Source organism: Vanessa cardui, chromosome 6 (genome assembly GCF_905220365.1).
Source record: "Vanessa cardui chromosome 6, ilVanCard2.1, whole genome shotgun sequence".
In the NCBI taxonomy this organism is placed as follows: Eukaryota; Metazoa; Arthropoda; class Insecta; order Lepidoptera; family Nymphalidae; genus Vanessa; species Vanessa cardui.
In genome coordinates, this window is record NC_061128.1 from 8,460,695 (window position 1) to 8,749,052 (window position 288,358).

At 30.7% G+C, this 288,358-nt stretch overlaps 6 protein-coding genes across 13 annotated transcripts; 1 reads left to right on the forward strand and 5 right to left on the reverse strand.

Annotated features, from left to right (window-relative positions):
* Positions 1-4,693: 4,693 nt before the first annotated feature.
* Positions 4,694-10,840, reverse strand: LOC124530646. Its single transcript, XM_047104881.1, has 5 exons — positions 10,611-10,840; positions 6,325-7,212; positions 6,153-6,237; positions 5,536-5,686; positions 4,694-4,919 (listed from the first exon to the last, which is right to left on the reverse strand). The coding sequence occupies exons 1-5, from the start codon at positions 10,629-10,631 to the stop codon at positions 4,763-4,765; spliced, it is 1,302 nt and encodes a 433-aa protein (XP_046960837.1). The 5' UTR covers positions 10,632-10,840; the 3' UTR covers positions 4,694-4,762.
* Positions 10,841-14,409: 3,569 nt separating this feature from the next.
* Positions 14,410-30,248, reverse strand: LOC124530586. The gene is made up of 22 exons (XM_047104815.1): positions 28,880-30,248; positions 28,592-28,744; positions 28,119-28,231; positions 27,866-28,028; positions 27,268-27,400; positions 27,055-27,185; positions 26,391-26,594; positions 26,035-26,178; positions 25,713-25,877; positions 25,139-25,283; positions 24,907-25,041; positions 23,843-24,050; positions 23,394-23,559; positions 23,156-23,317; positions 21,255-23,055; positions 20,976-21,174; positions 20,706-20,889; positions 20,086-20,264; positions 19,262-19,455; positions 18,164-18,358; positions 16,769-18,082; positions 14,410-16,004 (listed from the first exon to the last, which is right to left on the reverse strand). The coding sequence occupies exons 1-22, from the start codon at positions 29,687-29,689 to the stop codon at positions 15,832-15,834; spliced, it is 7,071 nt and encodes a 2,356-aa protein (XP_046960771.1). The 5' UTR covers positions 29,690-30,248; the 3' UTR covers positions 14,410-15,831.
* Positions 30,249-31,964: 1,716 nt separating this feature from the next.
* Positions 31,965-33,474, reverse strand: LOC124530587 (NADH dehydrogenase [ubiquinone] 1 beta subcomplex subunit 7). Of its 2 annotated transcripts, XM_047104816.1 has the most exons (4): positions 33,395-33,474; positions 33,174-33,305; positions 32,866-33,034; positions 31,965-32,109 (listed from the first exon to the last, which is right to left on the reverse strand). In XM_047104816.1, the coding sequence occupies exons 2-4, from the start codon at positions 33,280-33,282 to the stop codon at positions 32,031-32,033; spliced, it is 357 nt and encodes a 118-aa protein (XP_046960772.1). In that variant the 5' UTR covers positions 33,283-33,305; positions 33,395-33,474; the 3' UTR covers positions 31,965-32,030. The 2 variants fall into 2 exon arrangements, with proteins under 2 accessions (XP_046960772.1, XP_046960773.1); XM_047104817.1 differs by having other exon boundaries at positions 33,174-33,404.
* Positions 33,475-34,792: 1,318 nt separating this feature from the next.
* LOC124530597 (serine/threonine-protein kinase Nek8-like) lies at positions 34,793-37,830 on the forward strand. Its single transcript, XM_047104828.1, has 6 exons — positions 34,793-34,965; positions 35,103-35,193; positions 35,509-35,679; positions 36,400-36,560; positions 36,906-37,056; positions 37,547-37,830. Exons 1-6 carry the CDS (start codon positions 34,895-34,897, stop codon positions 37,778-37,780), a joined length of 879 nt encoding a protein of 292 aa, XP_046960784.1. The 5' UTR covers positions 34,793-34,894; the 3' UTR covers positions 37,781-37,830.
* Positions 37,831-38,079: 249 nt separating this feature from the next.
* Positions 38,080-40,378, reverse strand: LOC124530600 (U2 small nuclear ribonucleoprotein A'). Its single transcript, XM_047104829.1, has 6 exons — positions 40,111-40,378; positions 39,763-39,910; positions 39,521-39,685; positions 39,094-39,278; positions 38,744-38,896; positions 38,080-38,179 (listed from the first exon to the last, which is right to left on the reverse strand). Exons 1-6 carry the CDS (start codon positions 40,190-40,192, stop codon positions 38,133-38,135), a joined length of 780 nt encoding a protein of 259 aa, XP_046960785.1. The 5' UTR covers positions 40,193-40,378; the 3' UTR covers positions 38,080-38,132.
* An 8,553-nt stretch (positions 40,379-48,931) lies between these two features.
* Positions 48,932-204,164, reverse strand: LOC124530283 (cAMP-specific 3',5'-cyclic phosphodiesterase-like). 7 transcript variants are annotated; one of them, XM_047104363.1, is made up of 12 exons: positions 203,909-204,164; positions 200,797-201,059; positions 111,857-111,952; positions 105,899-106,096; positions 104,161-104,196; positions 83,704-83,805; positions 79,905-79,969; positions 67,907-68,019; positions 56,104-56,197; positions 53,028-53,146; positions 51,759-52,886; positions 48,932-51,516 (listed from the first exon to the last, which is right to left on the reverse strand). In XM_047104363.1, exons 2-12 carry the CDS (start codon positions 200,946-200,948, stop codon positions 51,454-51,456), a joined length of 2,166 nt encoding a protein of 721 aa, XP_046960319.1. In that variant the 5' UTR covers positions 200,949-201,059; positions 203,909-204,164; the 3' UTR covers positions 48,932-51,453. The 7 variants fall into 7 exon arrangements, with proteins under 7 accessions (XP_046960319.1, XP_046960315.1, XP_046960316.1 ...); XM_047104359.1 differs by lacking the exons at positions 111,857-111,952; positions 200,797-201,059; positions 203,909-204,164 and adding exons at positions 154,573-155,500; positions 181,384-181,469; XM_047104360.1 differs by lacking the exons at positions 111,857-111,952; positions 200,797-201,059; positions 203,909-204,164 and adding exons at positions 154,573-155,500; positions 155,748-156,041 and having other exon boundaries at positions 53,037-53,146.
* Positions 204,165-288,358: the final 84,194 nt, after the last annotated feature.

Consider the following 288,358-nt stretch of genomic DNA (forward strand, 5'->3'; position numbering starts at 1 on the left):
GATCTTCGAACAAGCATCTTTATCAAGAGATACTGATAAATCTGACAAGCCCAATTACTGGATGATGAATGATTAAAAAGGACTAAGTCAAGAACTAGAACCAATCTCAATAAATCAACCTTCAATTACTATATAGGTTATGAAAACAAGATGAATCCCGATGTGATCATTGGTTCAATGAATATAATATGCCCATATTGTCACACTAAATAAACTGCTGGTATATGCTACTCCACTGGTAAAATGTATTTACCACGACTGGTTGAACCACCAGAACCTCTTCTTACCTACGTTACGGGGACTATTAAGGAGTCTAAATATTTCCTTCAGTATATTAGAAATTACAATTCATGCTTTTAAATGACATCTTTTGGAGTAACAAATATTGTACAATGCAATAATTTCGCGTCTACGTTTAAAGTGTATCATATGATTGGTTCACTTCTTCCAGTACCTAAATAAAATCCCCAATTTCTGGACATTTATTTCACAGACAACGTAGAAAAAGATTGATCTTCGATGCATGTTCAGTACCACAACTAATCGAGAAATCATCGCTAAATTTAGGATTATGCCTAAACCTGCTCTAAATAGTGAAACAACAAATGATTCAAAGTAATTATCAATGCAGATAGAACGCAGAGCATAAAAGGCGTATTGAAGCTTCCATAGCTCCTGAAGTCACAGCTGTAATTGTCGGTACAGAAATTACAAAACGAGGTATTGTTATCACTAAGCGACACAAAAACAATCAAGGTATCGCTGAAAAATATCAATCGTATGACAATTATTACGATTATCCAATTATGATTATGCGAGCAGAAGATGGATATCATCTCGGACTGTATCAAAATAATCTCACGACTGGCTCTGTGACATGGAAGAGTTTGATTTTTATGCGTATAGTATAATTAGAGATAAACTACACCTTAGTGCCCCAAGCCAACCTCACCTGCCCGTGGCGCATCCTGCCGACCAGCAAACGAGGCTCTGGCGACCGACTGATGGCGGTATAACCATCAACATAATAGGCGTAGCTAAATACCTCAGGCCGGTGACGGGCAGCAGCGTCACCGGTACGAGAAGCTACGCCCTGCGATCGCCAACCCGCCTGCCCAGCGTGGCGATTATGGGCACAACCTCCACATACAGCACACACGCAAGCCACGGCCCCCAGTTCCCGGCAGCCCCGCTATTCCTCGTCATGGTGGCGACGATGGTAACGGCGGGACGGGGGGTGCTAAGAATCACCGGGCTACGGGAGGCCACCACAACCGACTGACCCTTGCGACGTACAACGGACGCACGCTACGGCTTGACTCGCATCTAGCGCAACTTGAGGTAGAACTTGGGAAAATTAGGTGGCACATATTAGGGCTATGTGAAGTCCGTAGAGAGGGAGAGGACACCGTAACCCTCGAATCAGGCCACCTAATGTACTTCCGAGAGGGTGACCAACAATCCCAAGGTGGCGTTGGGTTTCTGGTAAATAAGTCCCTAGTTGACAACGTGGTGGAAATCTCCAGTGTGTCGAACAGGGTAGCGTACCTCATTATAAAGCTCACCGAGAGGTACAGCCTCAAGGTGGTGCAAGCGTACGCACCGACCTCGACACACTCGGACGATGAAGTGGAAGAATTATTCGATGACATATCGAGGGCCCTCCACTTCACCACGAAAACCCACTACAACGTTGTCATGGGGGACTTCAACGCTAAAGTGGGAGTACAGAACTGCAGCGAATCGGTAGTAGGACCCCATGGACTTGGAAGCAGGAATCATAGGGGGCAAATGCTTGTCAACTTCCTCGAACGGGAGGGGCTCTTCTTGATGAACTCCTTCTTCAAGAAGCAGCCGCAAAGGAAGTGGACGTGGCAAAGCCCCGACACTATGACGAAAAACGAGATCGACTTCATAATGACGGACAAGAGGCATATATTCAGAGACGTCTCAGTGATTAACAGGTTCAATACCGGTAGTGATCACCGACTCCTCCGAGGCTCTCTGAATATCAATTTTAAGGCCGAGCGCGCCCGTCTGATGAAGTCCACGCTCCGACCAAAGCTGCTCCAAACCATTGCGGGATCTGAAACATTCCAGTCAATCCTGGAGAACCGATTCGCTGCCGTGGAAACCACAACGGACGTAAACCAGAACCTCGAAAATGTAGTTCGAATTCTCAGGGAAGAAGGCACGAGATATTGTGGCATGCAGCGTAAGGGCAGGAAGTCGAACCTTTCGGAAGAGACTTTGGGGCTCATGAAGAAACGACGTGAAAACCCACCTGTCACTTCGTCAGAGAAACGGCAATTAAACCAAGAGATCAGCAGGCGCGTACGACACGACCTCCGGTGCTCCAATACTCTTGCAATAAAAAGAGCTATTGAGCAGAATCGGGGGTCTAAGGTGTTCGTACAATCTCTTGGAAGGAGCCACCTGACGAAGTTGACCACAGCAAGTGGAGAAGTCGTTTCTTCTAAGCCGGCAGTACTTTCGGAAGTAGAGGACTTCTACGGCCGGTTATACGCATCGCATGCATCTCGACCTGATCCCGAAAATGAGGATCCTAGAGCTACATTAACACGCCATTTCTCCGAAGACCTGCCTGAAGTCAGTATTGGCGAAATCGAGACTGCTCTTGGACAGCTTAAAAATGGAAAAGCCCCTGGAGAGGACGGCGTTACCACAGAGCTATTAAAAGCGGGAGGTAAACCGGTACTTAGGGAACTTCAGACGCTTTTTAACTCTGTCCTCTTCGAAGGGAGAACTCCGGAGGCGTGGAGTAGGAGTGTGGTCGTCCTGTTCTTCAAAAAGGGAGACAAAACCCTGCTGAAGAACTATCGTCCCATATCCCTACTGAGCCATGTCTATAAGCTGTTTTCAAGAGTGATCACGAACCGTCTTGCGCGAAGATTCGACGAATTCCAACCCCCGGAGCAGGCCGGGTTTCGGACCGGATACGGCACCATAGACCACATCCATACAGTGCGGCAGATTATACAGAAGTCCCATGAGTATAATCGGCCCCTGTGTCTTGCATTGCATCGAGGAGTGAGACAAGGGGACGTTATTTCCCCCAAATTGTTCACTAATGCAATGGAGGATATGTTCAAGACGCTGAACTGGAAAGGACGTGGCATTAACATCAATGGCGAATACATCTCTCACTTGAGATTCGCAGACGACATCGTCATCGTGGCAGAAACGCTGCAGGACCTACAACAAATGCTGAACGAGCTGGCTGATTCTTCTATGCGTATCGGCCTACGGATGAACTTGGATAAAACCAAGGTCATGTTCAATGAACATGTTCTACCGGAACCGACTACGATACACGGTACCGTTCTCGAAGTTGTTCAAAAATATGTCTACCTCGGGCAGACTCTGCGATTAGGTAGAAACAACCTTGAGGACGAGGTGAATAGAAGAATTCAGCTGGGTTGGGCAGCGTTTGGGAAGTTACGTCGAATCCTAACATCGTCGATCCCACAGTGCCTTAAGACGAAAGTCTTCAATCAGTGCGTCCTACCCGTCATGACATACGGAGCCGAAACGTGGACACTCACGACAAGGCTGGTCCACCAACTTAAAGTCGCTCAGCGTGCTATGGAAAGGGCTATGCTCGGCGTTTCTTTGAGGGATCGCATCAGAAATGAGGTGATCCGTCAAAGAACCAAAGTCATCGACATAGCCCACCGGATTAGTAAGCTGAAGTGGCAGTGGGCTGGTCATATTTGTCGTAGAACCGACAACCGTTGGGGAAAACGTGTTCTAGAGTGGAGACCGCGTCTCGGCAAACGTAGTGTAGGACGTCCTCAGGCACGGTGGAGTGACGATATACGCAAGGCGGCAGGCAGGAGCTGGATGCGAGTAGCCGGAGAAAGACCACAGTGGCGTGCACTGGGAGAGGCCTATGTCCAACAGTGGACAAAAATAGGCTGTTGATGATGATGATGATGAATCTAACCATATTCTGAAGTATCGTCAACTGTTTTACCAATTCATTGTTGACATGTACGCTATGGTCGAGAACGAAGGATTAAACTACATTCGATGCAACCAATCAAAACTTCGAGCTAAAGGGTACATTTATTTACGAGATACTTACAGATGACGAGGTTGTAAATGTTATAACATCGATATTTGATAGAACCGGATAATAGAAGACGTTTTTGGTGTGATACAAACTTTTCTAGACTATAGAAATTTAATTAAAATTTCATCGTACCAACTTTACATCGAGATTACACCAATAAAAACATTCTCATAAATCATATCTGTTTCCGGATTCAAAAAAAGAAGTTATGATCTTGATAAATAAGTTTGTGGGTGTTATGACCAATCTGCAGCCTATCGAGAACATCATTGACGAATATTAAATGAAATAAGTGTTAATTATTTGATTAGATCTCGCAAATTTCTTGATTATTTGTACATTGTATCAGTAATTAATTACAAAATGAAAAATTAAAAAAATATTTTTCTAGGACTAATGCCCAGCGAAGCGGGCGGGTATAGCTAGTGAAGAATATTTTCAAATTATATCGACTTACCTGTAAATATTTTTTGTGGGAATTTAATTAGTGATAAAAAAACATACTGTCTTCTTCTTTCGAATGTAAAATCAATGAGACAAAAAGAAAGAAATCAATGTTTAAAATATACACTCCAAAGAACTAATATAAAGACAAACTTAAGTTTATTAAATAATTATATTTACAATATCTACATAACACCATATCGTACGGGATAATATTATAATTTATTCTTTTTCCGCGGGGACCTCGGCTCGGAACCCATGTTCTGGATCGGCGTCGTAGTTGACGACTCGAAGTTTTCCAAACTTATCCATGTAACCATAATGACCTTTTACGTGGCCGTCATTGTCGCGCTCTTCGTATCGAAACTGGCGATTCTTACTGAAATTTATAGATATTTTCTTAGTGTTATAATTTAAAGAAATAAGTATAACACATTCATCACAATCAATTGTAGTTATTTGCAAAATGTATGTATCCGGGCCATTTAAAATTATATAAAAAAATAAGAATGAGATTTTTATACACTTCAAATATCAGTTCATAGTAATTAAATTTAATGCCTAAAATTCTAATACTATTTTTAGGAAGATTATAATGTAAGTAATATTATATTACTTAGTAGTTGTATAATGTGTGAAATTCTTTATTGCATTTATTACATATGCACTCACGCCATCTCGTCATGGTTACAAATATTTTAAAACTTTTTTTTTGGACTACTAGATATTTTCTGTCTCACATCTCTAGTCCGTCTATCAAAAAGATCAAGCTAACTTTAACAGGGTATAACGTTTAATTGTAAAATTTTCAATGTCTAAATTTCATTGCCTTTGATTAGTTTAGACGCCAGAAGGTTATGTATGAGTAGGGTTCATACGGGTCCTCACGTGTTATCCCTACTCATATATACCTATAATAAAAGTTAATATACAGCATAATTAGTAGTTAAACAAGACAACAACTTTATAGTAATAATAAATCAGTATTACGTTACCCTTTTCCAGTGTCGTAACCAAATTGATAACTGTGAGGGCCTTTCATGCCGTGCATTCGAAATTCCGTTCGCTCGCCTTTTGATTTTATACCATGCTTCTCTTTTGGATTTACATGATGTGATTGTTTCAACGGAGCATGATATTTGTTACCTGAAATTTAGAAAACAAACTGTGTGACATACACCTATTTTATTAGTACGTAATATCATACTGATTGAATTTCGGGACCAGCCAACTGCACAAGATGTAGTGCGTAACATCGATGCTCACTCTAGTCTCTGCTCTAGCATAGTCGGAGCACCACATAACCTTGTTACAATTTCATTAGTATAAACATAAATTTTACTAGAACGAAACGCAAAATAATCACTGACACTGTACATAAGACCATTAATTATTTCGATAACATCAATAATTTTATTAGAGTAATAAAATATAACTTATGATGTATTCGTTACATCTTATTACACTCAAAACCTTTGACCGATATTATTAAGGAAAACGTCCGAAAGCGAACGCTTTCCAATACGCACGTCCCCCAAACTCCTTAATAGATAATGTCCTTACCCAGCAGTGAGACAGCTTTGGAAAATTATCTACTATAACATAAACTTACGGTTAGGACTCCTGTAATTCGTTTCAGAAGCTTCTTGTTCTGCTGGAAGTACTTCTGTTAATGGTTCGTTAGTTCCAGAGTCCAACTGTAAAGTTTATATAATTAGTGATCATGTTAACAAATATTATATAAGAGTTTATAATCATAATATATAGAATGATGTAATATTTACTTCAGCTACTTCCTGGTGTTGCTTTAATTTGCGTTTTTGATCCGACTGTTCATATAAGTATTTCTTTTTCTGGTCGGATGGATAATATTCATTTTCATTATTGATAGCTGGGTTTAATGGTTCAGTTGGGTTTGCATTAGGCACTTCCCCCATAGAAGTATCAGCAAACTGAGATATTGGTATTGGTACAGGCCTGAATTGATTATAATATTTTTTAGGATACAAACGTGTTGGGTTTCTATATTCATTTTTGGGTGGAGTTATATAAGGCACAGGTATCGGATCGAGCTTAATCGGTACCTTAACGGGATATTTAAGTGGAGCCCTAAACGAAGGCGGATGAATATTAGCTGGTGCATTATTTAACATATGATCGATTTCCTCTGAAGGTAACTCTAATTCAACTGAAGGAGACAAAACAACAAAATCATTAGGTGCATTTTCACTCGGCGGTAGTAAGTTTCTCGAAGGAATGGAATATCCGTGTTCTCTGTTAATCATTTTGCCTGTTATCAAATTTTCTCTAACTTCTTGCAGTTTCGGTCGCTCTTCTTCTTGAATTACGTCATCTTGTTTTTGAGGTGCCGCTACTATAGGAAGCCAGTCGGTTTGCTCTCCTGGCTCTGTGGGCTTATAGAAAAATTCGTTTTGGGCATCCGGTGCAGGTGGCAACAAGTAAGTAGCTGGTGTGGCCACTTTTTGATAATCGATAACCTCTGCCTTATGAGGATCAGGAGGAATTAAATAACTATCAATATTCGGTTCATCGGAGACGTAGTAAATTGGAATAACTTGCTCTCCATTCATAGGTTCTGGACTGGTAATGGTCTCAGCTGTTGTTGCTACTGGTACTTTTATTGCTGCTATAGAAAGAGCAGCTAACGTTATCTAAAAAGCAAAAAAGTACATAATTAGAAAATAAAATGAACTGAAATGATCACAAATCGTTACATAATAAAGTAGTACAGAACCATATAAAAATAAAATAAATCACAATGATTTATTAGCGCAGTAAATGACCAATCTTACAAAATAAAACTTTTTTTTCTATTGCATCACGTAACGTAATTTGATCGACAAAAGTATGCCACTATAAGAAAAAGGTTTTTTACAAAACAAACAGGAAAAGTTTGCCACTCAATCGTGCAGCGATAAAATGGATCTATAGGTCGCCACGAACTGTTGACGGACCTTTATTTATTCTATTGACACTGATCAGATTCACATAATGTAGTTTATATTATACCGTTACTGTGGTATACTATTATATAATACGTAGTTATTAAAATTATTCGGGTAGGTAAAAATTTACAAAGTAGGTATTTAATATTTTTTTCAATCAAAATTCACGACAAAAACTACTAAATTTTCATTCTTAAAATTTTTATTCTTAAATGATGTGAAATAATAAAAATATCAATTTTTTTTTATAAATCTACATAAATAATAAGACGCAAATGGCTCTTAACATAACAGACGAAATTTTCCCAGAAGGTTATCTTTTTACTTATTGTACAAAATAACTAAATAACAAGGTAAAATAATACTGCTTAAGGTATGAAGAGATTTACATCAAAGTGAAAATAAATCCATGAAATTATAATTCGCTTTCAATGTCAAGACGAAGGTAACTACTGAGACTAAAAATAATGTAGTTCATTTTTAAAATAGTTATGGCGGCTAGTATGAATTGTAATTAGTAATTTGTTGCATTCAGAATACTATTTGCATTACAACATTAGTACTTATGAAATGTAATAATCTTATGTTATGCTATATTATTTTATTTTTACGAATAATAACATCTATGAATTAAAAAAAACTTAATTAACTATACAAATTTATATTATGAAAATGTACAGCAGAAAACGTTTCTAATTTTAATTATAGGTCCAATTATTATTGATAGAACTCGTATATTTTTTATTATGTTGTTTTGTAAACGAAAACCTTTTAGTTATATTAGGCAATTCAGTTGCGACTAATCGAACTTCAACTTTGTTGAGAAATAAATTAAAAAAAAAACTAACAAATCACAGATCAATTCAATTTGAATATTCTCAGCTATACCTAGTATTAGATAATGATAAAATGTAGGTGTAAAGTATATTTTGTATTTTAGAGTTCAATTATTTAGTTTGACTACAAACGATTTAAATATGATATTTGGATTTTTCAAAGAAATAATTCATTTTAACCTATTTAATACATATAATAAGCAACCGTTAATGTCCGCACAAAATCGAAATTATGTACCTAAGTATTGTATTTGCATTGAACATTTCCAATATTAGATACGATTTTGCGGCCAGGGTTAATGACGCGAATATATTCACTTTCTAGGACTGTCCTAGAAAGCTGCAACTTTCAAAGACGATCGCCAAAGACATCTCTATAGTAATAATAGAATTGATAATACTTAACATTATTAATAGTTATGAGTTCTGTTTCTCCCTTCTAGCTAATCATTTAAAAAACGGCTGGTTTCTGTAGCTCCTACTTTCAGAGAAAACCAATATTATTATGACGAACAATTATTATTGTGAATATTATACATACACTTATCGTATGTAATTGGAGATGATGCCTACTGTCTAAAATAAAAGACCAAAGTCGGTGTCTTTTCATTGGACATTTCGGAAAACTGAAAATTGACATTTTGGAATTACTACAGGAGGTACGAGATCTAGATATAAGAATATAAGACAAATAAATGCGTAAAAATAAAGTTTGTGGAGTGTACAATAAAACTGACGGTACTTAATAGAACATAGTTACATAATGGATGTATGAACATTTCTCTTTATTAAAACTATACTTTATATATCGGGTAAAAGCTTAACTTTTTTATAGTACATACACAAGACGATGATGCTAAGTGGGCACTCTCTTTTGCCTGTAATAACATTGGCTTACTCACTCTTCAAATGAAACACAATAATAATAAGTTGCTGTTTGGCGGTATAATATGCGATATACAGGTGGACTTAGACGGACTGGCACAAAGCCTTACCATCGTGAAACGTAACCAATCACAATACAAAAATAAATAAACAAATTCCCAAGTGATACAAAATCGGCTTCTTCAATGCAAAATAATTTACCGGTAGTTATTCTGCCAATTGCAAACTTTTCTATATCCTAAATTTCGTGTTGGTTATAAACAAAGTTGTCTGCTTTCAAGGAGATCCGTTGAGCCCATTTTATGCGCCATTATAGTTTTATTGAACTATCTCAGCTACCGAGAGAGTTATTAAAATGAAAGTGCAACTAATAGGCTGCGACTAGGCGAATGACTTACTAAGAAAACGGACAAGTTACAAGTTGAAAAGTCCATATTGAAATTACCTAGAGACTAAGTTACGTGATAGACATGCGACCAAGAAAGTGACACTTGTTTGTCGGTTTATTATTTAACCAATTGGAAGCAGACTGATAATTTTATATAAGGTAATCTTGTTATGTCAGTTGTTTTTGTCCTCACTACGTAATAAACATGTGTTTTCTGGTTTTCATTTTATACAAGAAAATTATAAGCATTTATAATTTACCTGACAAAGCACACTACCAGATATTTTGGTGAAACGTCTATTTATAACTTATAGGTGAACTATTTGAAAACAAATATGTTTTAATATTAAAGATGCGAAAGTGACTCTGTCTATCTGTCTCTTGCTCTACCACGACTTATGATAAAAATTGGAATAAAGCCTACTTGTTTATACATAAAACTCCAACACGGACGAAATCCATATAAATAAAAATGAATGTTAATTGCATGTTAATTCTCTATGCGTGGCTAAACCCATCCGATAGTGATGAATTTAAGCGATTCGTTCCGCGTACACAAAGTCCAGAATCAAATATCGTAGATTTGACTTTGTATAAAGTAGATATATTTAATATTGTAGATCCTTATTTTAACAGTGCAAAGCTGGTACCGCAGCGTGGGTTAATTAAACATACATACAACCTTTTTATGTATAATTGCTTTTTTTTTAATTTCATTAATTAGTGATTTAATATTTGTGAAGGTTTATGACCAAATTATGACTCGTAACTATGGTTTATCCAGCAATTGATCCATAACATATTATAAATATAAAACATTTTTTATATTGTATACAAAAAGTAACTCAAAAAGTTGTAGGTAATTTTTCACATTTATTTGTTATATGTGTTAAGATAGAATAGATAAGATAGGTAAGTTTTATTCATTTTAGTATTAGATAAATAAGTTTTATTTTATTTGTTGTTATTGTATAATAATGTATACTAAAACTTACTAAAAGTGCCTGCACCCACATCTTGAATTGAGCCACCTAAACAATTGTCACGAATATCAAAATTATGCTTCACTTTTAATTATATTGTCCCACAGCACTTCATTAACTGCTCTCGTGATTATTTACTTTGCAGCTGCGTGCGCGCAGCTTCTATCATTGTAATAATGAAGGCGAACGGCGGTCACGCTTACGTTTTATAGACAACCAATTCCGCTGAACTGTATAGGAAATTGACTTTAAAGTTTTGTTTTGTTGACCACCAGTTAGATAAGTGTTGTGGTACTGACGCATATAATTTTTTAGAGCGACCGGTGCGTAAAAATTTTTTTTTTAACTTACATAAAATAAAAAAATAATCTCTTAGGTACTCTATCCGACATAGTAAATTAATAATAGATGATATATTCAATATCTTAAATTGGGAGATACTCATACCAATAACCAATTTATCAAATATCAATTGTTTAATGTATTTTTAATTTTTCTGAAAGTATTTAATAATATTTATTTTCTGTTAAGTATTGACAGTATTGTTCGTAACAAAATCCGATAGAAATAAGTAAATAACAAATCCAACGATTCTAATAAGTATTATCTCCGAGTTGATGTAATCTGTCTCAAAAAGATAGTCTATTCCTATCTAATTTTCAACGAATAAAACCAATAAATAAATTATTTAGGTACAGTGACTAAAACAGCTTTTGTAGGCGATATTTCATAAATGTAGGTTGTTTGATTAAGTTATATCGACTCGTCACAAATTAAACAAAGTTTTTAAACCTTATCAGACCTATAGATACTAATTATACTTATATATTAAAAGTAAAACAAATATACTTTTTGCTCTTTGGTATGGAGCATTCATATTTTTATAGCTTCATACCTTTACTTCTAGTTCGATATCGAATCTACTACAGAATTTGTTTGTTTACGACATCACATTAGAAAATTCTAAAATAATCATTTTTATTTACTATATGGTCAATCTATTATCAAAGGCCGGCAACGCACCTGCAAGCCCCCTGGTGTTGCAGATGTCCATGGGCGGTGGTAGTCACTTTCCATCAGGTGAGCCTCCTGCTCGTTTGCCACCTATACCATAAAAAAAAAAACCATCTACTCGAATAAGTTTAAAAAAACAGCATTAAACTCAGTTATGTAATTTTAAAAATTAAAGCATACATAGGAACAGACTGCGGTAAGCGACTTTGTTTAATACTATCTAATAATGAAAGTACGTTTTGCAATTAAATATTATGTTAAATAAATTAAAATATATAAGTATACCTTATATTTATTTTGTAAAGTTTATTATTTTTTCGTTAAATAGGTTCCACGATATAAATGAAAATATGGATTAGGTTTTAAGTTTTATTTTGAAACATAAATAAGTATTTTCTCGGCTTATAGACTCAGATTTGGACAATTTTAACTGGCAGCTTTTATGTTCTTGTGACAGCCAAAAAATGTATAACTTACGTAAGCAAGTTCCACCCCACCGAAGAGGACCGAGGATCAGGTGATAGCAGTATGCGCTACTTCTCCGGAATTCTCTCTAGCTTGTAAAAATAAAATTGCTCTGCAAATAAACTATTTTATTTTTGAAGTAATAATTATATCTGTACCTCATAAGATAGATAGATAACAAATCGTAGAGTTTTCTTTAGGAATTTCGATGTATCTCTTAAGATCTAAGCAGCCAAACAAGTTCTCTATACAAACCATCCTAGCTTATCAACGTATTAAAATCCCTTGAGTGATTTAGTAGAAGAAAATGGAGATACAGCAGAAGCACTTTAAACTACAGCCTGCAAATTCCCACTGCTGGGCTAAAGGCCTCCTCTCCCTTTGAGGAGAAGGTTTGGAACATATTCCACCACGCTGTTCCAATGCGGGTTGGTGGAATACACATTTGCAGAATTTCTATGAAATTTGTCACATGCAGGTTTCCTCACGATGTTTTTTTGTAATTACTTATTAGACATAGCTTATTATGTCATCATAGTTAGAGCGAAACTGTCGGCTCAGGCGTTTACCTCGTTGCTTGCCTCGTTGAGAAACGAACGCTGCTAAAACAAACAAATGAAAATTAATATTTTTAAAAGATTTACAGATAAGTCCACGACAGCATATATACATCATTCATACATACATTCTAGGACATTTCTGTTAGTTTCGTCAGGACTACGTTCCCACTCCAAGGTAACGTCGGACCCCAATGTTTTGCGGAGCGGGCAGCTGTGATATTACTTGTCGCTACAAAACATCCCAGACGCGCTCTGTTGGATCGAGGTACGGTCTGATACGCTTAATAAAGTCGACACTTCGAGTTGGTCGAATTGACGAATCCCACATTCAGTACATATACATCGCTACAAGCGTAGGAATTTGATGAAATGTTGTCTATGTTTAGTTGATTTAGCTATGTGTTCCAATGACTAATTACAGCTAAATAGGGTACAGCTCTAATTTATAGAAAGGACTTTTTTTAATAGTTAAATATTCATATCGTTACTAATAAATAATAAAAGTAAATACCTACTATATTAACTTTAACTCAACAATGTCTTTATCGCAATTTTTTCTACACCTGCATCGACCAATGCAATATTACAACAAAAATATTACATAGTACAAAGTTTACCTTTGCTTATACCCGTATTTTAGGAAAAAATACGGGCTGCATTAATTCTTCTTGGCTTAGAAATAAAATAAAAAAACTACGGTCAACGTCCTCGATGATTGAACAATAATCGGGCAAAAAGCGTGCTATTTATCTTTTAGTGCTTTTGAATAGTATGAATAGTCGATAACTATGTCTATGTCGCTGTTATCGTATTAGTGCTGTTATTTGGGTAAGCTCATTTGTCACCATGTTTTAAATCGAATATGTTCAATGAACTTTATTGTTCAAACGCTTAAACGTTACAACGGTATTTTAACTGAAATATTCAAGGAGCGTAATGTTGATTATATATTGTTTGGAGAAATATTAAGACATCTGAACGAAATATCTCATAATTTATGTTTCCATAGATTTAACTAATCAAGGTCAAAAATATAATTGAATTTTATTATATTATTATAGCATTCACATATGGAAGTTTCTATTGACAGTCGGCAGGTAATCATTGCGGTGTAATTTACTGCAAATTATAGTCATACATTATTAACCTTGATTTATTGTAATTATTTTGTTGTGTTATGTTATATTATTTTAAAATACATATAATTATATGCTCATATAAAAAATATATATTAGTTTTCTTCACAAGTGATTAAGCTTCATCATACTCTTCTAGCGAAAATAGTATCTTTTCTCAATTTGGTACATCTATATTAATTTTATTCATATAGTGATTTGTTTATATTTCTGTTTTAGAAAACTAAATTAATATTTTATATAAACAACAAAAAGCTCGACTCCTTTTTGAAATTATTAATAATGGGTCATTATATCATATCAGATATTTCAAATATTAAACGACTATCGACAATTAAAGAACTATTGTGACATTACTTCTTTAATAAAACTACTATAAAAAAGTATAACTATAAAAATGTTTGGAGGACTGGCAAATGGGTCGTCTGATGATACTTATCATATGCGCCGATGCTTGGCCGGTGGTGACTTTTAGAAATATTCACCTTCCCTTACTTGGGCAATGCGCCACCAACCTAGGGAACTAAGAAGTCCCTAGTGCTTGTAGTAACACTGTAGTTATTATACAGTATAGTTATTATTCATCATAAACTTATTTATAGTCTAAGCTTTGTGTAAGAAAAGACAATGTTTCTTATTTTGTTAGTTACTTTATTTGATTCCGTCAGTACATTACTATTTGACCATTTTAAAATGCAATGTTATGACTTCGAACATTTGTACACGGGACGACATAAAAATAATGAAATTTCCATGAAACATTTTACACTTTAAGCCTTATATTTTACTAATTTTCTCTGGCGTGTCACAAGTTTGTTGTATAAACATTATCACATAAAATTATCAAAAACACAAAAAAAGTAAAACAGCCATCATCAACATGTTAAATAAATTAAAGCTGCATTTGGAAGTTTTTAATAATAATTTAGATCACCGCTTCTTCGAGTAGGTTCGTGTCTGCAGCATCTAAAGTTGTGACTGTAACTTGCTTTAATATTGAAGTTTTGAGATTCACACCATCATGTTTTGCAACACAGACTTAAGTCTTGAACATTTTATAAGTTGGCTTACAGAGAGACAGTCTTTAGCGACTTCATTTAAGCGCCGATGCAAAGTTTTACAATGCGACAGGAGCTTAAATTATTACAGAAATACTGAAAACACACCAAAGAAAAATAAGAATTGTTCACAGAAATGGAAAAATAATTTCCAGGATCACATTAATCTGGTTTCAAACATATATATATAAGATAAATAGTTTTCAATGTATACAGAATACATGCATACTCGTGTTAAAACATCACTGGCTTTCAGAATAATAAAATGACAACCAAAAATTCTATGACAATCTAAATTATATGCACCTATCTAGTCTAGTTAAACGATAAATACTTCTTATACGTTACAATGAACTTACACGTTACAACTTAAGTTAGCAACATATCACATCTAGCGACCGATCCGCAGCCGTAGAAATGGAAATACTGCACTCACATCAAACATTAGCTCTAACGGAGTATACATTATAGAAATATTGAGATTTATAACGTACATTAAATCTAAACGTTTTTAATTAATTATTCACATTTAAAAATTATATTTGTTCATAATTCAATAATCCGCGTATACTCTCTAGTAAGTACAGACACATCAGATGTTTATTTGAATTTCATACAACCATAAATCTATAGCAAAGGAAAATTTACAAAAAGATAATTAATTTCATTTAAATTAATGTGATCAGTCAATCTCAAATCAACTAACGATATAAACAATAAATCAAATCGCTTGTAGGAGATTGCTACAAATAAAAAGAGACGGCGACGTCCGAATTCATTGAAATTTATTACAATTTTTATAAAACAAAAATCACTATAAAATGGCAAAATGACATAAATATTAATCAACCGCAACTGAATAGTTTCACTAGTCGATACGTGACACTCGTAAACATTCACTGATAATCTAATATCATTCCTTCACGCAATAAGAGTCAAAAAGTTTATAATTGCGATAACAATAACTCAAGTCCTCGTGTAGACCCTTAGTAAATATTCTTTACCACTGCGGATTTGACGGCAGGTAGGGCTCCGTGGGAGCAGGGGGAGTCCCTGTAAAGGGCGCCGGAGCCCCGGCTGCTGCACCATGGGGTCCATATGGCGGATAATAACCACTTCCGTATCCGCCATAGTATGCAGTATTGGGATACGCTCCGTATCCCATTCCATAACCTGTGAAACACGATGTGACTTATTTAGGTTGTAAAATAAATAAATAATTACAATTTAAATGACCTCAAGATTTAGAAATCAAGACATAGGTCCTTGTTTCTTAAAAGCACATGGAATGAATTTCCTATCTTTATGCAGGTCAAGTCTAGAGACTATAGTCTGTTCGCGTTAAGAATGCAGTGATTTGTCATTGTTTACCGGCCTCACTCCGCCCCTTGACCAATCAAATATTTTTAACAGAAGGGTAAAGGTGTTTATATATTTGTGTTAAAATTCCAACAAATTATATTTGTTTTAAAGGCTAAGTGTAATGAATTTAAAAAATACACATTAACGTAAAAAATCAAAAACAAGTCATTAATATTTTAATCACTACTACAAGTGTCGCCGTTAGTATTTATAATAAAATAATTTTCTGCAGCGAGTTCCATAACATCTAAATCCCACGTGGCAATTTCGTCTTGTACGATGTGGTCGCAGCATTTCTCGCACTTTTATTTTTACAAATTGGTGTGGTATTCATTTTTTTTTAAATAACAGTTAATAATTAATTAAATATACAACCGTCACGTTCGAACTTATGTCTTTACTTATTCAATGTAAACTTGACTTTGTAATTTAAAAAGATTTGATTGGTCAAAGGGGGCGGTAAACAATGACAACTCACTGCATTCTTAACGCGAACAGACTATAGAGTCTTTTTATAAATAAAAATATTTTATTTATGTTGGTATATTTTTTGAGTAAACCTTTATAATGATTACCTGGATATTGACCGTATGGTGCTTCTGGCGGAGGATTGCCAGTAGGATACGCTTGGCTAGAAGTTGGCATAACATTCGCAGACATTGCAGTAGGAACTTCAGTTCCACTTCTTAGGGGACCAGCGGGAGGCTCGTTACACACTGACGGCGACGCGCTTGGTATCAAGCCACCATGTCCAATATTTGGAGGTAAAGGTTGATGTTTAGTACCTAAATTGTATGCAAGAGAATGAGGATCTTGGGGGATTCCCGCAATATTACCCGTATTGGGCAGTCGACTGTGTTGTGGTATCTGTGGTATTGAATTCTGTATCGTATGATCACCCATCCTGGGCTTCGTCAAGTTGCTGGGACCCAGTAGACTAGAAACACTATGCGACATATTTGTCTGTCTTTCATTTTGGGTATCAGACACATCAACCTTACTGGGAGACCGTTTTTTCCTTGATGAGCTTTTCTCTTCAGATCCGGGTGAGTAGGATTGCGTTATATCATCTAAATTCTTTCTAAAATCGGGAAGTCCTTCTTTGTTTAAAGCAGTCGCCGTTCTTTCCAACTGACTAAGACTTGACTCGTTTGGTGTGCGATGAACTGGACGTTGGTGTCTATAATTTTTCAGAAGATTAATTTTACTCGAACTTCGACTAACGAGATTCATAGGCGTGTCATCATTTAATTTAGTTTGTAAATTCATGGGGGTTTCTAGAGAATCATTTTCCGATTGTGATTTGTCTTCTAATGCTTCCTCTGATGGTAATTTTTCGTCTGTAGTTAAAACGATAGGTTCTCTGTATTCGTTATTTGAATTTTCTTTTTCTACATTCTTATTATTATCATTATCAGATAAAGGTTTAGACTCATCCATACTTTTATCTTCTGCACTTCCTTTAGGCGATTGTGTATTTTCCTCTTTATTCGTATCTTTGTTGTTATCTTCCTCATCATCACTATCTAAAACATGTGGCTCATCGTCTACATTGCCAGTAACTGGTGAATTGTTGCCAGTCGTAGGTCGTTTAACTTCTTTAGGTATTTTCGTAATACTCAGGGAACCAGGTAAATTAGGTCGAAGCATTCGAGTCGGTGACATGGAAAGTTTACCCCGCATGGCAGAGTACGACCGCAATTCTCCTAAACGATTTCTAATGTCAGAGATTTTTTGACCGGAAAGTGGAGGTCTTGTAATTTTGTTAAATGATGGTCTTATAACTCTGTGATAACCTGGTCTTGGTCCTGTTTTAGACGTAATCGTAATTGCAGAATTATTTTTCAGAGATCCGGGTATGTTGACTGGAGGTGGTCGATTGCCTAAAACTGCAAAAATATGTAAATATATTACGAGTTCGATTATATATTTAGGTTAACTGTTTTGGTTCTCTCTTTTGTCATCCTTACCTTTCTTGCCCACTGGATTGTCTTTGTTTTCTGCACCTTTTTGTCCTAAACCTTTAAGTGACGTTTTGATTGCAATTATCTTTCCAGATTCCAGTTGCATATAGATTCCCTTTGGTGATTTCAACACCATGACACGTTGACCCGCCTTAAGAACTATATTAGTTTTCTCCGCTGAATTCGTTGGTATAACAACATCTATAAATTAAAAGAAAAAAAAAACATTACATAATTCATATTATAATTTAGAGGAAGAATAAGTTATAGAATTATAGCAGTACAAGTACAACAAATAATTTTGTTACCAGTATTTATTTTTCCGATTTAAAATTAATTACATAAAAATATGTACAATTATCAATTTGCTAAAAGAAATATGAGATGCAATACGGCCAGAACTAAAGTGTACCAGAACTATGAATAAATTTAGCACCTATCAGATTTAGACAGAACATTTATTTCAGAAAATTAATCCAAAGTATTTACGCATATTCGTTTATATTAGTCACTGCATATTTAATGCAACTCTAATTTAACACATAATATTCTTGCGGCTAGAAAAAAAAGAAACTATATTTATAGTTCCATTTTATATTTTTATGATTGATCAAAGGGTTATTAGATCAAATAACCAATATCCCAAAGCCAATGATGTTGTAGTAAACAGATATGTTATTAACGCGCAAAAAGTGAAGACTAGAAAACGTCCTAATTGGGACGTTTTCCTTTAGTCGTTTCACGTAGTAATACGTTATAATACATCATAATTACGTAGTAATACATTTTGCGTAATTAAAACATCTAGTTATCCCTTTTACTTATTGTTTTTATCAAGCTATACTTTTTACTTTTAACGAAATGTAAAAATAAACTAAAATAAACGGTCCCCGACGCGGCACACTTTTTTCGGTTGTTTAGTATGGATATAACATATCTGTTTATTAGAATATCATTGCCCCAAGCATAGAGAGTTGGTAACTCGTTTAATTAGCGTATGTAACAAAAACAATGAAACGGCTATAGTGCGAGTGACGTCGTGTGCGGCGTCGTGTGCGGCGTTGTGTGCGGCGTCGTGTGCGGCGTCGTGTGCGGCGTGGTTACCTAGGGGCAGCGTCATCTCCTGCGCGGTCATGCCCTGGCGGCGCCACACGTCGGCGGGGATCCAGCGCGCGCCGTGCTGCATGGGCCGCACGGACGCCACGGGCCGCTGCACGAGGCTGCCGTCCGCCGTGCGCACCGTCCTGTACGCCGTCGTCGGCTTGGGCGCCGACGCCGCCTTCTTCTCTAGCTCGTACCTACGAACATTTCATTTGTGCAACAATCCATTCATTCGTTCCATTCCATCCATTCATAACGTTAGCGACATATCGTTACTTTAAAAAAGGGTCGGAGGTTAAACGCATCCCTATACATTAGCCAGCCTGGGTACAAATTTAATATTTAATTATTTTTCTAATGTTGAATAGTTTTCTTTTTTGCATTCAGATTTCAATCTTTACAATTTTTAAAATCTCAAATGTAATAATTCGTGTTCATTTTAAATATTATAAATAATACAAAATTTTAAATTAACATGTTTATTTTTTATCTACGGGATATTTTCCACATTTAAAAAAAAAACATGGAAAATATCCCATACATAGTTGTAAATAATACTTTGTTCCCCTCAGGTCAAACGACGAGTTTTAATGTAAATGACAATTTATTATTCGAACAAATTAGCTAGAATCTAACGTAAGAAGAGGAAGAGATGTTCTAGAAATCTTATCCCCTCTACCCAATGTATAATACATACATTGAGTAGAAGGGTTTCGCCAAAACATACTTGAATAGGTTTTTTTGTACAGTGTATTTTAATTGTGTACATATATAATACAATATTGATAAATACTGACATCTACATGAATATGTATAACAACGCTCACCCTCTCTGTGCAAGTCTTTTTTCAGCACTCGACAATTTCTTTTCCTTTCTGTCAACCAGCAATGATTCATGTTGGAATGGTTCTTTGCTTAACAACTTGCTATGTAATGTTATAATTCCTTGCATAAGCATATCAATGTATTTGTCTCTGTGTTCTGATAAATCCTTGATTTCTGCTTCCTATAAATTTACAAAACATATGATATATTTTAGTTAATAGGCTATTTGACTGGTTTTCAAAATCCATTTTATATTATTTAGTAGAAGTTAAGGAACCCACTCAAAGTTGAGTTTTTTTATTTCTAGTACTTATTTGCTGCAATGGGGTCGGTGACATCACTTTAATGTATTTTAATCTGTGGTACACATAGTAGAAAAGCAAAGTTTACAAGAAAGTGACCTCATCGTAAGCCCGGCCAATCAGGAGCGTTTTGAGCCTTGTGACAAACGTTTGAAAAAATGCATTTTTGTTTGAATAAAGTGTTATTTTCAACTTTCGTTAGTAAATAACCATTTTTTAATTCATAATATACACTGATTACAATAATTGACAATTTATTTTTCGCATTGTCAAATAGCCTATTTTTATTGATTAAGATAATAAGAAATTATGGATCATACCTTTTCATCATTATCGAAACATAAATTCGTAATCTCTTTCATGGAGAGCACAGCGTCCGGATTACACTCATCCACCACCCGATCAGCCATTCCTTGCTTATTTATTTGCCTGTCATAAATCTTCTTTTCGAGGCAACAGTCCATTACAAACCGATATACAAAGCACGGCTTCTTTTGACCATATCTGAAATATAAAATTTATTCAATGACAAAAATTACTTATTAAGATTAGTTTTAAGCCAAATCGAATACATTTTAATATAATCATACCTGTAAACTCTGCAAACCGCCTGAGTATCGTGACACGGATTCCAACTTGCGTCAAATACAATCACACGATTAGCGCCTACTAGATTGATACCTAAGGAACCAGCACGAGTCGACACCAGAAACAAGTACACATGAGGATTCGCATTAAACTCATTAATAAGTTTTTCCCGTTCGAGAGCATGTGTAGAACCATCCAAACCTGAAAATTAAAAACATTTAACAATAAAAAACAAATTTGAAATACAAACTTTTTTGTTTTAGAATTTAAACTAAACTCACGATAGTACGATGTATTCCTCTCCCAGAAACGTGTAGTGCCAGGAATGAAATTCCTCTCTAGAAAATCTTCGATAAGGTTAAGTGTGAACAAGCTCTGACTAAAGAGCAACAACCTATCTCCGAGTTTTATACTCTCATTTAATATATAAAAGAAAAGCTCCATCTTAGCAGAGTTTTCAATGATGCCAGGTATATACTCTTTAAATAATTCAGATGCCCAATCGTATGTCACTTCCTCGGCCTTTTTCGTTAATGCTACTTCTTCCTCTTTATTTAATTTCTCCTCTTTTTCGCTTTCCTCTGATTCTGATTCGTCGTTATTTTTTTCTTTCGATTTCTTTCGATCTTTCCGCCCTTTCGCCTTAGCGGCTCTACCTCTGGGTTTAGGTTTGTTATCAGCTTTCTTTTCTTCCTTTCCTTTACCCTTTTGTCTACCTTTTTTCATAGCATCTAAATCTGTCTCCGGAATATCAGTTTTCACGTTTTCCATCTTCGAATTTTTGTCAGATTTGTTCATAAATTGCGTTGGCATATTTTTATGTAACATCGGCATTACATTAAAGTCTTTTTTGATTTCGTCTTTAACAATTTTTTTCGTATCTAAATCTTCAATTTTAACTTCTCCGTCTGATTCTGACTTCATTTCCATTTTTTCTTCAGCTTTAATTTTATCAACCTCTGTTTTAAGCGTCTCCGTCAACGGCCATGAAGTAACAGGACTACCAGAACTTGCGCTACACAGAGGTGGTTTTGTTTCAAGTGGAGGAGGAAAGTTTGGATACGGGCAATTGTAATTGCCGTTTGGATTTTCTGTTTCAGGATACCGTGGAGGGTAACCATATGGATTGCCATAAGGAGTTGACGTCGAAGTTTGTGGTTCATTTGGTTCAGATTTTACATCACCGGGTCGATAGTTCGAATCCATCGTACATTCAGTTTTTACAATTGATTGATTTGAAGAACTATTTCCTTGGGGCTGATTAGCCATTGCACTCTGACTTTGATGTGGAGGAATATTATTTGCGTAGTTTGGATAATTAGGAGTTTGATTTCCGAACTGATTGTAAGCGGCAGGCGGATTCCCTTCATACCCAGAATTTCCAGTAAATGTTTGTGGATATGATTGGTTTGGAAATTCTTGAGATGGTGCGTTGTTCCGATATTCTGGTGGAGGATTCTGAGCATTATATTGCGAATATCCAGGCGTATTCGGAAACGTTCCTTGATAAGGTGGCCTTGTTTGATTTCCGTAACCTTCTTGGTTATTTGAATAAGGTGGCAAGGAATTCCCTGGATATGGCGGATTGTTTGAAGGTGGGTTATAGTTTGATGAGTATTGTGAGGGATTATTATAGCCCGGAGGGGGATTTCCATTGAATTCAGATGGAGGTTGATTTGGTCCATATTGCTGATTTCCATAATATCCTTGATTACCATAATAGTTACTGTTTCCCCAAAAGTTTTGGTTGTAACCCTGCTCAGGATTATTTGGCGAATATTGATTTGGATAATTACTAGAATAGGGGGGTTGCTGCGGGTAATAATTATTTCCATATTCTGAATTATAATTGGGATTAGGGGGAAAATAGCCACTATTAGAGTTCTGGTAAGGTGGATATTGAGAAAAAGTAGTTCCGTCTGCCGCAGGACGCTCAGACGAAGATGGATTTGGGAACGAGTTAGGTCCATATGGTCCATTGGAAGGGTACGGCGCATCCGTAAAGGTAGTGGAATCTTGTCTAGGTTGTATAGAGGCTGTTGTATTTGGTGGTATAGTCGCTGCCGGTTTCTTTGATGACCCCTGTTAAAATATCATTGTCATATCAAATATTAACATCAAAAATTTAACATATAATATCTCAGAAATGTATTTGTTATGAACATTATAGAAAATATCTTACCCGTGGTTTTGCCGTTCTTCTTGGTGTCCCTTTGTTATTCTTTGTTCGGCCAGCTTTAGTGACCCCACCAATTTCCTCCAAATCTAAATCCTCTTCTATAGCTGCATTGACTTCATTTCGTTTTTTCAGAAAATTATAAAGTACATCTGGATGATTCCATATCTAGAAATATAATATTAAATTAACATTTAACAAATATGAATAGCAGTATATTTTCTTCGGCTTTTTGTTTACTTACCTTGCAACATATAGCAAATGCCTTCAAAGGGTTCGGCACTGAAGCAGATCTAACAACTTCGTTCATAAATCGATCGTATAATTTTCTCTGTAATGGTGTTAATCGTACAAGAAGTACGTATTCCTCTTTTTGGGGTAACGTCGACTGTAGCACAGCGTGTGAGCGTCTGTAAGAAACAGAATAAACACATAAGCTTATTTTTAAAATTAACGAATATTCTTGAAAGACAAACAATATATTTTGTGTTTATTTGTGCTCAGAAAATATAAGTATTGTTAAATTTTAATACAAATCTGAAATTATGGCAAATGTGGATATGCACAAATGAATGCAAAATGTAATAAATAACATCCTGTGTAGGAATTAATAATTAAGTTTAGTAGTCAAAATAAGACATATGATATGAACAATAAATGAGCTCATATGATTAAAATATTGTAATTAATTACCTCTGAACAAAACCCACAAGTAAGGAGTGTAATACATGTGCTCGATATCTCATAAGTCTTATATCCTGGGGAGTAGAATCTATACACTGTCCATTTTGAATTGGTCTCTCAAACATATTACAAAACTCTGTCTTACTACCCAAATAATTGGGACGGACAAAATCTACCATACACCAATACTCTAGTAAGTTATTTTGAAGGGGATAGCCTGGAAACAAAATATTTTAATTTTATATACAAAATAAAAGAAAACATTATTTATACCTGAGGTAACTTTTCCCATAGACTACAAGAATACAAAAATATATACATAATAGATATTTCGACAAAAACCTTAACTTCATGGCCTTTGTAACATTATAATATAACACAAAATATAAATTAATGATTTCTTTCACCCAATTGAAACTCTATTGGTTTTTTAAAACTATTATTTATCTAATTTCAGGGGCCACCTGTTTATAAATCCTTGTTTCATTTATGAATATCGTCAAAATCAGTACACTCATTAACGAAAGTGTAGCAGGCAGATAGTTATTTATAATAGATACAAAAATTAGCAGAACAGACTGACTACAAATGGAGAAGTGACCACCACTGTCACCAGAGGGATATTGTCAATCTAAAAATGATTATATACTTGTTAAATGGGTCAATGCACAGTTAGGCAAGTTAACTAACATCTTATGACTATTTTGACTGACCTATCTTTCTTGAACACTCCAAACAAGGCTTTATAGTAATACAGATTAAAACAACTGGTAAATAGGTGATTGCAACCCAGTTTGGACCCTGAGTCTGACCACGAATAATTATTAATGGGGAAAAAAAACAACCACTATGTGGAACCAGCTTTCGCCGGCGGTTTTTCCGAACCGATACGGCATGGGAACCTTCAAGAAAAGAGAAAGGAGTTCGCCTTTCTTAAAGGCCGGCAATGCACCTGCAAGCCCCCTGGTGTTGCAGATGTCCATGGGCGGTGGTAGTCACTTCCCATCAGGTGAGCCTCCTGCTCGTTTGCCAACTATGCCATAAAAAAAAAAACAGAATCGAAATAATATTACCTGTCAATACAACTCGGCGTTTAGTTCTCATTTGCTTTAAAGCATAAGATATGTTTGAGTGCGAATTTTTAATACGATGACCTTCATCGCAAATAACTAAATCGGGCCCAGGTTTAACTAGTGCTTCATACATTTCTGTAAAATACCAAAAAGCAATATTTTATAAATGACTAAAACAAAAAAATTCAGCACCTAGCGATGATTCAATTCTTCAATATAATATAAAACACACCATCTAAGAGTTTTTTGTCTTCATCGTTTTGTGTATCTTCTTTCTTGTCATCTTTAGGTTCTGCATCTGGTTTTCCCAAGGAATCACCATCATCTCTATCTGCTCGTAAATCATCTAATGACTTTAAATGATTTGTATGCAGTCCCTAAAATTAATAACAAAAAACCATGAACACTTTTTAAAGAATTTTAAATATACACTAAAATAATGCTTATAATTTACATATTTCATATATTTATACAAGCCAATACATATTCATCAGATGACTGATGTACCTATTTTAGATAGTATGTCACAAAAAAAACATAAACATTTGTCATTTCAGGGGACGAAAAGAATTTAAAGCTTCAAAAATCCAAAAAATCATTAGATTGACTCATTCCCGTTCCCATCTGACTAGAGATGCTAAAACCCACTTGCAGTATATATTTATGCTCTAATGTGAGGTTATTTATATTACTAGATAGCACCGCTATGTGTTAAATCAATAGTTTCCTAAATAAAGTATCTCATTTTAACAATAAGTATACTATTATTTACTTCATACTATTAATCTTACTACTATTAATCTTACCTGTGTATCCTCATCCAATCTTTCCATTTTCTTTTCCTCTTTTTCTTTCTCTGCGTCGTTTTTGTCAGCTTTCTTTTTCTTACGAGGTTTTTTATCTTTTTTCATACTTAATAACCTATACAACTCATATCCAATCATTAAAACTCCGCCTACTGTTGACCACTCCTAAAAATATCACATCAAATTTCATTTCATATATATTTAAAAAAAAATCTTGTAGGTATTAATGGAAGGGGGAGGGGGAGATTTCCTATGATATCTTTATTAAGAAAATGTAAGATTTAATGTTCTAATTTAATAATACATTAACTAACGGTGTTACCTTAACAACTTTAGCGCGCATTTGTAATGTCTTGTGACTGTCGTTTAATACATAAATAGGAAAATTTCGAGGTCGAACTTCACCATGTGCCGCTAATGGACTGTTTGTTGCATCTAATGGAAGCCACATATTGAACTCAGCTACCTACAATTAAGATTAAAATATGTCAATTCAATAACCAAAACTCTTTTAAATATCAAAAGTATATTTTTAGGTAAATTTCGTATATAAAGTGTTTAATAGGCAAATTAAACAATGTTTACTTAGTTACCTAACAACACTTTGTTAGTAAATAATTCCTCTTGAAAGTGAAATAAGTAGATAATATATATAAGTAACATTCAAAATAACTTTACCCAATTCTGCAGAGTGTTTATAGGCATAATGCACAAAACTGTCTTGGAATTAGTGTGTCGTAAAAATATATCACAGAAGCAGACAATTTGAAGTGTTTTCCCTAAGCCCATGGAATGTGCCAGTATGCAACCAAAACCAGTGGATGTCGAAAATCTCTGCACAGATTCTATTATGTTGTCAAATAGAAACCTTACTCCACCAATCTGAAAGAATATATACAATATGATTGTCATTTCAAATACTATTAAAAGTCACACCATAAATTAATCCTCATATTTTGTACTTAATTTTAACTTGAGATTAAATACTACTTATTAATTAAATCTTATTTAGATAGTATAACATAAAAAAAAGTTATCAAAAAGGCAGAGTACCCAAATCACAAGAGATAAATCATTATATTTACACCAAAAACATTAATCAGTACCAGACTATCAATAGGAATAGATTTGTAAGTAAGAGAAACCCTCTCCTAATATTTGATGTAAACTGGTTTATCTTTATGGGCAACAATTTTAATTTCTCCATGTTCGGTACACATTAACAAGATGAAACTAAAAATTTCAAAATGAATGACTAAAATCAACATTTCTATTGTAAAAATATTCCTATTTTGATGATAAATAAAATAATCACCTAATAATGTTTTTAGTTAATACATACTTGGTGTGGTTTAATAATCCTTGCAATTTGTGGTGCAAGGAATATATCTTCTTCATTTTCAGCATGTCCTATGTTTATTAGGACACGTCCTTGCTCATCTGGTACATTATATGTATCATTTACATGAAGACCTACAACATAATATTATATATTACTTATGTTACTCATCACACAATGTTATAAATAATCATTAATTCAACTATAATACTATACCAGAATTTCCTGGATCATCCTCAGCTTCTGGACTGGGAGGAACCTCAGAATCTGACAACATTATACAATCATCTGAATCAGATGATGATGAAGAGGAATCCTCACCACTACTGCTATCAACTATTTCTACCACCTGTAAAGTAAACAGTTTACCCTTTAAAATATAACTTAGTACTTTGTGCAAGCCCATTTGCTTGGGTTATTGCATATTATACTGTGGTACAGCCAAAATTTATGTTTTTCTGTTAGAACAATAAGTAAAGCAATACAACTTCAGGTACAAGAAACTTTTACATTTTAGTTACCAAGGTTGGTGTCAAATTGGTTATTTAAGGAATTTTAGAGATTTAGTGCCAAAGTCTAAGGTAACCAATTTGGTGACAAGCTACTATTAGATAGCACAAGCATCAGTCCACTTTTAAAGCCTATTTAAAATAACTCTTAAAAACATTAAATATTATAGATTATATCAACAATAAGACATTAAATCAAATTTAACTTCAAATTCCAAAATTAACACAAGATGATAATTAATTTTAATAATAATAATAAAATTAATTATATACTTTTGTTGATGTTATTAGGAAGCATAAGTTACCTCTTTTTTCTCAGACTTTTGATCAGGTTTGATTGGTTTTTGTAGCATGGAAGCCCCGGATGTAGTTGGTTTTGATACTTTTGTTACTTCTAGCTGACCCTGTTTAACTGATGTCTTCTTTACATCGCCCGAGGGTAATTTAACTAATACTGTGTTTGGTAAGCTAGAATTGACATATATTAAGTTATAATGAAAAAATTCACACTACATTATAGTGTGTATGTATACAGAATATCAAAAATATTATACATACTTTAATTTTTGTCCAGAACCACCCTTTTTCAATAAGGATGATCCACCCTGAAGTAATGATAATGTCTTTTGATGTATTTTATTTTGTCTATTTAGAGCTATCTGCCTCTGTACCTGTTCAAGAAAACAATATTACATGTATACATTTTATATTATAAATGGGAAGATAACTCTATATGCTACCTCTTTATGCTTAAACTGGTGAACTAACTTAAATTTTATTTTATTTTTACAGGCTAACTTTTTGTAATGTAAAATTGAGGTGACCATTTCTGTGCTATAGATAGTTTAATAAACTTTGCACAGGTAAAGACACATATATATATTTACACTACAATAAAATATTTATCAGCATATTATAACTTAATTTTTAATAACAAGCTTGAGAATATTTCTACCTCTACTTATAATTTTGATTAATCATCATCACAATACTAGCTCGGTAAATAGAAAACTATGAACTATGGATTTTACCTCTCTAATAATTCTCTGCTGTTCTTGAACACGAGCCAATCTCTCAGACTCCTGTCTCTGTGCGGCAAGAGTAGATGCATCTAGGTTCTTCTCGTCCATGACTTCTCTTATATTTCGTCGAACATTCAAAGTGTTAGGATTTGATGATTTTTTCTGTTTTTAAAGAAATACATGATTACACATTTTTCACAAATTTAACTTTAACAAACATAACAAATAACATATATATATTTGCGATGCTCAATTAATTTATACTTATTCTACGATTTAACTGAACCAATATTTTACCTCCTCGTCTGTTTCTTCTTGTTTTTCTTCACTCTGTTCTTTCTCATCATCTTCTTGTTCATCACTATTTACAGGTTTTACACTTATCTGTTCCATTTCTTTTAATTTTTCTGTTAATTCAAAATCTTGACTCGCATCTTCTTGTTTTGACATATTTAATAATTCCTCTGTTGTTTTATCAGGGCACAGTTCACCTTGTTCTACCTCAGCTATCTCAACATTTTTTATCAAATCTAAACCACCTTCACTTATTATATCACTAATTGTGAGCGTCTTGGGTTCCTGATCACTTTTATGAACTGTCGACTCATCTAGCACTGATTCTGGTAAACCTGCAACCATTTGTTTCGATTTTTTTGCTTCAACAATGTCTCCAGTTTCTGGGTCAATATAACTGTCATTCTCCTCATTCAAATCTTGTGCAGCACTAGGATCAACTATAAACTCTTCTTCTGATAAACCATCACTATCAGTGTTGTTGTCATCACTAGAGAAATCACTTAATTCTAACACATTTTGACCAATTAAACTGCGAATAGTAATGCCAGTGTCCTTTTTTAATTTCTTTGTAAAATCGTGAAATGTTTTAACTGCTTCCATTTTCCTTTTATGGCTCATTGGTCGGGGACGTTGGTTTATCTTCTTCCGAGGGTTCATTGCAGCAGCCTGGGCAAAATGTGCGCGTTGTATCCTTGCAATTGTTTCATCTTCGTCCTCGCTGTTCCAAACTTCCTCTTCCGGATCTTCATCTTCTCCAACTTTTCCTTTAAATTTGCCTCTAACTGACATAGTCCCGCCAGCATCACCCATATCAAAAATAAACTGTCTTTCCAATATCTGGTGATTAACTGGGATACATGTTCGTTGCTCATCAACTCATCAGAATCCAGCTTCCATTTTTACGTGGGACTAATAACACTTTAGGTTTCATTGATAATTTGGTCCAAACCGGCAAATTTTACTTATTTATTTAAAAATAATATCATTTTGGGAATACTTCTTTGTAGATTTTTAGACGCGGTGTATGAGACAGTATAAAAGAAGCCGGATAACAAAAATCCTCATAGAGAGCACTTTTACCGTCGAAAACACTCTATTCTTCGATCCTTTTCGAAAATCTTAAGATTTGTAACTTTAAAAATGATAATCTGCAATTAAAATTTAGGAAGCCATTACTTCCGCAATAAATAGCATTCGCCTATTATACATATAATTTGTGTATTCGACAAGCGTGTTTACTAAAATTGTTAGACATTTTATCGGAGTGTGCTTTGACAACCTTAGTTAAATTTTTCATTAAGGAACAAAATTGCATGTCAATAAATACCAGCGTAAAAGCAATCGGTCATGATTACAACAAACTATCACAAACAATACAGATCCTTCTAGTAACTCACCAATAGGGTAAAAGTTACATGAGCACTATGTTTTATGCAATGGCAACATTATCAGTCTTATTCTAAGGGTTGTCATTATTGTTGCTACCTATCTAAGATCATTACGTTCATTCTTTGTAATGTCAATACTTCCGTTCCATTGTAGTAATTTTACTACGTAAAACATATAAATTTTACTTCTAATATATTATTTTAAATATTTTACACGAAGTAAATTTAAAAACGTAAAAAATCAGCCCAATTTCTTTTTTTATTTTTATATTTTTTATGTAACTTGAAAAATCGAATTATTTCTTTCATGAGAAACATATTTTAACCCTTGTTATAACGCCTTTAGTTGTTAATAAAATAAAATTTATAAAGTTTCAGTTATTTTTCTAACTCCTTAGTGAAATTAGAACCACCAATACTGATTATTACTTATTGAGGTACTTGGCCTTTGACTTATACTACATTAGTAAATACTAAAATCCTATTTTTCGGCCAAGTGTATGGATGACGGATGTCCCTCGTGAGCTGTGACTCGCTCGATTATACTATTGTACGAGTCGGTCAAAATTTCATTTCGTTTATTAGAATGTCAATTTAACCTGTTCAAGTTTAATGTAAAAATTAAAAAGGGAAAATGAACGTACCGCGGATATGAGATTCATTATTTGAACCACGTATGTAAAATATTTTTATTCTCATATGAAAATATTTTACTTCGATTTTCCAATGAATGGTTGTTGTAAATGCAATTATAATAGTTTCAAAAAAGTAAAAAGAGAGTTTTAAAAAATCTTTTTATTCAAAAAAAATTGACAAGAGCAAAAAAATATTTTTAAGCAAAAAATGTGTACTCTAAAACTTATTTTCAACAACTCAAATTTATATTTTATATATAAATTTGTTTTTGGAATATCATTACAATGTAACCCTTATAATAACAGGGTAACATTTAAGTGGGTTTAGTGATGTTCCGAATATTTTAATTTGCTGTTAAAAAAGATAACACTTCACTAATCTGGTCGGTGTTGCCACATTGTAGCAAAATTTTAATGCAATTTATTTTGGGTATTATAGGTAGGAGCAAACCTTAACCAAACTGACTGAATGGGTTGCAATGTCACCGTGAGAATTATTGGTCCTTACTTTTTCATAAGGAGGATGTACGATTGTAGTAAGCTGTGAGGGTTATTTGGAAATGTTCTTGATTACCAGAACTCCAACCTCTTTCAGGCTACAACCATAAAACAAAGTTTCAGTCAGAGTAGCCACCTTGCACATGTCTAATACATGTGTGCCAAAATTACATCAAATTTTGCCACGCAAATTGGTCTCCAGGAGAAACAGCATTAGTCTCAACTCAGACCTGATTTAACTTCTATGGACTTTTCCTCTGGAATTATTTCAAATATAAATTTTATAATAATAAAGTGACTTCTCTGGTAAGAGAAATACATTTTTATAATGAATAAACATTTTTTATAAACTATTTTATATTTTAATATTTAAATTATAATTTTTATTGACTTAAGAGACTGCATAATTGAATTAGAATTTGTGTACTAAGGGACCAAGCCAACCAAATTGATAATATTCAGAAATCAATACTCATGAAAAGACAATGGGAAACCACTAAATAATGGAAATCAGATTATTACATTGTAAAGCTTATTTCATAACAATAAAATGATCCACAGACATAATTTTTGCCACAATCTATTTAATTTTGTATTTACAAATTGTTATACAGTTTCCGATGCTGATACCTATGCAACTCCAACGAGTCTGTTCTCTCTCAAACGCAGGCGTCGTTCACGTTCAAATTCTTTCATACGAAGCATATAGCTGAAAAGTAATACACTATTTATTCAAAATTCTATAAATCTATAAAAATCATATTTGTTACTTTGTATATATTGTAAAAGAGCAGTTGAAAAAAAAGTATATTAAATGAAAGTGAATAAAATAATATTATTGTTATTAGATATCATACACAATGTTAATATGTAATAACTATTGTACTGTACATACATTTTACCAACTAATTGTTGGTTGCTACTATATACTTTACTTAATAAATTTAAAAAAAATTAATTCACAAAATATATTTTTTTCTAAAATGGCAAGACTTCACAGCTAATAAGAAAAATAATATAAAACATAAATAACAATATACAGTTGTTCATATATACCTGGAGACTAAAGTACAATAATCTAATGTTATAAGATGAATTTCTTCAATGTATATTTTGAAAAGATTTCTATCTGCTATTCTTTCAATTATATCTACAATTATTTTAATATAAAAATAGTTTGTTTCTACAAACTATTAAAAATATTTGTACTAGTAATAACTGGTGATTTGTAGTCTTATTTAAGAAGTTGTTATCACCTGCATTATATATTCCTTGATGATGTTTTACGTCATATGTTAATATCTCAATAGCAATTGCTAATTCAGCTCACATGCAACTATCAACTAGCAATGAAATAGTATCACATTCAGTATCTTTTTATCAATTTTTTTTTTATAAATTAAATTATAATTTTCAAAACATTCGATACTAAGCATTTGGTACAAAAATATTAAAGTTCACTTACTCTTGATGTTCACAATTTAAATAATCATGTTTTTCATGAGCACATTTATACAGCATTGGCATATTCTTATAACGGCATACTTGGTATTCAAGCAAATAATGGGAACAATAATCACGATATTTTGGTGGGATTCTAGCCGAGACCAAGTCCTCCTCTTTAGCGATCATTTCTGAAATGTTGTATAGTGACCATTATGTAACATAATATTTAAGAAAAATACGTTCGTTCTCGTTGATTCTTTATACTAAAAATGCTTGACAATTAATCATAAAAAATATAATAGGAACTGTTTTATTGTATGGTTTTACCTCGTTGTTTTCTGTTAAAAGAAAACCCATCCTGGTGATTAAATGTGGGTTTATCGTCCATATAAAGGTCTACATTTCGAGCGTTATATGATCCCATCATTTGCCCCATATTGGCGGCTTTTATTACTGTTCCTAAAATTTAAACACAGATCAATTTTTAGTTAAAAGATAAGAAATTTAATAATATTTTTAGGTTCCAATAGGGTATTTTTTTAACTGACACTAAGATGTCAGCTGTCGCCTGTCACGGTATGTAACTAAGTATAAACTTTAACTACCTCGTGTGCCACAGATATTGGAACTTAGGACTTTGGGAGAATTTTTAATTTACAAAAAAAAATAACTAAAGAACAAAATGCAATTCTTTGGCGTAATTAAAAATCGCTTATATGTCTTATTGCATTTACATAAATTGACACGTCGATTCGCACTATTTTTAATTTAATTATTAATGTATCGGGATTTTGTTATTTTAAATTATTTCTTCAGTATAATATATCGACGCATTGGCATTTTGTTTTATAACCCATTATTAATATTATGTAGGCCATACACGCTACGGTCTACCGGAGAGGTAAACTGTGCAGATATGACCTTGCAGGTCAACCGAACATTGATGGGGTGTATGGAGACGTTCCGGTGTATCGGAACGGTCTTCAGTCCTTTTTCGATGGCATCGAATGTGGTCGATGATATGATGACCAATAGGAAAATGAAGCGAAGAAGAAGAAGCTACCACAGGTGGACCTTTTCAGTAGACCGTAGCGTGTATGGCCGCCATTATATATGATTTGTAAATGTCTTTGTAAAATACAATCAAAACTTTGATTACTTGAAATTTTGATTACAATGAAAATTTAATATTCTTGTATTAAAGCAATTATTGGCATGTCGAATATTAAACCAATCTTTAAAGCAAGAGCCGGAACGCAAACTTTCGTACTTTTTGCTTATACTTATATAGTAAATTAAGTACTTCACACACACCTTCTGAACAAATAACAACGGCCTGTAAATTTCCTACGGCTGGGCTTAGACCTCCTTCCCGTTTGAGCAAAAGGTTTGAAACATATTCCACCACGCTGTTCCTATGTGGGTTGGTGGAATACACATGTGTCAGAATTTCTATGAAAATGAAACATGCAGGTTTCCTCACAATGTCTTCCTTCACCAATTCCTCCACATGAATATTCAGTGGTGCTTGCCTGGCTTTGAACCCGCAATCATCGGTTAAGAAGGTCGCTTTCTAAGCGCTGGGCCACCTCGTCTCTAAAACATTTCTGAACTAATCATTATCGTTGATTGTGGATAAAGTGTCTAGTTATTATTTTTTGAGAGTCTAACTGTTTTAACCAATGGTTAGAATATATCAAAACTCATTTCGTGTTCAGTGGTGATGGAAATAATCATGAGTAATAACAAAACCTGTACCTGTAAAAGTTGAATGAAAATAAGTGATATATGTATCTAATACCAACGTAAATTGTCGTCGCGTGGTGAAATAAGCTCATAAACTGTTTCCTCAAAAAGGTTTAGTCTGGTCGAGGGACAAATATTTAATTTAAAAATCAATACTCTTATTATAGCTACTTACTACAATATGAGATTATTCTGTAGTCTATTTTCCTTAGTTTAAATAAAAATGTAAAAGGGTGGGTAATCCGACAATAATATAGAGTAATTTATACTGATGCAAATGAATGCCGTGAAAATTAATAACTATGGATTTTAAAAAGAGATTTAAAAAGCATAACTTAAAGATATTGAAGACTATTGGGAAAGGCACATATGGGTATGTAAAAAAGAAGAAATTTTTGTTATGAAATTAAAAACAATATTACCTGTACCATGTGCAATGTTATTAGCGAGACTTACAAAAATTAGATATTTTTTTAGATTTGTAATAATATTTTCAATTTTTTGCAACAGAAACGTTTATTTATGTGAAATGATGAAAAACAACATGTTGACGATAGTAAAAGATATAGAATTAAACATAAAGATACAGGACCACAAACAGGTAAACTTTAATTTGCTTTATTTTAGTCAGAATTACTAAAATTTAGCATATAATATATGTATATATAATTAATATAGAAAGTGTACTTTTTCCTTATGCTTTTTATTTTATTTATCTTTAAGAATACTTAGCCGTTAATGAACATCGTAATTATTTTGTTACTAAAATCATGTGGGCTGATGGCTCGGTAACTGTTAACTATTATTATTTTTAATCAAATATCACTGATTATAAGTTAATTAGTATGTATCCAATAGTAGTTACAGGTATGATTACATTATTTTAAAGAAATAAAAGTAACATGAACTATTTCAGGAAATAGCGAATGAAGTTAAAATATTATCTAAAATGAAACATCCCAACATAATAAAATTTTATGAATGCTATTATTTAGATAATCATGTAATGATATGTATGGAATATGCTGTTAGCGGGAATCTAGCGGAATACATGTATCAGCGATGTCCTAAATTAATAAAGCAGAAGGTAAGTAGCTATTTTTATGATCTCAAAACCGCCTCCTTGTTGTAAATAATGTTTAAAGCGTTCTAAATGCCTCTATTGCCAAATTAAAAAAAAAAAACATTAAGGAACGCTAAAGGTTATTATACAATTAATGAGTTTATGATCGATAGCACACCTTAGGAATGAAACAATCGCCTCCTGGCTATTATATTTGATATTAAATTGTTTATATAATATATGAGACAAAAAAACCCGCTGCGTTTCTTTCGTCGGTTCTTCTCAGGCCATAGTGTTTTCTATTCCGAACCGGTGGTACTGTTTCAATTAACCATCAATAAGAAAGCGTAATACTTCTATATTGAATAAAGTAATTTGAGTTGGTATGACCATATCCTTTATTTAATAATATATATTTTTAATTTATATAAAAAATACCTAATACTGGGCAGAATATATCATCAAAATCAGATTCTTTTTAATTTATTTCTTACAAGTATTTAATAAAAAAGTGACTACAGATAGTGGTAGTAAATAAAGCATCCCTTTTTTATAGTTTCTTTTTATAAAGTTTGATAGTAAAACAAGTTATAATCAGTATTATAATTAAAACATAATTTGTTTTTATTATATACTTGTTAGTTAGTATCATTTCACATTTATCCGCACGATATAATATGTATTCATGTTCACAATCATTAAAAAACTAAAGTGATGAATATAATACGTAGTTTTTTTTCACAGGAAATATTATTTTATTTTTGCCAAGTATTGTTGGGAGTTAGTTATATCCACAAGTTACAAATAATTCACAGAGATTTAAAAGCTGAAAATATTCTTTTGACCGGAAGTAATGGAGTTATTGTAAAAATTGGAGACTTCGGTATCTCTAAAATGTTGGCTAGGTAAGAGATAGAAAATCTTATACCATACCATAAGGTTGGCTAAAGTTGTGTAAACAATTTAAGCCCCCTCATGATCACTTCCATACATTTTTGAAATTCGACAGTAACCGAAACGGTTACTTATCAATTAATTTATAATAATGAAATACGATAATACTTTCTTGACACCATTCCACGCAGTCAAGATTTATACAACAACTATCATTATTACATTTTTGCATTTATTTAGGAACTTCATATTTAGTCTTAAGTAATTTTAAATATAATAAATTACTTCTCGTCACTAAGTCAATAAAAATGCAACGCACATATTTTAATTTAACTTAGTAACTCTTATATTTTTAGTGCGAAAAAAACCTCGACTGTAATTGGGACTCCATATTATTTAGCACCCGAATTATGCGAGGGAAAGCCGTATGATACAAAAAGTGACATTTGGGCTTTAGGTTGCTTACTTTACGAAATGTGTACGCATCGCAGAGCGTTTGAATCTGAGGTATGTATGAAAAGCCTAACTAAATATAATTTTATTAATTCAATATATTTAATTGTAAAGTTCTTTCCTCGAAATGAAATTGTAAAAAATATTTTATTAAATTTAGACTGACGAGTATCCAACGAACTTTTGTCTGACTATATCTGGACGCCTGGCAAAATTTCGCCCTGTAAGTCAGTGCGTCTACAGGCACATAGCATTTTAGTTACCTAAGTTAATTCCTTATTGGCAATAACTAAAACACCTAATTTTACTGGAAGATAGCGAGTCCGGGAAAGGGAATAAAATTATGCTCATTAATAATAAAAATTAATATAGTATTCGGTGTTTAATGAAAACATTATAGCTTCTCTTTTTATAATTCTCTTATAAAGTTATTATCAATCCACTAAAATATTCCATCAAGGAACAGGCTATGTATAATTTAATAATATATGAGAGGACTATTCAAACCAATGGAACTGTCTCTTTCTAAAATGTCATATTTCAGACTCTGGTTGGATTGGTTAAAGCTATAACATGTGGAAGTGTACACCCAGTTGACCTAACTGTTTATGACAGAGGTATTCAGGACCTTATTGACTCTATGCTATCTATTTTGCCAGACAAAAGACCAACAATCAATGATCTCATGGGAAAAAAGATTATTCTGGAAATGATTTATGTTGTATATTTAGATGCTGGTAATGATGAAATGTTGAACATAAAATTTAATAATTTGTAATTTAATCTATTATAAGGGATATAATGACATTGAAATAAAACAATAATTATGATTTATATTTTGTTTTATTTATTAAGAAGAAAAAAAAATACTCTTGTGTATTTTTATTGAAAAATAAATGACCCAATATAACATTTTCTTTTATGATATTTATTTTTCATTATTATTTTGGGTCATTTTAATGAGAATTGGAAAGAAAACCAATCCATACTAATTTGGTATATATGTAGTATCTGTCTTTGAAGCCAAATTTGTAGTAAAGCACTGTTCTTATCAGCTTAATAATTTGTATTTTTTGCATGTATCTGTTCTTATAGCTCTAACACCTGGTTGGTAAAACAAACCTTTCACTCTACTGACCATTTGTTTGATCCGTCTCCATTTCTTCATCTTCATTTTCTGAAATATGGAATCATTAAAATATTATTTCATCAAAATAAATATGTATCCCGATTAGAACATAATTTACACCTTATAGAAAATAAACCCAAACAAAAGATGATCATTATTTGGTGGATGTATCAACTATTAAATACATAAACCATTACATTAATTTAACCCTCCTGTTGCTAAATGTTTGTTTCATACTAAATTATATTTCAGTATACAGGGCCCATAATATTGGAATATTGTCTTCAAGTTGAAATTTGTCTTTTAGTTTTTTTTACTTTAGCCTACTTACCCTTCAAACCACAGCAATACATACACATACAGTTTATGTGTAAGAACTCACTTTTCAAATGTTTCTAAAGTGTATAATAATTATAATTATTTGACAATGATATACTCTTCTATATTAGTATGAGTAATAATTATAATTCTTGTAATTAATATGCAACTACAGATCTACCACAACAATATAAAGAATGTGTCAAATGCTTTCAAGTTTTTTTAACCACAAATTTATGTATCTTCATAGTTATCGGTTCTATAAATGTTTTTTCATATCAAAAGAAAACTTACGCTGTCCATTTGTTGGAGTAGGCTGAGGCTGTAATGGTTTCTGTCCAGGTATTTGTCCAGACTGCAACATTCTTGTTAGCCGCTCAACCTCGTGGAGAGAAGAAGCATTCTTAATTGCTTCTCTGATTTTATGTATTTCTTGCGGTGTAAGGTCTGGAAAAATGTTTCATGACATAATATACTAGTAAGGTAATCCTTCTGAATGTATTAAGTGTCATGTAAATATTTATCGTATAGTATCTAAGTAGTAATAGTCAGATCTAAACACCTCATATGAAACTAGTTTTAATTTTGTAAAATTGTTTGTAAATAATGAAAAATAGTATATTTATTAAAATGTCAAAACTTACTTGTAACTTTAGGATCAGGCATGTTTCCACCAGGTACGAAAGTTTTGGCTTTTCTTGTGATTTCCTTTTGTATTTCTTTTCCTTTTTTGCTTTTAAATAGAATATTAGCTTCTTCTCTTTCTTTTTGCTTAATTTTTTTAAAATCTAATAACCTTAGTTCAGGTAATTTAAATGCAACATATGCTCTGAAAATGTAAATCATTGTGATATGATTAAAATAATTTATTATATTTACACTTTTGGGGACAGTAACAGTAAGGTATTAATTTATCTCGACAATTAATTTGGTACTTTATTGAGTGAACTGTACCTAAAAATATTAATGAGAGGAATACACTTAACTTCCATATTTTTTAACATAACATAATAATATGCTGCTACATCTATGATCAGAAAATGATTATATATTCTTATCCATAATATTTACCGATAGTGTTGTTTATTTGCTACGGGATTATGCATTAGTGAAAGTGTTCGCAATTTTGTGAGTGTAGCCAGAGGATCCAAATCACCTAATTCAGAGATATTATTGTTTGTTAATATAAGTGACTCCAGATTAGGTAAATATTGTTCCAAATTTTCACTTAACCGCCTGTAAAAATAAAATATTTTGTATGAGTGTTTCACTTACTAAACTAAGATTAAATAATATACGATCAGAAAACTTACACGATCCTGTTGTTGTTGAGAAGTAAGCATTTAAGTCTCTTTAACAAGGGAAACCCATCCAATTTTCTGACATCGTTATCGGAAAAGTCTATTGTATCAAATTGATCTAAAGTTGCACCTAAATTTTCAATTTGAGGAATTTTGTAACCTAAAAACAGAAATAATGTTTTCACTCCGGTAGTTTTAAGAAAGAAATGTGAGGGTAAGTTCAGATTTATTACATAGATATAATATAAAAGGTTTTAACAATGAATTGATGGTATCATTTTTTAAGTATTCAAATTAGTACAAAGAAGTATTTTACTTTTAATGTAAAATACTTCTTTTGTATAAATGTATAAAACTAACCTCTGAGATCTAGTTCGCGATCTCTACAAGGGTTTATATACTGCATGGAATTTTGTATGAGTTCCGTGGTAAGCTTTACCATCTTGATAATCTGTTAAATATGTAAGTATAAATTCACTATTTCTATACTTTGTTTCCATAAAACATAAAATTGTTGACATTAAAATTACAATTTACAAGTAACGCAGTTTATAACGCTTTGAAACTTGACATAGAGTATAGATAGACAATAGACTAACACATAGCTACAGAGTACAGAGTATTAATTAGAAACAGAAGAGCAGCAGCGACGTATCCGACGCGTGACGTGATGTCTCGATTCCATCTGAATATCGATACTACGTGGATGACGGAATATTTAAGAAAAATTTAAGAAGAATAGTTAAACAAGAATCTCTAAAAAATTTTAAGAGTTTTTTTAACTGTTCTTTAAGTATTCTTCATTGTTAGACCAAAGTTTTTATTCAAGGTTGTTTACACCCAGAAAGATGTATTACCTTGAATGTTACCTTTATTGAATATAACTTTTAAGTATTTAGTGATAAAACGAGGTTGTAAATTTTACAATAAATAAATAAAACTCTCAATTTACTATAATTACAAATTTAATACAATTAACCGTCAATGATAACTTTAACGGGATGATATCCAAGATATCTTTAGTGTCAGAAATATCGGAAAAGTCACTTTTCAATTTTGCATATACTTAGAAACTAGCGGCCCGTCCAGGCTATGCATAGGTGGCCGTAAGTTTTTTTTTTTATATTTTTACTTTTTATTTATCAACTAGCTACCCACCGCGGCTTCGCACGGGTGCAATACTGATACTAAATATACTACAGAATTTGTTTATTTACGACATCACATTGCAAACTTCTAAAATTTTCAGTGTTTCTTTACTATATTGTTCATGTATTATTTATACAAACCTTCCCCTGGAATCACACTATCTATTAAAAAAAACCGCATCAAAATCCGTTGCGTAGATTTAAGGATATAGGGACAGAGAAACCTACTTTGTTTTATACTATGTAGTGATGGAACTCCTGTACGGCTCACAGTTAGGGTGCGATATGGGGCAGAATTTCTTACTATCTTTAATCAAATTTTGTGTATGTGATGTGATGTCATATGATGTACGACATATATTAGCTCATTTTCAAAGTTTTTTTGCTGAGGTCGATTACAGCTCTTTCGGGGGATCCTTGTAGTTTATGCCGCATGACGTATTAAAGCCGCATTTTCAAAAGTTTATTTTTGCTTTATTCTCAAGTTTCCTTTGAAATTGTCCTCGAAGTAGTTTCTCACTCATATAAACGAAATTGGTTAGTCAACGTCGGCTTAACTTAAAATCAAAAAATAAATAAAAATTTTAACAAAAAGAAAAACCGACTTAAAACAAAACACTATTTAAAAAAAAATGAATATGCACTAAAAAGTAATAATAAATAAAAATTTTAACAAAAAGAAAAACCGACTTCAAACAAAACACTATTTTAAAACAAATGAATATGCACGAAAAAGTAATAAAAATAATTGCGTATTCAACATATTTTTTAGAGTCTTCCTAAGTTAAATGAAATGAAAAATATTAGACTACTTAAAAGTCGATTAACGATTATATCATGTAGTTATAATTATTGGTATATTTGGAGCCGGTGTCAGCCAATAAAACCCTACAGTATATCTATCAAAAAACAATACGAGAATACTTTAACAAATATGTTTTTTACAAATTACCTTTTATACAATAATATACTGGATCAATCAAGGGGCTCGTATCGCTTCTTTCTTTTGATTGTTTTAAAATAGTGTTTTGTTTGTTAAAATTTTCATTTATTTGTCAAAATTTTTGTTTCTAAAAGATTCGGCCGAGTATCGCTAACGTGCTCCTTAGAATTGTTCCGATCCCTTCCGTACCGTTACTTTATCATGGATCCTATGCTCAGAACCTTACCAAACTTACCATAGTACCCTTGAAGTATATCTTTTATAATAAAAAAAGAATCATTAAAATTGGTTGGCACAATTTTCAGTTATTCAGCTATTTTATTTTATTTTATTCAAACAAAAAAAAAATCAAAATCGGTCCACCTTGTGAAAAGTTATGAGGTAACAAACATAAAAAAAAATACAGACGAATTGATAACCTCTTTTTAAGTCGGTATTTTATTTCGTCATATATGGGTAGTTCTACAAATTATGGACGAATTCGAGTCTGATTTCTGTCTGAATTTTTTTATATATTCTGGTGGTGGAATTCAGTCTAATAATTAAAGTACAGTATCAAATAGTCAAAATATTAAATAATTCTTGATTTATGGCTATTTAAAAAAATCGACCCACAAGAAAAATATATTACATATCTTCAATCTCACTTTTAGTAACGATGTAAAGTGTCACACCAGGGCAGCGATTTTGAATAACTCCGCATAACTCACTTGGGTTAGTAACATCACCCCCACATGCTATGACATCATCGATATTTTTAATAGGATCTGCTCAGGATCCTGGATATTTCTCCATAGCTTGGGTACTAATTTGACAGGATCCTGAGTCCAGGTTCCTGATAATTTCTGTCTAAAAATAAAATAAACACACCAATTTATAACTTTCAACAACAATTCATCTAAACTAGGCCTAACTATACGCTGGTACCCTGCATATCAATACGCTAAAATTAGTCATTTTAACAATTTAATACGTAAATAAAAATCTTATCAGGATCCTGTTATTATCCTGACGCACAGTTAATAGTCTAGTGAATATTTCTTAATTCAACAGCGTACAGGATACTGATATAAGGGACAAAATGTAAACAAGATTTATTAAATATGTTTTAATAAAATCCTAAACTAATTGTTCTACCTGCCCAGGAAACATAGTAAGCTTATTAATATGCGATTCTTTTAAGACCAAATGTAGAAGTAAATGTATCACGACGCACTTTGAACTAAAATTTGTACGAGGGACACTGCAGGATCCTGAGAATTCGATACTTTTAACAGTGATTTTGTTCAGAAAAGTAATTGTAAGTCTTTATTATTTTTAGTGACCATCTAGAAACAAATGTAATTAATAATATTCCATGTAAAAAAATGTTAGTAACCCCCTTTTTTTTACAAATTTTGGTTGAACCGCCAAAAATTCCTTATTTTGTAGGACTACCCATATATATTTACACCAAAGTACCACATTATCGATTTACATTTATAATCCGATTTTGTTCATCTTTTTTTTTTATGCAACATATTTAATTTTGAGGGTCAGAGATATTATTTTTCCATTTATGACTTATTAAATTTGTTATATCTAATTATTATTATACAATGGTATAGCTGATTTGAACAGTTCAAAAAGTAATCTATTTGAATTGATACAGTCTTGAAAACAATATGATTTATTTGGATATAACCAGAAGTAAATCATAAATGAGAAATAATAATACTCATAATCAGAAATGAGGCGATTCGTCAGAGAACCAAAGTCATCGACATAGCCCACCGGATAAGTAAGCTGAAGTGGCAGTGGGCTGGCCATATTTGTCGCAGAACTGATAACCGTTGGGTAAAACGTGTTCTAGAGTGGAGACTGCGTTTCGGTAAACGCAGTGTAGGACGTCCTCGGGCACGGGGGAGTGACGATTTACGCAAAGCGGCTGGCAGGACCTGGATGCGAGTAGCCGAAGATCACAGTGGCGTGCTATTGGAGAGGCCTTTGTCCAGCAGTGGACGAAAAAAGGCTGTTGATGATGATGATGATGATGAAATAAAGATAAAATAAATATACGAGTACATTTTTATTAACTTTTAAAATGTATAAAGTGGTTATTGCGACACCTTGGGTTACGTTACTTAAGTTTTAATAAGATACCTTCTCTTTTCAAGCAATAAATATACCCTATGTTACTCAGGGTAAATGTATCTTTTCAATAGGGTGGCCAACCATACTGTTTTAAACAGTATAATACTGTTTTTCACTAAATTATACTTTTTACTGTTGAACAAGAATAAAGTATACAAAACACTGTTTTCAGTATCAAAATGCTAACACATTTTGTTATTAGACGCTCACACAAATTTATCTAAATTTGTATAGACTCAATATTAGTATGGATGCTTTATTAAGTAATTTATGAAAAAAAATCGGAAAACAAAGATTTTTTTGAAATGAGTACTGACCAAAAGTGAAGCCATTTCTTAGTAAATACTTCAGAAGAATTTGAAAACATAATTAAAATTGTCTCATATCTACTTTCTGTTCCCGCCACCTCAGCATTTACTGAAAGAGATTTTTTCAGTAATGAATACTAAGTGGCGAGAGGATAGAAATAGAGCATCTATTAATTTAATAAAAAATGAGCTCCTTTTTTTTAATTTCAGTTATGTTTGTGATGAGGCGTATGAAGTTTTTAAAAAAGACTGTAAATTAGTAAGTTGTGTGAAAAGTTCTAAAAAATATGTATTTAAAACAATAAATAAATACTTAAATACTTTTCATTTTTCTAAAATACTGTTTAATATTCTTCATAGACCTGAATATACTTACTTTATTTTTTGTAAAAAAAGTTGGCACCCCTACATTTCAACGATGAAAAAAAATTTGAAAACGGCACAGTCGTTTTTGAGTTTATTCATTATAAGCATACAGCCCAAAATACTACACTCGCGCCCACAGCGAGGCGCACCACTTTCTAATGATCGCGTAGAAACGGTTAGTGCGCGCCTCGACGAACATAGATGACGCGTTACAGAATCGTGGCAGACCGAATAATATCCTGAACTCGTTATTGTATTGAACGCACAGTGCGCTGTTTACTCGCTGCGTGAAGTCGACCCACAGACTGCAAGTGTAAAAAGATTGACAGAAAGCATTGAAAAGCGTCAGTCGTCGTCGTCTTGTTTACAACAACGTGCAAATCTATTAATCAACATGTTACAACGAACAGACAACGCCCTACGCTCTCGTTCAATATCTACCGTGTCTGATAAGCTCTCAGTAACCCAGTGACTCAGATATTTGAATCGGTCAACTCTTTTCAACTGAGATCCCCCTAGAGTAACACAAGTTACCCTCCGTTGACTACATGTGCCTTTCGCCCGAAAAACCATTAACTCATTTTTTTAATCGCGTTATATCTGAGCCCATGAGCCGCTGCGTATTCTTTACACATCTTAATTAACTTAGTCAGAGCACCCATCGATGGGCTCAGCAGCACCATATCGTCTGCATAGCTAATGTTATTGATGCACATCCCGCCGACATGGCATCCTACGTAGGTGCTGCTAAGCCCCTCGATCAGTTTGTTCACGTACAACTTAAAAAGTTTAGGTGAGGTCAAACCCCCTTGCCTCACTTCACTCCATAATCATCCGACCTCGAATCGGCCCATTTAACGCAATTCCTCTTGTTACAAAAATTCCCACTGTTGGGCTAAAGACCTCCTCTCCCTTTGTGGAGAAGGTTTGGAACATATTCCACCACGCTGTTCCAATGCGGGTTGGTGGAAATCACATGTGGCAGAATTTTTATGAAATTTTTCACATGCAGGTTTCCTTACGATGTTTTCCTTCACCGCTGAGCACGAGATGAATTATAAAGACAAATTAAGCACATGAATCAGCGGTGCTTGCCTGGGTTTGAACCCGCAATCATCGGTTAAGATGCACGCGTTCTAATCACTGGACCATCTCAACTCTTTCCTCTGGTTGTCATATCAATATTTAAGTATTGGTATGAACCAATACTGACATCCGGAGTTAGGCTGATTTCATACCTAAGCTTGTTCCACAATAGATTGTGAGATACTAAATCGAATGCCTTCGACAAGTCCAGAAAACAAGCATATACTGGTGTTTTTCGAGCCGTGTAGTACTGTACGGTCTGCTTGAGACAGCAAATGGCACTCTCTGTAGATAGACCTGGCCTGAAACCAAACTGTAAGTCATGGATGTTAATGCTTTCAGATAATTTTCTGTCAAGCAAACCGTCCAGCACCTTGGCTATAACTGTAGCTGTTTCTATTCTTTATTATTGGCATAACGAAAGTATGCATCAATTCTTTCGGTAACAGTGACTGATACATAATTTAAACAGCATGGTGAGCACGCGAGGCAAATGCAACCCCGTAATTTAGATGTTCGATGCTGAGGTCGTCATGACCAGGAGACATACCTCTGACCATTCCACGATTAATTTTTTGACGATATAGCTATGTACTGCCGATTTTGTCAAAATACAAATAATCTCATTATACATAGATGCGATTTTGACTTGATGGTTTACATTTGACATTTTATACTACTTAAGAAAGTAAAGAGATCTTGAAAGCTTAGCTGAAAAGTTAAGCTCCCCTCTATGATGATACATGAGATTAATTTTTTTGATTGAAGGTAAGATTATCCTATATTTTAAAGATCCCTTTATCCATATAACTGGCTAAAACGAATAATAATAAAAAAAAACAAAAGCGCGCGAAACTATATTAAGCAGCCATTAATTTTTCTTTTTGAGCTCGAACTGTAGGTCGATATTGGAGTGATAATAAGATAAGGATATTTATTAAAAGTGTTATTTATGTTTTATTTGGATTTTAAGCTCGATTGAGTAAGTAATTTGTATTTCGTGATTTATTTATGATAAGATAAATTCGTAGTTAGAATTATTTTTTGTTTATTAGTAAATTGTTTAATTTAATTAATATTATTGTCTTCTTTTAATCTATTTCACGTGTGTATGCTAAATCTATGATATTTTTTCTGAATACTCTACCTACCTTCGTGTCTTATTTGATAAATTTTTCATAGATGTATACTTATCTAAACCCACTTTTTTAATTCAAAAGTGTGAGGGTAATTTCTTGCTACGGAAATCAATTAATGCCATTTCTTTCGGTATGGATTATTTCAGAAGTGGGAATATGTATTTTTTAAATAAATTGTACAGTACTGGTAGGTCTACACGACGCAGACTTGGCATAGACTTTTATCGTAAAGATGTCTGTACAGACTTACAAGTCTGAGTAAAAAACTGTATCGAAAAAATGTCTGTGCGGGCTTTTTTTTATGTGATATACTTTTTATTAACCTTCGACTTTTAGTTTTGATGATGAAAATTTTCAAACAATTTTCCTAACAGTATTGTTTCAAACCTCGGTGTAAACAGTTCTTACCAGAGATGAATAAAATTATATATAAGAAAAGTTAACATTAGTTTTTTTTAATAAAATTTAAATTTTAAGAAATATTTAAAACTTGATTGGCTGAAAGTGTCCGTTTTGTAAATAATAATCACATTTTTTATTGTAAACAATTAGGTACATGGTTTAACTATGAAAAGTCTCTCTCTCTATATGTATAATGACACAATTGTAGGTATCGAGTTAGGTAAGGAGTAATTATTTTTGGAGATTTTTATTATTCAAAGGAATACTGGATATATATTCGAATAGTTTACCATTAAATGTTGCCTACAAGGATCTATTCTTTGAATCAGTAGAAGTGACACTGAAATAATAAAATAGCCTAGTATTAAGTTATTGCAATTATTGAAACCAATCCATGAAAACAAGATCGACTTAAGAACGAAATTTCATAGCTAAATATTAACAGATAAATGATTTTTAACACCATTTAATGATTCTATATGACAATTCGCCAATAAAATATATCTATGACTGTTATACTACAAACTTAGGTATTTTTTATAAATATATTTGAAAAAAGCAAGTGAATGAGGAGGGTATGGTTGAGGAATGTGGAAAAATAATGTTGATGGAGCCGTGCAAGAGGTCATTTGATTTGTTCCATTTCTGTTTCAGTGTTCAGTCAAATATCAGTGACAAAATAATAGTCTTTTTTTCCCTCCGGTATTTCAATCAGTAAAAACTTACACAATAAATATTCGCTGATAAATTATTTTGCTCTAAGTAATACCCAGACACGTATCAGACAGAATCCGTACAGATTTTCAACTTTCATTAATAGCTCCGACTTTCTCATACAAAGCTCGAACTTTTCCAATACACCGACTTACGTCTGCGTTGCACAGATAAAATTCAATAGAAGTCTTTGCCAAATCTGTGTGTGGCCTTTTCATTACACAAAGATCATTTTGCATGTAAATAATATTGGTATAAATGTTTCGCTATTGTTTTAGAGTACAGTAAGTAGGCTCCCCTAGCCTCCAATACGGTGTTATGCCATTTGATTCTATATCAATTATTATTAATTAAATGAAATTATGATTACGTATAATGAGTATAACAAAAATGACTAAATTTACTTTATTAAATACAATTATTATTATTGTAACTGATCAATAATTTGTACGACTATAATTAATTTTATTTTACATGGCATATCATAGCGTTTAATACTGACATATAACACTATTTCTTATTTTAAAAATGGTTGAGATTTCATTCGAAAACAATTTACGAAGATTGCGGGGCATTGTAACAAAATATAGAAACTTTGAAGCATTATTGTAAAACTTCATTTTATTTTGGCACCCCGAACTATTGAAATTACACAACGTATGTCGCACAAATCCATATATTATATTCACATTTAAACTTATATTTTTCAAATAAATAATAAAATCTTAACGCCAAACAGCAATACGTAGTGTTATTGTGTTCCAGTTTGAAATTTCTTACAACGTTATTTTCTTGGTGTGATGGTGATTAATGATCAGGTAGTCCAATCGCTAGTCTTCTTATTTGATAAAGATACGTAGCAATTTCGCAATTTAAAGAATGCTTAGTAAAAATGAATAATAAAAGCAAATTACTAAAGGTAAAAAAATAAAACATACATAATTTACTTCAATTATTTTTTATTCTAAATACATTAATATTTTTAATCAACTCAAATATTCATTTAAACTATTACAAGCTATTTTATTTTAAACATAAATAATAAGTAATGCAAATGACCAGCATTGCACACTTTTAACTCGGTATTTATAATTTAACTAGGTTTTTATTCAATCTTAGTGTTAGTACTCCATACCGACAAACATATATAACACTGAAACCGCACTGCGAAATACTTATCAGTTAATTCTAAACAAGTAATTCGAAAAAGTGACATGCCAGATGCACATATACATAATATAATGAAATTAGGAAATCATTGTTCTTTGGTAGTTAGCTAACTGTGATAGATGACTTAAAGGTAGTTATTATGTGAGTAAAACATGAGCGAATATTCGCTATCTGTAAATGTAGGTACATTATAGGTATATTTTTAACCGTACCCATCCAAATATTAATATAGGTACACCAATTTATATTGAAATTAACATTAACAACGAGCATATTAATAACTAGTTACACATTTTATTAGGTTTAAAGATGAGTTATTATCGGTATTTTTTGCCAAGATGGGCTATAGATTTTGTTCACATAAGAACTAGAAAAGATTAGGTGCGCACGTAGGTACATCGCGCGACATCACACAGATCTAATAGTACAAACATTATTCAAGATAATTTACATACATATTATGTATATTATAACACAAATGTTTCTAAGCGTAATGTTTCTATTACACACAATTGTAGTTAAGCGTTTTTTTTATTTTTTTTTGTCTTTGTACGACATACTCTAATGCTATGCTTTTAAAATCAGACATTTCATAAACATGGCGACAGCATTCGTACGTATTCTCGCCGAATAAAATCTTAATTTATCTACGAAAATAATGTACATTGGACCTTCATTCTTGACACAGATGAATGATGGAGCTAATGACATTAAGAATACTTGTAAATAATACTTTTATTATAGGTACTATATCTCAAGCATAAAAGCAAAAAAAAAATTGAAATTTATCAATCAGGTAAACAAATATCTTTTGAGTACATGAAAGTAAAGAGACCAGCTCACAAATATTTATAATTATAAAGTAACATCGATGAATATATAAAATGCATACATAATACAAGTCATAAAGTATTGCATCTTTTTTATCATAATATACCTATTACAAACTAGGTACAATAGTTGCCAGTTAACAATAATATGTATGAGAGATATATTCACAAAAATAGATCAGATTAGCAATTATGTTGTTCAAAAGCTAAAAAAATTTTTACATATTTAAATGAGTCTTTTGCCACGTGTAGTGAATGTTGTGCGCAATTTTCAATAATAACTTATTTATGTTGCTATTGCAAGACCCGGCCCGTGCTCTATTTTACTTTGCACTTAATATTTATTTCAGCAAACATTTAAACTCTCAAGAAAAAAAAATATTAGCAAAACACGCCTTTGTTAATACTTATAATAATAATGAAACGCTTCAAGACCTCAAGCCGTTAGTTGAATATACAAACATTATGTTCTAAGGGATTCATGACTTAAGTTTTTGGGTTAACAAACTATAATAAAGTTTGTAATTTACAAAAATAATACATTACTCTAAAGAGAAAAAAGGAGGATCGCCAGCGATCCTTTTTACGAAATGAGGTGCTACTAGGTTAACAAATCAAGTAAAGCTATATAACAGGATGAATTTGGTTTGCTTCTTAAAGTAAGAGGCCAACCGAATATTCAACCGGCAATCAGAAGAAGACAACCAAGAAGTACGAAAGGCATTTAGAAATTTACCTTACAATAGTTTACATTTAGGAATACCTATTATGTTAATATATTTTCGTGAATAACATCATTATCGCAAACCCGTATTAAATATGAGAAACGTGGATGATATGACAATATAAATTACCCTTTCATACCAATTAATAAGCGTTTTCAATGTCCTTACTTAGCCGAATCGATACACGAAGTCGGCATCTAAAATCTACTTATACGACTTTACGAATTGAAGACAAACTACTCATGGGACTCGAACGAACAAAATGATCTTTTCTTTGGTAAACAAAAAAACAAATGATAGACGAAACTTGAAAGTTGAATGTACAATCATTGGAGGGACAATTTAGTCGTTAGGTAACTCTAAACAACAATGCAAAGTGATCACATAATATAAAATATTTTGTTGAAATGTCACGATGTATGGTAATCGTTACATTTCGAGAGTAAGCGTCAACAAGTATTCAGTGGCATAGCTAGACGATTTTAAAGTACAAGTGGACCCCCAAATTCAAAAATAGGCGTGCTTCTTCCCTTTAGGAGTAAGCCTCTGGGGTAGTCTACCTGAACTTCGGGGTCCTAATGAACTGATTGTCCAGCGACAGCTACGCCACTGGCAAGTATTACTATCAACAAGAAACCACATCGGGGCGTTCGTCTTCTGCGTCCACCCTCTACTGCCAGAGCTTCCACCAAACCTGCATTCTTTCAGAGAGTTTCTTACAGATTCCCATTAATTTCCGTCACATTCCACCATCACCCTCTCCTTCGCATTCTTCCGAACCTTCACCCTCTTCGAGTGTAACCTGGAAATATTTAATAGTGTTAAGAAACCTGTTCAAACTTTCCAATTTAGCGCGTAATTGGAAATAAAATATTTTCAAAATATAATACATCCCAGAAGACTTTTTTATTTTCAATAGAAGATTTAATTTTAAAAATGAATAAATAAATAATTTTCTATTTATTTTTTAAAATAAATTGAGTAATATTTCGAACAATATTTATTCCCAAGAGGAGTACTACATTAAACATTATGATAACTTACTTGAAAACGTATTTGTTCGGGGCGTTCATCTTCGGCTCCTGAATGCGTCTGTACTGGTGCAGGTGGCGGTGAGGGAGGTATCATGCTTTGGTAATAATCGCGGTTTTCTTCAAGAGTATCTAAAATGTCTTGAGCATCTGGATGCACAAGATCTGCCCAAGTCTCCCACAATGGATGTACGATGTAGTCGATAAAACCGACCTGAGATTTTTCGATTGTCGCGTTATGTCTGTCGCACATAGGACTAATATCCATGCCATGTTCTCGTTCTCGATCACCTTGTTGAAAGAATTCTTCCATAAGTAACGCTACCCATCGCTTGTACAACGGTAATGGTTTTGTGGGATTGCTCAGATCGGCGCAATGTACGAGATTCTCCAAAACTTGTATTCGGTCCGTATAGTTGTCAAGTAATAATACTCCGCTCCCAGCAACTTTCTTTGTCTCTACCATTGTTTTAAGATCTGCTAGTAGACTCATATGTTTTGACATGTCAGTTGAAAGCACCATATCAATGACCATTTTTCGCAATGTTTGCCTTTGCTTCTTATGAAGATTTACGAATATATCGCATCCGTCATTTTGTAGTAATTTAAAGGCAACGGCAAGATGGTGATTTTCAAGAACAGACTCATCATTATACATAAGTGCTAATTCAGAGCTGGAGTTGACGAGAAACTGATTCGTAAGTCCCGGATGATCAACATCGTGCACGCATGCAGCAAACAAAGCAGCGCATACCTCCAGGGGTGTAAACACTGCATCGAGAGCGGGTGTATTCAGAAGGACATTAGTTGATTGCGTTACGTCTGCAGCGTGCAATGAGTTGTGGAACGGATTGTCACGAACGTAGTGTTCTTCGAGAGTAACAGCAAAGGCAAGGAAAGTACGTGCGGGGATTTGTAGCGTGGATAACAATTCCCGCGATGTGAAGGCGGCATAAGCGACAGCTGTGAGAGGGCGCCCGCATGATAAATCTCCAATGCGGAAAATGTCAACTCCCCAGCGATCAAGTTCGCTCAAACAGCGGCCTAACTCTTCTTCGTGGGGTGTTTCAACTCCATGTCTTGGGACACGTTCTCCCGTGAAGCTGTTTGTATGTGTAAGAGCCCTTTTCACGCCCGAAATCTGAAAATATATGTATTATGTACAACTACATCGAATAAACTTTTTATATGAATATTTTTAATTTTTTTAGAGGTAAATCCTATGAAGGATGACATGCTTTCTTAAAATAAGTAAAAATTTAAATCAATTGTGTTTACTTACTATACTTACTTGGGACATAGTAGCCCCCGGTCCCGCATGTCGTGGCTTTTCTTTTTTCTTAGATCTTTCGGTGGTTTCATCGACTTGTAGCGATGGTAAGTCAAGCTCTTGTTGCTTATCTAAAAATAGTGAATTTATTATTAATTAAATTTCACAAATAGTGTAATTTAATATAAGAATAATCATTAAAACTAATCATATATGCAAATAAATTATTTATCTTAAACTTTTACAAGTCCTGCACGTAGATAATCAGATATATTGTTTGATTAACAATGGAAATAGTTGATAACAGCAGTCGACGTGCGGTCTAGCAAATGTTATGATGACCTAGAATTAGTAGCAGAGAACGAACTGCGCAAATAAATAGGCACTGAATAGGAACACCTAATATTTTTTTTATCTGTCCAAAATTGTGTCATTGGGTATCAATGCCGAAAGAAAGTAGGTAAATATATGAAGTGCTAATATAAGCTATAATAATAAATATTTCTGGGTCATCATTGCTATCAATATTTTATAACCAATGAATTTTATTTATCTTCGATAAATAGACATTATAAATATTTTAAAACCAACAATAACACCATAAATCTTAATGTTCTGATTTATTGTTGGTAACACCACTAATTAATAAAAAATATTTATTATTATTAAAAACAGTGCTTTCTTTTAAAATTTGTAACTATGATTGTAGGTTTTAAAAAGTAATAATATATCTATTAGTTCTTCAAAAGAGTTATATTTAGCACTTACAGAGCGCTTGTGACTAATCATTTAATTACACGATCAGATTAAAAAACTAAAAATATAAGATTGATTAATCCAAATGAATACATAAGTACTTTACGGAGGATCATAATCTCAGATTAATTTGATAGTACGAGTACCTACTTAATGCGCGTTCATTTTCTAGAAAATCAAGCAAGTATATTACGGCGGCGTAGTAGGAGAAAAATAGTTTCACGTTGACGTACAAAAATAAAAACAAACTCTTGGATAAAATATAAATGTTTATAATTAAAAGGGAAAGTTTGTTAATTTTACTCTTAATTTCTTTTACAAACTTGTGTTATATGTAACATTTTATATATTTTTTTACCAGTCAATTTTATTTATTTACTACGCGTTCATGTATCGTTCATACTTTTAAGTTGATCAGTTGTTGTTGAGACTTATGTGAAGGTTTCTGGCATAGTGCCATCAACGTAAAAAATTGGCGCATAATTTATATCAAATAATTGTTTACGACAACAAAATAAAGTTCCATTGCAATGCGTATCGCGCGCATTAAATTAAATTTGCAAATACATACATAGATACGTTTCATCAATATGATTCTATTTTTAGTAAAGAACTTTATTAAATGCAACGTATTAGCTTGGAGGAGCAAAACAAATTAATTATTATCTCAACATGCCATCTCTAGCATTCAAGTGTAACAGCCTTGATATATCATTACTATGTAGTAGATATATATGATTCTATTATTAGTAAATAATATTTGAATTTACCAAAAATAATTTTGTAAACATTGAACAACATATTGCCAAACAAAATACTTTGGAATGCCAATAATATTCCTAGCATACGCGTTAAGCACACTAGTAGTTTGTAATACATTTTCGTTTAATGTTTATTTACGTATGAAAGTTCCAAGAATTTACGAAAACCCGAATATTTTGCTATCTAAGATCATGTTGATTTAAATCTCTTTGAGAAATATTCTTATTCGAATTAGTAAGTCCATAAAAAGTATAAATTATGATTATTATGCTAAAAAAACCAACCGGCAATTATTATACAAATTCTTACTATCTGATACGTTTAAACTTGTTTTCAATAATAGAAAACTTGAAATCGATCGACGATAATGCAAAATGTCAACATAAAAATAAAATGAATTATTTAAATATTGGAGGAATTATATGTGATGTTATTCATTTTGAATTTAGAAAAAAATAGAAATAGAAAAAAGAAAGAGTTTTATATGTCATTTAATACATTTTTTTGTTTATGTAAACGCGCCTAGTAGGTACTAATGACCGTTTATCATACATAATATTTTATGAAGTAAAGAACCTATTCCAATCATAAGGAAAATATTAAATAATTATTACAGTATCGTCAATTGAGTCGAATATGTTAATTATTATTTACTCAAATCAATCATGTTATGTTTTTAATATCTGACTATGTTAAAGTTAGAAACTACTTTTATAACAGTTAAACAATTACAGTTATCGTTTCTCTGAAAACACTAGTTGATTTGATGAAACTATAATTATCAGAAGATTGAAAAAACTGCAATGTTAAATTATCAAAACTATCTGATGTCAACCAAGAGTGGTTTTGACCGGAAAAAGAGTCCTGACTATAACATGTAAGCTTCACTGGTACGTACCTACCTAACATACAAAACTCAACATATACAACTACAAAAACATGCAGATTGAATTAATCTTTTATGTTTTATTTATTGAATATAATTTCAATAACCGTACATAGTTATTTAAATAAAGTTTACTGAAATTTATTTTCAATTGATCATTTACACTATATGCATTAATCAAATATAACAATATTTATATTAAAATATTTCGGTAATAAAAATCATATCGTGTGTTTTTGTTTAATAAAAAGTTTAATTTACTTTTTTTATTAACAATTGGAATGTTTTGAAATACGAATATATTTGTATTTACGTATCGTATACTTATCATTCTAATTATATATAATATTTATTAAGAACTTCTATAGACTTGGATTATTATCAACTATTTTGTGATAGTCGCAACTGATAAATAAGATGTTATTGCATTCAGTTAATACGTACTTTTATCGTACAATAATAAAGCAAAGCGTCAAGTTAAAGATATGGGAGAAGTATATCTACTTAATATGGATCTTTGCACAAACAACACGACGCATACATTAACAATTTTAGTAAAAAAAATATTTTTAAGGGGTGTGTGTGCAAAGTTATTTCTATGGCATATTAATTAATATTTTGGTTAAATTCAAATGAACTTAGTTAAGATGTAAAGATCAAATATAATAAAAGTATGATACATACCCAAGAAAGTAGAACAGATGTATTCTGAGATCTGGTTTCCGGATTTGCTCGACTCTGAGAAATGGCTGAGCTCCTTGTTCAGCATCCGCTTGAACTGTAAATGCAAAATCTCGATTGAACGAGCCATTCTAGCAGCACGGCGTTTGAGCCAACGGGCCGGCGCACATCGAACGCACTGTCTCTCAGCACACACGCGCATTTCACAACACATGAAGATAAACGAAAACAGTTCAATCAAATGTTCCTAATTCAAATTCAATACAAAAAGTTTTTTTATATTGTGCGTATATAGTCGTAAATGTTTGTAGCTGCTATTATAAAGAAACGTCCGTTTGTTAACAGCGCTATCGGTGAACTGAAGCGTCATTATATGGTACCTCGCACTTAGCGGAGCGTTATCCGTCATCGGCGCCTACGTACAGAAATATACCTTCTCAGTAATATGAGTTACCAGTAATCTAGTTTCCAAGTTTTCTAATTTCCTCATGAATTTTGACGACAAAAGGGTTGGGATCGGTAAGAATAATGGCATATTAATATATCCTTATAATACCGCAACGTAACTTCTGACGTAGAAATTGGATACTAAAAATTGCTTTTGTTTGGTTGTCACTGACAAAATGAGCTTCAGACAACAATGCAAGTTTAATTGTATTCCGCCCTTGATCAGTTTTATCTAGAATTAGCAGCGAGGTTGGTAAAATTGAGAAGTCGTATATCAATTACTTTAATCAAGCTTTCAATGGATGATAATTTACAGCTCGTTAAACATCGAGGTTGAAAAATTGCTTTGCCTCTAGTTGAATATTAAGTGTGTCGAAATATTAAACTAGATAAAACAATAAAGGAGCAAATTTAATTTAAACTTGCTATTGGTTTGATAAAATATCAACTACTGATCCGTATTCTATTAATTATATTTCGCTTTTATTCTATACTAGATGTCACCTGCGACTTCTCTCGTGTTTTAGGGGTTAGTTGTTCGGTGTAAGGTATAAAAAACGAACCTATGTCGTTCGTAGAAAATCAAGCTTACATCAAACCAAACTTTAGCAAATTCAGTTCAGAGGTTTAGCTGTGAAAGAACATTACACATAGATAGGGCAGATAGGAAGATTAGAGAATTACTTTCTCGTTCATAGTGTTAATATAGATTTCTTACTCTCGTCAATACTAACATTATTAGCTCATTTAGTTTAAAACATTATGTATCTTGTGAATAGTTAAGCGAACACATTTTTATATAGCAATAAACGTTTGCTGTACCTATGAGTGCCTACCCAAATGAGTTTATACAAAGACATACTAGTGTTTGTGATTTAATATTTTAGTAGGTACCTTTCTTAGTACAACGTTTAAATTATACAAAATTTGCGCGAAAGTAACATGCATTTAATAAACCGCTAAAAAGCGGATAGCTATCTACCAATCCGGTATAGGTATACATGTGTTTACATGTCTCAGACTTTTTTCCGACACGTGTAAGTTATCCCACGATGTTTTCCTAGATATTGGCTAGAATCATTCGTCTCGAATATTAACCTATAACATTTGAAGTTATCGGCATTTTATCTTTTACTAGAATGGACTATATATAGAATTCAATGTAGTCAATACTCAATGTTTTGTCTAATATTAAATAATATCGCATTTTAATATTACTACTGAATTTTACTTGAAACTGATATGAAGTAAACGTTGATATTATGTTGTAATTTAATGCTAACATTTTGCGTCATTTATCCATTTTATCCCAGTACGACTGACAAGTTTTTTTTTTAAATTTAGACATGATCTTGACATACTTTCTTATCACCTTGCCTGTTATCCCTGATGACAACATACTCGGGATAGGAAGTTGAACGATCGAGGTCTCACTAGCACAACTCACGATATCAATCTTATGTTTCAAACTGTTTTCAACAAACATGCGGGTTATTAGTAAAAAAATACTGGCACATAGAACCTTTTTTTACAATAGCCGTTATAAATATTTTACTCGGACTGGATGCTTAAAATTCTTCAGAATTACAATGATTAATATAAAATAAAGAATTACTTATGCAAGACGAAGGATTTTGTCAAATCAATGTATTGTTTATCAAACATATTTTATCAAAAAATATATCCCAACATCTTGCCAATTTAACAAAAAAAGATATTAATATAACTACCACTACAAATGTCAATGACAGATTTAATGAAAAAAAATGCTAGTTCTTTATAAACTTCTATTAATGGCGAGATGACTAAGCCGAAGTGATATAGCAGTTTGATCGTTGCCATTCACCATTTTTTGTAAAAAAATTAACAAAGCAACTCTTTTTATATAAATACAAATTTCAAGAATAAGCATTCACCTAGTGCTGATTCAGTATGCTGAGATGGCCCAATGGAGAAATACAGCGATCGAAATCCGCGTACGAATACAATATTTTTATGTTCATATTATATTCGACGTTTAAGTAAAAAATACTGAGAAAACATGGACAAAAATAGGATTTTGTATTGGTTATTTCTTAATCATCTTACTAATAAATATATTAATTAAAGTAGTCCTACGCACAATAATGTCATCCTCATTATGTTTAAAAAAAAATATGTAAAATTGAATCATATATTTTCGGAGAAATATATACAAATAAAATGGATGTACTCAGAAACAAAAATCACTGTTACAGGAAAAACTTTCATATATTTATATAAATAAATTAATATTTTGGTTCCAGAACTATTACAATTTTGTTGCCAACTGTTACATTTTATGGTCATACTAGCAAAAACTACTTACCGGCAAATTAATATTAACAATTAGAAATTTTAGTTAGTAAACTAAATTAATTATGATTATATAAAAATATAATGAAATCAAGTAATGGAATATTATTTTTATCTCTGATCTTCTGAAGAGGAGGACATTTTGATATATGTTTTGATTTCATCTATTATTAAATGTCTATTCATAAAGCATGACAGGACAAAGGTTTTATTGTATCAAAGAGGATTCAAAACTTAATTCATTGCTCTTTTCCACTGCGGGTTGATGGATTTACATGTTTTAGAGAACTCTGATGTATGCAAAATTACATCTTATCTTTAATTTCATAGTAGAACATGAAAAATTGTAAAGGCAAATTTAGGTATAAATGCAATTGCATGCAGTAATTGTAGAAATATGAACCTAATGTTGTCTTAAATTTTCGCGATTATTACACATTTAAATAAAACTAGTTATTACGGATTTTAATCGCGTATATTAATTATTTTGGACATCCCGACGTTTCGAGCACTTTACAGCGTTCGTGGTCACGGGTAGACTCTGTCTACCTGTTACCGCTACCTTACATTGTGCGTGTTTTTTTTATAGTTTCCAAAGGTTAAATTATCTGTATCTATACTATTTAATTATACATTATATTTAAGATACATTGGATTTTCTTGTGATGTCTGTATGTATTGCAATATTATTTAAACTATTACAACATTCTTAACATTAATATTATTATATATAATTGCGGTCCATACATCAATCATATTTATCGTGAGTCATCACTCTCGTAACGTAATATGACGTCTATCTAGTGATCTAAAAAAATGTAACGGTTGATACGTCGACATATATAAAATTCTTTATTTATAATTTACTCCTATATGGCCACGTGGTACGTGCCGCCTCACACGTACATGTTGTAAACGTTTGTTTACTTTTTTATAATGTTATCGGGTATGTATTTGATGCGTTTAATGGATTAAGGCGACTAATCGTGAGCCTTGATTTATATGCCTAAGCGAAACAAAAAAAAAAAACTTTTTCGAAAACCCTGTCTTAGAATATCATTCTAACAATATGTGATCAAATTTAATATTACAATAGTCTACTAGTAATTTTAAGAAAAAAAATCTACAATAGCCTAATTTGCAAAGAAATCTATGTAAGCATTTTCCCTTCAAACACAATACAAAGTTAAAGGCGTTTAAGATAATACACAATCATTCAATATCTCACACTTCCTGTAATTTTTTCTAGGAACAGTTGTTTCTTATGAATTCTGGCAAGCGTTTCCTTTTCATTTACGCATTACCATTCATTGTTTATAATGTATTTATGAGTAAAAATTGCGATTTATGATGATCAGCTTAGTAATCTTTAAAAACGTTATAGAAAATATAGGGCCGGACGTTATTATAATGTGATATATCTCTTACCTGCAAGATTTACATTACATTACTATTTTATACTTACGCTACCCCGAAAGATTATTATTAATATCGCGCCAAAAGATTTCGTTATTCGAAAACAAATTACAATTATATATGGCATATTTATCTATTAGATAAGACTATCATTAATACTTGAATTCAAATAGTTATTTTTGTGTGTACATATCTACAAATGATACTAATATATCAACAATACATAAACGTTCAGTAGAAGCCCTTAAAGTAGCTAGTTTTCCTTTTCCCTACCCTTATCTCAAGCAAGATATCTTTTCCTTCCACTTTCCTCTATTTTGTCATTCGATCGTTCACATCCACCTATCTATCTGAAACCCCTCCTTACAACTCCATTCATGCCAGCTTTCATCTTCTTTACTCCATCCGTCAGTACTCATACTCATCACACTTTCGGTTACCTTCGATTACTTAGTCATAACAAAACAATGCAATAAAGTGGTAGTAAGATGGAAAATACTTGTTGAAGAAAATCCTGTAATTTTACAAATAAAAGAGCATTTAATAGACGAATTACAGACACAACAAACTGTAAAACTAAAACTTTTATTGTGTGTAAGTACAATGACAGCAATTATATTTATAAGTTGATGGTAAGATTGGTAATCATTTCAGTATTTTGTCGTCAGAGCAATCCATCTATTCAGCGATAGATAAGATCGACCTGTATGTACGATCTGTTGCTAAGGTGGGCTTGATCGATATTGTATGACATTTGGCGGTTGAATCACTAAACGTAAAGGTTTTAGATAAGATACATTTTGTAAGATATTTAAATATTATGGAATCACGTGTTGATTACGGCCACTAATCAAACTGGTAGCGGCCCTGACCTACATATTGTGTGTAGCATTTAACGACACACACAGTATTTGCTTTCATTTATAAGTGTGTTATGTATCTTTGGCATCTATTAAAATAGTATTTCAACGTCACCACATAGTTATGTGGGTGGTATTATGTCATATCATTTGGATACATGTGCTCGTGTCCTAGTTTCAAATCACTCGATGACAAGTGTGTTCTATAATTAATCTACTTTTCTATTTGTAGCTTTTCATATATGTATTTTATAAATTAACTTTTATTTAAAGAATCTAAAAGAAATCGTTATTTGTAGAAAACAATAAAATTCACCTACGGTTTGTCGAACATAAATAATTAGTAAATTAATTACATTGTTGACATAACTTTCAACATAATTGACGTAAGTGTCAATTTATTTAATAATTACTATATTAAAAAGGTAAAATTAGACAGATTTTGTTATGCAATAATGAAAAGCATATAATTTTTCCCAATTGAACAAACACTACTCAAGACCACATTCAAAGGGAACTATGCTGTATAATTTATATTTACATTGTAGAAAAAAAATTGAAAATGAATCGTGTCTGTATTGCTAAGAAACTCGATACAAAATTGTATTAAAACTAGCACGACACTGTATTGATCCTATTACACCAGTCTACATCTACGTATACGGTAAAGGTAAGCTTGACGTCGAACTACGTCACGCAGTTCAATATTTGATTATTTCCTGAACAGAAACCTTGATAATATAACATTTAAGATGATAATAAATCCACACATTTTTTAAATTATCTGTGTTTCAATACATTATATAAATTACATTAATGACGTTTATATACATGAATAAGCGTCAGAAGACATTAAGTAGTAATAAAACTTTTTGTTGTACAAAATTGATATAATTTTACGAATCGGAGAAAGAAGTAGTTTTCTTCTAAATTAAACCACAAATAAAAATATCTTTTTTGAATCGTATCATAATCGATTGAAATATATTTCATTCATTTAACAATTTATATACAAAGGTGTATGTATATTTATAAATTTGAACTAATAAGAGCCTAATAGTCAAAATTAGTTATAATAAGACTGAAATATTTTTTATGCATAGCATCTTCTTGTGACATCGGACGAAAATGAACAATCGGAACAGAATACACGATAAGTGGTCACTTTTCTAATTACACTGACGAACGGACTATTGTAGCCGGCTAGTTGTGACAACCTTCATGTGTGACGGTGTGGCCGGTGGCTGTTGCTCTGAGGTCGCTGAATACGTCACACCGTAATCAGGTCATTCAAGTAACCAGACGTAGCATTTATGTTTCACTATCGATTGTTTTGCCAGCTGACAAGAATCCATCGATTGTTTAACTATTATTTAATCGCACAAGGTTAACATCTTTTTTTTGTAAATCTTTGTGTAAAAGTTGTTTTGCATAAACTTTGAATAAAGAAATTAACTATAAGTTATATGTTATTATGCAGATCAATAAGGACACTAATGAAAGTTAATCCGCTATGTAATACAATTCTGAATTAAGAGCGACCCTTCCTATACAAAGTTCAAATCTACAAATCAAGCCCTCTCATTAATATTTTAAGTGCCTTTGAAATCTTTGAAGGCGTATTAATTCACACAAAATGTGTATATATATATAAATCTTAGTAAATCTCTTATTCGGAAAAATATTGTTTAATAATTTTAATTATTTAAGCCAATGTTTGGTTTACGAAAAAAATAAATAATAGCGTAGTGTACTATAGCAGCTTGTTAGAGAATTAGAGTCATTTTAAAATCACAATTATAAGTTTCACTTTTATAATAAATATCAAAAAATATGATAACTTTCGAGTATATACTTTATTAGGTATACATTTTTTTTGTTTCATAAAGCTCAATTTTAGACATCCATGTGTTGTTTACGCACAGATCAGTTATTAATACATAATTAAAATGATTCATTATTTGTACTTACGAATAATTAGTCATTAACGGATATTAGAAATGAAAACATTACCGATTCGAGATTAAAGTGCAATTTTGAGAACAAGTGTGGTTTTCTTTGTTCCCAGTAGCTTACGTATACGCTTACCTTGAATTTCAAAGACACGTATCGGCGTACAGAAAGGATGTTTCTTTAGGTTTTGTTTCATGTAAATTTTCAATGGTAGTCATTATAGTAACCGTGTTAAATACGTGTAAAAAATATTAAAATAGAATATTGACGTGTTTTCATGGAGTCAGAGGAAAACAACTTGAATTTTTTTTTTAACTAAAATCGAACGAGACAAGTTTTTATCAGACGTTTGATATTTTAAAAAAATAATAAACTAAGGTATTCATACAAAAATGTTTAAATTATACACGCATATATAGTATTTAAGAATATTTTCTGTTTGCAGCATTTTGGGTGGTGTTAAGGTTTTGTGTTTACCAAATTAAAAAAAATACTAGTTCATAAGAAAATCATGTTAAGAAGTATGATAATTGACTTAATTAGCTGGTAACGATTATACTATTTGTCCAATTGGACTTATAATGCTGCAGATCACAAGGATCATCTAAGCCTACCCAAGACTTGTCACTTTAGGCGATAAATCGGGCTTTTATGCGTTATTTTGTAACATTTATTTAATTTTTTATTGTATTTTAAGCATAGCATTGGAATCACGTGAATCTTATTATAACAGTATTAAAAATAAATATACACAAAATAAAGAGTTTACATATGAGTCAAAGTGGGTACCACCTCTCGGCATATCATGTTTGATTTTAGGCTAAAGTTTCTTGACGAAATTCATAGAATCAGATCAGAGTACGATACACCTCGTAAGTCAGGTAAACCTTGTAGATATTCTTTGAATTTATTATTATCTCAAGAATGAAATGTTTACATAATTAGAACATTATTTCATAAATAAATTTAACGGGAGAAAATGTTCTTTAATCTTTCTTAGTCATTTTCCCAGTAAGCGAGACCGTTACGTGTACCATAGTAGAAACAACGAAAGATCTATTTAAGCTGAACCTTCGTCAAGCGGATAAAAATACATTAAATGCCATCTCCTAGTTCTCCAATTGAATAATATTTATTCCAATCCAATTTATGGGAATCAAAAACAACTTTGTGCCGTTAGGATGATTGTGACTCAATCTTCAAAGATGAGTAGATAAATTATTGTGTTTGTTGTTGTAAGGCGGGCGCCGCCTTTAAACGTAGGTCTGAGGGCGTACGTGACCGACGGAGCGCAAGCTGCGACCGTGGACCTTATCCGTTTAACGCAACACTATAACGAGTAACATTCCATCGTTTATATATATATGCAAATGAAACCGTTAGATTTTACTATGTAGGCAACCTCGGCATTACTGTTTTCTTAAACATCATTTAAAATTTCAAGAATAGATCAAACACACTACACATTACAAGGTTGTAAAACGACATTGGAGATTCAATTTGGATTACTTTACACATACATTATTTTGCAAAACGTGTCATCGCACAATTACTGACTTGAAGCATTAACTTACATATATATTTATTGTTGTTACATTTTAAAAAAAAAAGGTAAGGTTATAATTACGGGCAAATAGCACAAATATTTAAAATTATTTTAACCTGATGTTGAATTGAATGTGTTTAATCATGTTCGAATTATTAATTAATCAGTTTTATATTAATATAATCTGCCTTAATTGACAAATCGGCTAAATGGCGAATCTACTTAATTATATTTTTTAAATATATTTCATTCCATTAAATTTATTATAATGCAGAGACAGGAATATTAAAAAAAATATATAAAAATTAACACATGCAGAAAGATGTATGTATAGAATACTAGATACATAGACCACTTCAAAGCGAATTATAAATAATATGTTTATAACGATAAACGGCAGAGCGAAGGTATCGTTGTAGTGCCCTTCAGTATTAATAGTACGTCATACACCTATGTTGTTCGTATCAATAATAAATAATACCTTCCTATGTTGTTTAAGGTCACTGACTTATATTTTGATAAACTTTTACGTCAATTTCTTAAAAATATATTTTCGTATATTTTGAATGATCTGATGAAAAAGGTGTAGAGATTTATGTAAAAACCAGTGGAAATAAGTCGTAATATAAACAGCAGTCAGTATTCCGGTTATTTAAATTATTATATAATAATATAATACAGAGAAAGACCACAGTGGCGTGCACTTGGAGAGGCCCGTTTTTGTCCAGCAGTGGACAAAATGATGAAATGATGATGATGATTTGTTGATAGATTCCATTCATCCTATAATATGTAGTTTATACAAAATAAAAGTACCTATACTTATGAATAACATACATTCATTCTTTGATAAATGTTGTTAAGTGACTATAACAAGCTTAATGATACTAAATCGTCTTGTAAAATAAGCTAATCGGTACGTTCACGGTTTAAACTTCGGTTAATTTAGTCATGAAACAATAATTATCATTAATTACCAAGTGATTAACGAATTAAGGGCATGTAACATATAAAATATCTTTCGATTAAATTTAATCATAAATGGCGACACGTATAAAAATTATGTAATATAATAATTATATAATACATGTTGTATTAATATTAAAATGATCATAGCATTTAAGTAACCCTCTACATTATGTTATTTTTTTTAAGGATTTAATCACGCTATTCCAACGCGTATTTGTGCATGTTTTCAGACTAAATTAAACACCACCTACACAACACAGATCACCTGACCTTATACCAGAATTGCTGGTCTATGCTCTAGCCACAAGGCGATCCCTTCTTGTAACATGTATCTAAAGTTATATGGCAATATTTGTTTTTCTACGAAAATTGTATTGTTAAAATACATTAATGCAAACGTTAGGGTTTGTCGGAACGTGACTTTCCAAATTATTACTGATATTTTATATGTTTAGTAATATTTCATTTGAGAAAATCTTGAATGTCATGATTTTCTGATATTGTATAGTGAGCTAGCATCAAAAGCGGTTTTTGAATATAAATCCAAATGCATGCTTACTGTTATTTTTGTAGATTTTTGAAATAAATAATATATTATTGTGTTTTGTTTTTATTTTTTTTAGTAGGTTTAAGGCAGTCTGGAAGAAATATTAACCATCCCTTATATCTGCAATGTATCACCAACCTTTGGAACTAAGATGTTATACGAATTGTGCATGTGCTTCCTTTGCCCTACCCTTGAAAATGGGAACAAAAGTATAGGTAAAAGAATTATTGATGTACGTACTCAAATGGGTTTTTACTAAACCTGATTTGGTTGAAATTTGTTATGAAGCTAGTTTTTACCAGAACCAGAAGAAACGAATCTAAAATACAAGTGAAGCCGCGGGCGACGGCTAATATTCAATTAATTGTAACTAATCTTATGTCTTTTGTGTGCGTTGTTAAAATGTGTTTCACATTTCAATAAGCTTCATGAGAAATCTCTAATATTGTTTTATTTGTAAATTTATTTTAATTTACTGAATAACTTCCTGAAAATCGAAGCATGGCTAATAAAATATACTGCAATTAATGCTTTTACGTTTTATATTTTAGGATATATTTTGAACTCTATGCGATGTTTTTTGAATATTATTTGTTTCGAATCGAAAATTATATGTAATGTTAAACGAAATAATAGAATAAATCTTGTCGTTATAAAACCTTCAAAGGATAAGTTCTTTGAAGGTTTCGTAAATTGGAAATAGGAGCAATACACTAATATTACATCATTTCAAACGAGCACGAAATTATAAATAACTCAAAAAAATATTCAATCAGATTGCCATTCACGCCAACTCGTCTTCCACAACCATGGGACAAAATTTCCCGACACCTTTCACCATATACCGATCGTTGGTAACCTTTATCCTATTTATATGAGAGTGCGTCTCGTAAGATCATAAACGCATTACCGTTTGAGAGTAAAATTAACATTAGTCACGCTTTCATAAATCCTGACTCATAATTATTTCGTCAGTAATAAATTGAGGTCATTGTTTAAGAAATATCAATATATGATATACATCAATCACAACTCCAGGAAAAAAATCTTTTTCTAGGTTGCGATGCGATCGATCATTGAATTCCGCATGTAATACGTTATCTGTTTCAAGTTTTGAAAGCATTTTCTAGAGATGCGATGATAAGTGACGTAATATACACGCAACGTCAAGATATATATCTTAAGTAAACAAGACGCGAGTTCTTTGTGAAGCGATATTTAAAATATCTGCCACACTCGGATATATTTAACGACTGCTTAAGACGCATTTCAGTCTAAATTTTACATGTATAATATACATATATGACACTAGCTACTCGTCTCTGCTTTGCTCGTGTAGAATAAGGGTCTCCATAAAACTACTATATCGTTATATGTATTATCTTTTGTGTTATGGGTTTACGCGCCAAGCTCTAGCAGAGTTTATCAGTTAATTTATTCTAATATTGAGTAAAATCACAAAACACAATGCATTACTAAAATATCCTGACGAAAGTTGTAGTTTTTGAGACTATCCGTTCAGACACACAGAGAGACAGATGCGGCCGAGAAAAAATACTGTAATAATTTAAAATTGCTCAGTATAATTAACATATTGAATGTTTCTATTTAATAACGGGTATTATGACTTGATTATGCAATAAATAATATAATGTTGATTGTGACACAGACGATATTGAATCTTAATGAGAACACCGCATTATTTACATAAATGGTTCTCGCTTAGTTACTTACCTTGAGCGAAGCCATATCAGAGACAGAACGGTGTGTTTGTATGGTCTCGAGCTGGTCCAGGCACCAATCCAGCTCTTCAACTGTCTCGAGCGCTAACTTCATGTAAGCTTCATCTGTAACAATAAATAAATAATTGAGACGAAAAACCTAAAATAATCATTTATTACTATAATATCGAGTGAAAACCATAATAAGTTTTTTTATTATTATATCTATATCTTGATTTCATCTTTATTATTCAAGTACATAATTCATAAAAAACTCAACAACAACAACAACAGCCTGTAAATTCCCACTGCTGGGCTCAAAGGTCTCCTCTCCCTTTGAGGAGAAGGTTTGGAACATAATCCACCACGCTGTTCCAATGCGGGTTGGTGGAATACATATGTGACAGAATTTCTATGAAATTTGTCACATGCAGGTTTCCTCACGATGTTTTCCTTCACAAATTAAGCAAATGAATCAGCGGTGCTTGCCTGGGTTTGAACCCGCAATCATCGGTTAAGATGCACGCCTTCTAACCACTGGGCCATCTCAGCTCACAACTCATAAAACTCACTACTATTAAAATTAAATTAACTATTTCAGGTGATGAAAGTGGAAATGCACCACCAGTACTCATAGTTAGAATACGTGAATCTTAACGGAATATTGCAGGTTCAAACCTGTCTAATAGTATAACCACTAATATTTCTTAAGCTATGGGATTCATCGCCTACTCGGCGGTGAATTAATATCTTGAGGAAACCTGTATGTGTATCCATCAACCCGCATTAGAGCAGTAGAGTGGAATAAGCTCCAAATATTCTTCTCAAGAAGGCTTTAGATCATTAACCTAAAATAGCGCATACATTTTTTATATATAATCAAATAAATATATCAGAAAACACTGTTGTTGTATTTTTAAATAAAAAATAATCATATATGCCCTATATAAGTGTGGACTTTTAATTTAAATTCTAAAATATAATTAATGGTTTGCTACCGCAAATTCTAAGTGAAGTTGCCGTTCCATTTTGTTCTGGTTATTGATCCGTGAAACGTGTATGATGTGTTTAACAAGAGAACAATTAATTGGTAGTAACAGAGCGCTTGTTTATATAAATCATAATAATTGTGCACAAATAATTCATTAAAATTATATTACAGTAGGAATTTCAAAGCTAATTGGATGTTATTTGATTCTGTATTTTATCGTTAAGCTCATTTGGTAGAAGAAAAAAAAGGTGGAGGGGAATTTTTGCAAGCCCATCTGGATAGATACCACCCACTCACCACATATTGTACCACTATTCAGCAATAACTAAGATTGTGCTCTTGGGTTTGATTGGGTGAGCCAACCAACACCAAAGGCACTACAGAAACAAGGGATCTTAGTTCCTAAGGTCGGCAACGCATTACAGATTTAAGGAGTGGTAATTTATATTTGGTACCGTGCTAACTTATAGGTGGTGGTGACCACTTCCTATAAGGTATCCCATTTGGCCATCCGCCTACCTATATTTTAATATATAAAAACGATTATTGAAATTTCGAGGAAAACACACTCGACATATAAACGTATATGTTTCAAATATTTTTGCCAGTCAGATTTGTTTTTTATTGATATCAGAACACGAAAATAGTTACCAAGCAAAAAAGAAAAAAAAGGTTGACAAACAAAAGAAATAGAAACAAAAAACCGTTTGTTCTCTACCTATTTATATAAAGTTTTTGCATAAAAAAATAGTTATAAATAAAATGCATTCATTCTGTTGGTATAGTTGGAGTATTAAGCGTAGTTGATCACGGGTAATTTGAAATTGAATCTTTTTTATTCATATTGAAATTATAGTTATATGTCTAATTCATACTGAACACATTGCCTCCACTGGTGTTGTATGGTTGTACATAGGAGGGTTACTTTTTTGGATAGAATCGTAATTGCGATTCAATAGTGAAATGCTGGTTGCTTTGCCACCATTCCACGCGGTCATGATTTCTGCAGGAATTATTTTTAAGTGTTTTAATTTTTATTTATTTAATCTAAAGCTCAATTATTCGAATAAACATCAATATTAAATGTCATATGCATTTAATTACTCAATACAAGATTATTTAAGGATAAAAAGGAGATGAATAAATATAATCGTACTTTGCTGGCATACTGTGTTTTTAAGAGGTGCAAAAGGCTAAGTTTTTCGCCGGTTCTTTTATAAGTTATAAGTTTATTTTCATATTTAGACCTACATATACCATATATAATATTAAGATTTAAAAGTGCTTTTATGATTTTATAGATTTTTGATATCGAATGAATAATTATATCATTGTTTAAAAGTGCATAATTTTACAATTAGTAATAAAACTTATATGAAATTACTGATTTCAACATTGCGTAATATATACAATGCTATACCATAATGACATTTTCATGTTTTCTATTAAAAGTAATTTTAATGAATTATTATAATGATTAAATATTAATATTGTCTCGTGTAAGCGGTGGTTTTTGTTTTGATAATTTTGTTAACACTGATTTTAATTTTAAACTTGTTTCCATTTTTTCTTTCTGCTTCTGATTTTGATTAATTAAAAATTATTATTATTTATTACTTGGAGGAACACATTGTGAGGAAGGCCTTGAGCATGGATGTAGATGGATATAGAGGTAGAGGACGACCAAGGAAACGATGGATGGACTGTGTGAAAGACGATATGGCTAGAAAGAATGTTACTTGTGAGATGACGTCTGACAGAGAAGTATGGAAGGAGAAGACATGCTGTGCCGACCCCAAATAAAATTGGGATAAGGGCAGGAGAATGATGATATTATTTATTACTTGGTCATATTTGAATAAAAATGCTCAATCTGTCTCGATCTAGCTAAAAGTAGGTGGATTTTATTCGAACGAGATGTGAAAGTCGGATAGTCAACATAAATTTAAGCTTCTTGTAAACCTGTTAAAATAATTATATATTACAAAATTAATTCAAAAAATATTTTTCCATTTTTTATCAGAGATCGGCCGTATCTGCGGTTTCACGCACGCACGTGCGTTTGTGTGTGGCTGTTTGTGCGGAGGTGGGGATGGTACAGATTAACGCTACCCCATGATTTTTTCTGTATCTGTGACAATATACGCTAATTTTAATGATGGTGATGAGCAGTTTAGACGCGAAAGTAAACAAACAAACACACTTTCGCATTTATATATTGTTTAGGATAGAGTTGTTGACAAACGACGCGATATCAGCAATCTAGTGTTACCAATTAATTATTATTAATAGTAAGTCTATAAGCGATACATAAAACAGTAGCTGATATGATAATAATAAGTGTGTCGTTCATAAATAACAAATTATATATCTTCATATACATAGGTAGTTTAATCTAGAATATCACTAATAAAAAATATTTAAATATAGATTATGTATAAATACGTAGATAGTATCTTTTTCAAATGAGTTAGTTGCTATTATAATCGGAGTCTTGGCCTTTTATCCTGTAATTGGTCTAGACTCTAGATGTCTAGATGGCGGACGTGATTTATGTCACTCAGATGACTGAGACAAATGAATATCATTTAATGACTAAGTAAATTACATCCAGTTACTATGAAAGTTTTATCAATATAGTTGTGTAATTGTTTGTATAATTGCGGTCAATAACAAATACTAGTTTGCTTGTTATCCATGCAGGAGGTTTTATAATGTACAATTGTATGCGGAGAGATATCAGGTGTCCAATGATTTTACGCGCTTGAAGAAACTTAGCAGTGCAATAGTGCCAGCTTTCTAAAAACATGTCATAATATAAAAATTATAATTAAGCAGCATATATGTGGTTTGGACATTATATAATAATAAATACCCAATGTTTTATCCATGTTTACCTCAACAAAAATACTTGCTTTATGTATTATATCAGTAACGGCCTTAAGCGAGCGGTTCCGGTAACAAACAAGCGATTATTTTCCTTCAAATCATCGATACTGTCTGTCAAAGATGCACACAGAGGTCCTGATAAGCCTCGACCTTCTGCGATTACACTACTGTTGCTAACGAACACGACTGTGGGCCGTGATCAAATACGTCACAATCCAGATAGTTCATGAGTTTTGACCTCAGGGTAAGTATAAGTAAACATTGATACATCGCCTGACCGTTTAGTGCATGAAGTAGTCTACCGATGCCCGTGACGTAATATTGCAACATGATGCTGGGCACGCGCCATAAAGTTAGTTGGCATGAATGGATTTATATCTTACACAAAACACGTGACAGATATTTCCTCTTAAGTTTATTCAAGTACAAGCATTGGGATACGATTTTTTAGTAACATTATTATAGCTTAATAAATTAATAGAGGAAAAGTAGCTGAAATAATGTTTGTTCAGTGGGATGTATGAAAATAACAATTTAACTTTTGCCTCACTTTATTATCTACGTAAAATAAATTTGAAACGATTTACAGGGATATCAGAATTTCAAATTTATGGTCAAAATGGACTTTGATGGACAGATCAACGAAGACTCAAAGTAACCGAAATTGATTAAGAATTTTGTTTGTTATTGTTAGGTACATTATATCGTTCGTCAAATAAAAACTAAGACTGTTGATAAATTGAGGTCTAAATTGTTTATGTTATTTTTTTTTTATTTATCTTATCTTTTATAAACACTGTTGAAACCGGTTTTTATTTAAGGAATTCATATCAATACAATTCTACAAAATAAAACAACTACATATACATATGTATTTACGTTTTTCATAATATAAGTGGCAGTGGCTTTTGTTCATAAAAACGTTTGAATTTTGTTATATAAAGATAATAATTTCAGTTTAACAGACTCGAAGAAGTTTTATATCAATAATAGCGAGTTGGCCGGCTTTACGCGACGCAATTATACTTTATACTCTAGATTTTTTAAAGGAAATGGTTATTTAATTATAAATATACAATTAGTATTGCTTCAAGTGCCTTTCTGATTTTCAACTAGCTTGTACTTGTACTAGTTGTTGTACGTGTTATCTTATACCTTACTCTATTTTTATTGATAGTTCTTTTAAAATGTTTTAATATCTTGGGATTTATAACTCTTCAAAGGATTTATAATTTCTGTTAGTATTGTGATCAATCAAAACTACAGAGGAATATAATACCGATTTTTAAATCTAAATTATGGATTTATTTCAATTATAATATAAGTATAGACAACTTAACTAAAAAATCAATGTAAGTTATTTAATCTAATGAAAAAATATATTTTAATAACATTGGTATTAAATACTTCTATTTTGAAAATTATTTACTTCAAATGATGTTATTAGAAACTCATATCTAAGTATATGTGACATTATAGTACGATCACACGGTTATTGGACTTAGTTAGGGAATCAATTCAAGAGCACTCATGTTGTTGGCATCTGCATTGTATATAAAATTAAAAAAGTTTGGCACGAAACGAATTTTTAAAATTACGTATCGATTTCGCGGTATTACCTGCCTGCCATTTTAACAATGCAAATTTTCTCATATCACTTCATCTGTGAGCATCATAATATGATTGGATTTTGAATTATCATTTCGTATTATAGATAAAGCAATGGCTGTTTAAATATTACGTAGCCAACTAAATAGTATTTTAGTAATAGTAACGTATGTTTGTTGCTCTAGATGGGACGTTCACCTCATCTATCTCATCCTTGAGTATAAATATAAGTTTCACATTAACCTATTAAATTATTCACTATAATTATTTTAATAGTTGATTTTGATACTCTCAAATCTCAAATGTGATTTCATGATTATTTGTGCACATTCTAGATTATATTACAACCTAATGGCATTTTTAGTGTCTCCCTTGCTTACAATTACTAGTACATAAAGAAAAAACAACTTTACGTTTTTTAATTTTTCTCATAATCATGATCTTTCCACGCATTTATCACACGTTTATTTAATTTAGAGTGTGTAAGGATTGACGTGTTATTTATTATATTTCTTCATTGTTTACATTAGGTAAATCAACTATCAGGTTTTAATTGAGGATGAATTAAACTAAGACATTATGACTATATTCTAATTAGATCATTTTTTGCATTTTTGTTTGGTTCATTTATTTTTGGGAAATCATTTTATTTCGCTATTAATTGCTTTCAAAAATAAATATTTTTAGTAATGAAATTTTATTTATTCATTTCAGCCTGCACGTATATAAAAACTATTATAATTTCGTTCTACCAGTAAGTTTTAAATTAAAAGCACTGTTCTAGATAAAATGTTACATGCAACACGTGTGTATGACGTCATAAAGGAACTATAACTTATGAGGCGTTGTGAAACATGAATGTAATAAAATTAACATATTAAATGCCATTTATTAAAAACACCCATTAATAATGTTTCATAATACGTATATTCAAAATATGTTTACCTTAATACGATAAGGCTTGGAGATAAAAAATCAAAGTGCATTGAATGAGTAAAATCCAATCATTAATTTTTCAAAACATTCGTGTGGATTATCTTACAAATCGAACCCAGATTTTATGAATATAATTTTTTTTTATTTATATAGCTGTGGTAGTTGTATAATAACTTATGTAGATCAACTGAATACGTTATCAACAATCAGTTTAAATCACGCTAATGTTGACTAATTGCGTGTAAGTCTGAAAGTTTTGCAATGGCCTACATTCCTCATTTTACTGGAAATAACGAGTGACAGTGAGTGTCCTGAATTGAGATTGCGTCGGGGAGTCAGTGGCTCATTAGTACTTGTCATGCTCCAGATTAACTCGCTTTTTGTTTAAGAGAATTTCTGAATTACTTGAGTACTGATTGGTTATATAAAACAAATATTTTGTATTTCGATATGGTTTAATTTAAAACGGAATACGTGTTCTTTATTTATTTATTCAATTTATATAAATTGAACGTTAAATTTAAATTCCTAAATTAAAATTTTGCCGTATATAAATTTCTTTTGGAAGAGATCACACCTGCCTGGAAGAGTTGACCGGTAGTAAATAAATAAGTGTCCAAGGGTTATTTGTCTACCTTACACACTACTCGAATATGTGCCGTTGAACAGAACAAGTGACAGATCTACAAGCTTATTACCCTTATAAGGGCCTTAATTCAATAACAATCAATTTATTCTATTTTTTTTACAAATTAATTAACAGAAATTCATAATTTATAATGAAAACATTTATGCTGTTTTGCATATATATGGACGTATTAATCATTTAACAGTTTTTGTTTTCAATGAGCATTATTTCTTTGTAAAAGTTGTTTTTATAATCTGTATTGTATTGCTCAGGCAGTAAGAGTTATTGCTCTCTACTGTTGGCACTCGTGTGTTAAAAATATTTATTTTTAAAATAACATTTTGCTCTTCTTTTTATTTTCGAATCACTGAAGTGTTTCTTAGTAGCTTAGCAATAACAAACAAAACAGAATAGAATTTTCAATTGTATCAGTCCGATAATGGAGTGGCCAATTAATTGATGGGATAATTTTACATAACAGTAGGACTATTCATTACAAAAGAGGATTCGTTTTGGCAAGAGTAAATTTCGTAATTTTCAAAGATTGATTTAAATTTTTCCAGTTATTTATTTTATGCACGACTGCAAAGTTATAAAAAAACTCCGTGATTATTTTTCTTAAGTAACATTACCTATGTTACTTAGGAAAAAAATACTGAATTGAAAAGCTCCTAAATGTCCCCGGCGCATAAAAATGTCGTGACGTCGAGTCATATGTAAAGATAAAAAAAAAAACTGTTAAATATTGGTAATACAAGCCTAAACGGAGTAATTGAATGTGACAAGTGTGGTGTCACGATTCAAGAAATATTTCCAGCTCATTGTTCATTAACAAGATTTCATTGAAAAAGTTAATAAAATAAAACAATTTCCGTAGGTCAGACGTTAATTTATACTTATTATTGTGTTATTTATTTTACTCATACTTTAGGTATGTTTGTTTCTGACATTGTTATAATTTAAAAGGCATAATGCGCAATAATAATTATTGATTTATTATTTTTATATGTTTTATTCAACTTGCATACTCCATTCCAAAGAAATTGTTGTATAATTATGATAATTTCAACAAATAAACCATTTTGCACATAACAAAATATTCTTATGTGTAATTATAATGTATTGCTACACTTACCGCCATCTAGCGTCATGTATATGTATTATGTATACGGTTGTACTTTTACTTGTATCGTGGAGATTATTTTAAATATATATCACATCAGTTTAATGACACCAATAAAAGTACTCGTAACTTGAAGACACTTTCCGAGGCACGCGTACACACTTTCAAATCGTCAGTCAATACTAGATGAAATACTGATATTTATTCAATTATTTTTTATATCCTGACCTGAGGAAGTGCCATCTTATATCCAGCTACTATACCAACGATTCCATTGATTATGAAGTATTAATGGTCTTAATACAATACATGATGCATAACATTCTAAAATCGAAAATTTGACCAGCGCACGTGAATTAACTCCAAGAAGGATAGATACAATTCTTGAATTTGACATGACACTTTAATACTATTAAGAAAACCACAAATATTTTTTCATGAACGCAGATACCTACTTGCGCTAAAAATCTACTCAAATTTTGAAATGAATGACTGACATACAAAACGCAGCTCCAACTGATGTAAATCAAAAAGAAATGTAACACTAAAATTTCTTATGGAACTTTGATAAGCTCAAAAGAGATTTACAAAATTAATTTCCTATTACGATAAATAGTATATGAGATATTATGTGGATAGCGTTGTCATAAATGATGTTAAAAAAAAAAGTAAACATACCCACTTACTCGTCGTTGAGATATGAAAATTGCTATTCAAATTTCTGTTTATAACTAAGACATCAGCATTTCTAAAAATGTATCGCTTTGGTATTAAAGTTTGTATTGAATTCGCCTATTTCAATGTTTGAAATATATGAATTGGTACTATTACTACATATACGATTCCGTTTATCAATAATAGAGCAAACGCACTATGTTTTCCGATGAGACCTCATTGGGCGCAAGTACTTAATTATATTTTTTAATACTTCAATCAGTATATTTTGTACTTTTGCCTTGGAAAGAACTGGGTGTCTAACTTTTATATGAAATATGGCATACAGGAAAACTCGTTTCGTACGATAAACAAGTATTAGAACATTTTATCAGTAGAAATTCTAAAAAAAAATTCCGATAACAATTACGAGAGACGCAAAACCAATTCCTGAAAAGAGTTCTGTTCAGGCGTAAATTGTATGAATTATCATTCACTTTATCAGATAAAAACATCGATATTGAAAGAAAAAAAGGGAAAATCAAGATATGAATATTATGAAAAGTGACTCAACTTGTGATGTTATACTTTTATAGTTTATATTGAGGTATTAAGTAAACATAAGATATCAGAAATTTCTTATTTTTGGAAAGAGCGACTACGAATTAAATAGAGAAAGCAACAATTATTATAGGCACAATAGGTGGCAAAGGGTGCAAAATGTGATTGAGTATTTCAATTAGCTTAGAAGGCCGCTACTCCAAGGTCTTGGCCAATACACAGGTCGGGGGAATAAAAAAATATTGAGTGTTTCTCAAATGTTCTCAGTTGCAGTCCGAAGTTTTGAAGCACATAGAACCATTGATCTTGCATCTCAACTCTTTCTGATGTATTCTCCAATATACTAATTATAACATATTCTGCGTTGTTGTCATCTAATTTCCTTTCAGGGCGGCCTCCGTCACCGAAATCGGTCATCGATGATAAGGATCTCCTCGACTATTATCGTTAATCATTATTATAATCTTAGTAGGGCACTACGGGGAGCCAATCAAAGTTTTAGTTGACAATTTGTGCCCGAAGTAAGTATTCATCCTAGCAGATAATTTATATAAAGTTATAAATTGTAATATTGTTAGCAGGAAAATTTACAAAAAACTATAATTGTGTTGTTAATGGTTTCGTTTTAAATAGAAGATTTAGTGTTTGCGACTCACAGCTTTAATGCGGGTTGTATGTCACGTGGCTGTATCTCAAGAACCACGAGAACTAGACTTTTGTAAATTTCACAAATTACGCATTTCTGTTAGCGCTATTACAGCAAATAAAACTAAAACCAAATAAAATATTTTTTTAAGGGTAATCCCCTACAACAAACGCGAATTTTTAGCCCTTTTTGCTTGATACCACTAAATCACATACATATATATTTCATATACTTGTTTGAATATTTTACTTTTATTAATAAAATTACATACAGCAAAAGTGACCTTTTGCAGCTTTTTATTGAAAACAGTATTAGCCCATTATTAAAATCAGCACCAGGTAAACTTTTAAAATATTCATAAAATATTTAGTTTTATTAAAAATTAAATTTATTATATAGAACATTTACTTACATTTAGTGTGGCGCGTTATGCACTCTTTTGGGGATCCGTACCAAATATGAAATTTGTGAACGTACGGAACTATTCGTGGAAGAGTCCGACCCGCACTTGGCCGATGTTTTTTTGTCTTCATTAATTCATATATTATGATTATTCTACCAAGAATTGAAGTATTATATATAACACTTATATGAGAACATACTGCGCAACCTGTGCGTTTTGGAGAAGGTTCCAGTTTTTTTTTATACAAACAAATTTATTTAAAAAATATGTTTTATTATATTAAATAATCGTTTTAATTTAACGAGTAGAAATGAATGACTTTGGGTATTTTCAATTTTGTTACGCTTCGTAATAGAATTAAATTAATATAATTCAAAAGAGACAGCTGTGCAGAACTTTCAGAATTCTGTAAGTACTTACTTTGTTTCTTATGTAAGTTATTTTGATGAGTGTATCCTTTAAATGTTATAATTATTTATTTAAGCAAATGAAGCATTTAATTTTCTAACATTTTACTATCATCGTTGAATTTGTTTTGAGACAAAAGCTTTACACGTGTATACAAAATTAGGTCGAATGAAAGGGAATAAACAAATAAAAATAAATTTGAACACCCACAAGGTTCAGCTTTCCTACTTGTTATAATTAATGAAAACATGTTTTTTTTTTTTATAAATATTGGACAACATCTCATACTGTATTCTGATCACAATGTAATTAGCTTAAACACTGGTGTTATGGAAAATTTCTGATTTTCCATAACACAAGTGTTTACGATAATACCACAAAAACCCAGATCCAAGACAACATAGAAAAATAATGAACATTTTCTAGATCGGCACGGCCGGGAATCGAACCCGGGACCTCTGAGTGGCCTACCCATGTAAACCGGTGGAAACACTACTCGACCACAGAGGTCATCAAATTATTCATTCGTATATCGTCGTTATTGTTCATTACATATTTTTTAGTTATTTGTTAAGAAGATAATTTATGATCTTGAAGCATATAAGTAATGCAGTAATTTTCAAGTTGATATAAATACTCACGAACAAAGAATTACACATGATAAAAGGCATTGTGTGCTGAATGTGCAGCTGACGATGCGGATATGCTTTTCCAAAAGCTTATTCAAGTATATAGGGAGCTGTTTCTATTGGTTGAGTAAATCGGCATATATTACTATAATAAGTCCTTATAATGTGCTACGTATGCATATGTTATGTATCATATAATTTTGGGAGCTGAGATGGCCCAGTGGTTAGAACGCGTGCATCTTAACTGATGATTGCGTGTTGAAACCCAGTCAAGCACCACTATATATATATGTGTGTTTAAAATTCATCTCGTGCTCGGCGGTGAAAAAACATCGTGAGGAAACCTGCATGTGTCTAATTTCATCGAAATTCTGCCACATGTGCATTCCACCAACCCGCATTGGAACAGAGTGGTGGAATATGTTCCTAAACCCTCTCCTTAATGGAAGAGGAGGCCTTACCTCAGCAGTGGGTAATGTACAGGCTGTTACTTTACTTTTACTTTACATATAATTTTGATAGTATTTTCACTCACCTCCTGGATTGAAGTTTTTCGGTTGCGGTGTGACTGCGGTCGCGGCGCCTGATGATCTTCGCGATCTGAAATCATAGATGAATAGTATTAGAATTATGTAAACAAAATATAATAATTACATCGGTTTAGAAAACTCTATACAATTTCATTAACTGTTTTCATACCAATTTTTTATAATAATGACTTTACACATAAGTAGCTATAGTATTCCCTATTTTTTTATACATTACGTAAACTTACACCTCGTCTAAATAAAGTGGTGAGATAAATATCTACAAATATAAATAAGAAAAATGTTACATAGACCGGCTTTTAAGATTAAAGGTAAGCATCGAAGATTATACGTCTAAGAGCCTATTTCTTTTAAAAGTATTTACTTTGAAATAGTCTATAAGAAGAACTCTTTGAAGATTTTTTCCGTGAAAATATATTTATTTTTTCAACATCTAAATATATTGAGAACGTTTTAAATAAAAAGACTAATTAATATTACCATAATCTTAATCTACTTAATGTTTAACATGTTATGTTGTTTGATATAGATTTAAAAATATATTTTAATCAGATAATATAGAGAAATTAGGGTAACATTGAATTCGTAAAGATCATTTTCAGTCATTAAGAAATTTAGTGAAGTAAAATTAAGTTCGTAAAATATAATTTGGAGAGCTATCAGCTTTCAGTGTCAAGATATAAATAATTACTGGTTAAGTTATTTTATAGAACAACTTTTTTTGGAACTTTTCGATTTCTATAATCCTGCAGACCATGTATAACATAATCTGAACCCGATTTAGTAAACACAAATATTGTTTAAAAATAGTAATTATACTTTTAAATTCACATTAAATATTAGCTGCTGATAACACGAAACTTGATTAGGTTCCTTAAAAACATAACCCCCCTAACATCCTAACATCCCCTAATTTGTATCAAATCAATATACTTATTTCAAATAAGAATATATTTTTATTTTATGATACTTTAAAGTAAAACCAATTAGGAACCTTATCTGAATTATCGTAAAATAGACAGTACTGTTTTGAAAAATATCAATTAAGACAAATGTCAATTTTAAACTGCATACAAATTGAGTCATATACACAATGAATATAAAGACAAATAAAGAATGCATGTTATTTTATCAAAGTAAATAATATTTTGTAGAAATTATTTAAAGTTATATTAATTTCAAAGATTGAAAGTTTCATTGCAAGTTGCTACATATGCATTAAACAAAAAGCACGTAAGAAAATAAAGATTGTATCTAATATTTTATGCATATGTAAATAAAAACAAAGATTAATTACGGAGATTTTCTCTTGTAGTACATTACAGGCATTTGTGGTCTTCATTAAAACGGCCAGACTTTGTAGGAAAATAACTGGAAGGCACGTATTCCACTCATCTTACGTAAAGGTTGCCCTTGAGCAAATATTTGTCTATCCCGAGATATCTCACGAAGGACGACCCAAAACATTTTTCATTAACACACTTTATTTAATCCCGTAATTCTTATAATTTTATTATTTTTACAATAGTGAAACAACTTTAAAATATATATGTATATTTATTTATCTTTATTATTTATTAAAGGTCAAAGAAAAGGTCGATATAAGATTCCGTGAAATGTAGAACCTACAACTTAATTAAAGAAAATTGAAGCACTTTCGCTCTCTTGAAAGATATTTAATCTTGGTTCGTAAAAGAAAGATTATTCATTCACCAACGACCTTCACTTTTACGTAGATACTTGTATAAAATACCATCACTGTGTTGTGTGACGTAATAATTTACGTAAACGTATATGATTTTTTTAAAGTTGACCTCGAAAAAAAAAGCATATCAGGTATATATTCATATAAATTTAACATCAACAACAATAACATTAATAATTATGAACCATTAATTTAGTTTACTCTTACCGTACATTTTTAAACTGTATGCATATTCTATCTTACATTATTAGTCCATCAAAAGTTAAAAAAGGTTTTACATATTTCATATTGTAATGAAATATACATACAGGTAATTAAACGTGGGTGGTTATAATGCAAATATATACGCATTGGAGAGTGACATATGTAATAAATGACATTGCAAAATGTAAAGTGCCAATTAAGTGTAAAATAAATCGTGTAGATTTGATTGCAGTACCAAAACCTACTTGGGCGTACACGTCGAAGGCTTCAAATTACTAAAGATTAATAACAATGTTATAACATTCCGCAACAGTGTTTGTCACATCGTTGTATTTATCATATTGCACAACTTTGTAACAATAATGACGGTATTGCCAATAAAGAGAGAGGATATCACGGGCATTGAAGCTCATGCTAGAAAAAATAGCACCAGCTGTTTTACAGATTGTTGTGTTTCCCTATGGTGGTCGAGTGTGTTATTACATAAAATATAACGATTACGAGAATTGATAATATCAGAAATGTTTTAACCAAGCATTTATGATACCTTTACGTTATCTTCACTTTAAAAAAAAAACTAAATAAAAATTCATGAATGTATACTTTTTCAATTTTACGAACAATAATTTATAGAAACGATCAGGTATATTCCTAAGGACGGACGTAAAAGATAAATAAAATATCAGACGATTATCTCATTACGTGTTTTTAATCAACAACGAATATGACTCAGTAAATAATTACCTTATGGGTTGCTACGAGCTGTTAACGATTAATACCTTTAATTGTAAATAATTACAAATCGATATTCAAGTCTCGATTAATAGTCGATGCTATAAGTAATATCAGATTTAAAGATTTTCATCATTATTAATTACCTTTTTATGTACATCTATGTACATATGCGATATTTTTTTGGTCTTAGATATGTAAATATATTATTAATGTTATCGGACCACATTTTGATGAAGAGAATCATTATTACATCGTCAGCGGTAATCCTAAGTGTTGTAGATAAATAATTAATCAATATATATTAGAATTAATACTTCTTTGTTTACGTATTTTATTCTTAATCTATTGATCTGATTGAGTTATTATTGATACTTGCAGGAAAATTTGGAGACAGAAAAGGTTGAGACAGTATCATGAACCTACAATTATAAGCTATTCGCAAGTAGCAATGATTATATTTTGAAAAATTTATCACATTTCTATACATAAAAAACTTTATTTCTGCTTTACTTAAATTACTTTTCAATAAAAAACAACTTTATAATAATTAATGAAAAAGTTTAACCATCATCTTCATTACTTTGATTATACGTATCACTTGAACATTTATATCCTCAAAAAGTAAATAATGTACAATAATTTAATTAAACAACAATTTAGCTAGTAATAATTTAATCTGTCATTAATTTATTATCTATGTATGTATATAACTAGATAATAACAGGCCTATCGATGTAAGATTAGCTGCTATCAATAGAGGCTTATTTTTACCTTAATTTAGTATGCGTCGTATGTTATATTTTAAATTTAAATTTAACATTATCATTTGTAAATATGAATAATTGTTTTCATTTTTCTTTTAAAATAATGTTTGAATACATGTTAAGCTCTTGACAAATTATAATTATCGTATATGTAATATAGCGATCTGATAAGCGTCAATCAGATAACGTTGACAAAGTATTATTTATTTAGCAGCTAAACGTATCAGACTAGGGAAACATTTCGGTACTTTTAGATTGGATACTGTTATTAAATATTTTATTGCAACTATCATGTATATATTTAAAAAAATTGACCGAAAATTCTAAAAGTAGTATCTGTGGATATAGTAGGTATTTGTATTTATAAAGTTTACTTACTTTGCAACCGGTACATTGGTGAGGCATAGGAAATTGTTGCGGACGCTGCGCAGACTCGCGAGGACCTGCGCGAAGGGTGTCACGATCAAGTCTTCTCCATGACTGTGAACAAACGTATACAAATATAAATATCATATAAGTCAAATAATTAATAAAGACAGTAGAGTGTAGTAGAGTAGTATATACGAATATACTATCAATTTTAATCAAAAATGAATTTAATTTATTTTAATGTACTCATTGTCTTTTATTTTCATAAAAACTCTTCATTTTAATAATTTATATAATCAAATTATTAGCTAATCAAAGCTTTTTAAGTTACAAATAATCGCTTTTTAATAAACAGCGTATTTCATAAGAAAAATATAAATTAACTTAAAACGCTCGTGCAAGCAAACGAAGGATAATATTGAAAAACAGCTTAAGTAGCGAAAAGGAAAAATTCACTCAATTACTCTTAGACTATATTTCATAACATTTTTATATTTTCTTTACGCAAAGATGAGTAAATTAAAAGATACTTTATATATGACGTTAGCGTTTGCCTTTTAAAACGTATACTATAGTACTAATAATTGAGTACTTAGTTTGATTTATATATAAAAAAGAATGCAAGACTCGATGTAAAAACGTTGATCATCAGAGCAGTAAGAGCTTCCATCAAGTTAATTGAAGTCCATACATATAAAAAACCTACCCGAACAGTGTCCTACATATAGTGATATGGCTGGTATATTTTAAGGCAAGCAATATCACAGTTTGCTAACATTAATCAATCAAAATATATTTCAATCAAGTCGGTTTTTATGATCACTCGATCACAAGAATCAATGTAGATTGTACCGAGAAAAAACGAATAGAATTTCTGTACTTACATTATTTTTATGTAAATTCAGTACTATAATTTATGTTTATATCATAAAGAAAATCTAAATGGCTTTGAAAGGAATCTGCCATTGGTTAAAGCTTGATAAGGTCAACAACCTATTAATATTATTAATGAAAAAATATTATTGTGGTTTGTCTTTATTTCACACAACAATAAAGCAACAGGTAGGCGAGGTTTTTAGTATCAAAATAATGGTATATTTTTATTTCTACTGGAAAAAAATCACTAAAGTATAAAAAGTAGTTTTTATATAATATTTTTAATGTATATTATAATTTTGCCATATACAATAATAAAGACTGATAATAAATATTAGTCTTTATTGTATATGGGAAAAACTCTTTATCAATACATTCAGCGTGTTCAGTATGAATCGGATTATCAGCTTAAGCGTGAATCCGTAAAAAACAAACATTTTATAATTCAATTTAAATGAATGAATGAATTAATGAAACAAATTTAACATTCAGTAGTGTTAATGAACGGTAAACTATTGTTTTTTAAGAAATATCTTTAATTTTTACCTTCATAGACTATCGTCCATGAGGGGGATCCGTCTTAAACGGTTTAAGAGTCCTATGCAGTAGTGGAATAGGAGATTACTCTTTGCACGAGATGGGATAAATGAATAAACGATATATTTCCGTCCATTTATTCACTTAGGATTGTGAAATAGGACAATAACAATGCAGTTCTACATTGAAATAATAATAACGAAATTGAAGCGATTAAAATATGTTTCTTGTTATTCTATTTTTAATGAGACATCGTATCAACATTTATATAGTGGAAGGTAAAAAACGCAGGGCAATTACTAAAGTGCTGGAGTTCTACTGCACTTTAAATAAATATTTGCATTAAAAATATGCACAGTAAATAAACGAAACGTAACATGAAACAGTATTGCTCAACTTTATTGAATATTGTGTACACAAAGGCGTACAACGTTATAAAACATATTTTTTCTCACTTGAATTAAAAAATGTTAAACATTACGCAATAAAAATGTTAACTCTCCTTGTTCAAGCTTAATATTAAAAGCACTTGACTTTCTAGATGCTAGATAATTATATATTTTAATAAAAACATTCAAAGCCATCTTACCACTGCATTGCAAATCTTACCATTTTTCTTTTCCTTACACTTTCTTATTACACAAAATTCGTATATATCATTCATATATATACAAAAGTTTAAGTAGTTTGTAAATTGCTTTTGCAAAAATACAAACACTTAAATGACAGGTGGCTATTTTCGAACCTTCGGGTTTTCAGAGGCAGAATTTATGTGTATTTTTATTGGTGCCGCGCTGTGGCAGATTGTAATCACCTATAAAGAACGGTTCAATAGCGCGTAAATTAACGCCACCGTCGACTTTTCATTACCCCATTTTATCACTACGAAATACCATATTACATTAGGACACGTTTCTGTTAGTTTTATAATCGTCGTTTGAGAAGTGAGATTCGGGAATTATTATTAGTTGGCAACCTTAGTTTCTACTATTATATATTTTTTAAACGTAATGAGGTCACTCATCAATATTGTAATTATTTGTTCTCAATTTGTGGTTTGCGGTTTTGAGGTTATCCGTATATAACCAGTAATATAATATTATATTTAAAAATAAATAACACAGAATTTCAATACGGTATTCATAATGTGTGAGCACTAACCATCTTATAAGTAAATTATTCAATATATATTCATGGAAAAAAGATAGTATATTACACTAACATTATACGACTAACACATTATGTAGATAGCATGGCGGACCTGAATTTACTTGAAAAGAGTACAACAGAGAAGACGTATTTATGAATAATAAAAATACGTACCACACAGAATAGAAGTATATGAACAATTTATATAATTATATTCCAAAATTTTTTATTTAAAGAGTTCGGATAAAGAAATTAATGCAAAAATGAAAAATAACAGAGATGGTTTAGTTAGAACAATTGAATGGCAACCAAAGATTGTGGTTTAAACCCGGGTGAAAATCTGTCACATTGAAGCAGTGTGTTGAAATGTTTTCCTAATAAACAGAGAGAGTCTGGGCCTATACCTAAGCTTTTAAGGTTTTTTAAATAAGGACCCAGACAAACAAATAACAGCTCAGCTCAGCCCAGGTACGTTTAATGCCTGGGTAAGTATGTCTTATTTATTACGATTGATTATTATTAGTCGTAATGAGGCGACCAAGTGGGAACGGAGTGATTTTCTATGTATAATATTAGGAGAAAACTATGTATGTAATTTATTCGTCAAAAATATTTGGAAGGTATTCAAGAAAAACGTGAAATTCAATGTGTTACAGAGTTAAATTCTAATGTTATGAGTTATAATATCACATGATAGAAATCATGCGGACGTGATGAGTTGGCGAGCAGGGCTGGAGACATGCCCAGCTCACGAGATGTGACTATTGTACTGAATAATGGTGCGTTTCCAAATAACCGACAATTTTTGTTCGCAACTTTTGCAATTCGTAAATAAGTCTCAAACAATTAGAATAATGGTTTAATCCATTTTGTTAGTTGAAGAATGCTATAAAGGTGTTTTTATACGACTGAATTAATATTTTTTCTTTGGTGAAGTTACATCTGAAAGGTATTTACTTCTACAAGCAATTGTATATAAACGTAAATTTTATGATAGCCTTATGGCGTTTCTTAACACTTTTTTGTTCCTATTTCATACCATGAAATTGGAATGTATGTGAAAATATAACACGGAAACAAAAAATTAACTGTTGTAATTAAAACTGAAATATATTTTTTACTATTATGTATTTTCCAAATGGAATTTTAATTTTAAGTTTTCTGTTTTTGTAAACGTTCGAGATGTATTCCTGACGCTTAAAATAGTCGAAGATATTATTTTTTTAAATGTACTTGATGTATTATTTTTTTTACAACATATGTAGGCGAACGGACAGTCAGGTCGCGTGATGATATGCAGTCACTACCTCCATAGATATGGGCGACGTAAGAAATGTTAACCATTCCTTACAGTAGGTGTAATCTGAATAAGTTAACCTGCCTGAATAGACGGGCTTGAACAAAGTTTGAATTTATGTAATCTTTTTAATTAAATCAATTTCCATAATTAGTTAATAAATATTTCATGGGAACACACAAGCGGCTTATGCTTATATTAATTTAATTGTAATATATTTAAAACTTTATTCGTAAGATAAATTTTACATAGCTATATTATTTTATATACATAACACATGTACTATATTTTTACTCCAAGTAAAGAAGCTACATTCTAAGTAAATGGTATATTAACTCGGAGAAAATTGGGTCGATGGCTTCATTTTCATGAATATCATACATTTTCGTTCTGACTCGATAAACGCGTAGGGAATAGTAAGTAGGTAATAATCCGTTATCCACTTAGTTTAAGTAACAAAGTGAGAATTGTTTCTCAAAAAATCTCTAGGGACTTTCTGCAACGTTTATTGTTATTTATATCGACTAGACTACGTATTATCGTATAAAGTTCCATATAAACTATTTCCGTTTTAAGAAATTGTATGAGTTTAATCATAGTTACCTAATATATTGGAAAAGTTTGTAAAAAAATGTTACTGTAAAACTATCCTACGAATCGATTTGCAAGACACAGAATAACCATTAATAAATATGTATGTATAAAAATCACACTACGCGCGGTAGCAAACTGTTTTTTAATTTACTGGTAAATAATCGACTAGGCAGACTACGTGATGGAAGCTGATTACTACTATCCAAAGACAGATACTTCTTATATATAATTTAAGCATTTCTTATACAATCAATGCGCAACAAGAATGGAATCAAGATTACATATCTAACGTAACTGTAATTATCCATCCGTCTATAATATATATATAATTGCATAACTAACTAATTTACTAATTACAAATGATCGCTCTCCTTTGTCGATAAATTAACTGAATATTGATTTGTGACTATTCCGACTAATTCACACAAAGCCTAAGCTACGATCAGCGTTGATTAAGTAATAGGTGGGTGGTACCTACTTAAAAGAGGCGGTACTTACTCAGAGAACATGAATTGTGTTATATAATTGAATAAACAATACCGTCAGTAACAGCTTTAAATATTCCTAATCTTTAACCAAAGAACTAAATAAGTTTTTTTTCACAATTTTTATAAACGAGATGAATTAATAAAGAAGCCAATAAAAGGTCAGTTGTGCATGCCCGAATTTGAACCCAAAATGCTTCAGCTGAGATTGAAGTCGAACATTCCTTTTCGAGTGGTATTTATGGTGAGTCTAAGATTAAAATATCTTAACTTGTAAGAGAAGAGAATAGCATAGTATAAAATATTTTATTAAAGATTAACGTCTGGCAAAAGATTCACGGTGGCAGTTTATTGCCAGTGACTAGTAATTCAGTAGATTGACTTAAGTGACTTTAAATGGCATAAAAAAAGCAAATGTCTTTAATTAAGGTCATCGCATGTGCTCGTACCCCTATTAAGGCCCTCCATAATAATCATCGCTCGGAGGTTCAAATCAGTGTTAATCATTTATATCGTGCTCGGCGGTTAAGGAAAACAATGCGACGAAACATGCATGCGAATAAATTCGGCCACATCCGTACCTTTTGTATAACATTGGTAAAGAGACTGGTTAATTTGCTTTTAGACAAAGATAAGAAATTTTAGGAATAAGCTGCGAAACTTTTTCTTATTGGAATAGGAAACCTCTATTTGACAGTAGGGTGTCGAAGGGGTATTACTTAATTATTACAATACACAAATAACGAAAAAACATACCAAAATTATATAAGCCATGCTCATAAATACGGTCACTATATGAGCCAAATAAGTGTTAGAGCGTTAAATTGAATTAAACCCATACACAAAGTAACGATTGCAATTATTGATTTGCGTTCAATCCGTCAAGTAAACAGTTTTATTGATGCACCGATTTAAACACTGAAGGCTGACAGTTTCATTAAACGCTTATAGATTTACATGGTTATCGTCCTCGTATGCAAAGTGGCAATACATTTCAGTCTGCTATTTATATCTGACAATATCGCAGAATATCTATCGCATTGTTCGCATTTTGTTGTCACGGCGACGCGTTTTGTACGAGTATGTGCATTAAAGACCCTAGATTTGCACCGTGTTTAAACTTACAACAACAATTATAACAAAAAAAATCTAATTATTTATTTATTTATTTATAAGGACAACTTACAAAACATACACCATTTATAAGTTTTAAAATAAAGGTAATTACATTTTTAGCTAAGTGTTGTTTCAATTAAAAGTTATCACGGCATGGAAAAGGTCAATATTTACATACCTATTACAACCTAATACAACTTTTTTTTTCTACTTTTATTATAAAAACAAAAAATACTACCAATAATGATACAATATAAAATGTAAATTACAAAAGACAATAACAAATTACCAACTTATTACTAAACAATTAAAAATTAAAAATAAATAAAATGAAACTTTTTATCAATACATATACGTAGGTGATTAAAATATTTTATAAATTTATGTCATAAAGATTTATACTAGACGGACATTAATTTGTAATGACTCCTGTAAATAGTCGTGTAATAGCTTTATTTCCTTATTATATTTCAAGAACATGAATGGAAAAATAGGTAACTCCATCACGCAGATGCACTCATACCATATACCTATATACGTGTCAATAATTGGAAAACTATGTAATCTTATGTTATTCGAATATCTATATATAAGTCGATAAAAGAGTAAAAACGTTTTTGGTTTACAGTAATTTACTGTAAACGAAATTGTTTTTTTAATTCTCAATTGTTTCTTTAGTAATGAATACTTATGTAGATTATAATTAAATAAATAAAACTTTCTGATAATAATATTACAAAGGCCTTTAAGTAACATAACTAACATATTTCTATAATTTTATTATAACGAGAAAGATCAAGAACTTATTAATATTTTAAGATTATTATTGTTAAAATATCTTTTTTTAATTTAATTTTATATTTAAAAGTAAATTTAAACTATTAATATGTTATTAATGATAATTTAATGCATTTATATGGAAAAATAATTAAGGTTAGCGAAATTCTTTGTCCACAGTTGGTTATGTAAGCTCAGTTTTACGATCTCGGAAAATCCGAGTTTTCCTTCACGTTATCTCTAATTGCAGCATCGAAACACTTCATCATAGTCATGTTCTGTTTTGCGAAAACGTGATTCAAGTAATATTTTACCTTACGATTACCATACATACCTGCGTCACTGTAATGTAACATATTCCATATAAGCGAGTGCCTTATAACATCAATAAATTTTCATTTTTATTTCCAACGATAAATAATGTATTCTGTAAATCTTTAACGGTCAAATTACTGAAGCGGGTTTGATGAAATTTTCTATGAAGCAAGCTTGTACCGACGACAAATCCTCAAACGTACTCCACAATTCACAACAACAAGTACTCTACAATTCACTGTTTTGAGCCATGGATAAACAAAAGTATAAGACATGCTTTGTTCAAATGTACGAAACCAGAGATCAAAATAAAATCGTATATTTGGTCATTGTAAGGCATTCTTATAATTCCATTTATAATGGGTACCGGTGGAGTTGCACTGTGTTTTGCATGATGTAAACACAATCAAAATATTTAATATTATATGAATACTAAACTTAGATAAAAAGTATACCTTAATTCCGTTTTATTTTCTGCATTTTCATCGCTCCCATTTACTTCCAGCATAGTTTTAAAAACTTTCAGTTCGTTAAAATGATGTCTAAATAGTGATTCAGTTCTATCTCGTGTGTCATGATATTGCTACATCATTTACATGACATCTAAAACTTATTCTTATTTCACGTTTGAAACTAAAAGAGGTTCTATTGCATGACAATTAAATTATATATTTACTACTTCAATTATGACTTTTTTTAAATGCTCTATATTGTCTTAGAAAGATTCTTACGCTCTTATATTATAACTGAAGCTATGCAAGTACATTAATATTTTATGATTTAACTACATATTATTGGAATCATAACATTTATTATTATTACTTCTGATATTTGTAAATTGTGTATTTTGACACATATAGCCGTTATGGTTAATTGTTAGCTGAGCTATTCGCAAATCTTAAACATTATTTAACAACTGAATTTAAAAAATAAGGTGTAAAGTTGTTTTTATTTTCTAATTTTACTTATTAGTTTTTGGTATTTTTATATGAGTAAAAACCCAACCAAAAATGCATATAATCGTATGTTCGAAATTTAAGTTACCTACAAATGATTTTATAAGTATGTATAGTGTACCATTAGGCGCGGGATCTTCCGTTGAATATTGTATTTATTTATATTTATGGAATTATTTGATGCATTTTCCTTGTTTTTGTAATCTCACAGAAACGAGGCCGACTTTACAGATTAGAGATGTAGGGAGATGTATTTTCAAATAAAACGTCATCAATTATCTAAGTACATCCCTAGTTGATACACTGCGACATATCTATAAATATTGTTGTGTATTATAATTGATTATATGTTGCAAATTCAAATGATGTACACGTGCCCTAATCAGATTATTAATATATTATTATTTAGTAAAATTTTGTAACAACAATATTAGTTGTAAAACAAAAGCAATAAATTCAATCTTTTATTAAGCCTTATTATACATAGCTGTTTTCCCTATAATTAACTTCACATTAAGATGCATATTAGATATTCAGCAAAATTAGTCTATTCGTTCAAGCAATTAATAGAGATATATCAGATCAATCACATTTTATTATATAACACATTTATTTATATTAAATAATGTTCGTTTATGTAATTTTAATATGAAAGCGTATAGAAGTGATAACGTTATAATAAAAAAATATTTACATCATAAATTAGGGTTACGATACGGAAAATTGCTCGACATTTAATAAGAAAAACGTTACCGTCGTATTTTGCGATAGGATGAAATCAACTTATGATTCGAAGAATTCATAAGGTACCGTTTTACAAGAAGATACGATTTTAAATGTCAGAATAAAAATAGGTTTACTTCGGTAACATTAATGATCATAGTTTTTCAATTTATTTTTATTGGAATTCTGGGCCCATACCATCCACTAACCAATTATAGCTGTGGCCAAGTTTAAAGGATGAGAACGTGTTCAAGGAAAATAATACCATCTTAAAGATTTCACAATTAATGAGTTAAACCAGAATATAGCAATACAGAGTATTAATGTGGTGGTCGAATAATGAGTGGTGTCACCTGTGACGGGTCTACACAGTCTTACTACCGGAAAATTTTATATACCTACTTGTCATATTAATATCTATGGATTGCTAAAAATAAATGATGAAATGAATAATAAATGATTTTCTTTGAAGTTCATAATACAAAACTAAGAGTTTCTTGAAAGGCAAATGTGTCTGACTAATAGAAATAAAGTTGTATTAATTCAAAAAGTCCATATAAAGAAGAAAAATCTGTTTAAGAACAGAAAGAGCAGTATCCGCCTACGTTGCTTCAGAACGCCCACGTTGAATAAATTGAACGGTATCTGGGAGAAAATTTTACCTTATCGGTGTCACGAATTACATAATATACTATTTGTTCAATATACTATATACTTATGATTGATGCATGAGCAATGAATTCTTAAGTATATAATATTATTTTCTATAGAAATATACACGTAATTTGTGTACAAATCTATTAATCTCATTATCAGGTTTAGAATTATATAAACGTAATATATTTTAAAACAATAATGAAAACAAACATTACACGCTTTTGAAAGTTATTCTAAATTATAATAACTTAAAGAATACCACATAGACTTAATAAATAACGTGTTAAAATGATGGATTTTCATATTATAATTAATTAATTATATTTTATATGTACAACTGCAGGTATATATTTGAATATGTTTTCAAATCTCTTCAAATGTGTGTATTTTGAATAAATCTACGGACGTTATTAAAATAAGTTGAAATTATAATTATTACGTAGCTTAGTAATTACAACAATATCTATTAATTTACAAATATCTTATATAAACATTTCGTTAACAAGGGACGCAAGTTAGAAGGAAATTGTATTTTCTCTCCCGTCGTGAAGTCAGGGCCAGTCTAAGTGCTTATACTGGTACACAAAGGACTTTGCAATACCTATAACTATAACATAGCTCCTTTTCTTAATACTTATCATTTATAAGAGTTCATATTTAAGCTTAGTTGTGTAGAAAGTCACAAGTAAATAAAGAATTTATATTAAAAATTTCGTAATGGTCCACGAATAACATGATCGAGAGCTATCTACAAATATAGATCGTTAAAAATTAATGATTTTCTTTTCGACAACATACTACATAATACATATACATGGAGCTTGTTTTTTTGCATTCACATCTTTTTCAGGTAGTAATAACCTTAAAAAGAAACCTGTTAACATTTCATGACTTTCTATTTATTAGTTTGTGAGTTATTGTGCTAAGAGTCACGCTATTTTCACGGATCAAAAACAATTTCGTGTTTTAATTTGACACTGCTTTTTGATGGGAGAAAAATACCGTTCAGGCAAAGAAATGGCTTGAAAAATATATTATAGGGACCTTACTCCATCAGAATAATAAAACGTTAGTTTGTTGACTCCAAACGCGGTCGCAGCGCCTCCGATGATGCAGATCGTATTGGACGTCCAATTAAGGCGCTAACACCAGAAAACGACAAAAAAATCCAAACAATCGTTTTGAATGATCGAAAAGTGAAATTGTATGAGTTAGCTGACATCGAAAAGATATCAAAAGAACATGTTGGTTTTATATTGCATGGGCATTGTACTATGAGAAAGCTCCTTTCAAAATGGGTGCCGCGTTTGTTTACTGTTGACCAAAAACAAGAATGTGTTAATTATTCTGAGAAGTGATTGGCCATTTTAAAAAAAACGGATTTTTTTTTCGTCGATCTTAAAATGTGTGATATGGTAAAACGATCGTCATCTTTACCAGTTGCTGTTCACTCATACAGCATTAGGTAAACCTCGTCCAAAACTCCCGAAAGCACAACAATCGGCTGGACAGGTTTTGGCCTCGGTATAAAACTACATAAAACTTTGACCCTATTGTTATACTATATAACTTGTTCCTATGTAAATGTTTAGACGTGATTAACAATATTTTTATATTCTCATCTCAAAATTTAACCGTACGTATAGAAGGTTGTAAATTTAACAAAATAAACAATCCTAAAATCTTATTTGGACGAGATCAAACGAGTATTAAGTTGATTATGATCTTATTTCTTCGTTAATGTAATAGACGAATGTCGTTATCTATAAATGTGTAAATTATTTAACGAGCCCCAGGGAAATTTGTAGCACCGGTTCTTGCAATTCATCAGTAATATAAATGTAGATGAAAGTTAGTAGGTCTCCCTTATTTCCCCAGGCATGAAAGCGCCGCTGGCTTGTTGCAGGTTTTCATAAAATAACATTGTCTCCGTAACTTGAATTATCGTCTAACAATATAAGCTGCAAATTCCAATGGTTATCTAATATTACGAAAGGTTAGGAATCGTGTTTCACATTGATTGTTATCCATTTATCAATATCATCTGGAGAGAAATGGTACAAACTCGCAACTGGATCAATAACAGGCCCTGAAGTGACCTATTTACATAATATATTTTTTCTTTGAGTTTTATACACAATACTTCCCCTAGCTTATGATATAACACTATGTTTTTTTTTTAAATACTAATTTGCGTTTAGTATTTCCAGAATGTGCACACTTAGTAAATGTCTTGTAAAATTTGAAGCGAGAATCATTATTATAAATGACAATGCTCCATTTCAAATTCAGCCGAAAGTTTTTTTGTCAGAAAATCGTAATTTTTGAGGAGAATATTCACAGCACTCGTAATATAATGAATATGGTTTACATGCATTAATACAATACTAGTGGGAAACCCGCGAGTTTAAAGCGATTTCGAGTTTAGTCAAAAAAAAATTAGGAATTGGGAAATTAAATTTTAGTGTTAAATAGTATATATGTATATAAATAGAATTAACTTTAATTTTCAACAACAGTACCGCTCTCTATCAGGATAGTGCCTTTTTCTTTTTGTGAGATTTTTTTTTCGTTAAAATGTAGTAGGACAAAAATCGGTTTACGTTATGAATATGTAAGATTATTGTAAGAAGCTCAACTAACAATAATTTAAGCAAATGTTTTGCCTCTTTCCTCACCTACGCAACGTAAAATTGGGTCATTTGTTTGTTCCGCGGTCTGGGGTGTAGGTACATTTACGTCAGATATGATATCTCTTCTCATCGTTAGACTTTAAGGGCGGGACCTATTCATTATCTGGCACTGCGTAGGTTTTGATGATCATTCGCGAATCTACGAAGTACCTGTATAATTCCAATCCCATAATATAAGCAAAGGAATTATTGAGAATATTCAATAGATATAGATTCCAAGCTACGGCCGATCCCATCCTAATTTGTGATTGTTGGCGACAAGCGCTTACCATGTTTTTTTATCTCTTTCAGAACTTGTATTGTGGAGAATCCTTCTTTGGTATTGTCTTTCAGTTTGCTCTGATTACATCGGTATTAAAACCTGAAATAGCATATTATAGCAAGCAATACGCTCATATGATCACACATTTTATCAACCGCAATGCACAGTTGCATACCTGGTTGTTTTTACTGCACAACCGCATTAATGAACTCATTAGTTTTCTTGAAAAATAATAAATGATAGATTTATTGTTCTTATAATTTTCAGATTATCATATTTTAGATCATATTTAGATATTTTATATCAGTTTATGACAACAAGAATAAAAATTATTCGTGGAAACTAAATGCTAATACAATTAAAATATTTTTGTAATATTTAACATCTATTAAAAACCATATGGGACGATATTAATTGCCTGCCTTATTTGTATTTAAATATGGCGTAATAGAGTCAATACTAAAATTATAATTTACCTAGACGTACTCCGAGGCGTTATCTTGAAGATAAAATCTGTATCTGACTGAGTACCTGAATCATTCGTTACATCGTGTCCAAATAAAGAAGTCATTAACGAATGAATCAATCATTTCTCTACATATTGTAATTGACGGGGATGTTGTGTAACTTATTTTTTTTTATTCCGAGATCAAAAATAGTTACTACTATTATGTGAAATTAACTGTTTATGCTTATAAATAATAAATAAATAAATATGAGACAACATCACATACATTACTCTGATCCCAATGTAAGTAGCTGAAGCAGTTGTGTTATGGATATCAGAAGTAACGACGGTACCACAAACACCCAGACCCAAGACAACATAGAAAACTAATGGTAATCTACATCGACTCGGCTGGGAATCGAACCCGGGACCTCAGAGTGGCGTACCCATGAAAACCGGTGTACACACCACTCGACCATGGAGGTCGATGCTTAGCTCTAGAAATGCTTTAAGATTCACGTGTCGCAACCACGGTGTTAGATATTGATACAATTATCAATATAATAATTCAATAGACTTGTTTATAATATTGATTATGTTGAGGTTCGATTACGTATGAATACATTTAGATATACGGACAAACTGTTACAATAGAACATATGACGCTGGCCGTTTTATTGTTGGATAAGCAAACAAACGTTATCAGGGAATCTGCTCTTTCTCACTCAAAGCGGTTATTTATAGAAAGGTAGGCCCTGACTGCACCGGCACGTGTTTTAAGTTAAGCCCACGCAACATCTAGGCCCTGGCGTATTATTATACAAAATATTACCGGTAAAAATACATATAACGTAGCTTTAATAACAACTTTTTATAGCGTAAGAAGATTATATGGAATTAGTTACGAGCTATACATATTATGATCCGTTGATTGTGTTCTCATTAATGATATTAAATTGAAATATATATCTTAATACCAATCTAATTAAACAAAAGAAAGATACTCATATCGTCTAGATACAATTAAAAAACTATAATCATTATTATATTTCCCTAGTGATTACATATTAGTTGTATCTGTATATTTATCAGTATGGCTAAGTTAATCGTTGAAAAAATTGCAACGCGAAGATCAGTTTAATGTGCCCTTTGATATAGTGAAGGTAAATATTAACGAGTGTTAAATATAGACTTTTATTTGCTTTTGCCTTGGTCTAACAAACAGCGTCCTATATTTAGTTTAGTAGCAACAAGTTTTCGACACCTACTTCTTCATTTGTTTACTGTTCTTGTAGTTATATAAGTTGCAGCTCACATAATATTGTGTTTTATTGCAATCAAGATCGATTAGTAATAAAATTAAATTTATTTAGAAATATTTTGTTTGTTTAAGCAGAGTTGAATAATTTTAATTTATTTTTCATTAAAATTTCGAACAATATCATTATCTATTTAGATTTATAAGCTCGGACATTGTTATCAGCACAATTTACATTATCAAATATTTAGTTGGCAGAGAGCATTTTAAATAATGAATAAAGAAAGATTTGTCTTTAATATCTTGAAACATAGATGTAACATTTAGAAATGTTAAGTATTAGCTTCTCTCGCTTCGCGAGTAGCACTCTCCAGTGAAATTCATTTGTGTCAGTCGTAAGCTATTTTTGTCAACAATAGCTCTGCAACCTTGTTAATGTCATCTGTCCATTTGTTAGATATTTTTCCTGATCTTCATTTGTCTTCCACATTAAATAAATGTCGAACTTTCAATATATTATATATTTAGAGAAATACCATAGGCAAAAAATAATTCATCGATTTAATATATGTACCTACATATTTACTACTACGCACTTGACATTTAACTGAACTGAACGGTAGACTATCCACCTGACATGGTGTGGTTTTGATATTCATTTAGAGTAGAGTGCTATGTAATAATGTAACTATGTCGTATATATCGTAATGCCACAATAGAAAAAAATCCAATATATTTAAAAACGATACCATCGTACAATCTATCACAGAGACGAAATTTTATTATACTATGTTGAACGAAAAGCGTAACCGCTAAGGATGTTCCCAGCGCTTATGATATTTAGTTCGCGAGAAAACTATTCTCTACAAGCGATATAGCGCTGCATGTTTTAATAATTTGATTAGATGACATAATGAAGATTTATCGCTGTAGCGAACTTTACTTTTAACTCTTACCAGTATTTGAACAAATTGTTTACACGAACGTTCTTGTCATAAATAATATTTTCAAATACTGTGTTAAAGATAGATCAAAAATATAAGAAATCTAAAAAGACTACTTTAATCTATTAATTATACCGCTTTTCTGTAATAATGTACTTAAAATTATTACATTTGGAGCCGGTGTCAGCCACGGGCACGCACCCCAACAATCAAAAGAAAGAAGCGATACGAGTCACTTGATTTGTACAGTATATTGTAAAGAACATATTTCTTAAAGTATTCTCGTTATTTTTGCTAGATATATTATAGGGTTTTCTTAGCTGACACCATCATTTTGAAAAAAATATCAAAATCGGTTCACTCAGTGCAAATTTATGAGTTAACAAACACAAAAAAAAATACAGATTCATTGATTCTTTATTTTTGAAGTCGGTTAATAAGACAAGATAGAATGTATTTATAAGAAATGATGTATTAAATTATTTACGTCTTTAATAGGTACTAATTTGGGTTGGAAATTTTGATCAATATAAGTAATTTCAGTCATACGTATACCATGTAATAAATAAAATAGCTTTTTCCTTTATCCGTCGATATGTTTTTAAACGAAACAGGAAAACTATAGTATTTTTCTTACAGGTCAGTAAAATGTTTTTCTTTCACCTTTATGTGTCAGTACTTCTTTTTTTCAGTTCGTATATCAACAGTCAATATTCGATTATAAATTGGTCCTAATGATTCTTTCTGGCGATAATATATTTTTTTAATTTTTACCGTTAGCTAAAACGACTGATTATTTTGAGCTCTACACTTATTTTCATTCAAAGAATTAAATGTAACCAATTATTTTTATGTGTCTAAACGTAAACGTTTATGTGTTTACGTACCTTTAATTTTTTACAAATTACATCAGAAATCATTTCAGAAACTGACAAACATATTTCGCGATGTATAATAGAATTGATAAGGATACGTATGTACACTATGGATTGGTTCTGTTTCAAATTTTTTTTTTAGAATATCAGTCATAATCTTCGAAGGTCTTTAGATAGGGTATCGCACTAAAAGAACTTAAACAAACGAGCCAAATTTATTATCACGGTGTGTGTGTAACGGCTACATTTGACAAACGTTATACTACTTCACTGGTGTAAATCGCAAAAAGTATTTAGTGGCCAAATGTAGGCTAACAATTTATTTCAAAGCAATCAGAACTTTGATAGTCTATCGAGAAGTATAAATAATGAAAGGTAAACCTTTGATAAATAGATAATTACGAATTGAATTTCTCTATACATAATTACAATTAGTATAATGATGTATAAAAATACTTATATTTAAAACCCATATGTATTCAAAGTTTCAAGTCGAACTCATTAGGAAGTTAGTTAAAAAAAACTATTATAAAATTCCATATTCACAGACAATACCCGAAGCGAATTAATAAAAAAGCGAGTTAAATAAAATAGTTTGTACATGTTATTTATTGAAGTTTTTTATTGATATGTAATTATATTATGAGTGCACGAGAGTAGTTTACTTATCCATATTGGTTTTATTATTTTTAATGAATAAGCTCATATGAATGTTTCAAATCAATCGTCAAGTATTATAGGAACATTTTTTTTTAAATTAGACTATAAATCATAAATGTTATAGTGTTATATCTTTTTTATAAAAACATTAATAAAGAACAATTTTCAACAACATTATCAAATTCAATAATAAACAATATTCTAACGCAAAGTTATTATTGGTAATTTTTGTGTCTTGTTGATATTGGATACTTTAATATACTTGAAACTATGATTGAAATATACAACTATTGCAAAAAACAATATTTGTTACAGTAGGTACGTAATAATATTCACGATCAGTATTATAAAAGTGATGTTGTTGGCGTTTCTTTGTACGCGTTGTTTATATCTTCCATTCTAATTAAATAAATATTTTGATATATAATGTGTGATAGTCCATTAATTGAAACTTTTTATTGACTATTAATAATTACGATAAGCTGTACCCACAGACGCGAAACATTAGTTTAACATAAGCAACTGTGCGGACTCGCTAGTCGGATTATATTTCATAATACCATATCCTGCCCAGGTATTATATATTTTCCTGAAATGTTTGTTAGCTGTGAATTCATTTTCAAAGTATTATTGTTAGTGTCAATCGCTTTCCAACATTTCAATTTCAATTTCGTATTGGTTCCCGTGCAACTTTTATTTTGTACGAATCCCGAAATAGTATTATTCTCGGTGCTGCGTATATTTTTTTTATCCAATATACAATTGAAGTAATAGTTTTCTCGTTCTATTTAATTTAATAACAAGTAAAAAGTATTTATATGTTTTCTAACGAATTTGAACTTTTAATTATCGAGTCTACGTTTCTATTATAAAATGATCATTTGAAAAAAATAATGAGCAAATAAATCTGTACCTAATAAAAATACCTTATTAAGTTATGGAAGCGTTATTCAAGTAACATATAAACAATACTTAGCGTTGACAAATTACTACTACATTTCCAATACTTTGTATAAATAATGAAATAAGTTGTAATTAAAAAAGTAACTAAATACCTATGAACGTTATTACTTTTAAAAAAACACAAATTTCATTACTTGATTTGTATAAAATCCTTTTTTTTTGCTAATAATAAATTCTAGGACTTTAATATTAATAGGGTATTTAATATTAACAAGGTTTTAAATATTTTAATTACACGTTGTCCGCTAGAGCAATTATAACAAGACTTTATTATCTGGTGTTGTAGTTGTATTAATATTGGTCCGCTCGGAAGTGGTCATGTTTTTATCTATAACGTTGCACGTGCAGCTGGGAAGTGGTTAAAACGTAAAACGCAGAACATTTTACCTTTAATTAAATTTGTTTTTTTTTTTTAAATATGAGTCAACATCACATACATTACTCTGATCCCAATGTAAGTAGCTAAAGCACTTGTGTTATGGAAAATCAGAAGTAACGACGGTACCACAAACACCCAGACCAAAGACAACGGAGAAAACTAATGACAATCTACATGGACTCAGCCGGGAATCGAGCCCAGGGACCTCGGGGTGACGTACCCATGAAAACCGGTGTACACACCACTTGACCACGGAGGTCGTAATACTTATTTGTAAATAGTAAACGGTTTGACTATTTACTATATCTGTTTAGCTATTTATCCGTGATGAATGATGATAATGTTGTCTTAAATTTTCGCGATGATTACACATTTAAATAAAACTATTTATAACGGATGAATCGCGTATATTAATTATTTTTTTTTTTTAAACATCCCGACGTTTCGAGCACTTTGCAGTCTGCCCGTGACCACGAACACTGCAAAGTGCTCGAAACGTCGGGATGTTTAAAAAAAAATAATTGTTAATAAATTGTTTTTGATACGCAACACACTGGTGCTCAGGGTGCGGGGCAATGTGCTGCCGGTACTAGCTGACGACACGCCGGTAGCCATGCTGTGCTCTGAGGCAGAGCTCTTGGTTATAAATGTCGACCCTCCGCTTGCGCCCAACCCTTCAGACTGAGAGCCTGTACGATGCATTTCGATGTTTTTGGCTCACACTGACCACACAAAAAAGTACTCAAATCTCATTGTTGACCGCGGATACTGCTTTAAGCAATTCACTGTTATATGTTGGTCGTGGTCTCTAATACTTTTGTTTCAATTTACGATTTGCCGACGAAGTGACGTCAAATATCAATTGCGTCCCGTCATTAATGGCACTTGTTGCCAAATTAATATCGATCACTGTAATCCATGCACACTCGGAATTATATTAAAATGTCAAATATGTACTAATTTTACATTGTTTTATCGCACCCGTGTGTTCTTATCGACAACAACGCAACTAGTGTTTTTATAACTCGCGAACTTCGGTAAACATCACAACAACGCAATCAATAAAACAATGTGCTACTGAATGTTTTCAAGGTTTTTTGATAAGGTTAGGCCTTCATTATCATACATCTTTGGCACTTCATAGGCGAGTCAAAGAATGTGTCTAGTTCATCAGGTGCAATGAAATAGTAAACCGGGGCGGACTTGTCGAACCAGTGAATGACCTCGGTGGTGTCCAACTGTGAGCTTCGTGAACACACCTAATACTCGTCAATAAGCACGTTTTTATATACGGCAAACGTTTTTATATATGGCAATAGTTATACAATACGAATTTGCATAACATCACTTATTGTCTCTGTACCCGAACGAGAAGCGTTATTTTGTGCAAATTTAAAAACAAATACAAAAAGTCACATTTTTATAGGGGTTAACGTTTCGAGAGGGGCTTTCTCGGCGCACTGGACCGCAAAGCTAAACGTGTCTTGGCATTGAAGCAACGTACCGCCGGCGCGCCGCGCGGACTGTCAATGGAGGAGAATACGGCGCAGCGGCGGCTGCCGGCGGCCCGCGGCATCCCACTCACTCGCCCGGCCACCGCCGAGAGTGCGCGACTTCACCCGAGGATAAATTTGGCGCTAATGGAACTGGCGGCGGTGAGCGCCGGTAATCAATGTTCGACGTGGAAATCGAGGGACAGTTAAAGTATTATCAACCTTTAGTTAGATTCAGGTGTATCATGCTCATTTGAAATTCCTTCGTTATCAGATATTAGATATAAGACAATGCTTCAATTTACATAATAGTGTAAATTTAATCATTAAAAAACTGTAATTTTCCGAGCTGAAATTCAAAACAATTATGTATAAAATATTACGGAGTCGATTTCAAATCGTCAGGTGAACAGAGGTGAATCTCAAAATCTTGTTTGGAAACCAATGTAGAAAAAGATAGATTCTTAAAATAAGTGTGACCAGAAGAGTTGGTAAGTGCAAAAGTAAAAGGGATAAAACGGAAGATTGATTAATATCGATATTAGTAGACAGATCTAGTGCTTTGTGACATTTTATTATCTGCCGATTGAAACGAGCTTGACATGGCAGTTCAAAGAGAAATAGGGACTGGGAGTATTAACATCGAACCTATAGAGGTCGCAATCTCACGTCAATTTATAATCTATATTAATATTAAAGGTTTGGGTTATGTTTATTTGCATGTATGTATATTAAATTAAATTTATTTAATCGAGTTAAAACCTGAATGATAAAATACTTACAACAGAATACTTACCACAGCCTGATATGCTTACAGCACTAACATATTAGTTGAGATGGTGACTTTGAACGATAAACAAAAAGAGCCAAAAATGTACAATACAATACAAATACATTCGTCATAACCAGGACACGCCAAGAGTATTAGCTATAGAAGAGCATGCTAAGAAAATCAAGAAGTGTCAATAAAGCGGACATGCCAAGTACGTGCGCAGGTAAGTATACATACGCTCTGTCCAGCTGTGCCGCCTCGACCTCCTTGAATCTGCAAGCAATTAAAAAATATGGAAAAGAAAGATAGAACGAAGACTTCAAACACCTAAGCGGTTCAGGTCGCGCTTACGAGAATGCGGGTCTAGCTTCACACCAAATAGTTTGTGCTGGAGTGTAGTGGCAGGCTTTGTTTCGGTGGTGGCAATAGCATGATTAAGGTCGCTGAATCTAGTAATTTTGTAGTTTAATTTAAAACATTCACTAGGTAACATTCTTGTTACGGAACAGCACAAGGATCAATTAAATACATAATACGTTCGCATGCTATTACCAGTGTGTACGCTTTTGTGAGTAAGCTCTACTTAACTGTTAGTTATACAAAACATTTATACGGTATTTTATTGGAAAACGGCTTACTTTAATTTGTTTCGAAGCATTCTTGAGTAACTACATTGTTCAGTGTGCCTTGTAGTGCTTAATATTGGACACTGCGATTAAGGTACGAAATAAGCTCTAGGTATGTACCTACCAATTTTGTCTTTTTTTCAAACTGCATTCAAGGTGGATTAAGAAATTTCTATACATAACATATCAATCCACAGTCACTCAAAGCAACCTAAGATTAATTAATTTAAAAATAATTTTGTATATTTCCTATGATTTTTAGTTGCATATCATAAGTTACGGATGCGGAAATGTACTATATGTTAAAAAATATTTCTTTGAGAGTATTTGTGGTTTATGTGTGCACGTTTTGCGTTAAAAGCTTTATGGTTTACCTAGAACTCACTTGAATTCACTTCACTTTCGTTTAATTTTTTAATAAATTTCACAATATAAACCGTTTATTGTGGTAACGTTTAAATTTATAGTTCAAAACATTTGTTTTTGTATAACATAAAAATTCTCATTAAGACGTTAATACGTGCATACGTAGGTACTTCAATTAGCTTATATCGGATAGCACTTATGAACAAATTATTATTTTAAGGAAATTTGTTATTAAACCAATCTGAAAATATTCGAGTTAACACCTATGCTTATTAGATTGATATAATTATAATTATGTTATCATTACCGCAAATTAAATATAACTGTTTTTTTGAGTGACAGTAATAATTTGTATCTCTAATAACTTTATCGTAAGGTTATAATTTTGTTAATGTAACGTAAGAAGTGTCAACATGTTCGTCATTCATTAGTCTCAGTACAAAGGCAGTTGAAATTGATTTTATTACATCGTAATTTAAACTTGCTTTTACCCATAGTAATAATATATTAAATAAACTTTGTTTTCTGATTGAGATTAATTAACCCATGAAAGTTTGTAAATTAGTTACCTTTGGTTGTGGCTACACGTGTTTCAAATTTGTATAAATTGTAACAATGCATTGTAACTTTGAAACGGGTCTTGAAGGCAATATTTATTTTACATATATCTTTGTCTCCCTGAGTTGTAGTACTAGTATATTTCTGAAATTTTAATTAAGTAATTTGATTGCATAATATGAAATTTGATCATTGTTGTTGCAGTATAGGCTTATCTTTAAAGTACCAATAGCTTGTAAGATTCTTTGTGTTGAATGTTAATAATCGTTGTCTTAATTAAGTCATTAACCTTCATATTCTAATGACGGAATTCATGCTATCGTCAAGGCTTATTATTAATTTTCTTTTTATTTTATTTTAATAACTTACGTCATTGAAATTAATATTTTTTTCTAATTTTATTTTTGTATGGCCCGTGGACTTACCTCTCGCTGGCAATCGAGCTGTTTCGCGACATCGACTTGGGCGACATTTCGAAGTCGGAATCAGATCGGTAGAGGAAGGACTCGCGGCGCTGGGGCATGGATTGGAGAACCAGCGCAGCCGAGGGTGAGCCGCCCTCGAGCGGGGAGCGTGCGCCCCCTGCAACACCGCCGGCGCCCCCGCCATTCTCCACATCGAAGCTGAAACAACAAAGCAAGGATTAACGACTCTAATTTTACTTGTAGGTAAAGGTTACATCTTTCTGTTAAAGATATCCTTGAACTGTGACATAGCAGTTCCGGAAATATTGTAAAAGGTTATTTTTATTACATTTAGAAATAAAAACCGAGCTCTTTTTGCTATATGCATTTTGTAACTATCCTAATTATAATAGGTATATTCGTCATTTATACTCATTCATACTCTTACCCCAATGCCCATTTATTAGGAGTCGGTACACTGAGTTTCATTTATAAATAAATGAAATGTATATATATTTATTGTCTCTAGAAATGCACATGAATTCATTAATCTAAAAATAAATTAATTGAAAAAGAGTTTTATTGAAATTAGATCGAGATATATATAAATTCATATATTTGGTACCAAAATCGCATATTACAGATGGTGAAAACTGAAAAATATGATGTTACAAATATAATATGTGCGTAACTAATCAATTTTCGTGGCAAAAGAAAACACAAACCCGTATACTAATAAAAAACTTTATGATGTATGATATAAAGTTTTTACTCCGAGTAGATGAAACAGGAGGTATAGAAAAATATATTGTGTTTTGCACTAAATATGGAATACAGCTAATGTCTACGTTATAGCCCATAATTGGAATATATCAACAAATATCATTTGTGTTGTGTACGACGAATTGATATTGACGTATAGCCTATTTACCATGACACCAATGTCAAGTGTGTGCCAAACATTCGTTGATGACTTAATTGAGAAGTATTTGATGAATACTTCAATATGTAGGTCATATCATTGGAAGCTGTTACTGGTAAATGGTATTAATTTTAATATTACTTCTTGTTTCTACATTCTAGAATTAAATGTAGCCATTGAAAAGCTAGAAGCTAAAAGCTAAAATACAGTTAAAATTTTGTCTTCTTATTACTTAAGGTACGTATTTATGACTGGGATTTGAAAATATTATAAGTTTTATAACTAGGATAGGAGGCGTCATCATTGTCATTCAAGGAAGCTGCATTCATAAAATTGGTTTTGACACATCTTCATTAACACCATCGCTTAAGTATTCTTATTTGGGAATGGTTTTTTTATTTAATTTAATGAGTTTTTGTATGGAACCCCTGCCACGTGAGTTAACACATACGGGGTGGTCAGTGAAGTATGTAGCAGATGACACATTAAGGGTGGTATGTCTCAAGCAGCAGCAATCGATATAAAATGCTAATTATAGTATCGTCATAAAGTAAATGAATTTTGCAAATACAACCCATTTAATTCAATTTCAACGGCAAAAATCGTAACGTAATGAAAAAGAGTTACGCCTTTTCCAGGCGATTTTTTTTTCTCTCGTCTCTTTCTATTACATACGATATTATTTAAAAATATTGTTATTTTTTTTTAATTGCCGAGCCAAACAAAATAGCAAGATTACGCTACAAACTAGAGTCTAATAAAATAGCCAAATAAATTCATATAATAATTAAGTTGTTATTGATTAACATAATTTCCGATGTAGGGAAAAACATAAAATTTTCATATTTATAATCTATAACAGCTGAATTTGTGGATTTCACCCACGTCACCATTTTTAAAATTACGCTATAGGGTGAATTGAAACACGTAACCTGCGTCCTTCCCTGGGACTCATACTAAATCCTTAACAAAAAAGCTTAAAGAGGTAACAGAGTTACTTTCGCATTTATAATATTAGTATAAATTATACTTATAAGTAGGAATGTTAAATTAACCAGGGGTGGCAGAGAAAAGTTTCAAATTTTAATTGTTAACAGTAGCTTTTCTAATTATAGACATTTTATCTTTGGTTCCGGAAACAAAGAATCTGCGATATTCAGTTAAAACAATTTTCACTTATATTTATCGATTCTATTTTTAAAGATACTTTCACCTTCGATTTAGTTGGGTTATTTATAATGAAATATTTATTTACATTGATACTATTTCTTAAACATTTTATTATATCATTAGGAAGATTGAGATTAAATGGCTTAGACATTACAATATACGGCCGTAAGGTATTAGTTATTGTGTCACAGGGATGACATATTAATCATATTAATTATCAGTTTTGAGAAATAATGTAATAGGCCGTTGATGTCCTTTCATCTACAAAACATCAGAGATTGACAAAATGCTACGTATAATAATCACTCAAATAAACATTAACTCCCTGCCTAAGTAGTAAGTTAACTATCCTAATTATTTAATGATACAAAATAATGTAATTCTATATCATATATAACACTACCAAAACGATTTTGGTTTCGAATATAGATTTAATAAATAATTGGCCCTTGCGTTAAAAATTGCAATTAATGCAAATTGTATTTAAATATAATTTTATTCATAATAAAATATTATACTTTGTATATTAAATAAGTGTAATATTGTTTAAATGAAACGCTTTATTGTTTTATAATTACGAGCAGGTAAAGTACGAGTAAATACACGTACTAGATTCAACGAACAATCGCGACACCTGTCGGAATTTTCATGAAAGTGTTCTCCGATTCAAGCACTTTCCTCAGAGGTTCAAGTTATTTCCAATAGAGGTCTCTTTTATACAGGAATTAATTCAGTGTCATTTTAACATTTTTCAAAATAATTCCTACTTTGATTGCAATTACCACTCCCAGTTCAATTAATTAAAAATTAATATTCAATATTTATTTTAGTACAAAAATTGTTGTGTATTCAAATTCATTTACATATTTTTAATAAAACATTTTGAGACACCTGAAAATTGCATTTCGATTTTTTTATATACCTACTGACTTCGACATACTGAATCCTATATACTCGACATTTTTATTATTATTTTACGCCAGTTCTTTTATAATATCATAGTCATATAATGCGGTTTACTTTAATTTTACAGATTATATGTATTAATTATTAACTCTGTTATAAGTGCCACTACACTAATCTTATTTTTCCTTTGGATTTATTTTGTATTATCAATGTAAAAAAAAAGTCCATGACTTATCGTCTTTCTCAACTGCCCTGTTAACGTTAACAACCAATGACTACACTTATATTAACATTTCACTTTTAAAAAATATTCATATAAAACCTACTTTTATATTTTTAATAGGATAATTTCAAACTTTTCTTTGTTGTCAGAGCCTTTACGTGATGGAAAAATTGAGATTATTGGGTAGACACTGTTAAGATAAATAATGACTACAACTGAATTGAATTTCGATCTTTTTGAAGCTCTATTAAGCCAAACGCCGTGTGCTCGTATTACGCACAACTATTATAGTAAAAATAGAACTAAATGATACATTTTATCGACACTATTATAATTCGTATGATTCTCTTCTTCATTTTCTTCACAATCGCCAATATACAGTCAAACTCTGTAATGATTATTAAGGTTAATCAGCTAATAAAATTATCGTACAATGAAGCGAATGTGAAGTCTCATTGTTATAAATTTCTTCGTCTTGGTTGATCGTATTTGCTTACGCTCCATTTTATTGCGCAGATATGATCGATCCTTTATTGTAGCTGACTTCGTTGACCCCTAATCATTATGGTAATACTTCATTCAATGTATGCTCGACAGGTTAACGCTTTTGTTATCGTCTTTAGGTATCATTTCAAAATATTTTAGTATATTTCGGTAGATATTTAAAACCTAAGTAATCGAATCACGATTACTATTAGCGACATCGATTGAAATTGTAACAAAGCAGTATTGGCAACAATAATTAAGAGATTAAGTATGTAATATGAGGAATTCCAGATAAACTTAAAAAAAATCATATATATTGTTATCTTCGTGTTATATTATATATAACTGGAAACTTGATCTTAACTAATACATATTATCCAAACATATTCTTTGTATTAATAAAATAAAAAATAAAGAGCACGAAAGTACTCACTTTCGTGGTCTTTATTTCTCTTTTTATTTATCGAGAACTACATTTTACATAATGTGTTATAAATACCTGTAATATCTAATGAATACTGCGTTATATCTGATCAATATTAGAAGCTATATATCAACATATATCTTCACCATCCCATTATAATCCTTAATCAGTGTAACCATCACTGTGTTTTATTTCACTGTTTGTATACAGGTTATAATAGCAAAATATACTTCGTATACATTTGGTTACCACGAAAAGTACAACTGCAGTTCATAATAAGTAAATAATTTGTTACTATAATAACTCTATCTAATTTTGTTAGCAATTCATTATTATAGAGTAACGTAGGAAAGAGTAACTTATAAAATAATGAACAAAAAAATCTATTGTTTTTATTATATTGTCAAATGTAAAATGTGGTATGCGATACGAAGTAGATATTGATGGAAAGCCGTTTGATGTCCAGTATCCATTGATCCGCTACACACTTTTTACGATCCAATTGTTTTCAGGATTGCAACGTTCGTAATTTCGAAAAGCCTTCGATTTTTATTTGCCTACACCAAGTATTAGTAACTACATGTACAAGTCAAAGTAAGTACTTTAATGCACGAAAACAAATGTATAACATATATATGTATAACATACATTATAAATATCCATACTAAGTCTATCAACAAAATGAATATTTAATTAAATTTTGTTTATTATATACACCATAAATATACACAGTTACTTGGTATCTACTAGCGATTATAAAGCTGGTGTGGATTTTTATTACGCTTCATATAGATGAAGATTAACGTGCTATACTAATCGACTTGCCTTAGTTGATAAGCAATTCTTACATAGGATATGCATGCATGCAAGAATTCCTTAATATTTTTGAAGGAAACTATAACCACTTAAGCATATAGCCATGTTTGGGCTGATACTGAGAATTTTTCGGTGGAATAAATCTCGTTTTAACCCGGGGCTTGAACTCAATGCCTCAAGACCTGCGGCCTTGAAACTAACTAGACCAACGACACAATCACTGGGAAATCTACTTATCATTTTACCGACAAAGATTGAGCATTATGGCATTATAAATAAAAATGGCATTAGGTCATCTTACAATTGCAAGTGGGCGGCGCAATGTGTGATTTGGAATTCTTACGGTGCTAATTACTATGGATATCTATCCATAGTTATAAATTACATACTTACCGTTAGGCTGATTTGGATGTTTGCCCAACTCTTCTAAACCAATTGAAATTTACAAACGTTGCTCCTGTCAAACCGACAACATTCTTAAAAAAACACTTTAATTGTATAATATATAAAACATTCGATAAGTTTAAACATTATAATTCTTTCTTTTCGAATTAATGGTTGTTTCTAATGTATCTATCACTGGTACTGAAATAAGATTGAATGAAGCAATAAATATATATCATCATCCAGAGCTAAATCACTTGCGGGTGAGTTTTTTTTTAAATGTGGGTCATGAATATCATCTGGAAATACACACGTACGCACACGATTCTTCAATTTTATTTATAAAACTTTGCGTTCCATTGTGAAAATTTTATTTCAGTTTGATCATTAAGTTGAGTTACTAATTATTATTTTGAAACAATACACGTTATATTAAGTATTGTTTATTTTACCATTTACTGCTTGATTTTCAATTACATATAACCGCTAATTTATGAAGTAAATCGATATCAAATAACATTTAATAACGCAATTCGTAAATAATGTCTTATCGTTATGGGATTATCACATTTTGGGTCATATATAAATATATATATTACATATCAATTGGGTAGGGGGTAACATAATTTCAGTCAATTGAAGCAATACCTGCCAGTAGTACGTCTCCGAGCCGATACTGGTGGTCTACGCAAAGGCCGACGTGACGCACCCCTTGCACTCCACCTTCGGGGTGCTTCACTCCACCTATAGCCCACATTCAACCTCAATAACCTAGCTACGTCCACCACCATCCCTAATATATTATAAACTATTAATAGTTACATAGTTTATAAATTTATTTATATATTACCGATACTTAAATTGCAAATCAGATAAAGTATATAATAAATGTATTGCTTTATCAAACACCGCACTTACAAATGTAACTGATTGTATATATATTTGATAAGACACACAACTGCTAAAACAGTATTATTTAATTGAATTACAATCATAGCTTATCAGAGAGTAATAGAATAAAACGAATTCATATTTAAATATAAGGCCAGTTTATAATTTATTCACATTTAATGTTGTTAGTTCTATGGTACTGCTTACATTTTCATTAAAAACTAAAATTTCAGTGTTGTAGTTAATCGCCAAGAAAATGAAGTAAACGATATATTAATTGGTTTTTTTTTATATTATGTGGGAAAATTTAAATATATTACTGAGAAAAGGTTATTATCATTTTTGGGAAATATTGGAAAAGATTACGTTGGACGGATTGGTCTATTTTGATATTGTATTACAGCGTATAAATGTCCAAAGGCGGTTGGAATCCTCTTAAGGTGTGAGGTGGAGCTTATTCCACGACGTGGAATAGGCAGGTTTCTTAACGATATTATACATCACTGGGATGAAAATAAAGCATATGAAAACTCAGTGTTCTATCCAATAGATTATCTCACTTTTGTTGTATTAAGCTAAATGTAAAGCAGCGTTGAAGAATAACGACCTAACCAAGAAGGGTAACAAATGAAGAGGGGGTTCTTAGTAGTGGGATATTTGCAGACTGTAACTTTAAATATAAATACGGTCTTATATATCATATTATCTTTATCTAAAGTACTCGTTGTCAGCTTATTGATATTTTTATCAAGTAAATGTAAATCGTTTTAAAACTTATATATAATATTTAAGACAGTAGGAAGGCAGAGACGGAGATAAGATATAGCTATGAAGTCGATAGGCTATCTAGATACATGTTCTGCCGTAAAACGTAATATGATGTATGAGCATTACACATTGCTGTATGAATAATACAACAATCCTTCTTTTAGAATAGTGTCAAAATATGAACAGCCCTGGAAGAAGTATCGATGCTTAATTATGAGTGAAGCGTCTATTTGAATTAAAACATTTTGATTTCAATAAATAGATAAACAACACATTATATTATTTATAACTAAGATTTTTACGTAGACATTTTTACCTATCAATGAATTGAAGTCTGCCAAAATCACTGACTAAAGCGTGGTTTATTATGGTATTATACATAGCCACGTAACTAAATTGGTAAAAATGAGTAATTATAGAGTTTGAGGATCTTTCTTCAAGGTAGGTAATAAAAGTAGGTGAAATGGAAACTAAGTAATAAAAGCACTATGTAAAGCTGTTTTCTTTTTCTCATGAACAAGTTTACTACAACACCGTAATGATAACATAAAAATTATATTCATTTTTATTAATGTAAAAAAATTAAGCTCATGAACTAAAGTATACTGTTTTGTTATATTAAAATAAAACCTTATTTTTATTATTCGTTAAGTTTCATATGTCAATTAAATGATATGTGTATGGACATTTCGTGATTATGAAAGAGTATGCAAACTTAGTACATTCCGAAATGATAGTAGGTTTTAATATAATTAAAGAAAATCATAAGAGATCTTTAAATAATGTCCGTAGAGACAAGTACCAAAATAGAAGATAAAATCGAAGTATTTATATTTTATCTAAAACATCTAAATCAATCAAAGATTATAAGATATCAGTGACGTTAAATTAAATTTATAGCTTTAAGATCTTAATCATTTCCATGTATCTTTTGTTATTTTTTAATCATAACTCTGATTTCTTAATCTATGACCACTATCTTATCTTGCATTATCACGATCACGAAGAGGGCGCGATAAAGCGATAGTTATAAGGATGTGCTTAAAATAACTTTTTAATGTAATTATTAGTTCATCTATTAAATAATTTAAGTTATGTGTCACCACCAGCTTTGCTTGCTTTTTAGGGTTTGGTCGTTAGGCAAAAAGAAGTGGTCCCTTGGCCTTCAAGAAAAAATAAATAAACACATCTCAACAATTCAGTTGGGTTGTTAGGCTGTGAAAAAGCAACAGACTGTTCGAGCTATTATCTCATTTATAACATTTATAAATGATAATAATAGCTGTGTGGAATAATTAATATAAATACGAAAAGTGATTCTAATGAATTGTATTTAATCTTTCTTCTGTCACGTTCCCTCGTATGAGCCCAATCTTTGTTTCAATCTAGATGCTTAATTGAAGGGAATGCTCTCTTCACTGGCCTCATATAAATTAATATATCAAGAATTAGTGCCATTGTCTCTGTACGTTCTCAGTGAAAGAATGTTTATTGCTTTCAATTGATCAACTCTTTTGTTCTGATACTTTTATTGCATTTTCTATTTTATCAAGTAAACTTAAATTTCACTTTTATTTATAAAGCTATCGGGCGGATTTAGGTTATTAAAATATAGTCTATTCCGATACTGATAAAGGATAAATTAATATTGATATGGAAATTACGTGATATTATTAGTTAAGATCATTAATAAACTAGATACGTAAGGAATTTTGAATGTCGGTGAAGTTGTCAGCTTTTGATGTTAAATTAAATTGGTTATATTATGTTGTGAAGTGGAATTGTGTTGTATAACAAATAAGTCTTGGGTTTGCTGAGCTTAATTCTTACTTCGACTGACGAAGGTTTGAGTTTTTAGTGATTAATTGTCATTACTTTTCTTAATTGAAGCAAGGTATCTTATTTGTTCGTACAAATACTTTTGAAAAGATAATAAAAAAATCATTATATGTTAATAGAGAACGCAACTTTTCTTATCAAGAGTTGATTTGTAATTTTAAAATGAATATGAATTTTAATTAAATTCAACCAAAGCGATATTACTTTGAAATTCGATAATGAGTTTTTTTGATTTCCTAAGTAAAACCAATTTCAATATAAACGGAATGGGGCTCTCGCGAGAGACTCGACCCTCTACCCTCTGCGACAAATTGGAAATCACATCGGAACACCTCAATTCGTCCAAAGTTATGAGTGAATAAATAAAAATAATGCATTACTTTTTTTTGCTTTTAATAAGTACTATACAATGAATTCGTTTTGTGTTATTTATGTTATATTACATTGTAGTATTATTAAAAATTCTTAATCCCGGATAATATATAATAAAAAATGTTATAAATTATCTTTTGATAATTGTAATAAATTAAATAAAAATACAATACAACAGCAATGTCTGATAGAAAAGCACCACATGTAGTATGTATTTACTTATATGTATATATATGCGAGTATATGCAATTATGTATTGTAGTAAGCATTTTATTGTTTTTGTATTTAATAAATATCAGACACTTTTGAGATGAGTTTTAAAAATATATAATAATTCTATATATAATAAATGCGTAAGTTAACGCGTGTGTTGCAAGGCAACGATTCATATTCAGATAAATAAACAAGTAAATTTAATGGTAGTATGAGAACTTTATAGTATGTTAATATACAGTAATTTTACTTATTATGGTGTCTCGACGATCATAATTACTTGGCATCATCTTGGCCTTCTACCATAATCAGCGTCACTTGATCATTGCTCATCGTAGATAATAAATAATAATTGACGTACGTAATTCGTCATATTTCAACTTAAGATAAGAAAGACGATTCTGGTTTGAAAGAAAATGTTCGTAATTTAATAATACAAATATGATATCCATATGAAATAACACTACTTATTTCATTGTAAATAAAAATATGATTAAATTCACTAATATTTGTTTTCCATTTTAATGAAATACTATAATATCATGTCGACTATTGAGTCTAGAAACTATCCTTAATCGGATTTAAAATCTAATGAAAGCAAAGCGGTTGTGTGTCTTTAAAAATGGTGTTATAACGGTGCGTGGACCTCTTAGAATAGTCTCCGCTACTGGTCTGGCTAGAGCTGGTGGTGGTCGTGCTTAGAGTGGAAAGATCGCTGGAGGCGCGCGCCGAGCGAAGTCGTGGCAGCATGGGCCCCTCCTCTGTCTCGGGCGACGTAGCGGTCGCCTCGTAAGCCCAGCCCAGCGCGCGCGCGGCCGACCATACCGCGAACACTAGTGTAAGCATCGCGCCTATCGCGGTATCCGTCGAACGCGTCTCCGTCCCAGCCTCCACAAACACTTTTTTAGTAAATGCATCGGTTAAAATTCACTTTTTCATTTATTCGCACTTTGCTTCGCATCGCGGAGCCTTATCGAAAATAGCATTTCGGCTGTATGAAGCGCACGTGCTCGACAAACGATCGGTACACACGCAATCGCGACTACTACTGGACGCATCGAAGCGACTGTACGTCGTTTGAAACATTCGCCTATAATATTTTCATATCAAGAATTATTAAATAAGTCAATTCACTCCTAATCGTAAGTCATTTCAATTGAATCATACTAACTGAGTTCATTTCGAAATCTGATAGTGGGCTTACTAGGGGCTTGCGATACTTATCAATGACACTGTTTAACACTAGTTTACAGAAATCCGCAAGAGGGCGCGAGAGCGTGCGTGTTGATAATATTTATGCGAAGCCACGATCGGTCTGCGTGACGCGGCACTGTTGACGTTTCCGCGGCGCGGGGAACATGAGCGGTCGACGTCACACGCTGCTTGGCTCACCCGCGCCGCCACTGAGCAAAAGGGCACGTTCTATATTTATAAGCGACCCACGATCACATCACTACTAGAAACTTGTACTAAAGTGTCGATTATCTCAACTTTCTGAGGGATATCACTTGTTGCACGCGCGTTATGTTCAAGTCGCGCCGACTCCGAACGACCAATAAATCGATGATACCGGCGGTTTCGATGCGAATGTGCGTGTTAAAATGTACAGGCCGCTGGGAAATTGTGTCAGCGGTGTTTCGGACAGGAACAGCGTTACGGAGCATCCTGCGGCTGCCCGGCGGCCATGTTGGCACCGCCATTTTGCCGGGGGTCGAAAAGGGGCGAGCCGCATGCGTACGCCGGTACGCAACCCTCGTGTAGAAAACGTAGCAAGTCACCGAACCATTCAGTGGAAGCGCAGCTTTACAACCTCGCCTGAAGGGTCACTTCTATTCGACCTAACATGTGCGTTTTTTGTAGGTCATAAAACTGATGTAAAGATGTTTATGAATCTCGGGAAGTGATTTCAGTTTTAATATAATTTTAAACTTATATTAATTTTTAAAAACCTTCTCAAATACTGTTGCAACACAGTTATATATTGCATCAAAATACATAAAAGAGACAATTTTAAAACCTTTCAGATTAAATAAAATATGGCTTTTTTTAGTTGAAAGAAAATATAATATTTACTCTTGAATCATGATATGTACATGCGAGTTATATCGATTAAGAGCAGTAAAATCAGAGCTATATAAAATCACGAAAGGAATCTTATTAGTAGACAGTGCCAATGACAAAAATAATATAGTAATTCTCATTTGTGCGGGTAATCTATGTATTACAAGGAAGTTGATTATCTTTAAAATAACTATATATAATAATAAGCTTAGTATTGAATTTCTTGTTTCTGAAATACTTTTTAAATCATCATGACAATATTTATAAAAATACAAAAAATTTCAAATGAAAACTGAAATGTACATTCATATTGCTACACCCTTGTATGTGTGTGTAAGGGACTATTACGTAGACCACGTGGCGCGAGAACTTGACCGCTAGCGGGTGCAGTCATCAACCTCCAAGTAATCTTAATTGACATAAACAAAACTTTAGTATCTATAATAAAGTAACATTAAACTTTCAATAGATACAATATACGTTCTACGTCACAATTTATATTAATTTGTCGAACTAAAATCTGTTTATAATTTAGACTTATTCAAAAATTCGTTAGGTAAAAGAAACTATACATAGAAAGATAATTTTAACTCGTTATGTTTTTCATATAGCTATAAAAGCCTTTGATGTCATAAATCGCAAATTTGAAAATGGAATTCAGTAAACGAAGAATACAGAATACAAACGCTACCTTGAATCGCAGAGGCCGTCTCCTGCCTTATTATTACGGTTGCGGCTAAAGATAATTACAGTGGGATTGCACGAAGATGCAATTACAGCGCACATCTACCGGTGAAATACGCTGTATAAAGGCTCTGCTATCTATTTATCTATTATTGTATAATAAAACTTTAACAAAGCAGCTAAACAAAACCCATTCGGATATAGATGAAATATATTTATGCATTTAAAAAGAATTAAATAATTTTATTCCAACTAGCCTTTTTCAACTGTGGATGAGTATTGTTATATATGGATGACTAATAATAAAACACTCTAGGTAATTATTGGTCATAAAAAATTAGTCTACGAATCAAAGGTGACTGAACTTTTTATTAAGGACCCTCAAGGACATCAATTTTCTGTAATGATCCCTTTAGTTTTCCATATTGTAATTTCGCTAAATATCTAACTGCGATACTTAAATACGTAAAACAAATAAATCATCAACAACGCGATAAAGGGTGGGGCAAATTGTAAGTGCCCACATCACACCCATGCGTTAGCAATCTTCGTAGCTAAGATGTTAGGTCCCTTGTGTTTGTTGTATACTGGCTCACTTTTCCTTTAAACCTAAACACAATAATACTATGTATTGTTGTTTGGTGATAGAATATCTGATTAGTACCTCGGTAAAAACCTTTGAGATAATATTTATGTTCAATCAAAAATGCTGCTAATTTAATGAAAACATTGTCAGTTGTTTAAATTAAGAATTGCGATTCAACAGCATATTCTTAAAGTATCTAAAATCATGAATGTATACAAGACTTAAGAAATGTATATATATACATACACAAAAAAATAGAGATTTGTCAAATTTTTTTTTTTTCTGTGTGCGACTGGGAGCATTTTTGGGTCTCCTTTATATTATTTGTATCCCTGAGAGCGTGTATGCTACGCTTTATAAAAATTGAGTGTTGATAAGACGTGAATGCTAAACAAACAAATAATCTAATTGTCATATTAAAAATATTAGTAAGGATAGTCATGCTTGATGGTAAATATTGATGCAACCTAAATCATAGCTTACTTACGTTTGTGATTAAATGATTAAAAAATCAAAAAAAATATTCAATATCGAATCGATATTGAAACAGGAGATATTATTATAGATTCATAGATATCCATCGTAACGAAAATGATGTCTCGTATAATATTTTATACGAAACGGAATGGTTACTTGTTCATCAAAGTATGTTAGTTCTTATACATTCGTTATTGACGGTGTTTTATTTAATGTATTTGAATATTTTTATAATAAAATTAAAATACATAACGCTATCGATCCTACAACAGTAATATGGTTGAATATGAAATACATCATCTACAGTAATTTGTTTATTTGTTAGTTTTATTGGTAAGTAATTATACTAAAAAGTAAGCTATTTGAATATATTATTACATTGTGACGCAATTTTTTTATTAGCTTACATTGTTGGGTCTTTGAGTGTTGAATAAAATAAATAGGTATAAAAATAAACTATTATCTGCGGTTGGTTTTGATTAGATTTTTATAATCAGTTAGTTTTGAGTAATTACGACTAAATCAAATATTTATGTTCGTAATAACACTACACAACTAAAATTTAGACAAAGTATGGCCTTTAAACTAGTTCAAACGTTAACGTTGACGTAAAGACAAAAAGGACAAAATTATGAACGTCATAAATTTGCAATTGTAACCCTATCTTATAAGAAAATATTATATACTATAAATAATTATACATTAATTTTAGGCGGTTTAGACAGTGCAGCCAGCACAACGATCCTAATTTTTTTTTGCTGATACTACAACGACAACGCGTAATAAGTACTATAATGTTAGTGCGTATTGCTAGTCTTCAAAGTTATAAGCAATGATATTTAACATATTTTTTGTAAAAAAAGCTATTCAAATACCATAAATTAACTAAAAACCTACTTTTCACATGCAAAGTCGGGACGGCTAGTGCTTTATCATCACGTATGTATATCGCTACTCTTATGAAATGATGTCAAGTTTATATGTTTTCATTGAATTGTTAAGTCATTAAAACATATGTAAAAGACAACAAACTGTTCTCTCTCAATGTATTCATGAATGATAATAGACCTATTACGACTGCATGGATTCATACGCTCCAAGTCGTATTCAATTGTAATTATTATGTAAATGGAATGAGTAAAACCGCATTGTTTGTAGGTATATATATTTCTTAAAACAGTAAATAAATACATACATATAAATTGTAGTATGTGTAGGATATTCCTTTGTCCATACAACTGGCTAGATAAAAAAAAACAAAAGCGCGCGAAAAAGCCGCCATTAATTTTTCTTTTTGGGCGCGGACTGTGATGTTGTTATTGGCGCAACTTGTAATTTGTTGTAAGTATTATTTGTGTTTTATTTGGATTTGTAAGCTTAATTGAGTAAATAATTAACTTCAATATGTATGATTTGGTGATTTATTTATGTTAAGTTAAATTCGAAGCTGGAACTATTTTTGGTTTATTAGTAAATTGTTTAAACTAATTATTTGTTTTATTTTAATCTATTTCATTTCTGTATGTATTCTAAATAGATGTAATACAAATAAAATGAACATTTTTGCTTGCAATATGCAATTGTGACAGTATAGTTTAATGAAGTGTTCTTATTTCTGTAGCTTATAAGGTATTCCAGAAGAGATACCTACTCGATTTTGTTACATAGTGTAAGTTTGGACAATGTAGTTTCCCATGCTTTATTGTTCCTTAAGGTTATTAAGTGGCCGGTTAAGAGCCGCGTCCTGTAACGTTGTTGGGTTAAAAGGGGGTAATTATATAGAAGATGATTGTTATAATGAAGGCCTACGACAACTCCCCATAGCCTTAAACTGATTATTCCCAAGACTATCACTTTTAGAAGTAAGCCTATCAGACTGAGACATTATCTATTTATAAACTTTACACATTTTAATAGGATATAAATAAATATTATTATGTGAATAATAAGCAATAGCTATGTGTATTTGTTAGAAGGACCAAGATGGTTGTTTGCAATATCTCAATGCAGTGAAAACCGAAGATTAAATGTTTGGAAAACATCAGTATGTGGAATAAGCTCCTAATTTTTCCTTACAAGGAGAGGCCCTAGCTCAGCAGAGAATCTAGTTCGTGAAAGTACACGTAACACAATATCCAGAAGGAGTGAACCGCATGGGGCCCTCGGTGGCATTCCCTGATGGCAGTAACAGGTGGATCTCTCAGATCTCGATTAATCACAGTGGAAACGTTTTGATGATGTTTTTGAAATTATTATAATGAAATGATTATTAACATTCACAATGATCAACTAATCATGATTGCTTAAATTAATTCGTTTGCTGATCAGTACAATATCTGAATTGGTCAGCGTTTGATTTACATTTCATATAGATACGAGATTGCCCTGCGGTTAGAATTCATGGATTTTAACCGAAGACGACGAATTTAAATTCGAATTTGCGGAGGATGAGAACGTACTGATTTTCCAATTGCTTGATTATAGTATTGATCTTATTCGTGGCAGAAAACATCCCGTGGAATCTAACATGCATGTAACGAAATAGGTTCTATGCTTTCTCCTTATGAGGATTTGTTAAGTTTTTGTTGAGACTGTAGATAGATTTCCAGGATATTTATTTCTCACATAATTAGTATTATAATAAAGCGGAAGAAAACAAATTTATGACACTAAAATACTACTCAATATGCTCTTCAAAGCTAAGCTAATAAGATAGGAATTTTGATGTAGATGATAAAAAAGCGTGGAATTAATACCTGTTGACTTCCAGGCAGGATACATTACATACATATATAATTGTATTTAACTAATACGATTGTGTTTTTTAAATGTTGAAAAAGAGTAACTACTGAGTTTCTTGAGGGTTCTTCTCGGTAGAATCTACTTTCCGAAACGGTGGTAGCTTTACTTAATTGTTAAATGCAGATTCAAAAGTGCTTGTAAAAACCCACTTGAATTAAGTTTATTTTGATTTTGATTTTTGTGCAATAGGTAAACTAATATTCATCTTTATTTTCTTTCTAAGGCATTGTATTTAGAAATAACATATTAAATAACGGTAAACATGACTGTGTACCTAAATGATAATAGAGCAGGAAATTAAATTTCCTGTAGGAAACATATGATAAGGTTTTATTAGAATTAAAGTTCATAAAAATACGAAGCCATTATTTTGTTGACTGATATTTGGCAGATTTTTTTATTTTATTATAGTATTCTCTTAGTGATATTTCCCTTATGATAAACAAACACACCAGGTATTTTCATATTTATGATATTTAAATGAATGAATGTACATTTAATTACTTTAAAAATATTTCTAGATTTTCATTTCTCTATCGTCTAATTTTAGTAAAATCGTTTACATTTTTATGTTAGGTTTATTTTCAAATATTTTAGCTTGCAACATATACCTATAAGTATTATATCGTAATAAGTATTATGCATAATATGCTCTTTTATATACAAAATAATCTACAATATCTTTAATATTATCACTATAATGTAGGTATTTATTTTAAAATAATAGTAGAGACAAACTACCACTCTCAAGATCAAAGTGTAACTATTTAATATACTTACAACTCATAGCGTGACTGTTTCATTAATTTTTAAATACTACATGAAAGTTTTTAATTAAGGAGTTCGTATATATACGTTCCAATACAAATAATTGGGTAGTTATCTAGGCCACAGCTCATTCGACAGTCATTACAATATAATACGCAATAAAAAATATAAAAAAGCCTTATTCACAAATTTGAATGCGTTCTTTATTAGCATTGTTCACGCATTTGTCTGTAAATCGAAAAATGAAAATATATTTTTTTTCATGTGAATAGACAGATTCATGACATTATTACGAGTTCATACAATAAAGTATTTATTCCATAAATGTGAAAATAACGATATCGATTTCATAATTTAGCTAGGATTGAGAATTGTGTTTTTCAGGCACGTCGATTTCTTTTTTAAACATCGAACACCCAGATCCGACGTAGGCATATATAAAAAATATATATAAGGATGCAAATTTTAATGATTAAACTTCCAAGTTTAAAATATCGACATTTCATAAAGTAGAGGCCCACAGAATATAATAACAATAAAGTTACATTTATCCATATAAACTCACGCCATCTAGGCTATTCAAACGTAACTATTAATGAATACATGCTGATAAGTAGTTTTCCTTGAACTGGAATAGATGGCACTTACAATTTAGTTATGATATTTTAGCAAGTTTTTCCGGGCTCTTATATACTCAATATTATAAAGGCGAAAGTAACTCGTATTTATTTGTCTGTCTGTTTGTTACAGATATACGTCTAAACCAGAGAAATTATTTCAATTGGGTGACTGTTGGGTAGATAATGGAGTATTTAATTTTTTCAATTTTGAGGTATGATTTGATTTTAATTTTCATGTAGGTACGAAGTCAGTGATAAAATCCTATCATAAGGTGTTCTAATAAGGGATGGTATATATTATTGAACCATATTGCTTTGTTTATTAGCGGGCAAGGAAAGCCCGTAACAGGCTGAATTCCACAAGATGAAGCCGCGGCTTCATCTAGTTCACAATATAATACTTAATTCCATATTCTAACGACTATTCTATAATTTTATATCACCTATGTTTTCATAGTTACAGGTACAACCTTATTCTATGTGAACAATAATTATTCCAGGCATTGACAATCATAATAAAACGTATAATATGTTGCCTTAAATTAAAATATCATAAATTATATTATATTTCAATGCTTTAATTAATACAGTAGGTACATACATAACAAATACACCATCATTTTTCAGAAGGGAAATTTGAAAGGTCAATGAACTTTAAATGTTAATGAACTATTACCGGGTGTGATGCGGCTGGGTGTCATCCTGGGTACTGCTGCGCTTCCTTTTGCGGCGGAAGCACCAGTCCTGGCCCATCGCATCACAGCCGGCGTGCCGCGAGCCTCCTCCGCCCAGCGCGCCTCTCACTCACTCACCATAGCCTTACATCTAAGCTTTGTCAACACTTTGGAAGCACATCGACATATCTTACTCCCTGTACTATACAATATACTTGTTTTTTTTTTTTATGGTAATAAAATCAAAAGTTTGATTTTGAATGCCAGTTGTCTTTCCAGGATTGAGATTTTCTTCTGATATTTCGATGTCTTGTTAGGAATATTCTAGATTCGTTGCATGTTGTTCTTGTACTTAATTTATTTTTTGGCACTATAACAACTTTTCATTGCTATGTTGAAGTTCGTTTTAGTTTTAAGAGTTCAATGATACTTTTAAAACAGGTCAGTACACTGATTTATTGGGTCCATTAATTACCGTCCATTTTATTAGTTTATGTTTAAAAACGAGCTTCCGTTTTAATTTTCTTTTATTCTAACAATAGCTAGAAACATTAAATTTAAAGAATCAAAGTGTTAGATTATTTTATATCGAAACCTATTTTTTCTTTGGTATATATCTACCTAATTATATTGATGTTGAATATGTTAACAATATAAATCGATTTTATATCACGCATGTAATTATATATTATTATTAATATTTGGTACCGTTGACCTGAAAATGGGGCTAAAAAGTATACGGGGAAACTTCTCAATGACTTCTAGAAAAATGCTTACATGCATTTAATTTGTTTAAACGACTCCTATAAGTTTAATTGGAAACGCGTGTCTGGATCATGAACTCAAAAGAGTACTTGTAAGTATCTCAAGCACGGACTCTTTTGGGGTGAAAAATTATATTGAAGGAAAACAGTTTTTATTTTATTATGAAAAATTGCATTTTTACATACAATTAAAAAACAAAGTCCTATCTGAATAAAAAAATTAGCCTTATAATGAAAACCGTTTCCCGTATACATCAAAAAAATAAATAGGTATATTATTAAATTCACATCTTGTCTTTATTTGTCCTTATTAACAATTTAGCAATTATTAATTTAAAAAAAAAAAAACGAGAAAATAAAAGAAGAAAAAGAGAGAAAGAAAGAGACAGCGAGAGTGTGCATTTTTTGCATGTTGACAAGTGTTTTCGTCCTTTTGTGTGTATCAAATGTTGTAGTATTTATATCTTAAGATTATGTTTCCCTAATCGCAGAACTGTTTAGGTCTGTTGTTAATTTTAAACGCAAGAGATTAGTTATATTGGCTGTTTAGTATTGATGATAAATTAATTAATACAAGTTATATTTGGAAATTGTTTATGTTAATAGCTACTGTATGTAATGTTCAATCTCGCTCTGTACATAATAAATCAGCGACGCAAATCCTATTATCAGTATACAACAAAATAAGTTCATAACTTCCCTCATTAGCAACATAAGCTACACTCATATGTTATACATATTGTTATCTACAAGCTTGAACAAACTATACATTTTCTCACTACAGAGAAGAATCTCGGCAGTCGGAAGTTGTGATTTCATATTACATAGATACACTTAGTGTATTTTGAGCCAATATAGCCCAGCAAGCACTACTGAATTTGCTTAATTGCTTAATTTGTGTTTATATTTCATCCCATGCTTGGCGGTGAACGAAACCATAGGAAAACTGTATGTTTCTAATCTCAACGAAATTCTGCCACATTACACCAACTCACATTAAAGCAGTGTGGCGGAATGTTCTCTTAACCTTCTTAAAGGAAGATAAGTCTTTAGCCCAGTAGTGGGAAATTAACAGTATACATGGTGCATATTTTGTATTAGTGCACGTTTCTGTTGATTTATAGGAATTTCGACATTATTATTTACCCACGAAAAAGAAAAACAAGAAGTTCTTTACTTATTAAGTTCAATACTAAAATTTTTTTTGAAATTATGAAGACTTTTCAAAACCAAAATCAATTGTATTTAAGACTACCGGTAACAGTTGTTGCTCCATATAATATTTTAGTTTTCACGAACCCCGTGTACGCAATAATGTTGATTATGGTGTGTGTGCCTAACATAAAGAAGGCTTTTTAGAAAAGGTTTTCAAAAGAGCTGGATACCTGAGATTGCATCGTGCATTCAGAGAGCGCGATGAGTCCCCGTCCTGATTTTTCTTCAAACAAAGCTACCTATTTTACTTCTACGTGGGTTATATCTATGGAATAGGACGCACCAAACTTTTCGTTTTAACCTTTTTAAATCGATTCGGGATGTGTCAAAGTATGACAGCCGGCTTGAAGAGGGTACCTGGATCATGTCACAATTTTGTAGATCAAAAGCAGTTTTGTAGCTTTGACCGAAATATTATATGATATTTGAATTTGCTTTTACATTATATATGCATATAACATTGAATTAAGACCCGGCATTTTGCCAGTATGAATATTAATCATAAACTGATATGTTTAAGTGTATATATAGCAATTGGAACATGTTTCGCTAAACTGATATTATGGGCTTCAGAGAGAATTATTAGTAATACAATATTTATGTTGACTTAATTTATATAAATTAATATTACTAGTTTTTTATAATATCAATGAATTTTCCAAGAATAATAAAGAATGATTTCATGTTGAAAGCCCAGAGAAACATGACTATTAAATGCAATATTGATTTAACTTATAGTGTAATTGTTTTCACCCTCAAAGTGTATTAGAGGTCAAATGTCCTCTTTGTAAAAGATTGTAATATTTTAATACAATATACAAATGCAATACCAATTGGATATTTTTGTGATGTTCTAGAATTTTCTAGTACAAAGAGATTATAAAAAAAACCGTAGTTCGATTTTATATACTGAAATATACGGGGATGTAGATAATAATAATTAAGTAAACGAGTATTTTGAAATCCTTGCTTAATGCTTGACTTAGTTTATCGTTTGACTATTCTTCTGTGAAAAGTTGCGAAACGCTGAGCGAAGGATGGATTAGGCCCTTGTTAGTCAAAGTACTTCTACTCAAGGTCCTTATGATATGCTTATATTTATACAAACAAATATTATATATAAGGATTAAAACCAACTTTGAATTTAAGAATATATCTATATATTATGAATAAATAATATATAAGTTTTGATAATTCATGTACCTATAATTCGTGTTACTTTGTAAACAGTTTTCTTCTGGATTTTACTTTTAAAGTAGGCGTTACTAATCAATAAAGGTATAACATGTATTATAAAGTAGTTATAAAGTTTAAGTAGTACTGTGATGAAAGTGATGTATTCATGAAAGTATGATAAGAAAACCATGTAAGTAACTAATGTCAAATTAAAAGAAAACGTGTTATCAGTGAAACAAAGTAAAAATAAATTAGGCCTAGGCGCTTTATGCCATTTTTTGTAAATTCATAGTTTTTTTTTATAATTAAATGTTAATTAAACTCCGTTACGACTCATAAATAACTAACTTTAGAAATATAACGATATAGTCGCCAAAGATAAGTATAAGAACTTGAGTACGGCCAGACTATGTTTATATACAATACTTAAAATAAAAAGATTACTCATATTAACTCATAATAAGCTCCAAACCTTCTATTCGAGAGATGGAGCTTCAGCCCAGCAATGGAAGATTCACAGGCTGTTCTTTAAGTACTTACTCATATTACTTATTAAGCAACGTTCTGATTTGCTACTGTCTAAGAAGTAAATTATGTATTCGATTCAATATAGTCAACTACTCGTAAATACGCAGGTTATATGCTTCAATATACATTACACGTCACATCACATATACAGCCGCCATTGTATTTCGATATACTTTTATCTAGGTTTTTTTAATCAGTATTTTATTGTTATTGTTGAGAATTAAGATCGGAAGCTCGTGTTTAGATGAGGGGCGGTAGTCGCGCGTGACTGGTCGCACGGTCGCGGGCACTGGTGCGGCCCGGCGGCTGACGTCAGAAGGCCCCGTTGGCGCATGCGCCCAAGCCCCCGTACTCAAAATCTAAAGAGCCCTACACCTCGAGACCTCAACGCTTTGGGACTAAATCGATTTTTGAGGTGCAGTTTTACAGAATCCGATACTTAACATTCATCATGTGTAAACACTTTTTGTCAATACCTAATATTTTTTCAATATGAGTTGATATCTCTTTACTGAACTCGAAGCGGAAAGGCTCCAAACACATCAACGTTTTTGTATATTATCGATTCTAAGAATATCGAGCTTAAAGAAGTTTATTTAAATTTTTGATTTCATATTCGTTTACCTGGGATGTCTTTCTTATGTGATAAACTATTACTTATACATTTTTAGACAAACAAAACATAATATTTCCTTTCCCATTGTTAGAACGGTTTAACAGTAAAACATTTTATAGATCATTAAAAGACTTTGGTTAATATAACAGATCATTTGTTTATGCGGAAACCATATTAAAAACATAATTATGCAATTTTCAATATAAATTATCCCATTAAGGTGCTACAGTGGTTAATCGAATTGGTAATACATGACGTAATTTAGTTACGAATTGAAACGCTACGCGAAGCTACGCACGTAGCTACAGAATGTGGTGATTTCAGCACAAAACAAATGATGCGTTCAGATTGTTTTGTAGAATAAATTTGCATAGATTTGGTATGACAAAAGTAATAATTACTTATTAAGAAATATATCATTGCGACTAAATAATTATTTTATACCCCAGATAGTCGTTTATATCCTTAGAAAAAAAATCATAGATAAAAAAATATGCTTTAATATCTAGAAAAAAGTATCCAATATATTTTTATCATTATTGTAAGTAAGTCTTAATAATAATTAAGATTTTAATAAAAGTAAATGCGGATCATTAATTTACACTAAAGTTGCTGTAAGTAATTACAATGTTTCCAAATTCATGGAAGCTTAACAAAAATGATGTTAAGTAATAAATTTAATTTAAGGTACTAAAATTATTAAGAATATTAGGTATATATTATAAAAAATTGTTTATTATTATGTAAAGAAAATGTAGTATTTGAGTCTCCTTGCTTCTCATGCGTCTTGTATTGTATAGCTTATGGAACATTTTGTCTTTGGATACTGATTTGACGTGGTATATAGATAAAGAGAGATGGCGGCGAGGTGATATGACGACATAAGAAAGCGTCATGCCATCATGGCATATGAGTCGGTCATACACCTGATCTCGAATAGATGTTTCATATAAAAAATGCATCGTAACATTATTTATGATATTATGATTAGTTAAAAGTTATGATAATATTAGCGAATACCAAGCAACCGCACAGAAGATATTTTAGTGCAGAAATGCGTGCGCAAACATATAATCTGTTATCTTTATACCATAGTTATAATAATGCAATGAGAGGGCAAACTGACACAATCCGTAGAGTTACTCAGGATCACGTGTGCACGTACTTTCTGAGGAATATGATTTTTTTTTAATAATAATAAATAAATATGAGACAACATCACATACATTACTCTGGTCCCAATGTAAGTAGCTGAAGCACTTGTGTTTTGGCAATCAGAAGTAACGACGGTACCACAAACACCCAGACCCAAGACAACATAGAAAACTAGTGGTAATCTACATCGACTCGGCCGGGAATCGAACCCGGGACCCCAGAGTGTCGTACCCATGAAAACCGGTGTACACACCACTCGACCATGGAGGTCGTAAAAAATTAAAAACACTGCAGAAAAGCTACATCCAAACCCAAAAGCTTTTTAAACCAAGGATCTTACTATCTGCAGCCCTAAAAATGTATTAGACCAACGATCTACTATTTATGCCCTGCATGAATTGTAATAGGTATATACATATATGAGAGTTATGTAAGTAATAAGTAGACAAATACGGATTCAAAATTTAAACAAGGACCTATTCTATAAGCTCTCAGTTGATAAGCATTTTCATTATATTTTTCAAGAAGATAAATCAAACGATAGATAAAATTGCTTCAAAACATCTGCAAGGCTTTTCTCATTCAGTAAAATGTCGTATTATAGATCATATCTATGATAATATTAGAAAGCTAGAGTAAGTATCGGTGAACGTGCAATAAAAATTTTTTGTTATTGTTATATTTATACATAGCCTATTTATTGAGGTAGGTTATAAGAAGAACTCATAAAGGACAGAGCAGTCACCATTATATATTACCAATGTTGCAAAACTGAATCAAATAGCTTTATACAATTTAATTTCAATTTATGTTACAACCACAAGCATTAAAAAGAAAAGCCAAAATAACCATATAATACTACAAAAATCGAGGACTTTAAGATAAGGTTAAAATTAAAAATAAATCACGTATCCATTGCTATTTTTCATCAGTAATACTTGTTGACTTTGAACGAAATTTGAATTGAATTAAATTAAAGTGATTAAATTCAATGTATCTATTTATTATAAACATATGTTATTTTAATATTTATTCAACTTAGTAACCTGATTAGGAATGCATTTGAGCAACAAAATAGCCTCTTCAATTTCAAACAATAATATAAATTGTATTTCATTTACAAAATGAGATAAATAAATTGACCGACGACCGTTATTTATTATTATCAGTCATCAAAGACTATTAACATCTAATTCAACATAAAAATAATTTTGCTCGTTTATTGTTTGTCCAAATTCATCCAACAGTTTGGAAATAAATACCTCAAACCAGAAAGGATTCATTATACCTAAAATAATATAGTAGTATCATGAGAAAATAATTATGCTAATTATTATATATAAATGAGTAAGAGAAATGGTCCAAGAAGAGATCCTTGTGGGATCTCCACTTTAACTGGATCACTAAGAGATGTCTTTTATTTACAATTTATATCTCTGAATTCAATTGCTCGTAAATTTATCAGATTAATATAATGTAGTATATAGTCGCAAATCTATGATTTTAAAATATTGAGTGGTATACGAGCATATCGGAAGCGTAATGCCGCTGGTACTACGGCGTCAAAGCGTTCAGTGAGTAGGGTGTCAGCGTGACACGTAAGCGCTTCGGCTTCACAGTGACATGCCATGGATATTTGTATGAAAAACTACAAAGAAAATGAACGCAATACAACGCATCCGCGTGACCTTACTCTAATCTCGGAGTGAGCTAAATTTCCGACCAACGTTTCGTGTTACAAAGAATCATATCATTATCATAGGCCTCAGATAAATCACAAGTTACATATAAGACATCCGGTGACTCTAACGAGCTCAGTATCAGCATCGATGATCGAGCTACCCTTGTATAAATTATTACGTCATGTGTAGTAAGTTGTTAAATTCAAGAAGTTCTAACATTATTTATTTTTAATTGAGTGTGAGTGTTTTGCAAAAACATTACTCAGATATAATTGTAGTAGGTACCTAAAGAAATAATCTATAGTTATTGAAAGTCCAGTGGTTTTGTAAGCTGAAATCGATTGTTTCATTCTTTATAATTTTTTTAAGTAACTGAATCGTGTTAGGAGTGATTTATTGTAGTAGTTGTTATCTGAAGTGTAAGCGTTAAGGTTTCATTACAAAAAAAATAATTTGTATATAAATATTTTGTAATTAAAAATTTAATCTTTTTTTGTGACATACATAGAACAAAAAAAAAAATATTTTGATGCTTCTTCCTGCATGACGCCCAAAGATTCACAGCTTCTGAGTTACTCATCTATTTCGATGAAAGCTCACACAGTTGGCAAAGTTTGAATAAGAAATGGAAAACATACTCTTGAGTAGTTATGTGGCTTGTAATGTATACATGTTTACTAGCTTAAATACTTACGTTTTATATTTTAACGGATACTAGTAATACTTATTTATCTTTATAAATTGTTGGGGTTTTCAATTAGGCCATTTCCTTATTTGATCAACTTAAAATAAGCATATGGTCTACATATAAAATGAAAATAAGATTCCTGATGATGTTTTAAAAAAAATTATCTTTATTCGTATCATATATTAAGTACTGATATTTATGAAATAAATATGTTAATCACTGTCATATTTACAACTACAAACGTTAATAATCCAACTTCGGCTTTGAAATTGGATTAAGATCGTTAACGAATCTGTTTTATATAATGAAAAGGCTGAAGAGTATAAAGAGACTGAACATTGAAAGGTAGCTTACGGCTATGAAATACCGGTTAGGAGGGCGGTGGGTTCTCTGACGTCACTCCGCGTGACGTCAATAACGGAGGCGGGGCGCGGCCGATGACATACAGCGCGTAAATAATATTTGCCATACAAATGTTGATCTTATTTTGATTATGATAAGTTCCAATACTTATACAACAGCATATTCTGTTTGTACTTATAACATTTTGTTAATTATTATTCACCTATGTTTATTTGTTTAAGGTATGTTAAGGTATATTAATAGATTATACTTACTACGGTAAAATTAAAAGATGTTTGTAATAGATACAAACAAAATTTGTATTATACTATAATACTATAATATAATGTTTTAAACTTTAAGCAATTATAATGATAAATTACTATGTATAACAACCTTAGAATATGTTTTATATCACGCAATAAATAAATACATGAATGCTTTACAGCGCCATCTGTTTATTAGTGACTAAACTAAGTGTGCAGTAGAACTTTTCTTGGCAAGCTGAAACGGTTAAAATGGTGTTACTGAAAACAAGAGTTTCACAAAATTTACCTGTATGCCTCATAGATGGCGCTTTAGAATACTTTTGATATTCTGTATATAATATAAAAATGGTAAAAATTAAGAGTAAACTACTGGTCATAAGAAACAATCCTTATTTTTATTGTTCTACATTATCAATAACATACATACAATTTATGTTATTAATAATGTACTTTTAAAAATACGTAATTTATAATGATATAAAATATATTCCTTTTATACGTCAAAGTTTCATTTTAACTCGTATGTGTTTAATAGTCAATACGATGTATTTTACGAGGCATATTAACAACCTTTATTATGTCGTTAAATATTGTAGTGTCCAATCAACGATATGCGTTAAGCCGATCTGGGTTAAATTTCAGCCGCTCATTGTCCGAATTAATAGATATAAAGTTTTTAGAATAAATATTTCCTATATTAATTAGAAAAGTATCAATTACTCCTTATATAAATAATGATCTTCTCATTGTTTACGAATTCGTAATACTTTTTAACGTACCTAAATCCTTTTTTAAACATTATCAGAAATGATAATGTGGGAAAGACGGCGGTTGAAATTAATAGATATAAAGTTTTTAGAATAAATATTTCCTATATTAATTAGAAAAGTATCAATTACTCATTATATAAATAATGATTCTCTCATTGTTTAAGAATACGTAACACTTTTAACGTACCTTAATCCTTTTTTAAACATTATTAGAAATGATAATGTAGGAAAGACGGCGGTTGAATGCGGAGGCGTATATAATTCTTGAGCCGAATTACAAATTTCGAGAAACGAAAAATAAACTTACGTAGACCCTGAAACTTAATACAATCCACCTAGCCTAAAGGCTATTTTGCCTTCTTAGGCCTAATAATGATCTATTAAATTTAACGAAGCTTTCTTAATTTTGTTTTAAAATATTACTATTTTAATGATATTTCTAGGTGGACGGGCAAATGGGCCACCAGAAGTTAAGTGGTCACTGTCTTTTGGACCATAATTATGTTTGGAAGCCTTGGGAACCACGATGCCTAGTCCTTGACACTGGCTCTCTCACCCATGAAACCGAAATACAATAATACTAAATATTAAGTAGGATTGGGTTTGAAATTAATTCAGGTGATGATCAAACTTATGATTTTTTGTATCTCTAGCGTCCTGGACGCAGACAATTGCGCTATTAACACTTCAAATTAAGGTTACGCAAAGGCTTGTTAGATATAACAGCATAGTTAAAATTACCTTCTAGAAGTGATCGAAAAACACGATGTATTAATTGCATTAATTAGGTCGTTGCGATATATGTATTTAAAAAGCATCAATGCTTTAAACGAATAAAACAATAGTAATATGTCAAAGGCGCGTATCATTGCGGTCATTTGTCGAGGACTCTGAACGGGAACCTTTCGAAAGCCTTTTTCGAACAATGTCGAACAGATTTATCGCATAAAAATGGTCGACGTCCGTTTCATGTCATTTTCCTCGTGTCAATCATTGAACACGTGACATATCGAATGTCATTTTAATTTTTGAAAGAGAATATCTCAACTATGAGTATTTTTATAGCAAAACAAGTGTTAAATTAACGATGTATAAATTTATAATATGTATGTATCAGTAAAAAAGATTATTAAATATTGTGTATGACTATAATCAATTGAAATTAAACATTGGGTTTTTGGAAACCCATTAATAGTAAATTATTTTGGACACGATAACTATCAATGCTTACCAAATCTCTTTTTTTATATTTTCTTTCCCTTTTTATTTTTTTTAGATTCAATAATATATGCATATTTTTATACTGTTTATAATGTCGCCGTGTTCTAAATAAATGACTATCGAAAAAAGATTTTCACGCGATTTTCACATTTGCACGCAGTTATGGATATTAAGGCATATAATTAATTAGGGTTTTGTGTAAATTGGTTGAAATATGACAATGATTGTTGTAGATGTTTAAAAAAAACATGGTGCGAACTGGGAACTCTGCCTAAACAAATAGTATATAAATGTTTTTTGTTAACCCTTACTCATGCGAAGCCGAAAAATAATACTCTACTCTATTAATTTATTATTTTTATAACAAAAAGGAAATAATTAATACATTTATTAAAAATGTTTACATTAGCATGTTACTCTATCAGTAAATCCTGAATCAAAAAATGCTATAACAATACATTTTAAATTTACAAATCAAAATATCTTCCCATGATCTAAGTAATAGCCTCTATGTACTGTTTCACCACGCCGCTTCAGTGCGGTTTGGTGGATACTAATGTGGCAGAATTTCCTTAAAATTAGACACATGAAAGTTATCTTCCAATATTTTCTATCACTGCTGAGCACAAGAAGAATGACAAACACAAAGTAGGCACATGAAAATTCAGTGATGAATGCCTGGATTTGAAACCGCAGTCATCGGTTATGATGCACGGCTCCTATAATATAATTCGTTTAATTATTTTAATAACAATAACAAGTTACTTTATATGAGGTTTACACCTCATATAAAGGAAAATCATAATAATTTAATTACAGCCAAAGGTCAGATGGTGGACTGACGCAACCAAGCTTAAGACAACATTTACTGTAAAAATATTCTGTGATTTAATATTCAAGTGGTGCAATGTCGTAGCATATCAAGGTCAAATATTAATTTTACTTATAAAAATGTATTTATTAAAGAATGTTACTAATTTTTCAGAAAAATATAATAAAGCAATGTGCTATAATCAAAGATTGCTTTTACCCTCTCTTTCTATACAACTTGTTCTCCTTAAAGTGCTCAGTTTATTTGTATTGTAAATATACTTTATAATACAATTAAATTTTATTATTACTAAGCCCTGTAAGAGCCGCGATAGCCCAGTGGTCAGAACGCGTACATCCTAACCGATGATTGCGTGTTCAAACCCCGGCAAGCACCACTGAATATTTATGTGCTTAATTTTGTGTTTATAATTCATCTCGTGTTTGGCGGTGAAGGAGAAAATCGTAAGGAAACTCGCTTGTCTAATTTAATAGAAATTCTGCCACATGTGTATTCGACTAACTCGCATTGGAACAGCGTGGTGGAATATGTTTCAAACCTTCTCCTCAAAGGGAGAGGAGGCCTTATGCCAGCAATGGAAAATTTACAGGCTTATTGTTGTTGTTTTTTCTGTTGTTGTTGTAAGACCTGTATTATATGATTTTACTTTTACTCAATACATTCTGCAAATAACATATAATACAGGAAAAGTAATGACAAATGACCAAACAATTGATATTTCGTTACAATATTTGTGTATATACATCTTCGAAATATTAAGTTGTTTTTTCTCAAGCATATTTCACAAGTCCGTGTAAGAGTAATCCAATATACTAGGAATTGTATGATAACTTTTTGTAAGGATTACTTTTTGCTGTTATACGAAGAGGTTAGATTGTAATTTAAGAAATACAAATAGTAATGGAATATATTTTGAACTATATAATATAACAAAAAAAAAAACTACGAAAATGATGAATGATTCTGCACAAACATTAATCGAATTATAATTTTATACGTGTAGTGAATATATAGCGAACGTCCTTTGAATGCAAAAGTTTGTTATTGTTTTAAACAATCCCACACAGACAATTTTGAAGAGGTATGTTTGGTATGTTTCGAAATTCTGAGCTCGTTGACTTAGTTTGAAAGCATTCTATTGATTGGGACATAGTTGAAAACCAAAGGATATCAATGAATGGGATTGGATCAATAATTGAGCATATATCATCATCAGCCTCCTACCAGCGCAGCATGCCTAATTCTTACATACTTCTGACGTCATCACATAAAAAACTAGCATACATTGAAGAAAAATAAGTTGGAGTAATATTTATTTAAATTGTACAAAGTAGCGCCTATATATCAAAACTTTCGACTTTATACAAGAACGTGATAATATTTTTTAAGTACATAGTTCCTTTTCTTAGGTAATACGAGGTCGTCGGTAGAACATAAACGATTGCCATCTGACCTTTAAAAGCGGCTGAAGCGTACCAGAAGCGTACATTACTTAGATTAATCACCTTACCCCGACACCGATTACCACCCGATTATTGCTATGATTTGCTTTCTTTGATAATGTAAGTTTTAAGTCACGCTAACAGCCTGTCTGCAATCGCGGCTATCTAGCGAGGTTAAGCATTAGGTCAAACCTTATCTTACTAATCACAACACTATCTTTTACTTCTAACACAGCAGTAAATATTGAGATGCTTTTTCTAATGTATATTACATCTTTATTTATATAGAAGCAATTTACATGGCGGTTTTACTAAACTAATAACCAATAAAAATTTAAAAAGCTCGTCCAGATCACAACACCGTGGAATGCTGGTAAGAGTAATTGAAGCGAATATCTATTGGAGCACCTCGGAGACAAGCCCGCAAGACGACGCGTGTCGTGACAGCAAATATTCCGTCACGGCACGTGTCGTCATGGTGTCTTGCTACTTTTAGGCCACCGCACTCTACTTTTGTGTAGCGCTTATACTATATACTTCGTTGCTACATATTTTATTTTTTCTTTAATTAAGTAGATAAATACGCAGTAGATACATACTACAGTGAAAAACACGGTCTAATTCTCATATTTTTTTAAATAATGTTTTTATCAAGACGTTCTTTGTAAAATACTTATAATACAAGTAGTTTGATATTGAGTAAAGGCTCCACTCCAAATATCGCAGGCGTTGCTAAAGAGCGTCGCTTAATTAGAAGGACAATTGATGTCTGTGCTCGAAAAGTGCTAATTCAAGTTCTTAGTATCGAAAATTTTAATATTATTTCATATTGATAATCACATCTAACTGTCCTTGTTATATAACATGACGTATTTCAAAATATTATTCGCCCCAGAATCATGTAAACTAACGTAAGTGACGCGATAATTGACGGTAAAAAAATCAATAATCAATATACCCTTCCCATAAGAAGGTTGTAAAAGAAATCTACGTTCGTTCGTGCTTCGTTATTTTACAAGTTAGATATGTAGAATATGAACAAGATATTTAGAAGATAAATGTTATAAATGCCATTGGAATTGTAAGTAAATCAACTGTTTTTTGTACGTCACTACTTAGATAGACATCCATATTTATTTTCTGTTATATTATGTTCGGGTGTAACTTTTTCACATGAACCGACAAAGATGATTTTTATATTGATTTTTAGTATAACACTATAATTAATAGGACATATAAATGATATTTATATTCGAGATTGATAAACATTTATTTAAATGATATATTTACCCAAATATTTAAACCCATTTTTTTAATATACCATTTTCACGACTCCCTTCGTCGCATGTCAGACGAAGAAAATGTATTTCCATCGTTTTATGTGAAGAATATAAAGTGGTTGGGAATAATTTTATTACCAAGTAGTATTAAGTTATATTTTAAGCTTGGCAATTTATTTATATCCCTGTCAACACATTTCAACTCCGTCAAGTCCGTCTTTCTATAAAAGAGAGATAAAAATAATAAGCTTTATTTACACAAATATAACAGGCAAGGGGAACCAATATCTAAAAAACTTCTGTGTCCTTTGTGGATTTGCAGAATCGATTTACAAAACAGAAAAGGTTTATGAGATTGAAAATAATTAATGTTCAATTCTTCACGATACCAAATATATATAAAATACATGCAAATAAATAAGATACCGATCTATTAAAGAATTTTGCTAATTATATATTGTAATTTAATTTGAAAAAAACTTATTTCATTAAATTCATTGTTTCTTAGACAATATTGACGTAGAACAAAACAATCATCTCGTCGCCTCTCCATGCTTACATATTTTAAACTACGCAACTGATTTTAATGCGGTTTCCATTGATAAATAGATAGATACAATAGAAAGGTTTATATGTCATATATATATCTATACTTATAATAGAGAATAGTCGAGATTTTCAATTTTCATATCCCATAAGACTAAAAGTTTTTTTTAATTACGAATGTTGCATGAGACTCTTATATTAAAACACATTATAAAGGAACATATTGATGGAAATTCAGTAGAAAAATTTGCGATCTACGATAACTCATATTAAGTTTCCAAGTATCCGTTATAGTATTGGCAGCGTTCGCTTATTCAATTAGATCTCCGACTACAATGACTAATAAGCTGTCTCAAAAAACATTGGCAACATAAAAACATACTCTAGTTTCTATGTCCGACGTGTAACAATAACCTATTATTATTTGTAAGCTTCATATCAATCGGAGCATTTAGCGTAAATCCAGGAAGATCCAAATTAATCCAAAACGAAGTAGATAGTCTACGAAAAGCAGATAGGTAACTTGCATTTTATAATATTATGCTTGTCATGGAAAAGTTTAATCGAATAGCCGTTGATAATCAATTCTAGGTCTTGAGGTTTTACATTTCGAGTTCAATATTGAATATCTGCACGCTTGTAAGCTGTATGCTTAGTTGGAGGGTGAAGAGATTGGTAATATTAGTAAAACCAATATTATAAGCAGCGGTTTTACAGGTATTCATTGTTTTTATAATCTGTATTGTTATTTAGATATTAATCAGTTAAAAGGTCTCGAATATAAAACGGTCCATTAGAAATTGTGCCCGGTTTCAGCACGGGTGCAATACTGATATTAAACATACTACAGAATGTCATTATATACAAAGTTCATAACTTTTTGTCATTAGACAAAACAAGCCTCTTGTACCTGCATTTTAAATCTTTAATATTATCGAAAATATTTTTTTTTAATGTCATTCTATACCATATTGATGTATTTAAGGTACTTAATTGGATATGGGTTAATGCTGTATTGCTTAAAATCGCTTTGAAAAAAAATATAACGTTTTCTCGTAAAAGCCAAAGGATAAAAAAATGGTTATTGTGAGTTATCCCTAAGAGATACACATAAACCATCACGAACTTTTTGAAGACCTTTTTAAGGTGTATAATACTGTTGTACATTATTTTGATCTATCTCGTAGGGTTCAGACAGCGTTTGCAATGTAAACGCAAAAAATATGTTTATTTACGACATCACTTTAGAAACCTCTAAAAATATCAGCGTTTCTCTACAATATTGTGAATTTATTAAATAAGACACTTTTTATTTTTACAATATTAATTTTGAATCAGCGATTAAAAACACCGCTTCAAATTATTTTGTGAAATTTAAAAGATCTAAGCATACAGGGACAAGCAAACAGCAGTAAACGACTTTGTATTATATTATGTAAACTTAAGTAAGGAACGAAACGAAGAGAATTATAATTATAATTGTAACAGCTTTATTTACTGCGAGTCGGGAAGCGTTTCATTAAAGACACGAATGAGCACAAGAGTTTAGTCTGACAGTAAAGTATCCTGTGGTTAAGATAATAGCGCGAAAGGGCATTGATTAAAGTTTATTTTATACTAAAAATGTTTTATTTTACATTTTTTAATTAACTTCATTTGTTAGGGTATGCGTCCAATCTTCCGGCTGAATTTTTTAAACCAGTTCAACCAAACTGATTGAACTGAATTTTACACACATTTTTGAAGCTTGTAACAATACAAACTGGTGTGTATATTTTTATTGTTTGAGGACAGTTATGAAACAAACGCTTGTTATTAAAAAGTTTTTTTTTACATATACTTATGAATATTTTGGTGACCATTTTGTTGTAGGCGGTTTGTATGGGCTCGAAACATGAGTTGACTAATTGACAGTAAATTTGTGTTCTTAATTACTGGTATTTTCTATTGATAATTAAGGAAATTGATTAGGCATAAAAAAACATCATTTTGCAGCAGAGCGTATTATATTAAATATAATATAATAGTAAATAAATGTTGTATACAAATATTTATGCATACAACGTTTATTTAAATTGTATAACTATACATGTACTAGAAATAAATAACTTATAGTCAATATAGGCTTAATCTATATCCGAACTCTTTGTCACTGTGACTATAATATTAAATATAAATGCAATAAGAATATAGCGTTCATTTATTAATAAATAATTATTCATTGTCAACGTGCCCAGTAGTATTTCATTTATTGGCTGCAACTTTGATTTAGTACACTTTGGATCGTACTAATATTATTAAAGACAATTATAGAAAAAATAGTATTACTTATTTGATCATTACTCAAAATGGTGGAGGTGCTTTTAATTGATTTTCGTGTTTGAAAGGAAGCAACTATAATAATACGCGGGTGCTGTCTTACGCCTAAAATAATCATTAATGTACAATAAATACCACACAAGGGAGGACAGCAAACAATAAAAGCGGAATTAAAAATAATTATTATAATAAGCAAAATTTAATTTATAACTATCATGTCTGTGGTCAATATTATCATCAAATAATTCATTGATTGACTATTGAATGGATAGGACAATATTGACTGACCTTAATAAGAGGTAAATTGACGTCTTGATATATATTCAACTATCTGTAATAGATTACAAGGACTATATTGCTATTTTATTAGATTTTACCTACTAATTGTAGCAACGACGTGTACAAGTAGATGCATGTACACTTTGTAAAGGAATGCAATGAAAAGTAACTCAATTGACAAATTATGAAATGTAAATTATGCTTTTATGAAAATAATATCGACAACTGGCAACAAATTATCAATACATGTAATGTGTTACTTAAATTACTTACTTAGGTTTGAAATACAATATAGTTATTAGCATTGACCACTGGGTCAGTCGTCCCTGACCCACTCGGTCAGACTTCATTGACACAGTAGCGAGAGCTATCGTTTGAAAACGAGCCCGGGCAAGGAGGCCTGCCTCGAGGCCCGTACCCGGCTTGACTCATGGCTAAGCAGGAGGAACCAACTCTATATATAGTATAGCTTCTCAATCAATCACTATCGTTCAGAATGGTAATAGAATGCTAGTAGCATTTTCTTGTTGAAATTGTAATTATAAATAAATTCATGGCTGTCTGATAAACCATTGCATTATGTTATAAAAATATGCACAGAGTAAAAACAATTTTAATTTAAACAAGAATAAATTTTACACAAATTAAACATTGTCATATATAAATCTAAAAATAAAAGGACAAACTTTCATACCGTAACAAGCGTATGAGTTCACTGGCTCTCGATAAGAGAAATTCAAGGCTTGATGGGTCCCTCAATATGAGTTTCGCACTCCATTTCAAGATTAAGTTAAGTCACCCTTCGGAAACTTTACCAAAATATTACTCAGATTATATTAGAACAAAGCCGAAACCAAGCGAGATTTCATTTAATAATTCCGCATAGTTCTGAGTCAATACGTTTCTGTAATATAGCAAAGTCAAAATACTTTGTTTTTTTTAGTCTTTTTTAAGTTATTTTACTCGTAATTCCTGAGAAAAAACAAGAATTATAATATTAATTTAATAATTTAAAGAAAAAGAAGAGTTTGCATATAATTATATAATTCATTTATGAAATATTTTTGTATATAATAAAAAACTGGAATTTTCCTTTGTATAAGCACATTGCATTCAAATAAACCTCCACAGCATATATGTACATATGTATAATACGCGTAGAGTATGTTCTAAATTTCAAAATGTGATTTGGGTAAACAACTCAAGCATATTGTAAAGTTCAAATATATATTGAATACTATATTATATAGATAATTTCTAACAGTTATATATCTGTTTATTGTAATAGAATTAAAGCAGTGAGAATTCCATTTCCTGTGCAATGTGCGCGTTCATGAGATTCTATTCAAGTTGACCAACATTTATTGTTCTATAACATATGGAAATTAATCAAAATGCTTTACATTTAGCAGTATCATTATATACAATAAAACTACGTAATGGATTTTGATGCGGTTCTTTTTAATAAGTAGAGTGATCCGAGAGGAAAGTTTTTGTGTATAATACACAGACAATAAAAAATCCGTAGTATATTTAGCATCAGCAAAGCCCCCGTGCGAAGCCCGGACGAGACACTAGTAACATTTTTGTAGTCTATATTATTATACAGGATTAAATGCATACATATTTATTTCCATATTTTCCAATTTTATACTTTTTTATATTTAATATTAATAAGTAAATGAAAATATTATTAATACAAGAATTTTAACCTGCAATCTTTCAGTAATCTAAAATAAATGTATTTATTTTTTTATCCAACTAAATATTAAAGTTGTTGTAAAGTGTACGGATCCCCATAAATCGTAGAGCTATTGGGTCTTTTTGTAAAGGTTTCATAAGTAAAACCTATAGAATATACGAAATAAATGTTAAATAAAAATTGAATGCATATTCATTTTGAACTTTGATGCAAGGAGATCGCACGTAATATAACGATAAGATACTTTTTATGATTTATAACTTCGTAATAATTTAAATAAGAAACCAGAATGAAATACTAAAACACCCAGAGGGTTTTTAAGATAATGCTCTTATACTTTTCAGTATCAAAAAGTAATACAAAGAAATATCCCAAGAAAAAGAATAAGAAAGCGGTTGGTTTCAGTAAAAATTCAATTCAACAATCACAGTGGCTATTTACTGGCTGTAAACATATTTCTTCAAAGGATATAGTTTACTTAGAAGATCTTTTCTATCTATTAGTTCTATTTTTATTTTTTTATCTTATTGTTATATTTTGTGTAGAATAATAAACAGCGTGGCGTGTCTCGGATTGAAAACGGTTATTGTTGTTATTACTAAAGTAGATAATAGATCGTTTTTCGTTTTCATTGCTTTTAAATATAAATTTCAATAAAGTTCGTTTTATATGAAATCTGAATTATCTTTTGTACGAAAATAAATTCAACATTCATTAATCGGTTTCACTTCCCTGAGCGCATTGTATCAATTTCATATTCTCCTCTTGATTACTCGTATTCTTTTCACTTACCTGAAAAAATAAAAAGAAACAAATTAATTTCAGTTAATTAAAACCTGTTAATGTAAAACTGTTCTCTTAGCACAAGAAGTTGGTTCTCCTACTTTAACCACTTGCAAGTTATGCCACCTCGCTATTTCAATACCGGCTGGTGTACTAATACACTTGGGGCCGACTTTCATCAGTACATGCAGGTTTCGTCACATATTTTTCCTTCGCTACCAAGCTCGAAATAAATCGAATAGAATACATAGATCTAAACTTAGAGGTTGCCCGGGCTTGAATTCAGAAATTTCATTTAAGATTGACGTGTTACATATGCCAGTGGGCCTATTTAGCACATTTATGCGAGCATTATATACAAAATTAAAACACCTCAGCTGATATTGAATTATCTAAAATTATCAGTGGTGAAAGATATGATATTCATATAAAAATGTTGTAATAAAAATATTTAATTGAAATTGACAGTAAATATTTCGAAAGTTCAAATATTGGACAACGATGTTATAAAATATTATGAAAGCAAAGTAATTTAATTGAATGTTGCGTCGCATAATGTTGATTTTCTCCAACTTTCTTTAATATAATTTTATGAGAGCCGTTAAATTTTTGTCACTCCTTTCGCTATAAAATGTTTTCGTGATTATAGAAATATTTTTAAATATATTTGATGGACCGAAATTTCAGGTATTATATATCAAATTGATTTATAATGAAATGATGCAGTAATAAAATAAACAATAATAAAAACTTCGGTGATAAAATAATCATATCATTTTACTGTTATAGTAATATCATTCAGATATACCATATATAGCTAACCACATTGCATTTTCCGTCCCGATATTCGAGTCAGTATTATACGATGAAAGTAGAGTTTACTCAAAATAAAAGTTATATTAAGATTTCTTTTAAGATCACTTTTTATTCCTAGTAATTTCAGATATAAAAAGTCCACATAACATGGTATTCAACGCAGCAGTAAATTAAGTGGAGCATGTTCTTAATCAAAGTAGTCTGTGTAAAATAGTGGTTTTTTAAAGTACTTGTATTTTTGGCTTGACCTGGTTTTATAAGTGTCTATTTCGTGCGTGTATTTTTAAAATATTGTCAAGTTATTTCGATTTTTGTTCCATTATCATTCTCTAAGTCATGAAAGTCAGTGTTTGATATTTCTCTTCCTAATATTCTTTTTATAATATTTTATTCAAAAACGGTTATAGATATAAGTACATTCTTTTAGAATATTAAAACAGAATATATATAATACTTAGTACTACATACAGAAGTTTCACTCCTTTGATCTTGAAGAAAGCCGCCATTTTATACGCGTAAACGTCGGCAAAAGCATTTTCTATGCCAGTATTAATTGTACCTTGATGCCACACAGAGCATTTTGTTTTTTAACCGTGCGTCGTCAAATGAGAAGATTGTCACTGACAGTAAAATATAACGCCTTAATAATAAAATAACGATATATCAATTCTAACTCAAGATAAATGAGTTTGTTTATTATTTTACTTTTAAATGTTAACTACTCAGCTATTTAAGAATTTTACGATATTCGATGGAATATAGCATATACTTTGTCAGAGGACAAAAAAGTGTTTCTAACTACTAATATGTATTAATAGTATTGTGGCAAATAGCATGATCAAAAATAAAATGTTTGTCAAAAACAATAGATTAAAGAAAAAATGTCACTGTTACTAAACTTTTTGGGTCTAGAATATAGGAGTGTATAATAAACTTGCACTTCAACTCGACTTGCTTGTAGGTAGGCATGCAGGTTCCAGAAAAAATAGGTACGAGAGCTAAAATATTCATGAATCTCTCAGTCCCATCACACACAGCGCTCCGAGGAGAGCATTTATAACTATAGCCCTAAAATGTATGCCTAAAACAACAATGATTCATTCGAATGGGCCTATATGGGCTTGTTCATAATTAATTTAATATATGTATAAAGCCGTGAAATTGTAAATACTGTTGGATTAAAAAAAACTGTCGAAAGATTGTTAACGTTTATCCAACTTACAATAAAACATGTACAATTTCAATGGTCATAATATTTCGGTTAAGTTAGAGTTTTTATAAAGTTGCCTGTAAATTACCCACTGCTGGGCTAAGGCCTCCTATTCCATTAAGGAGAGGGTTTGGATCATATTCCACCACGCTGTTCCAATGCGGGTTGGTGGAATGCACATGTGGCAGAATTTCGATGAAATTAGACACATGCAGGTTTCCTCACGATGTTTTCCTTCACCGCCGAGAAAGAGATGAATTATAAACACAAATTAAGCACACATATATAGTAGTGCTTGCCTTGGTTTGAACCCGAAATCATCGGTTAAGATGCACGCGTTCTGACCACTGGGCCATCACAGCTCTTTTTTTTTATAATTTAAGTAAAATTTACTTCGATAGTTTATAACCTATCGAAAAATAATGCGTTAAATTGTAAGCAATCCATTACGGTTCAATACATTCTTGTGACGGTTCACAATCTCGCAAAATAGATTATAATCTATCGATATTTACAATAATTCTACAGTGACATATAAAACTTAAGTCTAGTGCTAGAACTGTGGTGTATATAATATAACGTGTATTGCGTTTTCCTAACAAGACCTATAAATGTAAAAGCGCCATCAGTATTTTTCCATTTTCTTGACTACTGAGCTTTACTCATAGCCAATGGTTCAAGTATTGTTCAGTGAAGTACATAGATTTTACGAAAGGTATATTTAATCAATGCAGAAGTTTATTATCCTTTCGTTTTTAACTCTATAATGTTTTTGAATTTTATTTTATTTCATCACTTGGTTATGCGCAAGTAAATTAGTATCATCCAATTACATACTCTAATGGCCACCATCAATCATAAGCATCGTTGTGTTCTGGTTTGAAGGGTAAATGAGCCAATATCGCAACAGGCACAAGTAAGATTATATAAGACAGTGGCGCAATTTCTATGGGCGGTGGTGACCATGACTCATTGGTGGCAGTGGTGGTGACCTATTTGTCCGTTCGCCTACCTATGTCATAAAAAATAATCTTACCAGTGGTAAAACTTTATTACATATGTCTCGTTGTTACAACCAACGATTATTTTACTATCAAAAAATTTTAACGCTTTGTTTTATTGTGTCCAATATAACGCGTGATTGGACTAGTATAACCACAGATGAAAAATTGACAATTTATACTAACAATACAAGCTAAGTGATTCCTAAAATATTTCCGTAAAAATTATACGGTGTAGCATCGTGTTATTTAAATGCAGTTTTTTTTCAATGTATGTATATTTGATACTGTTCCTAGTATTGCTTGTTTACATACTGAAGTAGTATCAACAATATACGCGACAGTTTTTCATATTCATTTCATTTTTCAATATTATTCAATCAACCAACTATTGAATCTGTGGTATTGACAGATTTTTTTGCACCCGAGAATTATAAACCATTAATAAAAAGAGTATGTTTTATAAATTGACTTACATACACAGAACAAAGGAGACTTCTAAAATAATACTATTCAATACGATTTTGTAGTTCTTCTTCAGCGGAAAAAATATTGTAGTGTTTGCATACATTGATCATTGTCTTACGTAAAAATTCTAAAATATTCAAATGTTGAATCCGTATCATGAATACATCGTGACGCAGAATAAAAAATTGTATCGTTATCAAAAGAATTGTGATGAATTTGTTATTAAAAACAAAAAACAATCATAGAAATGCCATTTTTTTCAGGATATTGGCACCACCCTTATCACGTATCCTATTTATCTTAGTTTCGGTTACATATGAATGGTATGAAAAAATATGATATCAAATAGAAAATGTCTTGCACATTGTTAGTAACACGAAACTTGATTCTGTAAATGACAGAAATGATATTTAAAAAACATGATCCAAGAGATATTTGTATGTATTAATAATATTATAATACGACCAATTGTAATCTATATCTTTAAAACATTAGTCAGAAAACTGATAATGTCATTAATTAGAACTGAAGTACTTCTTATAAGTACTATTTATTGATAGTATAATTGTAAATATTTATCTATTATTTACTATTATATAGCTCTACATATGTAACATAAACAAAAATACCCACCTGATGTCAATTTTAAAAACAGTAAATCTTAATTATAATTGAAAGTTAATATACCTAAACAACGTACTTATTTCGTCTAAATCGCCTTACACGCACTAAGCTAGAATGTTACTAACACTAATATATACGCTCATCGATATTATATATTAACAGAGACTTAATAATCTATGTATATTTGTGTTTTGCTCGCGTTGTTAATTTTTTTTAATTTAACTGGTATTTCGGTTTTTAATTCTTGATCATGTTACGGAAAGAGATTTTTAGATTAAACATGTCTGAGGTATTACGCCCGGGGCATTTTGCAGAGAACGTCTCTTTTGCACCGATATCAATAGAGTCAAATGTATATGTAGGATACGGTATTGTTACAAAATACGAAATTTAGCTTTTAATAAAATTTATTTTAGTTATAACTCGTCATTTTAATTTCTTATGTCAGTGATTTTAAAGTACTTATTTAGGTTTAATTATATGCTTCCAGTTAGTTTTCAGGCGGCAATTTCTGATACGTACGACCAAATTTCTCTAGAGGCCTCGGGATATATTCACGAATAACTAAATAACCTCTATTCTGTTGGGTTAAAGTTATTAAATTACGAATAATATTTAAATTTAATAACTGTTTTTAAATTAAATTGTTAATAATCTACAAGTCTTTCTTAATGTGTTTGTATTTTGTTACTTACTATTAATAAAATACAAACTCATTGAGAATAATCTCATTAAAAATATAATTGTGATAATTTTATTTCACGTATAATTAAAATATATATAGAAAAGGTTTTAACTCCTCAAATGTACTCTTAAATAATTGGCTAACCTGAGTAATGCTTCGCTCAGCCGGGGATAGAGGTATTACACTGAGAAATGGCTCTGCAATTATGGAGCAAGAGGGATGAAATTCAATGGCGTAGGTATATACATTATATGCTGAATTAAACGCTTATGAACAAGAACATTCTTAGTTTTACATTATTTATGAATGAAGGTTTAAGTCAAGAGTCGAGATAATTTCTTAAAGAATAATTACGTAGAAGTATCTAAATCCATTTCTTATGAAATTTTAAGAAAAATCTGTCGTCCGAGTGAAAAAGTTGAAGAAGGTCAAACACAAAATATATAAACTTTGGATCTGTAATATAAGTAAATATTTATCCGCTATTAAATATTCGAAGTTTAATCTACTATTATGTACGAAAGCAGATTGGCGAATATTGATTTCTCGGGATTTGCTCTGTCATATGTTGTTTCTCACGACGTTTTCTCCATTTTCAGTGATGGAACGATTTCAAAACTTCTATTTCAGAACATTTAAAAAACTCAGTAGGTTTAGATTCTTTTCCGCGATCTTAGATGAAGATTTTCAATTAACTTATTACATCGTACTATATAGTAGTTTTGTAACAAAAATTTTGTAATCGTTAATTCAAGTACAATTATAATGTACTCGTAAGTAACTACCCCATCTGTTTGATCCCGTAGTCAAAACAATCTCAGTGGCAGATAAGGGTTTGATTGTTGGACAGTGTATACTTTCTCATGCCTCGGAAAACACGTTAAGCTATTGATCCTACGCTTGTACTGGCTCCCTTCATTTCGCTGGATCATTATTAGAGACAGGAAATATAAAGTTCAATGGTGTATGTTGTGTACTGGTGGTGTATTCTGTACAGTTATCTAGTTTCCGTTGAGAATACCAATGTAAGTAGATATCATCATCAATTGATAATATTATGAGTAAGAAAACCGAGGAACCATTAAAGTTTATTAATCTCTAGTAATCAAATGAATCAAAAATCGCATACGCATTTTAATTAGGTGTCGATTAGTATAATGTACTGGCAGTACCAGTTTCTTTTTTATTAATTTAGGGGTTATAAATTACGGCGTCGAAAAAGTTAATCAAAAATCCTGTGACGGTGTTTTATTTTACATGAAAATCGATTCTGCGCTTGTTTAAATTTTATGTGATTCTTTTTAGTTTAGGAAATTGACCATCATGATAATATCATTTAAACTGTGATACTTGACGGGATCGTAGTTATTTATGCTATTTTCTGAGTTGTTAGAACAACATATATATCATTTTTATATTTGGATTTTACTTTTTTAGTATCGATTTTAATTTAATTATTATCTAATACTGACGACGAAATCGCAAATAACATCTTGCCCTACATTTGAAGTAATTTGAATTTGGATCAGATAGATGAATAAATAATGTTTTAGCCGCTTCTGATCTACCAACATTAGTTTAAAAGCGTCATGACATAAAATCGTTTGATTTCAAGCAAACGCAAATTGCTTCATAATTTACTAATTTTATGTATACGATACATTAAAATATGTATATATCTTTTATTTAAGAGTTGAGATGGCCCAGTGGTTAGAACGCGTGCATCTTAACCGATGATTGCGGGTTCAAACCCAGGCAAGCACCGCTGTTTCATGTGCTTAATTTGTCTTTATAATTGATCTCGTGCTGTGTGAAGGAAAACATTGTGAGGAAACCTGCATGTGACAAATTTCATAGAAATTGTGCCACATGTGCATTCCACCAACCCGCATTGGAACAGCGTGGCGGAATATGTTCCAAACCTTCTCCTCAAAGGGAGAGGAGGCCTTTAGCCCAGCAGTGGGAATTCACAGGCTGTTGTTGTTGTTGTTGATTTATTTAAATAAAGCGAGATTTAAAAATAAGCACTTTTGACAGCAATGAGTTGATTATATAAATGTTGTTTTTAAAACCTGTGGCGTTAAGAGTTATTATCAAAGTCTTTATTCTATCTTTTTTGCTGTGGCAACCCTAAAATTCAAAAATGGATTTATTCTTCTAAAATTAAAATCAAATATAAGCAATTTTGCTTTATACCCGCTCTCAATTCTAATAAACATATTTCCCTTTTATGAATGAGTGTTTCCATAATTTACGAATATGAAAATGCCCTTATGAAATTCATTATAATAACCACGTCCGCTTTTAATAGAATTATTAACCTATAACCTATGCTATAGCTCTGTAAATAGATTAATCGGAGCAGCTTGTCTGGAGATATAGTTATCGGAGAACACTATGAGATAAAATGTCAAACATACAAGGTTGTTTCAATTTTTTTAATTATACATAATATGTACGTAAGTAGGTACTGTATTACATAAATGTATTACTGACTCTCGCTTGTTTTAGCATCTATAATTTAAATTATATTTTAAAATTGTACACTGTTATTCTTTATTTGTTTATATTAATTAATAAAAAATGTATTTTTTTTAATTTATTGAATTTGGAGATGAAGATATTAAAAAAGAATTTAAGTCAGAGTTGTGTGGCACAATTTTTTTTTATTCAGCATCTGAGACAGGCAGTTTATTATCACTAAAATATAGTATTTTAATAAATTTATCCCATTATTCTCGCCATTACGAAAAAATCAATTCGATATTTCTAACTTAGGTTCCCAATCTCGCTCAACAAAAAAGCAATCAACCAAATGAAGGAATATTTTTAACTCAATATTTTTATAACGAGCTCGAACTTTAAATTAAAATCTTTGTACACACGATTTAAATTTTGATTTTAAGTAAAATCTACGACGGCTGATTTTCACGTGAACTGAAATATATGCATGAAAATATAAAATTACTTATTCGTGTATGTGGTTTGGATATTTTACATTAAAAAATATAATATATTTGGTACAGTACTCATAGTCGTATGTATATTGATGTATAGTAATTTTGAGTATATGTGTGTTATGACAAAAATACACACGTACAAAAACTAATGTTACATGTCTAAACAATTACGACATACCTTACGGTACTATTTCTGTTGCACAAACGAGTATATTTCAGTATTTACTAGTGAACAACTGTGCAAACAAGAAGCTATGATCTCCTATACGTATACATCACAGAATTTGTCGTATGACTAATGTATTCATAACATTCACTGTATAGTTATTTTATAGGACAATTTGCTTAATATGATGAAGATACAAGTCACTTGGTTTCTCACGAACTATAAACACAATTGAAACTCTGTGATGCTTGTCAAGATTTGCATCCATATTACTTAACTTTCGTGACTTCTGCGATCTTCTGTTCATTGGGCCATTTGGCTATCTAAAATGTATAAAGATTATCATATCATAAATAACGAGAAGAGAAATAAAGATCTAGTACTTTGTTAATTTTCCGATCCCATATAATCCGAGCGTGTTACAGCCCTTCTTTTGTATCGTAGTTATAAGTTAAAAGCTTAGTTTAGAGATTTTATAATACTCTTATTTTAATAAATAAAATAATGTATACTTTATAAAATTTGGATAGTTCATTATCTATATTTCGACGTTACTCGTTGAGAGATAACTCATAATTTAATAAAAAAGCATTGATGCTTCATGTTGAAATAAACTAAAAACTGGATAGTCTGCGAACAAAGGCCTCACTGGGCTCATTGAAAAAAAAAATATAAAATTATTTTAAGATATTATTTTCTATCCAATTTGTTTGTACACAAAACAGCAGAAACATAAACGAAATCTGAAGTTCACAAACAAACCAGAAAACTGGTACTTTAGTTTTTGAACAAACTGAGGCAATACGAACTTTGCTTTCAACTGTGAAAAATAGAGTACTACTTTGAGTAATCAAATATGTATGTAGTTTAGTATAACTAAGTATGTTATGAACATAAAATGATAATGTTCTCCTGACCGATGTGGGACACAGGGACTTCTTAAGCTGGGGACTAGCTAACTGCGCACGAAATATATTTAACAGCGCACTAGTATTTATAAACAGAGATACACTTACTATATCCTCACTCTTATAAATCAATGTATCGTAGACACGACACGATCGGATCGTTCAGGCGTAAAACAAACGGCTTTACGTGCTTTCTAGGGCATGGTATTGTAAACACTAGGCGCTAGGCGGTATTGTAAAGCCTTCATACTCCGTACCGTTACTGAGAGTATCTTGAATGAAAAACAATTCGGATTTGGACCAATCCCTAAGCCCGCATTCGTCTTAGCTATCCGAAGAAGCAATAGACATCAAATATATATAAATAAATATGAGACAACATCACATACATTACTCTGATCCCAATGTAAGTAGCTGAAGCACTTGTGTTATGGAAATCAGAAGTAACGACGGTATCACAAACACCCAGACCCAAGACAACATAGAAAACTAATAGTAATCTACATCGACTCGGCCAGGAATCGAACCCGGGACCTCAGAGTGGCGTACCCATCAAAACCGGTGTACACACCACTCGACCATGGAGGTCATCTCTCATCTCATATATGCTAAAATTAATTAAATTTATTTTGATAATTATGTATCTGAAATTATATTCGCTTATATTTGAAACATTGATAAATTGATAAAATGATTAACATTAATCAGCGACTATCTAGCAGAGGAAGAGATATATAAATAGCCAAATATCAATCACGTTACAAGTATTTATGTTAGCATGTTACAAATCAAAATTGAGTTACAGATAAGAAGATTGATTCATTAGATATGCGTGTGTTTACTGTATTATTGCCGTTATTACACATATAGCAAGATATGATATATCAGACATTATTAACACTTCAGCGAGAAATGACTGTCGTTGCCTCCAGCTGAAAATCACCACAGAAATCGATTGTGAAATCTCGTATGAAAGCGATAAGTGATATTGACTACAATAATATTTTGTAATACTTAAATGTTTTATAAAGATCAAATTAATGTGCCGTGAATCTATATTCAATATAAGACTACAAACCACGTGAGTTTTTAAAGAATAGAATTGTTGGAACAAATGTATTATAATGTTAAAAACATATGTCCGTAATGATTTTCGTGAAAATAAAGTCGCATAAAGATACGGATATGAGCCATATAGATACGGTGTTTTGACCATCAACGTTGAACCCTTTTATTTTTCGAGATAAAACCTCACAGAAGTCGACCAATTTTAAAATTCACCATAATATCGATAGCGCTTTTAAACGATATTTATAATCGCGAAGGAAAAATATAAATAAGGTGTATTAAGTAGTCATCAAGATCAAGAGATCTCATTTAATTAACTCATAAAAAGATTACTTTAGTCAAACAAAAGTTTGAAGAGAAGTAATCACTACCTGATACAATCGAATTCTATTTTTGTTTCGTATTTTGTTTCGCGTGAGCATTGCGAAGAAAGCTATTTATAATGCAGTGAAAGATTCCTTTGACTGATCACTTATGATCTACAATGAAAGCATATTTGGAGAAGTTCCAACTTTCTGCCTTACGAACATTTAATGCAAGGACAATTTTAGAATTGTTTTGCAGTGTCTCTTGCTTAAAAAAATATATCGATAATTTTGACCTCATTTTCATCACCGCTCCTCTTACTTTACGATGACAGAAATAACCCTAACAAAATATAAATCTCTAAAGTAACATGTAAATAAAAATGAATCTTGTGTATTCAAGTAATTTATGATGTTCAGTAAAATGTCTGAGAAAAAATAAATAATATGGTTTTGTTTGATGTTGTCTCATTAAATCGAAGGTAAAAACAAGTTCAATGAAATGAATCAGTCTTGTTTCGACATAAGTTTATATATCGTAGTTTTAGTATTGACGCAAATTGAGCTAGTCACGTGCTATTCTAGAAAATATTACCATTTGGTTTGTATAATTACAGTTTATTTCTACTTTAATTACCGCGTCCGCTCGAAAGTTCTTTTTAACAACAAAATCTCGATCTGTACTAACTACATGCCAAAATACCAGCAGTCGTACTGTTACTGTAGAAACAAGCTATTTTTAAAATAACAATGAATATAAATTAAAATATAAGCAAAGTAAAATAGCACCTTTCAAAAAATACATCTGAGCCATCGGAGTCACTGCGGGGTAGAATTAATTTCGGAAGAACCATTCCTTTCTTTCGTCTCCCCCGAATACCGGATGGAATGGGCCATTGTAACTCAGCTGATGCCATTGGACTATGCGGACTTAAAATTGTTAAGCGGCGGTCTGGAGGCGGTAAGCTCAGTTGTTGTAATGCCCGTCGTTCGGTACTCGCAAAAAGCCCTCTCCGTTTTTCAGCTGAGTTACCCATGTCTTCACCCGATAATGCTCTCCGTGCTGGCGCGCCCCGCGTCTCTCTAACATCACGTTCGCTTGCTGTTAAAAATGAACTCCGGTGAACACGAACGGACGTACATGAGCTCGCAGGGCGCGCCGGCGAAGTGTCTTTGCTGGGCCGAAGGCTTTCCATCGATCGAGCTGTTTCGACCCGGGCAGCGGCCAAATATTGGCCACTCGTAACTGTTTTTTGAGCTACCTCACATTCTTCCTGGCTAGAACTTGAAGTGCCGCTTCGTGAAAATGTACTCGCTTTTGACACAAAACTTCTATCACTATATTGAGCTGTTGAGATACTCGACATTGTATTAACGTCAGTCGACTCGGATGACACTTGCTGTCGAACGAATCCTTCCTCAAGAGAGGAATGGACAATGCGAGCGTTTAAAGAGCTAAAAGCTGCGAGTTTGGGTCTACGGCCCTTTCGCTCATCGTCTTCCTCCTCCATTTTGAAATATAACAAACTATACCATATAAGGATGAAACTGATTTGAAAACACACACAACACTTTAATAAACCATTTTTCTTTTAAATATATTTATTGCATGTATTACAAATTTAAACTTAATTTTATATAGATAATATATAGTAAGGAACACTGGAAACAGTCTTTATCACTTTTTGAGAACACCTCACGCACATTCAAAGGACACCTGAAACAAATTGATGAAAGTTTAACATAAATGTTAAAATGAATCATAATTCAAGTAGTATTCTGAATGAAGGATAAAGGATCAGAAATATAATTTACAGGGATATCATGTATCTCGAACAACCTTTGTAGTCCTCAGATATTTTTAGATGTTTAATTTGAGGACTTATTTTTTTTTAATATGCGTCTAATCGCTTTGGGTAATTTGTTAGATTTTTTTTTTTAAATTTAATAAATTATATTATTACGTCATTTAATTGGCAGGCTTGGAGTCAAGTGCTAATTGCCCAGCTTCATTCGCGCAGTCCGTTAGGGCTTTCACTTGTGCTGCATTCAGTCCAGTTGCCTTAACTTTAACGTCAGCGCTTCTAGAATGTTCCTTGCTTTCACTGCTAGACTCAACTCTCTTCGTAGTTTCATTTCCGTATTGATCAATAAAAGTTTCCTCCTCAAATTCTTCCTCGTAACTTTCCTGGTAGTGCTCACGGAACTCTTGCCTAGCTTGGATTGTTACTTTTTCAGTTGTTTGTTTTTGTTGGATTAATTCATCCATGGTTTTCTTAACGAGTTGCTGACCAGCTTCCAGAGTCTTGCTTTCAGACATTGTAGTAAATTGATGTTTTCAAATAGGTGAAGTAAAGCCTAGAATAAAAGGAAATGCTTTATGTAGAATTCAATGTTTCACTAACTAGCTTTCACAAATTCTTAACAAACACTTTTTACGGGTTAAGAATTTTGAAACGTTAAAAACGGTGGGCCTAAAATATGAGAATTTGTAATTTAATTGAAATTAATAGTAGCAGTTGGCGTGAGGCCAGGGGCGTTTGGACGGCATTAAAATTTGCTTTGTTAGAATTTTCAGGACAGGCCTGTTGCTGTAGAATTTAACAAATAATAATTTGTCCATACTAAACAGTAAGCGACTCTTAAATTATAATTATAGTTAATCTTCATTGACTTGCAATAGAAATTTGAACATACGGGTTATCCATTAAATTTTAAATGTTGATAAATAATTTTTATCTACAAATTTTATTTGCACAAAAAATACATCTTGATATTTCATGCTATTTTATCTTGAGTAAACTTGATTTATGACGTTAAAAATGTATAAGGTATGTCTAATATGCTATTTATTTATTAGTAAAAAAAAAAATACTGTTAGCAATGAAATGTTGAACGCCCATTAAATTCAAATAAAATGTTATAGTTCGAGAGGGAAAAAGATAAATAAATGTTATTTAGACTTAAAATATTATTACCTTTTAAACAGAACAACTTTTCACGACACGCACAATTCGTTGAATATAATATATTTTTTCCTTAAATTATTTATCTATTGTCTGAGAAGTTGCTTTAGTCGAGACTGGGAGTAAACTGACGAGCGCGAATCGTTTTGTTTCGTCCGGAGCTTTGCGTGGGCGGTGATAGGTATGTAGCCATGCGTCTGCGCCTGTGACTTGGCCAAAATACCACATTTATTCCCTCGCAATTATTCCAAATTAATTAATTCTCATTTTGACATCCATTGCAATAATTTGTGAGATGTTTTACGAGGAAATATTAATTAAATTGACCTTGATTTCTTAGATTTATAGTCACAATAAAACATTATGTCGTTAAATATTGACTATTTTAGTTGGATTCAAAATAATATTACTTGATCACGTACTTTGTAGATTAAGGTAAATTATGAATTCAGTGAAATAAAGGTCTTATAGATAAGTACATTCAAAATAAAATATTACATTTCGTACATTTAAATTTAAATATAAACAGTAAACATCCAAAAAAGACCTTTTGAAACAAGACAAATACACAAGTAGTGCACTGTCCGGGGCTGGAAATAGACGGTATGCGTCAGGAGACGGAGAAACACGATCGATGACTCTCCACGATCGTGAAGGCGATAAACATGAGTAATAATCATTGCCAAAGCTTTCCTCTGACTCAGCGGGCCAGCCACGAATTATCATCATGATTTCTAGATACTACGTTTACTTAGAAAATAAATAAACAATATTTTGGTATTTATACTTTTTCGTAATGGTTATAGCTTATAGATGGTCTACAGCTAGGTACAACAACAACAACAACAGCCTGTAAATTCCCACTGCTGGGCTAAAGGCCTCCTCTCCCTTTGAGGAGAAGGTTTGGAACTTATTCCACCACGCTGTTCCAATGCGGGTTGGTGGAATAGAATAAGCTAGGTACATTTGTAGTTTAATCTGTTACGTAGGTTTCAATACAAGTATTGTAGATACACGTATGGCAGAACACATATGTAATACACATGCAAGTTTCTTAACGATGTTTTCCTTTGTCGTCGAGTGGGAAGTTGAATTATAAACTCAAACTATTTATTTTACTACACATTCCCAATCTTCCTTCAACATCCATTGACTCAGCTCAGCTCAATTACATTAAGTAGCAACGTTTATATATTTCACGGTCATAAAGATATTTTTTAATTCAAGATCAAGTTAATCTTGTAGATGTTCTTTCTACACATACTTTGATAACACAACTTAATATAATATTTTCACAGTCGAGCATGATACCAGTTATAATAACGTATTTATAATAAGAATAAATAATTAGTTTTTATGACGTAAAGACGTTTTTATAGGACTTTGAATAAGGTTAAAATATAAAAAACGTACGTAAGTACACCTTTGTTATAGCTTTATATAGTGTTTTTAAAAGATTTTAAATATGCGTAGTATTATGAATGAAATACAATGTATACCATACTCACACGAAACATAGACATAACGTTAGTAAAATATACGAAATTCATATTTGAACCTATTAAATATTTAAACTCCCCAAGCACGATACTGAAACCAAATTTTCGCTACACCTTACTCGGCTTGTCGGTAAAACCTTGTAAAAGAAATTAGGAAAATTGAACAATATTTCCTTTACGACCTCCTATCTGTTATAATTATTATGGACTAATAAACAACAATAGCATTCTATAGACGAAAGGCAGGTCAAAACGTAGCGAACAAGCTGGGGACTAAACTTCGTAGCAGGCTATATTGATTTTGGAACGGATTACAGGGAATTCGAACGGACTTTTACAGTGTGTTAGATAATTTATCACGTTGAATTAGTGGTTTTTGAAATTGTATTTTAACCATTTAAATATTCATTAGAACAAAACTATATAAAATTTTATACATTACAAAAAATAAAATTCAGAAAATATCGTTAATCAAATATGAAAGTACTCGTTAATAGGTCAGTGCCTAGTTGACCTAATTACGCTAACGTTATAAATAACTAATGCGATGGGGATTTAATGGGGAAAACCCCATACAAAATTTCATATTATTAAAAAAAAAACAACTTGACAGCCACAACGACTATCATAAATATATTAACTTTATTGATAGTGTCATAAATTTATTAACATTTTATTTGTAGAAACTTTTAATAAATTATAATCACCGTGTTCCATTTTCAATGAAAATGTATTATGCACTTATATCAGGATCCGCATTCAATCGTATCAACTGTCATATTTAACAAATTTGGATATTTATAAGTTAATAATACGATTGAAATTACTCTTCACATGTGATTGTATTATTTATTTAGCTTAATTTAAGTAACGTGATATAAGAAATTACTATACTGTGAGTTGTAACCATAAACGTCAACCAATCTGGCTAACTAAAGGCAAGTATGTGAAGCGGGAACTACGACAGGCGACACGGGTGTAGCGCTGTGGTCGGTGGGTATTTAGTTAACGAGATGCACTTAGTTTCAGTATCAACTATAGTACATGAAACAGGCTAACACAATATAATTTTAATACCTTTAAACCACAACATTCTGCGTATATTCTATATAGTATCGTTTGACTAATAAAGACAAATAAATCTTATCATAACTTCTCGCATATACAACAACTCTAAATTGACACAAACAAGAAATCTAAATTGTTGCATTATAAATAAATTTAAAATTTCGATAGAATACAATCAATAAATCAAACAACAGTCATTGGTTTAATCTTGCCAACATTCCAAGCGGTCATGATTTATACACTAACTAATATTATTTCTTATTTGTATATAGTTAAGGCTAATAAATAAAGTTTCTCATACTAATGTCATTGTTGTCTATATGAACTGTTGCAATGTTGAAACAAATGTTGACAGTTGTGTTACGATCCAAGGTAATCGAAGCACTATTTATGGGCAATAGAGCTTATCTTAAGGGATACACATGTTATTACGTCCGAAAAGATTTTATAACCCGATCCATCCTTTTTACATTTATGGCACACGGGTGTTAAACCAAGTTCGGATTTTACACTTACGTAATATGTCTGGGAAGTTTTGATTTCTAAAATGTATAAAATATGAACATATACAATGTATGTATATGAATGTGAATGGTTCGAAAAGGAGGTCATCTTATATACACACGTTTTATGTATTATATATGTAAGAATAAGAATAACGATTACGTGTATGTTTGATAAAGCGCACCATTAAACTAGAATTATATTAAATTACACTTAAATTATCACAAGTATTTAGATTTAGGTAGGGCTTTGTGCAAGCCCGCCTGGGTAGGTACTCTACTACATCAGTTATTCTACCGCCAAATAACAGTACTTAGTATTGTTGTGTTCCGGTTTGTAGTGTGAGTGAGCCAGTGTAACTACAGGCGCAAGGGACATAACATCTTAGTTCCCAAGGTTGGTGGCACATTTACGATGTAAGGAATAGTTAATATTTCTTACAGCTTCATTGCCTATGGGTGATGGTGACCACTTACCATCAGGTGGCCTATAAGCTCGTCCGCCAACTTATACCATAAAAAAATACATTCTAGAAATTCAAATTGTTTTATCGTAATTCGATAACTTTGTTTTTGCAAACTTTTTCTATTTAACCCATAAACATACAGAACCGCAAATAGCGTGTTTTAAATCTACTTTTCTTTATTAAAAATAGGTGTTTATTATGGTTGCATGTTTGCACCTAATTCCTTTCCTTGTTAAGCTACTGACTTGAAAATATAACGATACTTAGTAATACGTTTTTAGATATCTGAGTATTATATTATATTTTTTTTTTATAATGAGCCTTTATATTACTTGGTGGATAAGACATATCTAAAATGAATGCTATACTTGCTACTTTTCTGTACTTATTGGTCGAAATGGAATATAGTAGAAAATGAAAGTAAAACTTCAATTACTGTTCTCAACAAATACATTGTACTTTGTATAGTTAATATACCTACACGAAGTATCTATAACACTAAATGTGTATGTTTTAGGGAGGTGAACGTCGTCGAGAACTTTTTAAAATCTTTTACATCATCCTAAAAGTTTTAGTATATCCCTTTAAATTGCTAGCAATCGACGCGAAAACCCTCGGGCGTTAGATTTTATCTGCAACGTATTTGAATGATAAATATATCTTACTTTTTTCTTAATTTAATGGTATCATTGAATAAACAGATAATTTATAAAATAAGAGTTTTGACGATAAGTTTTATATTTTTACATAGTTCGTAGACTCGTATAGAAGAGGTTATTTATACCGTGTCATAAAATTAATGCGGCTTCACGTGTATTGTTTAATTATAGTAATTTTATTTTAATCGATACATAAAATTTTAACACGAGTCGTTTTAATGAAATTACAAACTCGTAAACACGGATACAATATTGTGTAAATGGTTAACAAATTTGAATATTCACCACATATTATCCATCGCGCGAGAATTTTTTATACCACTATAAGATAAAGTTTTACTAATATTTAATTTTTTAAATAATTATTGTATTAAATGTTATAAAAACTAACACAATATAACACATGAACCTTTTCCGTTGTTGTATGAACAAACGTCAAAAAAGTGGTTCAATTTACTTCTAATGTAAAAAAACCTTTTCGTATCTGTAGAACTATATATAATACACATCCGCTGTTAACTTTTTATTCACCTACACTTATAGTTTTTTAAGTGCTGCGATCCCCACGGACCAAGTTTGTCTATATTTGTTATAGCTACGCCAGCATTTGCTGAAAAAGTAGACCTCGCCTTAAGCTAGCATGATGTTAAACTTGATATAAAGTGGATTAGTAGTTTTGTGTTATTTATACCTTTTCCGTGCTGACTTATAAAAGGTTTCTTTGCATATATTCTGGAAGCTTATATTAGTTGATTATATTGATCAATATAATCTTATATTTCAAATTTATGCTAACTCATCTATACATGTTAAAAAATTGGAGTGTTTGTTTGTAATATTAAAATAACTGTCTTTTACTAAATGTATAGATATGTATACTCGGTATATTTACCAACAAAATAGTTTTATTATAATTTTTGTCTGTCTGTCTGTCTGTCTGTCTGTTCCGGTTAATCTGTGTAACGGCTGGACAGATTGACAGACTTTCATTGGCAAGTTGCGGTCAAATCTAATATCTTATTATAATTGTGAAATTGTTTATTACGTTTTCACGTAACTATATAACCTATAGTATTATTTATTAATTTTTGTTTTATTTTTGGCGTCGGTAGACGATAGGCGAATGGTAAGAGGTCACCACTGCTCATAACATTGGCGCCGTTTGAAATTTTAATCATTTCTTTCATAACTAATATTCCTCTAACTTTTTTTGGGAACTGAGATGTTATGTCTTTTGTATATTATTGCTTGGCGGTTGAATATATGGTGAGTGGTTGAAATCTACCCAGACAAGTTTGCGCAAAGGCCTAAAACCAAGTACAATCATCTTATAATTTTGCATACACGTTTTATCTATATGCTACAAGTATAGAAATAAATGTGCTATGATTACAAATGTCTGATATGATATACATATATTCTATCTCGTTATTTTTATCCAATCATATTTAATTTTAGATATTACGTATTATCGTGATAGCGCAATATTTATTTAATAAAAAGATATATAGATAAATAATCTTAAGCTTCTGGCCTTTCACAAAGATTTTATGTAATACAAGAAGAAGACGTTGTAAGTATTAGACATCTTAATATATATACATATTTCTTATATATAATCAAAATATACTTTATTCAAGTAGGTTATAAGTTTTTATTCCAAGAAATGTGAATTTATGAATCGGCTATACTAAAATTATTCAAGGAATTTTATTATAGAAACAGAACAGCTTACAATATATAGCACATTTTACACACTACTGAACTTGCTATTAATTATAACTTAAACTCTGTAAGTGTTGCTGAACTGTTCAGTGTTTCTGCATTCAGTGCAATACATACATAAGCTATTTCCGATATGTAAATCGTGTCGCAGTGGTCTGGCTAACTACTTTTATTTTAACAGTTCAGGTTAATTGAAAACATAATGAATTTAAATGAACTTTCAGCTTATTCCAGTATAATTTAAGACTGTATTGACGGATTACTATTGCAGCTAATAAAATAGTTCGATGGACTTAAATATTTTTTTATTTATTATTTTTTTTTATTTATTATACATTTTTATCTTTTTAACTGGGGAGGCACTTGGCAATTATATCCAGTAATTTAAAAGAAAAATATCCAACTAAAATGTCTTTCTTTGGTATCAATATTAAGATACGAGAAGTTTATCTTTAAGAATAATTTAATTGAACAGAGACATTAGGTGCGTTTTAGGAAATTTAAACCAGGCTAGGATAGAAAATTAATACGTCAAGCTAAAACCTTTGACTTTGATAAAATTAGTAATTCACTTTATAGTTACGTGAGAAACAAAGTTAGGATATATAACGTTCAGCAACGTTGCAGAACGCTTAATATTTACAATGGTGATACGTTACAGTCAGCTAACGAAGAGATGTCTTAGTACCATTTCGTAACAGTTAATATATACACACAGATTAATACTACGAGTATTATTAATACATAAGCAATAGTAACTCGCTCTGATTGTTACCTAATCATAATAATTAAAACAATGAAATTTCTGACAAAAATATATTTCCGAACAAAAAACTGACGTAGTTGGAATCGAGTTAGTTCCAATGCTAGGGGATACCCCTTTTTGATTGGACAGCTCATACACACCACCTCGCTCTCATGCAAGTTTCATTAGGTCATTTAAAAAAAATATTCACAGGAAAATTTAGGAATGCTATATATTGGTGAAATGTTCTAATTTCGAATTTTATGCAATAAAATCAAAACACGAATTGTATAGTTCAGTGTCAATGAACTGTGAGTATTTTTAAAGCTTAGACACGACCTCGTACGATACTAGGTTAATTGCATTCGTATATTTAAATTTAAACTATATATACTGAAATATTTGAAAGTATTTTCGAACGTTTAAAATATCTGCCTTTATTACTATAAAAATTAAAATAACATCGAATTGATAAGATTTTTTAAATTTGTATACAAATTAAAATTATTTTAGAAAAATGATTCCATGTATATTTTTTGTATAAACATTAAATTCACAAGATTATTACAATAAAATATAACACTACGTTATTATTGAATGACTGATGATTATTTAATTAATTAAACAACGTGAATGACAATAATAATAAGATAGACTAGATCAAAGTAAACGAAATAAGCTTTGAATAATAATAATAATTAATTATTGCCAAGTGTATTACACATATTATCGATTAATAAGATTAAATATGTGACCCTCAAATCGGGTAACCTAAATCTGTCTGTAACAGTTGATTGAGTATCGTAGATTTATTATTATGATCTAATCACATACAAAATCAAAGTGTTCATAATTTATGTAGCACTGACATCGGTATCAGTTTAATATACAATGTTGTGATTTCTGTACTTAGTAAAACAAAAATTTAACTTTCATATTTCCCTCGGGCGGAATAATGCATGGAATATTATTATTACGACAGTTCTGATATAACGCGTTGAATTAATTACGTTTGACATACTAATGGAGCTTACATTGAGACCAAAAAAAATACTTACATAAGTTTTCCTGAAGAAAGCGTCCTACCTTGGCATATTATAGCTGTATTAGTTAGTTAATTTACAAACATTGACATTATAAAAACTCCTGATGAACTATATAAACACCATTAATAACACCTAACCTAACTATCCAGCTTACAGTGAAACAGCTCGGTGAACTAAGGTCTAATCCTTATCCTGGAATGTTTGCATTGTGACATTTCCGGCATATTACTACTACAATAAAATTGATTGACTCTACCAATAATTAAATTCTTGATATATTGGTCTGGTTAACACAACTGAAACCGAATCGCCAGTGAAACAATACGTTTCGTACCCCATTAGGTAAATTACAACAGATAGCTCGCTAGTAATAATGCACACGGCATTTCTTAATGGTATAGCTACTGATTTACGTACGAAGGTTGACCTTTTAGAACTTTGGCCTCGTGGTTAATGTATGCTTCGTAGTACCTAGTGCACGCTAAGGTAGGGGCTTCCGTTTTTGTTAATACTTATCTATCACGGCTATGTTAGAGGACTTGTGAATAAAGAAGATTAATATAAAATACTTTTTATTATGTCGCTTTAACGTTGTTTACATCTATGTATATAGATGTGTCACCTTGAATGTTACCTATAGCAAATATTACTTTAAGTGTTAAGTGATAAGTCGATGGTGTAATTTATACAATAAATAAATAAATAAATTAATAAAAAAACGTGCTATTTCATCTGTACATCTATTTTTGCTACATATTAGTACGTATTTTTGATTTAAGAGAACATTTTATTGTAACAAGACATTTATTATCGAATGAAAATAAACTTCCAAATTGTGATAGCATGTGTATGTTGAAATAATGTTCAATTATTAAGATTCAAGATTTTGTTTGAGCCAAGATGAATGTAAGAACATGCGAAGTTTAACCGAAGAACCTTCAAAACTAGACGAACAGTCTGTTGCTGTTAGTCGTTTAATTCAATATTTTAGTTTTACAATACTGAAACTTATAATTTGAACTGATTAAGGTAATGTGGTTTCTATTACAGTCGTAATTGAAACGGTTTTGATAATTGGACGTCAAACGTAATTAGGTATCGAGCCTGTTCGATAGTCTTGTCAAATTGTTAGTAGTTACGTCTCTAACACAAACCACAGCGTGTAATTGAGAGGTTTATGAACAAATTTAATAAAAAATAATATAATTCGATTGGCAAAGTTTCTTTCTTACAAACATTAATTTTTAATGTATGTTATATATGTACTTTTTTATATAGATGATATAATAATAATACACAACAGAACAACAACAGCATCCTGTAAATTTCAATTTAAGGCCTACTGTCCCGTTCGAGGAAAAGGTTTGGAACATATTGCACATGTTGCTGTAATACACATGTGGCAGAATTTATATGAAATTAGACACATCCTTAGAATGTTTTTCTTACCCACCGAGCATGAGATAAATTATAAACACAAATTAAGCATATGAATATTCAGTGATGCTTGCCTAGGTTTGAACGCGCAATCATGAGTTAAAACGCACGCGTTCTAACCACTGGGCCATCTTAGCTCTGATAAAATACATGTTTCACTATATTTCATTTAAAAAAGTAACGAATATATTTTTTTATTATTAATAAGAAATAACTGAGTTTTTTGCTGATTCCGTTCTGTATAAGAAATAACACTATTAGATAACTATTCCTTTTAATTATTTGTGTAGTAAAAATTAAGTAAAATTATTACATGGATATAATTGTACTTTGGCTAAAAGAGATACTTTTATAGATTTGACATATATCATGGTATATAGGTATAGTGAGATATTTAATTTAAACTTTAGCCGTTAGTTGATCTCTCGTTGGACGTGATGGAGTGACGTCCCATCGGACTTATGAGAGAATCTAAATTGCACCTGTGTTGCACACACACATGCACAGTAACATCAACCGCGTAGATGAATAGTCTCCGTTGAGACCATAAGGCAACCAGCTTTATTCTTAATTTAGTCAGGGAGATTTTACCTATATTACTGTTTATATAGCATTATAAATATGTTTGATAATGCTTTCATAGAATTGTGCAGTGTTGCACGTTGAAGTCACTCATATTTCTCTATTCCTGCTGCAAATTATTTTTGAAATATTTACTATTGGGATTGCATGAAGTATATTTTACAGTATTCAGATCTCTTTTAAAAAACCATTTTATTAAATCTAAGCAGTCACCGTAATACGTTTAAATTAATTGTTATTGCATTCCAAATTTAAATAATCTAAATATAGTTTAATCCAGGGAAATCGTATTGACGTACATAATAAATGGCCGGGTTATATAAATTTCCTAAAGGTAGCAAAGTAAGAATTATTATAGGGGTATCATATAAAGTAATTAAGAAGTATAATAGTTTATTATATTTTTATCTTTATTGTACAATACAGATTATTAAAGTGCAGATAAAAATCAACCTTCCAAGGTGAAATATAGCGTGTCAAATACGATTTGAAGTTTCAATGCTATGATTGATACTAAGGAATTATTTGCCGTGTAATATTTGGAAATAGCAACTCTAAGGTCACACACGCACGGTACCTAATTTCTAATAAGAACCTTTGATAACCTTTGTTACAAATAGCTTTAGCTATGTGTATCAATTTATTATCAGTGGAAACTTAGCTGATGTTACTTATTATTGTATATTATTATGCTGTATGTGTCATGTCATTTTATATTTCTCTAAATAAAAAGAAATAATATCTAATGTAATGAACAAAGATACAACGAATGTGATGTAATAAAAATTGTATTTTTTAGATAATGATTATTTTTACAAAGCTAAATACAATATTTCATCAGTTTTTCTTTAATTTTTTATTTTAACATCTCCGTTTGATTTAATTATCGCCGTTTTATTAAATGAAATAAGTAACGTAAATTACCGGCAAGTAATTATCAACCTGTCGGTCAAAGATATCTTCTCAGCACGAGATAACTTATAAGCACATGAAAACTCGGCGATGCTTGCTGCTTCAAATAAAAATCTCCGTTTTAATAACTTAATTAAAATATTAATCAATTTTTATATGTCAATTACATTATGTACTAACGAAATGCCCCGGCTTCGCATGATATACTACAGAATTTGTTTATTCACAACATCACATTAGAAAATTCTAAAATTATCAGTGTTTCTTTACTACATTGTCCATGTATTATAAACAAAATCTCGAATCACGGTATATTTTAAAAAGTCGCATAAAAATTTGTTGCATAGTTTTAAGGATTTAAGCATACATAGGGATATAGGGACAGAGCGCGTTTGTTTTATACTATATAGTGATATTAACGAAAGTATATTTTAGGTCTGAAACAACACGAAAAAGACCATAAGAAATAATGATGCAAATTTTTTTTTAATAATTTTAGTAAGACGATCATCGAAAAAATTACAATGAATAATCTAATCCAAACAACTACTTGTCCTGTATGTGTTGCCAGAAATGGGATGTTATATCCATTCTGTTTATAATTAAACTGGCTCACATATCATTCAAACCCAAAAACAGCAATACAAAGTAAAATCGTGTGACGGTAGAATATACCTGGTTAGGTAATATCGACCCAGACCAGCCTGCTACGCCTAACCGGAGAATTACTCGCGCAATATTCGCGATATACTTTAAATAGTAAGGCAGAAGCCGTAACAATTAATCGCACATTATGAAAATAAAACATTTAACATGAAAACAAACGCAGCTTACTGATGCTAAGCACCTTAGCTTATAACAGGATTATATTTAAATTAATCGATTGACCGATTACATGTTTACGAGCAGAAAATAATTATACAGATAAATTCGTAAACAAAAAATATGACTCTTATTTAATAATTGTCGAAAATTTGCCAAAGTTTAAGGATAAAAAATACAGGGCGCCGAGGAGACTAAGCAAATGAAACTTAACGGGTTTTATTCCCTAATGTGCGTAAATTTTTCAATTGTATATGAATTAGCCTGTAAATGTATTCCCAAGGCGTGTTATTATACCTACTAATATTTTATAAATGTGAAAGTAATTCTGTCCATCCCTTAGTTACTCTTTCACAACCAAACCACTGAAGCGAATTTGATGATATGATGAATGAAGAAAACACCTGACGATCAATCCCTTTAATGCGAGCAAAAAAGCGGGCGTTAACTTGTCCAAATTGTCGTTAGTTTATTTTGAATTTCAGCGCACGATTTTTTTTAACGAACTTTTGTAAATTCCTGCACGTTTACGGTCTGTTGTAAAAACGTAAATACATTCGAATTACAGACGAATGCCTAAATATATGTATTCCGGTACAGAGGTATCAAGTTTAGCTTTGTTTCGTGTAAATTTACGTCCTCACTCGACATTTAAGAGGAGAAAATAGTTTATTTACTTTACATATTGTTTTAAATAAATTTAGTTTATGCAGAAATATAATAAAGGAAGAAGATGAACTTAATTCCGTATCAAAATGAATTAAACATATTTATTTATCCGGATACAAACATGCTACGTAAACAATTCTGTCGTGTTTTATTTCAATCACTCATCGACGTTTTCTTCAGATTCAATCCGTTTTAACATATCTCCTAGAATCGTCTGTTTATTAATTAAATTACATTCCTCTTACAATTTATATTATTTCTCCGTACTCGTATCTTTGTCGTTATCTTATTCTTCTTTCTTCTGGATTACGATGAAGTTACATAAAAGTAAACCCACAACCCACGAGGTATATAATGTCTCTCGGTGTTTAAAACACTTAATAAAGCAGATTAATTAAAAATAACTTGCAGTTTAATTAACTTCAAATTTGCTGTTAATATTTGGGCCAAACTATCTTCGAAACCTAATGGCATTACGCTCTACGAAGTAGGTATATAAAATGATATATTCTAGTAACAACAAAATGAAGATATTTCCGCTTATGTGGTATATTTAAAAGATATTAATAACTAGAAGTAATCTTTCGTATATGTATATTTTTTAATGTAAACGATAATCAAAATAAAAAATATTAGTTGGTCTTTAACCGTGTTTTTAAATTGACATATTACAAGATTTAAATAAATATAAAACCGGCATCAGTTCGAAATTCAAATTTAACAGAGAAGAACCGGAAGTAACGACGTACGATAATGATGTCACTTTATTCCACCATTTAAACGCATAACATAGGTACGTTAATAGCTTACAATTCTGTATATATATCCTGCTTGAAAATGAAATAATATTAGCAGGACGCGTTTTTATCATGTATGTATAACATGATCAATGCGCTCCTTCACGCGTAGAAATTAAAAAAAAATGTTCAAAGGTATACTTTTTTCATTTTAATATGAAACTATATATTATTTTAAGTTATTGACTTATTATATTTAATTATATCAAATATTATGAATAATGTTTAGTTTAAAATTATTTAAAATTTACATAACCCTTTTTTATAGTTTAATTATAAAATTTTGTAAAGTGTGAAAAAGAATTGAATGTTTCCATCCTCTCTGTGAATTAAACTCGACAGATAGATACGGTCATTCGTTCAGCCCGGTCACGAGTAGGTAAGAGATCTCATTCATTAGTGAACCAGAAAGGCGTATTACTCTCACAAAAGGAATATAACACACACAGTAGGTGTATGGACGCAGACGTTGAGAGATCAATATTAATGTATGCCTCATTATTAATTCACGAATATTTTCACACCGTTAAGCAAAAAAATCAATAAAACTAAGCGCTATCTTGAAAAAATACATTATTCTTCGACCAATTCTGTATTCCTTTGTTGTCTCTATTGAAGTGTGAGTGGGCCTGTGTAATTAAGTAAAAACAAGCTCAAATTATATGCCTCAGATTCCTTAGTCGGCAGCGCATTGAGGATGAAAGGAATGGTTAATATTTATAGCACTGGAAATGTCTATGAAGTAAGATGATCATTTTCTCTGAAATATTTAAAAATGCTTACCTATCAATGCGGCATATGAATAGATAAGCATTCCTCTTTTCATACAACAAACAACAACAACAGCCTGTAAATTCCCACTGCTGGGCTAAAGGCCTTCTCTCCCTTTAAGGAGTAGGTTTTGGAACATATTCCACTACGCTGTTCCAATGCGGGTTGGTGGAATACACATGTGGCAGAATTTCTATGCAATTTGTCACATGCAGGTTTCCTCACGATGTTTTCCTTCACCGCTGAGCACGAGATGAATTATAAAGACAAACTAAGCACATGAATCAGCGGTGCTTGCCTGGGTTTGAGCCCGCAATCATCGGTTAAGATGCACGCGTTCTAACCACTGGGCCATCTCGACTCAACGGTGGTTCAGTGGTAGAATGCTCGCCTGCCTTTTCATATTATTTAATTATAAAATGTGATTTCCACTTTGTCGTTTTATTAAAGGTACATATACATATTCTGGTCGCTTAATCAAACGTTGCGGTCACTGTTTACAATAAGCTCTGCCACTCGATGCATAAAATATAACGAAATAATTCAAATTAATGGAATCGAACACAAAGTTAACTATACTATTCGTAAATTAAAATGTTAAATTAATTAACTTAGAATTCATTTAGAGAACAGTATTCGACACTTACTTATTTTACACGTTTTGATGTCACGACTATTTCGTTAAATATAAAGGTTTTGTATGTGTGCGTAGGTTTGAGTGTGTGTGATTACATATACTTTCGAGTTTTTACATATACGTACATATGTCACGTATATGTAAAGTGCCAGTTTACACTAGAATATAAAATCTGTGAAAATTTGTAAACTAATATTTTGAAATACAACACTGAAAATTTATATGAAACATTATTCAAAATTAAATTAACCGTTTGTTACAAGCCAACGTTGTTAGCGTAAAGCATATCACATGTGGTTCGTGTAATTGTTTATGTATTATGTATTTGCATACAAGACTGAAAGATTAAGAAAGTTATGAATAAAAATGTATTTTTTTTAAGTCGATGTTAATCATGTCTGTTTATTTGTTACTTTGTATACGATTAACCCGTTGTGGTAAGAAAAGTTGATAAGGACCCGATAAGGAAATAGAAAAATAAATTACAGGAGTACCAAGAAAAAAATATGCGAACAGATTTGCGGGATAGAAATAGTTATTTTACCAATATATTATAATTTTAAATGATGTTATAAACACGTCTTATTTGTGTGTAATGTTATTATGATTTTCAGTCATGTAATTTATTATTCATAAACGAAATGGTTATTCATTTTTATTTAAAAGTATCTCATGTATAAAATAATAAAGGTATTGTAAAGTAATATTATTTAATAAATTTCGTACATTAACAATATTGAAACTAAAGTGAATGATGTATAACATATTTTAGGTTGAATGCGAACTCTATATTGATTTTCTGTCGCGTTTGTTTGCTCGCGAAAAACCTTTTAATATATAATCATATTAATTCGAAAACACAGTACGAATCTATTACACTTATATACCAACTACTCAACCGCTGATATAATTGATATGATATAAGGAAGTGTAATTATCTAAAATAATACGATACGATGAGTCGCTCTGCCCACGGCAATAATTCCTGAACTCAGTTAGTCATGACTGTTGCAATGTCAATACATAATTTATGCAAATAACTAATAGCCAAGCTCTAATACTAGACCTTGTCATAAATATGTTGCAGTACAGCAGCTGTATATATATATGACGTATGGTGGAGATACATTCATGCATTGTATTTGGCCGTGATCGTCGCTGTCACGAATAAAGTAGAGATAATAATATTGTGAAATATAATAACTTTTACTACGCTTATTATTGATATGTCTGACGCCTTCTTTTGCTCACGTTGATCAATGCTCGTTAGTAGATATACATTCTTCAGCTAATCATATGACACACGCAGGTTTTCTCACAAGAAATTATGAAAAATCACTGTTTGCCCGAATTTAAATTCGATAACTTTGAGCCGCTAACGGTTGAACCACGTGTTATATCCGTTTTATCTCTGTTGAATGCATGAATGCAATAATTTATCTTAAATTATCTATAGCGTTAAAATATTAATTTTCGATTTTACTTTAGCATTAGATCTGAATCATCTCACCGTTTCGTTCTCCACTACAAAAATACTGCCAATTTCGTTCCGATAACGAACAACTATTTTATATTCAGTAAAAACCCATTTAAATATATTGAGTTCGAGAATACCCAATCAAGCGTTATTCAAAATACGTTTTATTTGCTTAAAAGGCAGATCTCTCTCTATGTTTCGGTGATTAAATGACGCTTGTTCGAGTCGGGTCAGACAATAGTAGTACATATAGTAGTATAGTAATTGGTGATTTCCGTTAAGAAATTTACAGATGCATCCCAGTAAGTTTTGAAGTTTCAAACATCCGTGCCTTAAAAGTTAAGCCATCGATCCTGAGCTCTATATTTCTCTGGTCGTCTCGGACGACCGTTTCATTAGATTATAAAAATTGAAATATAAATATAAATTTGTGCACTAGAAAATTCGACGCATTTTAATAGTCGAATGAAATTGAGTCGAGAGTTATAGTTGTAGAACTGGAGAGCAATGTTAATATATTTGTGATGCAATAACTATAGCAAATATATAAGAGTTTGTTTTCATTAAAAAAAATAGGGAACAAACAATTGTTTTGTTTTTTTAGTTCGGACTAACATTTGGAAGTAGATTAACCTATTGAAATATAGTATATACTATATAATCAAATAATCATTCATCGGGGCGTTCATAAATACAAATGTATATAACCAATAAAAACATGTATATAAGTAGTTACAGTAGTTAGTTAGTAGTTTTCAAATAACAACATATTACAAATAAAACCATGCAACAACAATCTTCAACTTCTTAAAAACTCATTTTGGTACTACGAAAGTATATAAGTATTTGCGTATACCTATTATTTTAAAAGCTGAGATTTTGCTCATTACATCCGTACCGTAATATTTTTAATATCACGCAAGGGAAATGATGTAGGTATCGTACAAAATCGTAACAGAATGGTTAACGAATTTAATAATCAACTCCGCCTACCAGATTTCGGTATGTTAAAATCAAAAGTATATTGGCCGCAGTTAATCTTATAAACGTAAAGTATTGAAATAAATGTAATTTTAAATATCTGAGCGGGATAAAAAATTAGCACAGCTGCATTATCGTATCGTGACATTTTATCATTGATAATATATTTTTTGATAATTGTGATTAAGTGAAAATTTTAAACAAGGATAACAGAATGTAGTAAGAATATCACTACATTTAACGATCAAGAAGTCATATTAGTTTACACAAATGTCCATGAGCTGGAGAAATTTGGTAGACCTCTTTAATGTTTATGGGAATAATGTAGGTGTCGTCTTCCTTCCTATACCTCCGAGTATGTCAAATATTATTGATGCTTTCCTGTTTATTATATAGATAGACTTTTTAAATGAATAATTAAACACTTCATTTTAATAATATTTTGCAATCGTATTTGCTATATTTTATATGACGGCAACTCTACTAACGTCTACGTCAGTACTTTATACGAAGATAAGGAATAACATCAAGTTGTGTACTTCTCTTTTCGACGAAAAGTATTTTCAATTTCTTGCATTTAAATTTGACATGACATTTGACATTTCATATTCATATAAAGTCACATAAACTTGGTTTTATGATACTCATATATTTAAACTCCACGCGGTTTCACTTGCGTTAAACATTTTTACTCCGTCGTCGTGTGATATCGTGTCTTCTTTATGTTCTCTCAATAAATCTCTTACCCGAAAAGTTTTTATTAAGGACAACTGATAGATCTATATATTTTTATATTAATGAGGCTTGTATAATACGACTCGCGTGCGACCTATTATAAGTTGATGCTACTTCGCCAGAAACCTCCAAGCCCGTGTCAACAACACCTGTTTAAATTGTTAATCGATCGGATGAAAGTTATAAACTGTGTTAAAAATACTTATTTATGCAGTTAAAGCATTATTTAAACGTTATAATATGTTTTTTTTATTGTATCCAACATCATACAAGTGTAATTAATTTTAGAACGGAATTTATATACGATTTTCCCAGGGATGTTATTAAAAAGGGGTATTTTATTTTGATCTCATAATTGTAAGCTTGATAAAAAAAAAAACAAAAATTTCGTGTACTGGCATATTTATTAACAGGAACGCATCCGAGAGAATAGAAAAAAAAAATCATGCATTTATATAAACATGCATACAGCAGTATTGCTATTAATATGCTTATGACAAATATAATGCATTAATACCATATTCCAGAAATAGGTATTTATTTGAATGCATATTTCAATCAGATTTTACTAGAAACATCGACGTGAATATCACGTGGCGTAGGCGGAATTGATTATTTTGCAATGTTTTTAACATTAGCCGCATAGAACCTGTTATCTAACGTTAATAAAAGATAAAATAATGTACCAGTAGTGTATCTATTTTAATTCACTCTTGAAACTTGTTTTATCTGTTTATAACAACGTTGTCAATTTTGTTTGACAAGGCTATATAAATACAGATTAAATAAAACGATATTCAAAGAGTATTTTATGGAATTCGAATTAACGAATTTTGAAATCAGTTTTTAATTACATTCCATTTCTTTACTACATTTGATATCTTTAATTCATATACGATAATCTTTAATATAATAATATTAAAAATTACCGTCGATAAGAAAATATAATCATTACATAGTATATACAATACATAAGAAATTCAGTAAAGAAACATTGATAATTTCAGAAGTTTCTACTGTGATATCATATTTTTGCACCCGTGCGAAGTCGGGGCGGGTCGCTAGCATATTATACATTCTATTTTCTTATTTCGTATAAGACTACTCAGGGATATTTTAAACTTTCAGAAATTCGACTCGAAAAGACGTGAACTTCTAAACGTTAGGTCTTGCAACTGTCCCAAGACTCTTTAACTACTATTTGTTTGTTATAGTTTGACGTCACAATTCATATGAACTTCAAAGTATGAATTCCTCATAATAATTAAACATAATGTTAATTAAGTGTCAAATCAACCAAGCGTGAATATTAAATACGAGATAGCATTAATTTTAAATTTATTTAAATCCTTTACAAATGATGTTGTAATATAGAATTTTAGTTTGTATTTTAAATATCAGCTTGCGTATTTATGCAATAACAATATACAAAATATCAAGATAACATTAGAGATACGAGATAATGTAGACATTTATTAAGTGAATAAATCAAGTGCTACTTGTGATAGAACTGGTAATACATTACTCACTTACTTTTGTACATTATTTTCATATTTTATCAATTTATTTTTACATCAATTTTTAACGAAAAAATAAATAAAAAAGTACTATTGCACTTATGCAACAACTTTTAAGTTCAACATCGAATTAAACCAAAAACTAAACTACAAATTGAGGTGTGTTTATACATACTGCGTTTATAAAAACTTTCAAATACTTGGTAATAGTGCCTTGTGCTGACCTGGGTAGATACCACCAACTTATCATATACTCTACTGTTAAGCAGCAATTCTACATTGGTATTGTTGTATTCCGGTTTTGGGCGAGTGAACCAGTGTATTTTGTGTGAAATTGGCGTTGTAAGGATTAGTTAAAATATCTTACGGCATCAGTGTGGCGCCTTTTATCACGTGTGGTATTTGCTCGTGTACTATAAATTTCTTGAGAAAAGAAAATTGCGAAATTTTCATATTCCTACCATATGAATTATAAGTAAATTTTGACCAAGAGCGACTTCTGGAGTTAATATATACAGGTAATTCAAACTGTTAATAATTGCAATACATCGTAACCGACAACACATTATTATAGTTTACCCTCCTGAAATAACGATGATCTTAACAAAAAATTATAGGTTTGGAGTATATAAAAAAATATTAAAGAAATGCAATCACGTGACGTAATAGATGGCTTCAAGAGTGCTGGAGATCCAATTTGGTACAGACAAGCAACAAATAAGAGTGGATGGAACCAGTTAGAGGAAGTATACGTGCCACAAGACGCACTGATTACTAAGGCGGAAAATCCAATGTAATAGATAATAAGCCACACATACAATTTATATATAATAGATACAGTATCAGCAATAAAAGCTTAATCATTACGTTCTTTAGATGTTAACGCTACAGTCAAGTTAATAACATTATTTATATTTATAATAAAGAACGAAAAATCATCGATTTCGAAACTAGAGTGTTATAAAACTTTGCGAATAATTATGACACGGTGTAATCAATTCACCAAAACGATTTAATTGTAAGTTATCAATCATCAAAATACGTCGAATAACACATATTTTGGAATACACATTAATCATTATTTCCAATAAATTAGGTTTACAGATATACAATATTAGATCGATTTGAATTTCTCAATTCCTATCATTTTACCTTTACGCTTGAGTTAATTGTTAATAATTTTGCTCGTTTTAATTGTCCCATGGCGTTGTTAAAGCTAACGATATCATAAAGAGCCAGTAAACGGTCGACGAATAAGCACAGACACCATTTAATGCATTTTTATAGACTATTAATTAACCAGCAGCCTATCAAAGATGAAGGCATTTATAAAAGTGAAATTGTGTTTTATTATAGAATTTAAATATACCTAATGTGTGTTAAACGTTAGATTTAACGCCCCAGGTTGAGCCAAGAAAAATTTTTACTATTTATTTGTCAAGAATTCTCAGTGGCGACCGAAAGTTTATAAAGACGTCTCGGAAAGCACCCAAACCGTTAGTCTTGAGCCTGAAATATCTCCCGTCGTGTCGGATTATGAGATTGATGAAATAGATAGTGCACCTGTGTTAGCTCTTACAATTGAGTACCAAATAATTCCTGCACAGTTGGTTATTCCCCGTTCAGAAAATATATCGGCATTGGAAACGATCTCGGGAATATTATCATTATAATATTATAAATAAAACTTACCGTAAAATGCTATTAATAATAATATACTTGTGTGTTCATTCGAGAAAACCTTAATTAATAAATGAATTAGGAAGTAACATTTTATAACCAAACTCTCTAATAATAGAATTAATCCAAAGTTGAGTGTGCACAATATGGAATTCAAATATGGTTATTTAAATTAAAAAGTGAATCAAGTAAGCTCCGACTGATATAATGTAGAATGTTCCATATTTTCATTCGCAAAAATTCTGAATATTCCACAGATTAAATATTCTATATTAACATAACGCAATTGCTCAGGCTAACGCAAGTGCTAGTGCAAATTAGCATTGTGAAAATTAAGATTTTTATTGTAATATTATGTAATTAAAATAAAATGTAGCATAAAGTATTAAATATTATTAATTGGTATTTTACAATGGCAACCAGAATTAAAGTCATTGAAGACCCTACCTAAATTACAAAAAAAAAAATCAGAGATATAAAAACCTTACATGGGATTAAAAAATAAATTATTTTTAGCAATATAACTGTTTAGATATTAGCGCAAAAATAACAATAAACGATGGTTAATATTTTCCAAAGCAAGTCAATAAGTACTTGTAATTATTAGAAATTAAAACAAATTACTGATAGCCGAATGACACCTAATTTTGATAATGTACTACACTAAATCATTTTCCCTTCATAAAAGGTACCTTTTCATTAGCGGAACTGCAAATGACAGTTTGATTATGACAATTTATCCAGATTTCGGTTTACGAGAATAATTGTAATTGTTGTTCAACTTACCTAATTTATGAAGACATTTCATTCAATAGTAATCATTCAATTATTGCTGTTCTCCAGCGAAATGGCAGGTAGTGGTAAACAGTATGCAATAATTCATCAAACCAATTAGTGGGGAGCAATAAAGATAGGTCTCCATGCCGTTTTGGCTCTGCGCCACGTTAAAAGGCTTATCGTTGGTGCCAGGTGGCCAAAATTTGGGCTACACATCGATCACGGTACCTGTCATTCGTGAATGTATTGTAAGAAAAATTGCTTCAAGAAATATTATGAAATCAGCAATAAAATATATTAACATCATCGTCGGTGCGACACTTTTTTTATTAAAATTGTTTTGCTTTTATAACTTTAAGAAGCAATTTCATGAATCCTAAGAAAATTAACTAAAAATAAACGAAGGTCAGTGGCAACATTATCATAATTATGCAAAGTTAAGTACCTATTTATTTTGTAAACTATGAAGTAACACGAATCATTACGAACAATAACCAACTTAAAATCTTATGAAGTAGTGGAAAAAATCTACTGATTAATTTACAAAAGGAAATGTTATTGACTACGTAAAAGGCTATTGGTATATAGGAAGAGTGTTCATCAAATACTCAACACTATCAAACAATTCCCGGGGCTATTTGTTTTAATGAAGTGGGCTCGTAGTAACATCTTGTTATACGTTAGTACTTGTCTTACTACTTGATTGATATTCTATCGTCAAATGTCATGTAATTGTCTTTATGAGATTGTACCCATAGTGTACATGAAGAAAGAGATGACCTGAAATTATGTGGATCCGAATGTATGTCAAAAAGGCAGTAGAGGAACGTAAACGATATGGGAGGCCTACATCACAGAAGCGACTGTTACTATAAATTGGTTATAAAAACTATATTGTACTTGCAAATGGCAATCAATTATTGATGTACGTAAAAGCAGTATAAATGCAATTATTATTAATTTCCTCTTAATGTAATTATATCGTATTAATGAATATTATATCGCTACCCTATCGTGATTTTGTTTATACTAACGTTAAATATATTTTAATTTATAGTACTTTTGCAAACTAATGTTATAATTTTGTTAGCAAATAGCATGCATTAATTTTGCAGGAAATATAAAATATGTACAACAACTTTCTTACTACACAAGGAAGCTTTGTAACGATTCTCGTAAACACATTAATATTTAAGTAGCTATACATTTACTTGACTCTTATCTTTAGGAGAAGGTCAAGTAATTTGCCAATGAATGTAAATAAAATTGAAATGGTCCCAAAATCCTATTAGAAACAATTTCCTATTCATGTTTAATTTAATTGGAGTAAAGATACATCTTCTCTTTTTGATGTTTAATCATACGATATTTTATTTTATTTCAACAACTAATTTGATCTATGCTTTCTTAGATAGGTAGTGTTATCTAACCATATTTCGAATATAACAAAACACTGTACTATACATCTCGGTAGAACTGGTTCAAATTTCTGGAGACCCAAGAGCTTTACTCAGCTCAAAGACTAAGCATCGCCATTCAAAGAGACGATAATAATCTTTAGTTAATGGACAATGTGTAACAAAGGATCTAAATAACAAGATTACTAGCCAAAAATGTTTTGTTTTGAATTATGTAGAGAGAAGAAAACACTTAACAGAGGATATGTTAATCAGAACATTTTGTTAAATGACGTGTTTAGCGACAAATCGACGAATTACGTTACATTATTATTATTCCCATACAGAAAAACTAATAGTTATGAGGTTATTTAGTAAGTAACTGAATTAATAAGTTTTAAAGAATTCGAGTATAAATCATCACAACCTGATAAAACACAGATGTTTCCGATACGTGTTAAACAAATTCCTCAAGTGAATTTATCTTCAAAATTAAGTAATGTTTATAGGTTCTAAAGATTATCGAAAAATTTATAAATTTCACAAAATTCTTCGTGAGTTAAAAGAGATGTATGTTTACTAAATTATTTATTGTATGTATGTATCACACAATCATAGTAAGTAGTCTGATATGATATGTCGATGAAATTTGATACAATTTCCCATGAAACTCCACAACACATTAACACTAAATTACTGGTCGTCGTTGAGGTATATAAATTGAATTGATGTTCCGAATAAATACTATACTCTTACATTTTTTATAGTTTTTAATTTAAGTTAGAAACGCATTTACGTTGCGATTTGCAATATGAATTATATATCTTTTACTATTAATCTATAAAATGTTATGTTTTGTGACATAATGTCAGTAACTTACAAAATCCAATTGAATCACCTTGTCACTGATAAATTCCAGAGCAATCCAAAGCACTTACGAATCCGCGAACGTTATTTAAATTTCGCCGGAGAAATCATTTCCAGAAACTTATTTCCAATATTTGGCAGAAATTACTTTTATCACTCTCTCATTCATAACAAATTCCATATTCCTCAAGTTGAACTCCCGTTTGCTTGACTTGTGTTGCTTTGGATATATTTGGCCACGATTATTCTTATAAGATCGTTGTTTGTAATGATGCAGATACCACAACATTAATCTTGATAAGTAGATCCATTTCGAGCTCATCCGAAGGCCGTTTTAGATAAGATGAATAGGCAATATTTGCTCAAAGTATATTGCATGGAGGCATAATCGAGATAGCAGTTACAAAATTTCGATCTGAAGATATGTTGTCTTCAATTTATAGATACCAGCTTAATCCAATTGATCCCATCGTAATTTCCGTTGTTGTACTATTTTTTACAATTTCATCTACGACACGACATATTATTACATACTGTTTTCGCATGTTTCAGTCAAATAGTCCAATAGATCGTTTATTTTTATAAAATTTAAAACCATTTGTATTATTTCAAGAAGAATGACACAACATGTCATTAGAGGCAGGTGTCTTCGCATAGCAAAAATAAAATCATTCAAAACAAAGCTCTCCAATTGATCGTTATCCAAGTCGGTTTGTAATAAACATAGATACATTATGTAAACAAAATTGAAACAAATGAGTTTTGAGGACAGTTTTTTTTATAAAGTTGTTCGAGTACATAATGGGATTGTCAAAATAGTGATCGAGGTAGAAAGTATACATGGGTCATATAAAGAGTGTTTACCTGGGGGTGAGAGAAGGGCTGAAGCGAGCGCGGAAGCGGCGGCGGGCGGCGTCGGGCCGCGGTGCGCGTGTGGCCGCGCTTGCCTACCGACTGTAACTGCCGCTACCGCCGCCGCCGGTCGTCGCGCTTTGCCCGGTCTGCGCTTATCGCCCGCCACCACTATGCACTCTACTACGATAACGATTTAAATCCCTAAAATTGACATTTAATTGAAGCCTAAAACTATTACTGAATCTATCTACCAATTATATCTAAGTAATAATTGGCTATCAACTTCACGGTTCTAATACCTTATGCGAGTTTATTTAAGTTATCATTTACGGGAATATTGCTATAATGAAATATATAAAATGTTCAACTGAATCAACAAAGTGGCGTCATGTTTATTTTGATGTTCTTTTCCATAAGAAGTGAAAATTCTAGACATTTGCATTTAGTGGTGAAAATAAAGATTGCAAAATATCTCTAAGTCTTTAAAGTAATTGAGTAGAGAATGTATTTTTATTACATAAGTTTTTGTTTTTGTGTTATATCCGTATAGGTATTTAACATACAATGAACGTGTCGTTTACGAATTCACTGCATTTTAATTTGACTCATAAATATTAAAGTAAATTTTATTTAAAATACCAATTCTTGTATGAATATTTCAATTTAAAAAGTAACGAATATTTTAATATCGTTTTATAAAAATTCCCCTCATCCCTTATTTAGTGTAACAAAATATCTTTGATACGTACTCCTCTGTTGTTTACCTTTCTATAAATATCGACGGTGGTTATTTTAAATACCGAATTTTGAAGATAGCATGAAGATATACATTTATATGACACTAATATTAAAAAAGTAAAAAAATTACGTCATTAATTAATATAGTATAAATCCAAATAACTATTTTCAGAAGCAAGTATAATATCAAATATAGTATAATATGTAATTCCTCCTGCTATATACTTTTAACTTATAACCTCCTTTCAATTCGATTGTATTTTTTTAACGTTTTTGTCGTCTATATCAAGAGTCTGTCATCTGAATCGATTTGAATCTTTTCTCTCTTGGGAGAGATCACTTGCCGTATGGTCCATTTTTTTGTTTAAAAGATATATTATTGCTGTAGTAAGTTGCACTTGCCGTAATATACACATGACATTGCGTAAAGTACGGAATAATAAAGTAAGTAAGTAAATAATGTGTCTAAATAAATACAAACTGTAACAAAATAAAAGTTTAATCTTATATGACATACAATTAAATAAATCGAAATCAAGGTATAATTAAAGTGCAGTTTTCTATGCACGTGAGGTCGAATTCTCAGAGCATACTAAAAACTAAAACTTTTTCAAAAGAAAATACGCCAATTAACTATTATATTTACTGTTAAAATTTTAAATAATAATCTATGAACGATACAATAGACCTTGATCTTACCTGACTTCTTTTACAAATGAATGAAGAACTGAACTTTATATAATTTTCTCGAGTAACGAACAAAAAATATTTTACCTTCATAATAAAAAACTTGCATTTTATAATGTAATTTTTCTTTGGAGTAGAGCAAGTCATAAATTACTAATTAGGCTCCAAGCCTCTTACAAAAAACGATTTATTCCGCTTGGTTTACTAAACAGCGATTCTTTGAATTACGTCCGCTTATGTTTATAGCTGTCTTCAAATAAAATCAGATTTATTTTCTTCGATTATATTCGAAAATTAATCCTCTCATAATCGATTGTGGTTTATTTTTATAATGTTCGTAGTTTAGCGAAACCGACTGAGATTAAAATTTGCCCGTAATAAATATTCTAAGCCTATATATATGCTTAATAAAAAAACAAAATGTATTTGTCAATTAAAATGTAAATGTAAAAAGGTACGAAATTTATGAAAAAGTTGAGTGCAGTCTATACATATAATAAAATTGGAGTGTCTCTTTGTAATATTGAAATAGCCGTTTTTACTCAGTGCATGTGTATGTATACACGGTTCATATACCAAAATAACATTTTTTACAACTTTTGTCTATCTGTCAATGTGTATGTCTGTCTGTCTGTCTGTCTTTTTGTTCCGGCTAATATCTGAAACAGCTGGACCGATTTTACGGACTTTCACTGGCAGATAACTGATATAATAAGGAGTAACTTAGGCTACAAACACTTTCTTTATTGTTAAATTCAAACACATACAAGGTATTGGGCACAGCTTGTCTTAAATAAATGTATAGTCTGTAGAGATACTTTAAAATGTAATATTGATAACAAGAAACATTATTATTGCAATTGTTATATAGATGATCTTTATAGGCTAATTTCACGGTCACATACAAGGTTTGGAAGTAATATTTTGTATTAGTAATATTTGAAGAGCCCATCAGAATTGATAATGTTTTAAATTATACATTGTATAAATTATGTGTCCTTTAAATCGATCTGTAGACAAAATATTTAAAAAAAAAAACGATTAGAATGATAAACATTTAAAAAAAGAATGTCAATGTTTATAAACGTATGTTACCAATATATGAAAATTCTATCAGGATAATATAATCCTTCAATCGAGTTATATATCTCGCAAGCAACATTGACGGTGTTCTAAGAGATTATCCGACAGATGCAGGTTTTCTCATTATGTTTTCCATCTTGCTCATAAAATAATTAATTCAAACCCAGATTTCATTTCAGAAACCACCGAGTCATTCTAGCTCCAAGCGAAATGCCCAATGTCTTGAACCAATTTATCACTCTTTCAATTTGCTTTTTACCATTTTTTTAATACATTTAGTATTCATATTCTATTGGCTATCTGTTTGTATATCGTATAACATTTTGGAACGCTGTCATAAATTTCATGCATCTATTATAAGATGCATGAAATCTTGAGACCAAATAACGATAAAAGAAATTCGCGTTGCGTGCTTAGAATGTGCAAATAAATTGGTTGTCGAATTTATATCTCATTGATAAAAATTAAGAGCGCGAAATAAAACCTCTATTTTAACAGTACGACGGAAGAGCAGTAGTTTCATGTAAATAGTTACATATAAATCATGTGTACGTTCCGGTTTGAAGGATGAGTGAGATAGTGTGATTGATACAACAGACATAATTTCTTTGGTTTCAAAGTCGGTGAGTATACCAATTGTCATTGTTAGATATTATCACAATCTCCACTGCAAATACAAAAAAAAAAACATTATCACAACAACTCGGTGGTCTTGAACACGGATTTAAGCTCACGATTTTTCGTCTGAGATTTACATGTATACTCTGTACTATATGTAATTATCTATGCCGTTTCTGTTTGGAGATTATTCCAATGGTGTAATGTGGGTAAGTGGATACACGTGTGGCAGAATTTAATTGAAACTGGACATATTAGTGCTTGCCTGGGTTTGAATCCGTAATCATCGGTTAAGATGCACGCGTTTTGACCCAGTGGTATGGCCCAGTAGCCATCGCGCCATATATGAAAACTGGTATATGGGAAAGTTCTATCATATAGGGAAAAACTATCAACGCCGTTCTGTACTGCAATCAGCTGGATAAGTTGAATGCAGGTATCAAAAATAAAGAGCCCGCGTTAGCATCCAGAAAAGGAAAAGTGTTCCACCATGATAACGGTCATAGTAAATCTAAATGTGTTAGGATGGGAAGTCCTTAGTCACCCATCGTATTCACCTGACATTGCATCCGATAAGACCTTTTCAGATATTCGCAATTTTATCTAAAGGCAAAAAAATCAACTGTTTTAAAAGTGTTTCTAAGGCAGTTGTATAGTCAGCAACTTTTGTAACTTCAAGGGCGAGAACTTCTACAAAATAGTAATTTACAAGTTACCTGAAAGATGGCAACAAGTTATAACAAATAACGGAGCGAACGAAATAATTGATTAATATTAAATATTTTATAAATGAATTCAAATATGTTCTTTAAAATAGGACAGAACTTTCCCTCCAAACTTTATAATAAACAAAATAGTTCCTCATTTTTAGTTTTATTTCAATATTAAAGCACTAGTATAGAATTTCGCGTACAATAATGGTATTATCTTACTTTGTATTAATTAATACGCGATCCACTGTTTAAACTTTATTATAAAACAGGTAAATTTTACTGACCAGAAGTTGTAAAGGAAATTCTATAATGTAATACATATTTTTACCCTGATTGGATGGATTTATTTATAAATAACAGAGAGTATGATTATGTTTATAAATCATACTCGTGGTCTTCAAAGCCTCACTGGATATGTGTAGGATAAAACATAACAACCGTATTAGTTTTGATAGCGGCTTATCAAAGTTTAACTAACGTTTCTATAAACTGTTAATATAATCTTACCTTATAACTTTATGAATATGTTATGTTCTCACTAATACTATACTTATCTATATGATATAACACAAAATATGTCTAGAGTTATTAATTAGAAATTTTGAATAACGTTTATAACATTGCCTTATTTAAAAAATAATATTTTTTTAACAGTTAACTCTTGATATATTATGCATTCAGTAGTTGATGTTATTTCGCTGTAAGAAGCTTTATTTAAAGTCGCGGTAAAGGATTTGCTCTGCTTGCAATATCTCGAAGTACGTGATGTTTTATTGAATTACCGAGATTTCCTTTTGTACTCACTGAAACCTTTTAACAAGGTTGCGCTTAAAGTATCTGTTGAATTAAGAAATATCAGACTTTTCTTGAATAAAATATGCAATCTTTATTAAAATCCAGAAGGACCTTTGTTTGAATTGTGGAAAATGTTAAATAAAAAACCGCTACATTTAAATGAATTCAAGAACCCTTTATAACATATCTTTGTAACGTTGTTAAGGATTAAAGCTTTAAGACGACCTTAATGAAACAATATGCAAACAGTACCAAGTAATATTCAAGTAACTGTAATTCAAAACAGCTTACAAGACCGTATATCGAACGGCAGACTTGCGCATGTCGACTTGCCTTTCATACTCGTACCATTGATGTTTTTAAAAAGTTGAACAGCTTTAAATTTAAATATTAATTTAATCGAGTAAAAAAATTGACTCAGAAGTAGTTATTATTTGTACTGTAATGTTATTTTCAGATTGGTCGAAATCGATTCTTTATTAATATATATTCGGCTGATTCGGTTAATTAAGTATCTATGTTTGGCTATTCGGCACAAATTCCTAAAATTCTAACCATTAAAAGTTCTCTGACTTGTTTTATAATTATTGTGTTAAATTTCAAATTAATATTTGTTTTAGCTAAGTAATGTAGTTAGATCGAATTTGTTACTGTCTTGAGATATTATCTCTTGAAATTTAATGTCACGGAAATGACCAATTACTCAAGCTATTCCTTTCATTCATTGTCTTTTTGTTAATAGAAGCATGTTCAAAGCTAATGCCGCTCCAATGCATTCATATGCACATATATCTGAATATTGCGAAAGCTCGATACCAAAATCTTACCAAGTAATCGGGTGCATATTCGGTTCGGTAGCATTTTTATTAAACGTATGGCCGACTCGTAAAAGCCAAAACCAAATATCAGTGGATCGAGGCTGCCATAAGTCTAGATCTGTCTATAGGTATTTTTAGAATACAATACCGTCGCTCGAAAGTGCAGACAAATTAAACGTCAAGTTTCTTTTAAATTTTACACAAATAATTATATAATTTTACAAAGAGGCAATGTTCAATTTATCTGTTTAGATATAATGTATTTAATATAACTATCTTAAAAATATTGCATTATAATTAATGAAATAAAAGTGTACGAGCATATTTGATATCTTTACTGTTTACACTAACGATTGTTTTATTACATTGCATGTATTGCAGATGAGTTAGCCTAGTAGTATATAACTGGACGTATATTACGGGAAATTACATAATTCTCTAGTTTTGGAAATTCAATCTAAGCGCATAAATATAATTGAAGTATCGCAGTGATTTCGCTTAACTTAGTTATTTAAGATCAAATTGTACTGTCAAGAGTTGAGATGGCCTAGTGGTTAGAACGCGTGCATCTTAACCGATGATTGCGGGTTCAAATTTCATAGAAATTCTGCCACATGTGCATTCCACCAACCCGCATTGGAACAGCGTGGTGGAATATGTTCCAAACCTTCTCCTCAAAGGGAGAGGAGGCCTTTAGCCCAGCAGTGGGAATTTACAGGCTGCTGTTACTGTACTGTCAAAACTTAATCATAAACCAAAATATTTATTTCTACATTAATATCACTCGTTCTTTGAAACTAATCGCATATTCAAAATAGTTGAAGTATTTTTTACCGAACTCTTAGCTACTGAAAGTCGAAGCAGACTATTAAAGTAAAGTGACACAATTAAATCAACAATTATAAAGCTTTTTCGGTTTTATTTTCAATCAAGACATCTAGATGTACGATATTCATCATGCATCATTATATTCATTAACAGATCATGATACCAATATAACTTTCATGCTAATAAAGGCTAATACGTAGAGTATTATCCAAAACCATGTTCAAATTTAGAAATAATTTTAGGAAATTTTAAGAGACTAAAACACACATGTATAGATTTTAATATCGAAAAAAAAGTTTGTTTTAATTCTCGTACACAAGATTTATTTTTAATTTGTTCGCGTGGGTAAATAAAATTAATGAGTCCGCGTTTAATGAAATTTTACATTCTCGTTATTCGTTTGTTTAATTTGTTACTCAGAGAATATTTTTATTTGACTATTATTTATAAATATTTTTAAAAATAGAATCGAATAATTAAATTATTGATCTTTTTTACGAAATACCAGAACTAATTTGTATTTAATATAATATGTTATTTTATGAAATGCGTGACAAAATTAGAATGAAACTAACGTTAAATAAGTACATATAAACACTGACAACTCAGCTTTCCATTCTAAGTATAAATGCTTTTAACATTTCAGCCTGTGTCCACGAAATCCTCTTGTCTGTCACACCAACTTCGACAGTACTATAATCTGTGATGTTTTGTAGAGTGGAGATATCTTAAAAAATGCTCTTAAGATACCATGCATAAAGAAGAGTCTGCATAAAGAATCTGTTTTTGAGTAAAGTTACAATATTATGTAAACTTTCAATAAATACATGAAAGCAGACATTATTGTGAGGTCCTTTTGGAACATTTTCAATATTTGAACAGCATGTGAAATTTCTTAAATTCATCGTATTTTTTCAATGGATTTATTTTTTACACACTCAATTCTGACTTTCGCAATTTTCGTTTGTTTTGTATTTTGTCAAATAATGTTATTTAAATTAAAAAAACAAATATAGACTTAGCGTGACTCTGTATTTTTTATGTTATTGGTCGGCACAATTAATTTATGGATTTCGTGCAACGATCACATAAACAATAAAATGCCGTGATAAATTAATTCCCTGAGCATATCGCGCCTTTGAAGATAAGGTAGACTAGCACGGTTTGGATCAAATAACAATTATCTGCTTAACGAGCTTAATAGACTAGTGATTCCTTACAAACCTACAAACTAAAACAATTCATACATGAACTAAGTTATGATATGGGACTACAAGTACTAAGTCCATTTAAAATATATAAATAAAATTATAGTCTTTATAAATAAATTTCAGGTACATATTTAGTTTTAAAATATTTGCTAAAATTGTTCATAACACAAATTATGAATTGACAGATTTCACGCAAACAATACACTATAGAATAATTAAATCGAAATACACATAACATATAATAACTTTGTTCAGAGAACTTAATTGAAAGCATTAAGTGTGAAATTGTATGTTTTGTGTTTATACAGACACACGGTTTTGTCACTTTGACACTCATTGTTTGGGTAATAGTAAATTAATGCTTTTTTAAATACACAATATTCAAATCAAAGAAAATGTAGGCATTCGAATCGAGGCATTATTCGTTAGTGATCCAATGTTTCCCCACGAGACCATTTCAAATGATAAGTCATTTCAAAAGAGGAAACACAGACCTCTTCTGTGTCTTCTTAGTTGACATATATGTACTATAGAAGATACAATGTTATTTGAAACATGCATGTTTCCTAAAATATTTTTCTTGATTGTCGAGCACGAGATGAATAATGAACGAAAATGAAACACACGAGGATTCAGTGTTGTTGCGATCTTCAGTTAAAATGGAACCAAATAAATTTTCGTAAATACGAGTATTCCGTTTCAAAAATATATATTAAAAATGGTATGACATGAATAATATTATTCTTATTTTTTTTTTTAAACTAAGATAAATCTTTTCAGTATCCGAATAAAGTAAATTTTATTTTATTAAATTTATTTCAAAGGTTATTAAATAACAAGTATAATATTTAATTATAAATAATTCGAAAAAAAAAAAATTAGTTTCTATCTTTATACACTATACTATTAACTGTTACTATAATCTTGGGTTTGTGATTTAGAGAGACCATTTCAGAGATATATTACTCAATATGGTAGACATTATATACATAGGTTCCGATGTGTTATTTACGAATTGACAGACACCACATCTATAAAATACAAATGAATCGAGTTGGTAGGATCTTTGTTCGAGGAGTTTCAAGACATAAAGGTATACATATACTGCTAACCTACCCATGTGGTTGTTATCCATGGTTGGCGTGATTATAAGCAATATTCGAGCGAATTAGTGATGCGCGGAAACGTGATCGACCACAAATTCTAGATATTGAGTGTCTTGTGATGTATACACACCATCTATATATATAGTAGTGTTAGGTCCTTAACAAATATATAGTCGATAATTTTATATTTAAATATATTTTTCATTTTGTTTTAGGGATTATATAATTTTATTGTTTATATCTAAGTTGACATTAATAGTAATTTAAAAATAATACCAACAGTTATTCAATATTTTTAAAACTTTAATTATTAGTATACTTCCACCTCGATCCGTTTTAATCAATTCATATTGAATATATTTTCATATTTTCTATTCCAACCATAAAAAGGAGAAAATCCAAATACACAACATTTGTCAGCAAATTGACGCAAAATTACTAGTCGAGACCTTGATTAATCTAATTTGATGATGATTTGCAAAACAGTTGCGATTTGAACGTCCTCGAAACTGTAATCAGAATTTTGGAAGTAAAATTAAACTAGAAATAAGTAGTTAAATGGAATGGGGTTGTATTATAAATAGAAATAAATTAATAATGAACTCTTAGTAGTGCACAATATAGCTGAGTTACTATCAAATCGCATTAAATAAGTAAATGTAAGTTTGTTTACCTTTTTTCCTACTTCCATTGGAATATGCTATATGTTTCGCATGTAGTATTTCCACGAGTTATTTACATATGGTAGCACTCGTCGTGTTTCGAATCTTATAACCTTGTATATCAATTCTTCGTGTGATTAACCAGTCGACGAATTGTTACTAAAATCTTGCATTAAACCAAAACAATTAGCCCCCTGGCTAGGCTGGAACGACGAAATTCGTTTGAAGCAAAATTAAATTTCATTTGCGCAAAATGTCTGTTTACGTCTTTCCAATTATTTTTTCAATAAATAAACAATTTAATTTATACAAAGTTCAGTGGTTTGTCTAAACGAATCCATTATTTTTAGAAGTGAGCACAAAATATTATAATTAAAGTCTACGTATTACAATGTGCTATCAATTAACTTTCTTGAGCTGGGTCTTACGAAAGGAAAATTAGCAACTTTAGCGTTGTTGACACGTATCGTTGACAAGAGTTTCTTTAACTACATTAAGTTTGCAACGAAAATTGTCGGGCGTCGCGTATTCAGAATATCAAACAGTTGCAAATGCAGAAATTGCAAAATAAACAGTAATCACAAGTTTTTCTTTAACGATACAAATGAAGAAGATAAGGAGAATTGTAGTTGTTTTAATTTTTACTTCATTAAGTAAAATGAAGTAAATACTACATGCATTATAATTTTAAAATATTAAATAATAGAAGTATATATTTTCTGGCTTAAGAGATCCTTTTTTAGTAAGACGTAGACTTATGACGCGACGTTACGAAATGAGTGACTATTTCGAGACGAGTCATTGGTTGTTTTGCTTGCATATTTATGTATGTATATATAGATTTCTAAGTTATTTTTGTTACATTTGATAACATAAAATAATATTTCCTCTGATATAATGCATAGAACCTGAAGGAAGAATTACAAAATAGATAAATTAATTATTTTTAAAAGTAGCACTATTGCTGTTAGAGTTTTCACATATGACATTACCGACCGTACAAAATAACATTGAAAATATCATATTAAAACACGTTTTTCAATTTCTGTAAAAACTTTTGCATGAAAAAACCTTGTAATTGGAATTTGGTAAAAAGTGAAATAGTTTTAAAAACCAGCCATATTCTTTGTCATTGAAGTTGCTTTTTAGCTCTTTTTTATTCAATATCTTTAACGTTTGTTAAAAAAACACATCGCACGAATATCTTTACGTTCTTTATTTAAATCTATTGGGAAATTATAAGATAGTGCTGTATTTTTTAACCAGCTAGGTTAACAGCTCTTTCTCGTATAAAAGAAATAAATGAATATCTTTTGTAATTTTCTGAACGTCGCGTCGTAATACATTTCCCTTGTTATTTTAGACGATTTCATAAAAGTGTGATTGCAGTTATACTAATAGTATATGATTTGTCACTTTCATAGCATTTCTGAATTTCCGATTTCTTAAATAAAACCATGAGAAATATTACAACAACATTTCTATTATTATATAATTTTCCTTTGCTTCACTGTTTAATTGTTAATTAATAATACCTCTTAAAATTATAACTTAGGTTTTGATAATCGTTAATAATTCCGGGATTTTCGACGAAATATTAGTAATTATAAGCGATGTGTTAATAAGGACCAAAAATAATTTATTAATTATAAATACGTGTATAATTTGTGAGTTGTGTGTCAGACAAGTTTATAATTACCGAAATCGCACGAGATTATAATTTCATTAAAATATAGTAGATGTGAATTTATGACACATGAAAATAAGTTCAAATTGAGCAATGTATCCACCCCCTTTGTAGTTGATAACGCTAGTACAGCGCATTCAGTCCACATCATTTTTCATCAGATATTCAAATATTTTTTATTATTCTCTCGCTACGAGAAAAATTGTGTGCTTATAAAATAAATTGCAGGTATTTTTCCTGCACTAACTATATTATACTGAAAGGAGATTTGATCTACAAAAGCCATACACTATTTCCGATTGGAATTAGATTATTAAGTACCGTTTAAAAAAATCGTTTAAGGCATGTTATGCAAACTTAACCAATTTCCTCAATCAGTTTATTATTATTTATTATATTATTATTACTTTGAAATGTTTTTAAGTCATTTTAGATTATTAATATTTTCGTTATATATTATAATGTTTTATTGGACGACCTTTTCTTCAGTTTTTTTTTAGTTTAGCATACTAGGAGGTTTGTTGCGAACCTTAGCGGGAAAGAAACTCGTTTATTATGTAAACCAGTGTTATCCATAATATTACACTTGTTATTATCAATTGAAAGAACATTATTAAAGAACCAATGTTATGAGCTGGAGCTGTGTAAAAGCCTTCAGCTTTTACTCACCTCTAGCAAAGCTCCAAACAAGAATCCAAAGAGTCGTATCTTATTCCAAATGATGTTTTTGTCCCATTTGCAGTTGAAACTCTTGGAACTTAAACTAGTAGTGTAAAACATTCAATTTAATTCCTTGCCTACCTACTGCCTCCACTGGTGACGAGAGAGCTGGTTAATTTTTGCCCAGAGGATCGGGATCGCGAGTCAACAAGGAAAGGCTGATAGCATTTTTGACACCATTCCACACGATTTATACAGTTTTCATTTTTAATTCTTATATGCTTTAAGTTAATTTTTCCTATGCAAATAAATTATAATACATATATGAGCAAGGAAATAGAAAGTGCACCTGCATTTGTAACACTCAAATCTGTCCATAACAGGCTTGTTCTGGTTAACGCAAAACGTGGTAATTAGGCGTTCAGAAGAATTATACTACATTATAAATTTACCTCATCAGCAATTTACATTAATTTTACTGCTATTATGTTATATAATTTCATAATCCAGCGTAATGTTACCATAATATAACACGAGTTACATTACTACTTTCCAGTAAAATGTTTGCTATACGTGTTTAAGAAAGTTAGCATGAAATAGTAACATTAACATTTTAATCAAATAAGTAATTCCAAGCATAACATTTGTGCTGACAACTTTGTCTCGGATTTAGAGCACGTCTTCCCTGGTATAAGAAAACTTTCTTCATTTACACTAACAGTTGTGATATTTGTAGTTTATCCGAGAAAGAAAATAACTAATTAACTAAATAATCAATGACTAAATCACAATCCTCAAAACTAAACCTCTAATAGTTAATTATGTTTCAAAAGCCATTCGCATTGTTTCTTATATAATCTTTAATACACCTATAAACATGACTCATGCATGTTTATAGGTGTATTAAAGTATCGGATACCATTGGATAAAAATATAATTTTACAATCAAATCTAATCAAATTTTGTATACCTAATTTAATATCTGTTAAGACTCTCAGAAACTAGTCGTAAGTTATGAAAAGACTCGCTAGTTAATAAAGTTTAATTACTTATAAGGCGTGTTCACGACTTGGGAACTATTTAATTACCGGAAACAGAAATGTATCTTATATAATATGAGGTATATTTATCAAAATACCAATTACCATCTTATTCTTTCATGGGCTAGAGCAGAAATAGATATACTAATAAAACTAATTGTCATGTTATCTCATATCCCAGTTCAACGTAGTGGAACCTTTTTTTACTTGGAAAATAGTGAATAGAATGTTGCTAACATAAAATCATTGATTAAATCCAGGCAAGCACCAATTACTTGTTAACCCTGCGTTTTTAAGCTAAATTTATTTTTGTGATACATATCGTCCTCCAATGTTAAAGAAAATATTGCAAAGAAACCTAAAATAATCGGATAAAATTTACCTAAAAATTCTACCTCCATTAATAAATATATAGGTAATAATTTATACTTTGAAACAAACCATTCATCAAAATTAATTTTGTTGACATAACTGTATTAATTTTAATTTATGAAGCCTGTGAACTGTTTTGTTAAAAGCATTAAAATTAATCTCTTCAATACTGAATATTATAAATAAACAATCAAAATCAAAGGCACTTCTGAATCATTTAACGGACAAATTAAATGTAAAGCTACCGAAACGCAATACAGATTTTTACCGAGAAGCAGCAGCAAGTAATTCAGTAGTTGCTCTTTTCCAATTAAATGAAATTGGTATGTTGATTAAAATCTACTAAATAATTATATATCCTGTAGAGAAAATAACGAATACGAACTCTTAGCTTTATATAAGTCTATACTCACAAACTTTACTTGGTGGTAGGGCTTTGTGCTAGCACGTCTGGGTAGGTACCACCCACTCGTCAGTTCTTACGCCAAATAACACTTACTCAGTATTGTTGTATTCCGGTTTGAAGGGTGAGTGATCCAGTGTAACTACACGCACAAGGGACATTACACCATAGTTCCCAAGGTTGGTGGCACATTGACGATGTACAGAATAGTTAATATTTCTTATAGTGTCATTGTCTATGGGTGATGGTGACCACTTAACATCAGGTGGCCCATATGGTCGTCCACCAACCTATACCATAAAAAAAGAACAAAAAAAAAATATTACAGGACCTTTCAAACCTTCTTTAGAAAGTATTTTTAAACTGTTTCTATACCCAATGAACGTTTCATATCTTTTGTGGCTTCAATTTATCTTGTCGCGTACGTTGTTAAATTGAAAATGTGACTGATAATCTATGCCAAGTTATAATATTTTACTGTCTCTAATAAATAGTTAGAGTCATATTGATTAATAACTAATAACAAATAATTGAATGCTAGATCATCTCACGTTTGATTTTTGAGTAATTTATAAAAAAGGCTTTTTGTTAAAAGACATAACAATTTTGAAATTACTATTTGTTACAATATTTCATCAAAAGCTGTTATATTGTTTTCTTAATTATGAACTATATTCGGAACCACGAGTTTTATACTCAAAGTTTTTGTCTCCTGCATTGAGCTAATATACGAAACAAGTTAGACTAATTAAGAATATTAATTATAAGTATTTTGAGTTGAAATTGACTCACTGAATAAAATTAAGGAAAGCTCAAGTAGTATAATGTACATGTATTAGGTAATATTTGGCGAAGTGATTAGTTACGATCCATCTACGTATTAGTGTAAGCCCATCACAATGAAAAGTCACAAATTAAATCCCGAGGCGAAATGTATCTCCAATTAGCCATACATATTTCAAACAAGTATTTTTTTTTGAAGATTTAATTTCATTTAGTGTTTGTGAAGAAAAATAAAATTCTCGAACATATAAATAAATATGCGTTTAAAAATTATCGATTAGCTAAAATCGGCTTTTGTGAAAAATTGTGTTCTTAATTAAATCAGATTATAATGTTGTCTTAAATTTTCGCGATTATTACAAATTTAAATAAAACTAGTTATAACGGATTTTAATCGCGTATATTAATTATTTTGGATATCCAGACGTTTCGAGCACTTTACAGCGTTCGTGGTCACGGGTAGAAACTCGAAACGTCGGGATGTCCAAAATAATTAATATACGCGATTAAAATCCGTTATAACTAGTTTTATTTAAATTAGATTATGTTCAGTAATTCTAAGATATAATATTTATATTGATTATTCGTTTCAGATGAATTGTTTATTACAACGTATGAGTAAAAAATACCAATTTTATTGGAATATTTAACAAATCACAAAGGATACTACGAAACACATAAATGATACCTCTAAAATATAGTAAATAACGTTATAATATAAAAAAATATATGAAAAACCGAGGTTAATATGATATGAATTAATTATCAGAATGTGTAAGTTTTTGAAACGATGTCCTACATTATAAAAAAATTGGATACTTTTAATTTATTTTACCCTTTTTCCTTCTTTTTATCAACAACACATAATACCGAATTAAATAAAAAATCTGCTGAATAATATAGATGAAGAAGGCACTGAGCTGGTTTGTCCTTCTTTATTTAAATTTCTATTATTTCACGTGAATGTGACCAAACCTTTTCACAAGTATGTACGCAATGTCCCCGTCTATATCCGTGAAGGCATGTTGCCAAAGAGCCCGGGAAGCGTCACCTGAACAGCGCGTCTGGCTGACGCATCAGACATTCTTCTCGGATATGCGCATGGCAAACTCCAAATATCTCCTCGATTCATTGAAATGGTATGCAAAACAAAATTCCAATTAACAATGTTAACTAAATTATAATTAGTATAAAACTAATTAGGCCCAGGCAAAAAAAAATGATTATTTTTAATATCATTTTATTATTATCATTTCAATCGATTATATGATAATATTCTTAATTTGTGGTTACTATTAGATCCTTCTCATCGTTTAAGGAAAACTTTATAAGTAAACCTACATAACGTGTCGAATTAAATTAAATGACTTGCCACCCACCCGCAGTGAATCAGCGAGATGGAATAATATCCAAATCTTCTCCTGAAAACGAGAGATGGTCTAGCAGTGAAATATTTACTGGGTGTTACTTTAAAATTTACTTGATGCAAGTACTATTCAGTGGAATATCATATGTAAATGCAAACTTCACAAGTTCCATACAAAAAGTACTAAGCATATATTCAATATCATTATTAAACTATATTATTTATTAACATAAGAGTTAATAATATTAAATGCTTAAAATATTTACAAATATGAATTATAAATAGTTATTGTATAAGTCATGACAGCGTGGAATAGTGGCAAGAATGCTAGCAGCATTTTTCCGTTCATCACTTATATATTATATACATATATTATATTTATATTACTTATTTTTAAGACAGAAGAGTTTTTGCGCATAAGGTAACTTTAAACCAGGGTTATTTTGCTAAAGGTTATAGTGTATAAAAGGTCACAGCCAGTGTTCGTCAACGCTATTGTGTAGAGAAAGGTTTGGGATTCTAACAGTATGAATAGAAAGTCACGGGTTGGTATTTTAAAATAATCTGAGAGATCCTGTGTGTGTATATATGTGTGTGTGAGTTGAGTGACAACTGGGTAAACCGGAAAATAGGGAAGACACATAAATCAGAAAATATGTAGTATTGACCGCAAAGTCAAGCCAAGTTGATATTAGGTACCTAAATATCGTGGTTTGGAATTCAAGCCAAAATTTAAAGTAAAGTAAAGTAACGGCCTGTAAATTTCCCATTGCTGGGCTAAGGCCTCCTCTCCTATTAAGGAGAGGGTTTGTAATCTATTCCATCACGCTGTTCCAATGCGCGTTGGTGGAATGCACAAACCACGAGATGAATTACAAACACAAATTAAGCACATACATATATATATATATAGTGGTGCTTGTCTGGGTTTGAACCCGAAATCATTGGTTAAGATGCACGCGTTCTAATCACTGGGCCATCTCAGCTCATGGTAATAAAGTATTAAGGATTTCGTAGTGTTAATTATTTACATGAGTAATGTATTTATTTGATGTTTAAAGATATGCGATACAGTTTATGTTCCTTAGTATTTGTTTTTATTTTTCATTAAATTGTTTATTTTACATGTTCCGTTCCATTTTTCTCAAATACCTCGCTAAATAAATTGTGCCGAAACGACGAGTAAAGCTTTGTAATGAATTCAGAGATTGTTGATATTAATTCAAGGACTCGAGGGCAGAGGAAATATTTTTAAATCTTTTTCGGTTATTAATAACGAATATATTAATAATTCATGTATTAATGATGATTTTACTCATATATTATTTATAGTTTGTTTGACTATTAAAAGATGAAAGAGCAACTAATATTTGTCAAATTTAAATGCAAAATAATTTATCAACATATTAAACCAAGTTTGTAGTTAATACTATGAACTAATCTTTAATAATTTATTGTATTTCATCTAACTACATAAAACTAGTTACCAGCTAACTAACAAAACATTAAAAGAGAGTTAATATATCTGTGCATGTAAGTAAATGAAGTTATAAAATTAGTTTAATGTGTATTATCTTACATCGTACATAATAAATAGTAAGAGAAAGGGAAGATTTGTGCCAGTTCACTCTACCGCCGCGTAAAATAACTTCGTTCCAAAAATAAAACAGAGAAGAAGATATTTTTTACTTTTTCTATGTAGATTTAACGCAATCGCATTCAGTTAGATAAACAATTAAATATTATCCAATGATGATCATTAAAAAACAAAGTCCTGAAATAAAGCAGTCAGACATAGCAGCAACGCTGAACCTACGTCATAAAATATTGTGATTCAAAAGAAACCAATGGCCCTTGTTTTATAACGTGCACTAAGAGAGAATATTTATTTTGTATTTTAAGGTTGCGCTATACTATACTTTGCTTAAATGCATCCAATCGAACCGTCCAAAATATTTGTTTGCCATGCAATGACAAAATATTGTACGTTTTCATATTAGATCAACTCACTGGCAACTATGGAAAATAGTGTTTAACTGTTAAAGCGAAGAACTAGTATTATAAAAAATATATAATATAAGAAAGGAAAATATGTGGCCTTAAGCAATAGAAGCTTGTACGGTTATATTTACAATGGATATCACCGGACAGGCTGTCCGCAATTACAAAGATTAATAATGGAATTCCAAGCAAAAAATAACTCAATGTATATGAAATAAGACAATATGTAAGCGAGAAAAGGTTCTAATTAAAAAAAACTTACAATATAAAAAAGAATACTACAATATGATATAAGATCATTTCATATTAAACTCAGTCAAAAATTTTCTATGATATTATATTACAAGTTATGTTGCTTAACAATTTTGCTTCCAACTGCATGCCAATTAGTTTATATGTCGTAGTTCGTAGCTAGTTCAAGCTTCTAGTTGCGAATATTTTATGTACTACCTACGTAGATATATGAAGCTTACATACACACGTGTACAATACTTGTATATAGTTTTAATAGAAAAATCAATGACGGCGTAATGAGAACACGTAGTAGATGACAAGGCAGTTTTTTAGGAATTAAGTTATTTTTAATACGATTTGACAATGACTAAAGCGAAAGTAAAAATTAAAATACGGTATGCTGTAACCCGTTGTAAATTTTACCCAAGGATATTTTTCCTTATGTACATCAATTTTACAAGCAATGTAAAAAACACTTAACATACGTTAAACCAATCCAATAGTAAATGCATTTCCAAGAATTTACGGCATAATTTTAATTAAATTAACTTTAATTATTATAATTTTCGAATTTATCAAAGTAAAATTTACCATCACTTTTGTTTTAATTTTACATTTTGTTAGAAGTATTGTGGTTTTCTTTTTAATGAAACAATAAAACAATTCTTTGATAACACATTTAAAATGACAAAGAAAATGTTAAATGAATCTGTAAAAGACAATCTTGAAATCAGACAGTGAAAGAACATTTCAAAGAAAATTCGTTCAATTGTTATTCAAAGTTGACATTTCTAGAAAAATTATTAAAAATATTTTATTATGTACATTTATATAGTATTCAATGGTAATAATTGCATTACAATTTAGAGTTTTCTCAAGATGATGTCAAACACCGAATACAAATTATGAATTTATTAAAAAGCAAGACGTGCTTTATCTTACTAACCTACTTGTTTTAAAAAGAATAATATTTTTGTTATACAGTATATAATAAAATTCAAATAAAACTATCTAAATCTGTACCAAGCGATTTAAAATTTAAAAGAAACCTGTATAATAATATATATTTTAAAACTATGCGTTTCGAAGGTAATGTGAAAATTGTTGCATTTTCCAAATCCACGAAAAAACTGTCAATGTGAATAATTTGGAGCTTCCACATTTAGCAAACTTTCATAGTCTCAGAAATATATCAAATTATTAAAAACAAATACATATTTATTATCCTTTATATCTACTCAAATCGGTACGAAATCGATGGAAATATCAGACAAAACAGAACTAATGACAAACATACAAGACTTCTACAATTATGTATTTAAAGGATAGTTTTTCGCTAAAATTATAAAATAATCAAATACGTAGTTAGGTACAGACCGTTTCAAAAATGTGTTGTTGTATTTAGCTATGTAATTTAGTTAGGAATTAATTTATCATTTGAAGTAACATATTTATTTAGCTTTATAGACAGGTAAAAATTAAATAATTCAATTAAACGGTTTGCAAGATTTATTTTGCTAACGCTAATATTATATAGAAATGGATGATATAGAAAACTTCGATCGCTATAGCACAGTTTCAATATTAGCGGCATCTATTAGCGACGTAGAGACTTACCTAGTTTCAGATCCAACTACAGTCCAGCCCCGCCTACGGCGTATAGCGCGGACTTCAGCGGTAACCACGCGGTCACGGGTCCTTCGATGTCGGTTCGCGTTGGCCGCAAGTAGCGCAGTGGCGCCCTCCTCCAATTCAGCGATTGGCAACATTATTCCAAAGGTTCGAGTCAAAGTTTAAACGAATGTGTCGTGAATTATTGAGATGTCGCCACTGTTCAAGTACATTTGTCACATTTTCTTTCAATAAAAATTGTAACGAATCTAAACAATGTTTAGTAAAAGAAAAGTTTTTTAATCAAAGTATAAAAGCAATCATTGTACAATTATTTACGTTTAATTTAAGTTTTCAGAAATAACACAACCTTCAGTAATAATAACTTTACTTTTCTAAAAAAAATACAACTAGTTTCGTTGTATAAACAACAAGAAAGTAATACAAAGGAATATATAATTGGTGTATATATTTATTTATGATAGAAATGCGAAAATACGAAAATACTTTGTTAATATTTCGAAATTCGTAACGCTTAAATTTTAATAAATATAAGTTATTTAGGGCCGTGCTCACAAACGTTGTTAAACGAATGTTTAGTACAAATAATAACATTAAAGCACTGATTTTTTCCTTTCTGTTATATTGATTTGATATTTTTAAGATGGTAGGAGAGTGAAGATAATTGCTCAACTCAACTTAGCAACTTAAAAGTTAGTATTTAATAGTTTGTATAATTATTCTATATTATATATGTATTTATTTTCGTCTCAAAGTCTATAATAAACACGACTTTGATCTTAAAAATATTCTAAAATTGCTTCTCAATATTATTAGACTTTGCCATGACGAGCAATAAATCAATCACTAGAAAAACTTTTTGAAGAAGTTTATTTTTCTGCTCCCTGACGAATAAAACACTTTTACAATAGGCTATTCCAGACGTTGTTCTGAATAATTTATTTTAAAATTTTCTCATAACCCACTTAATAGTTTTATTTTTGTAAAGATAACATTGTAAAGTTTATAATTGGACTGGTATAAAAAAAACATTTGACAACACATTTTAACTTTGCAAACTTTTGCCACAGAAAATGTCTAGAGACTATAAATACATTAACAAATGATTACTACAACAATACTTTAAAAAAATATTTACGCGAGATGTTACGATATCTACATTTACGATGTTTCTTATTAATCTGTCAATCTGTGCGTCTGTAAAACAGCATTTTGAATGAATATTAGAATTCTAACATGCTGTAAACACTAGTGTCGCCAATTGTATACAGAAAATAAATTTGATGAACTAACTATCCTCGAAGCTGTCCGCGTCAGAATTTTATTTTCAAAAAAAAAAAGTATCATATTTGACTATGTTCTTATTCAGCAACAAACAGACAGAGGTTCACGTATAAATTTGTATTATTTATTTTTTAATATTAAAATAATTGTAAACTAAGCTTCTAAACCTATTATTTTTTTATAGATTTTTTTATTTTTACTATTTTGTTACCTAGAAATCGTAAGATTGATCTCTGGCGAAATGCGAAATGATTGTCCGTTTGATGATTAGTCGGAAGCAACAGGAAGTTTGTACTAAAAATAATGTGTATAATTTTCTTCTAACACATTCCACGATCAGAGTTGCTTTTAAGTATTTTTTTGTAATATCATCAATTCTATTCTAATGAAACATGACGTGGAGCGCTATTTCAACAAATTAAAAAATCGTACTGCCTGAGCCAGAGCACGTCCTCTCTCTCATTATTTATTTGACACTTTTAACTAATTACAGTCACTTTAAAAGATGAATAGTAGTATTCAAAAATAAACTACAATATTAAACAATGCGTGCACAGTGTAAGTAATACTAGTTAGACTAAATTAATTAATTAAAGACGAGTTTTAGAGCTGATTCTATTACGTTGCTCCACTACGCTTGTCCAATGCGGGTTGGATACACGTGCGGCACCGCTAAGTACGTATTATAAACTCAAATATGCATATAAAAGCTTTTTGATGCTTCAACAGATTTGACCAGATTTGATCCTGTAGCATTCGGTTATATATAACGTTGTACTTGTACTTTTACTACACACTAGGCCATCTCGAATTTTTAAATGTGAAGCAAAAAAGAGACAGTTAGGTTAACAATATTTGAATATTGTTAATCTAACTGTCTCTTTTTTGCTTGCTTTTGATTCACACACACACACACATACACACACACTCTAACACACACAAACAATCTCTCCAATACATACAACAATTTAATGTAATGAGCACATCTTGTTAATAAGGCGGTGTGGGGACCTGGAGACCTGTAATACAGGTATTCTTATACCCATCACGGGCTCCAGTCTCTCACAAATGTCTTCTTATGTAAGATGTCTATTATGTATGTCTATTATGTATGTAAGATGTCTATAGTATTTTTGTGAAGAGAGAAAATAAATGACTTTATTATTAAAAAAAAATATATATATATATTTATATAATATTAATCTTTTGAATATATAAAAGCACAAAAAAATATCAATTCACGTCAATTCAAAATCTTTTAATAAAGCTCGCCTTCACAATCTTTAATATTCAGAACATGCCAACTTTATGTAAAAGATAGCAGACACAGTAATTTCTTTATTCAGAGAGTTCGCGATAACCCGAGGGCTGCATATTCCCAAATCATATCATTGTGTGTTTAGGAGGTTTTGTGTATTGCGAGAATCCTTATGTTGATAAAAAATTGACCTCGATTTATATATGAACAATTTATTGTTCATATTTATGGATTTTTTTTATTATTGTATTTTTTTAATGACTTCTCCGAGCAAGTAATCGATTTAAATTACATTTCGTGAACATTGGGGAATTAAAATTTCCTATCGTAATTTACATATATTATTTACCTATAATCTATAAAATACAGATTACAAAAAATATGAAACACGTTTTTAAAATAATCTTATATTACACATCACATTGTTGTTTATTTATTTCGTTAAAATTATATTTCTGATTTAAAAATAATACTATAAATATATTTTTTAATTACAATATTATGTCTATTTTACAGCCTACGTCATTTTAAATTGATTGGATAATTAAGACTCACGTAAAGGTTACGATTGCTTGTATACTTTGAAGATTATTAATAATAACACTACATTCTCTTAATTAGTTCACTGGCACAAAAACACAGCTGATTTGTCAACTCAATCACTCACTCTTATCAGCACTCTCTCTTAATCTCACATGTAGTGAAAAGAATTTAGCATACTTTCTCGTTATATTTTAAATTCGATAGAAGTTATATTAGCCAGAGCGTGGTGCGCACTGCGCGTGCGGCTTGGCGCGTAAACTGCAAACTAGCGCCGGCCAACAAAGCTGTTGACACATACACGCAGATATTCCCGTGAAAAATTAAAAAATATTAACGGTGATAACTCTCTGTCTGTCATTACTAGCCTGACTCAGATGCAAAAAATTTAAGAAACGTACAAAGCCTTTACAAAATTTTCTCTAAGCATATTCAAAACAATAGTATACGACGTGTGTTATAAATAATGGACTCAATACATGTATTTACCTAATTTTTATTTTCAATGCACAAATCCAGTATTTAAGCGGTATTTTAACCCTTGTTGTTCAAAGGAATATTGGCTATGTTTTTTTCTATTGTTTTTTATGTTGAATTAAGAACACACCTTCCCCTTTACTTCCAAGCATTTTCTAATTCAAGATAAAGAACAAATTGAGAGAGGAAATCCTACGGTACAATCTTATCTATATACTGAAGGAAATTACAGGTCTGGGAGTTTCAGGACAACCTTTCTTTTAAATTTTATTGTTTTATTCGTGTCTGTATAATGATTTATTGCATTTGTTGCCTATTGAAGACAGCCCTTGCTAGAAATAGATATTTCACAATGAATGTATGTAACAGTTGTTCCAAATAAAAATATCTGGTACAATTTTTCAATGCTATTCTATATTGAAAAATAAAGTATTTTGTTATTATCTATAGCGTTTTATGAATATTGAAGTTGAATGTCGTCTTCGTGCGACGTATTTACGTGCGACCGAGGATAAGAATAACCTGTGGCAGAGTTTCAAATATGTCGCACTGTCCTAAACTTTATCTCATCAATTTCTCGTGATATCATAGTAGAAACGCACCTGTTAGTGCAAAAGGTCTTATGTGAATTATGTACTATACAGAAGAGTATGAAGACAAGTTATTTTCTGATTTTTTATTAGTAAAACAATCATAAAATTGACTAATATAATGTAAAATAACATTATGTCTTATGTTATTTTACTGGAACATAAAATTATAATAAATAAAGTAACAGTCAGTCAATAATCTATGCAGTTTTAGATTAGAACAAAATTTTCACATAAGACCTTTTGTATGAGCAGACACTATTATGCGGGCTAAAATTTAGGTGTGCTTCCAAGTTCAAATGCGTCTTAGTTGGATATTCTATTTTTTAAATATTTATTTTCATATTTAAATTAATTACCCACATGACATGCACTTGATTGTATTGTCATATGTGCCAAAAAAAAAAACATAAACTATAACTATACACGTTAGCGTATTTTTAGAAGTTACCCTAGTTATGTTTGAGTATAATAAACTAAATAAAAGTTTTAATTAATTATATTCAACGATGGTGTGGTGGATATTGGTAACAACGAATATTTACAACGTTTTAAAATATTACTGAGATCCTAGTCCGTAATATTTTACATGTCGTTTGTATTGAACAAAATCAACTTAGAGTACATAGAAAGAAATGATTCGAACATATCTTTTTTATATTTTCAATTCATAAAACCTTATATGTTATTCATTATCAGGATTTAAGGCCAAAATATGAACCTTATCCACAACATAGGACAATTTGCAATGTACTTTTACTTTACTATTTCTTACATTGTACATAGATTAACTAAATTTTTTGAATTTATTATCTCCAATACTTTGTTTGATATTACAAAGAAATATTTATCAAGAATTCTCACTTTTTAAAACGTTATAATGAAAAATCAGCGCTCTCAGTGACGAGAACATGACAAATGAGTTCTAGATTATTCTTTTTTTAAAAGGAAATTTTTCATCAAAATGTAGACGAAAACAGTACTTTCTGTTGTAGCCAGCGTTTTAATTTCGAAAATAGAAAACCGCACAGGAAAAGGATACAAATGTTTATAGTTGTTTGGTTCGTTTTAAATCGTTTTCTAAATCAATTCTGATTAATTATTCATTCGATTATCGAGTCGAGATGGCCCAGTGGTACGAACGCGCGCATCTTAACCGATGATTGCGGGTTCAAACCCAGGCAAGCACCGCTGATTCATGTGCTTAATTTGTTTTTATAATTCATCTCGTGCGCAGCGGTGAAGGAAAACATCGTAAGGAAACCTGAATGTGACAAATTTCATAGAAATTCTGCCACATGTGTATTCCAACAACCCGCATTGGAGCAGCGTGGTGGAATATGTTCCAAACCTTCTCCTCAAAGGGAGAGGAGGCCTTTAGCCCAGCAGTGGGAATTTACAGGCTAATTGTATTCATTCGATTCGATACTATATAACTTTCACGAATATTTTGTTACAATAGTATAGTTTCTACATATGTAATGTATGTTATATTTATTTGTTGTATATCATATGAGATACAGCCCCAGGTATGTGTTTCAACATAGTCGTTGAGAAAATCACTGTACCATGCGATATTCTGGCAAGCTCTGGAATAGTTATTGCAGATACAACACTAAAACTTGGTACAGACATACGTCTCGACAATATCTAGGTGTTAAATGTTCACGAGAAATTTCATATTAATGTGTAATTCTCAGTTGGTTGATCAGAAGCCTAGATTGGTTAGTCTATGTCGTTTCCAAATTTCATCAATTCAATATATGTACATACATAAGTATATATAAAACTTGGTGGGCTTTGTGCAAGCCCGTCTGGGTAGGTACCACCCACTCACCAGTTATTCTACCGCCAAATAACAGTACTCAGTATTGTTGTGTTCCGGTCTGAAGGGTGAGTGAGCCAGTGTAACTACAGGCACAAGGGACATAACATCTTAGTTCCCAAGGTTTGTGGCACATTGACGATTTAAGGAATAGTTAATATTTCTTACAGCGTCATTGTCTATGGGCGATGGTGACCACTTACCATCAGGTGGCCCATATGCTCGTCCGCCAAACGATGTATACCATAAAAAAAAAATCCAATTCCGCCTTATCAATTAATTTTTTCCATTGACTGGTCGTATTAAAAGATGATAGACGAAAGTGTATTAGTATCAAAAGTAAATCTTTACATAAACAATATTTATGATGGCAACTTAGAAGAAATTACGATACAAGTATTCTTAATTGTATTGTTACCAGCGTCAAAAGGGTGCCTAAATTTCAGTTCAATTTGTCGAGAACGGACTTGAAAATTATTTGTAGGATTTGACCTAAATAAACCTATATTAAACTGGTATTATACACGATTTATATAATAACGTTAGTTATGTAGTTATATTTGATAGGACATACATTAAAAATAAACATAGGTATATAGGTGTATAAAATTAATAGTACGTATACAAAGTTGGAGCGGGTATACTCGTATGCAGCGTATAATTGCTTGAAAATTGTTAAGTAAATCGTAGTGCTTTTATCATACGGAATAGAATTAATTCCATATGAAAGTTGTGTGTACATTGAATTAATTTATACGTGCACTCGGTGGCGCCTGATAAATCAAATTATTAAACTCCGAACCAAACATTAATTGTTAGACTATCGTTTCATAGACTATATTCAATAGATTTTTTTATGATATTCACTTCAGTCAAGCACAGTACGAGTTAGTGTATAACCTGTATTATAACAAAAATCATTACGGATTATAAAATTCAGTTTACAGCAATTATAATACTAAATAATAAGTTTTAAACCGACTTCTATTTGAAGTCGGATAAATAGAGGATAAATTGGGCTCAATTTTTTCCATGTTTCTCAGAATTTTTGACTGGGTGAACAGATTTTGACTGATACGTATAAATTTTAAATTTTCACTTAAAACGCTTTAATATTTATTTATTTATTCGATAAATGAACAAAAACAAAACTGTAATTCGTATGCAACAAAAAGTTACTAATCAAAGTATGATAATAATTGTAAAAAGTATACATAATATTCAAGTGTATGAATAGTTGAATATATTATATAATCTATTATAGTATAATTAAAATGTTTGTTATTATAAATATTGTTTTGAAACAGATGTAGTCTCATCATATCATTTTTAGGTGAGCTACTAAATGTCACCACAAATTAACAGCTGATTCATTCGCTTTTCACTACGACAAAGCTTTTATATGATTGGCTTTCAGTTTCAACTTATTTATATATTTTTCATGCTCCTCATTTCATCTCCTATACTAAATATTACGATTACTAAATGCAATAGAAATAAAAGTCATTCACCTTCCCTATTTAAAAATAGGCCTTGATATATACTGTGAATGCTTAAGTATCAAGATTATTCCTAGTTTTCTTAAAATTTTGATAGGTACATATATAAAAATAATAATCTACAAAAAAGTCTGATACAATTCGCGTGTCACCTATTGTACTTTGATGACAATGCCAAAAACCTTCACGAAAGTTGCCAACAGTTTTCTAGACTTTCAACTCGTCTAAAATCTTATGAACAATGGGTTAATACAAAGACAACGAAAAGAGTTAATATAAGGTATATATAGAGAGGGCCGAAGCTGGTAGTGCTCTTGTACTCATCCAAATGTATAATTGCAGCTCGCGTATCAATGATCACTAAAGGAACTTTTACTTGGTGATAAGGCATTGTGATAGCCTGCATAGATAGCAACCACCCACTCGTCTACAGACATATACAACCATCCAACAGCTGTTCAGTATTGTCGTGCTTCGGTGTAAAAGGTGAATCACAAGGCAGCATCATATCATAGTTCCCAAGGTTAGTGGTGTTTTGTTTTAGGAAATGGTTAATATGTTTTGCACTGCCAATTTCTATGGCCGGTCGTGAATATTAAGTGACCCATTTGCAGGTATATATAAAATTCTCTTAGCATAGCTATTGTTAGATAAAAATGTATAAAAAACAAAATCTCTTTTAATTACATATTTTTCTATTTTATTGCTACAATAAAACGCGTCACTTATCGTTATGTACCGCTTAAAAAATTGTTTAGTGTTGTTAGTTAGAATACTTATAATTAAATGTACCACTAATTTTGAAGTAATCATCTCCTACAAAATTAATTTACTTCCAATGACATACATAGTATTGTTTTGTCTATATTATATTATAAAAAAAGAAGATCGTATTTTAGAATAGATTGATAAAAAATAACGAGTTATGTGATTAAAACAAAACTAAAAAAAACCAAGTTTATATGGTGTTCAAAGAAATTGAACATTGCTGACGACATATTGACTTTTACATTCCTAGAATCAGTTTTACTCAACGTCTAGTGTTATATTTATTCTTAACTTTAATCGAGATAACTTTTTGTTCAAGTCTCAACTTAATAAGATTAATGGGATACAGGAACAGGATTGTGTTAAACGGAAATGGCAAAGACAAACTACACGAAAGTTATCGCTGTAATGGTTTTATTAACTAGCTATGTCGTTTCGTAATGGAGAATCAAAACAGTGATTGGAATCAAACTGTTATTTCCTTACTCACAGATTGATTCGTTTCCCAACGATCATGATGTTCACTTATTTTCGTAAAAGGTATGCCATGCCATCCTTTGTTTTTGAGTCAAAGATAACGAACGTCTCTAAAAGACATCTTCATGTTTGAAATGAAGCTCAAAGATATTTATTTTCGATATCAAGTTCCATCACTATATTTCTCTTTGTTTTAATGACAAAGGAAAACGTTTTAAATAACACTATGTATCATTTACTATTATATGCATATATTTTGACAAAATATCAAGATAATAATAATTTAGATATGTTATAAATGTGTTTGTTATATTCAAAATCAGTGTTTTCATAATTATTTAACTAAAAGCTGACAATGTAGTTGATCGGGCAGTAGTGTAAGACAAAATCAAATCGACCCCATTGCATAATCAGCTGAATTACATGTTCGGTGACCTACATAAAACAAAGTCTGATCTATCGAAATTCAAGTACAAAATCCATGACACTATTCATAGACGATTGTACCTATAATATTTGTTGAGGGGGTTAGTGACTTACATATTGCTATCTTCTTCTTTATTACGTCAAAAGAACGAAACAGTGAAATCAGTGATTAATACAGTACTAAATAAGTAAAGCTAAGCATAAGTGGTATTTTTTTTAATGAACGACGTACATATATCAAAAGATGAGAATGAAACAGATATATGGATATAAGTAATATCAAAAACAATGTTTTCCAAGAGCAAGGCACCAACTTGTGTTCAATGTAATTAGAAGTTTATATTCAAATTACGTAGGGCTGCCGTTGAGGATGCAGAATGAAACCGAACGAATTTAACTTATACGTTTATTTAAATAATTTAATTTAACAATTAATTATTTCTAATTTATAATATACGTGACAGTCTGTTCGATGTTAGAACAAAAAGTGAAGTTCTGTAGTCTGAATTACATATTTATATACGAAATCGGTAAATCACTGAATGGTCCCCACGGTATGGTGATTCTTGGTAGCGCTCGATGTTCGGGAGGTCTTGCGAAACAAAGCAGCGACGCTGGCAACAGGTGGTAGCTTCAAGGAATGCATGGTGTGATTATTTCTCACGGTATGGTAATTCTTGGTAGCGCTCGATGTTCGGGAGGTCTTGCGATTATTTCTTAACAACTCCCTCCGCAGGATCAGCAGCTATTTGGAGACTTTTGTCGAAAATAGTGCTGATAGAGACATAGGATCTCTGGGGCTGTCCTGGACTTCTTGTGTTCTGGTTGCCTCATTGTCCTTCTGGTTGGTATTTCTTAAATGCATACATTTGCGACGAATGAGGACGATGCTAATAGTGAGTACTGATGCACCGATGAGTAGGTAGACAGGTATAGTCGTGTGATAGAGCGTGTCTAAGTTCGACAATTCCAAAGTCACTGGTTCTTGAGAGGCAATCCTGGTATTGGTTGAATGTAAGTGAGTCAAATCTATACTGTTCAATTTCAAGATGTTCTTCGCTGTCGCTTTGTATGGATCTTCATTACTATATTCTATATTCAACATTTTCAAAACTTGTCCTTTTACTTGATCATGGTGGTTAGTGATGGTGAAGATGGACGTTTGTAGAGCACACCCTTTAGGTATTTCAGCTAGATAGCTTCCGAGAAGGTTTTTGTATTGATCTTGAGAACAGGTTAAATGAACTTTCGTTAAGTTGGGAAAGCTCAGAACATAGTGACGATCATCCAATTGTTCCATGGCTTGAGAAGATAAGATTACTGGAGTAACCCGACAGGTTTCATGGATATGTTGCTGTAGTATAAGATGTTGAATGCAGCTCGTTTGCTCTCCATAGTGTCGGTTTAAGTTGTCCTCGCAAAGATGACCGTGACTGTACTTCGGACATTCTGTCTCTATATACAGTAGATCTTTCTCGTTAATTGCTACGTATGGATAGGTAGGGATTATAATTTTATCATTACTATTAGGGGCTAAGGACAATTTGTAAAGGATGTAGTTATTGGGATTCATGATTGGAAACTTAATTACCAAGATTATATCATTATCTTTATAATAATATCCTAATCTTAATAGATCTAAATATTCCCTAAAATTAATATCTAGCACTACATTTGAATTGTATAAACCTTTTAGTTTATTTAACATAACTATATAAGTGTCGTAATCGAGAACGGAATAATGGATGCTTTTAGCTCTTATGAATGCCAATAGATTCTGTAGTTTTGACAACTCTTGTGACAAATTGTCTATGTCATCACCTAGTATTGTAAGTAGCTGGGCTAAATGAAAATACTTAATTGCATCTTCTTCTTTCCTAACATCATTATCTAAGATGGTTTTAATAATGTTCTCTATTTTCCTCTGGTTTTCTACTATCCTATCTGTAACATTTGAACTCTGAGATGCCCACTGCTTGCTTAAACTTATTTGATGATTTATTTCAATGGCTAAGTTATTTTCGTTCTTTTGTAGAATAGCAATGGCATTTTCGTACTTTAGTGCGTCCGTATAATCTAAATTTCCGGAGATTAGGTACCCGTTTCAGGCGCGACTTGGGTACGGGTCCTCTCTTTCTCTTTGTATAAATATGTATAGGTAAATCTGTTACAACCGTATCGTTCGTATAGCGGGCAGCTAATTTCTGTCTATTAGCTAGGGGATTTCTGACATAGATTCGTTGATCAGGTGCATATGTTTTATTTTTTATGCCATTTCTATTAATGTTCTCGGTTATTTCAGTACGACGCTGAAGGGCGGTTTCATTAATGATTTCGTATACCTTTAACATTCGCTTACGGTGATCTAGTATATATTCCTGCAATAGGTGCTCTGTTAAATAAGGATCGTAATAATCGGCATATTCATCGTATATAGAATTGTCAATGAAACTATTGTAATTTACTTCTTTAGATTTAAAGTAGTTCGTAGGGGGTGGGTTCCCGGATTTTGAACCTTGCGATAAAATAGCTAAATCGTTATATAGAGCGGTCTCATCTCGTTGGTCCGCGAAGTTGTTCACTAAAGCAGTTCGAATGCCTTGCCAGTCGGATGGAATCCCATTAGAATTAATTAAGCGAGCAGCAGAGCCTGTTACTTTGTTAAGAATTCCGTTGAGAAGAGCACACCTACTTAATTCACTACTACTATCACTACAAAACTGTCCTACCAATTGATCACATAATTTTAAAAATCTAGTAAGTACATTTGGGTTCCCGTCGAACTCGGGTACCAACCTTAAGGCTTTATAAATGGTGTCTAACTCAGACATTTCCGTTTGTTCTTCTATACTACTTAAACTAATATCTCTTCTATTATCTACGAAAGTTTGCCTACTACTAATAACTATCCTAGGTTCCTTCGATTTTCTTAAATGAAAAATCTTGGCAAATTTTATTAACACACAGGTTAGTTAGGCTAGGATTGAGCAACCACTAAAAAGAATCTAGTGTACTCACATGAACATGTTTCGGTCTCTCTGCGTTATCGATGTCTGGATACCTCTCGTGCAGCACTACTCGTAGATTCGGATGCTACGGATGCAGCAGCTAGACAAGCTACGGCGGGGCTTCACGCGATTACGGAAATCTTCTACGCGAAACGTTCCGCGAGTATCCTACCGACTGCGCCAATTACGTAGGGCTGCCGTTGAGGATGCAGAATGAAACCGAACGAATTTAACTTATACGTTTATTTAAATAATTTAATTTAACAATTAATTATTTCTAATTTATAATATACGTGACAGTCTGTTCGATGTTAGAACAAAAAGTGAAGTTCTGTAGTCTGAATTACATATTTATATACGAAATCGGTAAATCACTGAATGGTCCCCACGGTATGGTGATTCTTGGTAGCGCTCGATGTTCGGGAGGTCTTGCGAAACAAAGCAGCGACGCTGGCAACAGGTGGTAGCTTCAAGGAATGCATGGTGTGATTATTTCTCACGGTATGGTAATTCTTGGTAGCGCTCGATGTTCGGGAGGTCTTGCGATTATTTCTTAACATTCAAGTTTCAGCTTAAGTTTGTATGCACAATATTGTTGACTCGTATTAATTACGTAACATTATATTTCATTTTACTGGCGAAAACAGATAAAATATTTTTTTTTATCTAATGTTAATATTTTAAATATAGAAAAACCTTTCAAAAGTCAATGTATAATTTTTATAACAAAGCTGTAGAACAAGAGAAATAAGTATTCCATCCTAAGGTTGTTTTTTATTAATTAAATATTATTTAAAAAAAGAATCATTACTGTTGACGATGTAAGAAATATATTCACAACAAGTAATAATTATTTGTTTTCTTTCTTTTATTAATCATGTAAACTTGTTCTTTATTTTTTATAATGAAACCGTCAGCATGACCACCAAAAAGTATTATCACAAGTTCCCAGTCAACGATGTTAACATAACCTACAAAACAAAAAAGAATTCAATAAGCTGACCTATTTTGAAATCGGCTTTTAGACGAAGGAAGTTTTTCGCTAATAACTATGCTTGAACAGTATTTAACTTATATTGTAACTTTCATAGCCCGCTTATTTTTCACTTCGTTCAATTTCAATGTCGACACTATAATTAATATGTGTATATGCATTTTACATATTAAATATAAGTAATATTCAGAAAGAGCAATTAGATAATAGATCGCAAAACAGTTGAAGGCATACATAATTCTTAGGACAATAGCCGAGGTTAGGTTGCCGCTTACATTCGCCTTTGTTTTGATAATGTTCGAGATACTGTGTTGGTGTAGAACATCTCATGAATATTAACTGATATTAATTGTTTTACAGACACTTAGTCGACGCTGGAAATATCCGTATAATACAGACACGACACCTGCTTGAGTCATGTCTCAACTTGAAAAGAAACATGCCCGTACTTACATAATTCTATTAACATATGGCCAATGTCGTTATCTATTTAAAAGTTATTATTTAATGGCAACAACTGTTTAACGTAAAACCCGAGTTTTTGACAATAATAATAATAAGAAAATTTGTGTTCCAAGCAATAGCTGTAGATTTTCTTTGATTACCTCAGTTCTTGATAATAGTCTTTGGAGTGTAACACAGAATACATGAATAAATAAATATTGACACTTTGTATTAGGCTTAATGATTGAAATATTTTTAAACAAATGAAACAGACGCATATTTCACGCGTATATCACATAGACGTTTCCGGGAATGAGATTTCCATGGCTGACTAAGAAAAATTTAAACACTTAGGTTTTACATAAAACATACGTGACTAAGAATTGTAAATAATTTACTACATTATAAATAATGGACCAAAAAATTGGTTTAAATTTATTTGTAATATTTTTTGTCTAGTGTTTGTGTCTAGCGGTAGAAATCCGACGACGTAAACATTAAACAGGCCCAATGAGCCTCACACGCTCTATAAAATAAAGATTTGTTTTGCGACAGCCTTGTAATTTTATTTGCTTTAGAGTATAATATAAAGAAAATACGGTGATATATTTTTCAAACATCAATACAATAATGAAATAATAATACTTAATAAAATTAGTTGTTGGTTTTAGAAATGATAATACTGTTTTGATGATATATATGATATATGATTTGTATAAAACGTATTTTTATACAAACACACATTTATTTTCTAAAAGAAAATAAAAAAAGAATTCTATCCTAAATCAACTCGTATGGTTCAATTATTGATCAATTTAAACTAATAATTTTTGTTTGAACGCGTTGATTTCTGGGATTACCAGTCGAATTAAATAAAATATTTTTAATTTTTAATTTAGAAACCCAATTGTTAGGGAAGGTTCAAGGCTACTTTACACGATGCTACAACCCAAATGTGCGACGTAAATACGGTTAATGCGGGGGAAAACCCATGGAGTACATATTATTAAGATATTTACCGGGCAGATATTATTATTAAAAAAACTTACCCACAAATCCATGAGTGCCTACGTCTCGGTATCGAAGCAAGGGTGAGAGCGAAGGGTGGCAGCGCTGTAGGCGGATTGTCCTGCTCGTCCTCAGCAGGTGCCCCGCTCACGCGCACCTCAGGTACGCGGAGCTGGTGACGACCACTCATCCCAATGCTTCCTTATATCATTATCACTAATTCCTCTTTTAATGTTTTATCCACCGTGAGATACACGGATACAATTGATTTTCACATACGCACACTGTTATAATAACGATTTATTTATAATATTTTGAAGCACACACCTACGAAATTACATAATGAATTAAGAACAATGTAGTGTATTCTACCGAAGATTGCTAAATGGAATGCATAGTACGCACGATTTGATCCGTGATGCCTTAGATTACAATGCGAAATTTTTAAATGTTTCATAGTTTCTTGTTGATTAAACAGCCTTAAGCGTAAACCAAGATCTCGTTTCATTTTAGTCTTTATAAAAGCATCGCAACAATTGTTACTATTTGTCTGTCTACAAGTTTGGTACACAGAATCTAATAGCAAATTTAAGTTTTCACATTAAATCGATACCGTTCGTCTAACAACGCTACGAATATTGCTTTACAAAATTAATTACAAGATTTTAAATCAAATATAATAAAAAGATAACAACAGATTAAATTCATTTATCTATGACATTTCTATCAAAGTATTTTATTTTGTTAGATCTTTAATAAATTAAATACAGGTTTCTTTGTAAATAATAACTTACATACAGTTATAAAAATAATGAAATATTAAAATGTAGCCTTTTGTACTTTGTTGTAATCAAAGCGAATTCAAATAATTCGAATATTAATATAGCATGCAACAAGTTGAATTTGTGATATACATTATTAGCAAAAGACAACGGAGAAAAGAAAAATATTGGGGTTAGATATATTCGAGCGTACATTAAGGCATCTGTTGGCTACACGCCTAATACGTAGCAACCCTGCCTTCAGGGCTAGACATGTTTATGTCGACTCGTAAAATAGGCATTATTAAAGATACAAGGTACACCGTATTCATTTTATAAAAATAGCATTTTGATTACTTGTGTTACTAAAGTAACCATATTAATTAATTAAACCATATTAAGTAGTAAGAATATTACTTTTTATGTAATGTTATTGTTTATTAACATTTGTACTCATATATCATAAACTGTTTTATTTAATGTCTGGTGTTATCTTTTATGTATTGCTTCTGATCTAAACAATGTAGATCCAGAGTCGGGCCAGTGAAAGTTTTTGGGATTTTTCTCTCAAGAAATTCTTATGGAGCAGCAAAGCAGAAAATTTATAGTTTTTCAAGCTTAGGAATGCGATACCTTTGCAAATTCGTTTGTTTTGGACAGTCGATTGATTTAATTACGATAGTGATAAATCATCTTTATTTGTGACTTATGAGAAAACATAAGTAAAGTATGTTATGTTATTAAGTATATGAACGGCTTATGAACTTTTTTAAATTTGTCAGGAAGACAGGAATAGATATACAAAAAAAACTTCTGCCTCCCCCTTACCGTACATTAGTTAGAGTCATATAGATATGTGTCTAAGATTTATGGAATCAATTTATTTATATGTGGATAACTTATGTACTTTATGATAGTCGTTATCCGAGTTCGAATATTGTAGCTGAATTCTCAGACTACGAAATTGCTTTTGCATCGAAATTTAGATTCAATAAAACGTATTCAAATTTTGACCTTCAAGAAGGTTATCATGCAATGTTAGTACCTCCCTTATACGAGTCTATGTTACAAAATACTACCAGTGTTTCATAAAAATAGAAAATATTTTGATGTTATCAGTTACCAAATAAATTGTATTTAAACCTGAATAATGTACCTACATTTACAAGCATTAAGGTTTGGAAGATAAAAAAAACACCTAAACATTAAGTCATAGTCAATGAATTATCGAGCAAATTGTCAATAATTCTTCACATTACTACTTTTGACACAACAATACAATAATAGTTTTATATCGAACCTTCAAGTTTCAATGTCAACCGTACGAAAATAGTTTTCTTAATCGTTAGTAAATGTCCCACGATGACCTTAACATTGTCACTCAAAGCTTGGCATAGATGGAGAGGCAATAAGGCAGGTTGGGTGCGATTATCGCAAATCGGGAACACGACCTTTGCGTGCGCGCCTGACGGTCTCGAGCACGCACCATCTTACTGCATGCGATTTAAAGCCGACAGGCGCTTCCTTTACACGCTTTCAAATATCAGCTTAATTTAATTAGCTATTCTTAATTACAGTATAGAAACAAGATTACGATTTCAAATTAATATATTTATCATATTTAATAAATAAACGATTACATTACAAACGAAATCTACGTATATCTATTAGTCTAAGCGTAATTTAACAAATGAATGCTATATAGTTACAAGTATGTATATCATATGCTAGTTTCCTTAGACTTCTTAGTCTTAGGGAGTGAGTTAAAGTGTTAAGTAACATATGTCTTTTAAACCCCTAGTAATGTATATGCAAATTTTAGTAATAATCAGTTTATTGGTTAGGTTATGAAAGCGTCAGAGGAGAACAAACTCACTTGCGAATTGTGTATATAAATACATATATATGTATATGAAGGCGTATAGACACTAACAATGTTATTTATATTCACGGCACTATATAATTGTACATTAGCACGAAATCATATTCAGCCATTTTGTATTTCGCAACTCAAATGATTCCGGATGCCATTAGTAAATTAAGAAATCACTCGCAGCATTTTTAATGAGCTGAACGATAACAATAAACAATAAAGTGACTTCATAAACATTGATAGAATTCACACATACAACTGACTGACGTTGAATTACAACAAAATTGAATAAGATCACAACTCACTATTTAAATAAAAGTAGTGTAATAAAAATAGGCTGAATCATAAAGTAGATAAAAATGTAATTGAATGTGAAAGCTTTTTATTTTATTCGCGGTGGAGTGAAAAAGAATTTAATTAAGAACTTATGTACTGTATTATACTATTCTTTTTGAATTTTTTCCATTTTGTAGCGTATTTTAAGATACAGTTTCAAGTATGAACAAAGACAAGAATATTTTTAGTTTAATATAACACTTATAATCTTGCTGCATTGGTCATTAGTAAATTACAAATAATTATTTTAATTATATGCTAAGTGATATAGTTTATAATTATATAGATACGTCCACAAGAAATATACAAGTGCGTCGTTGTGTGTGATCTCCGGCTCAAATATGTGCCTAGCATTGTTCTTACAATAACAATTCGCATCATAATAAAACGTGCCACGTTTATCGCTTATATTACATACAGGTAGTATGAATGGCATGAACTTATTTTTATTATTTTAAATAATTTTATATCACGAACTAACAACTAACTACTGAAAAAAACATGCACTTCGATAGTAAACAATTAGTGGTAGTACTTAGGGTAAAGTGGAAGTGATGACTGCCACCTTATGGTAAGCGGTCACCAGCATCAATCGATGTTAATGCTGGGAGAAATGACTATTCCTTGCAACGGCAATGCGCCACCAACTATGGGAGCTAATATGTTATGACTCTTGTACATCTTGTACAACACTGGTTCACTAACACATCAAAATGGAACACAATAATACTAAGTATTGCTGTATGGTCGTAGAATATCTGACTGGTATAAATGAGTATAAATTGTAATCAATATAAATAACAATGGATTTGAAGGATTTTACACCTGTAAATCTATCACTGCTGGACAATACTTCTTAACAACATCTGTCCTTTTAAGATTGTTCGAGCATATTCACAAACGCACATCAATGGTCTGGTTTAAATAAATCTTATGTCTTTTTTATTGTTATTTTTGATGCTACTTATTATGTAAAGCTTATATCGAATTAGTACAAATAATCAATTTTTTATAATAAAAGAATGGTAAAATGTACTTGACATTTTACCTAAAAATATCTCTTCGCGCGTTCAGATCCATACTGTAACCACTATATATATATGGCGGAATATTATTTAACACATGTCGGTTCTCACTAAAAAAATTCATAAAACTGCCCTCAAAATAAAAAATATAAACAATAATATTTGAAATTCAGAAACAGTGGTTACAATAAAGTTGACTGTTTAATTCGCAATCTTCAGTTCAGATTAATCTACTAAGGCATTTTAGACATTATTACAATTATTATACGTTTAATTAAAGTAAATAAACATATATAATAGTGTACTGAAGTAGTACAGTGCATTGTAGTCATAGTTTTGCGCGAAAGATACATCAACATTTGATTTGATAAGATAGATAGCTAGATAATATCGAAACGTACATTTTAATTAATCAGATAACAACACTTACAAGATTAGATTGCAATTTATAATAGTAAATTCGTCGTCGCAGAAATACTGCGTGGTTGGATTGATTTAATTAAACGAAATCCTACTGGGAAATGAAATGTAGATGGATGTTACAAATGGATTCATTATTGTAACGCGCAAAATGTTATTTGCTATTATTGCTATAGTGAACGCGAAAATTTATGATTTTATTCTAAATTCTGTAATATTCCGTTACAGAATATTCTATAAAATTTTCGTATTTTAATGATGCCGGTGATACAATCGTATGTATTACTATTATCATTTCAATCTAGCTCCCGCTTAATATTCAGTGACACCCTTGCGTAATATATCCGTAACCCTCATTGAGAGTGCGGCTTTGTTCAATATCTATCCAAAAGAACGCTCGCCTCCGTTCGATTTAAGTCCTAAAACAGACGAAGTTTTATCTGAAAGCGGAGAATTATATCGAAACGCCGAAAATTATGCGTAATACTTTAAATTAATAGAAATATAAATAGTATATAGTTTTTAAATTCTTATATTAAATCAGTTTATTTTGTGTATTTGTGTTTTTCAGGTGTACGTGAATGTGACAGTCGAATTATAGGATAATTGACACCGATATTCCCATACATTTTCTTTTACACTCATATGATACATAAAATATTCTAATAAATGGTAAGGAAACATTCCAATGGATCACAGAATTTAATATATGTGGATTTGATTTCTTTTGACTTCAAAATATTACGTCGAAATAAATTTGATATAATATTAAAACTTTTGCCATATGAAACTCTTTAATAAATAATTTGATAGTATAATTTTGAAACATACCGATAATTTTTCTAATATGTTGCTTATTGTTTAAATATAGCATTTTATGCCAATGTAGACGTTGCAAAATTTAAATCATGTGCCCTTGTTTTGGTACGAGTAAGAAAGATCAGATTTCACATTCAGCTTTTCAATTTCTGTAAAAGCTGAATGTGAAATATTATTAACACAAAATTACAATTTTCTTGCTAATGGCATCGATGTATTTAACAACAACGGAATTAAATACAAAAAGAAAACAAGGGATGTTGCTAACAAAATAATAAAATTTAGGATGGGCTGAGATGGCCCAGTGGTTAGAACGCGTGCATCTTAACCGATGATTGCGGGTTCAAACCCAGGCAAGCACCACTGAATATTCATGTGCTTAATATGTCTTTTTTAATTAATCACGTGCTCGGTGGTGAAGGAAAACATCACGAGGAAACCTGCATGTGTCTAATTTTATAAAAATTCGGCCACATGTATTCCACTAACCGGCATTTTAATAGTGTGATAGAATTTGTTTCAAACCTTCTCCTCGAAGGGAGAGGAGGCCTTAGCCCAGCAGTGGGGAATTGATAGGCTGTTACTGTTTCTGTTATTGAATTTAGAATTGCTCAAAATAATTATGTGATATTCGTCTCAGTAAAGTAAATCTACTGCAGAATAATTAAAACTGAAAAATATACAAAAAAAAAGATTTTAAATGAAGGTATGAGTGGTGGAAAATAAGTTCGAACGGTGGCTGGTATGATTTGCAAATACTTCATTCGATTTAAATTGGGAAACTCACACACAACACATTCCCCTTACCGTAGATGACACGGAGATGCATAACCTGGCTATTATTATAAGCCATAAATCAAAGCATACGCCAAAATCCTTAGATGTACTATACCTAAATGTAAATATAAACATCGTTCATAAATCAAATTAACTAGAATGACGTGAACTGATTCATAGCTATTTAGAGTTACCATATGTTTCAAATATTTATAATTTACATTAATTAAGCAATATTTAATGTTTCATATGTTTCATTTAATTACGTTATTTACAGTGAAATTACACGATTTGTATTTAATGGTATGTTTTTTTTTGGTTTTATATATAATTCAAATAGCTTGTTAAAATATGAATAAATATGCTTTACTTTGTTACACAGGATTATATAGGTGATTTGAATGCATGGAACAAATATTTGTTGACTCTCAGGCAGGATATCTTACATATAATTGTATTTAACTAATATAACTTTACATTATAAATGTATTTTTGTCAAATGTATAAATGGCAGTTGTGCATGTTGTGCTTTATCCATTGAAACTTTATAAAATTCTATTAAATGTAAAATAATGGGGATAACTTTGGCTGGCATGACTCCGAAATCATGGTAGTATTTCTCAAATTCATAATATAATTTATTCAAGTAGAACCATAAAATCTTTTCAAAATGCCAAACCGCATGTAAATACAGTAGGTACTTAGCTAATAATAATACTTAATAATAGTCATACTTATTTTGTAAACTCATATATATATAAGCTTCTTTTTGTAATATTTACTTTTTCACCAATAAAATTATTATTATTACATAGTTATTTTACTTTTTCTCTCTTATGAAATAACTGAATATTATTAAAAAAGTTTAAAATAAAATCACTTTTGAATCGTCATGTACGAAGATATTCTTCCTACGTTATAAACGAACAGGACAGCAATCCATCACGACTGGGATCAGGTGCAGCTTTACGTGTTAAATGAGTACCACAGAACAATTATCTTAACTCGTAGTGGTATTGACAATTATTCTTTGACAGAAAAACCTCGTTACTTTTTACTGGCACAATCCGAAAATCGACCTCGCGCTACGGACCTATCACTCTAGAATAACGAGTTAATCTAGACCCCTAAAATCTAGTTGGCTATAGACCCAATATGTTCTAGTTTTATAATACATATATTTAGTATTTAAGCATAATGTTAATGTTCTCTTTAAATAAGGGGAATCATCAAAATGATTATACGACTAAAATAAATATCCTGCACATATAAATCTCGTAGCAAAATGCTGTAAGAAAAACCTAGGCAAGTACTTGTACTACAACTATAAATTTAATATAGTTATACATGCTCTTGTACATGTTTCTTTATCATAATGTTAAGAAGAATATATTAAAAGACATTTTTTAGATGTAGGTTTCTTTTGAGAAGGGATAATCGATGACATACAGACATATGTTTTTGTGAAAACACGACCTAAGCATAAACATAGTAGTCATAGTGTTTGCATTTCATACATTATAGTAACTAATTGGCATTTTAATTAAACTATTAATGAACGAGCTAATTACTAAGTTTATTTATTTGATAACTGTTAGTAAACGAAAGCTATTTATCATTTGAATTAGACCAGTCAATAGTGAGATATATAATTGCTTTTTACGTTAGCAAAAATAGCTCAGGGCTTTAAATGTGAATAGCCTAAGATTGCGGGTTAAAATCTAGGCAACTTTCCTTCCATGTGCCTAATTACCCCATTCATCTCGGGCACCATTTGCCGGATTAAATTCAAACACATGTTTATCCAACAAAACGTGGTGGAATAAGCTCCAACCCTTTCTCTTCGAGAGGAGAGAAGCTCTTTCGCAGACTGTTACATCACTTTTTTCCATCGTGATATGACTACACATATATGTATGTTTAGTTGGCAATATACATATAAAATTCGCAATCTCCGATATTGGTTTCATCTAACCATAAAATTCGTGAATGGCTGTAAGCCTGCTATTCCGACAATATTCCTGAAATTCACTGAAATGTGTATAAGCAGTAACGATATCGGCCGTGCGAAAACTTAAAGAGAGATTATACTTTCGTGGCGAACGTTCTTATACGAGATTCTTATCGGAAAATGGGCGAGAGACAATGAGTATTTGTGTAATAGTCTTTGCTTTTATGTATATGTATTTTATATGTAAATAAAGATAGTTTGGAAGCAAATGCTTAATAGATATAAGTACGGCAAAAATGTTTTGTATTGTTTGTAAACTTAAAATCAAAATATACTTAATTCAAGTAAACTCTTACAAGCACTTTACAATCATTATTTTAACCAACTAAACGTTGTTTCAAAGAATATTAAATGAAGCTACCACCAATTCGGAATCTAGATTCTACCGAGAAGAATCACCAAGAAGCTCAGCAATGTTATAATATTTTTCAAAATTTGACAACAATATTAATTTATTTTAGTTACACAAAATTATATATGCATATTATAAAATCTTAATTGATAGTCTATACATAGAATATATCAGTATAAAGATTTGCAATATCGATTTGAATATAATCATTTTAAAATAGTAACTCTTTTTATACTATTATTAATTATGTAAATTAGATGTCAAGGTAGACGCTACTAAGATATATGCATATTGCTCAGAAAGTTAAAATGGTAGAATGAAGCAAAAAGCGAGAATAAATAAATTAAAAAACTTTTACTTCTGAGCTATTTGCATCTATCACGGACCGTTCCTTATTGCTGTTTCTTTAGAGTCTGTATAGCCGAGCAACAATAGAATGTAAATAATTCGAAATTATTGAGATACTTTGTAAAAGAATTAAATACTTTTCGCATTATGTCTTTTTATTTTAGATATTATTAACGAGTAAAATATTTATTACTCCACATAAGCAAATGCGTGAAATGGGTGCAAAGGCTTTTCTCACATATTGTGAGAAAAGCCCTGAGCATGGATGTGGACGGATATCGTGAGTGATTGTGATTGTGTGAAAGAGGATATGGTTAGAAAGAATGTTACTTGTAAGATGACGTTTGACAGAGAAGTATGGAAGGAGAAGATATGCTGTGCCGACCCCAAATCATATTGGGATAAGGGCAGGAGGATGAGGATGATAAGCAAATGCGTGTTAATTAAATTATGACTATTTTGAATTCGGATAATCATCATTAAGTTACATGTACATCATCATCATCTTCAGACAATGTGAGGAAACCTGCATTTGCCGAAAGAAAAGAAATCTGTCAAACGAGTTTCCAGCATTACATTAGATAATATTAGTGCTAAGTTGGCTATGATTTCCTAACCTTTTCCACAGAAGAAAAGAATACCGAGCAGTGAAATTTCTACATGCTATTTACTTCGTTATGTATTTTTTTTTCATTGTTGTAAACATATCTTAATATTATATTAATTTGAAACTAACATTACAAAGCTAAATGTGACACGGTTTTCTGCAATGTTAAATGAACTAAGTTAAAAGTAAATGGATTGGAATCTCCTATTAGCTAGAGCATACCTGATAGCCTATCGAGTTGAGATGAAGCACTGGACTTTAACAGAGAAATGCAATCACAGTAGCACTTCTCTTTTACAATTCAAATTAACCGCATACATACTCGTACTACGGAGATGGCTCTCTGTGTACAGCACTCGTGGATTATAAACAAACATTTCAGACAAAATAGATGGCTTTGAATTTTTGAAAAGTTTAATTTATCTTTACAATTATTAGTTCGGTACCACTCACCAGATGTTCTTTTATCAAATAGTTACTGTAAATACTTATCGTATGTTGTTTTGCGTTTTTAGGGGTGGCTTTAGAGTGTTATTACCAACAGTTGCCTGACCGCCGACAAATATTATAAAAAAGAGTATATCATGTTATAACACTTTGGTAACATTTAAGAATACTGGGGTAATATTCCATTTGATGCTACGCTTCAAATCTCTTTGATGATTAAGTAGCTCAACTGCTTACGAGCTATGCTTATTAGAGAAGAAAATAGGAATATTATCTATTCTTTAAACATAGTCAGTGTTTAAAAAATACAAAATCAGTCTAGCGGTTTATACAGAGCGATTGTTATTTCAATATTTTTTCTAATCCAAATAAAATAGTGACTTCTTATTGTCACATTGTGATCATTCATACGACGAATCACTTAAAACTTGTTTTTTGGTGAAAATAGTACATTCTTACTGACAAAAATTATTTCAAGTTTCCTGAACAACGAATATTGTAATCAATAATTTAACTAAATACGTTTGCAGAATATTAACAGAAATAGAAGAAAATATTAACGGTAAAATATAAAGAAGTTCTGATCCGACCTTCGGCAAGTGTAGCTCTCGTACGTGACCTGTTTTTTTTTTGTCCATAAATTGTATTTTTACTTTTACTATCTTTTTTTTCAAACTCTTTTATTCATAATGTAAAAAAATATGTACAAGCATAAAATACTCAATGCTTAAGCTGTTTTGAATTGCTATTTTACAAAAATAAATTTAATTTAAATAAACGTATTGTGGTTTGATGATAATATACGTAAAGACTGTTCAGACTAACCTGCATAAAACCTTACCCATCAAAGTTCATATTCAACGAGCATGTATATTAAATACAATTAAAATTTTTGACAACATTCATGAATCATGAGATCAAAAATAAATGAATAATTATGCTCCACAGTTTTTTATCAATCATTTTTTAAGCAAGTAATTTATATTCATTAGTCAGCAATACCAAAATGAATTAGTAAATATGCTTTTTAATTGTTATTTTAAAACAAATCTTAATCTTTATTATTTCCATACATATATGTATTTATAACTATGCTGAGTAGGTTTTTTGTTATTGTTCTGGGGATGCTTGCCTGCCTACGTAATACCTTGCTGCAATAACTTATTGTCACTGTTATGTTTCAAAACAGTAAGAGATAACTTAACGTCTCGCAAATACACGTTAGACATGCAATCAACTAGCAATGATTATCTCGACAACTGACAATTACGTCACAATGACAATGAAAATAGTCGACTATTAATACGAATGACTTTTAATACTGCAATTACCATTGAAAATTCTTTTATATCCGACTTTAAAAGATTCTTAGGAAACATACAATTTGTAAGAATGTTGTACTTTTTAGTAACGCATAGATGTATTCTTCTGTATGCATATTGTAAATAACAATTTATTCTTTATTGCACAAAACGTTTTGCTTCAAAAAGAATATTATTATTTTATCATAAAAAAACAGTATTTTAATTTTTTTTTAGATATAACTATATTATTAATTTACTTGTTAACAAGTAAATTTATCCGTACCATTAAAATATTCTAAATATACTTTTAAAAATCTTAGCATTTTATTAATTTTATAAGAATAAATTTGCTAATAATCTTCGAAGAACTGTGTCAGATCGTAACAAAAGTTAATATTTGATTAATATAGCAGAAAATCAGAGTTTGTTTTGCAAACAAAAGGGTCCATTCATGTGGTTATAATCGTTCGCCCTCGTTAAAGATAAGCTAAAGGTACACGGAGTTTTCAAATACCCTATTCAAATATAATGAATACATTATATGGAGCCAGTATTCTCGTTAAATAATTGGCCTGCTTTGCTGTTGGTTATTTGACAATTAAATTTATAGCTCATTATGGAATTAATGATTCTAATTTAATGAACTGTTCGCATGAAACATAGTATACGAAAATCCTAACAATTCCCTTTGCTGTAGTCGGATAAAAAGTCACTTCTAAATTATAATCAATGTAAATTTCGAGTTTTGTTTTTTTTTTTATTAAAAAAAATGTATGTTTAGTTGTCACTTTCTGTTTTATTTTATTTAATTGCTTAATTGATAGCTCTGAGACCATTTATACACTAGACCGACTGATATTTATCAATGAAATATAAAAGGATTTGTAAATTTGAGATGGTAAGGTTAGTCTAGCAACTGTTGAACTATGCAAATGTATTTGCCGTCTTTGTCATCGTATATCAAATATTGTTTATCGTTATACATATTTACTTAAACTGGATAGCAAACTGTTACAATGGTACACTATTTATATATACAATAAAAACATAGGGTACGTCAATTTTGTATGTATTTTAAGAAATATTTAACGCATGTTACAGTAATTTAGTAAAACTATTGCTGTTATTCGTAAAGGGTATTGTCTGAAATGCGAGAAATCGCGCGCATAGCAGCTCTCGTGAGTTCCGCATAATAATTTATTGTTTTAATATTCGGGTTAGCTGACCGTACTTGTACGTGCTAAAGCAAAGATTTTATTAGTTTAAAAACATATTACAAAGTCATATATCCGACGTTAGCAACTGCTGACGACACGTTATTTTATAATAATATATTGTAATTAAGCTGTATCCAGATATACAAATATTATAAAGTTGGAAAGTATGTTTGAATTATATAAGGGTTTAGCTTAAACTACAGGTTTTGTAATGGAGAAGAAATCGTACACAATAACTAACACAAACATAATAAAACAGGCGTGACATCTATACTTTCGATCAAAGTAAATCTAATACTAATGTTAATATATATGATACATGTAAATGTACCAATACATATTGAGATTAGTAAATTATAATAAAAAAAAATTACATAAAAAAAATTATGTAACATGTAAATTTTAAAAATATATTGTATAGAACCAATTATACATAGAACAATGTAGCACTACATCCTGAACTCAGTAGATGTGTTTCAGGCCCAAACTCTACCTTTAAATTACTTATTTATTTTTATTTTTTTATTTTATAACTCTTTGCATTGCACACCACAAACAAAAAAAAAGTAAGTAACATAAAATTAATAAAATACAAAAAAAGAATTAAAAAAAAAAAACAAAACAAAAGTGTTGTACAACGGGCGGACTTATGGCTTTTTAGCCATCTCTTCCAGACAACTTAAGCAAATGAATAAATTTAAAAAAAAATTAAATATTAATATGTAAAATGGGATGACACCGCATGTCATAGTTATTATATTGTAACAAAGAGAATGCATTACATTGTAACTGAAATCCGTCATAATTCCCCACTTGAACTGGTTTGCATACAGTGATAGCTATTCGACCCTCTATAAATATTAAGAGCAGTAAAATGACCAATTTCACTTTAATTTAATTAAGAAACTTGTATGTTTAGTTTAGTATGTTAAACAAAATAAATTTAATATAAATTGATTACGTAAAACCCCATTGTCTGAGTAATTAAGTCATACTAAAGTATTAACGCAGTTTTGTATAACTCAAAGTTTATTTTATCTCAGTAGATACCTTTTTGAACCTATCTCTAAAATAATAAATATATACTTTAAGACTTTTGACGATACTGTTACACAAAATGATAAATTTATCCTAACCGGTATACCAAATTCAACAAGAAACTGATTAAATTTACTCACAGATAGTTGAAGCAATTTAAAAAGTAAGCCATAATAAAAAAAACACATTTACATATGTTAAATAGTGAAACGAATATAATGATGAGTATATAAATCACATTAATAATCTCTATACATTTAATTCTAAATAATGTTATTGCAAAGGATTTCACTTGGTAGTAACGTCTTGGATTTAACTCAAATAAATACAAATCTACTGTAATATTTTTTATAAATTAATATCTAGTCTAATTTATAGAGAATTATGGAGTAAGTAGTAAAATAAGGAAAATGATTGTTTCGCTATCAGGCACTCCTTTGTCGTGCCAGAGCTTATCAATCTATGTGATACATTGTACCAAGAATAAAGGTTAATTTTGCAAGTTAACTCCAATCAAAACTTGATATTTATGCTTTATATATTATTGAAATATGATATGAACCATATAATAACACCAAGATTTAAAGCAATGTATCAATATACCACACAAATGCAACACTGAAGTAAAATAAAAATGATTATTAGTCTCTTTTGTATAAATATAACTTTCTCTCTTTATTTTTTATTTTTCTTTTATTTCTTTATTTTCCATATGCTACTAAATATGAAAATAATATAAAAAATACAGCATTTGCGTAATAAGTTATCCATTTTAAAGAGTTGAAAGTTACAACAAAGCTTATAATTGTGCAATTACAAAATATATTAAAATGACTGGTATAACATTTCCTTTGCATACAATTTTATGTGATTTGAGTTGTCTGAATGCAAATCCTTGCCGATGATTTCGTTTTCAAAGCAAGCATTGTTTTATTATCGAAGCGCCATACCTTCTCCACAATTTTGAACAAATATAATATTTCGTATTGACAGTAAATTATACATAGTTATTACTTTCAAGGCGGATCCAAATTAATACGTACATAAAATTAATTTCAGATGAGTACATGAAAATTACGTCTGATTTAATGTCATAGAAATACGAAGGCCAGCCAAAGAATTGCGTCAGTCATTAATGACCAGGCACAAAGTAGTACAATCTATAATCTAATTAAGCTCATTGGCTGTAATTTATGTAATAGAGATTATTAAAACTGATGTGAATTAATGGTTGCTAATTAATGAATATTAGCAGATTCTACTTGATGGATTGTATCCCCTTAGCATTTGCTATGATATCGAAAATTGATGCATAAAAATGGAATAAGAAGTAAAAAAAAAACGTTTCCATGTTCTTAACTGTGAAGTACCATAACACGTGTACTTTTACAAAATCTAGTAGAATTTCAGCCTCCCAGGATAAAAAAGAAACTAATACAACTTTTAAGATTTGACTTAAACAAATTAAAAAGAAATAAAGTTTAAAAAGTGAAACAAAAACAACACTTCAAGGCTATCTGCACAATCAGTTAACATTTTTAAACGAATTAATTGATGTATGTATTTTTTTATAATTCCATGCAGTTTTTGTATTCAACATCGCCAGAATGTGTTGTTTCAAGTGTATGCATTTACATACACTCGAAAAACATACATAATGTGTTTATTCTTGGCACGCTCGGGATCCTAAAGAGCATCTTTTGAGATATGAGATTATTCTTGATAGATAGAGTGACATGAGCTGTTTGAGGTGTCAAGAAAACGAATATGGCAGCTGTTAGCCGTCATATTGGATTTCCAACGAACTAAAAAATGAACAAAACCTATCGAGCGATGTATCTATTAAATGGAAGATAGGAAGATAGTTAAAAGGTATTTTCAAAGATTTTTATTTTATTATTTATATATAACTCATATACTTACACGGTTGCTGATATATTTGTTTACAAAATCTAAATTAAAAAGAATCAATAAACTAAGAGTAAACTCTTTGTATACAAACTACGGGAGAAAAATTTACATAGAAAAATAAAAACTGAAAACAAAATTTAAATTCAAACAAGTTTCAAATTCTTAGCACTTAGCATGATGTAGTCTAAGGCATAATGCATTTCCTTTCATTTATCCTTTGACAAAATCAGCTAGTCTTTGAAGAGCTATTCCGATAGCTCTGCAGCTTACGCTTTTACTAAAAACACTTTTTGTGATAAGTACATATAATTGCTCACAAACACGCATACAATTTACAAAAAAATTAAATAAGTCATTATATATTATTATATAAAGTTTTTGAATAATATATAATAATACACTTTATTGAATTCTAATACAGTATCATAACAGATAATAATCAGAACATACGAAAATAGTGACAATGTAGATGTCCATCGTACAAAATTTAAAAAATATAACAAATATATATATTTATCATATGATACTATATTTACCGAGGGAAAATATACAATTGCATAACAATTAATTCGGCTTCGAATTATTCCGGAAACTTGACCAGGTTTCTTAGTCGTCCAAATGGAATAATAACTTCGTACATCGTGACCATAAACAAAATTACATCTCTTTGTCAAGAACTGTTCATAGCGGAATGAAAATAGTCTAATAAGTGTACTCCCTTTCATTTTACATATAATAGTATCACTTATTAAAATTTAACCAAAGTATATAAATACTTTTACTACCTAGAAGTACGATTAAGTAAACTTTTATAAATTCCAAGATAGTACTTTAAAATTACGTACTATCAAGCAGTCGGTAACTTTTCTTAAATATTCTTTTAAACAACTATTTAAGTTACATTATTTGATATAAACTTCCAAAACCGATACAATATGTTTACCAGACAATTATTTTTAGGTCAGAGAATTAAGTGTGTGTCGCAAACTCATGTGAGATTCCCGAAACAAAGAAAGGTTTTATGACGTATGATCTTTTATACCGGCTATTGTTATAAAACGGGCCTCATACACAATATAAATAGTTTCTCTATTCAGTCTACAAATATTTTTATAGTTTCAATTTGAAATATCAAATGTACAATCTAGAAAAAAAATTTTACTAATAACGTACCTTGAAAAGTCACACTACGATAATTTGATGATTAATTGAAGTATTATGGGAGATTTATAAATATTACAAAAAAAAACATTATTATTTTATTTTAAAGAAATATTTCAATTCAAATGGGTCACGATTGTTTACAAAAAGATATTCTTTGACGTAACTTCAGTCATAACATATTATATATATTATAATTATGCCTAAAAGTTAATACGATTTGGAAGATTTCAATTCAGAAATAACATTCTATTTGTAAATGTGCGCACTGTTTTAATTTCATAATTATATAAAATTATAATTATATTCAAGAAATAGTATAAATTTGTAACAGATAAATAATGAAACTTATAATGTATTCCAAAGAAAACAAATTTATTCAATTTAGGAACTTGCGCGAAAACAATTTAGAATGTGCATCGCATCTCAACTGTCTCAAGTAGACGCGGCGCGGGCTCACGTTTCGAGCTGAATGTAGAAACGTAGAAATTCAAAATAAAAAATAAACTTACATTTAGACTCGGCTGCAAATTATAATTTAAATATTTACAATGTATTTCTTCAATACCTTAACATAAATTAGAATAGTAATGTAGTCTATATGTATATATCTTTAAATTTTTATATAAATGACTCAACACTAGTTGGAACAAAGGGTATAAATATTTTTTTTATTGAATATTAGTAAAGTTGTATTACTGTATATTATTGTCATTGATACTTTTTCAACTTATATCCTATTTGTCATCGTTCACGTTTGTAAATTGGAACTGTCCCTGTAGAAAAACGTAGCATTTAATTTACGAGCACATTTCGCAGCTACTTTCAAATATATACGATTGTCAATTAGCTAATTACGACAATGAATTGCACAATAATGAAAAATGTAGTTATAACAACACCATTTGTATAAAACTAAGTACACTATTCTTTTCAACATAATATCATATAACACACATACAAATACGTATGTAATATGATTTTATGTTGTCATATTTCAATCATACCTAAAGAAGAAACATACCTAAATATTATGAGACTACTAGTAAAAATGCTAAAATGAATTTCTTAACAGTTCGCCTATTCGCCCATTATGACTGAACTAATTGACCAATCATATTTATAATGCTTGACAAAAAAATTCGCCTAGAATCTGGAGTAGAATGTATAATGTTCCATCGATCTACGGGAACAATAAATTTGACCCGGATATAGAGAGGAAGAACATCAGGTAGTTTATAACATTATATTTAAACGTATTAGTTTCTCTTACGTAGAAGAAGCTTTATATGCATCTTATATAAGTCAGCTTCAACGTTAAACGGATAATCCATAGTTGATGAAGTGCATATTATCCGATGAGGTAACCTTAGCCTCGGAATTTTTTAGGTTTCATTAAACGTGTTTACGTATGACTGAAAGATAAATAACATTCAAGGTCTCATTTAAGTACTGGCTGATGATACCTTGTAATGCCTCTTTTAGTATTTTTAGAAACAACGCTACCTAATGCGGAGTCAACTATGGGATCGTGCCAGAATCAATCGCGCGAGTGTCAATAAGTATATAAAGTTACAAGTTAGAGAAACAAAATATTTTTTATATGTATTTATTATCAAACACCACGTATCAAATGTTCGGTGTCGTATAATAAGAGATTTCTTGGAATCTAGTGTCAGTTAATTTGTAAACACGTGACACTCGTATACTCGTAAAACAATTTACCTCTTTTTGACAAGAAATTTTCTATCTGTAGATTTTGCGCAGGTTTAGTGTTACCAATAAAGAAAAATAAATCAACGACGAAACACTAAAATAAAATATGTTTTCCTCCAATTTTCAATAACTATTATGATACTTCTATATTAGTTAGAAAGTGTGTATTCTTTTGCGACATATTACGATGTTTTCACCACGAATATCAATTACATTTACTTACTGGTTTACCAAAGCATAATTTACAACCGGTACTCAAATGTTTTTATTGCACTTGGTTTTATGATTTATTTCATGACCTTAACTTGTATCGCATGTTTATTGTAGTGTCTAGTCCAATGTTAGTACATGAATTAAAGATCGTATTGCTCACATACTTGGTATTTTTATTGAATGATAATATATTCAACCATCGGAAAATTGTGGATTGTTAAGAACGACGAGACCTTGATATGTTTGAAAATAGTTTCGAAATAGCATTAAAAAATATAACTTTGATAATTGGATAGATATCACGAGAGGTTGAGGCTAATACGACATACAGGTTTTCCATTTGCAAATTTATTAAAGTGTTTTCGATTGTATTTTCATTGTGATGCGTAAATTATAATAATCATCTTGGTGATATTTAAATATAAATATATGTCTTCTACGTGTATGTAAGCTATTCGATTCCGACTGAATTCAAAATTTGATGAGTCGTTTTATGAGCCCAAAGATTTCCTGACCTAAAAAACACAAGACTCCTTCTTCATATGTTTGTCCTTCATTATAAACGTTTTATGTAAACCCTAGTTCCACCCGGAGCGGGAAGCTAATTTCATATTAATATATGATCATTATCACGAACGTCGCTTGTCAAACAAATATATCAAAATAAGCTAAAATAAAACGCACAAACTAACATTGCCGGACTGAAGTTAGGCTTTTCGAATAATTCACGCAAATAACTGAGGATAATAATCACAATTAACTATTTCTATTTGTTCGATAACTACTTAACCTGCATATCCGCATTTAGTCAAACTTACTTGAATCCTCCCTCTTATTTCTAAAACTATATCCGCACCGGACTCTCGTGACTAAATTCTGACCGGCCACTTTAAATATTCGTATGTGTCCCTATATAAGATAATATTCAGATAAATTGTTATAAGAATTACAAATAGAAAATACTATTACTAAATTTATATGCGTATTTTTTATTTATTCCTTGTAATAATAAGCTTATAGGGGAGGATTACGATATACTATATATGAAACGCCGTTAGTATGCTCGACGTTTACGTGACTATGACTTTTTATTGCGGTCTTAACTTTGAAGTGCTTTTATTTTCGAAGATGGTGATGATATTCAGAACTGATTGTCGGTTTCTGAATTACTTTTATGAAGCAAACCGTAATATCCAAAGTGTTTTAGGAAAGAGATATTTGAAAATATATGTTGGTCTCTGAAAGGGAAATAAAAGAATACGTATTCTATACTTTCTCTCGCCGTTTGTACCCTGAATATTAAGGTTGCACAGAATTAGCAAAGGGATTGCTTTTATCGTCCTTGGGTTTTACTATATAAAGGAATGTCAAGTAAAAGTAGTAAGACCAGTCTTTCACCTACATGTGTACTGTTTTGTAAGTTTTATTTTATAATTGCCAATTAACATTGTTTTACCATTTAAAGTTAAAAAAATAATAAGGTCTTGGTAGATTGACGTACCTACTGAGGTTTTAAAAAGATATAAAGTTATCATTATATTTTTAACTGTAATGTTTATGTTGATGAAATGTTTATTAATATCCCACTTAAAACTTTCAAACAAACTTCGTCACTAATAAAATATTTTACAGTTTATTTTGCTTTACTACATATGAAAACACATGAACTCACTTTGAAAGTAAATAAATTGATGGATAATTCCACTGTTTGTTTTAAAATAACATTTCTATTTCACTTTCATTATTTAGGCAATCAAATGAAATTGCTTTTTTCATTCAGTATTTCATAGCAACGATTGATGTAATTTTTACATAGGTAAATGACTAAATCTTCAAATAAAGCGGTCAATTTTAAGCCACATGCTTACATCATTATTTTTTTGTCTAAATTTGCCCGAATTTAATATAAAAGGTTTATCGTTGAAGAAGGGATCGTTTTCGCTGACGAAACGGTGACGTGTAAATTTATCCAAACCTTTTTTGGTATTTATTTCAGTTTATCTTATGTCATATGAAAAACAAACATTACAAAAAGTGCAAAGCGATTTACAGCTCATATCAATTCAAAAATAGACATATAATCAATACAATTGTGAAAATATATTTTCTATGAAAATGTTTTGCCATTTTATATTATCTACACTTATATATAAATACGCAATAATTCAAAATATTGTATTCAATATAAAGAGGGGATTATTGGCCTCGTATATCTTGCCTCGCCCAGAGTGATTACTCAGATCTGCCACTTGCCCGACTCACCCCTTGTTTGAGTAGTTATTGAACCTTTGGAAATACGTCAATCAAAACCAACATTCATGACGCGAAGGCGAAGAGATTGATTTTCTTTTAATATATTGTTTTTGTACCACTTCGTCGAAAAGTTTTGAGTGCAAAAAAGACGAATGTTTTCACTCATTTCTCATCATGAAATCTCTTCGTGAAAATAATTTAAAATATTAAAAATACTATTATTAGAATACCTTAATACTTATTTTTAAAAACATTTTTATGATAATAATTATGGTGTACCTTAGTAGCGGAAACCAGTCAAGGAATATTTAACTAACTCTTAACTATAATCTTTAAAAAAATATGACTATTGATATCTTAATATATTTTTTGATATGTAGTGCATTATAAATAAAAAACAAATAAAAACAAATATTATTGTTTATATGTATATAAGCTCAGCAGATGCCTAAATTTATTTCCAATGGGAATTTCGTTTTGGACTCAGATGTCCGTACAGGAAGGATCTTTTGACATATCCGTCACGGCTCCCTTAACAGGAAAAGGCTGGTGCCTCCGTCGAAGTTATATGATTATCGTATGACACAATTCCGAGGAGCTAACTAAATAAGGTATGACCGAAATAAACATTGAAATAATACCCATTTTTATACTGTTTACAACAAAATAATTTGATTTACAAATTATGTTATGGTTGTGAGGAATAAAATAAAAATAACAACTTTCATAGCTATTTATAAGGTGCAAATATTTAAGGGCTGTAGTATTCACCACCATTAGGAGGGCCACTTGCGTGTCCACTTACCTTTACAATAAAATATTACGGCGGAAATGGATCAAGATTAAAGAAAAAAAATATTTAATTACTAATTGTCCCTCCATTTGACGGGAACATTTAGATTTTATGATTATTTATAAAGAACGAGATAAAAACAAATATAATCAGTTAATCGTGGCAGTTAATTCTGGCAGACTGAAATAAAGCATCCACGTTTCAGCCATAAGGTGTCGTAAAAGGCGATCAAGATATTTTTTATTAAGCCCCAACAAGCATTATTGGCAGCATTAAGCGCTTCACATCGCTTCATATCAATAGAGCACCTAACCCAACATATAAAACATTCCCAAGGAAGGGGAATAAAAAATATATAATAAACTAAAACTACTGGACAATTATAGTAAAAGAGCATGAAATCAATCTTCTTGTTTCAAAGAAAAGTTCGACCCAATGGAGAGAATAATATTCAGCGATTCCAGCGTCCAACAACGACTGAGTAAATTCCGTTTATATAAATGAAAATGATTATTTAAACGTTCAAATTGAATTCCAAATTAATGCCAATGAATTCTATTTGTTTGCTTAAACATTAAAAAGTTTTATTGATCGGAAGCGGTGATTTAAAATCGTCCGACGTTTAACACAGAGGCGTTATTACGCGTTAGAATCAATAGAAAACGTCTGGTCGTTACAGAATTACAAGCGATAAAAAATAATGAAATGCATGAAACAAGTTTTTTTTTTTATTAAATGTTCTAATAAAAGACAAAACTAGTAAACATAAATAAAAAATAATCTTCATCATATTTTTTATGTAAATTTACACTGTTGCTCAATAAGTGAAGTAATTATTTGTTCTAAAAAGTAAATGAGATAATGTAAAGGATAAACACCTTTGTCTTAATATCAAGAATAGATAACCGTCTAAGCCATTCTCATCCGACTTTAAGATGAAAGAGGTTATTGATTCGAGATTCGGTCATACTTCATTGTGTTTTTGTCTATGATAGCTTTTCGTTAATATCGAGATGACTTTGATGATATTTTTTTATTAGGTTATTCTGATTGGTTTATTATAAAAAACAAAAAAAAATCCACTTGTAATGGCGAAAAAACATTTCTTGTACATGATATCTTAAAATCTTTACAAATTTTAATAAAATTTAAATGATTTTTTTTTATAATATACATATATTACTGAGGAAAACTAAGTTACAAAACTAATATATTATTATCTGTTATTTGTGCAGAAATCCTAATAATAAAAAAATTACAAAATAATCTATGACTATTAAGCCGCAAGACGGAATACAAGAGCCTTTTATCTGTTTAATGAACCATTCAACGGATCTTGGTCTGCCGGTTTAGACTTTTAGGTAAAATTTATTCGCTCAGTGAGACGACGTAATATGTTCGAGCTTCAAAACTCTTAACAACTAGCGAGGATCCTTTAAAGTTCTATTAATAAACTCCTACTTCAGTTAAAGAAAATTGCTCCTTTTAACAGATTTTTAAACGTGTTTAGATTTTAGGAACGTTGAAACTGTACTATGTATATTTTCGAATCTCTAAAGAACGACCATTTAAGAGTTAAACTACAAGACCATTAGAGGGAGGTGGATAATTATCTCGTTCTTTTATCACATTCATTAGCAGTTCGCTTGCGCTCGACAAAAGCCTTTAGTTTACACTGTGTACGGCAGAACGTCCATCTTCGTTTTTTACTCGAGTCAAGATTAAAACATTAATTACAATTTGCTATAGAACTTATAAAAAAACAATCAAGCCTTCTTGATTAGTGCTCTTACTCTGTTGTTTTATATCAATTATTCATAATTACATAACTATATACCTGATACAGAATCAACAGTCTAATCGGTAAAACCGACTAGAAATTCAGTAGTTATTATTTTCTCAGCTAATAACAAATGATATTTGTGCACAATGGTATAGTATTTAACAAATGCGAACTATACGTATTGGATTTACTTGTAAATTTAATAAATAATGTCATACATTGCAAATATTTTTCTAGAAAGATAATTAGATAAGATTTCCGCTTTACCTACTTGATGTTACCTCTAAGTTCAAAAATATCTGTAAAACAAGGAACCTACACTTCATTAGTAATTAGGTATCAAAGTAATTCGCTTAAAATTTCAATGCAATTTACAATTGAATTCTTAGGACACATTTCTTTAGAATATAAAAATCTCTGGTAGTGAAAATTTACGAGGGTCCGCAATTAGTAGCAATGTGGGCATGGAAAATATCATCTGTAAAAGCAATATGGATGCTGACATTCGGTCACAGAACATAAAGCCGGAACGGTCTGGAATGCATGTATGTCGTGTTCGACACCATCAAAGTATCCGGCTGGTTTACGGCTTGACGTATGTGTGTCAGGCGGCCCGCCTTTTCCCGTAACTCACGTCTAAGCGTGAAGAAAACAAATAATTTTGATGTTTTACATCTTCAGTCCGCAACGATTTGCTCTCGCCATTCGGAAAAACCGTTAATGGTTGCCACACGACAACAATACGCAATAAATGTGCGTGCGTGATCAGTCACTCAAAGTATTTAGTAATAATAATTATCTTATTATATTTTAAGTTAAGAATTTAGTACTGAAATAAAATAACCTATATTTATAGCTATAAATGTTATGAAATAAATCCGATATCTAGCTTTTGGTACCGATTCTCTCTTCGAAACCATTCATTTTAAAAAATTAAAAAAGAACAATAAAGGATATAGGTCTCATTATAATTTCTACCACCAAAGAGAAATATTTATAGCCTTCACCGCCAAAAAAAAATACTTATAGCCTTCACCGTTCGAGTGGGAACAAAGATAAACAAACCTAACATTTGCGTGCACTACTAAGACTTTATGATTACTAGATCTTTATTTATAATACAACACTATACTCGTAACACTTAACTACTTACATTTTTACTTCCCAAATTCCGACAACATTTTCGTCGTCGTTCAAAACGTCATTTTTTCGTAAATCCATAGTGAGTATCACAGATTAATCAAGCTCACCAATAACATCTCGTCAATTCGATGTCTGTTATTTATTTGTCTTTTCTCCTCTTATGCTTGTAATATAGTATAGTATTGTTATGTTTCGGTTTGAAAGACGAGTGAACCAGTATAATTACAGGTACGGGGGTTACGATATCTTAGTACTCAGGTTAGGTGGCACATTGGTGTTGTAAGGAATTGAAATAAAATTTTTACAGCAAAAATGTCTATGGGTGGAGTTGACCACTTACGACAGGTGGCCATCTGCTCTGTCTTTGTCAGTAATAGCTGAATTATTGCGAGGAGATAAAAGTAATATAATGCCTACAGATAACTTTGCGATTATGTTTTTCTTAAGTACACTCATAACCAATATTTTATCCAATGCAGATAAGGTTATTTGCTCAGCAATTTTCTCCAATTCATTATTACATCGGTAAAAATATGTCATATGGTTCATATGTAATAGTCATTAGACATTTCATACACTAAAAATATATGTTATACATACAATAACATTAAAATGAATACTTTCAAAGATATCACTGATATAATAGCGAGCAACCGAATAATCGTTCTCTGCAAAACCAGTGGTCGAATAACTGTCTATTACGATAAAATTTTGACCTTGGCAGTTGAAATTACCCAGATTTTAATCTGTAAGCCGTGGACAAATTTTGAATGTTTAACAATAAAGTGACGAATACAACTCACTTATTTACATAAACTAATAAGTAAATAAATGTTATAAAATAAATATACACCTACATAATATTTTCTCGCTACACACGTACATATTCTTTTTTTTTTTAAATTGCGTTCGTGCTAAACCGAAACCGTGTTGAAAGTAAATAGTGTGTAAAGAAAAAAGTGTGTGTTATTATTAACCATTTAGTTCAATAAAGAAAAACCACCTTCTCTTCCAAATGTTATCTTATACCATTTTTTCTCACAACATATATTTTTTTTATTTAAATAAATATGTTTAAAACATTATGGTTGGAATGTTTGTCATGAAACAAAATAAAACTTACTTTGTAACACATTTTTTTCTGTAAGAGATTTCTCCCAACCACCGTAAATTGTGAGCATTATGAGCTTGTAATTACGAGTTTACTAGTTGTGGGTACGGTCAGATAATAACATTTTTACTTTTTTATACACTGTATCCAAACAAAGGCAACGAACGTGAAACCGTAAGTCTTATGTATTTAAAAAAAAAAACATTAAATAATTTCTGCACTTAGCACTTAATATTAGTTTGGAATCTACATAATTACTGACGTCATAATAGTTTACATATAGTAAATATTTTCTGCGTCATGTTAGTAATATACGTGCCAGCGTCAAGTTGTAAATACTGCCCCACGATATTGCAAACTTTATTATAGAGTTTATAAAAGGATACTTACTGCTTACAATTTAACGTATTATATACAGTTGATTATAATCAATCGAATTTCAATTACATTAAGAAAAAAACGATAACCTAACCGAAAGACGACGAGCAATTTTTCATTCACAATCGGTCGAAATTTTATAATCCCGCGAGACAGATAATAAAATTTTACGTCGATTTTTGTACATTTATTTTATTTTGTAAAAAGTAATATTTTAAAAAGCAGAGGAAGTCATGTGGGATTTGGACCGTTAGGCTAAGGCCTTTACGTTTTTCAAGCAGAAGGTTAGAAAGTTTTTCAATCAGAATTCTCCAATGAGGGTTGACGGATACGCATGTGAAAGATTTCCACCCGTCTCAGCACGAGGTGTGTCACAAACTGAACATAACAAAGTAAATTTTGATTTCATTTGAACTTGCTATCTTTGGTTCAAGATCACGTCTTCTTCCTATGAGATCTCATCGTAAGATTTAAAATGTATACTAATTAGTTATGTTATAATATTAACTATAAAATATTAATGATACTATGTACGTCGTCTATAAAAAGCAAGAACGAACCAGAAACTTTCGTTAGAACAACTTTAAAGTTTCGAACGTAAACTTGCCTTCAAATGTTGCCTAATTAAAACATTTTGGGGGCCTTAGCACAATGCTGTTTTAGCCTTGATATAACAAGTTAGCCTTTGATATTCCCATCTAACCTGAATTTGTAGATATTATTGATAAAGCTCAAAACTATCGGAATTGAGAAATCAAGCTGACATTGTGTTTCATTTCAAATGCTAGCAAAGAAACAATTATAATAGTATAAGTATATACTATTTTTAGTTATAATTTCTATATTATTTAAAAGCAATACATTACAATATACATATTTTAAAACAGCCTAATTTATAACTATTTTAGTTCAAAACTGTCAAATATTTTAAATAGGTACTGGATTAATCAAATAATCGACAGCATTCATCACTTAATTATATTTCACTAAATAATAAAATGTATTCAATCACGAAATTATGCCGACATGCATTTTGAAATGATCATTATAAAACTGCTTTATAGGTCAGATGTCACTAGTTAACAAAATAAATTATTCCAACACCGATTTATGAAATGTAGTTTCGTGCTAAAGTTCATCCGGAAAAAAATATTCACTGACATTGATCATTTTTATGAAAATATCACAAAATAAATACATATGTATATAAAGAATAAGATAAGCATATTAGTTTATTCATTGTTAACAATTTATATAAATTTTTTTCACTGTCAGCATTTTCAACAAATGCAGCTTTACGGAGACACCAAACTAAAGAAATTAATTCCGTGCTGGCCTGGAATAGTTGCGAGAAACAAGAATCTACACAATTATAACGATATAATATGACGAATATTCTTGTTTGCTTTAGTTATATTATAACTAACGAAGGTTTCAAAATAACTATTTTGTAAATTATTAAATTATATCTCCACTTTGTAGGGGTGTGTATTTGATAATAGTATTGTCCTTATCCTAATGCGATTACAATTAACTTTATTACACAACTGTCCAGGGTGTTTCATTTTCACTAGCATTGTCATTTTCTTTATTCCAACATTACTTATGAATGGCTAAACAAATAAACCCCATGAATGTTTTTATCGTCCCAAGTGACACTGGCTGTAAATAATCAATACAAATAGTCAGAACAGTCGTTTTTTTTTTTAATTTTTAAGGCATTTTCTATGATGGAACGAAGTTCTCTTACACAACTTACAGGAGAGTGTACTTATAGAATCTATCTATCTGTGTTTGTGTAATACACGGTTGAATAATGTTATTTAACTTTTTTTTACATGTTTTTGTTCACATGGAATTTTTAAAAACGTTCTTATTACCTGTCATTTCATTATTTTTAAACGTTGTTAATTTATTTAATTATCTGTTATTTAATAGATACGTTTCGGCTGGCACTCTTTTTTTGTTGTCTAATAGAAGTCGAAACAAATATCGTAAATCTTTTTCAAACGCATTTTGCGAAGTTTTCGCAGGAATATTGGATGACATGAATTATGAAATTTGTTGTAAGTTATTCTTTTTGTAATATAAAAATATAAGAAGTCGTATATCAAAAACTTTAAATTTTCTCCAATTATACACATATATTTCATGTATTTTATTTTATGAATTTGTATTGAGTCTCGCTGCATGAAACATTTATACCAAATGAGCTTGTAGTAATGTATATTCGTATAGGCGAAAACCGACGAATTCAAATTGTACCAATACTCGCAAGTAGCGTCATTTGGTATATGCTAATGTAATAGTCATTCATTTCCAACCCAGGCTTTACTGAACCAGAACAAATGGCTCGGCGAATTCGTAACGAAGCTCAAGTCCAATTCTCACACTTTTCATACATAGTTTTATTCGCACTTATTTAATTTCTTCGTTTCATATAGAAAGATATTGTAAGAGAATCTGAAATGAGATCATTTGAATCGATGTCCCATAATCATAATAATATTATCAAAAGTTAATATTGCTGAAAACAAAACCTTGGTATTTTAATATATGAACTATAAAAATCAAATCTTGTCTGTATGTTACACCGATTTATTTGTAATTGTTTAGTGATGAGAAATCAATTAAAAAGTTTAGCTTCATTTTTAATTAAAATCTGACCTAGTGTTATTTTTTAAAATTTGTGCTGAATGTTTTTTTTAAATATTCTATGCCCTACCTGTATAATTTGGAAAGTAGTTTTGACATATTAATGAATGTTTGATCGAACGCATAATAAAAAATCGAGGGTCACACGATAAGATCTATTTGGCATGGCTAGGCAGACTGGTTAAGGGCGGAGATATCACTTGAAAGTATTATAGACTGATCGTTTCATAATTTGTGGTTATAAAGTATTAAATATCGTCGCTGCTCCTGCAGAAGTCGCTAAGTGTTTTTTTTTATATTTTCGGCTGCTTTTTTATATTTCAATACGCACGAACTGTAAAAATATTTTTGTCATTACTTCTTTACATCACATCATACATCGAAATTTGCATTTATTGAAACAACGATTAAAACGGAACAGCAGTCGAAATTTATGAAAAAAAAAAAACACATAGCGACTTTTGCAGGAGCAGCGACGATATATAACTGTTTAACTTTAAGCAAACGCGGCGACGAGACGGAGAACTATCAGATTTCGCAAGAAAATCTTTGTATTTCAGCGAGAATTATAAGGTTTTATTACAAGAGTTACTTGATGCCAAGTTTTAGCCAAAATCGCGGGTCTTGTTTAAATTGTTGAGATGTAAGCGAATAAAAATATAGTATATATCTTACGCATGTACAAAATTTATTATCACGCTACAGCGTATTCATGGAATGTTTAAGGAGCTCCAAATAACTCTCGTCATACGTTCATACTTGACAGACAAGCATTTAAGTGGAGTTCCATTTTATCATTCGAATCTTTGAGAGGTAAAATGTAACATGTTTTGTATTTTTTATGTCCATGTAAGTCACTCGACTAACTAGTCGAGTAAGACAAAGAAGCACTGCTAGTTAGCAATCTGGTCTAACTAATTTTATTTCTTTATAAACAGACAACTTTATTTTTCTGCTAATCTTTTCTTATTCAATATATGAAAAATGTGTTGCCGTTCTAAATAACCCTTTTACAAAATTTTGATATAGCCTGCATCGGTGCGGGGACAACAATTTTATTTCAATTTTATTTTCTTTCTATAAATGTAATACTTTTGATGTTGGTTCGTGTAATAATGGTTTTTATTATTTTACTAATATAAAAGTTATTATTATTTAATATTCTTCATAGTCTATTATCATTGTTGACATGAAAGCATAATATACGAAGATAAATTCTGCAATAAAGGTAAACATAAACTTTCTTACGAATCAGTTAAAATGCATTCAGCAAAAAGTATTAACAAAGCGTACCTGATTTAGTAATGCTCTTGTATATTGTTTGGACTGATTAAAGTGATATATAGTTTAATTCATTTACGGACGGGACGGCTACCTAGTTTAATTATTTATTCTAAATGTACTTTTATACTTTGGGTTTTAGAATACTAATTTCAAACATTCGTAATTACGTTGATCTAACTACAATAGGTATAACAGATTATGCATATAAAGTATATATTAAACGAAAATAAAAAAAGTAGTTTTTCTTCATAATTTCAAATGCAATTAGACAAATATTTTGCATAATTGTCTAATATAACTTTTTTTATTATAATTATTAATTGACATTCATTTAATTAACACATTACTGCGTCCACGTTTCGTTGACAGTTTGGTTTCTTAATGACGAATCAAATCCCATAAATAAATGACAGAGAATTGTATATGGAATTTAAAACAAGATCAAAAAAGCATTGTACAGAGTTAACTTAAGCTGAAGAACACGTGAAGGTGTTTTTTTAAACGGTATCATTGTTTTTACTATCAACTGTTTTTTGTGGACTTTCTTTGACAATGGAAATGTCCCACGGCATAAATACTCATTGTGTTAACCGTTATTAATAATAGAGGCTTCAATGAGTTGGGTTATTCATTTGCGTTAGAGAGGACTTGAATATATCAAATACGTCATATTTAAATTAAATATTAATAACGATTCAATCAATATTTTTGAGAATTCCATTTTTTTCTTATATTACGGTCATTATATTTAAATGAGAATAATAACGTAATTTTTATTTTGCAATTATCACATAAAATGATGCAAATACATTTCTTATGTAAATTTTTTATGCGAGCTCTTGAGGTATTTGAGCAGATAGAGATCACCTCGCTATGTGAAAACGTAAACATGTCGCTTAGGTAAAATCGTGACGGGAATTTCAAGGTATTTAAGTGATGTCGAAGAACAACATTTTTAAAGTAAATACATAAAAAAAAAATATTATTATAAATATCTGAAGTTCTCGCGCATTTTATTATTTATTATAAAATTGAAAAAAATATTGAAACATCTACTTTCAATTCTAACTTAACTCGTGTCAGAGATGTTCATAAAATTTACCAAACATTTTCTAGCAAGTAGGTATATAATATTTAAAAATAGACACATTCTGTTAATACTACGAATTCATTAACTTAAATGTATATTTGTGCTATAAATAATTAATTCAATACATAATAGATCTCCAAAACAATATGATAATTCTTATAATATTCAAGTTGGTGTTTAACATAATTTTTACCTTCTAATATATTCAATATTACTACGTCGTCATATACGATCCCGAGATTATACATTAATTAATATTGCAAACAATGGTTTTGTTTACTTAGAGCTATAATAACCTATGATATTATCAACTGCAGTCATGTTATGTCTCATAATGGGCTCAGAATAATTTAATATTATACTATGCAACGGTTACCCGCCGTCATTGAAACATTGAAGGAATTAAATAAGAATTTAAATATCTACATGATACCTACTCGGTGAGTATAAGTAAATTTATGTCATTTGTTTTTTTTTTTTTTATTTCGTTTCTATTCTTACCATCAAGGTTATTTCGGGCCGTATCGTAAACAGAAACCGGATTGAAGACCTCACTATCAAATTGATCATGTTCATTTGTGTCACTTCAATAATTAAACAAACTACGAACCGAGTACTTGTTAACTTTAACAGCAATTTCCTGCTTTAGTTGTAAAGTCACAAACTATGTGCGTCGATCGCAAACAAGAAACAACATACACACGCGTCTGTAATTGCCGGCAACGCGATTAACTAATAATACAAAGCGCACAAAAAATAGAACATCATATTTCAAGGTCTCAAAATTTAACTACACATTCCATTTATGCAATAGGCACTGATTCGAATGAACTCCACTAAATAAGATAGTTCAAAAAAAGAAAGGTTAAAAACAATAGCAGCACCGACCGTGCTCTGAACCGGTACTAATCGCTAATCAGACGTTATCAGAAAATGTATGAAGGTAGGTGACATTTCGTAGGCATGTGCCTCCAACGATGTGCCGAGGGCGCGCCGCGGGAGGCAGCGCGCTCACTCGCGGTTAAGAGAGGACTGTGGGTGCGATCCGCTGCTATTCGAGTAACGAGCGGGGCGTACAGCGGGCGTCAGAGCGGGTGTTCTCGACCACGCGAGCGGAGCGGGCAGGAGACGATGACCATTACCACAACTAATATCTAAGTTAAGAGAAGCTGGCAAGGGAGTGCACCGACCTGAATCAACCCCCTCATGTAAATACGACTAAGTTTAATGTTTCTGGTTTCTGTCGATTGTTTATCAGTCGTTTGCCTCTTATAAGCTGTGACGTAATGACTTATTACTATTCAACCTTTACCATCAACATACTGTGATACCTTACCTATAGGGAATTAAGTAGAGGGGTGGCAGAAGCCGCAACAAGTCGACGTTTAGATAACGTGTTTGATATCGTAAACGCGTACGAGTACCTACAGTATGTTGATAAGGATGAAGTGCAATAAAAAGTGGTTTTAGTTATTTATATGTTATCGTGCCGTTTATTAGTGATTACAATAGCCATTTTATATATTCTGTAAAGCGGAATAAATATAGCATATCGAACTGTTTAACATATGATATTACAGTACTTTCTCATTGTCTCACCTGACTTGGTCTTTTATACAGGTATTAAGTAATGATATAGACAAAAAATAAAATGTTTAGTAACGTAAACTCTTACGAATCTACATATTTATCAAATAAATTAAAATCAGCATCGTGACAGTTTTTTGCTACGTTTATTAATATCTTGTTAACGAAATCATTTATTATATCTAAATCAGATCTTACTACTTAGTTACTTTTATTATTAATCGATATGATAATATTTGAAGTACAATAAATATAGTTGTTGGTTACTTTAGCTTAATTAATTACATTGCTATCAAATATTCATGTGATAGATTACCCAATAGTTAATGGATAATGACTATACATTATGTTTTTGTGTTATTAACTGATGATAACATCGTTGACAGAAGGTAATAAGTTACATTGCAATTATTATTATGACTAGATTGCCTCAAAGACTAAATATAGCAAAGTGAAAGGTAAATTAGATGTCTTATTCCACTGCTGGGCTAACACCTCCTTTCCCTTTTAAATAGTAAGTTCCATCCACCCATCAGATACGAGGTTTACTTTCTGTATTTTCTAACGACATTGCGCTTAATTATTATTAAAACAAATAAAGCACATGAAAATTCAGTAGTGTTTTCCCGGGTTTGAACTCAGAATTATTGATCAAAATTAATGGCTTGCAACCACTGGGCCATCACTGCTCTTACATCTAGTAGAATAGAATTAATTCATTTATTGTTATTTATAGTGTCCACCTATGTACCGCCTAAGTAATTGTATCCATTATCCATCCCATTATTTGATTACAGATGGAATACACATTTAAAAAACAATAGAAACATTATGCATTATCTTACTTTAAATTTACTTTTAATAATATATTTTTAATTTACTTTTATTTGTCAAAAGGGTTAACACTAAAACCGCTTTGCTTTGTTTAAAACAGTAAAGTTTTGATAGGTTTTAGTTTCAGGGTAGATACATATTGCATATTATAGATTTATAATTTATTAGATATGTCAAAATGTTCCAAGAGAGAAAAGTCTGCCTGCACATTTTTCGATGCACAATATGTTACGAAATATTTACTTAAATTTTCAAATTATAACAATTTTATGACAAACCGATAAGTAAATTAATTAAAAAAAACTAGAATACAAAAAAAAACAAACACCTTTGTGGCGTGTGGTTACGAAGTATTAAAAATAAATATTGTTTGAACTGAAAACTTGCAGTAAACATATAAGACCAAATCTAATCTTGAGGAGTCGTTAAGAAAATCTTTACTAATGAACAAAGTCTCTTGAAGGATATCTTATGTTTTGAAAACTTCAGTTAATGTTTTCTGATCAATAGATCGTTTGTAAGAATCGTTAATCTAATCTACCGAGCGGTTTTATTGTAACTTCAAAGTAAATGGCTTATTTCAAACGCTTCACGAACGTGGCGTGAAATTGCAAATCTCATTACAACTCATCCGTAACGGAACCAATAGAGGCGTTACACATAACTTTATGAAGATTACATATCAGAATACTATAATGTATAACATGGATCTTGCAAAAGTTCAAAAGCATTCAACCGATCCTAAGGATTATTGAAAATAAGAAGTACACGTTTGACTATTGACGCGTCAATATTTTCAAAAGGTCAGTGAACTTTAAACGTCGTCGTCCTAGAATAGAGTTTAGGTTTTATATGTATGCTCACATCATATCAAATTGTAGATGTTAACATCATAGATCAAACTTTTAATAATAATAAAACTGTCAAAGAAAGGCAAAGCGAATCCAACAATGTAAATGTCATTAATATATTTTAAAGAGTTTTGTCAAAGGTTAAAGCAATACATTATTTCGTTAAAGATTAATTATATTATTTTGAAATTAGAACAAAGAGTTTTTAAAAAGACCACGGGTAAGCATTTATTGAAAAACATTAAGTTAAGCATAATTTCGAACAAGGTACGCGTATAATGCATGAATCGAAATGCAAAGACATTCATAATTTTCCGTATATTTGCCAAATGTCATTACATCCGTGAATTTGGTTTTTTTTAACGACACTATCGAACTTTATAAAATATTTTAACGGTATGTCATTAATCAAAATCACACATAATTTCACAATAAATGCTAAAGAAAGCGTTTATGAAGTAATAATCGTAACAAATCTTTGAAATTTTGCATTGTATATTTAGAATATAATATGCAGAATATATTTTTAAACCAGCTTATTATTTTATTATAATTATATATTGTGGTGGAATAATAATAACCACAAACAATATTTATAAACAATTGTAGTACGTAAACACAACGAGTAATGGTAGGAATGCTAACAACTCTTAAGAGTTTATACGAGTATTTGCGGGGAGAAATGAATCGGTGCATTATTATTAAATACATCGAGATTATTAACCAACTTCTAAAAAAGGAGGTTGTCAGTTCGACATGTATATATCTAGTGTTATAATTTCATTATATTTGAATATGATGATCTGTTTAGGCTTTTAAGCAAGTCTGTTAATTTCGTAAGTGTATGTTTGTCTACGAATATTTCTAAAGCTAAAATTCGTATTGAGATGATCATTTTGAATCTAAGTTAGGTACGACGTGTACCGGTGTAACGAACACAGTGTAAGTTTAATTAAAATCGGTGTAGTAGTTTCGTGGATATATTTATTTGTTTTTAGTTTACAAGCTGTTTTTACTAATTTTGAAATCGGTATAATTTATTTTTCTGTTATTACTTCGATGCAGCTAGATTGTAAAGAAAACAAAAATGTATTCTTGAAAAAGATAATCATTTCCGCTATTCGATAGATTTAGCATTTTCCACCAGAGTTCCCATAGTTAACGACCTGACGTGAGAAGGCACTAAAATCGCCGAAACAAAAGAACTACTTCACGCTAATTCTAATAAACAATTAATTGATAAAGCCTCATGTTAAATTCTTTAATTTTTATATAAAATTGTATGAAAATAAAATAATTGTTTGAAGCGAAGTGTAGCCAGTTAATTAAATGTCTCATTAAGCTATATTGTAAGGAGCAGGACTTCCTGTCACTCTCAGTAATACCAGAAATTTAGAAACGTAGTTCTTAGTAAATAACATAATCAAATTTCTGTAACATATGTAGCAGCTGAAATAATTAATTTTATTTACCGATTTTATATAGGTACTACGGAACCTAGTTGAGCCGAGATGACCCAGTCGTTAGAACGCGTGCATTTTGTTTATAAATTCATCTCGTGCTTGTCGGCGAAGAAAAACATCGTGAGGAAACCTTCATGTGTTTAATTTCATAGAAATTCTGCCTCATGTGTATTTCACACACCCGGATTGGAACAGCGTGCTGGAAGGATTACCAGGCCTTAGCCCAGCAGTGGGTAATTTATAGTCTGTTGTTGTTGTTGTTGAAGATAGTTGTATTTAATTACATTTATTTTTAATAATTACCTTTAAATCTGTTCATTGCACTTCTCGTATGAGGTCGTGCGGACTCCGCACGAAAACATACTGATTGAGCGTTCTAAAACAAACAAAATCTAAACTGGTTCAACAACTTTGCGCTGTCATCAGCATTTAATTAGCGAATCTATTTACTTAAACCGAGAGGTAATGTCATGCCTCTTTACCTTCTCGGCGTTGATCGCTTACACACTTATCATTGTATCGTAATTAATTAATTTTATTCAATATAACATTTACTTTTCGATTTATTCCATGAAATTTAATCAGTAAATCTATGCTTTAAAAAAACTTAAAAAAATCGTTAACATTATGTTTTAAGTTTATACATATAATACTTTGATTACAAAAATTCTCATTCATATTTTTTTAAATCATATATTTATAATAATCCACCAAAAAACGAATCGTATAATACATTCCACTTTAGTGAGCTACTTTGATTAATATCCAAACATAAACATTTCATTCGTGACGCTGATAAATTGTCAGATAAAATGAGTCGTAATCAGCGATTTAGCAACATCGACATATACAAACATTAAGGGTACTTATAACATAATCAAACTAAAAACTTATAATATAATAAAAACATATACACAATGCTGGCACAAAATAAGTATGTCAGCCGTCAAGTGACAAAATTAACGTTAGAAAAAAATACGGTGTTGCTAGTATGTAAAATAAAAAAATATAATTTAGAAATTATTAAGTATCATAAAATAGTTTGATGACGAATTATGGGAAAAAACATATTTCATTATACTATTGCAACTGATATGGCCCGACTATGACTAACTATAATCATTGTCATCGGAACATCATGCTCTAATTATAAAAAATATTTTTAGTTAAACAAAAAATGTTTATACAATACACCCAACATCTAAACTTATTCAAAATCGCCCACTGAGTGGATATGATAATGTTCAATGTTCAAATCAGGATAAGCAACAATGAGTTTTTCTATCTTTTCTTCTACTTTTTTTATCTTATTGTGTTTTTTCTTTATAATTCATCTTATAAAATAGCAAAACTCATTAATGCATTTTTTGCTATATGTTTTACTTTCGGGTTTGCCACAGGCATTTTATACGTATTAATAAATTTATGTGATGTTTATATAAATACAGATTGTTCAAAATTACAAAGATAATTTAAATACAAGATCATTGATATTGATTGATTGTTGAGAAAATTGGGTATTTACTGACTATTAGCATTTTAATGTAAGTTTAACTGTTTCATGTCTTATAACGAATTAATAAAGATGACAAATTATCATTTTGCTGCATTGAATAAGTATTTTTGATAATTTAAATTGATTTTAATTTAATAAATTAACAACTTAAACGATTATCTGGATAGAAACACTGAAAATGAAAGAAACACGCGAAGTAAAGATAAACTTGTAACATGAACTTTCAGACTCCGCAAAGTCAATACATACTTTTAAGGGCAAGATATAAATAGAAACCGCAAATTATTTTACACTAACAAAAAATTAATTTATTGTGAATTAATACATTTTATTGCTCCAGATTATATAAATGGTAAAAAACCTTCCTAAAAAGAGTTCCTATGCTGTATTCGTTGTATTTTATAGAATACTAGCGACCCGCTTCGGCTTCGCACGGGTGCAATGATATGACATCTCAGTAGAAACTTCTAAAATAATCAGTGTTTCGTCATTATATTGAGTTTACTTTTAGATACAAAAACCTTCTACTCGAATCACTCTATCTATTAAAAAGAATCCGCATCAAAATCCGTTGCGTTTGTACTATGTAGTAATATAAATATTATGTAATATATATATAAGTATGATTATTGTAAAAAGTTTTATTAAAAAATTATAAACATATTCATACTCAAAAGAGATTCATTCATTATGATGATATTACATTTATACTAAAATAATGAGCCGAAGAATTCCTTTTTTCTCGTTAAAAGTGCTAATCTCACGAACTACTGGTTTGAAAAATTCTTACTTTATTTGATAGCTCATTTATGAAGAAAGGCTATAATAGGCTATATACTATCACGCTACGACCAAAAGTGCGGAAAATCAATGAAAAATATTGCAAAAATGCATGTATAACAGATTTGTGATATAGCCTGGGTGTAGTCGAAATGAGCCAATAAGATATATTTTAACGAAATTCATTTAAGTTTAGTTAATTTATGTAGAGGAAATATGAAATTTCGTAAATTTATAGACAAATTAAAAAAACACCTCGATAATTAATTATTAAAGAAACAAATACCCCTAGCTCCCGATGCTTTTATTTATCCGATACATAGTCAAACAATTTTTTTCCTGTCTATTTTAGAATTGTAAAAAAAGTCATTTTTATTTACTTCCCATGTTTATTTTATTTTATGTATTCATATTATTATATTCGTAACTCTTAACTTCGTAATACTTTGTTTATTATAATATAAATGTTATAACGCCAAGTTTCCGACTCCGCAAAGTCTATAAATTATTTTTTGGGGCAAGGTATCCGTTTCTATAATAAAAAAAAATCCTCAGACATTTTTAACTTTGCCGTTTCGTAAATTCGAATCGTTTGTAAAAAATACATAAGTAAAAAAGGCATATTATTCGATACTTTATAGATGATAAAAAAGCGTGAACGTTCACCTGTGGACTTCTAAGCAGGATATATTAATTTAAATAATTGTATTTAACTAACTTGACTTTTTACTTTTAAATGTTGAAAAAGAGTAATTACTGAGTTTCTTGCCGGTTCTTCTCGGTAGAACCTTCTTTTTGAACCGGTGGTAGCTTTACTTAATTGTAAAATGACGATTGAAAAGTGCTTGTAAAAGCCTACTTGAATAAAGTTTATTTTAATTTGATTTAACCTATGAGTTACATACCTATGGCGTTAAGTGATTGTCGATGTCAAATGTCAATTAGTTGTCACTAATTTGTAACATAATCTACTAAATAGAACTTGAATGCAATTAAGCTGTGACAGCTTCTAGCTGGAGATGTAATATAATTTTATCGAATAAATTTATGCTTACTAATGAAATCAGTTCAATCTTTATCCTAAGAGCTCGTGGAATTTAAACCTAAATAACTATAGAGCATCGAAAGTGACGGAACTCAGTAACGTTTGCTGTTTTTGGCATTATAAAAGGGCTCTTATCTTTGTATTTAAAAGCCCCTTAATACCTTTAAACGGTCCGGAAGAAATTAAAAATATACCGTCACTGTTTTATGCTTAACGTCCACGTGAACGAAACCGCCAAATCGTTTGAAATTATTTGTTATTTTTAAACTATGAATACTTACACATCTCGTAGATATTTGCTTATAATAGCAAAGACAGCGCTTTAACTTACCTGAAAAATAAAAAAAATACATCATTTTTATGTTATTTATTCACAGTGTGTAAGCCATATTTATAGTTTGGAAGATCAACTGATGGAAATCTCGTTTGATTTAAAATCATGTATAATTTTTTTTTGAAATTAAAAACCACACATCCAATTAAGAGTTCGACGTTATGTTAATCAGGTTTGTTAAAGAGATTTTAACGCTAAGATACGTTTACATATTTCGTGAATATTTAATTTTTTTAAGAGTTTTATTGTATTATTTTTTAAGAAAAAAACTTTACATAACTAGTTAACTCTTACAGCTATTATACACAGATTGGAGCAAAATGCATAGCTACAGGAATTAGTTTCGAAACTAGCCGAATAAACGGTACGTATGTAAAATTGTGGCCTTCTGTAAAGAGCAGGTGGATTTTTGGATATTCAGAGTTTTTAAATTGGCGTCGAAACTCCTATATTGGCTAAAACTAAATGCACCATTTTGCTGCAATCAATATAGCTTTGTGTTTCAATTTCAGTTGTTAAATCTGTGTACCTACTTCTTTTTTGGGTGAAGGCGTTGATTAAGTTGTGTGTATTTTAGTGTTATTACTAATTCTTTAATCCAAAACATTTGAACTTACGTAAACTTGTATCTATTAATAAGATTATGACATAATACGTTTAAAACTCAAGTTATTAACATAATTTATGCCATTAAAGAAAATTTCTAAGTAACAAACAAACGAAGGGGATAAAATAAAATACGTAAGGACGGCCATTATAGGGTTTCCAAGCTAATCCTCAAAGAGACAAAATATACGACGACGGCTCTAACAAACTAGTCGGCTTAGGTTTACTCGACTATTTTCCGCAAGCTCATTTATTGCAAAGCAGTAAACGAAAAAGGGCAATAATGAGAAGAATGTAAAACAAAGTATTAAAAAGTTGGTGAGTTCGTTGTCGAAGCGCCGCGGGCTGCGCTGTCGTATCGACCGCTCGTGACGTAACTTGCGGCCCGGACTCTGGACCCTTGCACAAAACTTTAGTGACTGTATCCAAATTCAGACCCGCAAAAGACATTATCAAAAACTATCGCTAGAGTACACTTCAATAAACTTTAGATAATTGGAATATAATTATCCTTCTCTATATCGATAAAAAAAAAAAATTACCGATAAGTATCGTAAGTATAAGACATCTTCGTAATGTTTTTTTTTGGGAGTAAAAATACCTTTAGGTATATTTTTCACAATTATTACTTTTATGTTTCTGTACATTTCTTCCACCCACATTCAATTAGCGAAGTAAACGACCCGATAAGAAAACGTAAAAAGTGAAATAACGGCTACAACCTTACACGTTCTTAGGTATAATTGGTTTTATAAAAAATTCGAACAATCTGCGGCAAATTGACTACGTTTTAGTATAAGAAACATATTCCACCTAAATAACGAAGCTGATGTTTTGGAAGTAAATATGATTATAGTATAAAATGAAAATTAATAACTTTTGCGTTCAAAAGTATTGTATACGAGTATATAAATGCTTGTTTTTGTTTGTATTCTGCGAGTTTTATCATTTTTCTTCTCAGTTTTCTGCCAAGTGTATCAGAGTACAATAAGAAGCGCGCGAAACTTATCGGACATTAAATGCTTACAAAGAATAATTGACGAGGCAATGAACGCACGCCGGGCATTAGCTAGTGGCTTATCAAATTAAATGCATTTGTATTGCCAAGAATGCTTAGCATCTATCTAACGATAAAAATAAATAATCTAAAATCGCTTCATTTAGTCATTGCATTGGCAAATTAAAAAATAAATAATATATTTAGCTTCAATTATCTTTTTTTATAATATTACAAAGTAGATATGCAAATGGGCAACCTGGTGGTAAGTGATCACCATCGCATTAGTATTGTAAGAAAATATTAACATTTACTTATTTACTAATGCCACCAAACTTAGAAACTAAGATGTTATACCCCTACGGGTATACCGGGTTAACCGGGCTTACAACCTTTTCAAACCATACAACTGTATGTTTGGCGGTAGAATATATTATGACTGGGTAAGCCGACGATGAAGGAAAATTAAGGTTTAACGATGGCGAAACCGCGCTATACAACTAGTCGGTGTTTTGTTTGTATCGATCATCGATTAGGATCAATTTATATTCTAAACATTAGTTCGACTTGGCTCATGTTCATATACATGAATAAAATTGATCTTTTGCAATGTAGAATAATTGTAATCGAGAAGACCACAGTTGTAATATAAAACCGTATCCGTGGTCTGTGGTCTGTCTCAAGAATACTTAAGTAAATGATACTTTGTTACATGTTCACATAACACTTAAAGAATATTATTAATGCTGATTAAAAAGGCGTAAGTTATTAAACTCCTGGCTACACGAGACTATTTTAATGTAAATAAAGTATAACATCTCGGGAACGGCTGGACCGATTTTGACTGGACTTTCACTGGCAGATAACTAATATAATAGGGAGTAACTCAGGCTTCATTTTTTTATATATATATTCAAAGGCGTACGAGGTCGCTGGCATAGCTAGTCATAAATCTAAGTATATTATTAATACACTGTATCGATATATAACTATATAGTGATCCATAATATGATACCTATAAATTTCCTGCTAATGGGCTTACTCCGATTTTTTCGAGCATTTGAGTTGTGATTACGCTGATTCAATGGGTGCTGAGAACATAAGTGTCAGGTGTTCACAATACGCATGCAGGAGTTAAAATGATTGTATTGATCACATAAAAATTGTAACACATGTGGAACACCTTTTACACGGCCAATGACAACAATATTACTAGATCTTTGTACAAACTCGACTGAGTAGGCAACGTATAGATAGGTATATTTGAACCCAAAGCAGCAAAAATGGTTCAAATTTCTTACGGCACCAATACGGTAGCACTTACCACCAGTTGGTCCATTTCCCAATACCTAATTTATTAAAATATCTATGCTATGTGTAAATTTCATTTGAGTAACACAATTAAATCTGAAAGAAAGTAGTACGGAGTATTGCTGAGTATCGGTATCTTACGACACAATTTTAATGTAGCATGGACAAATTTAAAACAAAAACAATGAATTGTCAATTTGACTAATGTATTTGTTTATATATTTCCTTTTCTGTAAAGACCATTTTCGCATAGGAAATAAATAAAGATTAATGATTTTGACGACGCACTTAATTCGGATGTGATCGGTTTTACGAATTTTGCCGATGATATATCAATGATATGTCGTACTGTACCCACTTATTCGGGCCTGCGTGAGGGATTAGCTATTGAACAAATTTAGTAAACAAATAAAGGCAATATTATGTATACGACTCGGCTTAAATTGATAAATAATTTACCATGCGAATATCGAAGTGGATAAAAAACGAAGGACGACTAAATTATAATTCCACTCACGTTTACGGTGTGTTATTCATGAATAAATTACTTATTTTTATTGTCTGATATATATTCGTACAAATTAAATTTATCGTAACACATCAATAGTACTCTTTAATCATATGTAGAATTAAATTCTCACAATCTTGATAATAGGAAACGGATAGGTACATTACAGTTAACAATATTCTGTACTCAAAAGTGTTTATTTTAAGTTGGTAATAACTAGAACAAAAGCAGAGCAGAGATGGCCTAATGGTTAGAACGCGTGCATCTTAACCGATGATTGCGGGTTCAAACCCAGGCAAGCACCGCTGTTTCATGTGCTTAATTTGTCTTTATAATTCATCTCGTACTCAGCGGTGAAGGAAAACATACATGTGACAAATTTCATAGAAATTGTGTCACATGTGTATTCCACCAACCCGCATTGGAACAGCGTGGTGTAATATGTTCCAAACCGTCTCCTTAAAAAGGGAGAGGAGGCCTTTAGCCCAGCAGTGGGAATTTACAGGCCGTTGTTGTTGTTGTAGAACAAAAGATTATCATTTATATCATACATAGATTGTGATTCAAGTATGTGCAAGTGTAAGTTGTTATATTTAAGATATGCAAACAGTTTATCGCCTGCGGCGTTGCGTTATTAGCGTGTTTAACACAGAACAATATTTCAGTCTGTAACGGTAATGAAACACAAGAATTTAGATTGCTAGAACATAATTATAATTATTTAACAGTTATTTATTATTGCGATACGAGAGGGAAAACGCGATTTTCTACTTTAGTGACTTCCTAATATATTGTTGTTTGTTCAATCGAAATTAATGAAAAAATTATCAAATATTCACGACACGCACAATATCATTTGGATACATGTGGATGCTTATTCAAACAAACACGTACATAGAAGGCGAAGAAGAATTATCTATAAAATTGATCATTAGACTATTGTAGCCTCCAAACCTAGATAATTGTTCCAAATTGATTGAACTTGACCAATAAAATTACTCTGGAACAATTATAATAAATAAAATTACATTTTCACACATAAATATAAAATAAACTAAAGTTATAGCCCGTAAATGTCAAGCTGAGGTTGTTCTATAAGCTCAAAACCTTCCTAACAAAGCAGCTTTATAGATTTAATATTAAAGAACTTCATTTTACATACACATTGACATTGTAATACTTATACATCACTTATTACTACACACAGAAAGTAAATAGAACAATCACTCCTTTTTTTTCATTAATAAGAGGTAAAACTTTTGAAATGTTAATTATTCCTGATATAAGGTGTAATTACATTTATATTATACCATATTATTTCGAATAATATGACTATAATACATAATATGAGCAACCTTCTCTGTCCAAAATTACTTCTTACTTTTACTTATTCTATTGGTGAATAATAAAAACCTGAGTAGAAGCTTGCTTGTTAGTTAAAGATTATCACTATCTATTAAAATCAAGATACGTTTCAAAGGCTTAGATTCTATATAAAATAAAACTCGTTTATATTTTGTAGTGTTTTTTTATACTTATTACAAATAGGTTCATAATTATAATAGTATTTAGATTTAATCTAAACACACTTTTAAACCGCATTCATACAAATTAATTAGAATCGACCGATTGCTAAATCGATATAAATTTAAATCGTTTAAACAAAATTTTACAAGCAATTAAATATTCTTTACATTTTTATTCATACTATTTCAAGTCACCTTAAAAAAACTTGAATACATATAATATCAATTTAATTTTAATTCGAACAAGTTATTAAATGGTAATGGTAATGGTATTATTTTGACGACCTCCATGGTCGAGTGGTGTGTACACCGGTCGGTCGGCCGAGTCGATGTAGATTACCATTAGTTTTCTATGTTGTCTTGGGTCTGGGTGTTTGAGATACCGTCGTTACTTCTGATATCTATAACACAAGTGCTTCAGCTACTTACATTGGGATCAGAGTAATGTATGTGATGTTGTCTCATATTTATTAAAATAACGTCATCTATTGATAATTTATTAAATTAAAATAATAAACGTATATAATTAGTGCTATTTATATATAATAAGCTTATATAAATGTATTATATTATCTGTTAAATATATATAAAGGAAGAGTAATTTAAAAAAAGTTCATATAAATGCAATTAAAATAAATGGGAAAGAAATCGAATATCGTAAAATATAAATAAATTTTAATTAGAGAATAATTACTATCTTGAAAAACTCTCTTAAAGTTTTATATTGAGCAAGAGCACTGACTGCACGAACTGCACTGTTGATAAATACTTAAATCGTTATAGATTGAACACAGAACACGTACAGACACTTGCGAACCAATAGCAACCGTGATGCTGTATCTATTGTAAAGGTGCAGTCACATCTGAGTAACGAAGGAAAGCAATCACATTAACGAAGTTACATATTCTTTACGTGACGTATATGTGATCTTAACTTTATACAAGCTATGTTGCAGTTTAGCGGTTTCGATTTGTTTTAGCAATTGAAATTTGTCTTCTTATATAATTATCAAATTAATTAAATGTAATAAATAATAGTATTGTAAATGCGTTATTAACTTTGTTGACTCTTCACACTTTAACTACTGAACTGGGAAGGGAAGGACTGATGATTACTTTTTTTTAATTCACTCCTCAAACTTGTAAAATGGGGGGTGAAAGTTTGCGTGTTATAGGAAACATTTTATAAATTTCTTTGCAATGAAGCCTCTAATTCAGCTAGTTATTTAATGTAATTATAATTATATAAAAGAAATCTTAATAATAATAAAACATTATTATTTCAACGTTATGTAAAATAATATTATGACTTAATAAAATAAATGTAACACAAAAATCCAAAATGTTATAAAAACTAATTACGTATATAGGTATTTGAAACAAAAAACCACCTATACTTAACCTATTTTCTTTTTAATTAAATTATACGCCCACGCACATTACATAACCAAATCGAGAGGATGGCTTTAGGGATGGGCAAAGCTGATCGACAGAAGCCGCACACTTATAGGCTTTCTAATATAATAAAGAACACACGTTCCAGTATACTTTTTGTTTAATTTTAGGACATTATCATGTCATACTCTGTGTATATTTTTGTAGTATCAAATGAACACGTGTATGCAAATCAGCTGAGGATTTTAATGTAAAAAGCGGTACGTGAAGCGCGCTCTAAGAATTTTTCGAGAGCGGGCGACGGTCGCGTGCGGCTTCACGATTTAATTGCTTTGGCGCTCTTCCATGACCGTTACAGCAAAAGGTGCTGCTGGAAAAGCCATCTGGAATTTAATATAAGTAGAATGCTAGATCAGATATATAGAAATACTAGATCATTCAATATTATATTGTAGACGTATGTTTCGCTGAATTTTTTTGTTGAGGAAAAATATATGATTAATATGTATTTTTTTTAAAGGTCTCCGGATATTTTTGATATTCCCCTTTATTTAAAAAATTACAGTTTCATTTTTTATGCAGTAAATATACTGCCATAAATTATTTCAAAAGATATACGTATTAATTGGTATATTTTTAAATATAAAATATCTCTCTGGCGATACTATCAGAACTGTAATAATAGAATAACAATTTTTAAAAACAAGTATTACTTTGCTGCAAATATGATGTGATCTGATAACGGAAACTCGTTTTAAGTGAAAAGCATACCAATTTTTCGTAAAATATATTTTCATAAACAGTAAGTATTTAAAGAGAATAAATTAAAATGAAGACTTATTGTATTATGTTATATGATTTATTTATAATGGTAAGATTTTTGTTTTTGAAAGCTATTTATTTATGCTAAAATTACATACATTTTTGGCTTGACTCTCTGCTGATAGAGGCACAGCCTAAGCCCTAAGCTATAAGATTGATAGATACTTAAATCTCTTAGTGAAGCCTACTTTCACAATGTGTAATGGTTCAAATTTTTAAACATCAATTTCATTCAATAAGCCTTTTCAATATACTATTCTTGTTAACATACGTAGACAAAAAATAATAGTCATTCGGTTTTAACCGACGACGAAAGAAGGTACTATTTTATATAAAGTGTCCATTATATCGTCGTCCATAATATAAAATATTTTTCATTACATTTTTATGTTATTTGACATTTAAAGTTTATTAATTCATTTCTTAAGTAGTTTTATAAATTTTATGAACATATTGAATATGCTCTGCAGAGGTTGCTTCTAGTTTATTCGAAAAAAAAGTAGATCTATGTTTTAAATACCATATGCACTCTCGTCTATAGCTAGGTACAGAAGCGTTATTCCCTTAATCGTAAACGAGTTTGCATGTATGCATTTTAAAATCTGATATATTCTTAGCTTATTTAGGATTTTAAGAAAATGTTAGCAATGAATATACATTCAGTGCTTTTCGAATTTTATTTAAAAAGAAGTAATCTTATAAATTTAAAAAGACTCGTTGACAAGATTTTGCTGAATACAATTTATGTAGATAACATGTGTCAACGATAAAATTGTAACTGTTGTATTTTAATATACACGTATATTAAAACAAATTTGATCGAATATTGTGTTTTGTTTATTATTTGTTTAACGAAGTTTACAGTGCGTAATATATTTTCGCATTATTTTGTTGTGTCCGTAAATATACTTTCCATATCGTTTTCAATTTATCATAGACTACGTCTGTTTTTTATCAATTAAGTGAGAGTCAACTGTGTTTTCAACTTAACGTTATCCTAACGTTCGCCGTATAATTCCAACACTCTAGTCGATAGTCTAATACAAAGCTGTATAGATACTAGTAATAAGTAATATTCAACCCAGTAGTTAAATCACGACAGAACATACGGTATACGTTTTGCTGCCGATATTCTTATAGAGTCCCATTAATGTAAACAGTGATACAGATCCGGCGACGTACATCCGACATATTTGACGGAACAAAAATTTCTTCCCACTTCATGTGAAGCAGCCTCTCATACAGATTGCTAGAAATTATTGTAATTATCTTTCATTTTGATCTGTGTATATTTAATGAAACTTATGTAATTTTGTTATTATGGTGTGTAACCTTCGTACTCCATTGTTCTTTGTAATAAAATGTTTTTCCTTAACAGAGAGTTCGTCAGTAATATTAATTCAATCCTCTACATTACAAAATAATTAGATCAAGAGATTCCTAGTCTGAATCTCTTTCATTTAGAATTACCTACTACTGTTTTGATTGAGTAAGTATAACGACGTGTACAGGGGACAACATTTGAATTCCCAAGGTTGGTGGCGTATTGTTAATAAGTCAAACTAATGATTATTAATATTAATTACATTACTAATGTCTAAGAGCAGTTACAATGGGGTGAGTTTTTTGCTACTACATGACGTTAAAATATTTCATTTGATTTCTTGTTAAAACATCATCAATTTACCTTTAATAATGATTACGACTTGCATGGCTAATTAAATTACAAGTAAAAATAAAACGAATATTTAAAAGTATTTGTTACTATGGTTCTATGTTAATTACTACACTCATAGCTCATGCGACCAAGTTATAATTTATACTCAATTATCAACAAACGGGAAACCAAACATTATTACATTTTCAAAAAAAAAAAAACATAAATTTTCGTTATAACATTAGCACAAATAAAGGTAAAAAAATAATGATTTAATTACTATATCATGTTACTTTCGAGAGTTAAATAAAAACCTATTTCTTTAGAAAATTCTTTGTGTAATGAAAGCAACTGTTTATTTATATAACATGTACCGTTTCGAATGTGAACAAACTTATGGAGTCGTTGTTAATCTTCTTTCTAGAGCAGGGCAACAGTAATTTAAATACTTACCAAAAAGCATATTTATGGTGAAGCTTAATGTACCTTAATTGTGCTTCAAAAATTATATCGCTTAAAATGCGCTTTCGGGTTCCGTATCACATAATAATGTGGTAGGTATTACACGATATGTAAACCACACTATTAATTAATTTTATGCATATTTAAATATTGATAAAAGTATGTTTCTATATAAATATACAGATTCTTTTTTTTATAATCAGGAATACTTTCAAAGTTGACTAGACTCCTGATGCAAAATTAAGAAATTGACAGTGAGAAATATTATCTTATATGGCCATTGCCTTATCGACCTTAGGATCTAAGATGTTATATACCTTGTGCCTGTAATTACACTGGCTTAACTTTTCACCAGATCACGATACTCAATTGTTGGTAATACCCAGACGGCTTTCACAAAGCCGACCACTAAGTATTTTTTCAATTACATTAATTGTATTATCGCGGAATTATTTAATTAAAAATTTAATGGTAAAACGTAGTCTTGTTTTCATGACGTTCATCCTGGTCCCAGATCAAACTGTGAATGAACCAGATTCAGAATTATGTAAGATTAAAGTATTTTACAATAACTACCCTCATAAATTTACTTTTCGAACATTGCAACACCAGACAATTCATTAATACTGAACTTAAATAATCGATTCTGTATATAAATTTATTCTATGATTGCAAATAATTTACCACTCTAAAAGCACTACGTGGTTTCACAGCTATCGATATCATCTTCTTTACAATCATTCAAAATGTCTATCGCGTTATTATTAATATAAGCCCTCATTGTCACGACCCCGCGTGGTACGACCGTATCGACCGCGTTTACGTAATGCTTGCACAAATCAGGGTGGGTCTCTGCCACCCAGCATTTGCTTTGCAATTTTCGATAGCAATGAATACAGTTACATTGATACCTTTAATTATAAACCAAGCCATCTATAGCATTAAGCGGATTACTTATATTTGAATTTGGATACGCTGCTGCGTATGTATGTATATAGCAACAATAATGTTGACTACTAATGGAATACTCGGCAAATATTACACGGTGTGTAATACTACCTAATAGTTGGTATCAAGTGTATTTATAAGAAAAATAACAAATAAATATAGAGAACGATAAATAGTATAATAGCATTTCCATAATGAAAGTTTTTTATGTCTGTCTAATAGTATATGCACCAAGCATACACGAGTTCCACAAGGTTGTATAACAGGGTATCATGCCGTTTGCAATCACGGGAAACTAATCGATCTTAATAAATCCTAATTCATTGAAGTTTCACATATATAAAAAACAAATAAAACAATAAAACCCAATAAAAATCCACAAACTCGAATTTATCAGTTTAATCCAAAAAATAAATAGAAAATGCAAATAACACATCCACTATTAGCAATTGATCTTTTTTATGTTAGAGATGCTGTAACTATTTTACGGTAGTAATTCACTAGAGTTAAACAATGTAATAAAACTACCTATAAAGAAGTTTTATCCACGCCCTCGCCCCAACCGGTAAGGCAACGTACTCGTAGTTGGTTAAGCTCAAAACGCCTCTCATTAGCCTTTGCTGTGCGACGGCACCAAATAGCCTATTATTTTTCGAGAACTCTCGCGAACTAAGGATAATTGTGTTTTCAACCTTGAATATTAACCTCTTCTCGGTTATTTCATCTGACAAATATTTTTTTAATACCGCTTCTTTACTGTTTGTTTATTATGACAACAACGCTTAGCGCCGCCTCGCGGAAAATGAGATTCAAAAGGTTGATTTATTTATCAATGTTTATTGAATATTTAAACGAAGAAAAATAATGTTAGATACAACATAGATAATCATCTATGCCTCCCCCAGGCCAAAATAACATGTGTTTCTTTAGTGTCTCTAAAGTCTGCCCTCAGCGGGGTCAAGGCCCTCCCAAACGACAATCTTCGATCTGCCGCTGGATACAACAGAGACAAATAGAGTTGTTCCGTTGAATTCAATAGATATTAATGAAAACCACGATTATATGGATATAAAACTTAAAATAAGCTATAAAAAATATATCTAGTTTGGATACAATACATGACAGATGTTTTATAATATATAAAAAAATATTTTGCAAAAAATAAATATTAACTTAATAGCACGCCCATCTGTGATAGGCGGCGGTTATAATGTGACTTTTTTGACTTATATCTGATCTATCATGTCTAAAATTTAATACTAAACAATATCTATGTACACTTTTTTCTTTGTTTGTCATGAGACATTTTTTGTACGATGTACTTTTTATGTGGTATTTTCGTTTTTTCTTACAAGGTTACTTTAAATTTGAATTAAGAATTGTTTTTTTTTGTTTATAATTTGTTTCATCTTTAATAGGCACAATATACTAGTTGATATGACATGATGAGTCAGCCTGTGAAGGTACTGTATGTACACTGTAATATTGTTAAGATTTTGATTCATATATGTATGTGTAATTAGATACTTTGTATGACATGTTGACTTCCCAAATAAATAAATAAAAAACACCCAATTCCTATTCATTTTATGGAGAACTATTTCATTCGAAATATCATCTACTAATTTTTGATCTCCTAAGTTTGATATTAAACTGTAAACAGCCTCGCTAGATTTAAACCACAATCTAGCGAAATTGTTTACAATCTCAGTCACTCCCTCGGGTGGGAAACAAACAGAGGCACGACAGGAAATAAAATAAGATCCCTCTGATTAACTGCAGCCATTAAAGAAAATTACAATAACGCAAAACCTTTTCGTATTAACGTTTCCAGAATACTTTGGTGCAAGAATTCTATGTCTCTTGAAGTGCGAACTTTAATTGTTGCCTTGAAACCTCAAATAAATCTAAAATCAATAGAGCAGATACGCGTACGAAATAAACAGAGCGCAAATAGTGTTTATGACATGCGATGACGGAATTGTTATTTTGATTACTGTTAAGAAGTCGATAAAACAGTATGTCTGTCGTTAATTCAGTTCGTAAGTCTAGGAATAGGGATAGGATAAATAACCATTCCATTTTCACTGTTATGTTTTAGGAACTATAATTATAAACTATTACAAAATTGTTTAACTCTACTGCGTTTTAAATTAAATCTGTTACTACTGTATACGAAATCATTGGAAGACTTTATCAGCCTCTTGTCTGAGGCTAGCTTGATAGGACATGCAGTAATTGGTCGGTTCGCCACAACGATACGAAACGCATATGTGCTTAATTGACGAATACTTGAAAAATTATGGTTTTTTCCAATCACACGCAACAAGATCGTCTATTATTCGTCATAGAAACCACGTGGTTCTTAGTTTTAATTTTAGAAATAATTTAACACAATGAAGTACAGAAGTTATAATCATCGTCATTTCAACTAAAATACCTCCATAAGAAGGCAAAGGATCCAAGAATCTCCAAAATATTTGGTCTTGCAGTAAATATCAGCTTTATTTGATTTAATAGTACAACATAAATTCAAATCACTTAATAAAGAACTTAATTATTATATTAGCTTTTATAAGAAAAAAAAACTCTTAGATTTTCTTTGCAACCAAATTTAATTATAATAATATTGATGTATCGAATTAGAAAACGAAATAAATACGATACAATTTGAAAGCAATCACAGTCCTGAACATCTGGGTACTTGCACTTCGAGGAAGTAACGATATGCAGAAAAATACAGTTGAATAAAAGTTGCCCGTAAATTTACATCTGCATTTCAGCGTAGGAAGTTTCTTGAAGCTTAACTATATCGTAGATACACGATCAAGTTTTCGATTTTCTCTATAATTAAACGGAATTTTAAGTCCAATTTTATTTATGTTTAATATTATGCAAGATTATTAAAATAAAAGCAGTTTTTTTTTAATATTTTCGTAACTAATGATAATCGGCGTTATAAAAAATAACAAAAGTTTTTTAAGACTATGGAAAGTTGTGAAATATGAAAAAAAGAACAGTATATAATCTTTTTCCTAGAATTTTAACTAGCTGCTCTATCTAGACAGCTACGTACTGCAAAAATGCACCCAAAGCTACCCCTGCCATTTCTCTCCGTTGAAATTAAAATATCCTAAATTCCTTTCACAGCGGATGCTATATTATAAAATGAACCTATGAACGAAATTTCAACTTTCTAGACTCAGTAGCTTTGGCTTTGTTAGTCAGCCCGAATAAACGATTTTATACGTAAATTTGAACGTTGCTTATTATATTTTATAACAATTTTTGTCCTTCCAATATTTGTAAATTTTTCTTGGTGATAGGGTAGGACTTATCGTATATTCTACCACCAATAAATATTGTTGTGCTTTTTGAATAGTGAGTAAGCATTGGCTTACCTGGATGTCCTGTACATTGGTACAGGACATCTAAGCTATGATAGACAGCATATTGGTAATATAAAAATATCATATAATCATCATTAATCAATCAATCATCAATCATTATTAGAGGTGTTAAAAAAAATATATATATATATGTAGTTTTATTTTTATTTCTTTATTTCAACCTGTAGCCTTAATATCTAGGTATAAGTACTTTCTATTGTTTTTGGACATAGACAAATTTTATTTTTATGTTAATTTTATATTTGTTGTTCTATGCGATTTTTTTTAATAAAACTTATACATTGGTATATATTTATAATAAAATTTAAACTAAAAACCTTATTTGTTATGGGATAGTGGTCGAGCAGCACCAGAAAAAACCAAGTGGTTCTTTGAAACTAGGCCACAACTTTAATGCTTATATGCGTAATGGCCTTAAAAATTTGTAACAATTCTATTTAGTTACCACACAGTGTCTACCAATTAAAAAATCTTTAAGTTAAAAAACTATATGCAAAACAAGGTTTGTACTTCAAACAATAAGTGTGGTTATGAGCCCATTCCAAATTTTGTGGGCCAATACTGTGAACGGCTGTTAGTATATTGTAGTTTTTTTTTTTTAATTTATAAATGGTGAAAAGGTCACTGTTATATCTGATAGTAAGTTTTTACCAACGCTCATATATATAGGCTCTGTACGTACGATTTCTTGATCTTTGATCATTTAAAATAAAATAGGATAGATAGGCTGCTAACTGAAGGCATACTAGCTCAGGCTAATGAATACCTAAAGTATTTAACTTATTGTAACTTTTTATACATTTTATCTTTTTTTTAAATACTCCGTTATCTAATACTATATAAGTAGGGTATGATTCTGATTGCTTGGTCTACAAGAGTTGCATCATATCCCTGTAGATTGTATCCACAAAGTTGTTTAACATTAATCACTCTAAGGTTCACTGATTCTGAAGCACATTCACTTTCGCATGTGACCGACTTGATCATTGAGCGGAAAGTAGAAAACGCAGTTTTGCGTGAATCGACTGCTTTGGTTATGGTTCAAGTTTTGTCCAAACGTTGTAAATTATTTCCCATCGATAAATTTCATTGAAAATTGTATTGTTGTCTGCTGTTGATTTATTTTATTTTGATGTACCAAATATTTCTTAATAGTTAATGTAAATGTACTTATATAAAACTATAATATTTCTTTTTCGTTGATGTAGAAAATCAAATTATAAAAAAAATGGTGAAAGCGACATCTATTTGTAGCCTTCCACAACGAAAAGAAAGCCAAGAGCGTCATTCACACAATATGACTGTAAATTTCAGGATTTCCCACAACGAGGTACCTGCTTGCTCTACTAGATGGCGCTGCATTTCAGCGTGTAAAATATTATTTTTATAAATTCATCTTCAAGTATATTTAACAATTAAATAAATTGTATTTCATAGTCTTCGAATGATATTTATAAAGTAAAGTATTAAAAATAAATATGTTTTGGTTTCGAATGCTAAAAATTATTAAAAATTACATAATTATTCTGAAATCTCACAACACTTATTGATTTTAGTTGCGGATACAATGTCCCTCATTGTTCTGTTTTCGGAGCATTCTTCCCTTCTTTTCTTAAAAGGTTCTTAGAGAAAATAAAGGTCACCACGTAGACCACGCCTTTGAAGGAATATTTATGTGTAGTCTTTAAATTTATTTTATTACTTTAAGAATACATAGAATAACAACATCAAGTTCCGGAAATATTTTACAAATGAATTTCCATTAAATTTATTTATAACATTACTAAATAATACGACTTATGTTTAAAAATATGAAAATAACTTATCTATTCACTTCTTTTATCTTTTCTAGCCTCATGTGACTAGCATTTATGCAGTTGCCCTAACGTGACTTTGACCTAATTTAAAACTGCAGGCAAGTTTATTATAAAAGCCGGTACACATACAGATAAACATAATATAATTATATATATATTCACGGGGTCTCCTGTCATCTTGTTAAATTCCATAAAATATATGAAATGATTCGATGCCAAAAAGTTATATTTTGATAAACATTTATGACTATCACGTAGGTGAATTAATTTTAGAATTGAGGAATTTTCACCCGTAACCACCTTAGTGACACCGGAGTGCGTCAGTAAGCTAAAAGATATTGATTGTTTTATGAATATTATTTATATTTAGCACTAGTTAATGGTTGGCGTGTGTTTTGTACACACATTATTCATTATTATATTTCATTATGGGCTCCTTTTTTTGGAATAGAGTTATCTGTTAGGATCCTCGTACCACCTCGATATGACTGTGTAGCTCTAAGCCAGAAATCTTCCAACAAGTGTCAACTATAACTGGGAAAAGCTTCAACTCACTCCCCTAAATGGTGTATGAACAGAGAAAGCAGACAAAAGCAATCATTTCTATGTACCTACATAAATATATTAAATATATTAATCTTATAGTTAGTTTCAAGTATATTATTATAAAATGTATTACGAAATACTGACTAAGAATTTTATTACTTTTTAGAAAAAAAAAAATTAATATATAAACCATTCGGTTAATTTTTTTCTGAGTTTTTTATAGTTTTTATGCCTAAAAAAATTTATAATTATAATAATCACCTGCAGTTTTTTGTACTGTCGGTAGATTTATGATGCCGTGCAAAATGTATCTTAATTATACATGGTACCTACTCACCTTAATTAAAATACCAGTGTTATATATGTATGTGTGTATGTGTGTATGTCATATTATATTATGAGTGTACATGCACCTAGTGGCTAACAGTTGGCTACTATGTTTTTTACACTTTTATAGATGATAATATTCTCTTATAAATACATAAACGAAAGTCACAGCATAATAACATTGACAATATAAAAGATCCAAATAGTTACCAATATGTGTATAATATACCAAATTGTTTCTTCCATGTTATAAAATATGTTATAAAATAAAAAAGATCTTAATCGTTAATTCCAATGAAAAGTAAAATTAATTCATTTGTAATTCTTCCTTATTTTACAAATAAATAGAAATACGGTTAAAATATAAATACTTTCATTTATATATCTAAGCAGAGATTCCTTCCGCCAACAATTTGTTAACGAGTCTCTGAAAACTCAAACCTAAATAAAATTTGACATAAATTTGTAATGAGAATAAAAAATGTCAATAGATTTTGCATTTCGAGTCGAAATGTCCCAGATACGCTAAGTTTATTTTATATAAAGTAATAAATAGTCTTTATTTTTTAATATAATTGTGTAAAAGTAAATAAATTTGTGTTATTTAATTAACCAGAACGAAAACGAAGTACAGTTTCTCTTATGACACCGATATATTATAATTAAGACGTGATAGCTGTGTGGGGGCATATAACACATGGCTCCGAAGGTCATCCACAGTTCAATTATATTATAGATCTGTTTTATAACGAATCCCTTACCTCTCCTCCAATGGAAGGAAATTTCTCCAAAGATAATTTTACGTTTGAATTTCGGATTGAATTACATTACATGAATTTGTAGTGAAGCAAAACGATGGTATAAATTCTATCCCTTTGGCTCAGCATGCATCATGCCCAGCTATGGTAAATTAAAGAGCTTTTAATTGTAAATACATATATAGACAGATTTATCAACTTTTTATACACATTAAATAAATTATGGAGTCATATATAATACTTATACAAAATTTTTCGAGAATTCAGACTTCACCTTGTTGTAATAATCGCGAAGACGAAATAAGATTTTCTCACCCCGTAGGTAATTTACTTCACTGAGTAAATACTTTACGTCAATAAACTTTTTCCTATCCTCTGCAAATATAATTGAATCGTTGGCGTTCGAAGAAAATTTCAATTTGAATTCAATTCTGAAAATCTAGTAGACTCACAAGCAAGGTTTGAGATGAAGGGTATGCGAAGCCAAACACGCCTTAATAGGGTCAAATAATAAAAGAGTATAAAATGTTGGGGGAGTAAAAGGGAGTAAATGAGAATGGTGTCTAATAAGAATTAATTAATTCTATTTATTATATTCTATGTTTTCTACGTTATACGTGATTCTAGTTTACTAGAGAATTGCAGAAAAGGGCTATTCGTGTAATTTATAGTCTGGGCCCAAATGATTCTTCAAGATGTAAATTTAAAGAAATTAAAATAATGACTGTCGCTTCTCAATTTGTTTTTGATAATGATATGTATGTAACCAAAAACATAAATGATTTTCTCAAAAAAAGTGATGTACATTCCATTAATACTAGGAACAAGAATGAATTTGTTACACCATGTACCCGATTGCTTTTTTGGGACAATGTATACGTTTTTACAACAGTATCTCAGAAAACGTACAAAAATATTCAATAATAAAATTCAAAAGAATCGTTAAAGAGCGTTTGTGTGCTAAAGGATATTACAACACTAATGAATTTCTAGTTGACTGCACACCTTGGGAATAAGATGATCGCCTTCAAGCTGTTTCAAATAACAAAAATATATTTGTATTATTATTAAAACTGGTTCTTCTCAGGTCTGTGGTGTTAAATTCCAAGCCGGTGGTAGATTTTTTGAAAGTGTAGTCACTTCTATTTTGAATAAAGATTTTTGACTTTGACTTTGAATTGGCTTAAAAAGTGTCGTAACTGAAGCCTGACTTGAAGAATTTATTTTAAAATATTAACAAAAAGAAGATTAGAATAAAACCTTATTATATCACTGGTTTGTTTGGAAAAAAGATAACAAACGGCAGTCAATTAATTATTATTTCTAAATGTGATTATATCATGTGATTATACTAATATATTTTTTAATCATTGTAAAATTATTATATCCTATAAATGATAATCACATTCATTATGTATATATTCATATTATTATATAATATATTCATATTATAATTCACTCGACTTATATACTTTCCCTGTTAAAGTAAAAACAACTCTTGATGGTCTTCGTTCTGTAATTCACGCAAAAAACAAGCCTAACATCCATTTAATTAAAACAATCATAATTAATTAAAGCGGTGATAAATTAAGTGAGAAGTAAACTCAGATTTATGCAAACGATAATGGTTGAAGAGAAGTTTAAAAATAGTACGAATTTACGGCTTTAAAGCTACGGCGTAGCAACACTTGGTGTTATAAGCAGGTAAAAGTCGAGTGGACGTTCTAGGCCAAATACAAAACTATACGAATAGCGAAAAATGCTGAAAGGAGTCTCGGAACCCACTAATCTAAAACTGAACCCCTATTTTGAAAAAGCTATATTGCTAGCTAGAAGTTGAAAGTGTTTTATTGTATGATAGCGGCTGCAATGCTGATTCTAATATTTTATATTATCTAAATATACTAAAAATGTCAACGTTTATAAATTTTCAGTCGATAGACAATACCGATATGTCTCTGCTTTTTAAATCTGTAATATACTATCTATTCTATATCTATTATTCATTCAAATTACATGCTGTTAAGGGCCATACTGATCTATCGCTTCGAAAATAAACAATTATTTCTCGTAAAAAGTGAAGGATAAAAAATGGGTTATCCCTAAGAGATAAACATATACCATAAGGTACTTTTTTGAAAACCTTTGTAAGGTGTACAATACTGTAGTACATTATTTTGATCTATCTGGTAGGGTTCAGCCAGCGTTTGCAATGTAAGCGCAAAAAAATTGTTTATTTACGACATCACTTTAAAAACCTCTAAAAGTATCAGTGTTTCTCAACTCTCTGTGCATGTATTATATTGATAAACTTTCTTGTGAATCAATATATCTAGTACAAAAACTACATTGAATTCCGTTGCATAATTTTAAAGATTTAAGCAGACAGTGGTAAGTGACTTCTTTTTATATTATTTAATAATTATGATGATGCGATGATGATGATGAGTTTTGTAGAAAGGATTAAATTAAATATCGTAAGTCATGGTCAAAATAAAAATCATTATCACTAGTAATTTCCTATTTATTACCAACATCCAAAAACTAATCTATGCTCATGAATTAGTATCAGATTAATTGATTGAAAGTTGAGCTCTCTTTGGTACTTGCATGTACATATATACATATGTATGGTATGTATTTAGTATTAAACAACATATTTACTGTATATTATTAAAGAAAGCATTTCACATTTTATCAAGAATAACATCGAGTTGGTTATAAATTATGACAAAAACATAAAAGTTAAGAAGTAAAACAAAAAGGTTGATTTGCATTAAAAGACTGTCTGACAATAGACCACTGCAATAGACGGCCGCAAAAAAACACCGCAACATGTATTTAAAATACCTTACTATTTTAAGATTTAAATATTCGAACCTTATTAATACAAAATAAGAGACTGTGTCTAGGTAAGGCACACATTACAGACGGATATAAATAAAACAATTAACCTGTCTTAATCCCTGGTCGAGTCAATAAAATTTATTGGATGTGTCTGTCAAATTTTGATATTGAAAATTTTGAATGCAAGTAAAAAATTTTCGTTTTCTCCAACCAACCAGATTAAAGGAATGACTGTAAATATGTTTTATATAATATCCTAAGCAATTAGCTCACTATCGATTATGGTGATGATATTCCCCTAATTGATTTAAATTGATATTTATTTATTTTTTTATTTTATGGTATAGGTTGGCGGACGAGCATACGGCCCACCTAATGGTAAGTGGTCACCATCACCCATAGACAATGAAGCTGTAAGAAATATTAACTATTCCTTACATCGTCAATGTGCCACCATTAACTTGGAAACTAAGGTGTTATGTCCCTTGTGTTACCTTGGCTCACTCACCCTTCAAAACCGGAACACAACAATACTGTTATTTGGCGGTAGAATAACTGATGAGTGGGTGGTACCTACCCAGACAGGCTTGCACAAAGCCCTAGCAAGTAAAATATCGTCTTAATGTAAGAACTTCTCATATTCAATGAATGAGAGTTATCAGATAATAATCAAATATCTATATCAGAATCAACATATACATTTTGCGAAGTCGAGATTTTAAGTAAAAATAATTAAATAATTAGTCCAAGAAAAAAGGTTCTCGCAAATAGTAGATCGAATTACGAAAGAGAACATTACATGACGTCGGCATCTCCGTCCCTTAGCTTTAATGGAGAAAAAAGATCAACTCTCATTTGCATATTTTTAAAGTTATACTGTACCGTAATTTCTCCACATAATTACTTAAGTTAGAAATATAAAGTTACCACCCATAATGGTTATGCCTATATACAGCTTATGCAGGTCTTTGCCCGGTCGTAGATACAACTGGAAAAGCCTCAGATAAATATAAGATTTGGATATAATTCGTCAATCTGCTTCAATGCGCATAGACATATAAAGTATATAGCATTTCAACCGATATATAAATATCAACATATCATAAAATCTCTATGGATTTTCTCACGAGCAGAACTCAGTTTTAATTTCCGTGATTTAAAATCGTGATCTTTAGTAAAAAATCTACATACGCTCGGCCATCTCAGTACCATAATGATATGCGAAAGCCTTATACAACTTAGATGTATTATTAAAATGCACACGAGAATTTTGGTTACCCTAATTTGAATTTAAAATTAACGACAAAATGTAAATATTCTTCTTAGTAAACAAAATATCAGTGAACGCAGCTTAATTACAGCGGTCGGCGCATAAAATCTAATATTATTTTATTATTTAACGACGTCCATCAAGACTAATGAAGGGTAAATTCATTTAGTTAGTGACGACGTCGGTTAATAGAAGCTGGTTTCGCTGTCAAAAATTTTAATCCATCCCTCTATAAGCCTTGATGCTATTAACTTTTATTCATTGGATCGTAGCTTTTCAACTAAAATATAACCCTATTATGTTCAGAATACATGCTTCGTAAACGAATTTATATTAATTACCTGAAACAGAGAGTATCTGAAGTGATTTTCAATTTTGTTTTTATGTTCATACAAAATACCATTTATTAGAACTTAATTGTTTTTATTAAGACAAAGTTGAACGTTATTTAAATTATTTTATTTCGCCGTTGAACGCGAGATGATCTCGAAACGCCAATCATATGGAACGATAGTGTTGTGAGCTAAAATTTTCCTGCAATCTTAACCGATTAAATCTATCCATTATCTGTGTCATCTCAGCTTGACATTCATTGGATTAAATATAAAAATGAAACCGATAATATTTCAGGTAAATCGGTTTTAAGCTGTAAAACCTTCACGATTATGAAGTTCTTGACAATGACACAACTTTTAAAAACGATTACCAAATCTCATATTAAACAAATTAAAATCTTACTTTTAAAATTGTATTATAACTGTGACTACACATAGATTCTACTTCTTGATGTATTAATTCTTTGCTTCGAAGTTATCAGATACCATTTAGAGCAAATATTTCATCTGTCATATATTTATTTAAATTATATAATATTTTAATTACCAATAAAACAAGTTAAAAAAGGAAAACATTTTGTTTTTTTTTTAGATTTTTTAATCTTTTTTGCTTGCTTACTTGCCTATACATCGATCGAATACGACCTTCTGATATAATATTGACCTTATTGAATTATACGTTGCCTTAAATAAAAGTATTTTATAATTAAAATCGCAAAATCAACACAGCAGTTCAGTTTCAATTTATTTTACATTCGAATCCAATTTTATTTTCGTATTGATATAAAACTATCTGTTAACCACGTTTTCTAAGGTAATCGGAAAAGAAAATACCCTTACTACGTACTGATTTGTACATATAAAATTGCAAAATTATATTTTCAGAAATCACCAGTCCTAAAGAGAATACATTTTTTTAATAAGGGACTCATATAAAAAGTAGGTAGGTTTTTTCGAATTATGTATAAGCTTAACATGACATACTTATTAATATGTATCTATATTTATTTATAGTCGATTGTAAAACAAATAATAAGCATCACTTAATTCTCAGTAATCGCTCTTTAAACTACGTCACCGGTCAGGAAGGTGATTACTGAGATTCAAGGTCAAGCCACTTCCCAAATGTTGGAAATCCCTTTAAGGAGCTTAGAGCTTAGAATAAGCACTTCCTGAGGATACCTTTTGTATACCCGTCCCTCACCTGAGGACGTCATCGTTAAGGCGAAGTGAATAACTCTGCTAGTTAATAATTGTCTGTATCGTATATTCGTCGAAAAAAAAATTATATGTCATGTCCTCAGCTTAATTCTACTCTTATGAAAACAAATGTATTTCAATACGAGTACAAAATTAAATCACACGACGTACAGTGAATAGCTAAAATTATTTATGATCGGATGAAACCATTTTGGTCGTTTGAAATATATTTAAGAGCTTTATGATATATGATAACTTTTGATAAAATACTTTTAGAAATACGATTTCAATAACTGTTCATCGACGTTATATTATTGAAAAGTGTTTTATTAACAATATTTTAATGTTCAAGGAAAATAAATATATATGTCTATGCTGCAAAACTTACTTATATTGATAAATAATTAACTTAAAAATGATCTTACAATGAAAACAAATTTGAAAATCGAATTTTATAATAATTCAAATTTTCAAAATCTAATTTCAATTTTGTTTCCTAGATATATATAGAATAATCTCTTTAAAAAGATATTAACATAATTGCAATTAACCAATTCAATTCAACTTGTTTCATAAGCCATCGAATGGGATTTAAATTAACCTAATTAATATCTAATAATCTAAAATGAACCGATGCAATGAAACAAATAACTTGAATACTAACAGAATCGCTTGTATCCCGTTTTATATAGTGAATAATCGCGTAATACGTAGAATCGTCGGTTTCTATCTATTATTACGTGTAAAATTTTGACTGAATATCAGTGAAAATATGAAAAGCTGGTTTCGTATCGTTAACTGATTAAAATGAAAGAACGAAAAGAAATATCAATTAATATTATATGGTATATAGATTTTATATGATGTGCGATCAAATATTTAGACACTAACAGAGAACCCACTGAGAGAAGACCAACAAACATTTAACAATTTAACATGTTTAACAATTTATTAAGCACACCTCCAATCGTCATTTATTTATTTAAATTTTTTTTTCGAAAGGCGGGTAACAAATTCGACCAAAATATCATGAGCTACTCTTTGGCATCCCAGCATCGTAGGGTCATATATATATGGAGAAAAAGACGTAGATATTGTTCCGCAATTTTTTAGAACCATTTGAACGGAACGATTCCATCGTGTATTTTCATATAACTTTACCGATTGATACAGCGCACACCATGAAAGCTCTCAAGCGGCAAAATTTTTTCCAGCCTTGTTGATATATTAATGTTAGCTAACTTCACAAAATATTCATAAATTACATAGCTAAAACTTCAATGTGTATCGATCTCCAATTAGTGCATACTTAATGAATAATCACGCGGCAGTAAAGACCGATACGATAAAGAGAGATGGTATTTTTATAATATACCTATTCATTATGTCACACTGACAAACATAATAATATTACAATATATAATTGTAGTTCCTTAGTCTATTTGTCTGTTTTTCAGTTTTGATACTAAAAAGTAGTATTTTAATTGGTATTTCTATGGAAGTTTCACTTTAATGTTAACTTATAATGTTAGATACTCATAGACAATTTTTTTTTGTTATATTATTATAGATTATTTCTATCCCCTAACCATTCAATGATTCATCAATCATAAAATATCATTAAATAATTATAAATTAAATAAATTCTATGTCACACATAAGTCACACTAAAATTTGATATCCTTTAGGTCTATTTTTTAAAACCGCATCACACAATTACCATTGTATATTTCGACATGAAATTACTATGTGCAGCGTGTTTCAGGGAACGTTTTTGGCTAAACATTACCATACAAGATCATTCAACGTATTATGTATTGTATAGCATTAAAGCGTGGCTGGGTCTGCTAGTATACTTTTAACAATCCTGTTTATCCTAGCTGACTACAAATCAAAACAGACGAAACTAATCACATTAGAAAGCTGTAATTAAAAAAAAACACTTATGTATTTTATAACCTAATCCAGTAAGATTTTTAAATTGCAAGTTTAATATAATATAACTATCCGTGTGCTTGATAGATTACTTGATAACTTGGATAGATTAAAAATTTATATTAAAGATTTTTATAGAGACGATTTTTTTAAAGAAATATAAATAAGTCGTGTATAATCGTCAATAATGCAAGATGAGTACATTCTAAGATTTCTAATAGATGATCATCACGAAAAGTTAAACAATAGTAAACAAATAATTAATTGTTCTCAAACTTAGATGAACAATCACTCGACAACCTCTTGTCATGATTACACCAAATCAAAGTGGTACATACAATATAGATAATTACATTAACCAAATTTTTGTTCCCTAATTATCGCTGCAATTCAACAAATTCTCTAGTAATGCAAATTTTACCATCATTATTCAGAGTTATCTGTCTAATATGCAATGGATTAAAATGATATTTCGAAGAACGACCCTTAATGTTAGTTATATTTTAAAAGAACAAGTTTTATGGTGGACTAGAATTATCAATACTAATATTATAATTCGAAAAAAAAAGAAATTTGAGATGAAAATATATTGAACCCTGAATTTAAAAAAAATATCGCTACAACTAAAGTCAATTGATAATAATTCATTTATATCCAACCTACCCTAGAATGCCAGTACTCGTCGCCTTTATACACATTCTGAATAAGACGACCCTTATCAAACAGCTATTCATAATTATCTTATATGGACGTATATTATGTTTTCTGACAAAATACCATTAGGTTAATTTATCTACAGCGAATACCACTCACTGATTAATCTCGAAATCTTAGAAACTATAACACCTACAAACTTTAAATTTGGAAGGCAGGTTTCTTGTAGGGTTCCGTAAATCCACTAAGAACGGAGTTTACGAAACTCCACCCCAAAGGGGGTAAAACGGGCGTTAGAAGTTTGTGTTGTCTATAAATTTCGCGCGAGTAAAGCCACAGTTTCGACTAGTAACTTATCTAGACTAGACACGAGTGTAACGTTTATTGCAGGTGAATCCACGCGCAGCAACTAGTATTTTACATAAAGGTGATGTGATTGTACAGAAAGTGTTTGTTATGACATTATATTCAAATATAATAAAAGTTGAGAAATCAATACATATGACTTTCACAAATTGAAGGATGCCCAAAAGTCTTACAATACATGAATATGAACTTAAGTTTCTAAAAGGGTTAAAGAAAATATTGAAGTTTATAATAGAGAACGTTCGTATTTCACTCCAATAACATTTTAAAGGAAAAATAATACAAACTTCCATGTAAAATAAACGCGTTTAATTTATAATAATTCAATCAATAAAATGTATACGCTGCTGCAATAAAGTTGCAGATAAAAGCTATCAATAACGACACGATATGCACTGCCCGCACCATTGTTTCCGTAGACGTTCAAATTAAAGATTTATTTTGTTAGCTATTCTTATTCAATAATTGAATAAAACGTTTCTAATAACACATGATTCATAAAGCTATAACCATGGCAAATTAAGAAGTATACTAATGATACACTTTACCTGTGTATATAAAATAATATATATAAAGCAACGTAGTAAGGTATTAAGGTGTATCTGAACAAGAGCACTTACCAAGACGATACAAAGATGTTACTTAGGATTTATATTGATTTGCTCTTACGTAACTTTAAGAAACAACATCAACAAAACTTTTCATGAAGACAAATTTACTCGCATTCTCGTGAATGGGTTCTTACCAGATACTTTAGTACTAATAATAATTACACACACAATGTTTTCAGCGTAATTTACATACAATAAACAAAGTAATGCTACTACCTCTGCTACCTTTGCTTCCAAAGATTTAAACTTTATAAAATCGTTTAGATAATTTTATTCAAATTTGTCTCAAACGCTTTATACTTGAGTCGAGATGGCCCAGTGGTTAGAACGCGTGCATCTGAACCGATGATTGCGGATTCAAACCCAGGCAAGCACCGCCGCGCCGGTTCATGTGCTTAATTTATCTTTATAATTCATCTCGTGCTCAGCGGTGAAGGAAAACATCGTGAGGAAACCTGTATGTGACAAATTTCATAGAAATCTACCACATGTGTATTCCACCAACCCGCATTGGAACAGCGTGGCGGAATATGTTCCAAACCTTCTCCTCAAAGGGAGAGGAGGCCTTTAGCCTAGCAGTGGGAATTTACAGGCTGTTGTTGTTGTTGTTGTTGTTGCTTTATACTTTAAATAAGTATAACATATCTTCAATTAGTAATTGTTAAATTGAATTTGAGTTAATAATTGTTCAAAATTGCCAAAATCTACCAAAGGTACGGTCACCTGGTAGGTATCAAAAACTCATTCTATATTTAACTATCAATCATCAACAACAGGTTTTAAAAATATGAACTAAAAATAAATACAGTGGAATTATTGTTTTATTTATAAATTTAATGTACTTTTAATGTTACCAAGACTAGAAATCGATCCGGAAATAGATATCCGTTCCAAATACCCATAACATATAGAACGCAACAGACGACATCCGTTTTATACCATAAAACACCGTAGCTAAGTTTTGTAACACACGTCGTAATATCCACCAAAACAAATTGCAATCATTCACGAGGATAACATGTACACGAATTTATACTCGTATTGCGTAACGAGAGACATCGATCTTAATGTACTAAAACATTGTTTCATTCCCGACTGACTGCCATTGGATTCGCCAATCACACAAAACAATCGTACTAGCGATATTTTCACGCTAATTTACATGGTTAAAAAATTTACACATGAAATGTATTCATATAAAGTAAAGTAAATGTTCCACGGCTTTATATGAAGATTATTTTCGAAGCTTCTTCCACCATTCTGCTCTAAAGCGGATTAGTGGATACAGTTGTGGCAAATTCCATCCGACAAATTCAAATTTCCTCACGACGCTTTCTTGTACCGTCGGACATGAGATGAAGGACAAACATTAATAAGAAAATGAAAAAATAATGGTGCTTGCTTGGGTATGAACCCGTAATCGTCGGTTAAGATGCACGCGTTTTAATCACTGTTCTCTCTCGGCTCTCAAACATATGGCAGAATAATTTTTTTTTCAATTAAAGCATTTTCTTAGCAGTCAATTATGACGTCCAGAAATAAAGTACAATTGTTTTGTTTATCAATATAAATAGGGCTTAAGTCTCTCACTGGTTTCATTAAAATGACGATTTATTCAACAAACTTCACTCTTCCAAATACGAAGTTTGCTTGCGTACATATTACAGTAATGATGTGTCAAATTGTTTGGTTCCGTACTAAGAATTCCACGAAATGTTACAAGTACGAACATAACCTTCAAATTTATAGCTGTAAATGATCTCCAGTCACTGACCTGGACTGAGGGATAAAATTTATTCATGAACGTTAAATAGACTTTACAAAGCTGAGACCATTTTGTTTGTATACAGGAGCTAAAATTTAATTGCAATTTGAACAAACTTTAGTGTACACATATATAGTGGACAATTTACCCTGAATATTAGTAAATACCAAAACTCTCTACACATTATCTTGTATAATACTGTAAAATGGTTCATATGGTAACACGACTTCATGTGCTTTTGAATTAAAAAAAAATTAAAAACGGCTTATTTTAATATTACAAATTGACACTCTAATTTTAATAAACATAAAGATACGATATTCGTTCATAATTTACGAAAATTTCATCATCTTTTCATTTCAACAAAAATATTGCTCGTATTAACTTTCGTGTATCGGAATATACCTAATAAATATTTGCAAACATTTAACTTTTAATCAAATTGAGGTTCTATCGGTATTTCATTTTTATGTTCATTGATTTGTCAATAACAACCTATTGGATTTTGAAGGTTTAGAAAAATATAACTTGGACCTAGTTTTCGGATCTTCGGAAAAAACATCTTTACTTTCAGCCACAATATGCTTTCTAACGGGTTTTGGTAATGTTTTAATAAAGTGAATTTATTTAATTTGAACTTAAAAAGGTTTGAGCAAAATCAAAGTGCATAAATATTATTTTTAATGTTATCTGCTAATAAAAAATATCACGCGGACGTTGCAACGCGAAATTGCAAATTTTACTAATTGAGAATATACAATATTATTCAATGTTTTAATAAAACGATCGTACTGAACAAATTGGACATAACAAAATATCAGAAAAAAAAACAAAAGCAATTATCGGTATCTCTTAATGCAAAATTGAAATCAATACATATACTTTTGAACCGTTAATTTACACGAGTACATATATGAAATGTAAGTAAATTCAAGAAGCTCAGTAGTTCTATCCGCATATACTGTGTCAATACGCCTTACCACATGACCCAAGATTTCCCTCAAACGTTTATTAAAAAATATTGTAATCACTATTTTTGATTCACAGAAACGCAATTATAAACTTTAAATATGAAATATTTAAAGTGATTGATAGTATAAAATATATTTATACTGTCTTTGTATTTATTAATTTAGTTTTCTATCTTTTGACAAAGTTCGCTCAGACGACTCCTTGTATTATAATTTTCTCTCCAACTACTTTGACATAATAAGTTAATTCTCCGTAAATATGAACCATATAAACATGCTGTATAGAAGGATAATATAATGTTCCGTAAAATTGGATTAGCATAGATCGCGAAAAATAAACAAATGAAAATCATCTCTGTTAAAATATTACATTAGGTTATGATTTTATGTAAAATTTATTTTTTAGCTTGACATGAATCTTAAATGTGTTAAGTTAATGTTTATTTTACATGTATAAAATATATATTTTAATAAAATAAATTAAAACTGGCTAAATTTGCACTAAAAAGAAATACTCATACATATTTCAATATTTTCAATCCAATAAATAATAATACATTTTTTTGTATTTAAAATCGAGATACTAAAAATTAATAATATTCAATATAATTTCACTATATTTGCGATATGTATATTTGCTACATATTATTCGTTTTTATTCTGTAATTTTATTTCATAAATTTTTCACAAATAACGGAACTAATCGAATAGAATCGCGTTGATATAAATTGTTGCTATTTTACTTAATTATTTAATTCATTAACAACAAACTGCTTCTTATTTAATTGACGTACCCATTAATTTAGCAGATTGTTCGTAAATAGCTCTTAACTAAATATTTCCAAGTACAGTCATAGTTTATGGTGTATAATTAATTATTTAGTCAAGTTACAAAGTGCTATTGTTGTTTCTTGTTGTGTGAATAGAGAATGAATAGAGTTTAGAGATGTTACAGTTATGTTCTAATACATCCAAAAAAAAGCAAGATACAGTAATATTATACGTAATTCAGCCACCAAACATTATGAACAATTAACTGGGGAATAAGTTAATTACTAATAGTATTCTCTATAGTGCCTTATTCACGATAGTGCTATCATTTTATTACGTCAAGCCGTATGTTTTTATCTTACTTAGAAATAAGTCACATTAATCTCTCGATTCTTAAGATGTTATCGTATTAATTAACTGTCATTTGCGTTTTATTCCCATAAATTATAATTTTAAGATTGTTCTGAAAAATTATAACTATAAATAAGGTTATAGCTTACTCTTTTAATATTTAACGATAGAATTTATATTATAGCATCAAAAAGATTTACATCGTCATATATAAAATCATCTTAGTTTCCATGCACAAAATTACAGGAAATAGGAACTTTAAAATGCACACATTTAACTGTAATTACATTTTCACCAATTAACCAACTCAAAGTAATATTTTCTCCAAAATCAAATAGAGGAAAATATAATTTGCGCTTTTTATTATTTGCTTTTATAATTCGCTTATTATTATTTGCACTACCCATATATTTTGACTTTGCTTCTTTCACAACGGTTTGTTTGGTAGAGATTGCTTATAGCAATAAGACCGCCCTTGTACACCTTCCTTCTTTTCCTTATATTTGTTATTACTGTTTTTTTTCCTGTTAATGTTTGTGTGCAATAAAGTTTTTATAAAAAAAAATAAAAAGGTACGTTTTTGGGGTTAAGTAAAACTATCGCGCAAAAACGAAAATGGTTTATTGATTTCTTTTGAAGCCACAACCAATAGTAATAGAAAAAAATAACTCATGTTCAATGGTGTTGTGCTTTTTATTTTACCGTAAAATAATCATAATTGAAGTCTGTATTTTAATTGTTTTGTAGATAGTTATAGTTTAAAATGACTATATACTACACACGTGATTCAATTATGAGTCTTCATTATGATAATTAATAGACAAACTCTATCGAGCATCGATTCCATATGAGCACACACCCAGCAGTAAGAATAGGTCACCAAATTATTTATACGACTACTAAAATTACACTATCACGTGACAAGGTATGTCCATATTTCATAGTAATACTGTTTCGATGTATTTAGGTCATAAGCATAATTGTCATCGTCTATATATTAAAGAGACAGCGAGGCCATTTTTTGTAAATGAAACATTAAAATAATAGGTTTATAGGGCGTTATTTCGCGTATAAAGCCCACAACAACCGCTTTTTTTTTTCATTTTACTGGCACTTAACACACAAATCACGAGGAAAGATTTATATAAAAATACATTTGATGGATGCCTAATATTTAACACGCGAAATGAATTAAATATGCTTCTCTTTGAACCATCCATCACCCTCAGAGGTTCACATTTTTTGAAGTTAACATTCACTTTTTTAAAGATATTTTATTATTATTTTTAATTAATCATGTTACTTTGAAACCTTTTATAGCGACATTTTTGAACTAACGTCGATAGCAAATACTTTTTAATTAAGTTGGTGAATTCCAATCGTTTTCAATTTAACAACGGAAAATATTACGCTATTATTATTCATTTACTTTGATGCAGATTTATTATGATCGAAAAACCGAATGAATTAAATTGAACGTAAATCAGATTTAGATCTCATCGTCGAATGAAATTGGTTAGGAAGTAGATAAACATCGTTTGTTCTCAAGATATACGAGGCGAAAGAAACATTCACGGACATAAGTACATCCGTAACACGTCAAACACACATCCGTACATGTAAAAACAACAGGTTTGAACTCAAATGACCTGAAAACCTTGTAAAAATAACCGTTACAATAATTTTCGAAAATAACGTTAAAATGGAAATTGAGAAACATAATTATATTTATTCTGAAATTGCAACGTTTAAGTTGATATTTTACCCGTAGAAAAATATTTTAAAACTTTGCTTATAATTTTTAAATAAACATCGTTGTCCGTAGTCCAGATCTATTTTTTTTAATCTTGTTACATTATATCTATTATACTGCTTTAAGGCTAATGATAAGAGAAATTACATTGAATGCAGTTAATCTTTCTCGTTATGTATTTATAAGGAGATTAATTTGTCAGACAAACCTGACAATAGTGCTTAGATAACATATGGATTCAAATACATCTTATAAATTACATGTTAACTCAAACCGCAAAACTAAGACTAATTAAACTCGTTTAATTAACTGCAGTTATGTATCGCAGCAATCATTTACAAAGCAAATTCTATTTAATCAAACGACATAGAATGAACTAAAGATATTAAGGGCTTTAGGAATATTCTCATGTTTTCGTTAATAATTACATACGGTGATTTTAATAAAATAATTTATTATTGATTAATTCAACAGCGGCTTCGTTTAAGGGGGCTGGATGTCATGTATTAGGCAAAAAAGTAGCCTATGTCCTTCTTTGGACTTCAAGTTTGCTTCATACCAAGTTTCATTAAATTCGCTTCATTGGACAGACAGACGGATTTACTTTCACATTTATAATATTATTATAAAAGTAAGTAGTATAGATGTGTTCAACAATTGTAATTGAGTTACATAATATTATGTAGATTATAGATTATAGATAGATATCCGTTCAGGTTCCACACGAATACACGGATACATTGTTTTTTCCAACTAGAAAAATTATAGCTATAGATAACCTTCCCATAAATCACTCTGTTTACTGATGAAAATCGATTAAAAGATCTAAGCGTACAGAGGACAGGAAGCGACTTTGGTTTATGCTATGTACTGATGTTACAGCCAGTTACGAGTAGGGACGGAAACAACTATCAAACGAAACCGGCCAAGTGCGATTAAGACTCTCGCGTGAAGGGTTCTGTACCTTTTTCTAAAACGTCAAAAAACATTTTGATTTCGTTGTTATACAGGATACTGAAATACATCATGTATGAAAAATTCAATTAATTAACTATTACGGTTTGTGAGGTACAGCTTGGTGACAGATAGATACAGAGTGAAGTCAGAGTAATATAAATAATACGGTCCGTTTTACCCTTTGGGTCCGGAACATTAAATAGCTACTACTACTAACATTATACTTTTGACTTAAATAACTAATGTAAAAAAGGTTATATTTCTCCTGAAGTTTACGTAATCTTTGGCGGCGTTGAGAGGATCTTACAAGCAATAAGATGTGTAAACACAATTTTAGGATAGTTTTAAGCGTTAAGCTTCATATTCCCGTCAGCTTATTGCTTTATGTAGCTTATCCCGTTGTTGCAAACATAATAAAATTGTGACGAGGATCTTTAACTACGTGACTACATGTCTCGATGGGCAATATCGATTTATAATATGTATGATTATTATTTATAGAAAATAGAAATGTGAGGCGTAACCTCCTAAATCGGGTTTATTAATTTTATAGCTCTATACGTATTATGTTATACGTTCTTATGAAAGTTTGTGCTATGTATTATGTTATTTTGAATAAAATATTCAGCTATACTGATATCTATTATATATGCTAAAATAACGGGCTGCTAGTCTTTCACGGTCAAACCACTTAGCCGAATTTGATGAAATTTAGTATTAAACAAGCTTGAACACCAATAAGGACAACGCTTGACTGCCGACTGACGAAACGAACGAGCCAAAGGTTTAAACTAGTTTTTTAATTGCAAAAATATTGTCGGCAATACGAATTTTTAC

Bases quoted from the DNA above. Each gene is read 5' to 3' on its own strand.
- LOC124530586 (XM_047104815.1), bottom strand. From the start codon at position 29,689: ATGGGTGATGCTGGCGGGACTATGTCAGTTAGAGGCAAATTTAAAGGA. The intron at 27,186-27,267 runs GTATAGTATTAT...ATTATGTTGTAG, and splicing joins GGATGATCCAGGAAATTCTG to GTCTTCATGTAAATGATACA. The intron at 16,005-16,768 runs GTAATCATTATA...CGTGTTTCACAG, and splicing joins ACCATACGGTCAATATCCAG to GTTATGGAATGGGATACGGA.
- LOC124530283 (XM_047104359.1), bottom strand. From the start codon at position 155,294: ATGGAGGAGGAAGACGATGAGCGAAAGGGCCGTAGACCCAAACTCGCA. The intron at 104,197-105,898 runs GTAAGTCCACGG...AATTGCTTGCAG, and splicing joins AGCTCGATTGCCAGCGAGAG to ATTCAAGGAGGTCGAGGCGG. The intron at 52,887-53,027 runs GTAAGTAAACAC...ATATATTTTCAG, and splicing joins CTATGTCCCAAGTAAGTATA to ATTTCGGGCGTGAAAAGGGC.
- LOC124530600 (XM_047104829.1), bottom strand. From the start codon at position 40,192: ATGGTAAAGCTTACCACGGAACTCATACAAAATTCCATGCAGTATATA. The intron at 39,911-40,110 runs GTTAGTTTTATA...TTCTGTTTTTAG, and splicing joins TCGCGAACTAGATCTCAGAG to GTTACAAAATTCCTCAAATT. The intron at 39,279-39,520 runs GTAAATATTATG...TTACATTTTCAG, and splicing joins GCAAATAAACAACACTATCG to AGCATATGTTGCATTTAAAT.
- LOC124530587 (XM_047104816.1), bottom strand. From the start codon at position 33,282: ATGGGGCAAATGATGGGATCATATAACGCTCGAAATGTAGACCTTTAT. The intron at 33,035-33,173 runs GTAAAACCATAC...ACAACATTTCAG, and splicing joins TTTTAACAGAAAACAACGAG to AAATGATCGCTAAAGAGGAG. The intron at 32,110-32,865 runs GTAAGTGAACTT...ATTACTTTTCAG, and splicing joins TTAAATTGTGAACATCAAGA to CTATATGCTTCGTATGAAAG.
- LOC124530597 (XM_047104828.1), top strand. From the start codon at position 34,895: ATGGATTTTAAAAAGAGATTTAAAAAGCATAACTTAAAGATATTGAAG. The intron at 34,966-35,102 runs GTATGTAAAAAA...TTTTTGCAACAG, and splicing joins ATTGGGAAAGGCACATATGG to AAACGTTTATTTATGTGAAA. The intron at 36,561-36,905 runs GTAAGAGATAGA...TTATATTTTTAG, and splicing joins ATCTCTAAAATGTTGGCTAG to TGCGAAAAAAACCTCGACTG.
- LOC124530646 (XM_047104881.1), bottom strand. From the start codon at position 10,631: ATGTGGGTGCAGGCACTTTTA. The intron at 7,213-10,610 runs GTAAGTTTTAGT...TTTGCTTTTTAG, and splicing joins TGTGGGTGCAGGCACTTTTA to ATAACGTTAGCTGCTCTTTC. The intron at 5,687-6,152 runs GTAAGTTTATGT...TCTAAATTTCAG, and splicing joins GAATTACAGGAGTCCTAACC to GTAACAAATATCATGCTCCG.